The sequence below is a fragment of the Anolis carolinensis genome, chromosome 4, assembly GCF_035594765.1.
Source record: "Anolis carolinensis isolate JA03-04 chromosome 4, rAnoCar3.1.pri, whole genome shotgun sequence".
Taxonomy (NCBI): Eukaryota; Metazoa; Chordata; class Lepidosauria; order Squamata; family Dactyloidae; genus Anolis; species Anolis carolinensis.
This window is the reverse complement of record NC_085844.1, coordinates 65,049,482-65,337,839: the sequence shown is the minus strand read 5'-3', so window position 1 is coordinate 65,337,839 and position 288,358 is coordinate 65,049,482. Positions and strand designations below refer to the sequence as shown.

Here is a 288,358-nt window from a genome sequence, read left to right as displayed (position 1 = left end):
TAGAAAACTGTTTTGAGGATATACGGTATATTTATGAGAATGGAGCATTTGAAAATGCTTTCTTCTGAATCACTTCCAAATTGTGAATTGCTCTCTCTTTTGTTCCTCGCAGCTTCCATTATTTCAACTTTTTAAAAAGGCATTAAACAACAGCTTCTTGACTTGCCTTTCAAATTGCATTCAGTGCTTTTAATGCAATTTTGATAATTTAATATGTTTTTACTGCTGAATTTTATGTTTTGATTTGCTGAACAACAGTTAGGTGAATTCTGCAAAAAGGTGGTATAAAAATGTAAGTAAATCTTCCCTGGAAATTCTTCTTCCTTGAATAGACTAGTACAAGTGAAACATGAAACACAGGAACAAAGAACAGAATTGGACAAAGTGGAATTCATCATAGTCTGAGTTCTGGAGGTAGCCCCAATTAAAGTAGGTCCACTGAATCAATTGAATTTACTTTCCTCATAACAAATAAATAATAACAATCAGCAAAGTAAGAATACAGAACAACTCCAGAAAAAAGGATAACATGACTGCAAGAAATAAATATATCTCCAAAATAACAGGTTAGAAATAATCAAGATAATCTATAATTCTAAATGTTAGCATGTGTTTTTGTTTGTTTGGGGGATGTATTTAGTTAATACGTTCATTTATGTATTGAATACAGGGAGACCAACTGTGGTAGAATGTGACAAATACCTGGACTTCAACAATTGATCCAATGAGTCTACTTTAGTTGGGACTAACCCAGAGGATTATAGGTTATTTACCATGGGTGTCCTCTGGGAATCTTAAGGGGTCAAATATGGAGTTTAGCCCTTTTTATCCACTCACATCATTAAGATGACACACTTACAAGATTCAGGGAGTGTAGTGTGAGTAGGAAACAAATCATACCGTTATTAAATATTATCTTATCTTGTTTTTACTTACTTAGTATCCACACTGAACATCCAAACTGCGCCGGGCTGTGGTGCAGGTTGGTGAGCAGCCTGCTGCAATAAATCACTCTGACCATGAGGTCATGAGTTTGAGGCCAGCCCATGGTAGGGTGAGCACCCGTCAATTAAAAAAATAAAAAATAGCCCCTGCTCGTTGCTGACTTAGCAACCCAAAAGACAGTTGCATCTATCAAGTAGGAAATAAGGTACCACTTAGAAAGTGGGGAGACAAATTTAACTAATTTACGACGTTGGAATGAGGATGTACCGTCACAGTGGATGACGAAGCAGCTGCTCCCCCTTGTGGCCAGAATCGAACATCCCCTCAGGAGAAGGTTAAATTGCCTCTGCGTCTGTCTCTGTCTCAGTTCTATGTGTATATGGACATTGAATCTTTGCCCTATATGTATATAATGTGATCCGCCCTGAGTCCCCTTCAGGGTGAGAAGGGCGGAATATAAATAGTGTAAATAAATAAATAAACTAATGGCTGGTTCTCCCAGGGGGGAGAAGTAATGAATTGGTAGGTAGACAATGGAGGTGTCCCATTTCATTGGAAGAGTGCCTATAAAGTGACACTGATATAATGCACTGGTATCTCTCTCTTCTTTCCTGAACATTGGTGTGTGTGTGTGTGTGTGTGTGGGGGGGGGGGGGTTATGAAAGGTATTTTTGTAGAACAGCAAAAAAAGCTGCAGTGTTTGCAAAGAAAGAAACATTAGGCCACTAAGTAAGAGAGCTTATACTTTACTGACAAGTTGAAAACTTGAACTCACTTTTTAAAATCAAAGGCCTTCACAGAACGCTATCAGTTTACCACTGTTGACTCATTCCAATCATTTTATTTTACTGTAGTGTCTTCTATAGATTTCTCTGTCGTTCACCTTGCTCTTTGCAGCTCTGCTTGTTATCTTCCAAAGCATTTTGTGAACAGTTACATTGCTGTGGGCAAAGTTCAAAAATAAAATTTCTTATGGAAATCAGAGTTGTTCCCATTGACCTCCAAACCTTTCAGCAAACTTCAGACCTTTCAAACCTTTAGAGACACTTGTGGGCCTCTATTATACATAAAACTACTGATAAAGAAAATGTGTGGTATAAAAGTCATCACCTAAATCAGGAAAGTTGCATTCTCAAAAATCCCATGATCCTCCCTTGCCCAAGATCACATTACATTTCCATGAAGATACTCATACAGACACATTCTGTGACCCATTTTTTACAGCATCTCTCATATATCGCCAATTCTATTTTTTTTTTTCATGCAAGCTGCTCATGAAATTTCACATTCCGCACTGGCAGAGTAATGGATATGATAGTGTGAAAATGGTTACATTTATGAAGGTTGTTAGGCTGCCAATAGTTACCTGAATCATCAGACTATGCAATTGCTGTATATTCTTGACTGCATCTATCATGGTATACATAAATTATTAAAATAGAATGAAAGAGGGGATAAACTGCAGACACCCAACTCTGATCTGAACCTAGCCATAGTATGTGGATTACTTTATGGAAATGAGGTATCCAACAGGCTTTCATTATCTGCCACCTAAATGAAAGCAATAATAATTAATCAATGGGAAGGTGAATTAGAATAGAACTATAGTATTCTGTCCAACTATAACTGTGTACAGTGTTGCCTCACTACTTCGCGGTTCGCTTATCGCGGACTCGTTTTTTCATGGGGAATTTATTTATTTATTTACCCCATTGCTGCTTCTCCTCAGGGCTGCCCCCTTGCTTCATGCCTGGCATGTTCCTCTGACTCTCTCTGCTCCTGCAGCCAGGGAAGAAGGAACGCCGCTCTGCTTGGTCAGTGAGCAAGTGAGCGAGTGAGGGAGGGTGGATAAGTGTGTGAGAGAGGGGACCTGAGAAGAAGCAGCAAAGGGGTAAGTAAATAAATAAATATTATGTGTTGTCGAAGGCAACCTCACAACCTCTGAGGATGCCTGCCATAGATGTGGGCGAGACTTCAGGAGAGAATACTTCTGGAACATGGCCATACAGCCCGGAAAACATACAACAACCAAATAAATATTAAATATTAAAATAATAATAGCGTCCCTACTTCACAGATTTTCACTTATTGCGGGTGGTCTTAGAACATAACCCCCATGATAAGTGAGAGACAGGGCCGGTTGTTACTAGGCGGCCGCTGACGCGGCCGCCTCGGGCGCAGGGCCCGGGGGGCGCCGTCAGGCTTCCCCCCTCCCAGCGGGGACCATGAGCTCACTCGCCGGCGAACAGGAAGGCCTGTTCGGTGACGAGCGAGCTCATGGCCGGCTGGGATGGCCCTGGATGGCCGGCCTGCGCGCCCTGGCCCCGCCTCTCACGTTGTGTGAGAGGCGGGGTCGGGGTGAGCTGCGTGGGAGGCGGGGCCAGGGTTGGCCCCGCCTCCCGCGCAGCTCAGCCTTGCCCGTCTGGCCTTTTCCAGGCGGGCAGACTGCACCGAAGGTCCCTGCAGGCCGCGATCGCGGCCTGCAGGGACCTCCGGTGCAGTCTACCTGCCTGGAAAAGCCCAGGCCGCGCGGGGCGGGAGGCAAGGCCCCGTCTGGGCGGAGCCCTGCCTCCCGGCCTGTGCGCCCCGGCCCCGCCTCTCACGTTGTGTGAGAGGCGGGGTCGGGGTGAGCTGCGTGGGAGGCGGGGCCAGGGTTGGCCCCGCCTCCCGCGCAGCTCAGCCTTGCCCGTCTGGCCTTTTCCAGGCGGGCAGACTGCACCGAAGGTCCCTGCAGGCCGCGATCGCGGCCTGCAGGGACCTCCGGTGCAGTCTACCTGCCTGGAAAAGCCCAGGCCGCGCGGGGCGGGAGGCAAGGCCCCGTCTGGGCGGAGCCCTGCCTCCCGGCCTGTGCGCCCCGGCCCCGCCTCTCACGTTGTGTGAGAGGCGGGGTCGGGGTGAGCTGCGTGGGAGGCGGGGCCAGGGTTGGCCCCGCCTCCCGCGCAGCTCAGCCTTGCCCGTCTGGCCTTTTCCAGGCGGGCAGACTGCACCGAAGGTCCCTGCAGGCCGCGATCGCGGCCTGCAGGGACCTCCGGTGCAGTCTACCTGCCTGGAAAAGCCCAGGCCGCGCGGGGCGGGAGGCAAGGCCCCGTCTGGGCGGAGCCCTGCCTCCCGGCCTGTGCGCCCCGGCCCCGCCTCTCACGTTGTGTGAGAGGCGGGGTCGGGGTGAGCTGCGTGGGAGGCGGGGCCAGGGTTGGCCCCGCCTCCCGCGCAGCTCAGCCTTGCCCGTCTGGCCTTTTCCAGGCGGGCAGACTGCACCGAAGGTCCCTGCAGGCCGCAATCGCGGCCTGCAGGGACCTCCGGTGCAGTCGGCCTGCCTGGAAAAGCCCAGGCCGCGCGGGGCGGGAGGCAAGGCCCCGTCTGGGCGGAGCCCTGCCTCCCGGCCTGTGCGCCCCGGCCCCGCCTCTCACGCTGGGTGAGAGGCAGGGTCGGGGTGAGCTGCGCGGGAGGCGGGGCCAGCCCTGGCCCCGCCTCCCGCGCTGCTCGCCGTGACCCCGCCTCCCACGCTACGTGAGAGGCGGGGCCAGGGAGCAGGAGGCGGGGCCCGCCGGCGCCGCGGTAGGCGTGGCCATGTGCCTCCCGCGGCACATGGCCACGCCTCCCGCGGCGCCGGTGGGGGGGCGCAATTTCCCCCCTCGCTTTACATATAAATTTATCTCCGGCCGGCCCTGGTGAGAGAACACTGTATATGAAGTGTTCATATGCACACATGTGTGCAAATACCATAGCAGGTCTGGGGATCTGTTAGCCCTTGAGATGTTATTGAATATCAATTCCTATTTGTGCTGTCACACCCAAGTTGCTTTTAAGGTATGGTTGGCATTAACGTGTCTTAACTGTGGAGCCCCGGTGGTGAAGTGTGTTAAAGCACTGAGCTGCTGAACTTGCAGACTGAAAGGTCCCAGGTTCAAATCCCGGGAGCAGAGTGAACACCCGCTGTTAGCTCCAGCTCCTGCCAACCTAGCAGTTCGAAAACATGCCAATGTGAGTAGATCAATAGGTACCGCTCCGGTGGGAAGGTAACGGCGCTCCATGTAGTCATGCCAGCCACGTGACCTTGGAGGTGTCTATGGACAATGCCAGCTCTTTGGCTTAGAAATGGAGATGAGCACCAACCCCCAGAGTCAGACTTGACTGGACCTAACGTCAGGGGAAACCTTTACCTTTACCTTAACTATCTGTCAACTTGGGGGATGCTGGATGCCTTCTTTTAGAACAGTGGTTCTCAACCTGGGGTCCCCAGATGTTTTTGGCCTGCAACTCCCAGAAATCCCAGCCTGTTTACCAGCTGTTAGGATTTCTGGGAGTCAAAGGCCAAAAACATCTGAGGACCTCAGGTTGACAGCCACTGTTTTGGAACAAGGAACCCCACAGAAGTAATGTCCATGCTGTTGCTTTTAGGGAAATGTTAACGATTTATTAAAAGGACTTGGGTCTAACTCCACCCAGGCACTAACTTGGTTATTTATTTATTTCATTTGTACACCACTTTTCTCCCTCCAGCGGGGACTCAAAGCGGTTTCCAACATTATTATAACAAAATTAAATGCCTTGCATACAAAGACCTAACACAATAATAGTAAGAGACAATAATTGATTAAATCATAAAACAACAACATCATTTAACATTAAAATGTAGAATTAAAAACATATCAATCTAACACTAAAATCACATAATCCAGCAATTGTGGTCCAGGCCATTCCAAATGTCCTATCCATTGCACATAATCCTTGATTATTTATTGTATTGCTTGCTGCCAAAAAGTTTGGCTCCATAACCAGGATTTTACTTTTTTTCTAAAGGCCAGGAGGGAGGGGGCTGATCTAATTTTGTTGGGGAGGGAGCCACCACTGAGAAGGCCCTGTCTCTCGTCTCCACCAGTCACGCTTGCAAAGCAGACAGGACCGAGAGCTTGACCTTCTCAGACGATCTTAAACTCCGAGATAGTTCATAGAGGCAGATATGTTCGGACAGGTAAGCTGGGCGGGAACCGTTTCCCCACAACAAAGTTCATATTTAAAACTTGAAAGATAACTTAATGATTTTGAAGCTTCCAGACGTGTTTCTGAGAAGAGTAAATCAGTTTTCCTGAGGAGCATAGATGACAGTTTCCTTGTTCTCAGTCTCTCAGGCACCCTATGCCCAAGGCATTAACCACTTGCTGATTAACTGTTGGTTGATGAAAGATAACTGGTTTGGATGAACATTAGGCTTGCTCAAATAATTCGTTTTCCCCGTTAACCGTTATTAATTCGTTATTTTCGTTTGTTTTGAAGCAATATACGGCATTGGTTGTCCACACGTCTGGATATCGCGGTTTCGAATCGCGAGAGGCCGTTTTTCGTTATGTCGTCGTTTTTTTCGTTAGGAAAAAAAAGCTTTTGCAAATCACCCAAACTCCCACCATTCAGGCCCTTTCCTTTTGCCCCTCAGCAAAAGGGGCGTCATGGGCTCAGCCAATGGGAGGGGGCGAGGGGGAAGGAGGCCGAGGAGGAGGAGGAAGACGGAGGGGGAAAATGGCCGCCGCCTCGCCTCAGCTCAGGCCTGATACTCAGAGGTTTTGACATCTGTGCGAAGCTAGGCAAGTGGGGTTTATATATCTGTGGAAGGTCCAGGGTGGGAGAAAGAACTCTTGTCTGTGGGAGGCAAGTGTGAATGTTGCAATTGGTCACCTTGATTAGCATTGAATAGCCTTGCAGCTTCAAAGCCTGGCTGCTTCCTACCTGGGGGAATCCTTTGTTGGGAGGTATTACCTGGCCCTGATTGTTTCCTGTCTGGAATTCCCATTTTCTGGGTGTTGTTCTTTTACTGTCCTGATTTTAGCTTTTCTGTAGCTAAAAATGCATATAAAATTGATTCTATAGGGAGGATAAATGATTGGATTTCAACTCCTACAGCTTAGCTTTCTCTGCCAATAATGGTACCATACCAAACTAAAGCTCCCAAGATTCTGTAGCAGTGAGCCATCTTGGATATTGTAAGGGATTTTATTATTATTATTATTATTATTATTATTATTATTATTATTATTATTATTATTAGACCTTGCTCCCAGGAAGGTGCCTTCGCTGTGGCTCCCAACTTATCTATCTACCTTTCCACATATTCTCCACATTGTGTGTATGTGTATGTATATATACATGAGCCCCGATGGCGAAGTGTGTTAAAGCACTGAGCTGCTGAACTTGCAGACCGAAAGGTCCCAGGTTCAAATCCCGGGAGCAGAGTGAGTGCCCGCTGTTAGCTCCAGCTTCTGCCAACCTAGCAGCTTGAAAACATGCCAATGTGAGTAGATCAATAGGTACCGCTGTGGCGGGAAGGTAATGGCACTCCATGTAGTCATGCCGGCCACATGACCTTGGAGGTGTCTATGGACAACACTGGCTCTTGGGCTTAGAAATGGAGATGAGCACCAACCCCCAGAGTCAGACATGACTGAACTTAACGTCAAGGGATATCTTTACCTATACACACACACACACACACACACACACACATATGCAGGGACTCTCTCTCTCTCTCTCTCTCTCTCTCTCTCTCTCTATATATATATATATATATATATATATACATACATACAGTATATATCACACACACACCAATTTAACAAAGTTTCAGCCACAAAAACAAAGTTTCTGAAGTAGAACAATGACTTTCACAGTAAAGACAACCCAATTTAACAGGAAATAAGACTTTCAAACCAGGAACAGATTTCTGCAATTATTAAAAAATGGTTTATTATAAAAGCTATGAAAATTCGCCAAAAATCAGAGGATAAGGGAAACGTTCCAAATTTTGGTGAGCTATCAGTGTTAAATGTGTTCTACCACTGTACCAAGTTGGAAGAAGATCACTCAAAAAATGAGGGTGGGAGAGTCCTGTAAAGTCCTCTCCCTCTGTGCTGTTTTTGGGAATTGCGCATGCGCGTCCGCCATTAACGAATTAATTCAGAAAATAATGAATTTTCGTTAATTTCAAATTTTTTGGGGGGCCAAATTCGGAAATACCATCAGAAACGAAAAGCTGCCCCCCTCTAGTTTTGAAACGAGTTTAGAATCAAATTTTTCGTGGATCGATCAAGCCTAATGAACATATTGAACTGGTTGTAAAGTATACTGGTTATAATGAGTAATCGGTTGGAAGTAAATTGGTTTTATAGTAACTGGTTGTAAGTATTGACTTGAAGTGACTTGTCAAAGCCTGGAACTCTGGGATCAACTGAAGACACGTCCTGCCTCTAGAATTCCCTGGTGGTCTATGATCTACAACAGTTCCTTTTATCTCAGGCAAATGCGGCATGGCTAACTTACTGACACAAAATGATTCCCTTTTCCTCAGGCAAAAGGGCAAACAAAATGACTGACCCAAAACAGGAAGGGTTTTCCTAAACTCCACCCTTATAAACTAGCAAAGCAATAACCGCTCTAAAACTATGGGTGAGGAAGCTAGACAAAGGGAACCTGGAACTTGTACAGTTTTAGCACACTATTGATCCTAATCTAATTGTGAAGAATGATGGAAATAATAGCTTGGGGGCTGAACGTTTGCCACTCCTAACCTAGAGGATGAAAAAATCAGCATGATGTCAGCACATGGAAATTACTTCTTATGGGTGTAATGGCAAATGCTGTATGCCATTGTCTAGATGGGATGAAAGCAGAGAAAATTCTACATGTCAAGATTCTGACACCTACAAAACGCGAGTTGAAAATGGACATAGGAATTAAGGCACTGAATGATAAGAGACAGAGAAATGGAAAGTAGGGGGCATAGCAGTTACTATGATCAGAAGCAAACATTCTGGGGAAAATATGTAGTGAAAACAGGCATGTAATGAGCTTCTTTCATTTCTGTTTCTCTGCAATGTATGCTCTTAATATCTAGTCACCGAGGATGTTTTTCATCCTCTTTTCTGCAGGATGAAAAAATATGTGTACTTAGAAAGGCGGGGTATTTCACAGACCTCAGAACTACTTCAGCACATAAAAGTCCAACTGACAAAATGTTAGCATAAATACAAAAGAGAAAGGACAAAAGTAGTTGCATAAAACCCAGTAAATCTGAAACATGGGTGAACAGCTGTTGTATCATATATAATAGCTTCTATAAATGGATTAGGGCTATCATTCTTTTATTCCACCATGCTAAAAACCATTGGTGGCATTGCAGCAACAACAGAGTAGGGGAATCCAAGTAGTGAATCCATTACCTAAGATATAGCAGCCACACAAAATGCCTGCCAGATGGGTTCGTTGGTGTAACTATGTTGTTTTTATAATAAATGAAGGCTGGCTGTACATATAATAATAATATAATAATAAAACTTTATTTATACCCCGCCACCATCTCCCCGTGGGGACTCGGGGAGGCTCACATGAGGCAGAGGCCCAAACAACATAGGCAACATAATACAAATAACACTATAAAAAGATAAAACAGTAATACAATATATCAATTAAAACAGGATAAAAAATTGCATTTAAAACACATAAATGGTAAAATCGTAATAAAAACTAATACATCATAATAAGAATTGATAGCTAAAACTGGCCAAAGACATATGCATTTAACATCTCTGTCAAGGGATAAAATACATTTATGGGGATAAGGATATGTGGGGGGACACATGAGGTACAGTAGAGTCTCACTTATCCAAGCCTCGCTTATCCAACGTTCTGGATTATCCAAGCCATTTTTGTAGTCAATGTTTTCAATATATCGTGATATTTTGGTGCTAAATTCGTAAATACAGTAATTGCAACATAACATTATTGTGTATTGAACTGCTTTTTCTGTCAAATTTGTTGTAAAACATGACGTTTTGGTTCTTAATTTGTAAAATCATAACCTAATTTGATGTTTAATAGGCTTTTCCTTAATCCCTCTTTATTACCCAAAATATTTGCTTATCCAAGCTTCTGCCGGCCCATTTAGCTTGAATAAATGAGACTCTACTGTACTTTTAACTTCCTTGGAGACAAGGAGGTAGAGTTTAATTTTTTTTGGTGGGCCAATACTTAATGTGACCATGTCCCACATTTTAAGAAATTGTGGGAAACTCTTGAGCTTTCTTGAAGCTCCAGAGCTCATCTATGTTTTGGCCCAGCATAAACATTTGTACCACTTCCTATTTGGGAAGTAGCTATGGCATGGGGACAGCGGATGGCCTCTATCTGATCACTCTGGGCTTTGCAGTGCTCACCAGTATGAAAACTGTAATGTTCATCGCTTAGTGCCTGGAGTAACACTAGCTGGAGCTTCATTAGAGAAGGGAGAGGCAAACAAGAGGATTGACTGTGTTGTCGAAGGCTTTCATGGCCTGAATCACTGGAGTGGTGTGCATTTTCCAGGCTGTATGTTCCAGAAGCATTCTCTCCTGACATTTCGCCTACATCTATGGCAGGCATCCTCAGAGGTTGTGGGGTGTTTTGAAAACTAAGCAAGGGAAGTTTATATATCTGTGGAAGGTCCAGGGTGGGAGAAAGAACTCTTGTCTGTTAGAGGCCAGTGTGAATGTTGTAATTAATCGCCTTGATTAGCATTAATGGCCTTGCCGGCTTCATTCCTGCCTGGGGGAATCCTTTGTTCTGAGGTGTCAGCTGCCCCTGATTATTTCATGTCTGTAATTCCTCTGTTTTCAGAGTATTGTTCCCATTTATTTATTTACAGTATTTATATTCTGCCCTTCTCACCCCGAAGGGGACTCAGGGCGGATTGTACACATATAAGGCAAACATTCAATGCCATATAACATAGAACAGAGACAGACGCAGAGACAATTTAAACCTTCTCCAGCTTCCAGCTTCTGAGGATATGCTTGATTCCGGCCACAGGGGGAGCACCTGCTTCATCATCCACTGCAACAGCACTTCCTCATTCCAACGGCGGCTGGGTGAGTTTTTTTATGGTGTCGTAAATTAGCCTCCCCACATATAAGTGGCACCTAAATTTCCTACTTGATAGATGCAACTATCTTTCAGGTTGCCTAGGTCAGCAACGAGCAGGGGCTATGTTTTATTTTTAATTGTCGGGTGCTCACCCTGACACGGGCTGGCCTCGAACTCATGACCTCTTGGTCAGAGTGATTTATTGCAGCTGGCTGCTAACCAGCCTGTGCCACAGCCCGGCCCCTATTCTGACTTTAGAGTTTACTGTTCTGACTTTAGAGTTTAGAGGATTGACTCTCTTCTCTCATGTCACTTGGGCTATAATCATCATTACAGATGCTAAGCAGTAATCAGTGCTATTTTCATGCCTGGTGTGCACCACAAAGCCCAAAATAAGGGAAAGAAAATAAGGCTGGTGGTCCATAGGCACCTAACAGGTTACAGTGTTGCCAGGACATGCGGATGGTATCCACTGGACCAGTTTGGAAGTATGCAGTACGGACACCCTCCAGTCACTGAGCTGGTTCAGAGGATGATCATCCTGGCCATAGCACCACTCTGGATTAACATCACCACTTGTGGTCTATGTAGATGGCTGTAAGAGTTGTGTGCTAGTTTTGTAAGAATCATAACTTCATTATATATATGTTGCATCTTTAATATCAGCACATAGATTGGTGCACACATATTGGATCATTTTGTATGCATAGCAGTTGAGCACCTAGAAATGATTTTAGAAAGACTGCAAGTTGTTATTTTTGCTGCCACTTTCTGAAGGATTTTACTTTGTATATCTACCTACTAATCCTTGTGCCTCTCTTGAATTAGCCTAACGTTATACAGTTCTGTCAGTGTTTCTGAGTAAAGCTCTAATCTCAGCTTTAGACCGCAAAGTAAATATTCTAACATACTAAGCCTTTTGCAAAACAAAGAGAATTCATGCACCCTATATTGATAAAGTACTCTTCTGAAAAAGAAATATTATCTCTTCATCGAGAGTGAAAATATTCTGGCGACACTGACTACTTTCTAAACAGAAGATTTCATTTGCAAAAAGACTGCCTTTCACTCGGAAGCAGGCAAATCTTTTACAAATATGATCAGATTAATGAAAATAGATACCTTTGTCAGCAGATTACACAGAACTCTTGTAAAATAGCACTTGTTTCCAGTTTTTGTCACTCTTCCCATTTACTGATAGATGATGGAAGGGAATAATTTTCCTATGGGTCTCATTTTTGTAGCATATATTAAAACCATTCCCCAAATTTAAAAGGTGCTGTTTTGTTTGGATTTTTTTTCTCTTTGTTTTAGAGAAACAGAACATACAGATTTGCCAAAGCTAGTAGACAAAGCTAGTTCGATTGTTTTTGAACCATTTTTTGTGTGTGCTGACATTCAGGGGAAGCTCTTGAGATGTATACAACTCAAGCAGTTCAGGTTTATTCCAGCAGATACAAAACAGAATGTTATTAAATGTGAGGTGATTTCTTTTCTTTTCTTTTCTTTCTTTCTTTTTTTTTTTTTTTTTTTGAAGTCTAGCTGCTACTCATGGTTTTACAGCTGGTTTAACAACCTGTGTCAGATTCAGATTCAGGGATCTTGTGAATGCCAGCAGGAGATGTTCTGCCCAGGTTGTCAGGTTATTTTTTATGACTAAAGGACTATGCCTTTTATTAAATTACAACAAAAAATCTTTTTAAGCAATTGGAAGGATGGTCTTGCTTTGAACACTTTCACTGATGCAAAACAGTCAGTCCCAGATTAAACTGAACTCTTAACTAAGGAGTGAATCTGGAGAATCCATCCAGGACTGCTAACAGAGAATTATGTCTTCGTAGAAGTCCTTAAAGGAAGGAAACAGATGAACAACAAAGCAAAAGCTGGAGGTAACGTCTGCCTTAGACTGAAGACCTCATCACATGGAGGTCAAGAAGTTGGGAAATAGCAGGGGAAACCGTGGGGCAGTGTAATTCCAGCTCCTTCTTTGGAGGCTTTTAAAAAGAGACTGGATGGCCATCTGTCAGGGATACTTTGTGCTTTGGGGTTGAACTAAATGGCCCATATGATCTCTTCTAATTCTATTTTTCTATGACATTGGGTGTACACCTGACTCCTCAGGGCTCTGGCACAGACTCCCATCAGAAGTAACCCTGCATCATTTGATGGGCCTCAGCGAACTCTGTATTGACAGCATGCTGGCAGCGTTAAGACACAGAGAAATTCATCCATGTTATGAGGTCATAAATGCAGCACAGAGTATATTTTTGTTAAAATAATGGGAGAAAAAATCATATAAGGAGGCTGTATACTGGAGAGCTCTTTGGATCATACCACTTGCTGCTCCAGCAAACCTGTGCTTTCCAATTATGTGATTATTTGAAGTGATATTATCAAATCTCATAATAACTAGTTCAGAATATCAATTAGTGTAGCCAATACTCCAAGACAATAATGTCCAATGTCACGCTTACTTCAAACGATCAGCATGAACACAGACCAAAGGTAGCTGCTATCAAAACCAATCTTTATTGAAGAACACACAACTTGGAAAAGTCGAGAATGACATAATGTTTACATACAATCATTTTTATTACCTTTACTACAACGTCACACCACACGTAAATATCATCGCCCAAACCCCACCCCATGTATCATATGACAATCACCACAACACAAACTACTCATTAAAATTGTTTTGATTCCCACTCTAGAATTTCCCATGCTTTGATGCCAGGTGTCCGTAGGAGCTATCGAGGAGTGCGTATTGTTATGGCTCCGATTCAAGAGCTTGCAGACTCAGCTCTTGGAATCGGTCCCATGACATGGTGCCCCCCCGTTCGCCGATCTCTTCTTCTGTACCTCGGTCGCCTTGACTCTGAAACAGAATAAACATGAACACTATGTATCCATTTTATCCAAAGTACCCATATACTTTTTCAATAAGCTGCGATGGAACACAGGGTGTATTTTCCCTAGACTTTTTGGCAATTGTAGTTGGAAAGTCACTTCGTTTATGATTTCCTGTATTCTAAAGGGCCCGATGAACTTGGGGCTCAGCTTTTTTGAGGGCAGACCTAGTTTTATGTTTTTTGTACTTAGCCATACTAAGTCCCCCTTGTCCAATTTATCGCCCTCCATTCTTTTCCGATCTGCGAAGGTTTTATATTTTTTGTGCGCTTCCTTCAAGGATGCAGTCACTTGGTCCCAACATTCTTGCATCTGAGTTTTCCATTTCCCCACCCCTGTTTCTCCATTCTCTGGCCACTTTGGCAATTGGGGCAACGGCTGAATTTCGTGCCCATAAATTACTTCAAATGGAGTCTTATTAGTTGCGGAGTGGATTGTAGAATTAAAGGCTAGTTCAGCAAATGCTAGCCACTTAGACCAATCGTTATGTCTCTTATTTGAGTATATGCGAAGGAATTGCCCAAGTGTCTGTTGGGTACGTTCCACCGCACCGTTTGTCATAGGGTGGAAAGCGGAACTCATGCTCCTTTCTGCCCCTAATATTTCTAAGAATTTCCCCCAGAATTTTGCCGTGAATTGGACACCCCTGTCACTGACCACCCTGCTAGGACATCTGTGTAGCTTGTAAATGTGGTTTATGTATAAGTCAGCTAGTTTCTCTGCTGATGGTAGCTTTGCAAGCGCTATAAAGTGAGCTTGTTTGGAAAACAAGTCTAATACAGTCCATATATAACGATGCCCCTTGCTGACAGGTAATTCCCCCACAAAGTCCATGGCCACACATTCCCAAGGTCTGGTAGGTTCTGCCACAGGTTGCAATAGTCCCATAGGTTTCCCTCCCCGCGATTTATTCATGGCACAATCGTCACATTGGGTAACATAATTTTTTATGTCCTTTCTCATCCCTGGCCACCAACAATGTCTCGCTACGGATTTCGTCGTTTTTGTAATCCCCATGTGTCCTGCGCTCTGGTTATTATGAAAACGTTGCAAAATCTTAGCCCTCAATATCGCAGGAATGTACAATTTCCTTTTTACAAACCATAATCCCCCCTTTTGTTCCCCTTTTTCTGCGTTGGATAAAATCCATTGGTCTCCTTCGTATGATTGCGCCAGTTCCTTTTCCCAAATACCTCCTTCGTTAATTTTGACTGCAGCCGAGTTCTCTCTTTCCGTTTGTGCCCTCGTGCTGACTGCTAACCCCCATTGTTTTTCGGAAAATAAAGTTCCTTCCTTTGCTGCGGCTATATTCTCATGTTGAGGCATGCGTGAAAGGGCATCGGCCAGAATGTTTTGTTTCCCTTGGAAAAACTTCAATTGGAAATTAAACCTACTGAAATACTGTGCCCATCTAATTTGTTTGGGAGATAATTTTCGTGGGGACTTCAAGTACTGGAGATTTCTATGATCAGACCAGACTTCGAATGGGATTTTGCTTCCTTCGAGGAAGTGCCTCCAGCATTCCAATGCCTTCAGTATAGCTAACGCTTCCTTTTCCCATATGGGCCAACATTTTTCAGTTTCGCTAAACTTCCGTGATAAATACCCACATGGTTTTAAATTCCCATTTTGGTCCTTTTGCAATAATACTGGCCCATATGCACAGTCCGAAGCATCACAATGTATTATGAAAGGACTCTGCATGTCTGGGTGCTTTAGGATGGGTTCTTCCGTAAAGCGTCCTTTTAGAGTCTCAAAAGCTTTTTGGCATTCTGGCGTCCAACTCAGTTTAGCACCAGGGGCTTTTACTTTTGCCGTTTCCCCTTTCCCTTTCGTTTTCAAAAGTTCGGTAAGGGGTGCGGCCAGTTGAGCAAAGTCCTTTATGAACGATCTATAGAAATTTGCGAATCCTAGGAACGATTGCAATTGTCTCCTTGTTTGAGGGACTCCCCATTCCCTTACGTCCGATACTTTGGACGGGTCCATAGCTAATCCATTCGAAGATATCCGATACCCCAAAAAGTCAATTTGTGTCTTGTTGAATTCACATTTGGAAAATTTTGCATACAGTTTAGCTTCCCTTAGCTTTTGCAAGACTTCCCGGACCAATTCAGTGTGCTGTTTTCTGTCCTCGCTCACGATAAGGATATCGTCTAAAAATACAAATACTCCCCGGTATAACAGTGGGCGTAGGATCTCGTTTATGAGCTGCATGAAGCAGGAGCCGCCGTTTTTTAATCCGAAAGGCAAAACTAAATATTCAAAAAGTCCGAAAGCGCAGGAAAATGCAGTTTTCCAAGTATCCTCGGGTTTGATTCTCAATTTATGATAAGCTTCGATCAAATCAAGCTTGGTAAATATGCTCCCTTTCTTCAACACGGTAATTAGATCCTTTACTAAGGGCATAGGGTATTTATTATCCTTCGTAATTGCATTCAAATTTCGATAGTCAATGCACAGTCTGAACGAATTGTCTTTCTTTCTCCTAAATAGCACGGGGGCTCCCAAAGGGGAGTTGGAGGGCTTAATGAATCCCCGTGCCAGATTTTTATCAATATATTTCCTCAATTCCTCTTTTTCCTGGACGGACATGGGGTAAACTTTGGGTTTTGGTAAGTTTGCCCCTGGGGTTATTTCAATTCCCACTTCTAGATTCCTTTTGGGAGGCAATTTGCTCGCTTCTTTCTGATTGAACACATCCACAAAGTCCCTGTATTCCGGGGGCAATAGTCCTTGGCTTATTTCTTCCGACTCATCTCCCTCACTCTCTTCCTCTGCTATCTTGCCTATCTCCCATTCCGTTTGTTGTTCTTTAAAAGACATGCTCTTTCCCCTCCAATCTACTTCGGGGTTTGCCTGCTCTAGCCACGGGATCCCCAGTATGACATTATACGTGGCGATAGGGGCTATTACAAAGGATATTCTTCCCTCCCATTTGCCTATTTTACATGGGATCCCCTGCATTTCCTTCGTGGATACTTCCCCAGCAGCAACTGATCCATCCAATTGCGAGAACGCAATCGGAACTTTAAGTGCAGTTTGCTGGCATTTTAGCGCCTCCGCTAATTCTGGAGTTATAATGTTCCTAGAGCAACCGCAATCCACGAATGCTCTACAGGTGGCTCAATTCTCTAGTCCCGATAAGCAGATTGGCACTACCATCATGCGTTTGTCTTGACTCACCAGCTGCTCCGGAGGCTCTGGGGCTTGCACCTCCTCCTCCGCTCGTCTCCCGGCCGCTGGCGTGGGTTTCGTGGCTTTGGGCGGTTCTCCCTTCCGGGCCCAACATTCTGCCGCCCGATGGCCCGTCTTCCCACACACAAAGCATCCTGGCTTGGGTCTGTTGTCGTCGCTTTTGGAGGGGATCCCGGGCCGCCCTCCGGGTCGCTCTTGCTTCCTCGTTTCCCCACGACCCCTCGCTGTCGGTCGCTGCTGGGCGCCGCCGCTCCGAAAGCGCTTTACTTGGGACAGGGTAGATTCGACACGCCCTGCTAGTTGAATCCAACCTTGTAACGTCTCTGGATCATCTCTGTGCGCCGCCCAGCTAAATACCTCAGGGCGCAGTCCTTCTTTAAATATTTCCACTTTGGTCACTTCGGACCACTCTGGTACCTTTTCTGCAAGATGGAGGAATTCTTCTGCATACTCGGGTACTGTCTTGTCCCTTTGCTTTATGACTTTTAATTGGTCGCGAGCTCTTAATTGCTCCAGCGGGTCTCTAAAACGGTTCTCCGGTGCGGCTAGAAATTGGGGCACTGATCTCAAGCACGGGTCGTGCCTGGCGTGTAATTGTACATACCAGCTGGCCGCCTCCCTTTTGAGGGTATTTCCGATGGCCCAAACCATGCTTCCTTCGGAGGGGAATGTATGCGCGTTATCCTCCATGTATCCTCTGATGCCAATGAGGAAAAAGTTCAATTCGGATGATTCCCCTCCGTATTCCAGTTTAAGCTCCTCTCTCCTAGGCATCCATTCTGCAGTACGTTGCCTTTGAACGGGTGGCCTGGGGAGGGGTTGCATCAGGTTCCCCTGAACTGACCCTTTGACCACGCCGCGCCCCAGCCCGGCGGTGGCCCCCCGCGGTCCTCGGAATTCCGCCGCTGCCGTTGGCCCTTCCATCCATCTAAATGTAGGCCCTGCTGTAGCCCCTTCGTTCCGTCTTCCGTCGTCGGATGGCACATCTTCTCCGTCCCCGTGGGTCTCCGGTTCCTCTCCGCCCTCCTCCACCAACCCACTGGACCCGATCCCGGGTCCCAGCGGTATTTCGACTCCGATACTAATTCGGGGGGTTGGGATCCTTGTTGGGGTTGGCGGCCTCAGAGTTCCCAAGGTTCGCTGGCGATCCACCTCCCGCGCCATCCTTTCTCGGAACTCCAGCTCCTGCCAATACTCCTCGTCTCCATCACCGCCTACTGCCGTTGGGCTCTGCGTTGACGCGCGCTGGCCCCTCTGGCTCCAGGCTTCATCTTTGCCCGGTCCTCTTTCGGTGCCGTACTGGGTGGGCTCCCTCTGGAGATTCTCTTCCAACAACGGCACCAATCTCCCCACGGTTTCCGACAGCCGTGACAAGTTGGTCTCTAAGATGGACAACCGTAGCACCACGATCTCCGGCATGCTCCCCCCGGACCCCCAACTGGTCTCCGCAGCCGCTGAGACTCCTCTCCCTCCTCTGGGGATCCTCTGGGTCACTCCATTCGGCCTGGGGTAGCCGGTGGAGGAAGCGATGGCCTGTAGCGTTTCCTCTCCCAGCGGCCAGACATCTGGTAAGGGGCCCTCTGCCCCCCTCGGGCTCCGATCGCCCCCTCCACTCATTTTCACTTCACTGCGGCTCCGCAGGAGGGTGAGAATGGGATTCTCAACTTAATGTCACGCTTACTTCAAACGATCAGCATGAACACAGACCAAAGGTAGCTGCTATCAAAACCAATCTTTATTGAAGAACACACAACTTGGAAAAGTCGAGAATGACGTAATGTTTACATACAATCATTTTTATTACCTTTACTACAACGTCACACCACACGTAAATATCATCGCCCAAACCCCACCCCATGTATCATATGACAATCACCACAACACAAACTACTCATTAAAATTGTTTTGATTCCCACTCTAGAATTTCCCATGCTTTGATGCCAGGTGTCCGTAGGAGCTATCGAGGAGTGCGTATTGTTATGGCTCCGATTCAAGAGCTTGCAGACTCAGCTCTTGGAATCGGTCCCATGACAGTCCAATGCTATTTCTTTCAAAAGTTCTTCTGAATGATGTGAATGTGAAACAAAAAGGTGTTCATGCAAACAAATTTTTTAATTATTGTCAATGTCCAAATCAGAGTTATCCAATTAATATGATGCCCCACTTTCTATATGGCAGAGGTTGTGGTGAAGAGGAAGGTTCCCTGCTTCTTCTTCTTCCTGGTCATCTATCAATATAGGAACATATTATAGGGTTTGCTTTACCTGTCAACCAATAAATTTAAACCTGCTTTGTCTCCACTGACTGGCAATATTCAGTCAATGGTGAAAAAGTCACCTTGGCAGAGGTGACTTAGATGTGCAGGTTTTACTCCAGTCAGCTTTTGGGATACTTAAACAAACACCAAACAATTGGAAAGTCAGTTATCTCTGAACTTCATCCCACCCTCTCCCCCTATTTTCAGAATAATTTGAAGTGCAATTTGTCATAACTTTACGGCTGCAGTTGGCATGAACCACAGACTCAGGAGTGGATGAATAGGGGCTATCAGGAATTGGAATTGTATGGGGATCCTGCATTGGAAACTCGGGGGTATGGGATAGAACCAGTCATTCCAGGACGAGGGCAAACCATTTGCCCTAATTTCCTCTGGCCATGATGGAGGCTCATCCAAGGGATCCAACAGTGGTACAGAAATATCATGGAAAGAATAAGGATAAGTATTCCTTCACCACAAAAACTGAGGAGTTCTTCAAAATGTTCCAGCAAACTTTTATCTGAAATGAACAATACACATGTATTCCAGGTAAGTCTTGTACAAATAAACAAAACATTTTGAACCTTCTGGAAGCCACTTGAAAGCTTTTTCAGAATTGCACTCAGAGACTTTTGTTTTTCTTTCAAAAGCCTCCACTTTTCCTTTGACTCCCGTTTTAGTGTTTTTTTAAAAAGTGTTTAGAGTAGTTCATAAGGCATTGCAAACTGCTTTGTCCTTTTATCTCTGTTTTGCTGCTCACACATGCTCAGTAAGGAATTGTTTGCATTGCTTGCTATTAACTGTATATAAACATGTATCTAGGCTTCATTAATGTCAGTGGTTTCCATCCTATAGTCCTCCAGGTATTTTGGACTTTGGCTCCCACAATTCCTAATAGCTGATAAACTGGCTGGGATTTCTGGAGTTGAAGTCCAAAACAACTAGAGGACCAAAAGTTGGGAACCACTGATCTACACTGACCATTTAATGCAGTTTCAAACCAGTATTGAAGCAAGTGGTTTTCTGTGTAGATGATTACACAGGAAACAGAATGGAGCCAAGATGGTGATTACACAAACCACGGAGCACTGATACACATTAAGGGCTTTCTTTGGTGTGTTTTTGTGGTGGGGTATTTGGTTTGAAGCTAACTTCAAACTGTCTAAAATGATCAGTGGAGAAGGGGCTCTAGAGTAGGATCTGCTAAAAGAGAATCCCATTCCTTTTCCAACTCCAGCTTTATTGCATTGTTTACTGCAGACACACTGTTGCAACCCGGCACTGAAAGCCCCTGGTGACGCAGTGGGTTAAATCCTTGTGCTGGCAGGATTGATGACTTGAAGGTTGGGTGGCTGACCTGAAGGTTGGTGGTTCAAATCTAACCCCAAAAAAGAGCACATGCAGGGACATGAGAGAAGCTTCCCACAAGGATGATAAAAACATCAAAACATCTGGGCGTCCCCTACTTTATGTCCTTGCAATTCTCTCACACCGGAAGCAACTTGCTGTGTTTCTTCAGCTATCTTTCACTATCTTCCCAATGTTGATGCTGCCAAAAAACAAACAAACAAAAACTTCTAGCTAAAGAGAGAGCGAGGGAGAAAGAAGGCAGCTGGGCAATTGAAAAGTCTAAAAAAAACCTTTCTTTGCCTGAAGCTTTCTTAACTGAGACATGAGGCACTTTAAGCAATCATGTGGTCTTTTTCTCAGAAAGGGAAAATGCATTCTTTCCCCAGTCACTAGTATGATAGATAATTTCTGCTCACATGCTTTCAGTTACACCATGGTCAAAATTCTCATCTTCTTCTTCCTTCTTTTTCTTTTTTTATTGAGGTGCTGCTCAGGTTATTAGCATGATGCTGACAGAGATGCTGACAAAAGATGTTTGGAACAAAAGTTTTTGAATTATTAACGAAACGACAAGGGCAAAATCAGACGATGCAATGGAAGTTGAGATCTTTAAATGCCCGATAACGGATACTAAATTTTAATGAAGTCCAGGATGACACCGAAATGCACCATTTCATTTGCCATTAACCTTTTTGATGCATTGCTCTCGAGTCTTTAACTTCTTAAGATAGGGGGTATTTTCATGACAAGGACAGGCAGCTGTTATATCTAAATGAATATTCCTAGCTGGAATAGAACTGGGCTGTAAAAATCTATGGGACCTAAATATGATAGGATATGGACATTTGGAGGAAACTACTAAAGCAAGAAAAGGACAGCTGAGCTGGGAAATCTCTGAACAAATCTCTTGGTAGCACATAATCACTTTACCTTGATATTCATGGTACGAAAAATAAATCAAATAGGAGCCCATTCCTATGACCGTTGAATATGATAAAGGTCATGACAAGAAGGAATAGAAATGAAAGTTTGGGTTTGCTTATCCTAACTTGTGCTTTTTTCTGCTTGGTGGGCATTTACTCATCTTTGGTGTCAAATTTGTAAACTGTATTGTGACATTCTTCTTAAAAATATATTATAAAACTATTTCAGTTTACAACTATAAAATGTCAACATGTATGTATTTAATGCAAACAAAAAAAGAACATAATCCATGAGAAACAGTGACAGCAAGAATAACTCAAAACCAAACATGCCCTTCCACTTTCTTATATTTTGCTTGCATCAGAGGCTATCAGGAGCCTTTTACTTCACTGTGGGTAAAACCAGCTGGAAGGAGCTTCTAAGGCAGGAACCATGGGAACTCAGTTTCTCTACAATACCTTCCTTTTTTTTTCAAATTTCCACCTGTAGAGAAGAGAGGAGATGAGGAAATAGCCAAAGTAACTCTAGCCAGTGTGAGGTTCTCAACCTTGGAGAAGTGAAGATATAATGGTAATATAAACTGGTGAGAGGTGTTAAGTGTTTCATTCAGATGAGTGGAATTGCTCAGTAACACCACCTTTGTAAAGCAGGAGTGGCACTGGCTATGATTGAAGATGTGGATCTGTATCCCAGTAGGATATATGAGGCTTTAACAATGATTTCAGCAATGAAATTAACAGCAGTTATCTAGACCACTGCTTCTTAAATCATGGGTCCCAGCCCCAAATGACGTCCCCTTAGCTCATGATTGGGGTCACAAAAATCATGTAGTATGCCACTTTGCGGCAGTTTTAGACATTTACATGAATCTGTTAAAAGCAACATGTAATATTTATAGTGGACTCTGCAGAAAATGCTTCAGCTGTACTTCATAAAAAAGAAAATCACCCTGTTTAGCAAGTCTTGCAAATGTTGATGTATTATCAGTAAATGTCTGATTTTATACCTATTTTATATATTATATATCTGAAGTCAAAATTTCAGGCCAAAAGGGGTTGAGTGGAAAAGGTTTAAGAAGTCCAGGCCTAGACTGAAATACAAGGCATCATAGAGTTGGAAGAGACCACATCTCAAATCCCCACAACCACCACCACAAAGGAATAAACAATCAAAACATTCCTGACAGATGGCTATCCAGCCTCTGTTTAAGTCTCCAAAGGTGGAGGCTTCACCACACTCAAAGCGTAGATTGAACAGCTCTTACTGTCAATAATTTGTTCCTAATGCTTAGGTGGAATCTCTTTTCCTGTGATTTGAATCCATTGCTCAGGATTCTATACTGTAAAAATAATGCAGTTTGACACCACTTTAACTGCTCTGGCTCAGTACTATGGGGTCATTGAAATTGGAGTGTGGTGAGCCACCAGCACTATTTTTCAGAAAAGACTAAGACTTTTTAAAGCTAAAACTTCAATGATTCCACAATATTGCCCAGGGTAATTCCGTAGATGTACCCCTAGTCTTTGGAGTGAGGGAGTGGGTGGGAAGAAGCTTACTCCACTTTCAATATGGCATAATCTCAAATATTTAAACATGGCTAGTTCGTCACCTCTTAACATACCCAGCTCCCTAAGTCATTCCTCATGCAACATAGTTTCCAGAACTTTTATCAGTTTGGTCCCCTTCCTCTGATCATGTTCCATCTTGTCAATATCCTTCTTGACTTCTTCAAGTATTATTTTCTATGTATGATCAACATGTGACAACACTCTGAGGACTAATGACTGAACAAAGGATGCCCCCAGGCAAGAGACAAAAACATTTCCAAAGCTAATTAGGGTGATTAACTGAAACATTAATGCTGGCTTCCCAGTGACAAAGGACTCTTGCCACACCCTGGACTCTACACAGATATATATTCTTTCCTTTCCTTACTTAGTTTATCCATACCTCACAACCTCTGAGAATGCCTGCCATAGATGTGGGCGAAACATCAGGAAAGAATACTTCTGGAACATGGCCACACAGCCCGAAAGACATGCAACAACCCTGTGATCCTGGCCATGAAAGCCTTCGACAACACAAAAACATGGAATTGTTTGCACTAGCATTGGTCCTATTGTTACACTGTCTGCTGGCCCTATGTTATCATATCCACACATTATATACGTGATTGATTCACCTAGGTGCACTTTCTGATCTGGAACATCATCAGAATTGCAGCTGATAGGGATAGTGTGACAGGTCCTCTCTTTGCCAACCCTCCAATGCATGGGCAGCATGGAAGCAGGGTCAACAAAAATGCAAATAAGGGGGTTAAGCCAACTCCCTAGGGTTGTATAGAAGAAAAAATTAAATGACTATAGCAAATTAATTGAAAATGTTTTGCACATTCAAAGAAAAGTAAGACACTAATATTTTTAACTAAGTTGTGTAAGGATGCACTTCAGTTCTTAATGCGTTTTTAAATATATATTTCAAACTGCTAAAACATGTAACCTCTGAGGAAGCCTTTAAGAGAACCTTACCCTCCTAACCTTCTGATTGAACTTTTTCTTGCAAATAGTCATGGAAAGCTGTGAAGGTACAAAAACATTTGAAGTTAAGAGATGAGAGGTATAGCGATCATCTCATGGAAAGGTCATTGTCTCATTTGGTATGTTTGTAATTTCCCTAGCCCAGACGTACAGAACAAATGCCAGGTACATAATCTTAACTGAACCATCTTCACTTGATTTGATTGCATGTTTTACACAGTGGCCAAGTCTCATCTAAACTATATATAGTCTCTCTCATCATGCCTCAGTTCCTGAGACAGGAACCTTCTAATTACTGACATCAAAAGGCTGCCTTAATTATATTGGGGCACTTCCAAACCTTCCTATTTCTAAGTGGGTCAGCAAGTCTATTTCCCCTTTTGTCAGGCCTTGTGACAGGATGGTTCGCTGCTTCATCATTCCCTTTTCTAATTCGCCTTCTGTCAAATCCTGACACAATTTCTGTTGGCCTTCATTTTCATTCAGGCTTTCTCTTTCATTTATCCTCTTTGTCTACTTTATTTTTTCCCATTTGCGGTCTACTTATTTGTCTTTGCTCTTTTTGGATGGGAAATGGATTTGCTTATCTAAAATAAGTTGGAAAAATTATATTATTGTATAAGCATCATACAATACATTTTTTCCTTGAAGTACCATAAAGTGTTGGTCATTCCTTACTTCTCATTTGCTCCAGGCCATTTTAGATGTGTGATTATATTAACTACACAACCAGGAAAGAGAAATTAAATCTATATTCATTAGAACAAAGGATGTTAGAAAGCCAATTTAAGACTTTTACTTTTTTTAAAAAATAAATCATTTCTATGTGGAATGAATAGCTCAAGTTAGGAGCAGAAGCAATCCATAATAACTTTTTCCACATTGAAGTTAAGGATAGTGTTTGGAGGAAAAATTATGAGATGGCAAAGCAGCTAACTCAGGAGAACTGACCAGGGCAAATTTGTTCTCCTCTTCTGCCTGTACATCTAAGTGATAATGATCACCAATTTAACTGGTTGAGAGTTCTGTATCTATGAGGTCAAAACCTCTGTGTTTTATGTTGCAGCATAACTCGCTTGATTTAAAATATCCTTTTTTCCCAGGCTCATTAAATATTTAACAAAAGAAGAGGTGTTAAATGCTAACTTTTTGAAGGCATAATCAAAGAATCTGCTGCTTGTAGATGTGAGAAATAAAACTCCAAGGGTTTAACTAATACGTGAGGTGGCTTCTCACAGAGTTATTTTTAACTGAAGTAGAGATAGCTGACAAGTACATCAACAAACTGTCTGCATTCGGCACGAATTTTGCCCTGATGGGAAGGAATGGTCACTTGGCTCTTGTAAATGGAGAGAAGTGGCCTGATCCTTCCTCACATGTCTCATTGCTTCTAAAAGAACAAACAGCAAATGGCAACAATGATACTGATGTGGCTTTCATGGCTTATAAGCACCAGAGCCTTTTGTGAAAAGCTGCAGGAGAATGGTGATGAGAATTTCTCCCACTGCTACTGGTTGTTTTGCAGTTGTTGTTCTTGTTTCATTTTAGAGCAGACATGCTAACTCCAATATAGAAATAGTGTGTGTGTGTGTGTGTGTGTGTGTGTGTGTGTGTAAGAGGGGTATTAAATCATTTCTTCCCAATCTGTTTCTCCAGTCTAACTAATCTCTAGTCCCCAAAATAATTATTTTTGTTCAGGAGACAGGATTCCAGATCAAGGAAACAACATGGAAGGAATAAAACCATTGACTGAATTAAATTGAGTTGTTCCTGGCAGTTCTATCCAATTATGACACTCAATCCCGAGTTCCTGGATGTTTTAAGACTTCAGCTCAACACTGGAGAACTATTGCAAAACCATGAGCATTTGGGAACCACAAACATATTGGTTCCCAAATTCAAGGATTTTGAAAGCTGTTATCTTTCAGTACATTTAGTGTTATAAGGAGTTATTTTTTCATTTAGGTACTCAGCTGAAAATGTTTTAATTTGAACACTGAAAGACTAATTCATGTTCCCATTCCATCTTACCAAGAACTCAGATTTGAGTCTTGCAGGATAGAGGCACAGTATTCTCCTGGGCCTTCCAATGGCTTGTTTCAGCAGCCAGTCAGCACCACAACATGGGAATTTATGCTAGCCAATCAACTTCAGCTCCTGATCTTTGGACAGGAGCATGACAGTTGTCTTTTTTCAAGTGAGTGCACCTTCTGGTTATTTAACTCTGGCCAGGAGGCATGTCTTCTTTTGTCATAAAAAGGTAAGTACAATATTGGAATCGGATCCATTTCTGGGGGAGCAGAAAAAGCTAATTTGTTTCCTAAGGGTAATTAATGGTCTCCATAAGAATCCTTGAGAGGTGATAGGGCTGACTAAACACTTGTTCATCCAATTGCCTCATACTGGGGACAGAACTACAGTCATGTCACACCATAGTCATGTCAGTACTCCATTTGGTATCCAAGCATTTATTTGCAACAATAATGGGATCATTGCCCAATGCAATGTCAAACTGCAAAGACAGTAAATGTTGAGCATCCCTTATCCCGTATTCCAAATTCCAAAATAGTCCAATACACAAAGTCGTCCAGATGTTTAGCAGAGATAGACCTTTGCTTTCTGATGATATATGTACACAAACTTGGTTTCATACACAAATTATTTAAAATATTGTGTATAAAATTACCTTGAGGCTTTATCTATAAGGTATATTAATTAATCACAAATTAATTTTGTGTTTAGATGTAGGTCTCATCACCAAGATATCTCATTATGTATGCATATGCAATGATAGGTATTCCAGAATCTCCACCAAAAAAAATCTGAAATGCTAGCCTCAAGCATTTTGAAGAAGAGGTATGCTTCTCCAGAGCGGAAGTGGGACTCTTTCATTGTCCTTCCATCTAGAATCTTAGCAGCTATCCCAGGGGATTTTGCGTTATGTCATCACCCCTTCCACAGTTGGTCCTTGGGTGGTGGCCTTGGCCTTCCCATAAAGCTCACAATTGACTTGGTCCGTGAGCTCTTCCACAATCCATTTATGAAACCACAGCTGATAAAAATTATGTTCCTCTGGACTTTTATCGAACTGATCAGTAACCTACTGCCATCATCAGATAAAACTGTCCCCCCGCCCTCCCCAAGGACCTCATTTCACATTTACCATCTCCCAAGAAGGCCCAGGACGTTTTTACCCTCCCCATTCTGGACTCAATCTGTACCTAAATAACTTTGTGTCTTGTGGGATGGGGGAGCAGGGAGGGTATAAAAAGAAGGGTTGAAACTCTATGGAGAGGGAGATGTTTTTGATTTAGATATGTGATATATTTTATACATATGTGAGGCATTGAATTTTGCCATTTATTATGTTGTAAACCACTTTGAGTTTGTCCCCCCTCCCCAAGGGCAAGTAAAGCAGTATAGAAATGCAGTTAATAAATAAATAAATAATATGCAGCCTGTATTTTAAAAGTTTGTGAGTCTTTTATACCACTCAGTAGATTGTCTGCTGTTTCTGTGTTGGTTTTCTCCTTCTTGCACCCATAATTCCTAAAGACATAAAACATTATTCTGTTTTTAAACCATAAGACAGTAATGTTGAATGTGCTGGACCGATTCCACAAATGATCCTCCCCCCCCCCCCAAAAAAAACCCCAATGGTACCTTTCATTCTGCTTTAGACATTACCCAACTCTCCAGGCAGATTTTCATAAGGTATTAGTGTTTCTCTAAAGATGAGAAATCAGCAAAAGCAAATCTCTGCCTTCATAGCTTCCTCCAGTATTAGTAGGTCTTTGCAAATTGCCATTCTGGATCAGTGTGGTGTAGTGGATGGGATGCTGGACCACAGTTCTGTGAGACCAGGCTTTGAGTCACGGAAACCCACAAGATGATCTTTTGCAGGTCACATTCTCTGGTCATAAATCAGAGTCAACTTAAAACACATAGCAACAAGAATTTGTTTTCCAAATGCTGTGTTTCAAATCATCTCTGATTTTATGGTGATCCTCTCATTGGGTTTTCTTGGCAAGATTTCAGAAGAGGTTTGCCATTATCTTACTCTGAAGCTTACATACTTTGCCTTGCCCAAATTATTCAGTGGGTTTTTTTGACTGAATAGGAATTTGAACCCTGGGCTCCTCAATTTTCTAATCATAATGCATCTGCACTGTAAAATTATAGCAGTTTAACAGCAACTTGTCATGGTTCAATGCTATGGAATCCTGAGATTTGAGTCACTAACACTCTTTGACAGAGAAGGCTTGTAAAACTACAATTCTCACAACTCTATACTATTGAGCTATGATAGTTAAATGGTGTCAAACTGCATTAATTCTACAATGTAGATGCACCCTTTGTCTTCTGGTCTTCTAGGGTGTTAGACCTGGACTCAAACTACTATACTATACTGACTCTTTTTTCCTTTGTATTATGGACTAAATAACTAAAGATGGAAATAGTATGAAGCAGAAGTGTCTGTAGCTAGAATACTAACTTTCTGTATTTTCATCTTTCACAATGTTAACATCAAGTTTTAATGAGAAATATCTAGGAATGAAAACCCTTAACATAGCAGTGACAAACACAATTGATTTTAAAGAAATACTATCACAATGTATCAAAGTTGTTTCTATGAAAAATTAGTTCTCCTCTAAAGTTCTAGTTAGACCTTTAAGTTTTATTTTTATCCTTGAAGGTAATCTGTAACTTTGAAAGTTAAGGACACAGAGGGGGAAATAACCCAACCAAACAAGAATTAATGGGAAGTTGGGAATGTAACATGTGGGGAACTATATATTGTTCTAATTGCTTTCCCAGTTAGAGCCAGTGTCTTTAAAGTATGAACTTCCCATGTCTAACATGGAAAAGAATCTCTAAGAAAATCAATACCTCATTAAGGAAATGGTTTGGTTGTCAGTCAGCTTCCCCAAAGAAAGTTCCTAACAGAAGGTCTTGTAAACAGAAGCCTTTTCTGTCACCATTAACTGATGAAGGCAATGTAACTGCTTACTGAGCAGTAATGACACTATGAGAACAGTGGGCAAAACAATGAGACAAGCAGGTAAGTAATGTCTCCGAGGGAAATGAAAGCTGAGTTTCTCCTTTTCTGTTCCTTCGGGTGAGACAACTTTAATTTATGTAACAGTGGAATTGCCCAATGCAGATAAATGTACAATTCCCTTGTACAAAGCATGATCAATATGAAACTTAATTTACAAATATATGGAAAGAATTATTGCGATTGAAGAGCATGTACACTATAGGTTTAATGTGCTTGGCTTAAAATAGAGCCTAGCTTTCTTTGTTTCTTCCTTTGATCCTTATACACATAGTGCTGTCCAAGCCACAAGTCAGAATCCATTACTGCTTAGTGCAACTATCACAAAATCATTGAACAGTTGTGAGGAGGAGTTGTCAGAAGTAAATTGTGGATGTCCCTTTACAGATGTCCATAGTGAATTGATGTCAACATATCATGGATAGCAACAGGGTAAGGTCAATGGGGATATGACATTACTATGGGCATAGAGGTAGGGTCAAACTTCCAACTATAGTAAGACCCACCCACTCACAAGCTGTACCTATCTGGACTGTGGTTTCCTGAAATTGTAGATTTGGCTTAATACCCTTAAATTAACCAACAGGCCATAAAGTTGGAGGACCCAGGGCCCTTCTACACTGCCATATAAAAAGTCCACATTATCTACTTATCTACTTTGAACTGGATTGTTTGAATCTACACTGCTATATAATCCAGTTCAAAGCAGATATTCTGGATTTTACGTGGCAGTGTAAAGGGGGCCCCAGAGATTCAAATAAAGGAATGTATGAAGCCATATGTGTCAAATGTAAGGCCATATCGTTTTATGTAGCCCATTGGGCTTTCAATGCCACATTAACATTTATACATCCTTACAATGACAAATGACCCTTTAAAGGAAATCATAAGGTTGATACGGCCCTTATGCTCTATACATAATAAACCAGATAAAGAGCTGAAGACTCTAGTAACAATACAAGATAATTTGGACATAAATTTAAAATGATGGCAAACCTTTTCCATATGAGAACAAGCGGCTGAATTTAGAAGATGGTAAAAGGAAGAGTGGAACATTTCACACCAGTTTTCACTCCATTTCCCTTCATTTTTTGTTTTCTGCTACCAAAACTTGAGTAGCCACAGTTCTCCTTTTTAGGAGGCTATTCTTTTCCCCCTGGCTTCCTGCTATCACAGGTATACATCTTGCTGTAGCTTCAACGCCATGGTTTTAGCAACAGGGAGAAATGAAATGGCAGCATCTCTCCCTGTTCAAAGCTTTCTTGGATCCCTAACATATCAACAAAATGCCTATGACCAATTTTACTACACGTGAAGAGAATGTTAAAAATGGGAACAGAGGCATTAGGCAGACACAAACAGTTGTGGGCAAGTATGGCACAAATAGGTGCTGTCGAGCTGTATAAGAATTTCATTTGCTTTCTTTTTGGTGATAACTTCAAAACTGACAAAAATGTCTACAATAGGGAAAAAGGTTGATATTTTCTGAAAGACATGCAGAAGAAGACAAACTGAAAGATTTGCTAATCTTGGCAAAGGTCTCTGAATGCCTAGTTCTTACAATCTGGCTGTGAATCCTTACAATATTCAAGCATGTTCCCACTTCTTTTTGTTTCTAGGAGACTCTCCAACTTTAACAGCTAAATGACAGGTAGGTACAACACAAGATAAATTAAACTGGGATCAGCTGTGTCATTTCTTTATGGCTGAGAATTTTATTAAGTTTGTTATAACTTTTAAAATTACTAGTATACCTTCAGTGGAGAGAACTGGATTTTCAATAGGATTATAAAAATAAATAAACAGATATTCTTTGTGGCCAAATTATGGGAACCAGTGAAACAGCCTTTTGAAAAATATGAAATTAAGAGTGCATGTTGAGAGAAGCAAGGTATATCAGAGCAACGCTGACTAAAGCAGATAGAAAGAACTATGATTAAAGTTGCTATTTCACTGACACCACTGTGGGACTAGGAGCAAAATAGAAGTTAAAGGGGAAAGAAAGATGCAGATTGGAAATTAATGTTCAAAAAATCAAAAGAAAAGGGTGTGACAAGAGTGCATTTTATATAAGAAAATGGGGAATACTTGATGAGACAGCAAATACAGAAAATTTTCTTGCTGAACCATGTGAAAGATGAAGGTACAAAGGAGAAGGTATTGCTTAAGAGTCTCTTGTGGTTTCTTCCCCACTAAGATAAGCTGACATGAAGATAATAATGCCTAAATGAAGATATCAACTGTCACACAGGCAATGGAAAGCTGACCTCAATTGTGGAATGCATGAACAGAATCTGGAGGCAGCTGTCCGCCTCCCGCTTGGTGTGATTTTAGCAAAGAGTGCACTTATTTATTGATTGTACTTCTGTTACTTCCTCAAGTGATGCACTTGATACAGCATATCAAAGGAGTGGCGGCTTGTTGCAGGGCACACCGTTTCCCCCACATTCCTCTCAGTATGATATGAAGATAGAAGACCTGGAAAAATGATAAAAGATTCTAGGGTGGAATGCTATTTTCCAGGAAGCGTAGAGCTGTCCCAAGACATTTTGTGGCCTGAATGTATCCTAAACCTTGACAGCAGCAGCAGCAGCATCATAGGCTATCACTTGTGGCTGAGTATGATTGGGTCTGTAGGTGACTCTAGAGACCTGTTCTGGATTCGTATCTTCTTTTGCAGTAAGGATATCGATTACCAGATGGAAAGCGGTCCCAACAAGGGTTGTCTCTTGACACATTTCTCCCTTTCACTCTCCATTTGTGCTTCTTTGAATTCCACAGCACTGTTGGTCACAGCTGACCTTCAGTTTGAATGCTCAAGGGCCAGGGCTTTCCAGTTCTTGGTGTCTATGCCACAGTTTTTAAGGTTAGCTTTAAGCTCATCTTTACATTTCTTTTGGTATCTACCAAGTTTCCATTTTCCGTTCTTGAATTGAGAGTAGAATAACTATTTTGGGAGATGGTGATCAGGCATTCCGATGACATGGTCAGTTCAGCAAAGTTGATGACAGAGGATCATCACTTCAGTGCTAGTGGTCTTTGCTTCTTCCAGGATATTGATATTTGTCAGTCTGTCTTACCAAGATATTTGCAGGATTTTTAGGAGGCAACACTGATGGAGGTTGAAAGTGACATTTGTAGACGGTCCTTGTTTCGCAGGCATATAACAAAGTTGGGAGGTCAATAACTTTATAAAAAAGTATCTTGATATCACTATGAATGTCCCAATCCTCACTCTCTGCTTCATTTGAAAAAAAATTCTGCACTTGCAAAGCTCAGACAGTGTTGTATTTCAGTGTCGATTTGGAGTTTTGTGAAGAGGTGGCTGCCAAGGTAGCGGAAATGGTCAAAGTTTTCAAATGTTATACCATTAAGCTGAATTTCTGGCATTACAAAGGGATTGGTTTCTGCCTGTTGTTAGAGCACTTTGGTTTTCTCAATGTTCACTGAGAGGCCAAGCTTTTTGTATGCTTCTGCAAAGGTGTTTAAAATGTCTTGTCTTCTGAATGAGCACAGGCTACACTATCTTCAGTATAATAGAATTTTATAACAATGTGGTCCTCTGTGACCTTGCTGCCCTTGGAGATCCCACCGGGAGCACAAGACTCCAACAGCTTTGCCTGATGGTTCACTGGAACACACAAACCCCCTCACTATGTCAAGCTGACAATCCATCAAGGGGGCATGAAATATAGTACCCCAAACTTATCAAGATGGTTAAAAAAAAAATCTCAGAAACATCTTTTCCCAGTCTTGGTGGCACAAAACAATTCCAGATAAGATTATGTGCTGCCTCTTTGCGACATCCAGAATCAAGGAATGATTCTGGATGTCCTCGCTTTTTCTAATGGTAGAGTTCTTCCCATGAAAGTCATCTAGCCAAAAATGAACAAGTGAAGTAGTACATTGTGACACATTAGTCTAATTTGAGTTATGAAGGCCATTCCTTTTTCAGTGAGTCATCAAAACATCCTGGATTCCTTTTGACAGACTCATATCTTTAGCCATTTCTGACTCACAGCCATATTCATAGCACTTTTGTTATTTGTTCACTAGCTGAGACAAGATAGCTGAAAGGATTTTGTCCTTATGTCATCTGCCCAGTTCTGAGAGCTGCAGCTATTGTGTCTTGGTTCCACATAAGTGAAACAAGCATAACAGTTGGTTTTTGCCTTTTAGGAAACATGAGCCTTAATCCTATTAATAAGCCCAGGTGAAATCAATCTATTTAATCAATTGTTGAATGGTGAGTCAACATGTAAAATGTCATTGTTCAATGGGTCTACACTAGCTAGGACTATTAATAAGTATTCAGGCTACAATGTAAGAATATTGTTTCATTAATTAGGGAACATATTTAAATAAAACTATGCTCTGCAGTGGGTATTGATCTGTAACCCCCAGTTCTGTAAACTAGATATTTGCATGAATTTTCATTTTAGACATTTATACTCTGAAATTTCAAATCTGATATTTCTCTTCCAAATTTAGATATACATTAAAATGAGTATATATTTAAATGGGAACCAATTTGGTGTAGTGGTTTGAGTGTTGGATTGGGATTCTGGGAAACTAGAGGTCAAATTTCTATCCAGCCATGGAAATCCACATGGTGACCCTGGACAAGTCAGTTTCTTGCCTTAGAGGAAAGGCAATGCCAAATCTCCTCTGAATAAAAGTGAAGAAAACGGTATGGAGAGTGTGTATATTCTTCATAATTAAATGAAAAATAAAGTTTTTTTTTCTTTTCTTTTTCTTTCTTTGAGATTAAAGTGGTCGATGTCTCCAATACCTTGTCAGGAGAGTGAAAATATGGTAAAAATTGTATACTGCATCTCTCTGAAGTTTTTATTTTTTAAAAGATCCAAAACCAGCCACACTCGGCTCATACTCAGGCCTGTAGCGAGGGGGTGGTTTTAGGGGTTCAACCCCCCCCGCCGAAATTTTTCAGGTTATAAAAAAAACCTAGTTTACTCATGAATTTTAACTGGTTAACCAAATCCCCATGCTAAGTCTATGAGACGCAAAACATTAAGAGTCCCTCCAGGCACTATTTCAAGCAGATATTGACAGGTTTGTAGCGGGGAGAGGTGTGTGCTAGGGGTTCACCCCCCCCCCCCGAAATTTTCAAAACCCCTCCCGAAAAATTTTTCTGGCTACGGCCCTGCTCATACTATCATCCCATTCTGATGCCAGAGCACTGAGTACTGCAGATTACTACTATTGTTATTTTTTATGGTTTGCTATTATGGAGAGTCTGAGACTGGGATACCCTCTTTGATAGTGGGATTCCTCTCCTTGACTTCACAATAGGAAACTGAATACTATGGCCCAGTCCTAGTGACTATAGGACTATATTGTAAATGCAGCATATCATTTGAGGAGATATAATGTGAAGTGTTAATCAGATCCTCTCCGCTGTTGACGTGAGTGCTGGTCTCTTGTCAGATAACATCTCTTGCTTGTCAGGTGTGAATTACACGTGTGAAATAGTGATTGCTGTCAGAAAATTTGGGGTGTCAAATGTAAATGAATAGAAAATATTATGTGACTATCACACCACTCAAAGAATGTTCAGACAATGCTCATCATGGTAGCATTTTGAAGAAGATGTCTTTGGTGTTTAAGAGATTATTTTGATTCTGACTATGCCCTTTTAATGGCCAATATTATTTCTTTATCTACAGTATTTATATTCCACCATTCTCACTCTGAAGGGGACTCAGGGCGGATCACAATGTACATATATATGGCAAACATTAAATGCCATTAGACATACGACCCACATAGACAAAGACACAGAGGCTATTTCACATTCCCAGCTTCTAGCTTTATGAGGGAATGCTCGATTCCAGCCACAGGAGGAGCTACTGCTTCATCATCCACTGTGACGCCAAGTCCTTGATGGAGTACTTCCTAATCTTACGGCACACACGCTGCTGGACATTTTTATGGTGATGTAAATTAGTTAAATTAGCCTCCCCGTATAAGCAGTCCCTAAATTTCCTACTTGACAGATGCAACTGTCTTTTGGTTGCTTAGGTAAACAATGAGCTGGGGCTATTTAATGGTCAGGCACTCAATCTGACCCGGGCTTCGAACTCATGACCTCTCAGTCAGTAGTGATTTATTGCAGCTGGCTACTAACCAGCTGCACCACAACCCAGTCCCTATTATTAATAGACTCATTGTGGAATATTATAAATAATATAATATTTCAAAGATATTTAGATCATTTTTTTCTATATACAATCAGTTGACCACTGAGATTGGCATGGAATGCCATTATTCTAACATTCCTGTTTCCTAACCCTTCACACAGGTTATCTAAGTGCTGGCTCTATTCTTTGGAACAAACTCCAAAACAAAATTGAGATGGTGATAACTATAATGGGTTTTAAGGTCCTCTTCAAAACATTCTTATTTATGCAGGCTTTCACTAGCTAATAATTGTTGATTCTCTTGCTTAGTAAATTAACTTTTTTAAAAATAAACAATAATTCCAAATGTTTTACTATAGTGTTATACATGTTTTATATTGCCTTTTACACTGTGTTCTATGTTCTAAGTTCTGCCCTGAGTCCCCTCGGGTGAGAAGGGCGCGGATAAATGTTGTAAATAAATAAATAAATAATGTAAACTATTTAGACACTATAATATCAAACAGTGCATAGATCCAGTATAGTATAGTGATTTGAGCATTGGACTATGACTCCAGAAACTAGGATTCAGCTCCCCACTTGGATATTGAAATTCACTGAGTGGCCTTGGGCAAATCACTAGACTAGTGCAATTTGGCTAAAAGGCATACCATTTCAGGTTCTGTTTTCAGATAACCCCTCATTCTGTTTTCTGAGAAGTTACTCGAATCGGGAGGGGTGTTGCCGTTTTCATTCAGCAAAGATTCAGCCCATTGGCTATAATTTTAAAGGATCAATCCTCAGCCATTTTAAGGTCTATTTGCATGAAACCTATCTCAGTTTTAGACCCCACTTACAACTGCAGGCCTACCAAGTTTTGGAACAATTCACCAATCTACTCATTTTTAAAAATTATTTTAAGTTTTTACCATAACATTTTTAAAATAAGACAAACCACAAGAGAGGGCTTTGGGAGTTGTAGTCGCCAGTTGTATCCATTCTCAGCCAATCAGAGCATGGACACAGCCAGGCCTTTTATCGGCTGAGAAACACACAGAGAAAAAAACTTCAATTTCCATCATGCTCCAAGAGGAACCCAGAGACTTGTCAATGCCCACCCCATGCAAGTGCTGCTGGGAAAGCGAGTTCCTAGAAGGGCCCTCTCATAAGGAAGAGCCAAGGGAACCTTTCTAGAAGAAATAGACACTGCTGACGCTGCCAAGGATGGAGAAATGACTCTGCAGTTAAATCCCATTTTCTCCAGGAGCCACTGCTGCAGATCCCTGCCTCAGGTATATTGCAGAGTTAACTCCATTCTCTCCAGTAGCCAAAAAATCCTGCTCTCTTGATCTGTTTTGGTCGGCTTTCCGGTTCCTACTCCCATTCCTGTTTTGTATATTCCTGTTAAGAATATACAAAATGAACTAGGTAATTTGTAGAATCATTTTTGTTTAAACTATATGCTCAAGACTACAAATCACACACTTTCAGGCCCAGAAAAATCAGTGATAGGCTCATTTTAGGGTCACCATAAGTCTGAAATGATTTGAGGGCATCCAGCAACAAACATGCACCAGATAAATAATATGGACTAATTATGATGCAGATAGACAAGGTAACAGGAATATAAAATGTTTTCTGATGCCAGATGAGACTATTTGTCTATCTAAACCAGTATTGTTACTCTGAGTGGTAAGAACCACTCAAGATTTCTTACCACCACCTGTGACCTGTTCCTTTTCAAACTTAAGATGACCAGCAATTAGCTTCGTTTTTGTCCAAGTGCCACACTTCTGGTCACCCACTATATACCCACTCCACATATGATGTGCCGGAAACCATTAAGTAAGTACAAATCTGACAAGAAAGCATGAGCCTACTTGGATATGAATTATTTGGGCATAAGAACTGGGTCAAATTGCTTCTCCTGACATCACCTTTGGGGTCAAAACTATTAGTACAATTGTATAATTTTTCATCTATATCGGAACCATTGACACAGTGAATTGTAATCTATTCATAACCTGGTTCAAGAAAAATTGATTATATAAAGCTTTCACACATTTGTAGAACTAGACTGAGAACCACACTGGAAAGAAATGAGAGTTCAAAGCAATGGTTCTCAACCTGTGGGTCCCCAGATGTTTTGGCCTTCAACTCCCAGAAATCCTAACAGCTGGTAAAGTGGCTGGGATTTCTGGGAGTTGTAGGCCAAAAACATCTGGGGACCCACAGGTTGAGAACCACTAGTTTAAAGTATTACGTCTAGATATTGATGCAGCTTACTGACTCAATATTAGTCAATCTATACATCGAATCTAGCATATGAAGAGTTTCTTGAATGTGCAACCCTTCCTAGCTTAAGGCCAAAAAACTTTATAAAACTAATTTCAATTCTACAAAAATTTGTTTTTGGAAATAAAGATTATATTTTCTGTGATACAAAGACTGCCATCTGAAGTGGCTTGGTTTATATTTTTGATTTTTTCCTGATTTTTATATGGCTGGGGTAAGGTTCTTAACAAATCCCACTATAATAAGAGGTTTTCTGAAAGAGTTCTTTTTCATATTTTCTTAATGTCCTTAACGATAAAAACCTATAGAAACTGTGGGATGCAGCTTCTGCTATTAACCTTCAAAATAGATCAGCATAGTTTTATGAAATGGGCTTTGTAATTATTCAAGGGCATATATGGAAAAAAATAAATCAAATATTTCTCTTTTCCCCTCCTCCCTTCCTGGAAAACACACAGCCCTGGAAACAGTGTTGGTGATCATTCAGTCTCAATTCTAACAACTCCAAGCCCTGACATTTCCGAGCATATGGCATATAAATTCTTTCAGGCAACAACAAATAACTCTGCTTTTTCCCCCTCACTCTAGGGAGAAAGTCCTCAAATGTGTGGTTTGCAAAGGCTTTGCAGTTCAGGACTTATTCTTCTTTTAAAATAGTGTATATGATGGCGGCAAGGGCAGGGGAAAAGAAAAGTTGAGATTCTGCACCAAGGGGTGAATGCATATCATAGCTACATTTTTGTAGCCAAATGTATTACTCCTAGCCCAAATGTACAAATGCTAGCATCTCATCCCCCTCCAGAGCCTTCAGGAGCACTGACAACGAAAACAACCAGCAAGTTAGTTGTTTTCCCCTACCATAGTTGGAGATGCTGCAAAGTTATCATCTTCAAAGCATCCAAAGATATAATTCATCGGCATAATGACAGCTAATGTTTTCTGTAGACCCCCTGGTGGCTCAGCGGGTTAAACCGCTGAACTTGCTGAATGAAAGGTTGATGGCTCAAATCCAGGGAGCGGGGTGAGCTCTCGCTGTTAGCCCCAGCTTCTGCCAACCTAGCAGTTCAAAAATGCAAATGTGAGTAGATCAATAGGTACCGTTCCAGCAGGAAGGTAGCGACGCTCCTTTCAGTAATTCCAGCCACATGACCTTGGAGATGTCTAGGGGCAAAGCCAGATCTTTGGCTTAGAAATGGAGATGAGCACCAACTGCTAGAGTTTGTTTGTTTGTTTATTTATTTATTTATTTGCAGTATTTACATTCTGCCCTTCTCACCCCGAAGGGGACTCATGGTGGCTCACAAAGCACATATACATGGCAAACATTAGACACACGACATATATAGACAAACACATATAGACAGACACAGAGGCAATTTAATGTTCCAGCTTCTGGCTTCATGAGGATATGCTCGATTCTGGCTACAGGGGGAGCTACTGCTTTACCGTGCACTTGTGACACTGAGTCCTTGATGGAATACTTCCTCATACTTCCGCACACTGCTGGAGATTTTTGTGGCATCGTAAAATAGTTAAATTAGCTTCCCCGCATAAGCGGTACCTAAATTCCTACTTGACAGATGCAACTGTCTTTTGGCTGCATAGGTCAACAGCAAGCTGGACTATTAATGGTCAGGATCTGGCTTCAAACTCATGACCTCTCGGTCAGTAGTGATTTATTGTAGCTGGCTGCTAACCAGCTGCGCCACAGTCTGGTTCTGTAGGTTTATTCTTAAGTTGAATTTGTATGTAAGTCGAAACAGGGTACATTTTTTAAAGTGTAACTCTAGCCAATTTTCTTTTACTTTTGGATAGCATAGGGTTAGCACCCCTGTAACATTTGTTTTACAGTTTGTTCAGAAGATTTTCACCTCACTTTCTGTGACAATTAGATTTTGAAATTTTTGGCTTGTCATGGAAACAAGGATTGGATCCAAAGCTTCAGTGGAGACACCTTTCCCCCATGATATCTTTTACGGGAGTGAATTTCCCTTCCTAGGGGTATATTTCTTTTTATTTCCTGTTGTCTCACCCCCATTTGTAACTAGGGGTCAGATATAAGTCTGATGTTTATAACTCAGGGGTTGCCTGTATAACTGATGACAGGGTTAGGTTTTGTTTTTAATGCACCTCATTTGTTCTAGCTCCTGGAAGCTCAAACCAGTCATAATTGAATGTCACCTATATGTTGTACTGTGTCTTCAGGTCACACCAACCCATCATGGGGTTTCCTTTGCAAGATTTGCTTCCTCTGAGATAAAAGTGTGACTTATCCAAGGTCATCCAGCAGGATTCTGTGGCTGATTTCATGCACAAATCCTATCTTAAATCAGTTTTATTAGTTTAACTGTGCTAGACTGACTGCATGGATTTCATTTTTTTATGCACCAATTGTGGCTTAGGGGTGGAAGTGGGCAATTTTTACCTCTCTGGCCACTGCCTCATATAAACATCACTGGCTTTTCCTATCACGCTGGAAGTGACATACCATCACTTTTAGTGACCACGCTCATCTGGTTTTGGACATTACAGTCAGTTGTTGAATTGATTTTTTTAGTGAGATAGCAGATCCCAGCTCATCTTGGAAGCTATTCAGGGTCAGCCCTGGTTAGTACTTGAATGAGAAAGCACCAATGAATACTAGGTTGTTGTTTTTTTCATGTCAGGAGCGACTTGAGAAACTGCAAGTCGCTTCTAGAGTGAGAGAATTGGCCGTCTGCAAGGACGTTGCCCAGGGGACGCCCGGATGTTTTGATGTTTTACCATCCTTGTGGGAGGCCACTCTCGTGTCCCCGCATGGAGCTGGAGCTGATAGAGGGAGCTCATCCGCGCTCTCCCCAGGTGCTGTAGGCTATATTTCAGTGGAAGGAACTGAGGGGCAGAGAAAATACCATCAGAGTATTCCTTGCCTAAGAAAACCTATGTGCCTAGGTGTAGGGACATGATATTTGAAAGATGCTATAATTGAAGTCAAACTGATTTCTCGCCATCGATTTCAGTACAAGTAACAAGAACCAAGAGCAAGAAATGTATCTCCAAAAGAGAGGAAAAAGAAAAGAAAGTCTTATTATCATTTTGCTGCTAGGTTTCTACCCTTTTAATGGTGCATGCCTAGGGTGACCACGACTGTAATGTCAAAATTAAATAAACACCACAAGGGAGTATGACGATGGGAGTTACTTAATGAGTTTTAATCAATTTTAATTGCTGACATTTTGCAGAGCGTTGTGGCGTTTTGAATTCCCTTCCCCCACTTTCCCTTTTCTCCTGATGACATTGGGACATCTGCCAATTCTGTTATTGCTTCAGGTTCCCTCAGTGCTGTTTAAAAATGAAGAGCCTGAACAGGTGAAGAGTTTAAAATCCATTTGAGTCAAGTAACGATATAGAAATGGTCTCTTTGAAATTAGCATTTCTTTTATGAAGCTGAGCAGGAAGGAGGTGGGAACAGAAACTAAAAATGGGGATCATGGATTAGCAGGAGACTACCAGCTGCCTTGTAAAAATTTGTGTAGGCACGCATACAACTATATATAGTTGCTCCTGTCATGCTGTGAACCTTGTGAGAGTGTTCTACATAAAGACTTCAATATTTCTTTGGATTTACAAATAAGTCATCATTTCCAACATGAAAAAGGCTTGAGTTGCAAGGTTCTGTTCTGTCAGACAAGGCATGAATTTCAAGGTAATTTTTATTAAGCAACATAACCAAGATAACACCCAACAGCTGGCAGTTGCAATATAGAATAAATGATATACAGCTTTCTCAGATGCTCTGATCCATTTAGAGGCATGGTGCTTATTTTTAAAAAAGAAAAAGATTATTTCTCAAGGAGCTGTTTGCAAGCACAACATGTTCTCTATTATTGTTGCTTCAGATTGTTCCAAGGTTTTCTTCAGAGTATGTGTGAGCCCACATGCAGAGATATACTTCCCGTACTTATGCTTTGACCATTTTAAAAACTCATGCATATTAGATAACTATAAACATCCACATTATTTCTCAGGAAGTTTTCTTTGTTCCTAAAAACACACGGCCTTCAGTTGTAAGTATATTATATCAATTGTCTCAGTTTTCTCAAAATGGGAATGGTTAAGAGCATGAATAATGTTGCGTGATAACTCACCATCAATGTTGTCCACCTCTCAAAAATAATCCTGTCATGAAAGCTACATAACAATACCCTGATATCTTCCTTCTAATATAGAATAAATTCTTCTTTTGCATACCATTCCATTAAACCTCATTGGCATTTTGACTGAGTTCATAGCTCTTCATACAGGGCAAATTTTGGTGGCAGCTCCAGTTCCATAGCAGCTTTGCCATGGAGCCCACTGGCTCCCATCACACACTGGAGAAGTACTTCTAAGGCGGCTCCATGGCAAAACTGCTATAGAAACAGACTAGCCACCAAAAAAAGCCAGCGACACCAATATGGGAGGCTTCCCATGGTTGCATTGCCCTCAACGGGGTCAGTTGGTTGGCAGACACTTTCCTTTGTATGATAAGAAAAGGGGAAACTTGGGATGGTGTGGGGTGTGGAGCTACAGATTCCCCTGCCCCTGGACATGTACTGCCCGAACCACCACAATCCATGGCAATTTCAGCAGCACGTCCGAAGAGCTTGCAAATAGCTTTTTCCATAGTGAGAGGTAAAGGAAATATGAATTTGGTCTAGCTTATTCAGCACTATATGTACCACAAGTGAAACAGAGAGAGAAGGCACAGACTGCATGTGGGTAAGAGCTAGGTAACTCCTGGCTAGACTTTGTTTCTTTCTCTAGTGGTTTCTTTGCCTTGTGTAATAAAAAAGAACAGGCTTTCTCCCCTTCACAGTTCTAAATGCACTGTTGAGGAATCCACTTCTCTCCCCTCTTGAAAATGACTCCTCAAATCCCATCTTCTGCTGGAGAGAAAAAGGAAAGGTATGCATCAGTTACCTCGTACAGAATTACTCAGCTTTCCTATACTGTCTTCTAGAAGCCAACCAGTAACCTTAGCCACCTCCTCAAAAGACTGCATCTTACAGAAGAATTTCTTGCAAAAAGCAGCACTTCCTCACCAAGAAAACGAGGGAAGCATAAGGCAAGGAGAAGAAACTAAGCCAAATCAGAGATGCCTCATTTTGCACCTCTACAAACAGTGCTCACCTGCCAGGAATTCAAAGAGGGAAGCCCAGCCAAGGAATGTGCATGTGTTACTTGGCACAAGCTTTCTTGGTATTTAGCTCACTTGGATCAGAGGAATTAGGCATCAATTAGCAAAAGCTTATGCCGAGTGAAAGTTGTCAGTCTCTGATATGTCACAATGTGCAGTTTATGTAGAAGAAGAAAACAGAAGTGTGGCAGGGAGGATCCTTTTAACTGTATCTAAGACTCTTATCCCAAATGCTTGTGAATAAACCCTCACAGAATTCAGTGGGCATCTACATTGGAGAAAATGGGCTGTGGCCTGGGTTTGGAGCTTTTTTTATGTGTGTGTCAAGAGCAACTTGAGTCACTTCTGGAGTGAGAGAATTGGCCGTCTGCAAGGACGTTGCCCAGGGGATGGCCGAATGTTTTTGATGTTTTTACCATCCTTGTGGGAGGCTTCTCTCATGTCCCCGCATGAAGCTGGAGCTGATAGAGGGAGCTCATCCGCGCTCTCCCCAGGTGGGATTTGAACCTGGCAGCTTTCAGGTCAGCAACCCAACCTTCAAGTCACAAGGCTTTAGTCCAGTACGCCATCGGGGGCTCCGGGTTTGGAGCTGATCCAGATTTATTGATGGGAGCATTTCAAAGAGATAGAAACAGACAGGGCAGGCTTAACTCCTTGCTGCTATAATAATACATGCACACATCTCACATCTCTTTTCAATCTCTTCCATCTTGCCCCATTCCTTTTTATATCCTATTTCAAACCTTTTTTCATTTGCCAATGAATTGATATCAGAAGAAGATATCCAAACCATAGCATCCTCAGCTATTTGTTTCTAAGACATCCTGAGAAGGAGATCCCACCATCTGTCTTCGCAATAGGTTCCACTGCCAAACCACTCTCATACTTAAGAACTTCCTTCTAATGGTCATTTGAAATCCACCTACCATAATATAAAATCATTGGATCTAATTCTAACCTCTGAAACAGCAGAGAACAAGTTTATAGTCTCTACGTTCTTTGTTTTCCTGCCAAGGCCTCATTGTCCATGGAGATCTGCTCAAAAGTGTTCTCCACAGTGCTGTTGGTGTCCATGTGAATCAGGAGAAAGGATCACTGATCTGTGACTTTATGAGCTTTGGCAACATGTCAGTGACATTCTGGATATGGATGTTAGGAAGACAGCACCCTTCCCCACTCCTCTTGTCTGGTTGGCAACAGTTCCTTTTATACCCCGGAGCAATGACCTCCCTACCATTAGCACCTTTCTTTTCTTCTTCCTCCTACCATTCTCATTCCTTGGCTTGCAGTGTTTCTTGCTGTTGGTCTCTTGATTGCATCTCTTCACTGTGGTTATCTTCAGGAAGATGGAGGAAGTGGCTGCTTAAACTGAAGTGGTTTTCAAACCCTTGTCATGGTTATTTCCTGATGATGACTGTACTCCTGGGTATTCCCTCATTGTTATGCTCTTCTTCATTTTCATTGGTGTTTCTCCCTGTTCATTCTGTACCATCTTCCACTCTCTGTTCTATTCAGGAAGTTCTCATGTTCTCTGAAGTGCTGGGAGTCTTAACATGTAGCAGTAGTATATTGATCTTCTCTTCCAAGTGAACCACACCTGCTGTAAATCTAGTCAGCGAGATCTTCTGACAAGAAGACAAACATTGTAGCAGACAATGACAGGTCCTTCTTCCTCCATCCCTGAAGTTATTTTTTTCCCACCCTTTTTAGAATATAATAACTTACCAATAAGACTGCATGTACCACAAGATGTGCTTTCCTGGCCCTTCAAAGACTAAAGCATCGTTTATATAGTGCTAGTAGTTAATGCATGTCAGTGACTCAGAAAAAGCTCAGGGACAGCACATAGCTAGAAATAAAGAAAAGCCAACCACACAAACCAGTGAGAGTCAAGGTTGACCCTGCAAATACAGCTCACCTTCTGCTCCCTTCTTAAAGAGTGTGTTCAAAAGCTAGAGCCAGCAATTAGATAGAGATAATGTCTGGTAGCTCTGCCCACAAGCAAATCAGTGATTCAGCAGAAGCTCCACCTCCTTAGACTCATGGAGGGCATGTGGCCATAAACAAACAAAAGTCCCCAAAAGTCCCCGCACAAGCATTCAAGCAAAAACAAAGTGAAAGAGTCAAGGATGACCCTCCCAAAACACAGGTCATAAGTGTAGGAAGGTGCATGTTAAATATGTCCTGTTATTTAAACCAGAGAGTGGGCAGTAATGTAAATATAATTCTTTAAAAATATTGTATGTTCACAAGGTAACTTTGTTTAGCTGTATTCAATCATCTAAACTGATAATTTCATGATACCCACTTACAACTGCATCTTTTAAAAACTATTTCTCATGCATTCGTGTTTGAGCAACAAATTCCATATGGATAGATATGCATTTATTAAACACATGCCCAAGAGGCTCAAGAACCAACCAGTGTATTAACATATTTTAATTAAATGAAATATACAGATGTTCAGTCATTGCAGCATTCGTTTTTTATAAATTGATAAAGTGTGTCCAGTCATCTTGTCATCTAAGAAAAGAGATAGCATAAGTCTAGTTGGGGTAGTATTAAAAATTGTTTTGTTGGAGCTAATTTTATATTTTGGACTACATCCTATTGCTAGCGCTATCCTGAAATATAGTAGATTTATCAAATTAATGGGATTTACTAATGTGTTGATAGTAACTTAACTATCACTTAACAATTGAACATAATTGCCCTCATGGGACAAACCAATAGAATTCATGTCTTATTGCTATTACTGTTTTAATAGAAACATGGGAAAATATGTTTATGCACAATTCATTCTAACCACCTCACTTAGACATGAACTCCAAATTGTAGGCTCTTTTGTATAATAATTGGCAACTTAAGTAAAGCATCAATAACAAAGCAGACATTGATAGATGGCAGATATCATGCACTGTGTTCAGAACTTTGGAATGATATCAGTAATTTTCTTGAGAAATGACAAACAAACAATTTAATGGAAATAAAATAAACTTTGATAAAGTATTGGCAAGGAACACAAACAGAAATGAAAAAAGTGTCCCCACCCCCCACCCCACACACACACATTCCATGTACAACTTTGTCTTTCAACATTGCCCTTTAAATTTAAAATTTGAAGCAGGTTGGATTTATATTTCCTTGTGAAATACAAATTTATATTTTTAGTCTCCAGTGCTCTCTTCTGTTAGTTCCTAAACTGTCATAAATATAATGCCTCCAAGTTAATGGCTCACCAATGAATGTGTTCAGTTGTAAACAAGCCTTCCCAGATGTTTGGAGGTAAGGGTTCCAGCGTCTCCTTCTGTACCTCAAGACAGTTGTGTTCATTACTCACTGTTCTGTCTACTAGATATAAAAACAAAAATCTCACTTCCTTTTGCTTCTTGAGACTCGGTGTAATTTTTAATTGGCATCGTAACTTTGAATGTCAAGGATCAGAATGACTCATTTAGGTCAAGAAAATAAAAGTTGCAGGCTCTTTACTGAGAAACTGCCTCTGTGCCCTTTGAAGCATAACAGGTCTTCAAAACCAAAGGATAGTTTGAAGCTGAAGCCAAATATGCACTGAGGTCAAAGCTACTATATTTTTCAAAACAGCAATGAAGAAAGATAGAATTTTTTTCACGCTCCCATGCGACCAGCTGACATAGAACAAAAGTAGTTGAAGAGTAGCCATGGTAAACTAGACTAATTACGAAGTGTTCCAAAAGAAAAGACAAGAGGACTTTCAAAAAAGAGCCTGGTGTATATAATTTAAGCAGGGCATTTCTTGGAACCAAAAGAGAAAATGTAAGAGTTCTGTATTGTTGTTATTTTCATCTCGCCTTCCCCCCAGATTGAGCAAATGACAATGCAATATCTGGTGTGAAGGCCAAATGATGCTGCTCCTTTCCAAATAAAATAATAATAATAATAATAATAATAATAATAATAATAATAATAATAATCCCCCCCCACAGGTGCCTCCTTGACGTGGTGGTGGGGGCTTAACCATTCTGAGGACGCTGCTGGGATCTGCGCGCATCATCCGAAAATACATCACACAGTCCTAGACACTTGGGAAGTGTTCGACTTGTGATTTTGTGACATGAAATCCAGCATATCTATCTTGTTTGCTGTGTAATAATAATAATAATAATAATAATAATAATAATAATAATAATAATAATAATAATAATAATAATTTAAGGTCTAAATTCAAGATCACATTATTTCCTCTCCACTGTCCCCTTCAACCCTCCATCCCTCTAAAAAATCCTGCTCTGGGGGAGGTGGGGGCAGATTCCAGTTCTTCAAACTATGTTTTGATTTACAGTACATGGGAGGCATGATGGAAAATCACATTCTCAATTGCTTACTCCATTAAAACAACATAATTATATTCTGGTCACAATCATTACTATCTTTAGGCATAAAGACAAAAGGCTGCTTAAGACAAAATGTTATGAGGCTGGAAGAAGGAAGGAAGGAAGGAAGGAAGGAAGGAAGGAAGGAAGGAAGGAAGGAAGGAAGGAAGGATCAGAGCTAGGAGATGGAATTGCTTATTCTTGGGTAAGAAAACTTGAGTTCTAGTTCTGGTAAAAGATTCTTCCCGCACCCAACATTCTTGAAATTAAAAATAGACATAGAAATGGCATTAAGCACTGGACAGAAGTATACAAACAAACAACTTGTGATATTTTTGAGATGTTGGAGGAGAAGGACCTCCCCTCCTAAATGTTAGACTTATCTGTAGGGACGGGTAAGACTTTAAGTTACCTAAAGTGACCTAACATTTATATATTTTACTTTATTGCAGTCAATAGACCATTAGAACAACAGGTTAAATAAATTTGGAAATACAGCATTAAATAAAATAATATCACATAAAATAGCCAGGTTTTAAATTATTGCCACTTGGAGGCTGAGCAATTCTTCAGAATCCAGAAGCAGGAAGACTACAAGAGACTCAAAGAGGGACCCAGGGAAATATTGAATGATGTGATGTAATAAATCTTGCTTTTAAATATGAATTAGATGTGGGTTTTGATTGGCCTGGAATTCATCAAGAGATATGATTTGGTTGTTCCAGAATATTACTGGTACATAATCCTTATGGGAATGTTACAAGACATGTCTCAAATGCATTTATAGTATGAAAAGAGTCTTGTGTAGGGCCATTTTGCCTCAGGATTGTTGCTGGAGGAAAGGTGTTTTGGTTCTCCTGTAAGGGACAGAAATAAAAATAAAATTCTTTGCCCAAATTATATGTAGAGACAAGACACTTTTCTCAAATCCTTATTTCAAAAGATGTCTCCATTTTGAGGCAATTGTGAAAGTATGTGTCCGGTGAAAGTATTTCTATCTCTGTTAAGGTCAAGGTGGGATTGTCAAGGTGGGAATGTTTGGCCCAACCAGAGCTACTGCAGCATGCAAACACATATTATGCTTGGCATCTAAAGTTACATTTATGTAGATAATGCTGATTTGGATAGGATGAGAATGTTAAAAATGTGTGCTCTTTGTAGTCTCAAGATAACTGATTGTTCAAAAGGCTTTTGTTGACAGTTTCAGTAAAGAGAAAGAAGTCAAGTAAATAACTCACGGTCATCAGAAAAATGGAAAATAATGCTGTACTTCAGCCAGCAGACGGGTCTCTCTCTTCTGAATTGCTGGGTTGGGACAAAATTTAGGAGGACAAAATTAATAGTCTGTCTTATTGAGTGTCTGATTTTGTATGGCTTCCCAGTATGCTAATATTGACTAGCCTCTGACATTCTAACTGGACTTTTTTTGAAAGAGCAGGTATTTTAAATGTCAGCTGTACAATCTCAGATTGCCTTGAATTTTCTGAAGGACATAATAGAGAGCAGAAAATAAGTTTCCATTCAGATGTTTGAATGAAAGCAAAAGTATGTACATTTATAATACTTTTAACGTTTTTAACTTGCACTACATCGAACTATAAAATATGTTGTGTGGGGATTATGTTTCAGAAAAATGAAATTTTGAGTGTTTCTATAGCTGAGCAACGATATAATAGTGCCCTAGGCCCCATTTTATATTCAAAGGATTTGAGAGTTATGAAGTTCTTCAAGATACTGTTCAATAAAATAAAAAAAATATTCTTAAAGATTACTTTACAAACTGTAGGGCACATCTAGAAGGTAGCCTCTAATATGCTTATCTTTGCATGCACTGGAGTCCAAGATCTAGAAGGTGATTCTTCATCTGACTGACTAAACCATACTTAGAATCCTCCATGAAACCAAGATCTTTTGTCATCATGGTTCCCAACTATGGGGAGAATTTCAAGCACGCACCAGATCAATACAGGGCCAGTGAGGATGGGGAGTTAGTGGGAACAGTGGCAGCACAACCGGTTCTGCTTGCCTTCCCCATGATCTTTGACCTTATAAGGGGGTGTCAATCATCCCTAGATCTCAGGAATAGACTGCTATTGTCTTCTTTGACATTTTTTCTCAGACTTCATGCAAATAGTGGCTGGGATCCTACATCAAACAAGCAGAGCATAAACTTATACTCTCTCAGTTTTATGTTCTCCTAGTGCTACAGCAACTGTCAGACCAAGGGAGGCTCCAAAGAATAATAATAATAATAATAATAATAATAATAATAATAATAATAATTTATTTATACCACGCCACCATCTCCCCGTGGGGACTCGGGGCGGCTCACAATGTTACAAAAGTAACAGCGCAAATACATTAACAATATACACAGTTTAAAACACAAGAAGATGATAAAACAGAAGTTAAAACAAAGGTTAATACAACAGTAATAATATCAAACAACCACCAATGCAATTCAGTCAACATCAAAGGTGGGGGGGACTATAGCAGCAATATAAGATAAAATCATTAGATTAAAATACCCTGATGAAAGGAACCTAATAACATTCAGAAAAGAATTATAATGAGGCTGGTCATCCAATAGCTGTCTCTCCAAAGGCCAGCCCAAACATCCAGGTTTTCAATTGTTTCTTAAAGGATGGTAGGGAAGGTGCCAACTGGTCTAGGATCTAAGGGGCTTCCTTGGAAGTAGGTGGAAAGGAATAGTAGAGTTGAGTGTCATCTGCGTAGAGATGGCACCAAACTCCAAAACCCCGGATGACCTCGCCCAGCGGTTTCATGTAGATATTAAAAAGCATGGGGGACAGAATGGAACCTTGCAGGACCCCACAGGTCAAAGGCCAGGGGTCTGAGCAGGTGTCCCCCAGCTTCACCATCTGGGATCGGCCCTCTAGGAAGGACTGGAGCCACTGCAAAGCAGTATCCCCAAGGCCCATCCCGGAGAGCCATTCCAGAAGGATACTATGGTCGATGGTATCGAAAGCTGCTGAGATGTCTAAGAGAACCAACAAGGACACACTCCCCCTGTCAAGCTCTCTACGGAGGTCATCCACCAAGGTGACCAAAGCCGTCTCAGTGCCATGACCAGGCCTGAAGCCAGCTGTTTCATATTGGAAGGGAGAAGAAATGGCCATACATACAAAAAGGATGCTTCTTCCTTTTCCACCATGTAAACCCAAAACAATGATATCTTCATCATCTGAACTAACTGTCCTTTCCCTCCTTCAGCCACAATGGCTCCTCTCAAGGTCTTCCAATTTTGAGAAGGGGGGTATAAAGTGTAACTCTTTGTGACATGTCTAAAAGAAGAAATATGAGTATAAGCCACACATAGGTATGTATGTCAGTATCAGGATGCTATCTAATATATTTTAACCAAAAAGCAGCAACGCAGCAATTCCCCATAACTCTCATTGAGGACTCTGGCTCTGTTTCATCAGCTCACGAGGTAGCACATCTGCTCATTTTATCTGGAGAATGCTTTTAGATATTTTGAGAACTGCTGATTGGACAGTAGGAATATAAAATTGTTGCTGACTTTGTAGGTAATGACAACATAAAGATCAGTGGAATGATAAATCATAGTCAGAAGAAGGTGATCTGGCTTTGTGCCATAACATGCATTAATTCTCCAGCAAATGCATCGTATAGTAAAGTGTGTTGCTATTAATACTGGTTTCTCTTCTGACCCCTTAAAGTGCTCAGTGCCGACTAACATGCCGTTATCTTACTTTATCCTCCCGACAGCCTTGTTTTTCTGAAGAGGATGTCTTGCTCAAGGCCACCCAATGAGTTTCAAGGATGAGCAGGTATTTGAACTTGATGTTCTTGAGTGCACATTTAGTGTTCAATTCATTTACCTAATATAACCGATCTTTAAATCCACTTCCTCTTTAGCATGAACCTATCAGAATCCAACTGTGGTTTTTATTCATTTATTTGACTGCTGCTGCTCAGTCGTTTAGTCATCTCCGACTCTTCGTGACCTCATGGACCAGTCCATGCCAGAGCTCCCTGTCGGCCATCACAGCCCCTGATTCCTTCAAGGTCAAGCCAGTCACTTCAAGGATACCTGCTAGAAATTCTTCAGAGAACCGGCATGAAATAGTGGTTTGAGCATTAGGCTATGACTCTGGAAATAAGAGTTTGAATCCCTCTTTTTCTATGGAAACCCACATTGTGATCTTGGATGAGTTATACTCTCTCCGTCTCAGAGGAGGGAAAAAGCAATTCTCCTCTTAACTAAATATTTTAAAAAAACTGATGATAGGGTTGCTATGAACCGGAAAAGCCTAGAGGGCACACAGCAATAGTAGAAATTCTTCTGTAATTCCCCTTTCCAGGCTTCAAATTTATTGTAGCAGATGTTCCATCAGTACTAGCATTAGAAGAATGTAATTCCCTAGGCTGCTATTATAATGTTTATATGTTTAGTAAAAAGGAACAATACTGGCACTTTTCCAGAAAAGTTATTTTGAAGTATAGACCCCAGAATCCCCCAATCAATGTGGCCAGTGTTCTTGCTAGTTGAGTGATTCTAGAAAGTATGAAAACATAGCTCCATGCTCTGCCTGCATTTTCCCCCAATTTGTAGGAGAATGACAATCAGTCAAGCAACCATGTATAACTGAAAATATAAATTGCAGGGCAGAGAATATTGTCGAAAATGTCCATCAAATATACAAGACAGAATGCTTTTTTTCTGAAACAGAAGGGCTGAAGAGCAAAACAGTATTGTGTTCCTTTCCTTTCTCAGGCTTAAGACATCTCTAGTTTTGAGGAAGCAAAGTACAGGAGAGCCGTCTAAGAAATTTCTTATTTTTATCTATGTCTACCTACATTCACAAGGATCCATTTAAAAAGAAAGAAGAAAAGAACACAATGTATATGTATGTCGGTTTTGTGTGTATGATATTATTGGCTTGTTCCATTGAACAGCCTGAACACTTTTGAGCATGTGTGGGTGGTGGTAGGAGTATTTTAATGTGTTCAAAAATCCTGTGAATTGCTTCATGTTAATAATGTAGATGCCCTGAGCACTCTGTTTAGAGTGAAAAATCTCACAACAAATAATAAAAAGAAAGTGCAGAAGAGACAACAGGCTGAGTTTCACTCTAGAGGCTGAGAAAACTTTGTAAAAAAAATTGGCCCCCAGTGCAGTTGTCCATCTGATGAAAATATGATAACACCTAGTTATGTAGTCTTTGTCTTCGGGCATGTTGTCTGAATCAAGTGCTGATACAGAAAGACACCCAAGACTACATGCCTTAGGCATGCAGCATGTTAGCTGTGCACTCAATTAGATCATATCTCTTTAATTAGAAAAGTAACTACAAAGTTACGATTACACTGAAAAGTATGATATTATTCCTCTTATAGTTGCAATGTATGATAGTGTTTAACCTTTGTTGCTAAAACAAGGAATAAAATAATAGGAACTGAGTTATTGAAACAAATTGCTGCCAGGCACTGAAAATACTAGATACTTCCCAATCCTGCCAAATCAAATGAAAAACATACATCTCCTTACACCAGTGTGTTTTTGTTTACTTGTTTTGGGTTCAGGTCAGGGATTTCATATTTGAAAATGAAGATGTATGGTGGAGGGGAACTACATGGTTGTGGAAGATAAAAAGTCCCAGAGAACACTGGAGCACACTTTAGATAATTTCCCCTTTTGCCTTTTCAGCTGAGTAGGAGAGTTGATAAAAACAGTCCTTGTAGTTTTCTAGCCATCCAGAGCCAGAATGTGCAGATGGGACTGCTGTGGGGAGGGAATATCAGTCCTGCTCTGGTTCCACTGGACTTTGCCATCCTTTCAAAAGAAGTTGACTACTGGATCTCCGCAAATGTTGAAAAAGAGTGACTGACAGGGTAAAGACAGACATAATGGAGAAAACTAAAAAAAAAAGTCTTGAAATAACAAAAATGTTACGCTTGTGCATTTCGGCTGAAGCTCAATCAGTTTCTGCTGGCCAAATTTTGGAAGATGCCCGAATTAGTTTTCACATGCCTCCTGAATAGCTGTTTTTGTCCGCAGACGAAAAATGCAACTAGATCTGGCCCACTGGTGACAATGGGGGCTTCCTGGGCTCCCCTTCTCATCATTTTTAAGGCTATTGGGATGAAAATGAACACAGTTGGAGGACAGATCAATCACTGTTAGCCCACCAAGTTTCATAACATTTTGGTCATCCCTGATTTTTTAGAATTTTTCTTTTTAGAAATAAAATCTCCTTTAAAAATTCCCCAAAAGGTATCCCCCTGCTGGCCCCGACCTGTAACTTCTCCAGAAGCAGCAGAAGGTCACTATTCATCCCTCCCAAATGTCAAAGATGCACTTCCAATCCCACTAAATAAAAAGACTCAAGAAAATAAAGAAAACATAAAGGAAAATCAAAAAGATTCAATGCTAGAGAGAGGCCAAGCAAAGCCAAAAAAATAAATCTGAGAGCAAGCAGCAAGGCAATTGGACTGAAGCATCTCTCTAATGCCAGGATGCAACTGAGGGCAATGGAGACCCTTGCCCCATTAAATAGACACCGCTTACATAAAACAAGTTGTGGCATTCTTCTATTCTGTTTGGCTCACCAGGAGGGTTCACATGGAAACCCCGTGCAAGCACGTGGCAGCCTCTTTGCACACTGCATGATGCTGAATAGGAGAGGAGGAGCCGTGACTGGCTGCCATGTGGCCTGTTTCAGCCAAAATAGCCCAAGGCAGCTGAGCCCTTACCGTTATGGCCAGATTGGCCAAAGGAAATCGACCAAACCGAAAACATACACAAGCCTAGTAAATATATTAGGAGTCCTATGAATTAACATAGGTCCTGAGATGTGCAGATGTGATCAGCTTAATATTTGACTATTGTGGCCTCAAGAAAACTCTTGATCCATTATATCAGCAATATACTATAGAATTGATTATGCTTATGTTCAGGTAGCGTGGCGTGGATTGGTCCATGAGGCCATGAAGAGTCGGAAACAACTGAATGAATAAAGAAGAAGAAGATGTTCAGGTAAGTGGTTGTCCTGGCATGGAATAGGAGTGTAGACAAAACAGTTTTTGGCATGATTTTCCCACGTCTTGCAGCCTACAGTAGATCTATGATATGAAGCTTTCTATCGCATCATTATAATGTAAGGAAGCAATTCCTTTCCAGCATAGGCTGTTGCTGATTCTCTTCTCCCTCCCGCATTATAACACACATACTCCCACTGCAGCCACCAGTTCTATAAACAGTATTTGCCTTCCAGCCTCAAAGCTTCTTTACAATGCTGCTCAGATAATCAGTCAGAGAAAGCAATTCTCTTAGGCCCAGTTTTTGACCTTGAAAATACCTGTTCAACTTTTACAGTAGTTAAGTTTGAGCTGTATGTATATCCAAAGACAGCAGTACCTTTTGCAACCAATCCAAGTCAGACTACAAGTTTTTTATGCACATTGGCAACCAATTCCTAATAAGGAATTAACTACAGTGTTGTCTATAACACTAGTGGCAATGACTGCTAGCCACTTTCAATGAAAACCTTATGAGAATGGGTGTGAGGACATGTTGTCCTTAGAAAGAGCTCTGCGTTGTAAGGACTCCCAGATTTTTTATTCAGGCACTTTGCATTTAATCTATTGTGTAACTCATCCAGAGGCTAGCTATTGATATGCAATTCTTGGATGTGACCATTGCCATTTCATGTGGAATTATAGCCATATGTCATAGAATGTAATGGTTAGAATCATTGGAGTTGATCAGTAGATTCAATGATTTAGACTGCTTGTTGTTAGTTTGTCCCAGAAATTCATAAGCTACTAATACGAAGCAGGAGTTAAGATCATATCCTTAGAATCAACAGCTGAAGGAGAGGTTTTTGGAAGGAGCGCAAAGACCTAGATCAGTGTGGTCCAACACACAGGCTGTGGGCCACATGTGGCCCACCAATTCATTTTTGTTGGCCCTTGCCCTTCTTACTGGAAAAATATTTTAATTTAACATTTGGAAAAATATCGTTTACCCTTCTCCCTGCTTTAAGTTTTTAAGAAACGTTTTCTTTCTGGAATATCTCTGGCCCTCACATTCCTATACAAACATTTGATTGGCCCTCGGGCAAGTAAAGGTTGGACCACACTGGCCTAGGACCAGTACCTCATCCTAAAAAGGACATACAACATGTAAAATACACTTAGTTAATAGGATTTCTGGTCTTATTTTCAGAGCATTGTTCAGTCCTGGACAGAGTTGGATAAAGTTACTTTTCAGATTTTCAGCTCCAAAACCCCCCAGCAGGATTGGCTTCAGGAATTTTGGAATCTGTAGTTTTTTATTAAAAAAGCTTTCCTAATGGAAGATATTGCTGGCTTCTGCAGACCAAGAGGGCATTATACAATATACCCAAAATTTCCTCCTAGTTCTCTATTTTGAAGGGAAAAATCAATTGTGGGGACTAAGCTGGCTCTCAGGGAAGCCTGAGGATCTCTTGCATGCACTTCCCCCTTTCTTTCAACACTTGTCTGCTGCAGCAACTACACTGTATATCACCGCCCACATGCACTATCTATTTTTGAGAGCAATGCAGGGAACCCAAGGACGATGACTCAAAACACAAGGTGAAGTGCACCATGCTGAAAGCCATTCAGATTTACCATTAAAACATCCTTTCCAGACAATGGTATAAAACATTTAGTGCTCTCATTCAGTGACTGTGTAGTGAAAGCTCACCTGTGTTAGGAAAGATGATAAAAGTTATTAAGGGTCTGATGGAGCATTCAAATTTGATTCATCACGTGTCTGTCTTTCTCTCCCTTTCTTAATGAATTTAATAGCTGTTTCACATCCTTCCCCTTGGCTGCATTTTCTGTGATAATTTAACAAGTACTTTTCTCTCCACACTATCCCATCGTTTGTTGTACCATTTCAGGGGCCGACTTTCCCCTCCACCATTTTTTTTACTTCAATAATTCAATCATTTACAAAGGCAGTAAAACTCAGACTGACCATTCTCGTCAGACTTGAATAGTCTAATGGTGTCTTCAGTGTCTGGTTTGATATCACATTTAGTCCCAATTGACGAGTAGTTAGTCTCAATGAGAGGCTACGCTATAATTATAGCAGGGAGTGTTGCTGAGGCAGAGCAAGGATGTAATAAATGTCTGCGTGTGTGGAAAATTTGGAGCTTAACCTTCCTTCTTCTACATCTTCCCTCCCCTTGTTAGGGACCCAGATGAAGCTGGCATTATAAAGGATAATGAAGACACCGTGTTACAAGTAATGAACCTGAGAAGGCTTTTAAGTTTGGCTTTGTTGAATGTCTTATATTTAGTAGGCCCACATATTACTCAAGGACCTTTCACTATTCCAGGGCCCTTCGCATATTATGGCCTAATCTCAAATTCTATTTTTCTTACCTAAAATGAATGTCTTAGGATTCTGACAAAAGCAATACCATTGAATCCTGCTGGAGAACCTAGAAAATGCCTAGAACAGTTTTCTATGGTTGATTTGTTCATTATGGTCAACTTCCAGTGGAAGTTCTGGTAGAAATTGACCTGAATAGCACTGGATGCTTAAACAAACAGTTCTCTAAACATTTTCTAGGACCTCCAGGGCAATTCTATGGCATTCAAGGCTCTTTGTGTATAAATGGAATGGTTTCCAATGAAGCTCACATAATAAGTGGGCCTACTGCACTCTTAGCAGAATAGGTAAAGAACACCAATGTTGTGTACATTGTGAATAGGCTATGAAAACAGTGGGTTTTTTTTAAATGTCCTTGCAGCAGAAATTTAAAAAAAATCAGTTTTTCTTGAAAAAAAACTTTGTGAAAAATTAAAGGTAAAGGTTTCCCCTGACGTTAAGTCCAGTCGTGTCCGACTCTGGGGGTAGGTACTCATCTCCATTTCTAAGCCGAAGAGCCGGCGTTGTCCATACAAACCTCCAAGGTCATGTGGCCGGCATGACTGCATGGAATGCCGTTACCTTCCCACCGGAGCGGTACCTATTGATCTACTCACATTGGCATGTTTTCAAACTGCTAGGTTGGCAGAAGCTGGCGCTAACAGCAGGCGCTCATTCCGCTCCCCGGATTTGAACCTGGGACCTTTTGGTCTGCAAGTTCAGCAGCTCAGCGCTTTAACACACTGAGCCACTGGAGGCTCGAAAAATTACACCCCCAAAATTACATTTTTATCTTTGTGCAACGTATCTTTAAGGATTTTGAAAGGGCAAAAGCAGACAATTGTCAGGGGTCAAAATTCAGTACTGGACTTTTGCTTGTGAAGTAACAGAATCCAGCAGAATTCTTCCCTGACCATTGCACCCCCTGCTGCCCTCAATAAATTGTTTATGGAAAAACAGTAAAGCCTCTAGGAAACCAGAAGACATAGGGGCAATGCTATTAGGCAGAATGGAGAGATGTATGAGAGAAGACCACTACTTGTAAGCTGCTCTGGGGTGAGAAGGGTGGGGTATAAATATAATAAATAAATACATAAATAAAACTGATCATAGGACTGTTGCAACCACAAGTAGAATAAACTTGTTCAATCTAAATTCATCCCTGTCACACCTTTTGGGTTGCTTTCTCCTGGCAATGACATGGAATAAGAGCTGGGTAACAAAACTTGATTTTTTAAAAAACCCTACCCACACAAGACTGTGGGATTACGGTACAGGGAAAATGCAAGATTTATAAGGGAGTGTAATTGTCTTCTGACTTATTCAGAGTGAATGTGAGTGGAATTGGGTCCTTAATTTCTGCAAGGCTTGCCCACAGATTTTAAGTTTTATTTTTAACATAACCAGGTATGTATCATTCCAAGGTTTTTCTGTATCACTGATTGTGACAACCGTGCTTGCAGCTATTGGCCCAACCTAATCTACACTGGTAGATTAGATATTCCTGGACTATTATTATTATTATGTTTATTTATACCCTGCTTTTTCTCTTCACAAGAAGACTCAAAGCCAGTATATGATCTCCATCTTAAAATGTGCATTATCACCAAAAACATGCCATATCAAAACCACGGGCTGTTGGACAACTGTGCAATTGTAATCAAGAAAGGAATACATACACTCCCTGACTCTCAAGGATGCACTAGCTGAGACAGGTGGGATGATAATTATTCCTACTGGACCCGAGCTGGGATTATAAGTAAGATTTTATTTTGATTGGATAAAAGGCTGTGAGCTCTTTGTTTTGAATGGACAACTAATTAAGATGCATTGGCTCAGGAGATAATAAAAAAGGTTGAGATGCAGCCCAAGTAATATGGCACAATTGTACTATATGAAGAGAAGGCAACCATCACCTTCAAGCTATACAGCTCCTGATAAATTAATAGACAGGTAACTGCCTAACATGATGTAAAATATGCTGTTATATTGGTACTCTTAAATAGATATATTTCTGTCCTATTATACTTGTAATTAATAATAATAATTACATTTCATAGAGGTTTTTGTACATATAAAATGCTGGCCCTTGAATCATATCCATAGCTCCTCCAGCAGATAAAAACGTATACCTAAACAGATGAGTGGATAAACTGTATTGTTAAGAAAACTATGGATATGATTCAAGGGCCAGCATTCTATATGTACAAAAGCCTCTATGAACTGTTTGTATAATACCTTAAGAGACAGTATGAGAAACTATGGAAAGAACATGATGAGGCTTAAGGATAAAGGGCTATGTTGAAAGCTTTAGAAGGGTAAACATTTAAATGTGTTAATTAATACCAAGTCCGGTAAAGAATTGACAGATAAAGTCACCATAACATATCCCAATGAAAAGTATAACATTTGATGTCCACATAATGTGAGACATCTTAAATGCAATATAATGGAATATAATGAAGCTGAGCACTCAGATACTACAATGTCTGTGTTTCTCCTAAGGAGAATGTGCATGTTTGTATAGCTATGAATGCATACAATACATTGCCTACATTAGTAACATGGAACTTACTCCCATATAAATATCCTAAAATTCCAGTATTTAAGAATACTTAAGTGGAATGTTGCTGTTAAATTAGCCTCTCCGCCAGCCTAGTTTGATCACCATCAGGAGGCCAGAAGGTGAAGTCAGTGCCACAAACAGAATTGACTAGTGGTAAGGGATGAGGCTGAGGAACCACTCCTGTTTCCCCCTTGACCTTTGTGTTTTTCACTGTTGGATATCAACATAACAAAACAATAGAAGTAATATTTTCAGATTATCAACTTTCGTGATAGTTATTGTGAAGAACAAAAATGTTGACATTTTCATGCTTGAAGCAGTATAGAGTAACAGATACACAAAGTAATTATCTCATTTTTATAGGAAAACTGACAGTGTACAATTTTATATAAAAGAAAAAATAAAAGGCATATTTGCACATATACATCTGTCCATTATGAGTGGGCTATGAGAACATCTAATGCAACAGTTTTAACCAGGATCCACATAGGTCCTTTAATAATACCTAAAATATCTAGAGACACTTTATTGGGAACAAGTCGTATCAGCAATCATCCTGAAAGTCCTCTGAATTCCAGTTGTTTATATGTGGCATGAGGAAGTAGCATTTCAGAAATAGAAGACAAATGTTTCCTTGGTCTTGCAAAGTCATCAATGCAGGTCTTTGGATCCTGGCCTTGAATTATGGTAGTATGCTGGGAAAAAAGGGGATTCATCCACAAAAGATCTCCAATTTCTATTTGCATTGCATTTACATAATTCCTGCATCTCAACGGCTTATTGAGTTTCATATGAATTCACAGGATTTTTAAAATTTTAAATCTTACATAAGTGACTAAGGGCAATATCTTTGAGTTCTGTTATAAAATCAGTCATATATATGTGTATGTGTGTATATATATAGAATAGAATACATATATAAAATACAACTAGAAGCAAATCTAATGAAACAATGATTGTCTACAAAAAGTTATCAAAGATGTTGTGCATGATCAAATTTTATTTGTTTGATGAAGCTGAAGGCCACTTTCATGTAGTTCATAATGCTGAGCTGCAAGGATTTGAGAAACCTATAGTAATTTCCCTCTCCTAGTGTTCCATATATATTTTAGATTTCATCCCTCGAGTCCTTCTTCATAAAAAGTGTTTTCAGAATAAAGATTACCTTCTATGGCCTGAGTTCTGAAAATGTAAGGTAGTCCTCCACATGGTGGTGTTGACAGTTGCTATAGAAGGCACAAACTTCTTGATTCACTTTGTGCGTGCCCACTCCCTCTTTCATCGAAGTATGAATCTGGGAGTTAGTTAACTTCCAGTTAATTTGCTAGAAAGCTGTGCTGGCTAATGGCTTTTTCATAAAGGAGGCTACTATTTTGCAGGAAGGTTCACCTCTTCATGGTGCTTCAAAGCACATTAAGAGCTCCAGCAGTCCTTTCCTGACATTGCTTTCCATTAGATGCAAGGACAGGGTCATCTACTGAAGTTTGTGTCTGGAAACTAGAGTAAGGACAGACTACTATCTTCTTAACTCAGGGAGCTCATGATAACATCTGAGAACCTGTGGTTTCCAGGGGCCTCACTTTTAGAGGTTTAGATGTACTACTGCAAACAACTAGGTTTCAATAGTTTATTTTTTCTTATCTAGCCACTGTAAAGGCTTTCTGGCCAAACATGTGGTAAAACACGTAAGTATTTTCAGAATTCATTTGTATTCACTCAACAAGCAGTCTTCAGAGAGACAGAGAGTGAAAGAATAAAATAGGAAAAGACTATTTAAAATAAAGTTCTATTCTACTTGAATCCATGTCTTATTTGCTAGTAATAAATCAGGACAGCTAAAATATCAATATTGCCTGAATCATAAAAAACTTGTCATAGTCTAAGAAATTCTACTTCAAAAAATCCAACATTATTTTAACTGACTGCAATTGTCTGAGTTTGGTACACCTGAACCAGCATAGAAATGATGTGTTATGAAGTTAGCTCCCTGGGGGAAAATACTCATGTGCGTCAGGATCTGAAGACGGATTCTGGTGCTAATCACATCACACTGCTTAACATATGAAAGAAATGTAAAAGAGTCCTTTGCTGTGATTCCACAGCAGCAAAAGAGGTAGGGAACTTCATGGAAGGAGCAGGTTTGTTTAAATCATTGGAGCACATAGAATGGATGACCTTGAAAACTACAACTTCTGTAATAGACACCTCTGGCTGCCTCTGTAGTCACCTTTTGAAAATGCAAAGTATAAACATTTTATTCAAAACCTCAGACATTATAATGGCTCAGAAGAACATTGACAGTGGTGTGTCCTTGTAGCAGTGTTCCTCTCAGAGAGATGAACGACAGGCTCAATTGCTTCTCTGTAATTTCTCTATTTCCATGCTTCATTTCCTTCGTGTAGCTGAGACTGGAGGAAAAAACAGCATGTTCTGAAGCATCTAATACCATGATGCAATATAATAAACCTGAATGTGGTGGAGGTTGGAGGTCCCAAATAAACATACCTCTACATGTCAACATTTTATTTTTTTAAAAAGCGAGAAAGCATAATTTCTCCTGTACTAATCAGAAGAGATAATAATTATAACAATTAAAAAAGAAACTAAAAATAGACAGCAACTTCTCCCCATACCTACACAGGCATCACAAAACTGTAGGAATCATTTTCCAGTTTCCTGACATATCCTTGAAATGGTTTTGGTAAGGCAATGGCATATGTTGCATTATTTGAATTCAGATTTTTTTCCCAGATTTACCCAGCTATTTACAGAAGCTTTTGGTCAATAATTGGCTGTAAAAACCAAATCTTTTAAAGTCATTGCATTGGACATGTTTTGAGCAGCAAACTGCATGCAGCACTGTAAATAAAAGCCTTATTTTCTGTATCAATAGTATACAATATATTATTGTTAGTTGGTGAATGTTTTCATCTTCCTTCTCACTAAGCAGAGACTCTGCAGTCTAGTCCTAGCAGTACTGTGAAGGCATCTACAGGATATCATTGGCTCAGTGAGGTCACAGTGCACTACTTACTCTTAAAGGTTAGTTGCCTCTGCAGGTATCGGAGGGTTGCTATCTATTTGCACATGGCTGAGCATCTTAATGTTACCAAAAATGCCATTAGATACTCAGAATCTGTATGTTCAGTGCAGTCCCTAGGACAAAGTTCTAATGAAGGTATGCTTCACCAAGGCAAAAAAACCCAAAAGGTTAAAAATGGAGAAATATTTACAGATTTTCCTTAGTTCATATATTGAGTTTTTTTCTTTATCTTTAGTGCATTGTCTTAGAAATGTTCAAAGGCTATGAATACAAATTTTCTGGTCCAGTTCCATACATGTCTGCAAGCCGTTTAAAACGGGGTCCCCAGTCACTGAGGTAATCGTAATTCTGATCAGAGTTTGAACTGATAGAATCTAAGGAGCTGAGTGACTCAGCTACAGAACCATTTCCCTCAAATGCATATGTCTGCAGGGAATCGTATGGTGGAGCACAGGGATCCACATCAGCTTCTTTTAGTCTTTCCCAAATAAATTCCCGAAAAATCACATTATCTGGAATGCTTTTAAATGATGGTCTACTCAGGAATTGGATTTCTGGAGTCACATCCCTCCTCGTCTTGGTATCTCGAATAATGTTGAGGTTCCTCAAGGCAGCCATGTCAAAGGCTTCTGTGTCTTCTTCTCCACCGCCTTCATCATCGTATCTGACAATGTTCTCCCTGATATCTCTCTCTTCATCAAACACAAGGGGTTCTTTTTTCCGTCGTCTCATTGTGACAATCAGCAGGACAAGAACTGCAAGGCAAGAGACAACACTTAAGGAAAAGGGAATGCTAAACTTCGTTGTCCCTCTAAGGTTTAGTTACCAGCTATAGTATTCCTAAATTATATATGGGAGAACGCTTTGCACACAGTGCAGCCATTTTTTAAATGTGTGTAACAGGTTCTAAAATAGCTTTTAGACCAAGAGCTTTCAGACATTAAAAAAACCCCTATTAGCACACTTATCTTGATTTAATGCCATCAGATGCAATTCTGTATCCTACACTGGCTGCCAAAACATAAATTTTAAGATCCAGTTTGGCTGAATATTACAATCTCACTGCCATAAAATAGAGACCTTTTTCTGAACTCTTAATTGCTGAAGTGATAAAAAGGCATTCATAAACACACCACATGTAATTTAACTGTCAAAGTGTAGAAAGTGACTTCATTATTGTAGTATAGGAGAATCAGCTGACTGATAAAAGATTTGATCCTTGATGGGGAACTTCAGAGGTGTTAAATAATATGTAGCATAAGTCTTAGATTGCACATTAAAAGTGCTTCTCCTGCACTTGGCTTTAATGTGCAAAGTACTGCATCATGCACCTGTGATTATCTCTAAGAAGAACTGCAAAGGCTGTTGGCATTTATTAGATCAGCCCATGATACCAGGGAGTAATAACTTTGTAATCTCTAATACTTATGAGGGCTTCTTGTTGGCTTTAGTACCAAGATGAATGTCCAGGGAATCAGCTAAAAGACCATTCAACATTTAAGCTGTACTCTACACAATTTATTTGCCCCTGGCATTATTCATTAATAAAGTACACCTTTCCTTCAAGTCCCATAATTCAGCTTTCAAATTACAAATGTATGTTGGTTAAAGGTTACTCATCCTTTTCAAAAAAAAAAAATGTTTACTCAGTTCATTTTAGCAATAAAGCACCTACATTATTTTCTTTCCATTAACTAAACACCTCTAACAGTATAAAATACTGGAAGTAAACTCATGATAAATCAATTATCAGATTACTAAATTATCTGATTTTAAATAGTGCTTGTGGGTAGATGGTACATAACAATACAGATGGAATAGCTGTTGTCTCATGCTATAATGGGTTGTTGCCAGAAGCAGCTGTAGTTTCTACTATACAACATTTATTAACAGTAAAAAATAATACAAAATGAAGAAAATTCCATCTGCCTGAAATTAAGTACTCAATTCAGTAATAAACATAGTATGAAACATTTTTTGTGTGTGTCAGGAGCAACCTGAGTTGCTTCTGGAGTGAGAGAATTGGCCGTCTGCAAGGACGTTGCCCAGGGGATCCCCGGATGTTTTACCATCCTTGTGGAAGGCTTCTTTCATGTCCCTGCATGGAGCTGGAGCTGATAGAGGGAGCTCATCCGCGCTCTCCCTGGGTGGGATTCAAACCTGGCAGCCTTCAGGTCAGCAACCCAACCTTCAAGTCACAAGGCTTTTATCCCCTAGGCCTCCGAGGGCTATGAAACAATGCAAGCATATGAGCATATCCTGATGTAACCGTATTTTTCCTATATTCTACTTTCTTTAACATTACAGAAATGAAAGATGAAGCTGTCTTGTTCTCTACTCTTCTAGAGTCAAAGACATGGAGTAATGAATTTTAAACTGCAGGAAAAGAGTCTACCTGAATGTTAGGAAGAACTTCCTGACAGCAAGAGCTGTTCAACACTGGGATACACTGTCTCAGAGTGTGCTGGAATCTCTTTCTTTAGAGGTTTTTAACAGAGACCAGATGGCTATCTATCATGGGTACTTTAATTGTGTCTTCCTATATGGCAAGGGGTTGGACTGGATGGTCTTGTGGTCTCTTCCAACTCCATGATGCTATGAAAATCCTCATCTGTTCTGTTCTAACATGTTTATTTTCACAAAACGTTTTCCTAGCTTGTGGGATTGTATGATATTTTATTGCTGGGTCTTGAGAGAGCTTTGTAGTTGCAAAACTGTTTTTGTGCAAATGCACCTGCAACTTATCACAAGGCTAGCTAGCTGCTTCAGGGAAGGTGGAGTATCTGGGGCACAAGGCAGCAAAGGTGATAGATAATCATCTTCTTCCCAGAAGCCCGTAAACTTTGGGTAAGCTTTAGAAACAAGCAAAAAGTTTTGAGCCAATAAATTGGAATTCATTGGCTAGTGTTGGGGGGTGGGGAATAGGGATACACACCAGAGAAAAGCTAGATGAAGCTTCCAATCAGTCTGGTGTTAAGCTGTAACCATGGCAAGTCATGGTTTACTTTGTTCCAAAATAAAGCTATTTGTGTATTTTAGTAGTATCACTCAATGGGACTTTCCTCTGACACACAAGTTCACATAGCAAAATTATGATAGCTACTGCTTACTGCTATGCTGTGTGGACTCTGAAAAAGCAGAACTAGGCTCATCAGTCAGTCAATCATTCTATGTTTACTGTATGTGACTAAATTTGCTTTGCAAAGAGAAAATAGAGACATTTTGCAGACATAAGTGCAAAGACATTTTGTACCCACTGTGCAAAAGGAAAAGAAAAAAGAAAAACATGTTGTGCCAATATCATGCTGAAATCAAGGTATGGGATTCACAAATTCCTGACAAATGGAGTCATGTTAACATATGTAACAAAATGTGATAGCATGAGATACTTCTGTTCAGCATTTCAATCAGCTTCTTATCCTTTCCCAAAAGATATAGTATTAACTTTGCTTCTTTTCCACAGTGTGCAATAGTGAGCATTCAATTGTCATAGTTAGTTAAGGGTGATCAATCATTGTAAGAAAGCAGAGATAAGTTCAACATTTTTATATGAGAGATGTTAGTCTTATGTTCAAGAACAGATAATCTGAAATCAAATACTGGGATATAGTATATCCCAGTATTTACTTGTTTATCTCAGATTATCTGGCATTGCAGACTCTATATAATCCAGTTCAAAGCAGATAATCTGGGATCAGATCCTGGGATATGGGGCAGCATAGATCCAGCCTAAGTAATTTAAAACTTTAATGGGAACCTACTCTGCGGACTTCAAAATATCTTTCCCCAGACACTGCCTTTGCTTTTGGCTTAATGCATTACTGCAGTGGTATGCAACTTTTGGTTCTCCAGGTGTTTGGAACTTCAATGTCTCTGTATTTGAACTGTACAGTTGTGAATAAATAAATTGCCTCAGTTTGAATGATCATGACTTTGGAAGGTTACATTAATATTTTCAACCACTTTATACTCCAGTTATTTCTCCACAACTACCTTTCTCTAATCTCAGTTTACTGTCCAGCAAGTCCAATGGTCAGGAATTCTGGGAGCTGAAGTCCAAATCACCTGGAGGACCAAAGCTTGGACTACACTGCATTAGAGTTATTTTCTCTTTTTCAAGAGCCAAATGACCACTGATCTATTACTATTTTCTTCTGCAGCATGGCCACCATGTTTCATTTGTCATTGCTGTGGGAGATAGCACTAGAGACACATCTAAATATTTTTGTCGAACAAAAGGCAGTCATCCCATTTCTTCTTCTTTTGCTTGTAATACAGTATGGTTGGGTTCAATGTGGAAAACCTCCAAGGTGAATTTGAGTATGGAACACTAATTTTCTGTTGCGCAACACATATGGTTGTGGAAAATAAGATTTCACTTTTTCTTTTTTGAGTTGTAAGTAATGGTCATCCTGGGCTAGATCACAAAACAATAGTTTATGAAATAAAATATGAAGAATGATAATTCAAATTAAGACTGGAATTGCTAGAAAGCATAGCTTTCACCCTCTTTTAAAAAAATTACTTTTGACTGCACTACAGCGTAGTACAGTGGAGTTCTACAGTCACGCATCGAGTAGTTAATCTCTTTCCAACTCCAGTGAAAATGTGTTTTCACACTATGACATGTTCAGCAGACTTCATCTGGGGAGTTAAATACCTGCTAATAAGTGCAAAATATATGAAACTTAGTAGAGCTGCCCGCCTAGAGGTACAATAAAAATCAAGATAAAATGAATGTTTTATGTGGTTATGCTTTGCACAGCCTGTGAATGCTTGAGGCCAAGAAAAATATGAAGTCCCTCGAAAGGTTAAACATTTTAGCATTTAAATGGCTTTAAGAGAATATTAATTTCTAATCACTCCAACTGCTCCTGAACAATAATTTTTAACCTCTACATGAATAAATGCCACTCTGGCAGCTATGCAAGGGACATGACACTGCCTATAAAGCCAGTTACGTTTGAACACCCCTGCACAGGTACATAGGTTAGAATTGAAGTTTAGACTAATTTTTAAACAATTGATTTTTACAAATATACAATATGTGGTTAACAACAGTTGTGGCAATAGCAATATTTCATTGTTATCACCTTTTTTAAAAATTGAGAAGATAATTAGTGCCTGAATTAACAAGATCTAAGATTCACAACTGTCTTACACATTCCTACTTCAGAACCAAAAATCTACTATGACAGTAAAACTGTAAATTCTCAATGAACCAGAAAATACCCAAAAGCTTGCCTCCAGTTACGTTTGATTTCTTGCCTTGGGAAATTATCCAAAATCACCTCCAGTTTCATTAATAAGTCTACACAATGTTTCTCATCTGATATGTGCTTTTATAACAGATTCCACAGAAGCCAAATCTTAATGGGGGAAATTAATGTTGGTTGGTGACTGGTCCTTAGTATGAGCTATGACCCTCTCTCCCATGCTATTTTCTTCTGCAACATGGGTGACCATGTTTCATTTCTCACTACCATTGCTAAGGAAGAGGGGGTTAGAAACATGTCTAAGGATTTTTGTTGAACAAGAGGCAGTCATCCTATTCTGTTCTCTTTTGCTTGCAGTGCAATATGAGAAACCTTTCAAAGGTGCTTCTTCTACTCCCCCAAAGGCAATGGCAAGCCTGCCGCTGAGAACAACTGAGGATAGCAACCCTTATTGTAGTTCTCAACATGTACAATTCCATTTCTGCCCTGCCACCTGCAGGCTGTGTGCTATGCAATAGTGGGATACAGTGTTATGATGTGTGTGGGAAGGAGATCATTATTGCTCTGCACTGATTTTTATCTGAGCTGGAAAAAATCTGTAATTCAGGGAAAAGTTCACTTCTCCTTTAGGGCAGGGTTGACAGGCACCCAAATGTCATTTTCTACACATGATTCTATACAACTTACATTTTGTCCACTTTAAAACATCACATAAGGCTCTAACTGGTGAATACAGAGTATAATCCAGCCAGAGCTAAATACTTTGAAATTCCATTGATTTAACTATGGAAAATATAACCTGCAGACCTTTTATTTCTGACTAAACAAAGCCTTAAAGAATTTTGCTTGCTTGCACACTAAATAATTTAGTTCATCTCATACTACACTTCTGAATTTGATAAATATATAAAATAAAACAATTGTGTGTGTATATATGTGTGTCCGTGTGTGTTCTTCAATTCTTGTTGCGGTACTTGACTAACTCATAAACTGAGATGATTTAGAAAAGATGTACATGTAGCGCTTGTCTTCTCAGCAAGTGTTCAGTTTGCCCGTTAAGGAAAGCTTTAGAAGAGATTGGTGCACTCATCTAAACAATCAGGTATATGGTTGTGGGTGCTCTAGGATCCTTCATTGTCTGGAGACATAGGGGCCCTCAAATACACACAACATCATCTATCAAATTCCAGCTATTAACTTAGTTACAATCCTGTTTAGACATTGGTATTCTATATACAGTTATCCATATCCCTTAATTTTTTATTTAAATCATTCTAAAATTCAGTGCAGGTAGTTTCTTTTGGAAAATACTGTATTTACTCAAATCTAACGCTCACCTTTTTTGGGGGGCTAAATTACCTTGCCAAAATCAGGCTGCGCATTAGATTTGCATAATAGGGTAATCTTAGTGCTGAACCAAAACAATAGGGGAAGCTGCTTCAGGAGCACATAGAGTTTCTATTTTAGAGATGCCATCTGTAATTTGTCATAGATCAATGCTATGTAATCATGGGATTTGTAGTTTGATGACGTATCTGCACTTTTTGGCAGAGAAGGTTCAAGGCCTTGTAAAACCACAGCCCCCAGGATTTCATAGCACTGAACCAAGACATTTAAAGTGGATTCATTCTGCAGCATAGATGCGCTCCAAGGTGTCTTTTCCACTGCTGAACACCTTAGTGTTCAAACACAATTGTTTTTCAATAGGGAATTCTAAGCAGGCAGCAACTGTAATGGGAATATTACAAAGACTGCACCTTTTGCATTACATTTGCCAACAAATACTTTTTTTGTTTCAGGGATTAAAAATTGAGATGCACATTAGATTTGATGGCACATTAGACTCGAGTAAATACAGATAGTCCAGAAATTTTAGCAGGCCCCAAATGGGGTTATGTTATGTTACCAGGCATTGGCCCATATGGCTATTCAGCCCTTGGCGATCAGCACTGGCCTTTTCTATGCCTAATTCAAAGTATCATGTAAAGCACCAAATTGTTTTCATACCACTGTATACAACTTACCCACATCACCTTCAGAAGCACTTCTCCAAGTGCCGGACTACACAAAAAAAACCAGTGCTCCCAAAGAATAGGAACACCTCACAGAGAGCCTAATTTTGTGCCATGTAATGATCTTTTCAGCAGTTGTTTTTCAATTTTCTTTTCAGCAGTTTTCCAACGTTTCTTTATTTTTCAAACCCTTTTCTTGCTTTTTAGACCTTGAATACTACTTTGTTTTAATGTGATTATATTTTAGTTTGTTTTTAGATGTATATTTCTGGTATTTATTTTTGCAGTTAGCAGTTATGATTTCCTTTACCCCATGCCCCTTCACTCATTCCAAAAAAACATATTGTTAATGGTTGGTATAATAGTGCTGTGAAATAGCATAATCTTCATAATTACTGCTACTGCCACCAACAATGAGAGTGGAACATCTTCCCAGGCTGTGGTATCTGATGGCTTCCAGTGTCAAGGGAGCAGTGAATTCCTGTTGGGTTGAAAAGTGCAACCCTATCAAAGATGTTGACTCCATCCTCAAAATATGCTTTGAAAGAGGCCTAGCATATGTTCACTGTCAAATTAACATTGAAGCCATTTACAATCATCATTACAATTTAATTTTTTATAGTCTAAGTATAGTAGTTACCAAATGTATTGTCATAGTATATACATATGTTGATGCTCTAATACAGGTATCAAACAATCATAGTTTGATTTCACTTCAAACGCAATGCCTACCAATGGAAGATACTCAAGTACTGATAACCAGGGAACATGTTAGAGCAGGTTTGGGCAAACTTCGGCCCTCCAAGTGTTTTGGACTTCAACTCCCCGAATTTCTAACAGCTTGTGGGAACTGAAGTCCAAAGCACCCAGAGGGCCAAAGTTTGCCCAAACCTGCTCTAACATGTTCCCTGGTTATCAATACTTGAGTATCTTCCATTGGTAGGCATTGCATTTGAAGTGAAATCAAACTATGATTGTTAGTCTAGATTGTTTTATTGGCTTATTTTTTAACTTGTTTTAACTATTTGTTTGTTTGTTTTATTTCTATTTATCATGGTATATAGCAGTGATTCCCAAAGTGGGCACTACCGTCCCCTGGTGGGCGCTGCAGCGATCCAGGGGGGCAGCGATGGCACCTATTAGGACACGGGGGCGGCGCCAGGGGAGGGGCGGGGCCTCTTCCCAAGTACTGGAGACAGGGCTGAGCACCTGAGGCACCGGTTAGAACATAGGGGGCGGAGCTAGAGGAGTGGGCGTGGCTTCTTCCTAAGAGACCAAGACAGGGCTGAGAATCGATACCTTTCCTGAGGCACTTTTTGGGACACAGAGGGCGGAGCTAGGGAAGGGGGCGGGGCCTCAGCCTCTTTCCAAGAGCCCGACACAGGGCTGAGCCTCTATATCTCTCCTGAGAGGCCTTTTAGAACTGAAGGGTGGGGCTAGGGGTGGGGGCGGGGCCTCTTCCCAAAAGCGCGAGACAGGGCTGAGCCTCTATATACCTCCCCTGAGGCAATAGAACACGGGAGCGGGGTATACAGGTTCAGCCCCATCAGGAACTTGGGAAGAGGCCCCGCCCCCTCCTCTAGCCCCACCCCTTGTGTCCTGGCAGGTGCTGCAGGACAGGGATAGAAGCTCAGCCCTGCCTCAGAGCTCGTAACTCTGCCCATCCCAGTCCTGGCCACCCATTTGTGGCCCCGCCCACCTCCCCCTCCCAGCCCTGCATCTTGGACTAGGGGAGAGGCTCAGCCCCACTCTCTTGAGCAGGAGCCATGCCCACCTCTCTAAGCCACGCCCCCCCCCTTTCCAAGGGGTGCTGAGTAATATTTTTCTGGAAAGGGGGCGGTAGGCCAAATAAGTTTGGGAACCACTGGTATATAGCATTGAATGTTTGCCATCTTTACCTTTGGAAGCCACCCCGAGTCCCTTCGGGGAGAGAGGGCAGGATTATTATTATCATTGATCTATTATGCTTATTTCACATATGTAAGTCATCACTGGATATTGTGGTTACAAGTAAGAATTAAAGATATACATCAGCAATTGTAATTGGAGGTAATCTTAATTTTTACATACTTTCCCATGATAATTAATAATGTCTAAAGTTTGTATCTGCAAGAATTTTAATGCATTTTGATTGAATTTATCATTTTAGAATTCACTTTGAGCAATTCATTTTCATAAAAAATTGTAAATTAAAAAAGTATGGTCCTTAGGTTCCCATCAAAGTTAGCTTTGGCTCATTTGTGATGGAGGGGGACCCATTTTCCATTTCTAATATTTGTATTCATAGCTGAAAGACTATCTCTTCCTGCCTGACAACCATCTTCAATGCAGTATATTCCGTTCTAATGCCAAAAGTAATACAATTGGATAGGACAGGAGCAGGGCCTTTTTGTCCATTGTAAAATGCCTCCCAGGATGGATGTCTTCACTAACAATGTTTAGGAAATCACTTAAGTCCTCTTTGTTCTCTCATTCTTTGGATGTGTTTCAGTTCTTAAAACTGTTTCTGAGTGTCATGTTAATTTTTTATATACTGCTGTTGAAGTATTGGAAGATAATACATGAAAGATTTTATTAAAAGTAAGATAGAAGCTACATTATAACCATAATGGTTTGACATGATTCTGCACATACTGCATGCGGTTGTTCTGTCTGTATAGCAGTGGCTCCACTTTAGTACTGATGCATCAGATCTAGGAAAAGTTTTGTCTACTTAGAAAGTAGACTTATAGAATCAGAGTTGGAAGAGACCACATGAACCATCTAGTCCATCCCCCTGCCATGCAGGAAAAGCATAATCAAAGTACTCCTGACAGCTGGAATACTTTGAAATGGCTTGCAAGTTTTAGGGCCTTTCCACACAGCCATATAACCCAGGGCCCTTCCACACAGTCATGTCACAGAATATCAAGGCAGGAAATCTCACAATATCTGCTTTGAACTGGGATATCTAAGTTCATACTGCCATATATCCCAATTCAAAGCAGACCAAGGGCAAAGTGGATGGATGGGATCCTTGAAGTGACTGGCCTGACCTTGAAGGAACTGGGGGCGGTGACGGCCGACAGGGAGCTCTGGGAGCCATATAACCCAGGGCCCTTCCACACAGTCATGTCACAGAATATCAAGGCAGGAAATCTCACAATATCTGCTTTGAACTGGAATATCTAAGTTCATACTGCCATATATCCCAATTCAAAGCAGACCAAGGGCAAAGTGGATGGATGGATGGGATCCTTGAAGTGACTGGCCTGACCTTGAAGGAACTGGGGGCGGTGACGGCCGACAGGGAGCTCTGGCGTGGACTGGTCCATGAGGTCACGAAGAGTCAGAAACGACTATGCGACTGAGCAGCAGCAGCAATGTGGGATTTTATTCAGCTGTGTAGAAGGGGCCGTAGAAACAGATATGCATATCTTGTCTGAAAAAAGAGTTCTATGTATTCTGAAAATGATAGCTGTGATTATGTTAAACATGTATTATAAAAGCAACTGTGATTATGTTTCAGTAACGTAGCTAAAAGAAATTACACTCCAATTGCTATAGAATTCTCAGAGGCATTACACGTTTTTGTCACTTAACTCTTTTAAAGAAGCATGTGTAAAAAGAATGACACCCAGCATGGTGATTTTCATGTGGCTTTGTAAATTACAATCCTATCTGATATGTCTTCATTTTTTCCCCTTGAAATCAACCATCATTCCATAGCTGATACTATATTAAAACAAAATTTACTTTTGATTTATAGCTTGCTTATAGGTTCCCAACAACAGGGCTATTTATATCTGGAATATTTAGAGCTTGTCTACATAATACAGAGAACCAAGTAATAGACTGAGCAGGTTGAATTATAGAAGGTAGAACTTTAGACTAGAGAAAAGGAGTGTGTGTTTGGTTTGCCCTTATGAAAACTCTCCAGAAAATGAATCCATGATAGTGAAGGATATATACTGCGGTTACTCTGATTTCCTGGTTTACTACGTGTATGGGGTTTTTTTTGGTTTAGTTTTTTTTAATCACAGGACAGAATTCAAAATCTGTCCAAACCATCTTCCATTTGAAATGGTGCAGACAAAAATATTACCACCTTGTTTGCCATAGCATACAGGTAAAATATATAGGTTGTTTCTACACACTAATACATCAAAGTGATAACATTATTCTTTTCTGAGTCATACCTTCCTTTCCAAGTCCTAAATGAACTAAAAGATAATGGCTTGGTTGCTTTAAAACAATCTAAAGGCTACATGCTTTCGGCCTCTGCTAACTCCCCCCCCCCCCCCCAAATTCCTCTTTCAAGCTTTTTGTCATTGTCTTAATGCACACAACAAAACCACTTCATAATCTAGTATTTGAATCTTGTAATAGTCCTCTTTTATTTAATAAGATGACTTCCTCATAATTATAGAAGTTTAGAATAATTACAGAATACAGGATGCGTTATTTATAGTATTCCTAGTGCATACAGAAGTTCTCTTTCATATTGATGTTGCACATCATTCCTTTCTAAAAGGAGCTTTGAGATCTGAGCAGAAAAAAACTTCTAAAAATTTGCAGAACCAAACAATAGATCATGGTTCATACTGCGGGTTATGCTTACAACTGCTGAATCAGCTGTAATAGCCATGCTTTTCAAAGATATCTCCACTTCTATCTCATCACAGCTGAAAACTAGTGAAAGATTGTTACATAGCTATTACAAGCACATATAAGTAGGGCAATAGACTTTCTAATGTCCTGCCATGATTTACTGATTTCCATTGGGACATTCCCAAAGAGGAATGTCGCTGGGTGGTTACTGTTTATTACAACTTCTCTTGTAATGAAAATGCAGGACACTTTGCTTCAGTTAAAAAAATGCCAACTACAGCATGGTTCTAGTAACTATCTATCAGATTAGGTCCAATTAGGGAGAAAACAACAGATATGCTACAGCTGCAACATCTCTGAAGCCTTTCCACACTTGCTGTGATGGGCATTTTTGGCCTATGGTGAGTGTGAGCTGAGGTTTAGTATCCTTAGATTCATGATCACAGATGGGCTTATGCTCAATTCTCTCTTTGCACCTGCCTATACTTCCAAATCTAAACCAAACTTTTGGGCAATATGAGAATGAAGCAGATACAGAACAACTGATATTGAGCAGGTGGCCTTGCTTCCTTGTATTTCTCCTACAGAGAAAAGTCACATGATATCACATACGACATCATTTCATGCCTAACAAATTATTAAAAAAAATACACCTGTGGAACTTTTGTTGGGCCTGATAAAAATTCCTAGTATACTGCTAAGGGCTTGATTAGCTCTGGGCTTCTTACATCTGCCAAATTAGGCAGGTATGACGCTGCTTATAAGAAAATGATGCCGCATTCAAGTTTTGATCCAGGAAGATTGTGTATATGTGAATCAAGATGGATAAATATGATCATAATTTATATAGTTAATATTGAAAAATCCTATGTCACAAAGCTATAGAAAAAATCTAATCAAGGAGGCTAACATTCATTTTTAAGATCTGGAAATGGAGAAAGGCAGTGTTTCTTAGCCAAAGATTATAAAAGTAGTTTGGTTGTTGTATGTTTTCCGGGTTGTATGGCCATGTTCCAGAAATATTTTCTACTCATGTTTCGCCCACATCTATGGCAGGCATCCTCAGAGGTTGTGATGTATATTTGATTTTAGAGGGTTTTTTAATACTGGTAGCCAGATTTTGTACATTTTCAGGGTTTCCTCCTTTCTTTTGAAACTGTCTAGTTTCAAATATACCTCACAACCTCTGAGGATGCCTGCCATAGATGTGGGCGAAACGTCAGGAGATAATACTTCTTGAACATGGCCATACAGCCCGGAAAACATACAACAACCCTGTGATCCCAACCATGAAGGCCTTCAACAACACAAAAGTAGTTTGATCTGTAATTTTAAGAAAGGGTTCTCTTGAGTCTTGGGTATGGAAACTCTACTAGCTTAGGGTTTCAGTTTAGTACAGAGTTAAATGCATTTCAATTAATTCAAGCCATATATTAATACATAACCCTTCACAGGTAGTTACGTAGGAAGTCCCAGAAATCCCATCATTAGCTATGTTGGTTTAAGTCTTTTTGGCTTAAATCCAGCTATGTCAGGATTGTGATCTGAGATAGCTAAACCATAGATACTTGCTCAAAATATATGAAACATACTTCCAAGTAAACATGAATCTAATTGAACTTACAGAAAGCTTTTTGACAATACTGTCAACACAGGCAATAAATAGTTAGAACTTGTTTGAATAATGCATTCATTCTATAAATAGGACAGAAAACTTCTGGTCAACTCCAGACATTTGGTATAAAGCTTTCATAACGTTAACATCTGCAATTAAGGTTAAGTGGAAATATAATCCAAAACATCTGGTGGTCCTAATTTCCAACTATTGAGCATGTTCTAAATACGAAACAATACTGTTCTGACTTGATATGGAATTCACAGGCAATTGTAAACACACTTTAAACTAGTTTGAAATATATTTTTCTGCTCCACAAAAGTATTTAACATATTAATTTAATGTGTCAACAATGCAATGTGTTTTTGGAGTTTTAGCAAAGTAAGAGGCAGCCTAGTTATCTCAGTCTATCATTCCTTGGAATAGTAATGTCATTCTCTCAGTAAAATATTGTTGTCTTTGAATTCTGTACCTCTGCTGGAATTTTTTGCCTCTCTTTTGCTATGAACTTGGACCACAGGGGACATGACTGGAAAACAGGATGCATAAATTATGAGAGTGTCATTTCTGATAATCTGAACTATATGGAATGCTATCACTAGGTCTGAATTTTTTACTGAGGTAGCAGTGAATATGTCTGAACCCCTTTTTAGTTTGTCACATGGACCTTTTTCAGTAGCTAATTTTTAAAAATCAGAGTGAAGCAGAAGTACAAATCTGTATTCCTGAGTATCAAAATGACTTTTGTTACAGATTTCTCTTTTAGCTAGTCTGAACAGTTAATCCCTGAAAGATACAAGATGTGTGAAAGATATCTGTAAATACATTTGCTTATTTTAATGAAATTACTTCAGTTCAACGTATTTTGCATCATTTTCAGATGAACAAATAATACTGGGGAAACATAATATGTAAGGTTTAACACAATGTATTTTTAAAGGACCCTTCTACACTGCCCTAAATCCTGGGCCTTCTGGGATTTTGTCTCCACCCCCAACCCAAATCCCAGGCTTATAGAATCATAGAATCATAGAATAGTAGAGTTGGAAGAGACCACATGGGCCATCTAGTCCAACCCCCTGCTAAGAAGCAGGAAATCGCATTCAAAGCACCCTTGACAGATGGCCATCCAGCCTCTGCTTAAAAGCCTCCAAGGAAGGAGCCTCCACCACAGCCCCGGGGAGAGAGTTCCACTGTCGAACAGCTCTCACAGTGAGGAAGTTCTTCCTGATGTTCAGGTGGAATCTCCTTTCCTGTAGTTTGAAGCCATTGTTCCGTGTCCTAGTCTGCAGGGCAGCAGAAAACAAGCTTGCTCCTTCTTCCCTATGACTTCCCTTCACATATTTGTACATGGCTATCATGTCTCCTCTCAGCCTTCTCTTCTGCAGGCTAAACATGCCCAGCTCTTTAAGCCGCTCCTCATAGGGCTTGTTCTCCAGACCCTTAATCATTTTAGTCGCCCTCCTCTGGACGCTTTCCAGCTTGTCAACATCTCCCTTCAACTGTGGTGCCCAAAATTGGACACAGTATTCCAGGTGTGGTCTGACCAAGGCAGAATAGAGGGGGAGCATAACTTCCCTGGATCTAGACACTATTCCCCTATTGATGCAGGCCAGAATCCCATTGGCTTTTTTAGCAGCCGCATCACATTGTTGGCTCATGTTTAACTTGTTGTCCACGAGGACTCCAAGGTCTTTTTCGCACACACTGCTGTCAAGCCAGGCGTCCCCCATTCTGTATCTTTGATTTCAATTTTTTCTGCCGAAGTGAAGTATCTTGCATTTGTCCCTGTTGAACTTCATTTTGTTAGTTTTGGCCCATCTCTCTAGTCTGTCAAGATCGTTTTGAATTCTGCTCCTGTCTTCTGGAGTGTTAGCTATCCCTCCCAGTTTTGTGTCGTCTGCAAACTTGATGATCGTGCCTTCTAACCCTTCGTCTAAGTCGTTAATAAAGATGTTGAACAGAACCGGGCCCAGGACGGAGCCCTGCGGCACTCCACTTGTCACTTCTTTCCATGATGAAGACGACACATTGGTGAGCACCCTTTGGGTTCGTTTGCTTAGCCAATTACAGATCCACCTAACCGTAGTTTTGTCTAGCCCACATTTTACTAGTTTGTTTGCCAGAAGGTCGTGGGGGACTTTGTCGAAGGCCTTACTGAAATCCAGGTACGCTACATCCACAGCATTCCCTGTATCGACCCAACTCGTAACTCTATCGAAAAAAGAGATCAGATTAGTCTGGCATGACTTGTTTTTGGTAAATCCGTGTTGACTATTAGCAATGACCGCATTTGTTTCTAAGTGTTCGCAGACCACTTCCTTAATGATCTTTTCCAGAATTTTGCCTGGTATTGATGTGAGGCTGACCGGACGGTAATTGTTTGGGTCATTCTTTTTTCCCTTCTTGAAGATAGGGACCACATTCGCCCTCCTCCAATCTGCTGGGACTTCTCCCGTTCTCCAAGAACTCTCGAAGATAATTGCCAGTGGTTCTGAAATAACTTCCGCTAGTTCCTTCAGTACTCTTGGGTGTAGCTGATCTGGCCCTGGGCTTTCCTTCAGGGTGTTGCTAGATGCCATCCCAGGTCAACCAAAGCTACCCTCTAGTCCCCCATTTTCTCCTTAAAACGTACCTGAGGTGCCTGCTGAGGGGCATGTCGGGAAATCCCCCCCCCCCCATAGGTCATTTTTGCACATCAGAAGAGCTCCCTGTAGGAGCCTGTGGTGCTAGCAGAGAGGGAAATGGGGGACTGGAAATGGTAGCTGGATGCCGTTCCGGGAGTTAATCCCTACAGGCCCAGCACCTGCAAAGATCGAGACCAGATCTTTGCAGGTGTCAAATTAATCCAGAGAAAATTGGATCATGGGATTTAGGGCAGCGTAGAAGGGCAAGTAGTCTTATTCCGTTTTAACTATCTATCCTCACAACTGCCATCAGTATTTGTTAACGGACTTTTCATACATACATTTCACCTGCAATTTTACACCTGTTTTAAGACATCTCATTGTTCTTAGTATTCAAAGACATAGCTATACTAGTCTGGAATATCAGTATGCAAAGGCATCTTGTAATACATTAGAGACTATCTGAGAGAAAGATGTTGGTAGCATAAGCTTTCACACACTAAATCTAAGTTTTCAAATGCATGGAGTGAACTGTCTAAGAACAGACATTTGAGGGCAGACTGTAAGTGTGAATAGCAAAATAAATCCAAAATTTCTGGGTATGGTGATGAGATGATAAATACAGTTTTAGCAATAGTCACTGGGAGACAAAGACGGGAGGAAAGATGTTTCCAATGCTGTATTCCCTTGCTCACTCACTCAAATGGAAGGGGAAGGAAGAAGAGAATACAAATTCCCTCATTCAGGTAGGAGGGGAGAAGAAGATGCAGGAACAGGAAGAGGAAGGGTGCATGCATTCCTTTACTTAGGTGAGAAGAGAGGAGATGGAATGGGGAAGTGTGAGAAGTGAGGATTGGTGGTATGTGGGTCTCTGAGATGGACAGATGCAACAAGATGGGAAGAGGGGAGAGAAGAGAGTGGAGGAGGAAGGCAGGATGGTAGCAGAGGTTGCAACAGGAAAGCAAGGGCAGTGGGACAGAGTTGTAGCAGCTGTGGCAGCCTCAGTGAGTCTAGCCTTAAATGAGTCGGCAAGCAAGCTAGATTTACCTTGCTTGTTGTATACAGGCATATACGGACAAAATAGAGCTGGGCAGATGGCATGTGAGTCTCCAGGACAGACAGAGGGGCAAGTTGTGGAATGGGGCAGGGAAGAGAGACGAGGTGGGTGAAGACAAGGACAGGCCTGTCATACTCTTTTAAGTTCAGACCTGCCACAAGAAAAGCTGGTGTTGCCTTGACCTGTTTTTTTTTTTTTGCTACTGTTCCTATTCCACTCATTTTATCACACCAGCCATCCACCCAACCCCTGCACTCCCATGCCGTTCCTCTCTTCCCGACAGAGTGAGTGAAAGAGGGAATATGAGAAGCCTAGAGATATTTGTGGTTCTTCCATCTTCCTAAGGATCTTACACCCAGAATCTGAGAGCCAAATGTACATGGAAGTTTTTAAAAAATAAATAAATATGAAAACACTATTTTCACACAACTCATTTTTTGGTGCAAGATTATGCCAAGGTCACAAATCTGGGACACAAAAAACCCTACAAAATCCTGCAACTTTGTGCACACACATGTACAAACACAACATATGGCTATGTAGAAAAGTGGGATTTTCTTTTGCAAAAAAAAAAAAAAAAAGCCATGTTCTTCACCCACATTCTATTTTCACACAAAAACTCCCACATGAATTTCTGCACATAATGATTTCTCAAAACACTTTGAGATGTGTGAATACTAGATGAAAATTGCACAGAAATATTCTCCACGGTGAAAACGACTCATATTGATTTTCAACGATAAAATAGTCTCACATATCAACACATGCTTTTCATCAGTACAGGGATGATTCTTATTATACTATAACTGTTGAGGGTTGTACCCATGTTCAGAGGGAATGGAGAAGTTTAGGGGTGTTGTAGAAAACATAGTCATTCCTAATAGTTAAAAAGACCTGGTGCTTCAACCTCGTGACCCTTATCTCTGGCAGGGTCAGGGGGTATCCCTGCTTACAGAGAAGATGAAATAGAGCAGTTTGAGGCCTTGCAAACAGAAACACCTGTTCATTATAATCAGAAGGACTGTATGTAACCTGAACCACTTTATGCATTAGAAATGCAAATAAAATATCAAATAATTATTTTAAAATGCAATAATCAATTGGATATCTCCTTTTAAAAATATTCTCTCAGGGCATGCTTATGCCTCAGATATTGCTTCTAATCTGGTTGTAAGAATGGAACACACAGTTTTACAAGTGCATCTGTGCATGCAAGTAGATTCTAGGAAATTCCAGATAAAAATATGATTTTACAACAGCCATAGATTCTGGGGTACAAAAGAGTATGCTTCAAATTAAGCCACTTCTAGAATCCAGAAATTGTATCAGCATATGTGTTAATAAATCTGTTGAATTGTGCAATTTAGGGCAATAAACCTTTTGCTCTCATCTTTACTTTTTTTTCTACCAGACTCTATTTTTATGTATATGTAATGCTATAAGCCTTGCTAAGAATGCTGACTGAATGGAAAGGTGATCCAAAAATAGAAAACAAATAAACCTGAGATATACAGTCAGCCTTTCTCAGATTCTGCATTCAGAGATTTAAACATGATTTGAAAACATCCCCACTACCCTAAAAGAAAAAAGCAAACCTTGATTTTGTAATTTCATATAAGGAATACTATTTTACCACTGTATCATGCACTTGAGCATCCATGTATTTTGATGTCCTTTAACCAAACCCTAGCAGATACCAAGGGCCCACCGTGTAAGAGAAATTAATTACTATAAATATTGGAAGGTGTCTGGTGCAACTTCATCTACTAATGCTAAGCAACTCCGGACATCAATATCTCTTATGTGAAACCTCTTGTACAATTCCTTATAATCACTGGAGAAAAATGTGTCAAACATTTTTAAAAAATATCTTAACTGCATTTGTTCCATGGGAAAATAATTCCATCAAGCAAATAGTCTCCAGAGACATACCTAGCAATGTTAGAACACAAGCTAGGATTGCTATAAGTGCTCCAGTGCTAAGTCCTGCTGGCAGTATGTAGGCCTCTGCGTTACATGTTTGGGCAATGCCATCTGCATCACAATCACAGACTCGGATGGTGAGTGTGTTGGTGCTACTCAATGATGGAGAGCCACTGTCCACAATGAAGACTGGCAAATAGTAAACCGACTGCTCCTGCCTTCGAAATCCATTTCTCCTGGTTAGTACAGATGCTGTGTTGTCTAAACCAAAGAAAAAAGAGGAATGAGGCAAACAGGATTTCTTATATTAGTATTGTAAGCAGGAGATACACACACATATATACATCTTAGTTAAAAGAATGGCTTGTAGTATTCAGAACTTGAAACTGGAAAAAAAACCCAAGTACTTGTAGTTTTTGTTTAGCCTGGCAGTTTCTTAACCCAGTCCCATAGCTAGGCTGTAACAAGTCCAGTGCTGGGCCTTCTAAAGATTAGGTCCTAAATCCAATTGTTAGTCCCTAAAAAGAGCAGAAATATAATTCAATGAAAGTTATAGAAGCGTTGATTTAATCGAGTTCCCACTCAGTCTCCTTGAGACCAACAAAAGAATTTAGATCTAACTGCAGTATATTTTATTGCAATAGCGTGAGACAAGACCACAATACTTTAAAAAATCTGCCTCATCAACTATGGTTTTCATCATTGGGCTCATTCAAATGACAATTCTAGTTTTTTTTGTTCGTTTATTAAAAGCAATAAATGCATCAATTTACTGAGCAATTGATTTGAACCCCGACTAAAGAGAAGGTAATGGACGAAAGGAGAGAAGACATTTGCATGGAATGATATTTTGAACTGGGACAAGAGTAAGTTAGAAAGATGGAAGAAGAGAATGGGAACATTTGCAGGGACAAGGCATAAACCCAGGACTGGAGCCAGTGAAGGGGAGGGTAGGAGTGGGTGGGAATGCATTTGTGGGATGAGATTTTAAGTGAATACTGGAGTGATTGCAGGGAATGGAAGGAGAGGATGGCAGCAACTGCACACGTGTTTGCTGCTGCAAAGGGAGGCTATACTGTGTCAAGGTATGGCAAGTGTTACTGACTGTATTGGGGGTCTTTTCACTTTGCAGTGGGATGAGGGCTGTCAGGCTTGAGAGTTGCACTTTTGAGTATGTGGGCCACATGTGACATGCAGTCCACACTTTGGGCAACCCCAATTTACAGGTTCATATTTGTGGATGTTAACAAAGTGATCATCACATCAGAGAGGAAATCTATACTTTGCTTATTTTTTTTTGGATTTTTCAAACAAAAACAATCTATACTTTGCTTATACTTCTTAGATTTTTCAAACAAAAACCTAACAACGTGGTTTCTTAGTATAATAAATATTCAACCATTCAGAAAGAGAACACTTGTAGGCATTAAGAATAGTTTAGTTCAAAATGTAGGAAATACATCTGTGTATTCAAGAGGATATTCACTATGGCTGAGCCTAGTAGCATTAGGCCATTTTTTCAAAAAAGTATAACTAAATTACAAAGACAAATTCTGAATGTTGTACACAACAATTTCTCCTTTAAATAAAAATGGCATTTTTTTTAAAAAAGGAGAAATTCAGAAATAAGCAAATGGAAACTAGTTTTAAATGTGATATGTGAATCAAGCAAATATAGTGGTTACAACTTATTTTCAGTATTTAGTGTCAGGACAAATAATTAAACTAATGATTAACAGACTGGTGATGGATGAAAATATAGAAAATAGATTTTTTTAAAAAAAAATCTATCAGTTTTACTATTTCATTACTGTGTTATGCTCTCGCTCTAACACATCACCTGTGCATACTTTAAACAATCTTATTTCACTCATTTTTATTTATTGTTATTCCCTGTGAAGGGGTGATATGTAAAGCTTGAAATACATCAAAAATATATCCTCCTCCTCTTCCTCCTCCTTCTCCTCTCTCTCCATCCTCCTTTAGAAATACTCATAACCTTGCGGAGGGAAACTTCTTGGCTTTTACTCGTTCATTCCCTCTTGTAGGAAAAGGAAACACTGGTTTTGTCTTGTACCTAGAATACTGTGTTACTTAGAAATACAGTATATTTCTAACTAAAAGGGAATACAGGCATGGATGGCACTTTTAGAGTCAGCAGGCAAGAAGGGTAGGTTTTCAACTCTCCCTCCAATTTTCCTTTAAATAAAAAAAAAATAGTTTTTGAGCCAGGCTGAACTAGGATCTAGAGGGCATTTTTAGGGAAGAATAAGTGTGTTTGGAGAGGAATCAACAAATCTCTGCCTGTTTGGTATCGTCTCCTTGTGACACTTCCATTTCAGGAGGCATGAAGGAAACAGTGTTGGTAACCCTACATTTCTCTTAAATTCAGGTATGATTTATAGTAAGCTTGAATTTGCTTTTTTTGCACTTCATGAATGAATGAAGCTTAATGAAATGTCCTAGTTGCAAAGGTAGCTACTAGTCTAAGATAGGTGAGCAGGGGCAATAGTTCATGATAAAGTGATGGGCTAAGATCCCCCCTCTACTTGGATCATAAGGCAATTATACCACCAAAGCACAAATGATTGTTTCCAAAATGCAGAATGACCGTTTTGCATATTAATCCAAAAGTACAAGAAAATATTGTCTTTCAGTACTTTTAGAGAAATCAAACTTTGATATATAAAATTCAGTGAGATGCAACAGAAGGCCTATGGGAAAAGGAACAATTTAGCAGGAAACACATGGTCAGTCACAACACTATATAGAGAATCAGAGAGCAATTTATGCATCTGCAAAAGGAAAAAAGGAAATGCATTCTGAATTGGTAGGAGGATAAAAGCTTATCATTGCAGTCTTGGAGATGGGCCATCCCAGTAATCCTTCACATGTCACAAACACGCAACTCCTTTAAAATGCCCAAAACTAGGTCATGCACCAAATAAGGGCTTAGACATGAGTGTTCCTTAAGAAAAGCAAAATAGCTTCATTTTTTCTCTCACATTTAAAAATGGTTAAACAACACCCCCCCCCCCCCCCGGATTTTTCCAGCGTCCTGGTTCAACACAGAACTTTCTCTATTGGTGAAATGTGGTTCTGTGTAGAACAGCGAAATAATATTAACAACCAAGGAAAGCTGATTCCTAAGCTTTCATCTCCAAAGCATTTTAGCAACAGATGATATGATGGGAAAAGTTGTTTTCTCAGAGCCCAGAAACTCTGCCATGTGTTTCAAGGGTTCATTTCTGTATTTCCTGAGTGACATTAATCAAACAAGCTGCCCTGAGGAACAATCTAATTTAGATAAAGACCTATAAAAATAGAAAGAGAAAAAAAATCAGTTTGGGAATGGATCTGATGCCCAACTGTTCGGCTCATGGTCTGAAATGATTTAAAAAGCAGTTTCTTTCTCCTGACAGATAATCTATACATAAAGAATACTTTGAGGTCCAATTGCTCTTAATTAATGCTCTTTCTGTCAAAGAAGCTACTCTAGATAACAATCAGTATTACTTGTCTGAAGACATAAGAGCACTGGTATGCCCTTGGGTTACCAACCACAATCGGAGCCTTACCTTTATTATCTTGCAATGTAAAATTGTGGTTATTTGCTGCCTCTCCTGCCAAACTGAAGGAAAACTGATGGCCACTAGGAGGATCATCTTTGTCAACAGCGCTTATTCTTTGAATTACCTAGGAACAAATGATTTGCCTTTATATTATTTTATTTTGCATTTCAGTTACAAGATAAATGTGTGTGGATTTAACAATGAGGGAGTTAATGCTTTTTGACACCACTCTAACTGCCATGGGTCAATGCTAGTTAATTGTGGGAGCTGTGGTCTTACAAGGTCTTCAGCTTTCCCTGTCAAATAGTATTAGTGCTTTATGAAACTATGTCATTCCACAGCATTGAGCCATGGCAGTAAATGTGGTGTTGAACAGGATTAATTCTACAGTGTATGCAGCCATAGTTGTTGCATCTGAAAAAATCTTGCTAAGTTCAGGCACATGGCAGAATATGATTTCATTTTTTTCCCCAAGATACTTATGAGACTGTGTTCTCCGCAATGTCCTCCACTGCCTCCAAAAGCAACAGTACAATTAAATGAGCTTTCAGAAGGTCATGTAACACAGGATCTCTTGTCCTTGTTGCCATTTCCCAGCATCAGATTCCTGGGAAAATGCTAGCTCTGGGCATTTGGTCTTCTCAAAAACTTTTCTGTCAGGAGGGGAGGATGGGAAAATTGAGGTGGGTATCTGACTAGTCTTCTCTGATAGTTATAGTTCAATCAGGAGCGGCCCTGGTTTTTTTCAGTATGTACGCAAACCTAGGGCTGCCCCCCCCCAAATAACGCCCCCCCCAACTTACCGGCGGTAGTGGCGGCGGCGACCATTGGGTCGCTCGCCATGGAACAAGGGAGTACTTGCTATTCTCATGAGATTTCTGCAAGATCTCGCGAGAATAGCAAGGACTTCCTTGTTCCGCGGTGAGCGACCCAATGGTCGCCGCTGCCACCGCTTCGAGAACGCCCAGCAAGGGCTGCACCCGAAGCGGCGGTTTCATGGGCCTCCATTAAGAACCGGCCCTGAGTTCAATAACAAGTTCTGTCAACTTTTTCCTGCTATGGTGTCATGAAGACAGATCAAGTCTGACCCAATGGTTACACTGGTGTGCTTGGTTTTAAGAATATGAATTAATTCTGCACTCAGTTAACTGATTTGTAGATCATGGTAGTGGCAGACCTGATAACATGCTGTCTGATCATATAGCCTTGGAAAAAATATGAAATAATAGCAGCCAAGAACATAGCTTCTAAAAAGAGAGACTCACTCAAAAAAATTGACATCTCCATGGGAATTGGCTGCATTGACAATTTCTGGCTCTTGGAGTGGAGGGCTTATATCCATGAACCAGTCTGGTAATAGAATTTCATTTATGTTACAAATTTATTGCTAAAAATAATAATGTTCTGAGTTCATTGAATAAATATATTTTTAAAATGCAATAATTACTTGAATAATGAAAGATTCAGTATCACTGAAAACCTTGGTTATATCTGACATGGACTAAACTTCAAAGAATGTTTTAGTCTGGCTATAGGAAACGAGTGAGATTGGTTACTCTAGAAGGCAGTTGAGAGTGAAGATTGTTTATAGAATCAGACATAAAATCCTTATGTAATTGTTTAACTAACCTTTGAAATTCCAGATATTTCTTATCTAATACCTTTTTGTTTTGCTGAAATAAGATAGCTGGAAGAATGAAAATTTGGTATTTCCACAGACTAGAAAGTCTAAAAGATCTTTAAAGATATTCAGTGTAAATTTACCTGTGCAGTTTTCCTATGGGTTCTTATATGGTGATGGTTCTAGTTAATGTTTAGTTTAGCTTCAAATCAACATGTCATTTTTACTGCAATAAACTGATTATATTTTATCCTAAAAGCGGCATCATTGTAAATCAAATTACTGCTGTGCATAAAATATCATCAAGCTGTTAGGAATATAAATCTACACCTGGCCAGGTTCTGCATTTTCACAGACAGTAGTTTCATAATCCATGGCAAACTCTGGAGCGTTGTCATTGATGTCAAGAATAGTGATGGCTACATATCCTCTCCCAATTTGTGAGGGGTTTTCTGTTACAAAAAACAACAGCTAAACATTAGATCTTAATGAACTGATTCTACAAGTATTTCAAATGTCCTGTATATCAGAGGGAGCAAAATGATACTGTCACTGGGATTTTGGTCATGGTAAAGGCAAGGAAAATGAAAGCAATAAAAGAGTTACTGAGTTTGATGAGGCCAGGTACCCTGTCCCATTTTACTTATTTTGTTCCATTATGGATATGTAAGAGAAAGGAATATATATACGGGTAACGCCTCTTGTTACTTCCATTTACTTTACCAAAGCATAATAAAGCCAAACGACACTGAAATCTCTGTTGCACTGGTTACATGGACATATTTTACATATTTTAGTCCAAATCCACCAGTGGGTTTAAACTAGAATAGACACACTGAATCATTTAACAAAAAGTCCACTGGTTATTGTTTTCCCACCCTTGTTATATGCAAAGTATTTGTTTAAGTATTGGTCAGTAGACAGCACAATGAAAATCAACACTTTGAAAAGTTACAACATCTTTGAAATGGCAACTTACGACTTTCCATAGCCAAGACAGTGATATTGTGCACAGCATTTGTTTCCCTATCCAAGGGCTTTGCAGTGGTAATGACTCCACTGTTGGCATCAATGTTGAAATACCTCTCTAGGTCTGTGTTTCGATCTATTGAGTACCTGTATAAAAGATGAAAGCAAACTTTGTAATAATTTCATTTTGTTAAAAATTGTGTATTGATTTCACATTTAGGTGTAAAGATACTTTCTGCTTTGCATTCCCCTTTTAATCAAAAATCCAAACATTAATGCTTTTGTAGGACAAAGAGTGTGATCTGCAGAGCCATTTACTTCTGCAAAATACATAGAACTGAGGGAAACTGGCTCAGTTCCTGCTTTTCATAATATATTCCTCAATGAGGTCACAGGTATTTCCTCCCTATCTTTGTTCTTTATTCCTAGGCTGGCCATTCATTTATTTTTGGAAGACTCTCCTTCTGAATCCAACTTTAATGTGCAATAGATTTGGAAGTGTGCCACCTGGCCATATCAATGTCATGCAGTTCCCAACAGAGCTTACACTGTTGAGATACAGAACTTCTTGTTGCAGGCAGAAGAGCCCCCTGGGTTAGATAAGAAAACTGTAGAGTACGTCAGGGATTACATATTGCCACATTTGCTCCTTGGGCCATATTGTCATCACACAAACACAGGCTCATGTCACTGAGCTTCTTTGGCTTAAATAGACACTATTTTGATCCTCCAAGCTGTATTCAGCAGGGAGAAAACCTCAAAGAGAAAATAAACTGTGAATAAGGAACAAGCTGTCCATCTTCTGGCCATTTCGTTACTCTTTTTAAAAGTGGCTATGCACTTTTATATTTGTTAGAAATTGTTGACTGACATACACCATTCACCAGAAGGCCAGATTGTGAGCAACTGAATGTGATCAACAGGGGTTCAATGACAGCTTTAAGCCATCTACCTGCCATCATAATCAAAGTCATTTCATTACCCGGAGATATAAAACTTTGCTTATTTCATTATTGTGCAATGTAGAAGGAGGAAGATTATATTTTCTTCCTACTGAGCAAGATTAAAAGGTGGGTTTTTTTGTCACATTGTGATTTTTTTCATATTTGAGGACTTCTTTTTATTTACATATATTTTAAAAAATGGGTTTTTTTTGTTATTATTGCTGCTTCCAAAAGAAGTGTTGATTTTGGCACTCGCTACATAAAGTGGTGGTGGTGGTAAAGCTTCCCTGGGGTAGTAACAATGAAGTAATGCCAAAGAAAAGCCAAACAACCTATCATGCCATAGGTATAAGATGTGGAAAATGACTCCACTTGACTGAAACTACCCACAATCGAGATGTACACATTTTGAAAAGTTCCTTGCTCCCTATGGAAGGGGGAAAAATTTCAAACACACATAGGCACATACACAATACTTTAGTATTAAATAGATATAGAAACAGAGAGATGGACAGATTATAAAGCCTTTACAAGCTAGAAAGTGAAGGTTAGAATGTTCACCTTCTTGACCAATGAAACTACACAAAAACAGTAGAGATGAGGTGGCAAAAGATATATTTTTCATAGCAACTGATGGGAACTCAAGTACAATGGCGTGGGAACATGTTTAAGGATGTAAATACCACTACTTGCAAAATGCCAAGGACAAGCTGTTCTCAATTATGCTCTATTCACATGAAGTGCTTCTTCTTTCTCTAGAAGTCCTTTCTCCCAAATTAAAAGGAGCTAAAACACATTTAGAAGGTGTACATTGACAGATAGATCAAACAGTATTAATTCTGAATATAAGAGTTTGCTTGTTTGTACTTTACTGTATTATTCCCAGATGGACGGCCTTCATAAGATTCTTTCGCATAGAATCCACTACAATGATTTCCTGAATCAACAGTGCTTTTATGTTTCAGGAAATGAAGAACGATTCATCATTTTGTTTAAAGGAATATCAAATACATCTACATTCAGCAACTCTGGAATGCAGAAAAAGACACTTTCCTTGGCCTGGCCAGCCACAGCTAGATTTTCTCCTACCATCTCTTCTGATTTCAGGATATTTATGCCCTTCAACATTTCACAAATGAACATAGGGACAGCACGTTCTTTCAGAAGCACTCCTGGTTATATTGCTTAAAGCACTCTTCCACATTTCCTTTGTCTCTTCCTTAATTTGTCTTTCTATAATGCCCACTGTTTCTCTTGGAATGTTAGTTTCTTGGGAAAAGGGTACTATGTTCACTAATTATTTAAGTGTTTGAACACTGTAAGTTGCATACATATTGAGGAAGACAAATTTTAGTCCTGATGATATTAAAGGACCACGTTGATCATGGTTAAGTCAAACACCATGTGTGTCAAATAGGACTAAAATGGGACTTAGGCTGAATCTAGACCAGGGTAATATCCAAGCTCCAATGCTCAGTATCCTCCCCCAAAGTAACCCTACCAACATCGTATGTGTCCATTATGATCTGACTGCAATTCAGTATTGATAACCACACATTTCTTCACATTGTACAAAAGGGCACTTCCTGTTATGTCCTTGTGTACTTTTTTTTCTTACCATGTGAAAGACCTCAGGCATCTAAAATAAGTACTTTCACATTGAAAATAGAGGAACTTCTTGTGTTCCAACAGCACCGGCATTGAAGTAAAGACAAATTATTTTGTGGGTGTAGATTCACCCTTAGTTTGGCTTCAGTTCAATATGCTGCTATATACATTAACATAGCTGCAGGCAAACTAATTCTCACCAGAATCCCTGAACATTGACTATGGGGGTTATGGGAGTCATAGTTTAAAATATCTAGAGACACAAGATTGCCTATCCTTACTCTAATAACATTGCTTAAGAATAATGATCATGTCTATGATAGTGATAAGGAAAATGTTGATCTTGTGATGAAATACTGCTTTAAATTCATTTAATAACTTAATAATGCTTAATTTCAAAATAGTTATGGTTTAACTCACAATAAATTCTCATGACTCATCAGCAGCATTCAGTACTTTGACAGGGTCATAGGTAAGCATGCAGTGTACTGGATATTTTTGTTTAGAAAACAAAGAAAGAAGTAGCTGCAGGCAAGGTCTAGTCACAAATTGAAAAGCAAATAAAGAGAGAGCTATTATACTAAAACAGAACAAAACATAAAATAGCTTTCCTATATAGCAGGTAGCAGACTAGATTCTGCATGGGCATTCACGTAAACAAATGCATTAGAGTGTAGATGAGTTTGCCTCTAGTATCTGGATATTTAAGTGGGGGAATCCAAAAACAGCAACTGCAATACATGTATGTACAGGGTGGGCCAAAAGTCTCAAAAGTGTCTGATGTTTTCATAACTTTTTGAAAATGTTTTAAAAGATATATACATGTAAAATAATTTTATTTCCTAGATGTACTATATATGCTGATACAGTAGTATAAATTAAAAACAAAAAATTAAGGCGTTATTAAATATTGAAACCCCTTTGTGACTTTTGGCCAATCCTGTATATACACAAGAATATTAATTGAATGCCTCAAGAGGAAAAATAAAACAGGAGCAAAATAAGAGCAATTATTTATTTCCCATGTCAGAAGCGAACCAAGGGTACAAGTTGTAATGGATTTGCAAACATAGAGATTTTTTTTAAGAAAAAAAACTTGGCATTAATACTAAATGTCTTTTGTCCAGTAGCTGGCCACTTGGAGTGCCTCTGGTGTTGCTGTTAGAAGGTTCTTCATTATGCATGTAGCAGGGCTCAGAATGCATTGCAGTAGGTGGTCTGTGGTTTGCTCTTCTCCACAGTCGCATGTTGCGGACTCCACTTTATAGCCCCATTTCTTAAGGTTAGCTCTGCATCTCGTGGTGCCAGAGCACAGCCTTCCAAGTTGCCCAGTCTTCTGTGTGCCCAGGGGGGAGTCTCTCATCTGGCGTCAGCTACTGATTAAGGTTCCGGGTTTTAGCCTGCTACTTTTGGGCTCTCGCTTGCTGAGGTGTTCCTGCGAGTATCTCTGTAGATCTTAGAAAGCTATTTCTTGATTTAAGGCGTTGGCGTGCTGGCTGATATCCGAACAGGGGATGGGCCGGAGATGTCAATGCCTTGGTCCTTTCATTGTTGGCTGCTACTTTCCGGCGGATGTCAGGTGGTGTAATGCCGGTTAAGCAGTATAATTTCTCCAGTGGTGTAGGATGTCGACATCCTATGATAATGCGGCATGTCTCATTAAGAGTCCACATCCACTGTTTTAACATGGCGAGATGTATTCCACATTGGGCATCCGTATTCAACAACAGAACAGCAAAACAGATGTCTTCACTGTGTCAGGTTGTGATCCCCAGCGTGTAACAGTCAGTTTTCGCACGATGTTATTTCTAGCACCCACTTTTTGCTTGATAGTAAAGCAGTGCTTCTTGTAAGTCAGAGCACGGTCCAGGGTAATTCCCAAGTATTTTGGTGTGCTACAGTGTTCCAGTGGGATTCCTTCCCAGGTAATTCTCAGAGATCGAGATGCTTGTCTGTTCTTAAGGTGGAAAGTACATGTCTGTGTTTTAGATGGATTAGGGATCAGCTGGTTTTCCCTGTAATAGGCAGTAAGAGCACCTAAAGCTTCGAAGAGCTTCTGTTCAACCATTTCAAAGCTCCCTCCTTGGGCGGTGATGGCACAATCATCAGCATAGATGAAACTCTCTGTCCCTTCTGGCAGTGGCTGGTCATTTGTGTAAATGTTAAACATTGATGGAGCAAGCACACTCCCGAGGGAAGCCGGTCTTCTGTTTTCGCCATCTGCTTCTCTGACCCTGGAATTCAACAAAAAAGCTCCTGTTTTGTAGCAGATTTCCTATGAAGGGGTGAGGTGGTAGTTTTTCTCAGGAGAAGGCAATGGTTTACAGTGTCATAAGCTACTGACAGGTCTATGAAGACAGCTCCTGTAATCTGCTGCCTTTCAAATAAGAGCAATGATTTGCCATGAACAAGAACACGGGGCTTGTTTTGGAGAAATAAAGTTAGAACATATGCAGTAACAGTGGAAGAATGACAAATTCAAACATTATCTTGCTTTAATTTTAGAAAAAGAAACTTTTTCAATGTTCAAAAGCATATATAACAGATTCTGATAATCCCAACGGATTCATATCATATGTCCCTCTAATTCAGCCTTCTCCATGACAAGGTTGCCAAGTGTGGTGGGATTTCAACTTCAACCCAATGGCATGTTGGGATGGGAAGGACAGGGTTTGTAACTTACATCTCTTCTGCAGGTTGCAGAAGAAGGCTCAAAACAGACCAATTTTTAACTTCTTTCTCCCTTTTTGTGATCTGTGGTTGATCAGGCTCTGCATTTTCCTTTGTCTAAGAGAATGTTGCTAGACAAAAATATACTTAGTATATGAATCAATATCAAGGAAGAGGACATAGTTTACGTGTACAGCAAAGTGCACAATACCATGACAATACTGCCCAGGTGAACCAACCACCTGACTGAAAAAAAGCAATTTATTAGATTCTGCCTGGCATGGATCTTAACTGAACCTAGGTCCTTGCAAAGCACCTTTGAGGATAAAATGCAAAAGCTTGTCCAAGTGACCTCTTTCTTATTTTGACCTATTTCCCCTTTTTTCTGCCATCTGAGTATTCTATGCCAATCTAAAAACCAAGCGTAACTTGCTGAATGCAGGTAATTGGTAGAAACAGGGCTGTTTGCTGAAATGGTGGAGTACACTGGCACATGGGAAAGGACGCTGATAACAATACCGGTTTGTATATTAAGAATAGTCAAATCATTAAATCATTTTCAATGCTGCTAACCAGTTAAAAGCATTTTAGGAATACTAAAAGAGAAGAAAAGTTAATAATGGATGAGTTTCTTAAAAGTGAGAAACTGAAGGCACAACTGAAAACAGTGCCAACAAGTAGAAAAATGTAAGAAGTCTAAAGAAACCGCAAAAGAGGAATTCAAACGATTAATCAACAAATGTAAGGAAAAGATTTGAAAGGCTAAAAGCACAAAATGGCTTGCCAAAGAGATTAAAACAATAAAAATAAGTTCTTTGGTTATGGCAGTAGAAAAAAAAGAAACAATAGGGCCTTTGTGTGGATACAGTGGTGGAATACTAGCAGGGAATAGGGTAAAGGCCTTCTTTGCCTCAGTCTTCTCTCAAAGGAAAATCGATGTTCAACCTGAGCAATTTGAAGCTAACGAGGCAACAGGGGAAATGCAACCCAAAATTGGTAAAGAAGTAATCAATGAATACCTGGGCTAGTCTAAATGAATTCCAGTCTTCAGGGCCAGATTAACTGTATCCAAGAGTAAGGGTACTGAAGGAACTAGCAGAAATCATTTCAGAACCACTGGCAATAATTTTTGAGAATTCCTGGAGAACAGAAGTTCCAGCAGACTGGAAGAGGGCAAACGTTGTCCTTATCTTCAAGAAGGGAAAAAAAGAGGACCCAACAATTACTGTCCATTCAGCCTGTCATCAATCCCAGGAAAGATTCTGGGGCAGGTAATTAAGGGGGCAGTTTGTCTGTAATCACTTAGAGAAGAATGCTGTCATCACTAAAAGTCAACATGAAGTCATGCCAGACTAATCTTATCTCTATTTGATAGAGTTAAAAGTTTGGTAGATGCAGGGAATGTTGTGGATGTAGCATAAGAAGTGACTAGTGAGTGCTGCAGGGTTCTGTTCCAGGCCCAGTGCTGTTCAACATCTTTATTAATGACTTCGATGAAGGTTTAGAGGGCGTGCTTATCAAGTTTGCAAACAACACCAAATTGGGATAGCTAATACTCCAGAAGACAGGATCAGGATTTCAAAACAACTTTAACAGATTGGGCCAAAACTAATACTTAGGCAGAAAAATAAAATGCATAGATAAAGGATGGTGACACCTGGCTCAACAAAAGTACATGTGAAAAAGATCTTGAAGTTTAGTAGACAACAAGTTGAGCATGAGTCAACCATGTGATGCAGCAGCTAAAAAAAGTCAATAGGAGTTTGGGTTGCATCAAAAGAAGCATTGTGTCTAGATCAAGGGAAGTAATGGTGTCCTTCTATTCTGTTTTGATGAGACCTTACCTGGAATAACAGTGGTGAAAGCCAAGTGAGGGAGGCAGTACCATGCAGCCTGATGGAAAACCTTTCGCCAGGGCCGGCCCTAGGTAATTTTCAAGTGTAAGGCGGGCCCACGGCCGAAGGCGAGCGGAGTGACCCTGGGAGGAGGTGGGGGGTGCGCACACAGGAGCGCCTCAACTGTGCCCCCTAGAGGATAGCGCCACAGGCAATTGCCTAATTTGCCTCGCGGTTGAACCGCCCCTGCCTCTCGCCCAGTTCCCACCACCCGCAGAGCCTAGCATGTGGCGAAAGCCACACAAAGGAGGTAGTACTGTGCAGCCTGGCCTCGTGGCATACTCCTCGCCCGGGTTGCACCACTCGCCGAGCCTGGCAAGAGGTTAAGGGAGTCGGCTCCTCCGCCATTGCGCCACCTCCTGCCCTGGAACCCCCACCTCCTCTGCCGCTTCTTCCGCCACCTCCTTGCCTTAGTTCCGGGCCGCAGGCAAGGAAAGGCTGGTTAGCGCCTCGATGTCTAGTTGGGGGAGGGGTTGCCATAGAGATCAGGGGTGGGCGTTCATCACTGGAAGGCTTTCATGGCCGAAATCACTGACTTACTGTGAATTTTTCAGGCTGCCTGGCCATGTTCCCTCCCATCCTCCCACTGTCTCCATCCTTCCTCCCTCTTCCTGCCCAGCCTCCAAATCTGCTGCATGCTGCTCTTCTTGTCTTATACATAGCATATAAGACGACCCCTGATTTTTGCGAAGATTTTTCTGGGTTAAAAATTCATCTTATATACCGGAAAATACGGTATGGTGGAAGCTCCTTCTTTGGCTTTTAAACAGAGGCTGGATGGCCATCTGTGAGGGGTACTTTGGTGCTTTTTCTGCATTGCAGGGGGTTGGACTAAATGACCCATGTGATCTCTTTTGATTCTAGTGTTTATTAATAAATATACTGATGGCAGCAGTTTGATTCCTAACTTCTTGGGATGGACTTCTTGGGATGGACTCTGCAGCCACTATCATTTCTAAGCATCCAAGGAGCTGCATGAGCCTAGAAGATGGAGAGAGAGAGCTGGTAGAAATCCCCCTCCCCCTTGTATTTTTACTTCTTTCTTTTAGAAATTTAGAAATCTTTCAGTAATAGTGGCACACTCATTTGGCTTTCATTTTAGCCCCTGCGTATGTCTTTTCTCGTACCTCTTTTGCTGTATTTGGTCAGAAATGTATTGCTCTGGATTAACTCTGTGGCTAACTCCCCAGAGACATTGTCTGTCACATATGTCAACATAGTCAATTCTGCCAGGACCATGCAGTTGGAATTAAAATTCTGTCCAGTTCTCAGATGCCCTAATCAACTGTCATTGTTCAAGCTGGAAAGCACTGTACAAAAATCAGTTGAGAATATTAGTTTTTCAAGATCTGTAATTTTCAGAAAAATCAACTAATTATTGACTTAACAAAATGTCATCAACTAATATGGTGTAGTTGACTGAGTGCTGGACTAGGTCTTGTCTCTTGCAACAGCAGCACACTGCGTCAGGAAAAAATTAACAAGGGACCCAACTGCTCTCCCGCCCCAATTCCTTTTTCTTCCTTTTTTCAGGATTGTAATCTTCATTAATATTGCTCTCATCTTCTCTTTTTAGCAATCTCTCCTTTGTTACCTCCTTTCAATTTCTTAAACTCCTACGGGCAGTAGTGACATCTCTTCTTCCTAATCCATGCCTCTCCTTCCCACTCCCTGCAGGGCTGGAGGAGATACCAGTGTGTTTTTGTATGTGCCCTCTCATAACCCTGTCTTTGCTTTCTAGGAATCACAAGGTTTTCCGGCACAATTTATGATCAACTTCCAGTGGAAGTTAACCATAGAATTGCACTGGAGGACCAAGAGATTCTTAGAGCATATTAATTAAATCCATAAATACCAATAATCAACTCTGCAAATGTTATGCCCACTAATGTCATAGTAGTAGTACTAATATTTGTATGGTGTCCTTCCAATAAAATACTCCAGAAGACAGGAGGAGAATTCAAAACGATCCTGACAGACTAGAAAGATGGGCCGAAACTAACAAAATGAAGTTCAACAGGGACAAATGCAAGATACTTCACTTCGGCAGAAAAAATGGAATGCAAAGATACAGAATGGGGGACACCTGGCTAGACAGCAGTACATGTGAAAAAGATCTTGGAGTCCTTGTGGACAACATGTTAAACATGAGCCAGCAATGTGATGCGGTGGCTAAGAAAGCCAACGGGATTCTGGCCTGCATCAATAGGGGAATAGCGTCTAGATCCAGGGAAGTCATGCTACCCCTCTATTCTGCCTTGGTCAGACCACACCTGGAATACTGTGTCCAATTCTGGGCACCGCAGTTGAAGGGAGATGTTGACAAGCTGGAAAGCGTCCAGAGGAGGGCAACTAAAATGATCAAAGGTCTGGAGAACAAGCCCTATGAGGAGAGGCTTAAAGAACTGGGCATGTTTAGCCTGCAGAAGAGAAGGCTGAGAGGAGACATGATAGCCATGTACAAATATGTGAGGGGAAGTCATAGGGAGGAGGGAGCAAGCTTGTTTTCTGCTGCCCTCCAGACTAGGACATGGAACAATGGCTTCAAACTACAGGAAAGGAGATTCCACCTGAACATTAGGAAGAACTTCCTCCCAGTGAGGGCTGTTCAGCAGTGGAACTCTCTCCCCCGGACTGTGGTGGAGGCTCCTTCTTTGGAGGCTTTTAAACAGAGGCTGGATGGCCATCTGTCGGGGGTGCTTTGAATGCGATTTCCTGCTTCGTGGGAGGGGGTTGGACTGGATGGCCCATGAGGTCTCTTCCAACTCTACTATTCTATGATTCTATGAAAAATATTAAGACAGGAATGTGCGTATTTAGTAATTTCTTCCTTTTTCATAATCTGAAGACCTCTGATTAGCAACATTTAATAAATATTTGATGCACTTTAGAATTTTAAATCTTCAGCAGGCCATGACAACAAGAACTATTCAAAGAGGATCCCTGGTAAAGAAAAGGTCAAGAATCATCGTTGCAAAATAAAAATTTAAATCGGAAGAGGGCTACTTAATTGCTAATGTATACAGTAACCACAGAATTAGGTATTAAATCTAAGCTCATAATAACTAAGTGTGAAAAGCCTATAATAAGTGGGAATAGCAAACAATATTATAAGTTCTACAGTGCTGATTTTTCTTTATCAAGGTGCCAAGCTTTTGCGAAATACAAGAAGTAAACAAAGACTATGTGCATTTATAACATAAACAATGATTTTAGACATTAGTCTCATGGGGCCTTGATTTAGATATTCCATATGTATTATTCATTTGCGAAGTACACAAAACATTGTCTTCCCTTCCACATGCAACACACACCATTCTATGTTTTAACTGTTTCTGCATCTTGGGTATACTAGACTTAAAAGAAACATCCACACAAATCAAAGCAAAAATATTTATTTTTATATCACGTTTTTCTCTGAAAATGGAATTCAGGGCAGCAGTTAACTATTAACCCTTATAAAAAGAAATATTCTGAACATGTGCAATTTTGTGATGTCAACCTATCTAAATCACATCCTATAATAACTACAGCCATAACATGAATGCTATTCCTGCTCACTTAATGCTGACACTTTTATTTGGGAATATACACTATTTTGTTGTAGAAAAAGTATTACATGTTTTAAAAATAAAACAATAAAAGTGGATATTTGCCTCAAGCCAGACACCTCTAAACTATGAAATGTTTTTATGGCTTTTATAGCAGCTATGGTAGCAGAAAGAACCTGGGATTTTGAGTCAGTGGTGGTTTGTGGCTCTCATATTAGTGACTGAGGCAAAACTATAACAGCTATTCAATGTGCTGAACACTAGTATTTTTATTTGAATCTCCCCCCAAAAAAACTGAAAGGTTGTGATTACTTAATGAAGAAAAGGCATGGTTCATGTTCCACCATCTCAAAAAAAAAAAAAAAAAAGGAGAAAAAAGGCATCTCTTGTTACTTATGTTACCATACCTTTTCTTAGGGAGAGCCCTATGACTGAAAAATGATATCAGTCAATACTTAAATTAAATACTGCAAACTATAACCAAATTAGCTCTGTCTATTCCTTTTGTGTCCCCCTCGAAAACAAAAGTATATATTAAGTTAAATTGCATCTTCTGAAAGACCTCTTTTTAATCAAATTATCGTAAAATGTAGTTATCTAATAAGCAAAAGAACTGCATGTGAGTGCCCGTCCCTATATATACATGTGTGTGTGTGTGTGTGTGTGTGTGTGTGTGTGTGTGTAATCTGGATGCCAAGTTTTTAACTTTGTCTTTTCAAATACATTACAACTGTACCCTTGGCTGGCTTCTGACACAATAAATAAATAAAATATCTAGATTTCAGAAGCTTGTAGCCTGAAATATACAGAGATTATAAGTATATACTCAACAAAATAATACACATAAAGACATAATGCAGTAATTGAATGCATTTTCGGGAAATGCGTATTAGGAACAGATTTAATTATTTGAATGATGCAGTGCCCCAAAGAATTAACCCTATTTACAGCTACAACATATAGTCAAGATGGTGGGCTGATTTGGCTACCCCAGTGTCCACAGCATATGAAATGAATATGAGTATGGCTTTCCTCAATGAACAACACAGAATATTCATGAATATTAAAGTACATGACACGAATCTAAGCAGTCCTTCCTCTTTCTTGCATCTCCTTGTGCACCCTAAAACCCTGCTCCAAAGGGCAGGAAATTACTTTTTGGTTTACTTTTTGTTGTTATGTGCCTTTAAATAAACTAACTTATGTCAATATGATTTTAGGATTTTTTTCTTCCTCATCCAGAGGACTTTCCCATTCCTCTTGGGCTTAGTTAGTGTGAATGATCACCCAATGGGACTTGAACCTTAGTATCTCTGAGTCCTTTGTTCAGCACTCGGACAAATATATGAAGTTGATGCCTTATGACTACCCAAAAATCAGCACAAAAAATGAGCTAGAGCCAGTACTAGGCTTTTGCTTGTCCAAGAATGGACCTAGAACAAAAGAGAAGTAATCTCTCTACACACTGCAGCCCTTGGTTTCTAAGCAGCTTTGAGGAATACAAGTCAAGGGAAGAAAGGTTCAATAGAACCATCGTGTTAGATTTCTGAAACTGATTTTTACATCTTGGCATCACTCTGTCATTAAAATACACATCTACAGTAACTGAGCCCAACATCTAAAGGAGAGGTTCTGCAGATTGATCTGCTTCTGTTAGGAAGAATTGTTGGGGGGGAAAATCCTGCTCTCTACTGTAGCCTGCCCACAAAAAGAAAAGTTTGCTCTGGAGCGCTGTTTGCCAGTATGATCGCAAGCCTAAAGCAGTTTTAAAAAGACAGTTATAACATTACCTGACAGGACTGTTAGATGCATCTGGGTCATGTGCTGCTACAGTTCCAATGACAGTGCCCACTTTGGCTGCTTCAGACACTACCATGGTGTATAATCGTGATGTAAATACAGGTGGTTCATCTACATCCTCCACAATAATCTTCACTGTTGTCATATCACTGAACGGCCCAAGGCTTAGAAAGCGAGGATCAACTTGCTTATTTGCTGCTTCTATTCTCAAGGTATAACTTGCCTTGGCCTCATAATCCAACTCCTAAGAAGAAAAATACGTTTAGAAACTTGTTACAGGAAAATGCCAAAGTTCAGCTAGCATAATTTCCATTTTTAAATAGATGTGAGTCTTAGTATTTTTAAAGTACCCCATGATAAGTTATGTAGAAAATCCTGTGCCAAAATTCCAATACGTCTCCTAGCCAGAGGTAGTTCACATAGCATAATTTCCCCATTACAGCTGAAACTGGTTAAAATTCAGTCCCTTATGAGGTCCAAATGGAGTAAGGTATTGAAAAGAACTGATGGAGTTCTATATCAGCCACACAAATGCCAACCTTATTAAAGTCCAGGTGACTTGGCAGCCAAAAATGAAATCTCCGCCTGTTGAACTTTTTAAAAGTAAAGTTCTACATAGTTCTTATAAGGAATTATTTGTGCTATGGAGTGATACTGTAAAACTACCTAGTTGATATTGTTAGGAACATCAATAATATAAATTTATTTCTCCTGCTGCTTTTCCAATTCACCATACATACCAATCTAAAGCATCAAGAAAAGATTACATGATCAAAGCAATACCGCATCAAAAACTTAGTTTGCTTAGTAATTTCCTCCTATTACATTAAGAGGGATACAGTAAATGGATAATTAGGGGGAAAGATAATTATTTAATAAGAGTAAACAGAATTCAAACTAACAATAATGCATAACAATCATAATCGTATTATGTGGGTACGAAAGACAATTTTCCAATCATATAAAGCTGCAAAATGTAAAGTGGTTGAACTGCTGCTAATGTTGCAATCAAAGATGTAAATTAGATTGATTAAGAAGAATAGTAAGACAAATTACTGCTAATGTTGCTATCACTGCAGTTCACAGTGTCATGGCCAATGCTGCCAATAAGGAAAATGCCTACAAATTTCCTAACAATCTAATTCAGAATTGGAAGTATGGATTCACATTAGTCTGATGTCCTTTCAAGTCACAGTCAATGACTTTGCATCTATGACATATTAGAGGTTTTCCAGGAGACACTAGAAAAGCACAGTCTTCTGAAAATGTGTTGTCGAAGGCTTTCATGGCTGGAATTACTGGGTTGTTTTCCGGGCTGTATGGCCATGTTCCAGAAGCATTCTCTCTTGATGTTTCACCCATATGGCAGGCATCCACAGAGGTTGTGAGGTCTGTAGAAACTAGGCAAGTGGAGTTTATATATCTGTGGAATGTTCAGGGAGGGAGAAAGAAGACAAGAGTTGTAGGCCATAGATGTGGGTGAAACATCAGGAGAGAATGCTTCTGGAACATGGCCACACAGCCCGGAAAACTCACAGCAACCCAGTCTTCTGAAATGTTGAAAACTTGGGATAATTTTCCCCAGAGGCAATGAGAAGGAATTTAGAGGAAAAACAAGTATATGGCATACTTACATCAATGTCAGAATGATCATCAATACTTACATCAATGATATGAATGCCAGAACTTATAGAATCATAGAATCATAGAATAGTAGAGTTGGAAGAGACCACATGGGCCATCCAGTCCAACCCCCTGCTAAAAAGCAGGAAATCGCATTCAAAGCACCCCCGACAGATGGCCATCCAGCCTCTGCTTAAAAGCCTCCAAAGAAGGAGCCTCCACCACGGCCCCGGGGAGAGAGTTCCACTGTCGAACAGCTCTCACAGTGAGGAAGTTCTTCCTGATGTTCAAGTGGAATCTCCTTTCCTGTAGTTTGAAGCCATTGTTCCGTGTCCTAGTCTGCAGGGCAGCAGAAAACAAGTTTGCTCCCTCCTCCCTTTGACTTCCCTTCACGTATTTGTACATGGCTATCATGTCTCCTCTCAGCCTTCTCTTCTGCAGGCTAAACATGCCCAGCTCTTTAAGCCGCTCCTCATAGGGCTTGTTCTCCAGACCTTTGATCATTTTAGTCGCCCTCCTCTGGACGCTTTCCAGCTTGTCAACATCTCCCTTCAACTGTGGTGCCCAAAATTGGACACAGTATTCCAGGTGTGGTCTGACCAAGGCAGAATAGAGGGGGAGCATAACTTCCCTGGATCTAGACGCTATTCCCCTATTGATGCAGGCCAGAATCCCATTGGCTTTTTTAGCAGCCGCATCACATTGTTGGCTCATGTTTAACTTGTTGTCCACAAGGACTCCAAGGTCTTTTTCGCACACACTGCTGTCAAGCCAGGCATCCCCCATTCTGTATCTTTGATTTCCATTTTTTCTGCCGAAGTGAAGTATCTTGCATTTGTCCCTGTTGAACTTCATTTTGTTAGTTTCGGCCCATCTCTCTAGTCTGTCAAGATCGTTTTGAATTCTGCTCCTGTCTTCTGGAGTGTTAGCTATCCCTCCCAGTTTTGTGTCGTCTGCAAACTTGATGATCGTGCCTTCTAACCCTTCGTCTAAGTCGTTAATAAAGATGTTGAACAGAACCGGGCCCAGGACGGAGCCCTGCGGCACTCCACTTGTCACTTTTTTCCATGATGAAGACGACACATTGGTGAGCACCCTTTGGGTTCGTTCGCTTACTTGATTCTGGATGAACATGCTGACTAAGCAAGTATTATAGAGATGTGGCTGAATAAGGCGGGAGGGTTTTAATTTCTCAGCTTTATCCACCAAGGTTCTCTGTGAAGCAGCAGGTGAGGCCAAGGGCAGGAAAGTGGCGTTGCACTGGTCTGTTGGGGTTCCATCCCTTTCACCAGGTGCCCTTTTCATTAGTTTACTTGGTTCAAGTATGCACATTTGAAGAAGGGCAGCCAAGAAAAAATTGTTAATTCTGTTTGTGTACCACCCGCTCTGCTGATCACCAGAAACAGTCTCTGGGTAGTCTCAGGGATCATGTAGCAGTCCTCTCTGCTGGTAATGTTGATATTGCCCTGTTGGAAATCGCCCGGGATTTCATATCTGACAAGACATGTTTTTTCCTAAGTGACATGCATATTCATTTATGCTGCTGGACAAACTGGATCTCATTTTCGGTGCTGGATGGGATGGGATGATTTAGGAATGGAGTAACTTTCTATAGACCAGTTGAACAGTTTATATCTGGTGAGTTTTATATGTGCAGAATTCAGAAAAAAAATAAGTATGCCTTTCTCCTAGGTTGAAGCTTAAAATTAAAGGGTGCCTTGATTATTATTATTTTTTAAATATTGACCACTAAATATCTATATCATACTGAAAATTAGAAATATAGACTCCAGATGTTGTTGGACTGCAATTCTCATCAGCTCTTGTTATAAAAGCCAATAGTGGGAAATGTTGCAATTTGCCTCCAATAATGTCTGGAGGCTATAAGATTTCTAGTAGATTTCATTCTACTGGAATATGTTTGCTTTAAAAGTGGAAGTTATTGGCAGTAACATGTCCTTGATCTTAAGAACAAACTCTAGTGATTAAATAATAATGTGCTATATGTGCACAAACTTTTAGTAAAAAAAGTTTACAACAGAATCAGTTGGCAGAAAAAAGGCATGATTTAAAATAAATTATAAGTCATGTCTTCTAAAAATATAAAAGGAAACTATTTAAAGCATTTTGTCTGAAATTTCCTAATTAAAATACAAAAGAAGGCAAGACTTTGCTGACTGTACCATAATGGTCACTTGGCTCAGAACACACATCTTTAATTTACAGTCCCTAACCATTTATCGATTCTTCTTTCTCCCTTGAATTGGAAATGGGCATGGATTAAGCTCTAGGCATGTGGTCTCAGAGTAGAGGAAATAAATATGTGAGAACGAAAATGTGCTAAACATCCTCCTTTTCCATTTTCAGCACTTTATGCATATTGAGCATTTTCTGAAAAGGATAGCCTTCAGACTCTTTTGATGGTGTACAGACTGTTTAGAAGGCTAAAAACAAAACATAACATTTAAAACCACACAAAGGACCCCTATACTGTATATAGATAAGGGTGGGATAGTACACCCCCCTTACATTTTCAAAGAAGATTTGCCCATCAAAATCATTTATCAGCTATAACAGAAATGACCAGGACATTGCCAGAATGTGACATCAATGGGATACTATGTAAGAACATCTCTATGAAATAACCAAAACGTGACAGATGAAATCATTTAACTATGCAGTATATTTCTCCTTGGCTCCCTAAAGACACAGCCAATCACATCCAGCTTGGAAATGTTCCCAGTGAGTTGAACTTAACTGAGGAGGCACAGCTAAATGAACGACTGACAGCAGCTTCTTCCTTCAGGCAATGTCCATCAACAGAAATATGGGGACTCCTGAACTGCTGATGCTAAGTGGATGGTATAGCACACACTTTTAGCTCTTTCCCGCTATATGTAGGGCTGTTAACTCTGAGCTGATAGACAGATTGGCGTAACTGGTTGATACTAGAATTGCAGCTCCTTTGCATGAATGTAAACAGGGCTCCGTGCATGAGCCAGCTGTCTCTGCCGCTACTTCAGCTTCTACAGCAGGGATGTTGGTGATGGTCCTCTACTGCCACGCTCTGACCTGAGAGGAAGGCCTCTAGAACTGGTTCCATCCAGAGATCAAGGAGATCCTTGGAGCGCTAGAGAAGGGAGAACGCAAAATGGAGAAGGAGGCAGCCCAGAAGAACCGGCCACAGAGAACCTCCAGCATAAAGGGATGGCTCTCTGCAAGGGCCTCAAGTGCGGAAGGCGGTGCAATTGCAGGAGGCCTGCAGGCACTGATGGCCGAGAGCATCCATGGGCGGAACTACTGTATTCATTCTAAAGTGTAGTGCATCCTTAATCTTCCTGATAGGGCTCTTGCTTTCAACATTGGATTAAATCATGAGTTCTAAAAGCCTTTTCTTTTTAAGTTTTATTGATTTTCTCATATATAGCACTGCTATAAAATCCTGGGTTAATAAAAGTCTTATGTGAAACTAGTGAAAATCCTTTGGGTTATAAAAGATGCTACGCTACATCGGCTTCTCTCTTTCACTTTGAATCCAATGGCACTGATGTTTATTTTATAGCAATCATCATTTAGTGGGTTTTGGATTATCCTTTCATTGCTATGACTAAAGTATGGGATTCAGTTGGAATAGCAAGCGAAACATCTCTGAAATCACTACAACAGCCCTGAAGGTTAAAAGGACAATACATACTTCAGTGCTTCCTTCAGTACAGTGAATGGAGCTTGACAGCTTCATTAATATCTGTGCATTAGTGTTATCTGATTAGATCCTATGCCTCATCCATTCAGTTTTTCCTTGTTTTTTTAACAGTAAGCATTTTGTCTTGTCCAAAGGAAATTAAAAAATAGCCATCCACATAAAAAGAGGGGAGGAGGAACACTTATGTACAGTTATTTTCCACAGGAAGCAATCTGTAGTCTCTCTCTCTTTTTAAAAAAAATAGCTATATGGTAAATTTTGAAAAATATAATCAATGCTAAAGCTTAATTTAAAAGTTCTTTTATTGGATCATTTTTTTTCTTTCCGTTCTCTCTCTTCAGTAAATTTGACTTGCATGTATTTGAAATCAACAAGATGCTCATGAGCTTTTTTAAATAGCCGGCCTACTGATTTCAGAAGAGAGCATACAACAAGCAATATTATATGTTAAAGATACAAAAATGATTAAATTACACAATATTCAACTTACTAATTTAGAAGTCAAGAGACAACACTTCAATCTTTTCTTATGTTTTTTTCTTCTAAATTGATTAAAATTAGCAAAACAAAATTGCTAGTAAAAAGTTTCCTCCAAATATTGGGGGAAATCATATAATGATTTTATTTATTTATTTATTTTTTGCTTTTCTACACAATTTGAGTAAATTCTCAGTATCCTCTTTAGTATTGTAAGCTTTCCCGGCAGTACTCAAACATTTTAAAGACACATGGACAAGAGACCTTCTTTGTTTCATATATACCATAATGATGAGAAATTCTAGTACAAAATTCTTATCTTGGTAAATATTGGGTAATACAATTGGTATGCAATTTGTATGCAGTTCTGATATATATGAAGTCTATGCACTGGGAGACATATGAAGTCTATGCACTCACTCATCTCTTTCCAGAAGAGTGTTTAAAACTGTGAAATTTGGGGTTGGGGCTTCAGTTATTTACGATCATTCCACTACATCTAAAAATAAAGAGTTTGGTGTGTTTCATTTAACTCTATCACCAGATATTATCAACTTTGGGTTAATGGATAAAGAATAAAGAGATGGTGGCTCTTGGCACAGTAGATTTAGAAAGATTCGTTCTTTCAAAACAATGAACTAATTGTCTCAAAATCACATCATGCTTAGTATCTCACTATTTATTCTGACAAGGAGAGAGGGAGGCAGAAAGTCTGGGAGCCCCCCCTTATTAACATCACTACTACTACTACTACTTCCAACTAGATAAAAAGAAAATGGAAAGCATGATGGAGGAAAAGGAGCAGATGATAATGACAACGAGGAAGGCACCAAAGATGGGTGGAGTACTGGATTTTCTCTCCCAAGTACTTAATTTTTCTCCCATCAGAGCCCAGAAGGGAGATTTGGAGGAGGAGGAGCTGAATTATAGGAGAGCTTATTTTAGGAATGTGTATATTAAACTTCTAACAGGTGAAATAGGTTTCCAGAGTAATTAAATGTTCCTGAATAAGGCATATCCATGTTTTTATAGGCACAGCCTTTTTCTACAAAGAAACGTGTGATCTTACTGGAATTAAAAAAAATCAGGAAATAAGGAATTTGAGATTACCTTCTGTATTGTAATGATTCCTTCTTGTGTTTCTTTGTCCACTAAAACTTTGAACACTCCCAAGCCATCACCGTCCACAATCTTATATTCCATTTCAGCATTAGGTCCCATATCAGCATCTGCGGCCTTTAGTCTTGCCACCACTGATGCCACAGGTAGTGATTCCGGGACATTATATTGATAGGATCCTATAAAATTCAAAATGGTCATTGGATTTTCATATATATGTGTGTGTGTATATATACATATTAGATTAATTACTAGGATCACTTAGCTAATAAGAACACATACAAATACATAGCTGCACACAGTTATCACTGTTCTCCTTGTATCCTTGGCTTAGTGGTGATCACCAGATGTGAAATTGCTAGTGGTCATAGTTTGTCACATTAACAGCATAGAAGAGAGGAGGGAGGAAAGGAGGAATCCCCCCCTTCTCCAATCACTTTGGTGATCCAACCAGTGTTACTGCATGTGACAAGTTATGATCACCAGCAGTTTTGTTCCCCAGGGTCACCATTAAACCGAGATCAAAAGGGGGGTGGTAAAAGCCACTCCACTGCCAGGCTGTCTGAAACCAGGGAAAGTGGGATGATCGTGTAAACAGTTATGACAATTTCTAAATTAGAACCGGCCCAGCTGTTTCCATTGCCATAAAATGCAGGTGAAGCCCAGAGCTTTGACTTCGTTCAATGTGGGACACGGTCACATTAAGTATCCATGACAGATATTAGTCTTGTGCATCATGTGAGTGCTATGAATTTTATTCATCCTGCCCTGCCTTATTTGGCCCATGTAGATGAGCCCATAAAGAAATCTCTGATCAATTTCTGTGATATCAACTATAGAACAATAAATGTTATTCACAAAATTCAATTTTTTTTGTTAAATCCCTTCCTCCAAGTATCAACTCATAAATACACAAAGTTAAAATAAGACATTTTCTGACTTTTTAAAAACCAAGGCAGGCCAGTCAATGCCAATTTCTTTTGTGTACGTCTTTTGTCATAAATAAAAAAATAATAAATACATTTGTAAGACCACAGGTAAGACCTAAATGTGTCTTTCGGCAATAGTTCCCTGGCTCTTCATAGAAAGTAATTGAGATAAATGCTTTTCTCAAAAAGGCATCTTTCTTCTTTCTTGAAAAGCAAACCTACCGCTCAATCTGAAATGGATAGTTTTCAGCTTTTAAGAACTGTGGGCTGTAGCTAGGTACTAGTATTCTCGTTTCTAAGAACTGATTTCATAGTACTCTATTATTACAAACATTATTCAAAGGCAACCCCCCCCCCCAATTCCCATTCTTGGTTTTGATTGGTTTGCTTTTTTCATGCCCACTTGCAAAGAGACCAGAGTGGAGAGGCATATGTTCCTTACATTAATCTAATTCACTCCTACAATGGTTTTAAAAGAAAGATAACAGCAAGATGAGAGAACTGTTTATAAATAGGATAGCATGTCTAGAAATAGACTTGTTTCTTTCCCTTTCTTAGTTTAGTCATGAGCCACTTCGGTCAAAAGAAGTAAATTGAGGGCAGATTGTTTTCTGGTTCTCTGCAGATTGATTTTTTATGAAACACTGTGCATATGTGAGGCGGGAGGGGAGGCAGACGAGCATTTGACAGACACTCGAACAATGTGAACAGCACACAAGATTAGAAGAAGCTATCTAGGGCATATCTTTCCTCCTTCCATTAATAACAGATATATTTTGATCATCAAGTTGGGTGAAAACCAACTTTAAACAGCAAACAGGCATTTATGTACATAAAAACACTTGTAACATTTACACAACACTTTAGAAGGTACAGATGTATAAGGCAAAGGGTGGCAATGTCTAGCCAAGAAATCTTGACAGTCTGGCAATGAAAAAAGAATAACAATAAGACTTAACTCTCCACAGTAAAGGACTGTAAATGTAATGACTTCGATTGAGATAAACTAGGTGTCTTAAGTATGAACTGGTCCAAAGCTTGCCAGCTACAAAGCTTTTAAGAAGCCTCCAAATCAAAGAGTAGAGAAGTTATACTGCAATCACTGACAAAATGGCTAGAGGTGAATAACTCAAAATCAGGAATAGAGTGGGGGATGCAAAGAACAACTCAGATTTGTTTGGGATTTTGTTAGTCCTTATCTATGCTGACATCTCCATGCCCACCTTCTAAGACATGCCAGGCTGCAATGTGCTACAAACAGTCTGTAGACTGAGGTTTTTAATGACTTAATCTGCTTCTATACTGTAGAATTAACGAGGTTTGACACTTCATGGCTAAATGCTATTGAATCCTGAGAGTTGTAGTTTTGTGAGCCTCAAGCACTCCTTGGCATAGACACCAAAGCCCCTGCAAACTAAAACTCAAATGATTCCATAGCATTGAGCCATGGCAGTTAAAGTGGTGTCAAACTGTATTAACTCTGCGCCACTGGGAAAAAAAATGACAATCTACTATCAAGATTAACCAAAATAACTCAAAATGTAAGCATATATTTTTTATGTGAAAAGTTGATCGCATATACAGTAGAGTCTCACTTATCCAAGCTAAACGGGCCGGCAGAAGCTTGGATAAGCGAATATCTTGGATAATAAGGAGGGATTAAGGAAAAGCCTATTAAACATCAAATTAGGTTATGATTTTACAAATTAAGCACCAAAACATCATGTTATACAACAAATTTGACAGAAAAAGTAGTTCAATACGCAGTAATGTTATGTTGTAATTACTGTATTTACAAATTTAGTATATCATGATATATTGAAAACATTGACTACAAAAATGGCTTGGATAATCTAGAAGCTTGGATAAGCGAGGCTTGGATAAGTGAGACTCTAATGTATTTCTTTATTAGGAGATAGCTAACAAAATTGTTCATGCTTAAGTTACCTCCTGATTAAATTATTGTAATGTAGACTACATGAAACTGTGTTCTGAAACGTGTTCAGAAGCTACACTTAGTGCAACATGCAGCAGCATGACTGGTATTAGGTGTGCATTTTAGAGACCATATAACATTGGTCCTGCAAAACCTGCTTTGACTTCCAATTTGCTTCTAAGCTCAATTCATGGTGCCAGAGTTGACCAACAAAGCCCTAAATAACTTAGAAGCTAGGGTATCTGAAAAATCATCTCTGATATGATCCTTCCACAAATTTGTGATTTTTGTTGTGTTTCAAAACTTCATGAAATTAAGTTGGTTGGTACATGTAAAAGGACTTTCTCTGTAGCAACCCCTTAACTGGGGAACACAACCTATGATGCCCCATTTCTTTTAAGCCTCTAGTGGACAGTGAAAACAATGTTGTTCCGTATGGCACTCAGTGTTCAAAATCACTGTTTTAACTGTTTTTAGGTTTCTAGAAGGATCTTTTAATAATACTTTAATGTGTTTTAAAAGATGTTTTCTCTCTGTATTTGTTTCTTTGGTCATTATCTTGGAAGTCCTTGTGGGCTGGGAGGAGATAGACAAAATGCTTTAAATAAATAAACACTTTTGATGCCAGTGGAAAATACATCTAAAGACACTTACTCCTGGGAAAGCGAGGAGGATTATCATTGACATCTGTAAGGGTGACAGTGACAGACGTGGTCCCAGAGAGACCTCCATTTTGACCAACCATATCTTTTGCTTGAATGACAAGTAGGTACTGGTCTTTTGCTTCTCGGTCCATGTTTGGAAGTGCTGTTTTAATGATACCTGCAAGATTCCAAATATTTTCAATAAAACAGTGGTAGTAATTGTGGAGAAAAATAGCAAAAATGTATACTGCTCATCTGGCCTTTATAACCAGCTGTTTATTATGAAAGAAAGTTGTTAATAATGTGCTCTGTTTTGTAGTTTCTAAATGAATTGGTTTTAAAACAGCTTTTATTTTTACTGATATTTTAACTATATTTTAACATTTTTACATTTCAGACAATGCAAGTATTTATTTTGTATCGATTTGTGTATGCTGCCCAGGGACAATTAAGTGCAGGGCTTTCTATGCCATCAACATTTTCAGAATTTTTTAAAACTTTCTGTATGACATAGTTTTCTGCACTGTACATAAACAGCAACTTCTGTTATGATTCATAACCTTCCATATCATGGTGTCATATCATGGACATTGATATCATGTGTCCAGATTAGTTCGCTAAACAAATGCACCTGAAATCTATACAAAACGTTTGTATGCCTTCTCTACCATTACATTTTTGAAAAAGAGATAACATTTCAACAGTAATTTTGTAATCTAATAGACTTTCGGAAGGATTTCGGTTAAAATAGTAAATGACCCCACAGAATCTTGCTGTTATTGCTATTCCTGTATAAGAGTATGCATTTCAATGAAGCTATCTTGAATTAGCTAATATCTTCTTTTTAAAAACAATAACCACTTCAAAAGCGCTTAGTGTAATTAGGGAGCTTTGATGTAGTAATGGAAGCACTGTGTTATCTGAAATAGTTTTATAGTTTTATCCATTTGGCCATCTCTGTGCCATGTGTAATTACACTTTGAAATTTAAAAAGGAGGAGGGGAAAGGAAGGGGAAGAAAAGTGAACTTGTCATCATTATGTTTTGCAGATAAATATCAGACAAATAAATATTCTTCTTCAAATCAGGAAGGCTTTAGAACTATTTTATAGTTGTAAAGCAGTACAGCTGCCAACTCTGATCTTCACAGATAAAGAATTTCACTCTGCCATCACTGCATGCCAAAATCAAAGAAAACAGGAAATGAATGTATAATTGAGAGGTTCACTGGGGCTTTGCTATCTCCATTTGATTTTTGTAAGGTCTTTAATTCCATCTTTATTTATTTCTTCTTCTGAATTCAAATAAGCCGTTCATTTTCACTCTGCTAGAAAAAATAGTTATATTGGGTCCTTCTTTATTAAATATTTTGGGAAGATGAAAACATAATACTATCACAAATCATTCACTTCTACTATTTCTGAAATTCTGTCCCTAAATATAACAGGTTTATGGGTTGATCCCCTTTATGAAGATTACTAATACTTTCTGTAATCAAGTTTATTACAAGGTGTTGTACAGCTGACTTAACGGATTCGAGAAAGAACAGCCATTCTCGTGGTCTCTTGATGGAAAAGCAAAAGAAGGCAGTTTAAAAATTTTGGCTAGTCAAGGAAATTGTTGGACTAGCCTTGGCACAGAACCATTCCTGTCACTTTGCTCTGGCTGCAGCAATAAAAGTATCTAATCATCATAATGCTGGCAAAGAAAGGCAGAAACACCTGCAAACTCCTGGTTCACATCCACAATTATATGCTGTAAAAAGTACTGGATATAATTGATATTAGAGGACAGGGAAAGTCCAAGACAGTTGACAGACTGAGTGTGCATCTACACTGTAGAACTAATGCCATTAAATATAAATGTATATGCCAAGGCTCAATGCTATGGAATCATGGGAGTTGTAGTTTGGTGAGGCACCAGGACTCTGACAGAGACACTAAAGACCTTGCAAAACTACAACTCCAATTATTCCACAACAGTGGCCGTTAAAGTGGAATTAACTGCATTAATTCTACTGTGCAGACTCACCCTGAGATAAAGAACAAGATGACACCCTATTTCACATACAGAAGCTAATTGGTCTGTCAGTGTAATATGGGCATCATCCACCACAGCTGCGGGCAGTCTGTTTAGGGAGATGGTGGGATATATCCGCTCACAGGTTAGTTCTTCAGTAGAAAGGGATACCCAGGGGATCAGTAAGTACAAGAAGTGTCATTGTTATATTTGGCATCGGTTGAATGAAATGGTTTCCTCACTTTAATATGAGGGTAAACTTTGCTAGTAGGAATTGTTTTAATCTAAGAAAAATAACACAAAATGCTGGAAAGCTCTCTATAGACATGGTTTTCATCCAAATGCCTTTTGGCCAGTATAGATTACCATATTCTTCAATGTGTAGAAAACATTTACACAATGAATGACTGTCTAAAGCAGTGATTCCCAAAGTGGGTGCTACCGCCCCCTGGTGGGCACTGCAGCAATCCAGGGGGCAGTAATGGCTACAGGTGCATTTGCCATATGCCTTAATACATATATCTTTCTGTTTAATTGCTATTAAAATTTTTAAAAAATTAATTCCCAGGGAGTGCTGAGTAATATTTTTTCTGGAAAGGGGGCGGTAGGCCAAATAAGTTTGGGATCCACTGGTTTAAAGTATGGCTCTGGGGAATTGACGGATGCCCAAAGGCTATTTCTGTGTCCCCTAATTTCACTCAAAACTGAATTGTTGATCAAATCAACTGGAACAGCTGAATTTACTCATCCCAATGTATTTTGAGATCATGGTGTATATAAGGTTGTTAGTTCAGTAATAGTGAAAGAAGCCAAAAAGTGTCAAAGGGAAAGAATATTCCAAAACATTAGAAAAATATTCAAAAACCATGAAAAGAAAACATTTTGTGAATATCAGAAAATCCCAGCAAGTAGAATCCCCAAAAGGCAAGAATTTTCTCAGTTCAGAAGTTATTCAACACACAAAAACAAGCCTTTTAAATATATGGCACAGGTTTCCTACACAGACTGGACTTAACGTCAGGGGAAACCTTTACCTTTTATATATAGGTGGGGGAATCTACACTTCCTTGTATTCAAAGGGACTAACTTTCACACTGACATGTATATAGTCTATACTGCAGTGCACATAGCTCCCCAGGGATCATTTGTTTTGTATTCCTTTTTTAACACAAACATTTTGATCACAGAAAGCAACTATATTACAACTTCATCCACTGTCCATTTTAAAGATTTTATTAAGGACAGTGGGGGGTGCAATGAGGGCTGTGGTTTCCCAAGGTCTCCAGAAAGGAGGATGCTAATCTGGTGCCCTAGCCTCTTTAAGGTTGCCTAACCTAGTCTATAGTTTTTGAACTCCAGCCTCACAATAGGTCCAGAAACATACAATACAGACTTCGAGATGGGAAATAATTAAGAAGACATACAAAGGAGTGAAAAATATTGCACGGAAAATATCTTCATGCACAAATGAATTCAAAAATTTCTAATGTAGACTACAGCAAAGTAAGTAGAAGCCGATGGGATCTCAGAAGTAGGAGCATAAGTGTGATTATTTCCTTATGTGTTAATCAGTTGCACACTTAATTTGAACAGGGAGGCTGGATTTAGTCAACACCACAATCAACAGGCCAGGTTACTCATAAATGTATTCACAAATAAAAATGCAGCCTCTTCCAGCTACCTGAATGAACCCAGAATAAAAATTAGCCCTGTTAAATAATTGGTTTTATTACTGTCTTATTTTCTTTTAAAAAATACTATACATAGGAGATGACAAAGAACATTTACCTGTTTTGGGTTCTACAGAAAAGTAAGGTTGCCCTTGAAGAATGCTGTAAACCACTCTGGCACTGTTGCCATATGTAGGGTCATCTGCATCAGTTGCTGTCACTTGCACCACCGAGGTTCCTAAAAAAAATGTGAAAAGCAACAATAAGTTCATCAAACTGTGCATGTGCTAAAATTCCACATGTTAGAAATACAAGATTAGTCTTGTCCACTGGGCTAAGGGAAAGCAGTTCACCCAAGTACAACTCTGGATACATGGTGAATAATAAATAGTTATCATGCACATCCTGCATGTTAGCTAGCATTTCTATGACTTCTTTTCACATCAAACAGGTGCGGATTCTGTATTAGCTGTTGACCTTCTACTGAACTTCCAAAAAAATGCATTTCTAGGAAGAAAATGGTTCTTCCATTTGCCGCAGAAAGCACATATAAGCTACCTGCTAAGGCAGCCCAGTAATTTGGTCGAGATGACAGGATTTGTGTATTGATCTTGTTTTTTCCTAAGGTTTTGTGATTTAAACCTCTAGCTTCAATCTAAATGATTTCTGCTAGTGCTAGAAATAGTTGTGCCACTAAAAATAGAGACAAACACAGCTTTTAATAAGCTTTTAAACCTATTTTCCTGCCACTGAAATTAGTCCTTCCTCTGCTAAAATGTGCTGATTTGACTGCTCTTTAATGATTCTGGTATGCAGCTAATCCACAGGGGGAATGAGAGCAGAATGGCATGAAAAAGCTTTGCTCAAGTCACCTATGTCAAGGTGCCTTGCTCAGGTCCGTGACTGGAGTGAAGTGGTTGTTCATTTGCTGTGAACACCTAACCTTTAGCCTTCTCTTATGAGGTTACAAACAAGACAACCCCTGAGCAGAGCCAATTTGGTATGTAAACATTTATTCACTTAGAAATTGACTTGTGCTACCAGCTCATTATAAAGGTACAGCTGTGAATTTATATACACAGTCATCAGAGTGTTGCTATTCGAAACACAATAGCGACTTCTCACTATGCGCAGAAACCAGATTTTGATCTGTCAAAAATATGCATGCCTAAACTGAAACAGCAGGTTATTAATACTATGTAAGATAAATTTACAGAAAAAAATGTAATTTCACTACCCTTTGGTGACTAATTTAATCTACAAACATAAAATAGTCTCACATTTGAAAAATGGTACTGTCAATTTATTTTTATATTTTTGTTTAATAGAGGTTCTTCCATACATTAAACTATAAATATAATTGCACCGGCCAGCACGTGTAGAGTGTTCCATAAAAGTATTCCCACTAATCTGCAGGCTTTGGCAGATCATTTTAAGCCTTTTTAAAAAGCCAACAATTTTATGATCATACCGTGCTCATCAGTCTCTAGAGTTGGCATTAGGCAAGATATGCTCAGTGGGCCTACTTCAGTCTTGCCACTGTTGCCCAATCATTTCAATTCTCCCTCTGGGTCTAATTTATACTACTACACTATTATAAGGCTTGTTTGAAATCCACATCTCTATACACATCTGAATCTACTTTTCCATGTTCAGGGAATAAACCTTTCAGAAACATGAATGACTAGGGGAATTCATTCTAACAGAAACTCTTCCTTTTTGTAGGCTTAGTTCTACTCTGCTGGAGAAGGCTGCGAGCCTGGTACATCTGGCCCAGAAACTCAAATATGTATCACCAAAACACAATGGAACATAACATGAATAATGTTGGGAACAAGTTTAAGTAACACAGTGCATAGGAAACTGAGTATCTTTGTAAGGTGCCAGGGTAAAAGAAGCATATACTCAGAGCTTTTCTTTAAAAGAGGGGTTTTTTTTAAATGAGAAATAAAATAAAAGGGAAACTGTAAAACAGATTACTGGAGCCATGCCTAATGAATAAAAGGTAGATATGAACAAAGGGAAAGGCAAGATAGAACTGAGGCAGATGTGGTGTGCAGTGATGTGTCTGTTTATGATGAGAGAAGGAGAGATGAGATACAGAAGAGTCTCACTTATCCAACATAAATGGGCCAGCAGAATGTTGGATAAGTGAATATGTTGGATAATAAGGAGGCATTAAGGAAAAGCCTATTAAACATTAAATTAGGTTATGATTTTACAAATTAAGCACCAAAACATCATGTTATACAACAAATTTGACAGAAAAAGTAATTCAGTACACAGGAATGCTATTTAGTAATTACTGTATTTATGAATTTAGCACCAAAATATCACGATGTATTGAAAACATTGACTACAAAAATGCGTTGGATAATCCAGAACGTTGGATAAGCGAGTGTTGGATAAGTGAGATTCTACTGTAATCTGAAAAGAGATAGCGAGAGAGAAGAAACTGGGGTGGGGAAATAGAAGAAACATATATGGAAGTCCTATCCTTATAACTTCTTCTTGAAAGGTGTTAGAGGGGCAGAGAATGGGAATCAATATCAAGGCCCATTTAAATAGAGCAGAGGCTCTGGCCACACAAACATGAACAAAAAAGCTCATGGGTTACAAAGCTGGAAAAAGTAGTCAACCAACTCCGTTTTTCATCAACAGATTGGTCAGATCAGACATAGTAGCTGTCCAAAAGCACTCAAAAGCCAAAACTGAAGATGAACTGTGTGCTTTGGCTGTAACCACTCAATGTTCACAAACAACTGAAACATTGATGGCAAAGCCCTTTCCATTTAGATGACTACTCCTGACTTGTACTCGCTATTAAGGCTAAAATGAAATTATGCTTCTTGGCAGGGGGTTGGACTGGATGGCCCATGAGATCTCTTCCAACTCTATGATTCTATGATTCTAATGCAGTGGTTCTTAAAGTGTGCTCGGTGGAGCCCTTGGTGCTCCATGAAACATATTGAGGGGCTCCACGCTTCTCTCCTACTCGTCCTAGCTTTCCCTCCTCTTTCCTGCTCCTCCCACCTCCCTTGCCACTAAAAGCCTTGCTTTCTATGCTTCCAAAACCCTATTTCTCTCCCACCGCTCTGGGGGTGCTTTGATCATGCTTTTCCTGAATGACAGGAGGGAGCTGGACTGGACGGCCCCTGGGGTCTTCCACTGAAATACTACTAAATTTCTGTTGGCTAAAATTGTTCTTCAAAAGTTTGCCCATGCCTGATAGATGTACATTATATATAATATAGTATATACTATATAAAAATTTCTTGGGGCTCTACAAGAAACGTTTGCTTCAAAAAGGGCTCTATGGCCGAAAAGGTTTGAGAACTCCTGGTCTAATGTGACAGTTTGCAAACTGTTATGTATTAAAATTCCAGGTCCCAAAGTAAAATGGAATCTTGCAAATCAATTTATAGTGATTCAGGAATGAATGTGTTGGTCCAATTTGAATCTGCACTGAAAATACATAGCCCAAACTAGCAAACATATATACAGTGTGTGTGTGTGTGTGTGTGTGTGTGTGTGTATATATATATATATATATATATATATATATATATATATATATATATTGGGGGGGGGGAGTGAGAAGGCAGATAGGCATAAGGAAAACATTAAGGCAGTGTGATTTGAAAAAGGACTAGAGGAACTGGGGTTTGCTCACTGACAGCTCAGACGTGCAAATGTCTGAGACACAAATATCACCAGTACCCTCAAATCCCAAAATTTATGGGAAAGGTTTGTGTGAAGTCACAGAAATAATACACTTGGTTTTCTCCCAAATCCCTTTCTTGGTATGTTTGCTAGATGCAGCTGTCAGTAGCAGATTACCCTCTGGTAAGGGTTTGGGAGTTTTATTACCTTTTTTTTCATTTTCCAGTCCTTTCTCTTGGTGAATAACCTAACCTAACTTTCTGTTTCAATTTGTTAATAGGAGTAAAATCTGTTTATGAATGTGTGTGTTTTAGGTTATTTATTCCACCCTCCATATCTCTTGTTGATGTCTTGCTTTATATTATCAATGTGATGTGTTATGAAAAGTAATCTCACAAGTTCTTCCATCTTTTGTGTTTATGTGCAGTTTTGGTCTGAAAACCAATAAGTTTACTTAATTCACAAATGCATCACTACCACTATAACCGCAAAGTAGAACAAGAAGTGCTGAATCCCTTTGTGCTGGCAATTCTCATTCTCTACTCTCTGCCATAAGCAAAGCATATTAGGCAGGGAAATATGGAAGATATGAGATTGGGAACTCTAAGATATGTGTTTCTAGTGCCAATTTGGATCAGCAAATGTAACCAAGAGGATCAGTGGGATTATAAAGTCCCTTCTTGCCCTCTTTCCTCTGCTGAGTCACTGTATTTCATCAATTTGACTGCTGATAGAATAAAGGAAAGGCATTCTCTCTAATTCCTAATTATCTTTTGATGATGATCTAATCTTTAGTTTAACGTATCACATACAGCAGACTAATGCTTTGCCATTCTGATCAAGAAGAGAGAAACTCCTGAAGATTGATGGTCTGTCTCTCTGCCACTACAAAACATTACTGGTGCCCTTCTATCTTTTACTTTTCTTTGGGAAAATTTGGGAGGGGGGCAGGGGGTGCCCTGAAGGGGGTGCCAGTCTGAAATTTAGATAGATTAGGTGTATCAGATCTCTAAATTTCATTCAGAAAAGTCAAAACAAACATACATTCATTTTGGGGTTCCCCATGTAGGTGAACAGCAATCTATATTTTTTGAATCTCAATTTGAATTTGGTGTCTGGACTGGATCAGATCTGGATTGATTCAGGTCAAACTGGTTCCGGATGCAAATCACTGGGTTTGACTCCAAACTGAATTCACAAGCACAATCACAGTGAGAACAAAATGGCAGTCGTGCTGGTTCTCTTATAACATTTTACATAACCCTTTATTAAAATATCTAATTGCTACATATAGTACTCCACAAATAATAAAACAAATAAGCCTAATGCCATGGAATATATTACAAAATAATGAAAACACACTTTAATATAAAAAACTTCACCAGTGTTTTCAAACATAACAAAAATTGTGAAGTTGAAGACATTCCCTAAATCAGGGTCTCCCAACATGATGTTTTTTTGCCAACCGTGAGCCCTCACCATTGGCCATATATGTTAAGACCTGATGGGAGAAACAGATCACATCTGTAGCAACAGCTGGAAAAAGGAACTCTACCTTTGCAATAATGTCACTCCTTCCATAGTACGAAAGAATAAGTGGACAGCATTATTGCTATTACTAAATTGTATGACACAGCAAACGAGATCTATATGTTGGATTTCATATCACAAAATCACAAGTTGAACACTTCCCAAGTGTTTAGGACTGTGATGTATTTTCAGATGATGCGTGCAGATTATTATTATTATTATTAACTTCATTTCTATCCCGCTCTTCTCACCCCGTAGGGGACTCAGAGTGGCATACAACATACATTTATGCAAAAATTCAATGCCTCATTATACAAAGCAAATAAAAAACATAAAATAGAAACAATAAACATATAAATACAATTTAAAACCATTATCATATTAAAACATAAAACAGCATTTAGATGTACCCTACTTGGCCTCGGCCAAGTAATTTTGTCAATGTTATTGTTTCCAAAAGCCGGCTGAGATCTTTTGGCATAGCACCCAGTGTGCCGATCACCACTGGGACCACCTGAACTGGTTTATGCCAGAGCCTTTGCAGTTCAATCTTGAGGTCCTGATAATGGCTGAGTTTTTCCTGTTGCTTTTCGTCAATCCGACTGTCATCTGGTATGGCAACATCAATAATCCAAACTTTTTTATTTTATATGTTAGAGCTGATGGGAGAAACAGATCACATCTGGAGCAACAGCTGGAGAAAGGAACTCTACCTTTGCAATAATGTCACTCCTTCCATAGTACGAAAGAAGTAGACAGCACTATTATTATTATTATTATTATTATTATTATTATTATTAAACATTGCAAATGTCAACAAATATATATATTTCTATAAAAGATCCACATTAAAACTACATTTCTATAAAATGCATATTAAAGTACACAAAGCAGACATCAAACAAAGAACATGAGTTGAAGATTCATAGTTAAAAACTGTCAAAGAGGAATTGGATTCAAGAGCCCAACATAAGTCTAGAGGGAAAGGATAAATAATACACGAGCAACAAAAGTTGCTAATCATGCTGTATTTCGTACAACCTTTGTTATTTATCTCTTTCCCCAAAGAGAGAGAAAAGGCTTTCAGTCAATCTTACAGTAAACCATAGTAAAAGACATGTCTGTGTACAAAGTAACTGAACAATTCACAATGATTGCTCTCAACCAGTCTATATTCCTTATTAGTTTCGTATGAGAAGCAATAGAGAAAAAAAGAAGACAGTAGTGGTGGAAAAACATAGGGAGATTACAACTAGAATATAATATTATGTGAAACACTCCTTCTGACCCCTAAAATTCAACTGATGGGGCAGGACAATTGCATAGAAAAACTTTATCTAGAATCACCCCCATATTCCTATTGTGTTGAGATCTTAATGAAGCAGTAAAACAGACATAGGAACACAGGAAAACCTCACTGATCAATTCAGGGGACAGTGGGGGGGCCACATTTTTTTTAATTGCCCTCTACGCCAGAATGGGTTTAAATGGGTGAAAACTGTGGGGATCTCAAAATGCACTAGGAGCGCTGTCAAAAGTCAGACGCCAATAAGACAGCAAAACAGAGTTTATTAAAGCAAATGTCCAAAAATAGCTCAACAAACACAAAAAGGCTTAATACACTTAACTTTCAGTGTTATTAAGCAGATTGAGCGAGAAAAAAACCCTCAAAAACAAAGACTGGCAAATAATCTGGATTAACCAGAGATATAATCCGGATTAAATTTAAAGTTCTAGAACTTGACCCGAGAGTTCACAATGGGCTGAAAAACGGAGGCATAAACTAAAGCAAGTAGTATTGAAGCCCACAAACCTTTCCCAAAACTCAAAAGTACAAACAGGAGTTCAAAACAAACAAATGCCCAAACTGAGCTAAAAGACTCTCAGTTAAGAGCAAACAAGCCAGCGGAACAGCGAGACGCTAGCAAGCCCACAGCAAGCCCACAGCAACCGCTGCAGGAACACACGCCAAACCAGGAGTTAAAGGAGCGGAGCAGGAAAGCATCGTCGAGCCGGTCCGGAGTCAGGATAAGCCAGCAGCACCAAGCCGTTGTAGAAGCAAACGCCAAGCCAGGAGTTAAAGGAGCAGAGCGAGAAAGCGTCGTCAAGCTGGTCCGGAGTCGGGATGAGCAGTCAGGCAGCCACCGAGTAGAGAATGATGCCAAACCACGATTTGATAGCAAATAGCAAAGCCGAGTCAAGTTCTAGTCCAAGGTCCGAGAGGTTGAAGTCATCCAAGAAGGTCACAACACGGAATGGCACAGAGAGCCAAAGCAACGAGGGTGAACAGCAGATCCGTTGCAAAGTCCCAGTCCAGTCTTCAGTAACACACACAGGAAACCCAATAGCCCCCAGCAACACCTTGCCATACGCAAGGTATAATGGCCAAACAACCCCAATATATCCAGGTCTCCCTGGGCTTCCAAACTATCCATGCCCAAAGAGCAGGTGTCTCAACTTCTTAATCTGAATCAGAACTCCACACAACCAATGCCCTTGGGTCAGGTGTTCTGAATTCCTCATCAGAGTCTCAATCATCCTGCCCATGCCCAACTCTATCCACACCTGTGGACCCCCTCTCTCTCCTCCAAGCAGACCAAATGGGATCTGCTTCTGAAGACACCCAAACTTCCCCAGCATCAGCAGCATCCATGGGCCCCGATTCTTCCCCAAGCAACTCCGGTGCCCGTGCCCAGTTCCTCCGTTAATACCTGTTCCCCAGCATCCATTTCCTCTTCCAGATCCCCATCTGAATCCTCAGAAGACTCTCCATCAGTCTCCCTGACCCTCTTCCTAAACAAATCCTCCAACGAGCCCTCCTCGCGAGGGTTTTTCCTTCCTCTCCTGATCCCACCATCATCATCCAGTCTCCGAAGGCGCATTCACAACAAGCGCTGCTTGCAGTCCATGTGGCATACTTTCCTGTGACAGAGTTATAGGTAAGCTCAGTGCCTCACAATGTCTGATTTTGGGAATGGATGTATCTTTACCACTAATGTGCCAAGGACCATATTTGTGCTCATTAGCTACAGCAATTTCTTTCCTAGAAATTCTTAAGGAAATAGTAGCCAATGACCCATGGAATAGTACCGATCCACAGATCACCACTCTGAGTAGCTGACTATTCAGTAAGTAGTGTAAACGAAGGCATAATCTAGAGCAGTGGTTCTCAACCTGTGGGTCCCCAGATGGTTTGGCCTACAACTCCCACAAATCCCAGCCAGTTTACCAGCTGTTAGGATTTCTGTGAGTTGAGGGCTAAAACATCTGGGGACCCACAGGTTGAGAACCACTGATCTAGAGCTTTTTAACACTGGATGTGCAGCATACCATTTCATGATCACGGTGTTTTTCCCTCCCTTCTTTCAAAAGGAATGAGTTACTGCAAGAGTTGAACACCACCTCTGGAGTTACAAAATAACATGTGCCAAAGCTGCCATGTGGCATCCCACAAGGTGCCATTCTATCTCCAATGCTTTTTAACATTTACATGAGACTGCTGGGAAAGATCATTCAAAGGCATGGGGAGGGGTCTTATCAGTACGACACCCAGCCTCAGCTGAGGAGAGCATGTCTCCTCTGAATAAATGCCTGGAGAAGGTAATGGGCTGGAGAAGGAAAACCAAACTGAAACTGAATCCAGATAAAACAGAGGTGCTTGCCATCAAAGTTTCTAACTTAGGAAAATAGGTGTATCAGCCAGTTCTGGATGGGGTTATACTCCTCCTGAAAGACTGTTTGCAGCTTGGGACTGCTCCTGGAGCCATCTCTCCAAATGTCAGCCCAGATAGATGTGACAGTCAGGGGTGCAAATGATCAGCTGTGGTTGCCAACATATAGATTCAGAGGACCTAAAGTTGATAATGCATACAGTCACTCCACTGGTTGGTTTTGACTTTTAAAACAAGTTACCTACAAAATCTCATTCTCTCGTATAATCTGCCCCTTAGGACACTTCAGTCCTTTGGGGGGATGACTACTCGGGCCTGCCAGAGTCTGACTGGCAACCATCACCCAGAGGATCTTTTCACTGGCTGCCCCTGGACTGTGGAATGACCTGCTGGAAGAGCTCCAACAACTAAATCAGCTGTCAGATTTTAAGAGACGATCAAAGACCTATCTCTTCCAGCAGGCCTACCCAGTCAATTTTTAACTATGAATTTTAAACACAAGTCTTGTGTTCATTGTATTTTAATCTTGGTTTTAATGTTGATGTTTTAATGTTGTGGATTTTAATTATATTTGTTTATTTTATTGTATGTACTTTGCGGCATCAAATTGTTGCCTATTGTAGGGCCGCTCTGAGTTCCCTCCAGGGTGAGAAGAGCGGGGTATAAATGTGGTAAATAAATAAATAATCTTTCTTCTGAGTATTTTTATATATGCATTTCATAAAAATACATTTTAAAATATGTCTCTTACATAATGTTTTATAATGATGTGTTTTTAACTTTGAGTCTTGAGGACAGGCGGGTAAGAAATAATAATAATAATAATAATAATAATAATAATAATAATAATAATAATAATAATATGCCTCAAGTACCACCTCCCAGCAGCAAAGAACTGGTGGGATCACAAACCTGCAAAAGTATTGGAAAATGAGCACGCAAAGATACTGTGGGACTTCCGAATCCAGACTGACAAAGTTCTGGAACACAACACACCAGACATCACAGTTGTGGAAAAGAAAAAGGTTTGGATCATTGATGTTGCTATCCCAGGTGACAGTCGCATTGACGAAAAACAACAGGAAAAACTCAGCCGCTATCAGGACCTCAAGATTGAACTTCGAAGACTCTGGCAGAAACCAGTGCAGGTAGTCCCGGTGGTGATTGGCACATTGGGTGCCATGCCAAAAGATCTCAGCCGGCATTTGGAAACAATAGACATTGACAAAATTAGTATCTGCTAACTGCAAAAGGCTACCCTACTGGGATCTGCGCGCATCATCTGAAAATACATCACACAGTCCTAAACGCTTGGGAAGTGTTTGACTTGTGATTTTGTGATACGAAATCCAGCATATTTATTTTGTTTGCTGTGTCATACAACAACAACAACAATAATAATAATTTTTGCAGAATTTAGAAATTATAATTTTTCCATATTTTTAGAATTAATTATTCTCAATTTCTGAGAGTAGTTACTTTTTTATAAACATTTATGTTGTTATGCTGAGTTACAAAAGCATCCATCTACCTTGGCTTAGCCTTAAAATCGACAATAGACTAGTTACACATGTAATAGAAATGATGGAAATAAATAAATAATATCCCTATTCACCTTTCACTGAGGCCAATGTTTTATAATGGTCTAAATACAAAATACAATTAGGTTTTCCACATTAACTTACAAGCAGAGTCAATGCAGTTACAACTTTGATCTGAGTGAAAGGAAATACAGTAGAGTCTCACTTATCCAAGCTAAACAGGCCGGCAGAAGCTTGCATAAGCAAATATCTTGGATAATAAGGAGGGATTAAGGAAAAGCCTATTAAACATCAAATTAGGTTATGATTTTACAAATTAAACACCAAAACTTCATGTTATATAACAAATTTGACAGAAAAAATAGTTCAATACGCAGTAATGTTATGTTATAATTACTGTATTTACGAATTTAGCACCAAAATATCACGATATATTGAAAACATTGACTACAAAAATGGCTTGGATTATCCATAGGCTTGGATAAGCGAGGTTTGGATAAGTGAGACTCTACTGTACTTGCAAATAGTTTGTTTCCAGTGAGTCACAAGTGAACTCTCAGGAAAACCTGTTATAGGGATTTATGTTTTGTTACTGATTACTTGCCTGTGTTGATATTCCCCAACAACTGAGCAAAATGCCCCTAAGTATTGATGCGCACATTGGAAAAAGGGATGCCAGAGGCCTTCTAATTTACAAGCTGCTGAGAGATTGCTGAAGATGCATCATGGCAGCCAGTCTGACCTGCATTCAAGACCTGTATGAATTTTATTTTGAAAGAGTGAACCATTTTCTGACAATGTGTGAAAAGCCTCTCTGTGTGGCTGACAAACAGTTTTTTCTAGGCTGTGCATGACATCTCAGGTGTTCAAAAGGGAACAGGATCAAACTATTTTGTTTTCAAAAATTCTGGCAGTTTGATATTACATGTCTCTGAGCATATGTAAACTGCTTTATGGGAAAGCTAAGATGAAGGCATATCTAAATTAGCATTGAAAAGATATTTCCAAGAAAATATTTTTCAGGAAAAAAATTCCCCTTAGTTTGTCTAGAGGAAGAAAGCCATTTTGTTGAATTATGACTAGGCTGAGAAGCAGATGAAGTCTTCTCTCCAACTCCCACTACAATGACCATAGAGGAAAGGAAAAAAGAGTCAGGCCAATCTTCATCATGCCTAGACTCAGAAGCAGATAAAAGGATTTCCTTCCACCCTGAATGCCACTGCACTGGCTGAAGAGGGAGAGAGGAAGTATTTGCTGAACTTAATCCTCTTCTACACCACCATCCTCTTTTTGTGTCAAGTCTTAATTAGATTGTAAACCTGAGAGGTTGGTTGCTCTCTAACTTGTAAAATGTCATTTTGGAATTTACAGTCTCTCTAGGAATTGCTAACCGAGCTCTCAAGGCCTGCCATTACTGACAACAATCCTTACAAATTCCTCCTGCAATAGCCTCTATGCTTACTGCTGGTAATTCTTAAGGGAGCCATAGAAGCATACATAACTGAGATGACAGGTTCTACAACCACACTAAGGGCACCTTTTAAACCTTGCTGGACTACTAATGCCAATTCAATATCATGGAAGGAGCAAACTCCAAACAGTCCTATAAATTAGAATTTCAAATGACTTTACATAGAATTTTATCGTGAAGACTCCTTCTTAAATATTTTTATATAATATTGGAAGTGTTTTCTAGACAGAAAATGTATAGTATAATGTGCTTGCTTTAAAAGTGTATGTATTTGTATATAATACATTCAACATGGGGTGTAATAAAATAACATAAATGTAAGAAGAATGAAATAAAACAAAAAGAAATCATTACATGCAGAAACTGATTTTGAGGATTTTAACACAGAGAAGCTTGAGGTGTAAGAAACTAGTGTGATCCAGTACTATTAAAGGCTATATGTGTGTATGTGTGTGTGTGTATGCGCGCACAAGATTAGATGTTATCAAATCACAGTACACTATTAAGTGAAAAGGAGAAATAAAAAGATAAGCCAACCCGCCTCATTCTTCTCTTCATAAAGTATAAAGATCACACCAAAAGGACAAGCAAATAAAAGGAGCTTTATTTTGAGTTTCCTATTCAATTTAATCAATTCCAAGACTCATCAGAACTCAACCTTGGAACTTAAGAAAAGAATGTAAATTAATCATGAGTGTTTCAAGATTCTCTAAGCATCTGGGATTGTAGAAGACGAATGTTCCGTTGACAGGTTGATGTTCCAGAGAGGTTTTTAACCTTGAAGCTTACTCCATTCCCCACCAAAAATTGACCGTAGGTTTACAGAGGCTTGAGCCTCATATCCATCTTGAGGGCCATGTCTGGCACTATTATTAGAAAATGAAGTGGGCATAGCAGTTAGCTGATACTCAAACACAATGGTAATTAACTGGCGGAGAGAGACTTGTTTTCCACATGGCCTGCTTGGAATGTGCCCCTTAATCAACCTGCTGCTTGCAAGTGTGATGTTTGATGCTGTTTTCTCATGACACTGAGAACCAGTACAGTGTGGGAATTTGAGAATTGGACTGTGACTCTGGAGACCATAATTTGAATTCCCACTAAGCCATGGGAACCTACAAGATGACCTTGGACAAGTCACACAATCTCAGCATCAGAGGAAGGCAGGCAAATCCCACTAAACAAATCTTGCAATAACAACAAAAAACATAATAGGTTCACCTAAACGTAGCTATAAATAAAAAATGACTTAAAGGCACACAACAACAAAAATTAATTATTCAGCTGGCAATCAGTACAACTAGAGGGTCATCTTGAACTTGTCCTGCTCAAAAACATGATACATTTTATTTAATCGAAAATGCAATCTTCAGTACATCTACCAGTTAAATCCTATTCAGAAAAAAAAGTTCTGTGAGAAGAAAATACAAAGGTTGTACAATCTATATATATAAAAGAGTGATGGCATCACGGCGACCCACAAAACAACAAAACTACAGGTCCCCCAACCTCGAAATTTGACGACACAACCCATCATCCACGCCTCTAGGTTGATAACAACAAAAAGAAAAGAAAAATAAAGTCCTAATTAGAGAGAGAGGAATAATTGCTTTTATCCAATTGCTGCCAGTTAGAAGGCTAAGCTCCTCCAGGTTGGTCTCTTAGCAACCCAATAAAAAATAATAAAAAACACTAAAAAATAATTAAAAACACTAAAAAATTAATACAATAAAATACCATAATAACAAAAATAACTAAAAATTAGACAAGAAAATAATAAAATATAATAAAAAGATAACTTACAATAAAATTAATTAAAAAATACAAATAACGTCAAATAAAAATTACACAACAATTTTTAACCAATACCACCACCACTTTGCCACAGCAACGCGTGGCCGGGCACAGCTAGTCCAATATAAAACAAGGATTGGAAGGAAATACACTGCTATTCTACCTATTTTTCATTAGAATGGAAACCACTTTACCAAAGCCTAGTTGAAGATGCTTATGCTGCACTTTTTCTGTTGGGAATGGTTATTGACGTAAGGCGTACTGACCTAAGCATCGTCTTTTGATTTTTCTCTAAGATCGAATGAAGCTGCCTATGCAAGAAAGGCTCTTACACAAATGGGAAAAGCTTTAAATGCCAAAGAACTCTTTCACAAAGCCATTTCTATATTCAAAGAATATGGCTAGGGAATGAAGAACACAATTCTTACTAACCATACCTCCCATGTTATAAAGTACGTTGGTGTTTTCCCAAAACATATATGTCCTCAGCTTCAGCAGGGAGGTGTCTATACATATACATCATGTACATGGGAAAGGTATTAATACAATTCCTACACTCCTTCATTCCTAGAGAGACTCATATATAAGGGAATGCACCTCAGAAGTGGCTGTGAATTTGAATTAGTTCTCAAAGGAGTTGTTTTATAATGCAATTCTGAAGAATGTGTGATTGTTTTAACACCACTTTAAAATACTGTGTTTGGTTTTCAAAAGATTTATGATATGTATAAATAGCAAGCCATATATGTAGCTGCTGCACATTGAAACAGAAACACTGAAATTTTACAGGCTTTTGTTACAAATCTAATTTGTGTACATGAGGAAGGCAACTGTGCCCCAAATTTTGTAGTTTGGTAACAAAGTTCATGAAGTGCCATAATATTAGGAAATATAATTATTCATATATTACAAATACCCATTAAGTAACAAGAAAGTGTGATATGTAGGCTAGCTTATGGTGGATGGGATGAAAGCATTTCCCATCCAATAAAAATTCTCCCCCATACAATTATATGTTCTTCGGTACCTAAATTTCTAACATTGCAGTAATTTAAGAGTTAAGTGGAACATTTTGAGATACAATTAAGGCATCCAAAGACAATAGGCTGGTAACATTTACAAAAGCACTAGCTATGCCCGGCCACGCGTTGCTGTGGCGAAGTATGGTGGTATGGGGAAAAAAGTATTGAGGAATTGGTGGTAGTTAAGATAAAGGGTAAAGGTTTTCCCCTGACATTAAGTCCAGTCATGTCTGACTCTGGGGGTTGGGGCTCATCTCCATTTCTAAGCCAAAGAGCCGGCGTTGTCCGTAAACACCTCCAAGGTCATGTGGGATGACTGCATGGAGTGCCGTTACCTTCCCGCCGGAGCAAGAACCTATTCATCTTCTCTCATTTGCATGTTTTTGAACTTTAGGGTTGGCAGAAGCTGGGGCTAACAGTGGGGGCTCTCTCCACTCCCCCAATTCAAACCTGTGACCTTTTGGTCCAGAAGTTCAGCAGCTTAGCGCTTTAACACGTTGCTCCATCAGGGGATATTATTTCCTAAAGGTTGTGAATAGACAATATTTTTATTTGTTTTTTGTCTGTTAGCTGGCCCTGATTGTTTCCTTTGTGGAATTTCCAATTTCCCTGCTTTCAGAGTGTTGTTCTTTATTTACTGTCCTGGTTTTAGAGATTACATTGTTCTGTATTATTCTATCACAGTAATTATTTCATATTACAGTAGAATCTCACTTATCCAACATTCGCTTATCCAATGTTCTGGATTATCCAACGCAGTCTGCCTTTTAGTAATTAATGTTTTTGTAGTCAGTGTTTTAAATTCATTGTGATATTTTTGTGGTAACTTTATAAATACAGTAATTACTACATAGCATTACTGCGCATGGAACTACTTTTTCTGTCAAATTTGTTGTATAACATGATGTTTTGGTGCTTAATTTGTATAATGATGACCTAATTTGATGTTTAATTGGCTTTTCCTGAATCCCTTCTTATTATCCAACATATTCACTTATCCAACGTTCTGCCGGCCTGTTTATGTTGGATAAGTGAGACTCTACTGTATATTGAACTTTTGAACTCTGGTGCTGGAGGAAAATCCTGAGAGTGCCTTGGACCGCAAGAAGATCCAACCAGTCCATCCTCCAGGAAATAATGCCCGACTGCTCACTGGAGGGAAGGATATTAGACATTTAATAGACATTTAAAGTAAAATAATAAAATTAGAATTAAAACAATTAAAAACATTTGAAAACCATAGTCATAATTGACTACTGAAATTTTATATCCTGCACAACTGTAGATACCGTGTTTCCCCGAAAATAAGACCTCCCCAAAGAATAAGACCTAGCAGGGGTTTGGGGGGATTGCCAAATATAAGGCCTCCCCTGAAAGTAAGACCTAGCAACTAAGGCTGCAGCAGAGTTCCATTGGGAAGCATGGCTGCAGAGCAGAAGCAGCACTCATACACACACCGGAGGGAGGGAGGGAAAGTGCTTGCTTTCTGTGCCTCCCTCCCTCCCTGGCCTTGCCTTGCCTGTCCCCCAGCCGAGGCTTGAAGAACCTTCCGTGGCTGCTGCCGTATCCCTCCTGGCCATGCTGCCTTGCTTCCCAGAGGCTTCTGATTGGCTCCTGGAGCCAGGGCAAGGGAGGGTGGGAGGGAAGGAAGGAAGAGGGCTTTCCACTCGTCCCCAAGGCTCCTTAAAGGTACAGGACACATTGGGATTCTCCTCTCATCTTCCTATCCTATGCCATGAAACTGATTATTTTATACTATTATTCTATTGCCATATTATTATCATCATATTCTGTTACTATTATTCTATCCCATTATTATATTATCCTATTAATATATTTTAAATCATTATATTATATTTTTCTATTATTATTATTATATCATTATATTATTATTCTATTATTATTCTATTATATTTTCATATTATTATATTATTATTCTGTTATTATTAAATTCCATTTTATATTACCCTATTAATATATTTTATATCATTATATTCTATACTATTATTCTATTATATTATCATATTATTATTTTATTATTATTAGCATATTCTGTTATTATTATTATATTCCATTTTATATTATCCTATTAATATATTTTATATCATTCTATTCCATTCTATTATTCTATTATATTATCCTATTATTATTATATTATTATGCTATTCTGTTATTATATCCCATTATTATATTATCCTATTAATACCATATTATTATCATTTTCTGTTATTATTATATCCTATATTATATTATCTCATTAATATATTGTATATCATTATATTACTATTATATTATCATATTATTATTATTATAGTATATTATATTATTCATCATTCATGACTACATTGAAACTAGAATAGAGAGAAATCAGCGTGGAAACCTTGTGAAACCTAAATTGCAAGAGGTACCATAGATTGTTGTACATGTAAATAATGGTAGTAACAAGAAATTCTTGATAGGATTCATAGTTTGTCTGTTATGCTGGTTTGTGATGACAACTACTTTACAGTATATAATAAATGTTCATTTTGTGGTTCAACAATAAATGTAAAGTAAAAGGAACATTTTTCCACATATGGTGGACCTGTAATATAGTTCAAGAATTCTGGATAAAAGTGGTGAAAGAAACAAATAATATGATTACCAATAAGGTCAAGAAGAACCCCGAGACATGCTTACTAGGTTTATTTAGAAGGCGTATTAGCGCAGGAGATGAAGAAATTTGCCAATATTGTTTTGTTGCGGCAAGACTAATAATCGCAAAAACATGGAAGGGGGAAGAAGAGCTAAGTATTAGAGACTGGAGAGACAAACTGGGGGGATATATCCAAATGGCCAAGCTGACAAATAGCAACAGAGGAGGAAATAATGAGGAGTTTGCAAATAAATGGAAGCTGGCACTTGGGTATTTGGAAAAGAAGACAAAGGTAGATTTGATGACAGCCATAAAGGGGATTTAGCGAAAGAAGATACAGGGGTAGTTGACGGTCAGTTACGCGATACTTACTGAGGGGTATCGGAGGTCTAGGGGGTTGGGTTCACGGGCGAGGGGTAAGGGGGACAAGGATAAGTTAAGGTACAACAATGGTATAGCAAATCTGTGATCATCCATTAGTTTAGCGGCACTACAGTGCAAATTGTTATACCTGTTTGTATTTTTTTTTATTCCTTTTTCTATTTTATTCCTTTTTCTTCCTTTTTCTTCTGCGGTTGTATATGGATACATGTTACTTTAGTTACTGTTTTTCACTTTCATTAATAAAAAAAAAGAAAAAAAAACAATAAATGTGAGCTCTTCTTCATGGAAAAATAAGACATCCCCTGAAAATAAGACCTAGTGCATCTTTGGGAGCAAAAATTAATATAAGACCCTGTCTTATTTTCAGGGAAACAGGGTAGTATCCCTCTGTTAAATCTGAAGAGTCCTGTCAAATTCCATTAATTTAACGAAAAATTGATCTTCTGTTTACACCAAATTAGTGACCGCTGCATAATTAATTGGGGCTATGCGTAAGTGCACTGTATATATAATTGCCATTTTATGTCTACTTTATTGACTCTGGATGGTACCCACATTTTAAACTCAACAAGAAGTCCTCAAATATACTGTATGTTTCAGTGAATATATCAGTTACAGAAAATGTATTAAAAGTCTGTGTATGCGGATAACCTGGAGGGATAAAAAATTACAAACAAAAAAGGCAAAAGGCAAAGAACACTAGGACAAATGTACTTACACCATTTTGTTTAAAAAAGACTGAAATCTAAAGGAGAGTAGATTTTAAAGTTTCAAATTGCTAATGGACAGGTACCAACTCTGACCAGATTATTTAGAACTCTCAAAGCAGGATTAGAAGAACAGAAGAAGGATTTAATTCTTTCCACTGAAACCAATGAGGGATTTGGGGTGGGGTGGCTACACTACCTCCAGGCCAGCATTAGTAAAAATGATCTTCTGGATCATGCTTGATTGAACAGGGGGCTTTGGATCTATTCCTACCACATCCCTACCTCAATTTGAGGGGCTAGTTTTAGTATATACATTGCCGGTTTATGCCAACAGAGCTTTGCAAGCATTTCTATAACAGACAGTTCACAAAGGCTAGGAGTGATTTCAAGCTTTCACAGTTCATTATGGCTAAAAATTATTTTACTATCCTGAAAGCCTAATTAATAAAATCCTTGTCATGGACATAATTTTAAACAAAATAGGAGGTAGATACTTTTTTCTTTTTAATATTTCATGAGTGCTGTAGCTATTTAATTAGAAACTGTGTCATATAAATAAACTATGAATCAATGTGAGTATGTAAGATAAATGCCACACATGCAGTTCATGCTACTAAATCCTTAATCCAATATTAATGTAGTATTAAATATTACTCCACTGGTAACCCCAAGGCATTTAAATATAGCACTCCAAAAAGCTTGAAGCAGATTTAATTTGTTGTAGCATGCTAGACCCATGCACCTTACCTATCTATCCTACGTAAGCCATATTTCCTAGTGATTTACACACTTTTTATTCCATTTCTATGGTGTTTTGTAGTTTGGCATCTGAGAAAGAACAACTTCTATAGAAAAATATCTTGTATACACCACAGAAATAATATATTTCTATAGAGACAGAGGAATCCTAACACAAGATATGGTGGCCGGTGAGGGGAGGAATTAGAGAAGGTACCAGTCGGCCAGAAGAAAGCATTTCTAATGTTACAATCAATCCAGAAGCAGTCACAACAAGATACACAGACAGCTCTGTGACATTTCTGCCAGCATTATCTATCTAAACAGAATACTTTAAAAGCAGACAATCTGCTACTTTGCTCAGTCAAGTCTAAGGCTCCATGTACACTGACCTATAATCCAGGTTCTGAAACCAAATTATCTGTTTGAACTGGATTCTATGAGTCTACACTGCCATATAATCCAATTCATATCAGATAATCTGGATTCAGAAACTGGATTATAGGGCAATGTAGATCCAGCCGGAGTTACATGTGCAGTTTAAACTGTCATCATCATAGCTGGTGTTGATTTCTAGCTCAATGAAGAAGTGAACCCATCCAAGTTTTCTTCCAAACATCAAAGAAGTGCTGAACCTATCTCACAAGACTATCTTTGGTAGGTCTTTGAAAGTCTAATCCAAAAACTAATGCAGATTCACTGTCCTGCTAACATGAACGCCACCAGCTGCAAAATATCACAGCAAAATGTATTTTAATTATAACAGCAGATTTCAAAGTGTGATTCGCGAAGCTTTTGGGGCTCCATGAAGCATACTCAAGGGCTCTGTACTTCCCTCCTCCTCCCCCCTCCTCCCTCCCAAGCTTTCCCTCCTCTTTCCTGCTCCTCCCTCCCTGCTGCCTCTCTTGTCGCCAAAAGCCCCTTTTCCTCACCTTCCTCACCACCCAGATCCTTTTCCCCTCACCTTCCTTGCTTACAAAACCCCTTTTCCCTCCCACGGCTCAGGGGGCGCTTTTCCTGCGTGGTAGAAGGGAGTTGAATTGGATGGCCCCTGGGGTTTCTGCTATTACTACTACTAGTAGTAGTATTACAAAAGATGGATGGTAAACTATTGGGGGTGCTCTGATTGTGCTTTTCTGTATGGCAGAAAGGGTTTGGACTGGATGGCCCCTGGGGCTGTTCACTGAAATACTGTTAAGTTTAATTTTATGTTAGTTAAAATTGCTCTTCATTTTAAATATTGTATTGTTCTTTCTTTCTTTTCTTGTTTTGCACTACAAATGAGATATGTGCAGTGTGCACTGGAATTTGTTCAGCTTTTAAATTTGTTCATACACTCTCCATCCATCTGCCAGTGGCCCAGCTCATCTATCCAATTTTAAAACACAATGTTTCAAAAGGTTTGCCCATGCTTGATATATATATATTATGGGCCTCCATGAGAAACTTGCTTCAAAAAGGACTTCACAGCTGAAAATGTTTGACTCCTGACCTACAAATATCCTATCTACAACACAGTGGCCAAATGATCCTTACTTACTTACTTACATTAAAAAATATCTTTCTCCAAAACACAAGCCATTGATTTATTGGGATTTTTATAGATTGTATAGAGCAGTGTTTCTTAAACTATGCTCCTCCAGCTGTTTTGGACTTCAGCTCCCAGAAATACCGGCCAGCTCACCAGTTGTTAGGAATTATGGGAGCTAAAGTCCAAAACATCTGGAGGAACACCGTTTGAGAACAACTGGTATAGAGTATTGTTCAAAAATACTGAATATGATCATGAAGTAATTACTGGCATAAATAGAATCATAGAATAACAGAGTTGGAAGAAACTACATGGGCCATGTAGTCGAACTCCCTGCCATGCAGAAAAAGCACAAAGTACCCCTGACAGATGCCCTTGAAGGTACCATAGTCCATCTGATTTAGGAAATAAGCAGAGTTAATATTTGTGTGGCAGACTGACAAAGAGTACCAGGGCCTGAAGGCTGTATGTTCAGAGGAAGATAATGGAAACCACCTCTGAATATTCCTTGCCTAAACAAACAAGCTGTGAAATCCACAAGGTCAACCCAAGTCCACAGACAACTTGAAGGCACTTTCACACACAGTAAAGAACATTTTCAAACTTTGTTGCTTGGATCATCTGCTGCTGCTCAGTCGTTTAGTCATCTCTGACTCTTTGTGACCTCATGGACCAGTCCACGCCAGAGCTCCTGTCGGCCATCAGTGGCCCCAGTTCCTTCAAGGTCAACCCAGTCACTTCAAGGATACCGTCCATCCATCTTGCCCTTGGTCGACCTCTCTTCCTTTTTCCTTCCATTTTCCCCAGCATCGTGATCTTTTCCAAGCTTTCCTGTCTCCTCATGTGGCCAAAATACTTCAGTTTTGCCTCTAATATCCTTCCCTCCAGTGAGCAGCTGGGCATTATTTCCTGGAGGATGGACTGGTTGGATCTTCTTGCGGTCCAAGGCACTCTCAGGATTTTCCTCCAGCACCAGAGTTCAAAAGTGTCTTATCTTCCTTCGCTCAGCCTTCCGTATGGTCCAGCTCTCGCATCCCTAGGTTACTATGGGGAATACCATTGCTTTGACTATGCGGACCTTTGGTGCCAGTGTGATATCTCTGCTCTTCACTATTTTGTCAAGGTTGGCCATTGCTCCCCTCCCAAGAAGTAAACGTCTTCTGATTTCCTGGCTACAGTCTGCATCTGCAGTGATCTTCGCGCCTAGAAATATAAAGTCTGTCACTGCCTCTACGTTTTCTCCTTCTATTTGCCAGTTATCAATCAGGCTTTCTTTATTCATAGTTTGTAGCATGGTTTACTGTGCCTGCACATGAATTGCAGTACATGAAAAATCTCTGAAATCACTGCCTCTGTAGCAGACAGAAACTGTTCAGATTATGACAGGCCACATGGGAGTAATTCTGCTTGTGTGGTTGCTAACCCAAACATCAGAGGCACCCACATGGTAACAGACGTAAAGATGTACTGGAGCTGTGATGGAAATATCCACAATAGTGGCAACCAAGCAGCTGTGTATAAATTATATAGAAGATTGTCTTAGATATTGGGATTTCTTTGTAAAAATAAGATAAAATGTGAAGAAAACATCCAAAACACATACAAAAAATGCAAGGCAAGAAAGGTTGTCTTCAAAGTACATGTGTGCAGAAAGGAGAGATTCTGCATATTAGAACAAGATACATAAAGTTCTTTTCACCCCATAGAATTCATGGTCAAAATGTAGTGCATTCTTGAATAAAAATTAAAAATGCACCAGCTTGAGCAGTGTCCTTTTCTATTCTTTCTTCCTTTTTCCCCTTTGAAGGACAGCCTCAAAAATTAGAAGATCGTCTCTCACTGCACTTTTATTTAAATACAAAATTATGAAATACAGTAGATGCAATATCTGTGGTTCACAGATGTAGGCTGATTTCCCAGTTGGCACATACACTGACATGAAACAACCTTAATATGTCCATCAAGTATATTATTGTGGCCTCATCCTTAAACTGGGAATCTTAATTAACTGGGAAAACAAGCAATTGATGAAAAATGGGCAGGAACTAGTTGGACTATGTAGAAGGCCTAGAAGAACAGGGAAACATTTTTACACGATTGCAAAATTACCTGCCACTTCCAGTTACAAAAACAGTTGTATCATTTTAAACCTCACACAATACCCCCTTTCATTATATTTTCTCCTAGATGGGTGCGAATTGATCACAACAGGAGCTGAAAGAGTCAATGACTAGCAAGGTGAGAATGCAGGGGGTGGAGAAAGTTCTTAGTCAAATTGTGTGAATGATGCAACAAACCATCACTATTCCATCCATTGTTTTATGGTTCTGTTTTCCTGGTCCCATGAGCTTAAGGCACAATCATTCTATAACAATGGATAAAAGCTAAAGAGACAGGACACAAACTGATCTTGGCTTGGAGAACTAATTATCCTAGATTAGTGATGGAATAGAACGGCCCTCCTGATATTGTTGAATTATAACTCTTAGTAATCTTATTTATAATACTGGGAGCTACAGTCTAATAACATTTAGAGGGTTACACAATTCCTACTTGCATCTTAGAAGATGTGGTGGCAATACTCATTATTTCATTTTGGTAGCTAAGGAAAAAAATAAGGAAGGAAGGACAAAGACTATAGTTTTGTGCTTCTGCAAACACTTCTTCCAAAAAAGAATTTTTTTTGGGAGGTTGGCTTGGTTTTGGTTGTCCTTTCTTTTGGATAATTTGCTTTTTGGGATTTTAGTGTCCTAAAAATCTATAAGGAAAAAAAGGAAAAACGTTTGAAGGTCTGAAATCAGCAGTCGATAACTTTTTAGTACTATCCCCAGCCAAACTCTATGAATACAAATGCAGTAAAACCTCTTAAGAGATTTAAGAACAACATCTACTCTGTACAAAGACAACAAAAAGTATGGAGCTTCTATCAGATTTTCCTAACCTAAGAGAAGTCACCAGAGAAGTCACAGTGTTTGGGGTTTTCTTTCTTCAAATATATAGATTTGTTGAAGTTATAGGATTATTTTTTTCTTCTTAAAATAATTGAATTGTCTGCATATTCTTCCAAAGTACAACTCGAACCAACTTTAAAAGTTATCTCTACTTCATCTTGATCTCATGACATATTTTGTTTCTTCAGAAACACTCAACACCATCTTTCCTTCGAAGGTTACTCTCCCTTTTCCCCTCCTGCCTTGTCATTGTATTAAAGGACTGTGGAAAAGAGTCAGCTATCAACTCACTCATCATATTTATGCTTACATTTTAGTAAAATCATATTGCAGTAAAAGTGATTTACTGTCCTTCCCTTTGCCCCTGACTCATGTTTCAAACCACTCTCCTTTTATGTTGCTACAGGGACAAACCATTTCAAGTACAGCGCTAAGCAACTGGAGGCTGTTTGTGCTTGTCGTGTTCTGGATTTTTATATGCTCACTCTGCAATCTGGAAGGGCATACTTCCTGGTATATTTACATCAACACAAGACTATCAGTGATGAAACATAAACATATATCCCAATATAGTGGTACAATCAAGATGAGGTACTTACTGGGGAGTAATAATTTTGAATAAAATTTAGAGCTTACTGAATCATGAAAAACACCAAGACATGGTGAATTTGTCACATCTGCCATTTATGTGATGTCAGTTATGAGTTGAACAAACTTAGTACTAATAGTACAACCTTACACATGTCTACTCAGATGTAAGGCTCATTGAGTACAATGGAACTTTTTTCAGTCAAGTATGTACTAGGATTGTAGCCACAAACTACATTACAGTAGAGTCTCGCTTATCCAACGTAAATGGGCTGGCAGAACGTTGGATAAGCGAATATGTTGGATAATAAGGAGAGATTAAGGAAAAGCCTATTAAACATTAAATTAGGTTATGATTTTACAAATTAAGCACCAAAACATCATGTTATACAACAAATTTGACAGAAAAAGTAGTTCAGTACACAGTAATGCTATGTAGTAATTATTGTATTTACGAATTTAGCACCAAAATATCATAATGTATTGAAAACATTGTCTACAAAAATGCATTGGATAATCCAGAACGTTGGATAAGTGAGTGTTGGATAAGTGAGACTCTACTGTATATTAAATAAGTCAGTGGCTATAGGGCTCATGAGATAATGAAGAACTCAGACTGCATGGCTTCAAGCCACAACCCAATTATACCAGGGGAAACCTTGGTGAAATTAATGGGATTACTCTAGCATGAATGAGATATGGATTGTAGGCTATGTTACTGATGCACCTGTTTTTGGCAAATAAAACTATGGACACGTGAATATTTATTACTCTACACTCAATTTTATCATATTGCTCCACCCAAAAGTCCTTCACAACTATTTGAAGGTATTTCAAGGAAAACATTACAGATAACAATTACAGATATTGGCAGCTCTAGATCCAATTAGGGAACCTGTGCTCAAAAATATAAGGTACAAAGAGAGAGAACTGGTAGTCTTTATGATTAATTTGGCTATAAGAAAGCCATTCGCCTGGAATCACTTACTGCTGCCACCTCTACTTCAGTACATCTTGCTCCAGGACAGTAAAGCTCTATTAATGGAAGGGGAGTGCAATTTAATATCCAGATTATCTGCTTTGAACTGGATTATATGGCAGTGTAGACTAATATAATTCAGTTCAAAGAAGATAAAGTGGATTATCTGCTTTGCTAATCTGGATTATATGCAGTGTAAGACAACCCACTAATGTGTCGTCTGGCCCCTCACAATGTGAAATTATTAATGACTCTTTCAGGTCCAGCTTGAAATATCAATCTAGGAACTTTGAAATAATACATAATTTCACACATCTAAAACAGGTGTTTTTGTTTGCTTTGTAAGCTTTCTTTTTAATTCAGTACTGTGTGTGACAAACTGATATATAAGAGAAACACACTTAAACACATGCAAAATAAGGTATTTTCAGTGATATGTACTTACCCACGGGAGACATTTCTGGTACCCCAGCTGTGTAAGGACCATCTAGAAATTTAGGCTCATTGTCATTGATGTCCTGAATCTTAATGACGAATTCTGACTCGGGCTCCACAGGTTTATTTGTCAGTCTATCCAGTGCTTGTGCTCGGAGCGTGTAGTAGGCCTGCTCCTCCCGATCAAGCCTCTTTGTAGCATGAATATCCCCTGTGTTCTCATCAATAATGAAAATGGAACTTGCCCCTTCTCCTGACAAGATGTATTTGATGGAGCCATCTCCTTTATCAACATCAGAGTGAAGCTGGTGAAAAATTGATGAGAGATGAGATTAACTTACAGGAAAGTCAGAGATATGAATACATGCTTAAAAATAATAATTCACACGTCAGGCAGTAGGACGTGAAATTTTATTGTTTTTGAAGAGATAGGCCTAATGTTGATTATGCACAACATGTAGCAAGTGATGGGAAGCTGTCAACTAGCTCCCGAGAGCCTAACGGTTCCATTTCATTCCATAAACAATCTTGTTTTCAAAAGTATTTCACAACAGCTTAAAGGGATTTTCCTCTTGCTGCAGTTTTCTCTGAGCACAGGAACTCATCTTAGAAGGTTGACAATCCAAGAGTATTTCTTCCAGATACAGTATTTCAGCAGAAATCCTCTGAAGTAAGTGACTTGAGCTTTGTTCTATGAAAAGATTTTTAAATATTTTGAGAAAAAATATTAAAATCCAAGTGAGTGTCACATTTTTGTTTATTAAATATGATGTGGCTACCTTCTGCAGAATTCTGGTAAACATAGTTTAGGGCAGGGCTTTTGGAATTCTCAGCTCAAAACGTTCTCGGCTTCCCTACACTGTAGTTTCCAGAATTCTGCAGGAGACAGCCACCCAATAGAATGAGTGAGAGTGCCTGTTTTAAGACACCAATGTGATTTTGTCCAAATGTTTTCAGTTAAATAACATACTTTGTGTGTATCTCTACACTGCAGAATTAATGCATTTTGACACCACTTTAACTATCATGGCTCATAGAATCATAGAATCGTAGAGTTGGAAGACTCCTCACGGGCCATCCAATCCAACCTCCTGCAAGAAGCGTTGGATAATCCAGAAGGTTGGATAAGTGACTCTAATGTAGATAATTTGGGATCAGATATTGGATTACATGGCAGTGTAGATCCAGCCTACGTCTTTTATTATTACATATGAAAAGTTCCTGCAACTACAACAAACCGACTAATAAATATTCTAAGAATCAGGTATATGGCTATTGCAAATTCTTGAAGACTGTTTCTTCTGTGGTATAACCTATCTGTTTCCTCTTATTTTATTCTATACAAATTTATCTTTATTTATCGACATAAATTCAGCTTCTATTTATTCTTTGTCGATCATCTTCCACCTCTGTGCTTTCTGTTTTGCTTAAGATCTTTACAGGAACAATGTCCATCTCTATCCATCACCACCCACTACTTCCTGACTCCATATCAGACACATCTCCAGTAAAACATTGTTCAACCAAGTTAGAGATACCACACATACTAAGTGAAGTCAAGTACTTTGCTGGCCTATGTCTTCTATATTTCATTGCCTTTATTCATTTGGCAACTACTGAGTGTTTCCAGCACAGTAATGACTCTTCATCTGAACACATAGTGCCAGAAAGACTCAAAAGCTTATCCAATGTAAAACAAAGCGAGTCAACGCCTACACAGTTAGGTGTCATGCACAGCAGACCACAATGTTTCATAAACATAATAGAGGCCCGCTGTAGGTGCTGCCTGTAAAGCAAAAACTTCACAAATGTCATGAAAACCAAACAAGGACTAGCACTACAAGAAAAGGCAAGAAAGTCCTAGAAGCTTTCTCCTAATAAAGATCTGTAAACTTTTCTGAGCATCAATGACACTCTGCACTACATCTAACATGGAACCAATTCCAAGATTGTCACTCCTTTTGCAGACCCCACCTTTTACAGTGGCAGAGGGTCTTTGGTGCATAGGGTTTATTCTCCTTTTTTCTGATGTTGTAAGGATAAAGGCATTTTAAAAGCAGCAACAATCCTGCTTTACAGTATTCCATCTTCATTTATTTCTTGCACAATACCGTTGAAATAGTGGGTAGCATCACACTGGTGTGGGGGTAGAGAATTAAAGCGCTGCCTGCAGCCAATCTGCCTCCACTTCTGGGTGAAGTGAAAATAGTCATTTTGTCTGGGTAGCTATAACCACAGTTTTGAAATCAGGGTTGGAGACCCAATGGTGCCAGCTAATGATGTCAGACCACTAAAACACACAGTTTGGCAAAAAATACAGACAGTCCCTGAATTACAAATATCTGACACATATGACTCTTAGTTACAAGTGTGAGGAAATCTACCCCAAGAGTTATCATGGGAAAAGGGTGTTTCCACTGAAACTTTATCACCAATTCTTGTTTCCATGACAACCCAAAACATTCAAAATCCAGTTGTCACAGGGACAGAAAGAGAGGTGAACCCTTCTGAGCAGAGGCAGAGATAGCAATGCAAAGATACAGAATGGGGGATGCCTGGCTCGACAGCAGTACGTGTGAAAAAGACCTTGGAGTCCTCATGGACAACAAGTTAAAAATGAGTCAACAATGTGATGCGGCTGCTAAAAAAGCCAACGGGATTCTGGCCTGCATAAATAGGAGTATAGCATCTAGAGCATGCTACCCCTCTATTCTGCCTTGGTCAGACCACACCTGAAATACTGTGTTCAATTCTGGGCACCGCAATTGAAGGGAGATGTTGACAAGCTGGAAAGCGTCCAGTGGAGAGCAACTAAAATGATTAAGGGTCTGGAGAACAAGCCCTATGAGGAGCGGCTTAAAGAACTGGGCATGTTTAGCCTGCAGAAAAGAAGGCTGAGAGGAAACATGATAGCCATGTACAAATACGTGAAGGGAAGTCATAGGGAGGAGGGAGCAAGCTTGTTTGCTGCTGTCCTGCAGACTAGGACGCGGAACAATGGCTTCAAACTACAGGAAAGGAGATTCCACCTGAATATCAGGAAGAACTTCTTCAATGTGAGAGCTGTTCGGCAGTGGAACTCTCTCCCCCGGACTGTGGTGGAGGCTCCTTCTTTGGAGGCATTTAAGCAGAGGCTGGATGGCCATCTGTCGGGGGTGCTTTGAATGCGATTTCCTGCTTCTTGGCAGGGGGTTGGACTGGATGGCCCATGAGGTCTCTTCCAACTCTACTATTCTTTGATTCTATGATTCTAGGAGGAAAAGTTTGGGGGGGGGAAGGAAGAGGAAAAAGGGAATTGTTAATTGTTATCAAATCTTTTAAGGACCTGAATAGAAAAATATGTTCTGATGAAATATTTTGTTGACCTTACGATGCAATGAAAAGTAGGATACCATATACGTAATTGAATGCAATGAAGCTTAAGCACTCGATTGTTGCTTTATCGGTGTTTCTCACTACTTTGCGGTTTGCTTTTCGCAGACTTGCTGTTTCACATTTTTTAAATAAACACTAAAATAATATTATAAATCACAAAATAATATTATGAATCCCTCTTTCTACTTCCTTCCTAAGGAGAATCCAAAGAAAGGAAAGAAGGAAGGAAGGAAGGAAGGAAGGAAGGAAGGAAGGAAGGAAGGAAGGAAGGAGGGAGAAGCCGAAGGGAAAGGAGGCTGAAGCAGCTTTGTTTTCACCTCACAGGGCAGTGGTAGCGGTGGGAGCATCCTTATATAGCATCCAAATACAGCTTTGCGGATTTTCACTTATTGCTGGTGGTCCTGGAACATAACCCCTGCGATAAGTGGGGGAACACTGTATAGGGCTTTAGGGCTTCAAGAGAGCAGCTTCTGTGCCTTGTACTTCAAGCTCTTGTCCGCTTTGGGAAATTGCTGTCTGTTTTGCTCTTGTCTATTTTGTGTGGTTTTAATTCCTGGTCTGTTTGGCTTCATGAAGAGAGAGAGGGAGAAGACAGCAAGAGAGGGAGGGAAGTTGAAATGAGTACAGTATTAAAAAATGATGCTTCAGCCTCTTCACTTTATGCTTTGTATTTCCTTGACACAACTTTGTGCTTCTAAAGTTTATCTTTCTTTTTATTGTTTCATGTAATTATTTGTTATTTATAAAGTGCATTTTCCTATTTAAAAACACATAAAAGGGGGAGTTCAGGGGGACACACACAAATTAATAGCATTTCCATGGGTAAATTCACTTTGAGATAAGAGTGATTTTGTTGTAGCTCAGCCTGAGCTGGAATCAGAATCAGACTTTGGTCCCATCCAAGACTTTGATTATAGGCCTGCAATCCAGCTGCGGGTACGTGAATTGGTTTCTACAGAGGACTCTGAAACTAGGGATGAACATTCCGATGAACAGTCAAGGCCAGTTCAGCCAGATGTTAGCCCAGAGGAGAAGGATGGTTTTGACAGAAGGGGGATGTTAAAGGGAGGTTCGGAGACAAAGCCAGCCTTTGGTTTCTCATGAGACAAACAGCACTCACTAGGTCCCATAGCCTTGAAAACTCCTTAAATATTCCTTGCTTCCTTTGTACCACAGAGGTGTCAACTTTGCAATTCATGTGAGAAAGATCTCTCTTCGAGCCCTTGCATTCGTGAATTTCAAGCCAAGATCCTGCCTTGTGGATTTCAAGTATCTCCTGTCTTGTCAAACTTGTTCCCAGTTAGACCTTCCTGATTCCTTGCCTTGTGGATTATAGTTTCTTGGAGTCCTTGGGGTTGGTTCTTGCTCCTTGTGGCTTTCTGCTGTTTCCTGCTTAGAAAGGGAACTCTGTGTGGACTACCTTTGATACTTCTTGTGGGACTAAGCACAGTTCCAGTTTGGATTACATCCACGATAGACTTTCTTGGACTTCTGTTTAAGTATACTGCTGGGTGGCTCGTCCACACTATTGACTTTGAACTCTATTTGCTTGTGCTTACTTATATTCTACAATAAGCAGCTTGATTGCTTATATTCTGGGTTCCAGTGTGATTTTCAAGGTGCCTATGCAGCCTTGGGAAGCAACAGATTTGAGTTATGAACTCAGTCATGGATCGAATTAAACTCTTAATTCAAGGTATCTCTGTACTTAAGAATGTTTGAGTGGAATTTTAATGGTCACATGGCCCGTTGGGTGCTAAGATAACTAGAAGTTAATAAAGATGACCTCAGACAGAAACCAAGATTAGTTGACTAGTGTCAAACACCCTCAATATCTAAGTATAAAAGACAGGGGTGGAGAACGATGACTGTTTCTAGCTTGTGTTTAATTGGATCCACTCTGAGTTTTCTGCCAATCACTCTAATCACTGTATCATATGTTCACTGCCATCAGCTCCCTAGAAAAACAGGTTCTCCACTTCTTGAAAGAGAATGCTTGGAAACTATCATGTTCACCAGCCCAACCATTTCCACATTCCATAGGTTAGACTTCTAATCACTTTACATGGGGCTAAAATCAGTGGCAAGCACCAGTTTAGCCCAGGTCACCCACAGAGCCCGCCAGCTTCCTTCAAATGACACCGACATGGCTCTGTGGCTGAAGGAGAGCGGAGTCAGTACATGCCACTGCCATGACAACACAGGAGGCTTCCCATATTGTCATTAGAATCAATGGAGGGAAGCTGCTTCTCCCATGTGCTTGCTCTCAGCTGGAGCCGGGTGATGCGGGGTGTGGGGCACCAGGTTCCCCACACACCCCAACAAAGCAGAGCGGCTTTGTGACAAGGTTGTTAGGCAGAATTGCCTGCCAAAGCAGGAGGAAATTCTGCAACAGCCACCATAAATTAATCTGGATCTATAAGCCTGCCAGAGCTTCTACCCCTGCAGAGGTTAAATATCAGCATTTTTAAAAAGGTGGTTATCTATCTATGCCAACAAAACTATACACTGTTCCTCCACTCACAGATCATATTCGCATATGGTAGTAGCAGATCTAATATCACATCACATACCCTGAGGGTTAATTCTAACTACAATATTAAATCAATTAGATTTGGTATATCAATATTTATGTCAGTTCTAATAAAATTGAGACTTAACAATTGGATTGAGTTGGATTTAGCTCAATATTCTATACTGTATATCTAAGTTGTAAGAACTACATATATTTACATAGCACTGCCTGAGTAAAAACATAAAAAATTGGGAAGGGGCAGTGTTATTTATAGAATAAAAAAACCAAGCAAATGAGAAACTGGATTTTAATGCTCATTTTAATTAAAATATTCCTATTTTAAAATATGCATTAGTGAAGGTGTAACCGCTGTTTCATTCAAATTACTACATTCACTTTCTGCATATTTCAGATAGTGATTAGTATGGGTACTTTAGTAAATGGCTGCCATCCGGAGAACTGAAATATATTATTACAGTTTACTTTGATACTCCAAAAAGTAGTGCATGTATCATGATATTACTATTGTACTCTCTGAGTTTTTCCGATAGAGGCTGCTTTTTAAAGAGAACAAAATTCTCTGCTCAAAAACCTTGATCCAATTGAGAGAGAAAAAACCTTAATTATCATAACTTGGCTTGTTACAACATTTGTGATGTTTCCAGTGCTATAGAGAACACTCTGAAGAATTTTTGTGAATATTGTTATGACTATTTTAGTGTCAACGTGGGGGAAATGAAAAAAACATGACAAGGGGAAAATACATAACCAAAATATGTTGAAAAGAGTCAGATATGCATTTCCTCAGCAATGTTCGCATTAGTCATACTTCAACTCTCTGGAGAATGATATAAATGAAGTGAAAGAGGGAGACTAAATACAAATTTCTACTACAAAAGAATCCAGCAAGCTTTGGACAGGCAGGTTATGACTGAAAACAACTTGAAACATTAAAAATTGAGTGTGTCAGTTTTAAAATGGGGAACAGAGATAAGTTGACTTATTCAAGCCCCTAACAACATACAGCAATCTTGAAATATTTAGTAGAGTTGAGGCAATGAATATATATCCATATCCTTTTCCCCATAGCATCAAAATATGAATTGCAGGACAAGCAGCTAGCAAAAATCTTTTTGCTTTTAGCTAACTATATTATACAAAAGGGAAAAGATTGCAAAGGGAAATGTATTTGAACCCTTAGCATCTTAAGACTCGTAGCATATGAACGAGGTAGGACATACTGCTACATTTGATCCTTCTAAAGCTGAACTTGAGTTCTGATGCCTATTATTTAAGCAGTAAGATACAGCTACCAACAGTCAAGGTAGTAGTTTTCACCATGATGGACTACAAGTGCCAATATTTGGTTTATGCTATAATTTCACTATTCAGAAAATGATCTGCTTGTACCAGTTTAGGGCTATTCTGATACAAACCGATCTCCAAAATAGAGTTGATATTTCAAAATCAAAACGTTCAGGAGATACATTAAATGGAACTAGAAATTTTCAAAAATGACTATAATTTGCTTTCTGGAAGTTGACCACAATGCCCAGTAGCTAAAAAAAAAAAAGCACACAATGTTCTCAGTGACATGGAAGTGTTCTCCATAGAACTGTTCTTTACAAAGGAACTGAAGTGATTGCTTGTAATTCTTGGATACTTGAAAGAAGTATTCTGAGGGAAGCAGGGCTGCTTGATTTCAGATGCAGGACTTGCTATATAAAAGTCTTTCCTTTTGGAGGATATCCAAAAAAGTACTTGCTGAAGGTACCTTGAGGGGAACTCTTTGAAAACTGCAATAGTATTCTTAAATAGTGTTTTTGAATAACTAGATAGCAGATATTCATGTGGATGGATGCAGTTGAAGGGATGTCTAAACATTTTGAAGAGGAAGTGACTCATTTCCCTTCTCCCCCCACCCCCAAATCAGTTTTTCAAGGGTGGAGAGGGCAGTTTGCATGATGTGGCATAAACCATACAGGTGTTTCCAATCAGAAAACTAGGAAGTGTGGCAGCTAAGCAATGTTGTTATCATAAAATGGCTTCAGGCATTTTAAAATAGGGAGTGAACCATGCTAACACGGAAATGACCACATGTATCTGAAATTTTGCCATTCTACCCCATTCTTGTTACATTACATCTTATTTTAGTTGCAAATGAATGTCATTACTCTATAAGCCTCCCATTAGCACCAGTATTGCAAGAGGAGAATGAAAATGTTTTCAATTGCTTTAGAGACAGCATTCAGTCAAAGGACATCTTTCAGTTAAAGCAGTATTCATGCATATTTTATTTTTATCTTCATTTGTGTGATACCAGTGCATACAGAATAACAGAGATAATCCTTTTTCCACTGAAATTGGAGCCACACAATCCTCCAATGTTACCGTGTGTGAATATATGTGTGTGTGTGTGTGTGTGTGTGTGTGTGAATATATATTACACACACACACACTTGGGGGGGGGGAGGTGAGGGGTTAAAAAGCCCCCACAGGAATCTATTTTAGGAGGTTCCTTTCTCCACTTCAAAACCTGTTTTTAAGAAAAGGTTCCCCAGACCTAAAATAGTAAAGGATGCTGTGCGACTTACATTTGGCCCACATGGTATATTTTGTTCACTCTTGCCACAGCAGAACTAAATTCAAATGAGCAATCCCCCTAAGTACTGCGAAATGGATTCCCTGCCTACTGTTAATAATACACACTGGACATACATGCTGGTTCATTCAAACAAACACTTTAGGCCCCATCTACATTGCCGTTATAATACAGATTGAAGTTGATTATATGGCAGTGTGAACTCATATAATCCAGTGCAATAAAGTTTAATCTGCATTATATGAGTCTACATTGGCCATATGAATTATTATGATTATGATTACTGTAACTAAGGCATGTACCACTGTGGCCAGATCCAGCTTCTCAAGGAATGGGAAGAGTTGACAAACAAGTTTTAATTGTGCAAAGAAAAATCAATTAATAAAAACAACAACACATTTTTGTCCTGCTTTCTCAAGACGTCAGCCACTAATAAAGTTGAGAGATAATCCCTCTGAATAGTACAAAAAAACAGACCAAAATATTCAATTAAACTCATATTTTAGACTTCAGTGATTTTTCCTCGATTTGACATAATCAGAGCTCTCTGCAGATGTACAGAAATAAGACTGTAAAACTAAAGGACAAATGGAGAAAGCACCAAACAAGTTCAGTGGCACCCAAAAGACATACACACTATTCAATAAAACAAGCAAGCAAGCAAGCAAGCAAGCAAACAAACAAACAAACAAGGAGAGTGACTTAAACATGGTACTAGAAGAGGATAGGGGAAGTAAATAATAAGGTTTTTAAAAAGAATCTCTGTCAGTTATGCAGGCAAGTTTCAGAAGGCAAAAAAGAATAATGTATCCCAAAAAGCAATTTTCTATAGAGCACAGCAAAGTTATCTTTTGGGGTTTCAACTCCCAGAATCCATTAGCCAGCTACTGGCCTTGCAGGCTGGATATTCTGGAAGATCTAGTTTAAAAAGGGAACACTACTTTTCTTGGCCAGATACCCTAACCCAATCTGCTGTATAGAATGCAGAATCCATAATGAGAATATTCCACTGTGGATTCTGCAGCTTTTGAGGGTATTTTTCCTAACCTTAAATGTCAAAGCTCTGCTATGTTAAGCTATTAGTCTGTTTGGAATGAAATACCTTCTCATTTATTCTCCTTCCTTCTATGAATTTTTGTTGTCACAAACAAACAAAAAACAAAAAACCCTGACCCATCTAATTGACTCATAATTCTAATACACACATAATAAAACATTTCAGTGTGAGGTGCAGTTCTCCCATGCTCTTGGTTTAAAACTGATTGATTCAAAATCTACTGCTAGGCCCCATCTACACTGCCATATAATGCAGCTTTAAACTGTATTATATGTTTGGTGCACTAATATAATAAGTTTAAGTGCAATGAACTGCATTATATGAGTCTACACTGTTCATATTATGCAGTTTGAGAATGCAGATTAACTGTACTGAACTAGATTATATGGCAGTGTAGACACATATAATCCAGTCCAATGCAGTTTAATCTAGATATATGAGTCTACACTGACCATTATAATGCATTCAAATTGCATTATACGGCAGTGATGGAGCCAAAGTTCCCATTAGAACAGACCTATTAAACTAGTGGAATTCATCTGTTTTCCAGATTCTAGATGATCCAGGCAGAATATGTAATATACAGTGCACTGTTCATATTTATTTATTTACAGTATTTATATTCCGCCCTTCTCACCCCGAAGGGGACTCAGGGCGGATCACATTATAACACACATAGGGCAAACATTCAATGCCCGTAAACACATCAAACAGAGACTGAGAGACACACGCAGAGGCAAGTTAACCTTCTTCTGAGGGGATGTTCAATTCTGGCCACAGGGGGGAGCAGCTGCTTCATCATCCACACTGACGGCACTTCCTCATTCCAGGTCGTAAATTAGTTAATCTTGCCTCCCCACTTTATAAGTGGTACCTTATCTCCTACTTGATAGATGCAACTATCTTTCGGGTTGCTAGGTCAGCAACGAGCAGGGGCTATTTTTTATTTTTTAATTGACGGGTGCTCACCCTGCCACGGGCTGGCCTCGAACTCATGACCTCATGGTCAGAGTGATTTAAGGCAGCTGTTCAACAGCTGCGCCACAGCCCGGCCCCATATACCTTGTTTCTGTAATAACAAAATCAAGTAATATCACTTCAAAGTCAAGGGAACTGGAGTAATGTTCTTTTTTTCCAATGTTTTACCAACACCAAAAAATTGCAAAGTTGTTACACTGAAACCAGGCATCCCTCCCCCTCCCCCTTTCGTGGGCACCTCTCTTGACAACTCTCTTTCCAAGCTTACAAATTACAGACAAGCTCCTTTAACTTGGCAAAGCCCTGGTCTTTCATCAGTTCTTTCCTTCTTTTCTTTGCTTGAGAGCCTATCTAAAAGGCCCAAAACCTGGGATTTTCCCAGAGTAACCTGAGGCTTCCAAACAATGGATTTCCAGGTTTACTCTGATTTAAAAAAAAAAATCTTTCATTTTGATATGGCGGGAGTGCTCTAGCAGAAGCCTGTGTCTGTTTGCAGACCCTTCCGGTAAGTCATTTGATAAAATGGGGCACAGCGACCAGGGAACATATCTAGCTGCCACCCCAATGAAATGGCAGGGTTTGGGGAGAAAGTCTGGCCACAAATCTGAGATAAAACGGTATTTAAAATGCCAGTTTCTCTCGGGTTTTTGGCCTGTGTGGAAGGGCTCTGAGACAGCTTTATCCCTGAAATGTAGATTATATGAACAGCGTACTGTATATTATGACTGCCAGTCAAAGCACATTTGGAAGTTTAAAAGACCCTGCGTTGTACCAATACTGCAGTCCCTAACGCATCAGATATGTGGGGGTTTCCTATACAGTAGAGTCTCACTTATCCAACATTCACTTATCCAACGTTCTGGATTATCCAACACATTTTTGTAGTCAATGTTTTCAATACATCATGAGATTTTGGTGCTAAATTTGTAAATACAGTAATTACTACATAGCATTACTGCGTATTGAACTACTTTTTCTGTCAAATTTGTTATATAACATGATGTTTTGGTGCTTAACTTGTAAAATCATAAACTAATTTGATGTTTAATAGACTTTTCCTTGATCCCTCCTTATTATCCAACATATTCGTTTATCCAACGTTCTGCCGGCCCGTTTATGTTGGATAAGTGAGACTCTACTGTATTTAGAATCCTCTAACCATGGAAACAAAAGACTAACCACTATCAGAAAGTAGCCTATATTAGTATGATTGTTGACTAAAATGGCCTTCCACCTTAGGAATAGTTTTCTCAGGTGAAGCAATTATGAAATGACAGCTTGTGAATACCTGATTGTATAAGCAAGTCCATACACCGATACTGCATCAATTCCCAGTAACCTGACAGCAGAGGCAACACATGTCACATTTATATTACTGGTCTCTCAAACTGATGCCTAGTGATTTAACCTTATCCTTACAAAGAATAATATTAGCAATCAGGAAGCAAATAGCTGTACCAGAAAAATGTCTGGTTTGCTTCATTCCAGTTCCCCAGAGACAGTCACATTTGCATTGTTTGCAAATTAGTTGCTCATCATACAAATTATGTGGTCAGCCATAAAGGGTTGACCAGCATACACAGATGTGCATATTTTCCACACATATACTCAATTTGAAGAGAAGCAATCCTTTCAAAATGTTTTGTCTGTGCTTTTTAAATTTAAACATAAAAATGGGATTTCTTAGGTTCTTTCCATATGATGCAGTAATGCTCAGCCCAAGATAATTCAATCACAACCCAAGATACTTCATGCACTTCACAATCCCTTTTATTTAATACTGTTTTGCTCAAAAACATTATAAAAGCAGAATATCTAGATATTTAACAAGGTATTTCAGAATTCTTCATTTATCTTGACCATGGCTAGTGGGAGTTACAATCCAACAACATTTAAAGGGCTCCATTAAGTCCATAGCCAATATTACGTTTTTGGATAAATGCATACATAATGAAAGCTTTCTTTTCCTTATCTGCATGGCAACTTTTTAACTGCATTTTCACAACTGTATGTGTGTGTATGTTGTATATGCAAGAACACACATACTTGCTTCGTGATAGAGGGGTGTGCAGGGAGTTAGTCCCCTTCAGAGTGACTTTATTTTTCAGACTGTAATCCATTTTCTATTCATTTGCCCAGGAACAAATCCCAATGAAATCTGTGGTATTCACATTTGAGTAGTTATTTATAAGAATTTACTTTTATTTAAAAGAAGTACAGTCAGCCAACTTTTTCCATAGATTCAATTTCAAACTGAATATTTTTTTAGAAAAAATCCCAAAAACAAACTTTGATTTTGCCTTTTTAATATACAATCGTCTATAATGGGATTTGAGAAAATTGTGGAACCAAACCCCAACAGATTCTGAAAGCCCACTGTACTACTCCTCACCATCACTTGATTTGCTTAATCTTAATGTGTCTCTTAATTGTTTATTATATTGTTAGATTTTAAATGCAATTACAAACGACAGGGCATCTTCATACCCAGCATTACATGAATTAGTACAGTTAATCATCACAATTTTACACATCTTTCACCTAGAATTACTAGGTCAGAAGGTACTGTTCCAAAAGTCTGTTCGATTTAATAATGGAAGTAAAATCCATAACACAAAAAAGATATGCTGATCAGATGTCTATGAAGCCTTCAACAACACATATGAAGCTATCATTTCTCCATAGCACAATCATAAATGATAAAATAATATTTCAGACAGGGCAGTCAACAAAATGTTATTATACCAACCCCTTTTGTAGTTTATTCCGACTCTTCATGACCTCATGGACCAGCCCACAGCAGAGCTTCCTGTCAGCCATCGCCGCTCCCAATTCCTTCGGCAGTGGAACTTTCTCCCCCGGACAGTGGTGGAGAATCCTTCTTTGGAGGCTTGTAAGCAGAGGCTGGATGGCCATCTGTCGGAGGGGGGGGGGGGGTGCAAGAGTCCAGCGTTATCCATTCCAGTAGTTGTGTGCAACAAACAAGACTCCGATAGCTGCTTGTAATTTTCCCAGTAACTCCTTTATTTCAGTCACACCGACAACTCAAATCCAATGGTGTGTCTGTCTAAAAGAGAGTGGGTTGAACCTTGCACTTGAGGCACCGGCTGCTACGCTTGCAGATAATCAATGGCTCACGTGTCTCAGGCAGCCTTTATTCTAGGCCGAGCCACAGAAGCTCATGGCTACCAGCTGGACTTTGCTCCCTGACAAGGGGAAGGGAGGACAGTGCAATACATGAACTGTATTCAGTGAGAATGCTCAAGACAGGGAATATCGTGAGATATCAAGATTAAAGATAGAAATTCTGGGAGTAAGTGAACTGAAATGGACTGGAATGGGCCACTTCACAACAGATGACCACCAGATTTACTACTGTGGACAAGAGGAGCACCGAAGAAATTCAGTAGCCTTCATAATTAATAATAAAGTTGTGAAAGCAGTGCTTGGATCCAATCCAAAACATGATAGAATGATCTCAATTCGAGTTCAAGGTAAGCCGTTTAACATCACAGTGATCAAAATATATGCCCCAACCACAGCTGCTGAAGAAGCAGAATTAGATCAGTTCTATGAGGATCTGCAGCACCTACTGGATAATACACCAAAAAGAGACATTCTTCTCATTACAGGAGATTGTAACGCTAAGGTGGGCAGTCAAATGACAACCGGGATCACAGGCAAGCATGGTTTGGGACAACAAAATGAAGCACGACGTAGACTGATAGAATTTTGCCAGGAAAGCTCAATCTCTTCCAACAACCTAAAAGATGGCTTTATACATGGACTTTTGGTCAACACCAAAATCAGATTGACTACATCCTTTGCAGCCAAAGGTGGCGGACATCCATCCAGTTGGTGAAAACAAGACATGGAGCTGACTGTAGTTCAGACATGAATTTCTTATTGCACAATTTAGAATCAGACTAAAGAGAATGGGGAAAATACACAGACCAATTAGATATTACCTCACAAATATTCCTAGTGAATATGCAGTGGAGGTGAAGAATAAGATTTCAGGATATTAGAGGTAAAGATGAAGTATTTTGGCCACATCATGAGAAGACAGGAAAACTTGGAAGAGATCATGATGCTGGGGAAAATGGAAGGAAAAAGGAAGAGAGTCCGACCAAGGGCAAGATGGATATATGGTATTCTTGAAGTGACTGGCTTGACCTTAGAATCATAGAATCGTAGAGTTGGAAGAGACCTCACGGGCCATCCAGTTCAACCCCCTGCAAGAAGCAGGAAAATCTCATTCACACTGTTCTAAAAACCGTTAACTTCACAGAGCCATATTTTAAAAATAAAAAGAGAAAGGTTTGCAGAATTTTCCATTTTAACTACAGTTATCTTATATTCCCAAAAGACCGAATGTACTACAATAATATGCATAAAGAGTAAACTCTTTCAGTAAGATTTTTAAAATGGGGCATAAACATGGGCTAGGATAATTTTTGATCAATAGATATAATCAATAGATAAGAATATCCTCTCAGGGACTTTCTACATAGGCCCTAAAATATGGAAGAAACAGGGATAAAAGGGGGTGGGGGTTAAATAGGGATGGTTGCCAAAAATGTGTGCTGGATCACATTAATGGCCGAAAAACACGTGTTAAAAAGGTGTGCTTAAAACCTGATTTTGGCCAGAAAGTGTGCAGGTTCATATGACTATGTATTCCCACACTCAAGGAAAACATGATATTTCATCCCTATACACTGGTGCGTACTGCTCCAGTGCATGTCCGCATTTTAAAATCCCAAAACAGCTGATGAGAGCTATGAACAAATTAAGTACAGATAGCTAAATGGAAGCACAATTGGAAAGCAATTACCATGAGAACTCTCTACAAACATTCCTTTATTCTGATAAATAAAGGAATAAAGGAAGGGGCCGGGCTGTGGCGCAGCTGTTGAGCAGCTGCCTTAAATCACTCTGACCATGAGGTCATGAGTTCGAGGCCAGCCCGTGGCGGGGTGAGCACCCGTCAATTAAAAATAAAAAATAGCCCCTGCTCATTGCTGACCTAGCAACCCGAAAGATAGTTGCATCTATCAAGTAGGAGATAAGGTACCACTTATAAAGTGGGGAGGCAAGATTAACTAATTTACGACCTGGAATGAGGAAGTGCCGTCAGTGTGGATGATGAAGCAGCTGCTCCCCCCTGTGGCCAGAATCGAACATCCCCTCAGAAGAAGGTTAACTTGCCTCTGCGTGTGTCTCTCAGTCTCTGTTTGATGTGTTTATGGGCATTGAATGTTTGCCCTATGCGTGTTATAATGTGAGCCGCCCTGAGTCCCCTTCGGGGTGAGAAGGGCGGAATATAAATACTGTAAATAAATAAATAAATAAATATTTATTAAATTAAATAGATATTGAATTTACACAGTGGGAACCAGCATAGGAGGCAAGTGACCCCAAAGAGAAGTGGGGTTTAACACAGCAAACTTAAAGGCAGAAAGAAGGTGAGGAGAGATTATGACAAGAAATCTGCTTGTGTGCACATTCAGATATCTGCACCAGCAATTATGAGGTCTAGCTCATCTCACAGAGTCAGTTAAAACAAAGAATAAACTTCCACCAGATGTCCCCCCCCCCCCATCTTGTAGATTTCTAAAATCGACTACAAACAAACGTGCCAGGACGGCGGGGGAGCTTTAATTGAGACTGACTGCTCTGTGTCTGGACTTGCTGTCAGGTACTGTGATTTTTTGCCCCACTTATTTGTCCAGCTGTCTGGAAGTACCCTCCGACATCAAATATTCTTGCCATTGAAAACTTTACATTCCTCTTACTTTTGCCCTGATGTTCTATATTCTTGGAAATAAAATTCTCACCATCTCCATTTTCACCAAGAAATGTATAACCCAGTGGGAGCTGATGGTTCCTATGTCAATTAAATGGGAAATCAAACTTTTCATACTTTAAAGAAGCTATCAAAAGTTTTTGAACTACTTGGAGGTTAGGGATCTCCACCCTGAATAGGAATTTCAGTATCTGGACTGAAATGTAGAATGAATTTACCACTGCTCTCATCACAGCTCCTAGTCAGCAGTACATGAACTCTAATAGAATATACAGTAGTTTCTGCTAATCTTTGATATTTGCATCATATTCACAGACACAAATGAAGTGAATAATGGCATGAAGTTAAGACTAGTCAAACCATAGTAAGTATATCATAACTGTCAGTCAATTCTGACTCATGGCAATCCTTCTATTGTCCTCCTCTCAGGTTCAGAGTTGGGTTATTCAAAGCCACCCAGAAGATTTACTCGGCTAAGTAATAATAATAATTTAAAAAAAAAACTTTATTTATACCCCGCCACCATCTCCCCAACGGGGACTCGGGGCGGCTTACATGGGGCCATGCCCAAAACAATACAATGTAAACAGCATATAAAAGAACAGCACAACACAATACAATAAGCAATACAGTAAATAATATACATTACAAAATAAAACAAGGAGACAATAAAAACAAGGGCAGACCACATGAACATTAAGTTAAAACTCGGGGTGAGAAAGACATAAAAATAAAAACCACAGCGAACAGGGTCATAAGGGAGTGGGGTATTCTGGAGGATAGATATTAGAGGGAGCAACGGAAAAGAAATATAAAATGGTTACTCTCCAAAAGCACAGCGAAAGAGCCATGTTTTCAAGTCTTTCTTGAAGGCTGCTAGTGTGGGGGCTTGCCTAATATCCGCGGGCAGAGAATTCCACAATCGTGGGGCCACAGCAGAAAAGGCCCTCTCCCTTGTTCCCACAAGGTGGGTCTGGGATATCGGGAGTGGGGACAGGAGAGCTTCCCCTGATGAACGAAGGGATCGTGTAGGCTTGTGACAGGAGATACGGTCACGAAGGTAGGTGGGTCCCAAACCGTTTAGGGCTTTATATGTGATGGTATACACCTTGAATTGGGACCGGAAAATAAAAGGCAGCCAGTGGAGCTCCTTGAACAGTGGAGTAGATCTCTCCCTGTAACTCGCCCCCGTAATTAACCTGGCAGCCGAGCGCTGGACCAATTGTAGTTTCCGGGCCGTCTTCAAGGGAAGCCCCACGTAGAGCGCATTACAGTAGTCCAGTCTAGAGGTAACTAAGGCATGCACCACCGTGGTCAAGTCAGACTTCACGAGGTATGGTCGCAGTTGGCGCACAAGCTTGAGTTGTGCGAAGGCCCTCCTGGCCACCGCCGACACCTGCGCCTCAAGTGTCAGCGCTGAGTCCAGGAGGAGCCCAAACTGCGGACCTGTGATTTCAGGGGGAGTGCGACCCCATCCAGCACAGGTTGCCACCCAATACCCCGATCCGACGCGTGACTGACCAGGAGGGCCTCTGTCTTGTCAGGATTGATCCTCAGCTTGTTCCTCTTCATCCAGTCCGCCACAGCGGCCAGGCACTGGTTCAGCATCCGAGGGGCTTCCTTGGAGTCACATGGGAAAGAGTAGTGGATTTGCGTGTCATCTGCGTAGAGATGGCAACGCCCTCCAAAACTCCGGATGACCTCTCCCAGCGGTTTCATGTAGATGTTGAATAGCATGGGGGATAGAATAGACCCTTGCGGGACCCCACAGGTCAATGGCCAGGGGTCCGAGCAGGTGTCCCCCAGCTTCACCATCTGGGAACGCCCCTCCAGGAAGGACGAGCCACAGCAGAACCGTGCCACCGAGCCCCATCCCAGAGAGCCTCCCCAGAAGGATACCATGGTCGATGGTATCGAAAGCTGCTGAGATGTCCAAGAGAACCAGCAGGGTCACACTCCCCCTGTCCAGCTCCCTGCGGAGGTCATCCACCAAGGTGACCAAAGCCATCTCGGTGCTGTGCCCAGGCCTGAAGCCGGACTGCGAGCGGTCCAGAAAATCAGTGTCATCGAGGAACTCCTGGAGCTGCGTGGCAACCACCCGCTCCAGAACCTTGCCCAAAAATGGGAGGTTGGAAATTGGTCTGTAGTTGTTACATACAGATGGGTCTAAAGAGGTCTTTTTAGTAATGGTTTTACTACCGCCTGCTTAAAGCAGGATGGAACTGACCTGCTTTAAGCAGGCGGTAGAGTTATGTAGAGTTATGAAATCTGATATCCAAAAATCCTACTCCAGCATTTACGCCACTACACCACACTGGTTCTTGAGTATAATTGCTACAAGTATAGAAACATGCAGAGAATGTTTCTAAAAGAATAGTATTTTCAGCTTGCTCTTTTATTCAAAAATTATCTGGATTCACTATAGTTTTCTGATTTGCTGGAAGCCATGCACGTATCTTTTTGAATCCCACCTGTTCTACTTCTGAACATTCTGTTCTACATTATTGTCTTCTATTTCTTAACTTTTAGATAGTGTTCTCATTAAATTTGTCATGCTTTTAACATGGATTAATACCTCAGATACTGCCTATTATCTTACTTGTATCATGGGGAAATATTTCATGCATATTTCTGATTTATAGGAAACTAGCTGTGCCTGGCCACGCGTTGCTGTGGCGAAGTATGGTGGTATGGGAAATAAAGTATTGAGGAATTGGTGGTAGTTAAGGTAAAGGGTAAACTTTTCCCCTGACTCTGTGGGTTGGGACTCATCTCCATTTCTAAGCCGAAGAGGTGGCGTTGTTTGCAAACTCCTCCAAGTTTATGTGGCATGACTGCATGGAGTGCCGTTACCTTCCCGCCGAAGGAGTACCTATTCATCTACTCTCATTTGCATGTTTTTGAACTTTAGGGTTGGCAGAAGCTTGGGCTAACAGTGGGGTCTCTGTCCGCTCCCCCAATTCAAACCTGAATGAATGCTGTAATTAGGGAAAAGGAATAGCATGTAATGGCCTTGAAGCTTTAAAGCCTAGCTGTTTCCTTCCAGAGTGATTTTTTTGTTGGGAGGTGTTAGCTGGCCCTGATTGTTTCCTGTCTGGAATTCCCTTGTTTTCAGAGTGGTGTTGTTTGCGATATTTTATGTTTCTACTGTTTGTGGCTCTCAGAAAACAGAGGATTTGCCAGACTTTGGTGATGGGAAGACTTTGTTGGGAGGTGTTAGCTGGCCCTGATTGTTTCCTGTGTGGAATTCCCCTGTTTTCAGAGTGCTGTTCTTTAGTGTTCTGATTTTAGAGATTGTATTGTTCTGTTTTATTATACCACAGTAATTTTTATATATTCTGATTTTAGTGTTTTTGAATACTTGGAGGCAGATTGTATTCATTTTCACGGTTCACAGTAACACAATAATAATAATAATAATAATAATAATAATAATAATAATAATAATAATAATAATAATAATAATGGGACCCTGAAGAAGGAAACAGAAGGCCTGATCCTTGCAGCCCAGGAGCAAGCCATCAGAACAAAGGCAATTAAGGCCAAGATCGAAAAATCAGCTAATGACCCAAAATGCAGACTGTGCAAGGAAGCTGACGAAACCATTGATCATATCCTCAGCTGCTGTAAGAAAATCGCACAGACAGACTACAAACAGAGGCACAACTATGTGGCCCAAATGATCCATTGGAACTTAGGCCTCAAGTACCACCTCCCAGCAGAAAAGAACTGGTGGGATCACAAACCAGGAAAGGTCGTGGAAAATGAACACGCAAAGATACTGTGGGACTTCCGAATCCAGACTGACAAAGTTCTGGAACACAACACACCAGACATCACAGTTGTGGAAAAGAACAAGGTTTGGATCATTGATGTTGCCATCCCAGGTGACAGTCGCATTGATGAAAAACAACAGGAAAAACTCAGCCGCTATCAGGACCTCAAGATTGAACTTCAAATACTCTGGCAGAAACCAGTGCAGGTGGTCCCGGTGGTGATGGGCACACTGGGTGCCGTCCCAAAAGATCTCAGCCGGCATTTGGAAACAATAGACATTGACAAAATCACGATCTGCCAACTGCAAAAGGCCACCCTACTGGGATCTGCACGCATCATCCGAAAATACATCACACAGTCCTAGACACTTGGGAAGTGTTCGACTTGTGATTTTGTGATATGAAATCCAGCATATCTATCTTGTTTGCTGTGTCATACAACGTCGTTGTGTCAATAATAATAATAATGACTTTGGTAATACACACTACTTCACTACATTGTCAGCTTCCTTTCTGGAAGAATCATTCCTTGGGAGGTGTTAGCTGGCCCTGATTGTTTCCTTTGTGGAATTTCCAATTTTCCTGCTTTCAGAGTGTTGATCTTTATTTACTGTCTTGGTTTTAGAGATTATATTGTTCTGTATTATTTTATCATAGTAATTATTTCATATTACAGTAGAATCTCACTTATCCAACATTCGCTTATCCAATGTTCTGGATTATCCAACGCAATCTGCCTTTTAGTAGTAAATTTTTTTCTAGTCAGTGTTTTAAATTCATTGTGATGTTTTGGTGGTAAATTTGTAAATACAGTAATTACTACATAGCATTACTGCACATGGAACTACTTTTTCTGTCAAATTTGTTGTATAACATGATGTTTTGATGCTTAATTTGTATAATGATTACCCAATTTGATGTTTAATAGGCTTTTCCTGAATCCCTTATTTCCAACATATTCACTTATCCAACGTTCTGCCGGCCTGTTTATGTTGGATACGTGAGACTGTACTGTATATTTATAATCTTATATTATCTGCTTAGAACTGGATTATATGAGGCCCCTTCTACCCAGCTGGATAAAATGCACACTGAAGTGGATTATATGGCAGTGTGGAGTCAATATAATTCAGTTCAAAGTAGATAATATAAGATTATAAATGGATTATACAGCTCTGTGGAAGGGCTTTGAGTCTACAATGCCATATAATACAATCTGATCATCTGTATTTTATAGGCAGTGTGGAAGAGGCCTAACTCTGCCTGTCCTCTGGGCTGAGTAGGTTGCTAGGAGACCAAGTGGGCAGAGCTTAGCCTTCTAAATGGCAGCAATTGGATAAAAACAATTATTCCTTTCCCTCTAATTAGGACTTTGTTTTTCTTTTTGTTGTATCAACCTAGAGGCGTGGATGATGGGTTGTGTTGTCAAATTTCGAGGTTAGGGGGCCTGTAGTTTTGTTGTTTTGTCCGCTGCCCTGATTCCATCACTCTTTTATATATATAGATATGCAATGGATCTGACAAAAAATTCAGCCTAGAAACACAAATATATACTGTTGTATAGTCTGTCTTTGGTATATGTAATAATGATGAAGTACTACTAAGATCATTGATCCGAATAATTAAGTTCTGGGTTGTGCAAGTTAAGTGATTTATGAATTATATAAGGTCATAATAATTAGTATATAGTGGCCCTTTTATCCCCAAGGGGGTTTGGTTCTAGGACCCTTATGGATACCAATACATGGATGCTCAAGTCTCATTACAGCAATAAAATGGTGCCCCTTACATAAAATGGCAAAATGAAGATTTGATTTTGAAATTTTAAAAAATCTTTGTATGCTGTGGATGATTGAATCAGTGAAATCAGAAGAAATGAATACAGAGGGTTGATTGTATAACGAAACCACATGATAAGTTTATTAACAGTACTTATAGCGGTGATGACAATTCAATTTTGGATACGTTTTTCCTCCTTCTCCTCCCCCCCTCCCCCCTCCTCCTATAGTGTTCATGGAATAAAAAGTGCAATAGCAATATGAGATAGACAGATTTGCTGCAATTTAACAGTATCACAAAAGAAATAGTGCTACTTATATGTAAAAACTTTTCATGCAGAAAGTAAGACTTTTATCATGCCATCCTATCATTTGCAGCCACTGAGATCTGCATACTGATACAAAGCAATTTACAGTGTCCTCTGTGTGATAACAGTAATGCGTGCACTGACCCTTAACCAGCTCATGATCACAATGGAATATAAATTCAAATCTATGAAATTTACTACAACAATTTGCATCGGCTAGCAAATAGTGGTATGATATTCAAGTAATTTAGCATTCTGCTGGACTAATAATCACTGAAACTCTCATTTGTCTTCACCCAAAATTGCCTTCCCTGACCCACTAGGGATATATGAAGAGCAGGTATCAATCTTTGAATTTGTATTTAAGAGGCCCATTTTTGTTAAACAGTTAACAGTGAACTGCTGTTGGATGTGGCGTGTAACATGGAAGCTACTTAATATGGGATTCAGCTAAGGCAAGGGTCCCTTTCTGACCTCCTCCTCAGCCACTCTTAGTTATCTCACCTAGCCTATGTAGCCATCCAAGTGAATGTGTTCCTGGGAGACCCTTCTAAGGAAATTTAAAGCATTGTTGTATCACAAGCAGTAGTATCCCATTTCTACTGTTCTGCCAGGAATCTCCTAGTTAGCAACTGTATCTGATTTCAATGTCCCCAATATATGTCCCAGCTTCTGTGTATGATAGTTTTAAAAAAGGAAAGAAAAATGGGGAGGAATGAATCCTGCTGGGCCTAGTGCAACAGGCCAAAGCCTATGTTGAATTAGACATGGAGAGGTGGCCTGAGTGCTGAATTCCAAAGAGGAAATGGCTAAGGAGGAGCAGGTTTACAAGCTCTTAATTTTTTTTCAGTATCTGATGCTCTGTGCCAGCCAGAGGTTTATTGCTGGTCTCCATCCCTACTGATGTCAGAAAGACAGCCTCCTTCCTACTGTGCAAGTGCTTGCGGGTCTGGGACTGAATTAGCACCATTCAGGAGCTACTGGCTGGTGCAAAAAGCTATCACAAGATCATGATTCTCTCTCTCACCTTCAAGGAGGTCAAAAGTCTGAAGAGAAGAGCATCCTTTGTCTGATTGGGCTTGGATACTAGATTTCTATGTAATTCATCTATGAACATAAAGAGCTGTTATTTTTGTTAAAAGGAACGTGAAAGCATAAATTGCTGAGGAGGACCATATACATATCAGACCACATATAAAGTTGTGTACAGAGTACATTGATAGATTTTTGCTGATAAAGTAGCCCACGATAAAATCAGGAGTTTACAACACTTCGTTGTGAAATAAACTTTATTTCTAAAAAAAAGTGAAGCACATAGGGTCCCAAGCTCTATTACTGATCTCAATAACCATTAGTCAATGAAATATTTTATTTATTTATTTATTTATTTATTTATTTATTTATTTACAGCATTTATATTCTGCCCTTCTCACCCCGAAGGGGACTCAGGGCGGATCACATTGCACACATAAAGGCAAACATTCAATGCCATAACATTGAACAGAGACAGAGACAAGACACAGGCGCGGGCTGGCCTTGAACTCATGACCTCTTGGTCAGAGTGATTTGTTGCAGCTGGCTTGCTTTCCAGCCTGTGCCACAGCCCAGCCCATACAGAAGTCCACCATACATATTCTATATGATATGCTCTGATCAGCTTCAGATTCAAAATGAGATTCTTTGTTTTTCAGATCAAAGATGACCAAAATACTACATGTGTACCAATATATGTACCTAAGGCATGTGCTATCTTGACATAACCTATGCATTTATTATGTCAAATTACTGGTGTATAGTTTAGTAAGATTATTTTATTTCTTTGTATACCTTCCAATATATCTTGCAGCACCATCTTATACACAGTGGTTTTCTTATAAGTACCTGCTTCCAAAATACATTAACAAAAAGAAACAAGTTTTCAGAAGCTATGCATTTATTTGCTGCTGAAAATAGCTCATTGGTCAAATGTTATAATGTTAACCCCCACCTCAAAATAACCCCATAAAGCCTTTTGTACTATTTTGTTGCCTATTTGTTAGAAACCTTGCAACTTAACAGAATGGGTGAAAATGTAAAGTCAGTGAACATAAAGCCGCTGAAGTAATTACTGTAACTAATTGACTCAGAGGAAGCCCATAAAGCACTGGACTACAACGGTATGCATAATCATTGCATTTTAATGGTGAAAGATTTATGATATGGTAATGCCACAATAAATTGAAGCCACATTCTAACCTTTATTTCTATAAAAATTCAAGTATATTTAAATACAGAATGCTACCGAATCAAAATATAATTAAGGTTATTCATTACACTAGATGGCTTCTGATTTCTACTCCTTTATGAATATTTGTTACTTAATTTTTTAAAAAATGGTACAAAACAGTTGCTACTATATTATTCAAGACAGAACATGAGGTACAGTAGAGTCTCACTTATCCAAGCTAAACGGGCCGGCAGAAGCTTGGATAAGCGAATATGTTGGATAATAAGGAGTGATTAAGGGAAAGCCTATTAAACATCAAATTAGGTTATGATTTTACAAATTAAGCACCAAAACATCATGTTTTACAACAAATTTAACAGAAAAAGCAGTTCAATACGCAGTAATGTTATGATGTAATTACTGTATTTACGAATTTAGCACCAAAATATCACGATATATTGAAAACATTGACTACAAAAATGGCTTGGATTATCCAGAGGCTTGGATAAGTAAGGCTTGGATAAGTGAGACTCTACTGTAATATACAGTTTATACTCTCCCATTTTCTCCAATATGGTTGGACCATAGATTGGAATTTTTTTTTTCCGTGTCAGGAGCGATTTGAGAAACTGCAAGTAGCTTCTAGTGTGAGAGAATTGGCCGTCTGTAAGGACATTGCCCAGGGGATGCCCGGATGGTTTTTTAAAAATGTTTTTTTACCATCCTTGTGGAAGGCTTCTCTCATGTTCCCGCATGGAGCTGGAGCTGATAGAGGGAGCTCATCCACGCTCTCCCCGGGTTGGATTCGAACCTGGCAGCCTTCGGGTCAGCAACCCAACTTTCAAGTTGCAAGGCTTTAACCCACTATGCCATTGGGGGCTCCTGGAATGGTGATGAAAGTTTGTAAAAGCCAAACTAGGCCACACTGGATTGATTTAGGAAATTCCCAAAAGCAAATCGAAATTGAAGATGCCTCTAAGAAAGATTCAGTGTGGATTCAAGATTTGAAAAAGAGTGAAGGACTGTCTGAACTTTTTTTTTTCCTAGGAGATTTCTCAGGTTAAGAAAAAAAAGGGAACAGCATTGAGTGACTGATAAGTCACTTTTAATCTTAGGATATAATTTAGGATACAAAGCAAGAAGGCATTTTTCCTTCTTTTCCTAAAGTAACTCTCAAATAAAACTAGCTGATTGCCCTATTGGATTCTTTATCCTTTCCAGAAGGATTCTAGAAGGTCTTTTGCTTGGAGTGCTGTAAGCATATAATGATGTGACTTAGTCTACAATTAACTCAGAAGTATGATTTGGAAAACTGTTCTTTAGAAATAGCTCTTATTATAATAAAGTACAGTCATCCCTCCACATTTGCAAGTTTCACTTTCACAGCTCAGCATATGTGCAGATTGGACAGTTCTTCCAGAACCTGAAGGTGGGAGGACAAAGAATTATCCCCCAACTGCTTCCCAAAGAAACGGATGTAAAGGGAATGCTCCCAACTCCCACCACTGAAAGATCAGTATAGGAGGGATGATTGAGTTCCCCTGTTGCCATGAAATATCCTTGTATCCTTCTGAAGATGCCGCACCCAAAAGAAACAGAAGAGCATATTATACAGCTCTCACCTGCCCTGCTATCTCCCAAGCATGGCAACCTCTTTGGATCATTCCAGAGACTGCTGCTGGTAGGGAGAGGTGGGAGAGCACTATCATGGACCGTGACATCTGCTGAATGTGCTTCCTCTTTGGATCATTCATAATTTAAAAATGATAGGTCTGCTAAAGGAACCTGTTGCATGCAGCATGTTCAGCTGTCAAATCTCTTCCTGCAACTCATGCCAGAATTTTGGGAGCAACTGAAGAATATTCTCTGATTAAGAATTGCCAACCTGGTCTTGGCTGACAGAAGTAAATGTTTTCTACAAGACCACAGTGTACAGGACAGATTACATGGGAGAAGGTGATTGTCTAGGTAAACCCGGAACCAAAACCATATAGCAGGGGTCCCCAAACTAAGGCACGGGGGCCGGATGCGACCCTCCAAGGTCATTTACCTGGCCCCCACCCTCATTTATAATATAATATTTTTATATCAGTTTTAATAATATAATATATTGTATATAAATATGATATTGATAATAATATTATCATTTTATACAATATAATACTAATAATAATACCATATAATAATATTAATTATATGTTATATATTACATATAATGTTACAGTATAGTGGTATAGTTCAATATATAATGCTAATATTGCGCTATGCTAATAATATAATATATTGTATGTACATACAGCTGCTCTGAGTTCCCTTTGGGGTGAGAAGGGTGGGATATAAATGTAGTAAATAAATGTAGTAAATGAATAAATAAATAATTTTGGACTTAGGCTCGCCCAAAGCCTGAAATGACTTGAAGACACAAAACAACAACAATCCTAATTAACCTGACTATCTCATTGGCCAGAAGCAGGCCCACACTTCCTATTGAAATCCTGATAGGTTTATGTTGGTTAAAATTATTTTCATTTTTAAATATTGTATTGGTCTTTCATTGTTATTGTTGTTGTTTTGCACTACAAATAAGACATGTGCAGTGTGCAAGTTTTTTTTTTCAAATGATAATTCGGTCCCGCAACAGTCTGAAGGATTGTGGACCGGCCCTCGGCTTCAAAAGTTTGAGGACCCCTGCCATATAGGGTTTAAAGCTTAAAGTCAGCATTTCATACCTTACTGAGTAAATAATCAGCAGCCAGTGGAATAATTTTCTCATTTTTAATATATTTTTCCAAAATGTATAGTAGGGAGGTGAGGGTTATTATTGGTAATTTAATAGATTAATTTAATAGATTTTAATTGACATATTGTATTACTGTTTTATCTTTTTATAGTATGATTTGTATTATGCTGCCTATATTTGTCCTATGTTGTTTGGGCCTCTGCCCCATGTAAGCCGCCCCGAGCCCCCGCGGGGAGATGGTGGCGGGGTATAAATAAAGTTTTATTATTATTATTATTATTATTATTATTATTATTATTATTATTATTATATTGTATTACATCCAGTTTTTTAAAAAATCTCTACTACCCTAACAGTCATTGTTTAAACTACTCAAAATTTTTTGAAAGTCCACGTTTCTTCTATATAAAAGAGAGCTCTTTTTGTCCTTTAAACCTAAAGATTGTGTCTTTTTGGTGTATTAGGGGGTTTCAAGAATATATAACAGAGAAGATTTTTCAAATTTGCCAGAATTACCAAGGCTTTTATTTCTGCTGCCACCAAATATATAGAGGATTCAAACTCACTACCTCTATCAAATACTGCCACCAATGCTTTATTCAGGAGCCTCTTCTAGGTTACGATATTGAGAGAGAGACACGCAATATATTATGTGAGGAGAAACAACAACTGTTTGTTTATTTGTAGTTTGAACAGTAAATATGCATAATGGTTTCATTAACATTGAGCAGTAAAGGCGCTTAACAGTTTCATTAAAGGCTTATGCTTTTCTCTTCAAAGGATGTTCATATAGCTTGATTTCTGTGTAACTATGTTCCTTCACCAAGGAAACACGAACAGGACAATTTACTTTTAAATCCACTTCTACTGGGATTTAAATAGCAATACTCTAGACTACAGAGTTCACAAAGATAGTTATCAGCCCTTCTTTTCCTGAAAACTTTGACTATATTTCCTCAAAGAGGCTTCCTTTTTAAAAGACAGATCCCAACTGATTCTTCCAAACCCCAACTCTTAACTGCCTGAATTCCTAACTTCAACTGAAAAAGAATTCCCTGGCTCCAACTGTCACTTTGGCTCCGCCCATCTCCAGTTGCTAAGCAATTTCTCATTTGCATTCAGCCAATCAGACTGCACCTATTGTAATGGCTGTTTGACTGCTCTTCCTCTTTGCTCTGCTGATCTTCTGCAAGTAAGGTCTGCAAAATGGCAGCACCATCAGCCCTGCTTACAAAATGGCTGCATACCAGTCCTGCAAGGTGGGCCACTTACCAACCTTGTAAGGTAGGGAAGATCTGTTACAGTCTTCTTATGATGAATCTTTGATTCCATTAGTTATCCTATTTCATTTTCTTCTTGACAGCTCTTTTTGGTTGTTTCTGTTTACATTACCAAACAATCCCCCCTCCTTTCTCTTCCACTCAGTGTCCCAACCTAAGCAGGAGGCACTTAGAGTTCATTAATACTACAAAGTTTTCAGTTCCATTATCATAGTCTTTAGGAATTCTCTTTTTTACCATCTGCTTTTGGAAAGTCCTGTATTCACCAGTCGGGGTGGAGATTGGGTTTGACTTAAATCTTTAGACTCCCAATGTCTTCTATGACATCTCCCAACTTAATTTCAGATTTTCCTTGTTCCATTTTTATATTTTGCCTCTGGATATTTGCCAGGGGTTCATTCTGTGGTGGTTCCTGCTTCTTTTCTTTGTGCAAATAATTTTAATATAAGTGTAATATGGTTACATCTAGATGCATCAGTATGTAGCAACATACCATGCATCACTTCTGAAATGTAGTATATTTGCACGCTCACTACCACCACACTCACATAGCTAATTAAAAGTAACTGTGTTATTTATACTTTATTAGCTGAGACTGTCTCAGAGAGATGTAACATAACAAAATTCTCCAAGTGGAATTACTACAACTCTTCTCTCAACCTCTCAACTTCCATCTCATACCTGTTGCACCATCCCCCATTTGCTGGTTAATAGAAAGTGTGATTGGGGCAATGGAGGCATTCTCTCCAATCTCCCATAAGTCCTTCAGATCTCCTAGTGACAGTGACAATGCGCTGTGTATCCAGCCAAAGGACATAGCTGGACAAATCTCCACTACCAAGGACGTTTTCCCACCAGTCTTATAGAATATAGGTTATTATCTGCCAATCATCTGAATTGCTCCTGCAGATTTCTGGGAAATGTAAGACTATACTCTCCACCAGCCCTGTAAATGACTGTGCTTTAGAGCCTTATAGATTTGAAGGGGGGAGTGATAATTCTGTGAGCTTGTCATATGAGGCTGGTTTCCACAGCAACTCAAAAGGTGACTTACATACCCTCTATATAAGTCACTGACCAAAACTGTTCAGAAGCTCCCATTATATTTAGTTACATTTGCAGTACAATTCCAAATAGTTCAGCGTCCTGTCAGTTTGTACCTGCTGGGATTTAAAAAAAAACAGATAGGTAAATAGATAGGCAGGCAGGCAAGCAATGTGCCTTGCCAGATTCCACTTGGAATTCCCTGTAGTAAAGAACTGATTGCAAGGGAATTCCTTTCCTGTTCTGTATAAGTACCCATCCTATTTTTCCCCAGCCATCAATATATTGAGAATTTACCATTAGTTCCAGTAGGCAGTTGCCCTGAAAGAGTTATATTGAGTAATGTATTAGGCCTCATCCAGTGCCATCACCAAATCGGCAACTGTACAGTTCAACATAAAAAGTGTATTAATAGTGAGTTCATTAATAAATCAGCTTTGTCTCGATATAGCTGAGAATTAAATGCATTTCCTTTTTTGCCTGATTAAGAAGCCTACTTCAAAACTGGCATACATGATGTCATTCTGTCAGAATCTCAAATCTGACCTGTATTCTTCTTTTTTAAGTATAAAAAGGGAATAAAAGTCCCTCCCCCTTCCCTCCCTCTCTCTGTATATATATAAGATCTCAAAATTGTGTTCTAAATATGTCCAAATTTTTGCTATCCCCCATCCAAACAATTAAAGTATAATAAATTCTGCAAACTGAGATATAATTTAAGTGTAAAGGACCCAAAACTGCACTGAAAACGCAGTTTCACACTATTGCTAGCAGCGATGTTCATGTAAATGAAATAACTTTAATGTCAGAGAAAACTAAGGCAATCCTCATCGATGCCCAAATAAACAATGGTCCAAATGGAATCATGTTCTTTCTAAATGCTGTTCAGGGTGACAATGCACTGTGCTGAAAACAGTACTGAAGAGTTATTACAAAAATTAAACTTTGAAAACAGAAGTACCAAAGGTGCACCGAACAAGACATTGCTCCTTCACCCTTTAAATCTACTCCCCTGCCCTATAAATAGAAATTTAACTACACATTTTAACTGCACATTTTTAAAGAACTATATCAACTATGAGGCTAAATGTCTGAAAGTTGACCCCAGCTCTTGATGCATGCAACAACAGTCAACCAGGTGGGGATTACACAGCTTAGTGTCCTTCAAAATGCTTTAGACACTAAAAAGTAAATACTCAAAAGGTGCCACTTATAGATAACTTGCCATCTTAGTACCATTTATATAATAATAATAATAATAATAATAATAATAATAATAATAATAATAATAAAATAACAACTTTATTTATATACCGCCCTATCTCCCGGATGGGACTCAGGGGGGTTTACAGTCATAAAAGCAACACAAACATTACATAACAACATAATACACATTATTAAACAAAGTAAAATAATACAATTATAACAATAAATCACACTTACATGACCAGATCAAGGGGACGGGAACCATAAACCCAATATATTAAAATGTATCATTTTAGGCTAGGGAAATCTTATGCAATATATTCAGGCTCAGAAATCGGCAGACTAAGAACTGGATTTCACCAGAGATCTGACACTAGGTCTTGGCATAGACATATGTGAGGATCATATACCACACTTAGAGCTACCTAGTCCTTCTAGTCCTTTGGGTAGAGAAGAAGTGTGCACGTAAGAAAAGATGTGCAAATATCATAGTCGAAATTCACATCATTTACATGGTGCAAACTATATGTTCTCCTCATAGCTGAATTCCAATTCCCACCATTTTAGAAACACGCATCTGGACATGACAGTTATGTTTCACAAGCTTAAATTAGTCAAGACTAATTTGTCTTTGCGTAAGATTAAAGTATGACAGTTAGCATTTTGTCTTCAATTCACTTCTGACTTATGGCAACTCCAAGGCAAACCTATCATGGGGGTTTCTAAGCAGAATTTGTTAAGAGGAGGTTTGCACTTGCCTTCCTATGAGACTAAGACAGTCCTTACCCAAGGTGAACCAGTTATTTTTAACCTGTGAGTTTCCATGGCCAAGAAAAGATTTAAACCCTGATCTCCAATCATGTTCCAACACTCAAGCCACTACACCACACTGACTACCCGCGTACTAGTCCAAGCTATTGTCAAAGACCTGAAAATGGGAACCACATAAGACAATCATGTGTAGTGAATGCTTTGTACTATGTATTTTTTACAGTAATGTGTTTTAATATATGCATTTTATTGTATGTAATTTATGATAATGCGTTTTAGTTGTGTTGTGTGCAAGGCGAGTAACAAATAAAGTAGATTATTATTATTATTATTATTATTATTATTATTATTATTTCCAACTACTTAAAGCTAATTTGAAACCATACATATACATATACTATATTTCTTTGATTCTAAGATGTCATTAATTGTAAGATGCATGCTCATTTTAGTACCACAACCACCACCAAAAAAAAGCTTTATTTGTGCATAAGTTTAAAAGAACCTGTGATTCCAAGGTGCATCCTATTTTTAGAGTTCTTTATATGGGAAAAGGTGCATCTTAAAATCCAAGAAATACTGTATTAATAATCATCTTTAATAATAATAATCTTTATTTCTATCCTGTCCCATCTCCCCAAAAGGACTTGGGGTGGCTCACAACACAAGTAAATAAAATAAATAATATATACAAAGAATGACAAGTTAATAAAGGAAGAAAATAAAACAAAATAACACAAAATAGACAGATTAAACAATAAACAATAAAAACATTAGTTAAAAACACATTAAAATACAATAGTTTCAATAGATTAAATAAACTAGATAAAAGCCAAAATACCAGAGTACAATAGAGTTCCGGTTATCCGACCTCCGTTTATCCGACAGTCTGTCTTATCCAACGGAAGGACATGGAAGGCCTTGAAAAAGTCAGTTTTTAATTGCATAAGATTGTGGGTGAACTACAACTCACATCATGCCAGGTAACCCCAAGAAACTCCATCAATCCGTACTTAAAGGTGTCTCCTGTCCCCTTCGCGCGGGCCAAGCATGCAGCCCTTAGCCATGCCCACCAGGACGACAACACGGTGCAGGGGAAAGGGAATGAAGCAGGTGCTCCTAGGAGGGAGGACCCTCATTTTCTTCTTGCCCCCCTTCCCAATTGTTAATCCCCTTCCAAAAGCTTGAAAACCAGAAGGGGATGAGGTCACCAAGATCTTGGTCGAGGGCTTCCCAAGGATCCATGGGAAGGGGCTCCTGACCTGGGGGTGGAAGTGGAGCCCGCTTTGGCGCCCATCTCAGCCACCGTTGCTGCAACCCAAGGAAGGAGAACGAAGGATCAGTTTCTCTCCTTGGCGGGTCTCCCATCCACGTTGCAAGGAAAACCCAGGCTGAAGAGGCCAGAAAGGAAGGCAGAGGAGGAAAGAAGGGAGTCCTTCGGGGATGGCGTGAAGCCCTCACCGGCGGTGAGTCAGTCAGGTGGGCCAGGAATGAAGGGAAAAGGGGAGAAGAGGAAGGACGAAATGAGGTTGGGAAGGAGGCTGTTTTTTTAGCTTCTAAAAAAAAGAAAGAGGTACACACGTTTAATATCCCTCCTTATTATTCATCATTTTTGTTTATCCGACATTCTGCTCGCCTGTTTATGTCGGATAAGCGAGACTCTACTGTATATCCATATAACAGGAATCCCCGGTGACACAACGGGTTAAACAGTTGAGCTGCTGAACTCGCAGACTGAAAGGTAGACGGTTCGAATTTGGGGAGCGGAATAAACTCCCACTGTTAGCCCCAGCTTCTGCCAACCTAGCAGTTTGAAAACATGCAAATGTGAATAGATCAATAAGTACCATAAGTACCACTTTGATGGGAAGCTAAGGGTACACCATGCAGTCATGCCAGCCACATGACCTTGGAGATGTCTATGAACAACGCCAGCTCTTCAGCTTAGAAATGGAGATGAGCACCAACTCCCAGAGTCGGACATAACTAGACTTAATGTCAGGGGAAAAACTCTACCTTTATCTATCCATAGAACAAAGACCTCGTCCACATTAAGAAGGATATTGTTAATCATTTTCAAGGGCTGTTTGAATAGCCAGGTCTTTAAATCCTTTTAAATATTACTTAAATAAATAGCTAAATCAAACAAATCCAGCATCTAAGCTTTTAACAGAAACTGCTAATATCTTCAGCTTTTCCTTATCAGCCATGACATGTATAGAAGAGCATTGGTCTCTTCTTTTTTTTTTTTTTTTTAAAAAAATGTAAACACGATGTCTAGATGCTAAAGGAAAAGATTTAACCTTGGATCTCATCAATAAATCTATGAAAGTTACTATCCCACAAGAAAATCTACTACTTCACCTGCCCATATACATCTATAATAATAATAATAATAATAATAATAATAATAATAATAATAATAATAATATCTTGATTTGTATTCCGTCCCATCTCCCCATAGGGACTCAGACACGGCTAACATCATAAAAGGCAAGTATTCAATGGCAACAAATAAATACACGCGTACATAACTTAATAAAACATGTAATAATAATAATCCCAAAAGATAGAGAATATCCAACTTCAAGAGTTACAGGTTTGTGACAGAGCACATGCCTTCTAGGGAGTTCTGAGGTCTATTCCTTGGCATTTTCAGCAAGGTTAAAAAATATTTATGTCTTAAAATATAGGAGAAACTCTGTCAAATAACATAGGGACTGGAAGTGCATCCTGCAGCTGCTTGTAGTTCTTCAACCCTACGTCACATTTACAAAGAGCCATTTCAGAAAAGCATCTCTTATCAGAAGTGGCACTTAAACACATACTTCACTCACAATCCAACAAGGCGAGTGGGTCCTCAAGAAGATCCTGAAATGGATGGGAGAGTTAGCACACTTCTAAGCCTTTCAATGTTTAAATGAATAAGAATAAGGGGGAAGGAAAGATAAGGAATTTACAGGCTAATTATATGAGGAAATAGAACTTAACAGAAAGTAATCTATTATACTTCTAGTTCCCAAAATGTAGTGCTAATATTTTATTGGTCCTTAAGAATACACGGCAAGGGTAGAATAATAGTTTCTGGAAAACAAGAATGAACAATCTCTAGGCTATGGAAGTGCTCCATCTAGAAGGAATTCTTATCATTTCCACACTAAAATGAGATTTAAATAAAGTATCTACTAGTACAGTTTGACAGGAATTAGGTGTGGAGTGGTAAAACTTAAAACAAGCCTCTTCATTCCAGGGGGATAATTTTGGGGAGATTGCTGCCAGAAACAAAAGATTAAACCTTCCCCAGCAATAGATATCTCTCTTCCTATTCATCCTGGGGCCCGTGCACACCAGAGAATTGTAGTGCTATTATTCCACTACCATAATGCCATCCTATGAAATTCTGGGATTTTCAGTTTAAGGAGGGGCATCTAGAATTATCAGCAATAGCACTCCAGAACCCTAGAATTCGATAGGATGGAATACTGGAAGTTGAGGTAGAAAAATAGAGCTATAATTGTGTAGTATGAATAGCTTCTGGGTTTTGAGTATGATTCTATGAATACCGTATTTCACTGCATAATAGTTGTCATCACGTAATAATAATAGTAATAATGATAAGTAAAGCTAAAGGTTTCCCCTTACATTAAGTCTAGTCATGTTTGACTCTGGGGGTTGGTGCTCATCCCCATTTCTAAGCCGAAGAGCAGGCGTTGTCCGTAGAAACCTCCAAGGTCATGTGGCCAGCATGACTGCATAGAGCACCGTTACCTTTCAGCCAGAGCGGTACCTATTGATCTACTCACATTTGCATGTTTTCGAACTGCTAGGTTAGCAGAAGCTGAAGCTAACAGCAGCCATTCACGCCGCTCCCGGGGTTTGAACCTGAGATGATAATAATAATAATAATAATAATAATAATAATAATAATGTGTTCTTTTTTGCCCTTCTTTCCTCACTGTTCGAGGCAGGTTATAGCATTACTAAAACATAAGCACATAATCATTAAAAATACTCTGTAAAATACACATATTAATACACACCTCCATAAAATATGCCTAATAGTTGCACCCCCCCCCCTCTTTTGGGGGTCTCAATTTTAGGATTCCTCATTTAATAGTCACAACCTTGATTTAAACAGTCTCCCCGCTGTAAATGTCCATCTGCTCACCTACCCAACTGCCCCCTGCTTCACTCATTCACTCACTTGCCCACCCATCCACTCGCCCACCCATGCACTCACTCACTCGCACATCCATCCATTCACTCATCCACTCACTCCCACACCCTTCCATCCGCTCAGCCACTTCATTCAAGAAACACCGAATAAAAGAAAACGGATGTAGAGAAGTTTACTGTCACCACCATGACATTCCTGTTCTATTAAGATATTTCCAAACTTTTCATTGAGTTTATGTTATTGAAGTAAATGGACACCACATTCCAAGTTAACTATCCTAGCACTTTGTAACTTTTGTGCAGTCTCAAACCCAGGTGTCGTCAAACTCCCTTTCGATGTATGATGAACCCATAAATTTCAATGGGTTTTCTGAGGCAAGGAACAGGCATAATTTATGTAATTCAAATCTATGCTCAATACCCATTTTGGCTACATCCTAGCACCTCACAGGAAAATGACAAAAATAGGCAATCATATTTGACACTTAGGGGATATAAACTTCATTAAGATAATGAAAAATAGCTATAATTTCAAAATAATAAGCAACAAATGTACAGGCTGCAGTGTAAACTGCATACCCACAGACACTTTGAAACATTTCTACAACACAGCTTTTTATCCTGTTATTCCACTAAATATGCATAGTACTAAATAAACATAATCACCTCACATTCCATACAAGTAAGTAAAATTTATTCGCTTAACAAAGCACCTTGCAACATTTAAAGTGCAAATGAAGACATTAATGGATTAGAATTGAGACAGCAGTACATTAGTTAGTCTCCCCCTTACCTAGATCAGTAAAAAAAAAGCACAAGTTAGTTTCTTGCTGTGCCCTTCTCTCTGCATTTCTTGTAAGTTAGCCATCACTGTTAATTGCTGGTGTTATAGTGGATTTATGTTCCATTAACGACCCAATAGTGAGAAATTACAGAAATGACTTTTGCTGATATATTTTGGTCCTGTGGGTTTGCTGAATCTTCATTAACATTCAAATTGTGCAGTCTGAACTAATCCTGAAACAGCCTGGAGTCTGTAAGCTAAGGTTTGCATCCTTAGCCAGTCTGTGCACTACAAAGGAGGAAAGATTTACAGAATGACTACTTTGATTAGACATTGTAACACATAGTCATCCTTACAAAAGATTAGGTAGAGAAGGCATGATTTTAGCACACAAAGACTTCCAAATACCATTGATTAAAATTAAGAGCTCCAGTCTCTAATCATCTTTTTCCCCCACATGATGTCTTTCCCTCCAAACAGAATGAACTCTGGTAAAACATAGGTGTTCCACCTGCACCCATAGGCTGGTTGCTTCATCTAAATGAAGGATTGTGATCTTGATGACAGTAAGTGAACTATTTACATTAGTTATATAATTAACTTCAAACTAAATCAGACTCTTTCCATTCTCTCTTGCCTACACCAAATCTATCTTCATTAAGCTCTTTCTTACTAATGTGCCTGCCATATTTTTGGATGTTGTACATTATCAGTTGTCTCCTAGAGGGAGCCACTACTATATCTTCTAAAAGATTATTTTTCAACCTAATTTTCCCCAGACATGTGTTATTTGTATAGCTTAGAGTTAAAGCCGGTATCACTTGCCCCCAATGCTTACGACTGATCATTCTGAAGTTTCACTTGACACAGTATGTAAACATTTCCAACAGATTGTCTAAGCACTCTCCTGTCCTAATTGATCCAATTTGCAAGTCTCATCCTCGCTCAATTGTATATCACTTCTATTCATGTGGACTATGTGATCACAATCTAATCACTATGAGTACAAAACATATGGCATGTTTGCAGGCCCTCTGTTACCCATATTAAAGCTTTCTGTCTCCAAGATGTCTCATCTTTCTATATTGTAAAGAGCTACTGTCTCATTGATTAGCCTTCTGTCACTAATTGTAGTTTGCTTAAAAAGTGTGTCGTTTTTATACACAAAGCATTTTAACTTTGGTATTTTACTCTCTGTAGAACAGTTGCTTTATTTCACATCCTGTTCTTCCCAATTATCTCTAAAGGGCAATATGCTATTTATGGCTGTATTTCTGGTCCAGGGGAAAAAATCAATAGGATTGTTGCCAAGACTTTTAGAGGATTGCTCCATAAGCTTAATTTGCACCCCTTCAAGTATTTGAATTTGAATCAGTGGGTGCCCAATCTCATTCACATTTATTGAAAAGTAAGTCAATTGAGATCAGCAGGGCTTACATTCAGGTAAATATACACAAGACTTCATTGTACTCCCTTTTAGAATTGCAATACAGAAGCAACTGAGGGCTCATCTACATAGGCATTAAAACTTGGGCTCATCCTGCATTGGTTCCTGACTGTCTTCATGATGCTCCTCTACTTCTGGTGAGCATTGCTGTTTAAGCCAGGTTATTTCTTCCTTTAGTAAAAGTTTGGGGGTGCTCTGGATTTTGCTTGACACTGCACAGTATCCTGAAGCTTTGGGACAAGATGGACAGCTAGACTGTCTCTGATCAGACTATTCCACTGTCCACATGGGGCATCACCACCATCGTCTTTTCCTAGTGCTCACCAGTGCAGAAAAAAGAGGACGGATGATGCCCGTGATTATCTCATTGCTGCTCCCAGCTTGCTGCAGATCTCCATGTGAGCTCCTGGCCATCATATGTGCCCTGTGATGGCATCAGCAGAGGCATCCATGAGACCAGGGAGAAGGTGGAGAGATTGGCTCCCTTCTTCTTCCTAGCTACATGGGTGTTCCTACTGATGTCAGCACAGGGCACCTACAATGGCCAGGAGCTTACATCTTTCTGGACAGGAGCAACCGGAGTTGCACTCTAAAAAGTATTCTATTCACAAGTGCGGTGCAAAAGACCTTTTATCTGTTCTTTTTTTTATACAGGAAAGGACACACAGTGAAGATACAAATGTTAACACAAAACTTTTTAAAGTGAAAGTTCAGATTTACAGTTTTAGTTGGCATTTCCATGAACTTGGTTCAACCTTATGTAGAAAAGACTGGACAACACTTAATCCACAATAGACTATTCATTCCATTATGGAGAATAACAATCTCATAAGTTTACAAATATAATAGGCATTATGGAATTATTTCCCTTTAAGTATCAAAATATGATACTTATTATTGTTCCACTGCACCACACAAGTACCTACACATTTGTTGCACTTCCTGTGTTCTGATCCACCATGCCTCTTATCTGTCCAAATCTCTCTTGAACATGACTGTACAGCATTACAGAGGCAGTGTATGGCTAAATCGTTATACTACAGTAGTATAATAGTCTGACTGTTTTGTTTTACCATTGCAAAAGGTTCACTAGTGGATTGTGTGGTGCAAGAGACCTTTTATCTGTTCGTTTTTGCCTTATACAGGAAAGGACACTTAAGAGAAACTAAAAATGTTAGCACATAACTTTTTTAAAGTGAAAGTTCACAGATTTACAGTTTTGGTTGGCATTTCCATGAACTCGGTTCAATAAAATATCTCATCTTTTTTCTAATCTGTATTCACATCAAAGACATTCAGCTTATAAATACAAGTTTTATTATCTGATTCTTTATGCAAGCCTCCCGAAACCCAACCAGTCTTGTAAAAATGTTATTTATTTTCAATTATCATGCATTATAACTAGTAATAAAAACTAGGCAAACAAAATTATTATACCCACAGCTTGAGTTATGAGAAAAATGAGGGAGGGATAGTAATGCAAGTACATAGTTCCTTCAACTTTACTTTTAGCACCTTTGGGAAGAAAAGAAAAACAGGGGCCAAAAATCAAGACTACTTATAACGGAAGGGTTACAAATTCATGGTATAGCACATGGGAAAAGTCTTGGCTGCTATCTCTTCCATCTCAACTAAAAATTCTGATCTGGCATGAGGCAGTCTGTGTGTACCTAAGCCAAAAACTATTAACAGACTTAGAAACAAATAGCATTCATTTTTCATTAATTTATTTTCAGATTGATCTCCTTGGTCATAAATATTGACTCTTTGTTGAGATACGATTGTAGTCTGGCACTTGCAGATTGTAGAATAGTCAGCTATAGTTCACTGTAGGCTTGTGCCCAGATCAGTTTGACCAAAAGTGATTTTTAATATTCGGTGATCCGTTTCATATGTTGTTTACTCGTTCAGTTGCTTCCGACTCTTCGTGACCTCATGGACCAGCCCACGCCAGAGCGTCCTGTCGGCCGTCGCCATCCCCAGTTCCTTCAAGGACAAGCCGGTCACTTCAAGGATACCATCCATCCATCTTGCCCTTGGTCAGCCTCCCTTCCTTTTTCCTTCTATTTTCCCCAGCATCATGATCTTTTTCAAGCTTTCCTATCTTCTCATTATATGGCCAAAGTACTTCATCTTTGCCTCTAATATCCTTCTCTCCAGTGATTTCCTGAAGTATGGACTGGTTTAATATAATCCCCCAAAAACAGAATGGGGAGGAGGGAACAGAAAAGCTGGGCAAAACTGATCAAGAGAGCCAGATTTATCAGCTACTGGAGAGGATGGAGTTATGTCTGCAATATAACTGAGATAGGGGTTTACCGCAAGGCTCCTGGAGAAGATGGGATTACCTGAAGGGTCTTTTCTCTCGCCCTGGCAGGGAAGTGTCTATTTCTTTTCAAAAAGTTTCCTAGGATCCTCCTCCAGAGAGGGCACTGCTGGGAACTTGTTTCCCAGCAGCACTTGTATGGGGGCGGGTATTGAAAAATCTTTGAGTTCCTTTCAGAGCATGATGGGAGTTGAAATTTTTCTCTCTCTTTTTCTCAGTCAGTAAAATGCCTGGTTATGTCCATGCTATGATTGGCTGAGATGGGACACAACTGGCGACTACAATTCCCAGAATCGTCTCTTACGATTTGTCTTATTTAAAAAAAATGATATGGTAAAAATAATTCTAAAAAATAAGTAAATTGGTGAATAGTTCTGAAACTTGGCAGGCATACAGTTGTAAATGGGAGATAGGTTTTATGCAGATAGGCCTAAAATGACTGAGAATTGAGCCTTTAAAGTTTCCCATTGTAGCCAATGGGCTGAATCTTTGCCAAACGGCAATACTCCTCCCAATTTGAGTAACTTCCCGGTAAACAAAATGAGGGGTTAGCTGAAAATGGACCCCGAAACGGCATGCCTTTTTGGGCAAATTGAATAAGCCTAGTTCACTGCTTCACACAATGCCCATATAACCTGCATGGAATCAGTGTGTTTTACACAACAGAAGGTTTTACACCTAGTATGTTTAAATAGCAAGTTTCAAAAGAAAAATAAATCTGGCTATACTTTAAGGAAAGAGTGGGAATCATGCCCCCCCCCCTTTTCCAATGTTGTTAAGCTATAACTCTCAGCATTCCTCACTAATGCCTGTTATAGCTACAACTCCTATAAGTTGGAGCTCAAGAATATCTGAAGCTGTCAAGGACAGAACGCCACAAGGTTCAAGATAACAGAGTTTATTGTATTACAGAACTCAAAAATGCCCGTAAAATACAAGGGCCAGGCAGTATTAGCCTTTAGGAGCAAAAAGGGGCAAGGAAAAACGTTCAAAAGATAAACCGGATTAAACCGGAGTTTAATCCGGGTAAAAACAAACTGCTTGCTTCAGCCTGGGGATAAACAAAACAAAAGCCGAGGAACAAAAGATACAAAAGAATGCAACTAATTGGCAGCAGATTCCTCTCTGCTGCCAACACGGTGCTTAGAGTAACTTGCGTCGCTCCCACACACACAGCAGACAGGATTTCCAACACGAACAGATCAGCCAAGGATTGTAGCAGAAGAGTAGACCCAGTTCCTTTCCGTAGATCAAAGCCAGAAGCAGACGTTTGTAGATTCCAAGTCCAAGAAGGGGGGAAGACAAGCCGTGGTCAGTTCAGTCCGAGTTTTCAAAACAGGAGATGGCGTCCGTCAAGAAGACGACGGAAGGTCAAGCTAATAAGAGTAAGCACAGGTTTGCACAAACAAATGCCCACACAATTCCTCCCGCCGTCTGACCCTGAATTCCAAAACAACTTACGTCTCAGCACAGGAAAAAACACCAGTCTTCAGGAAAGCGTCCCACACAGATCCCAAGCGTTCGTCCAGATTACCTTGCCCAACGCAATTTGCAATTGCTCCCAAGCCCCATTTTATGCCAGTTACAAATCCTCATCACTGTCAGCTGTCCTCCTTAACCCGGGCGTTTCCTCATCACTTTCCTCATCAGAGCTGGAACACCTCTGACTACGCCCCACAGCATCTCCAGCTGTGGATCCCGTCCCATCCCTCCAGCTAAGCCATGGGTCTAATCCTGAAGGTCCCCATTCATCTTCTATCCCATCATGACCAGTGGCACCCAATTCCTCCCTTACCCGAGTCCAATCCATCTCATCCTCCTCCGAGCTAACCAGCCCCTCCTCCATTCTCTCCGTAAACCCCTCAAAAGACTCTTCGTCAGATGGTGCTGCAAAAATGTCTCGCAGTCTTTTTCTTTCTCGCTCCTCGAGAGTATCTGACTCTCGAGGAGTCTTACGCCCACGTCTGTCAGTAACAGAGCCATGAGGCTCAATCATAACAGAAGCCCTACCATTGCTCCAGGATACGGTGACCAGAGAAAAGTATTGTGAGTACAAAGAATTTTCACAAAACTAAGCAATTTGACATGTTTGCAACATAAGATAAATTAGCTGCCAAACCGGAGTCATTGTTTGCACTAATGATATTAATATATTACTCAAATAATATCCACAAAAGGGAAATAAACTGTAAAGGTTTAGGACCTCTTCTGTTTAACTTTACAAAAACACTTTAAGCAACACATACTTCCCATGGTAATAGATCCTGCAGCTTTGACTATAAAAAAGCTCTAGCGTCCAAGTGTTACCTACATTAAAGGACTGTTGTAGAAAATATGGTGATCCTCTAAACATGAACTTCTCTAAGACATATCACTTTCTACATGAGGAAACTGATGGCAGGGGCCCTAATGTATTGTTGCCCTAAATTATGGCAGACTAATAATAATAATAAAATAATACTAAAACTTTATTTATACCCCGCCACCATCTCCCCAACGGGGACTCGGGGCGGCTTACATGGGGCCATGCCCAGAACAGTACAATATAGCAAAATATAAAACAACATATCATAATACAATTAAACAATACAATAAATAATCATATACAATGCAACACAAAATCTATATATATAGCACAGCTATTTATTTGGAAGTTTATTCCCTCAGCATGTTTGAGGTTTGCATATAAGGAAACAAAGTATCTCAGGGTGCATCTACATTAGAGAATAAATGCAATCTGACACCTCTTTAACTGTCATCAGTGGTATGGAATCATGAAAGTTGTTTATAAAGTCTTTAGCCTTCACTGTCAAAGACTAATGGTGTCTCACAAAACTACAAATTCCAGGATTCCATAACATTGAGCCATGGCAGTTAAAAGTGATGTGAAACTGCATTAATTCTACAGTACCGAAGCACCCTAGATGTGTGGTGATGGCAAGTGGATTTTTTTAAAAAAACCAATAGTTTTATCCATATGAGGGAAAATAATAAAGCATGTTTTTCTCCTTACTGAGGGTCAGGGTGTCAAAACACCTTTTCTGCATTTGTGCAATACATTCACATTTTAAAAGAATTTTTTTGAATACATGATTTTTGTGGACATTACTATTTTTGCATTTATAAGCATTTGTAGCACAAACATTTGAATAGGCTCTGACTTTTCCATAATCTCATTTTCTGCTTGTTTGTTGTGAGTGTGCTTTGCTTTACATAGCCTAGAGATATGTGTACAATCCTCTTGTACAAATTGAGTGGGAAATTCATGGAGTATGGAAAACACTCCTTATATTGCTTTTGCACAAGAGAAAGACCCCATTTGATAATATTTCAATATGTTTCTTTAGCATAACTTTACATCTCTCTTCTTAATGATCCAGCTATGATACTTACAACATCCTCCTTCTGTCCGTAATTCTATAATTTTCCAGAAAAATAAATCTCATTTGGAAGCTCATTAGCCAGAGGTATAGATTCTCAGCCCTGTGTCAGGCTCTTGGGAAGAAGCCCCGCCCAATCCTCTAGCTCCCCCCCCCCCCTGTGTGTCCTAACAGGCGCCTCAGGGGCTCAACCCTGTCTCCGGCACTTGGGAAGAGGCCCCGCCCCTCCTCTGGCCTTGCCCTCGTGTCCTAATAGGTGCCACCACAGCCCCCCTGGATTGCTCTAGCGCCCACCGGGGGACAGTAGCACCCACTTTGGGAATCACTGCTCTAAACCACTTCTGCCAAGAAAACTCCCTAGGTCAGAATGACTTGAAGCACACAACAGCAACAAACATGCAGCCAGGTGGTGTCCTCTTGTACAGTAAAGTGTCATTGCACTAGTTGCTCTAATCTATTTCAAAATAATTTGACAATGGAGATAACCTTGTCCCAAGAATCAAATGGTCCTTAACTCTTCATTCACTAGCATAGTCCACTTAGGGCGTTTCTAGACAGCACTAAATCACAGGTTTTAAACAGGGGTAAAACGAATTCCAGGACTTCAGACGAGGTCAACATACAGACCTGTTAGTCCTTGGATTTCTGCCTCTGTTGTCCAGACTTGCTACTTTTTCTGAGATTTAGACGCTCCCAAGATGGCTGCCATGGGACTTCCACAGGAAACCTTGGAGGTTTTTTTAAAAAAATTACGAGATGCGGATATGTGGAGATTCAGATATGTGGATCACTGAAAAAGTTCAGTTCTTTATCCTGGCCAGAGAAATTGTGCCCCCCAGATGTTTCATGAAGTATTTCCCACACAAACAAACCTCATGGGGTAGGACTACTACTGCCCAAGTCAGCAATGCACAATCAAACAGAAACACACACTTTTAAGCCAGACCTTTGTCATTATCGACTATTTTTACTGCCTGGCTGCCTGGCCATTTGTCCAGACAGATTTGGTTGTGTACTTGTAGCATCGAACAACAGGGTGCTGTTCCTGGGTTATACATCACTTTTCCTATTAGTCACATGTATGATTTTGGCTCTCAGTATTTACATTCCTCTCCAGTACGTCCATGTCCCAACAACCAGTACTATGTTTTTGCCATTAAATAAACTGTACACATGTTGTTAGCATACACCCAGTGAGGAACCACGTGTATAGCCAGACAACCCTATCAGAGTAATAGCAGCGCAACAGTAGTTGGATGGAATCAGTGGAATGCAAAACGAAGAGACATCAGAGACGATGGTAAAACTATATACAAAGTTTTACTGTACAAGACAAACAGACTTGCAGACAATGGACACAGGACTTGACTCAAGGCAAACAGAACAGAACGGAACTGATGCAATCAGTAATGCATACACACTTGTGTCTGGACACTCCCCAGCTCCAGCCACACATCAAGGTCATCACAGCTTCTCAGCAATTAACTCTTTCCAGACTATAGTACACTCTGGATGATGCAATCAGTATGCAATACTGGAAAGACACAAATTTCATTTAAACACTATCTATACACAAATCCCACATTAATAAACCCATCCTGTTGTTCCCTGGCACAAATACACCACGAAACCTGTCTGCACAGATGGCCATACAACAAGGTCTGAGTAATTATAGTAATGATGGCATTCTGTTCCTGGTTTGAAAGTGTATGTTCCTGTGTCACTGTGTACTACTTAATGTGAAAGTACTTGTTGCACCCCAGAAACTTTATTTTTCTGCCACAAACTTCATTAAACGGGTGAAGGACAAAGTTCCTTTTCCCAGGACAAAGTTTTTGCCTTCTACTCAGGTGTAACCTTCCTTTTAGGAACCAACCAATCAGGAATAAGCATCTAAAACCCAGGAACAAACCCAGATTTTAAAAATCTCGTAATTTCCAATTGCAAGGACATACAGACATGCAAATATCTGGATATTCAGCTAAAAACCGCACCTGGAAATCTCGCAATTTTTGCCTTTTGTAGCCGTTGCTACAGAGAATGGTATATTTACAGAGAATGGTATTTGACCACCCTCCTGTTTGCTGTGGAAGCTCCTGGGATAAAGACACTGTCCTGACAGGCCCTAAGTTCACTAACCTTGGGCAGAAATACCATCCATCAGTAAAACTTTCCCCCCCCCGGTTATCTCAGCTGAAGTCGTGTTGATGGTAACACTGATGAACACGTCATTAGTACATCACCACTTGTAAATGAAAACTACAGATGCTCACATACAGATGTAAACATCTTGTATGAAACAGCTGTTATAAAATCACAACTGGATTCATCCAGGATAAACAACAGATCAAACTAGATTGTAGTGTTATTAAAAGAGTTCCATGTGTACATTCAAATCTGTTCTGAATGCACATCACTAGATTGAAGCCATATTATGTTGCTAAAAATTCCAACAGTATTCCCTTAAGAATTAAATCAACTGTTTTCTTTTCTGGTATTCCCCCCAGGAATTCCAAGTATCCCCACCCCTCATCCCAGAGATATATGTACCAAAAAAGCAACTGGTACATTAAACAAGTGCCAATGTTGCTATTCCTTCTCCCCAGAGGGAGGAGGGTACTGAGGCTTTCTAAGTAAAACAGATGTTTTCCATCTGAGAAAAAATCTATTCTCCATTACCATAGTATTTCTAGCAATAGCACCTGATTTGATAAAGAAATACACCATGGTCTTTAATAGTATGATTACAATACAAGGCAGGAGGCAAATTTGTCCTGGTTTTGCATGTGGAAAAAAATGAAGACAAATCTATACATAATTACGGTCACAGGCTTAACACTTTTGTTTATCATGCTTTCATCAGAGTTTAATGCGACATCTATGTTACAGAACTTTAACTAAAACATATTTTATCCCCAAAGGAAAAAGTCAGATAAAATACATAGATTAATCCCAACCTTCATGGGATGGAGAAGAAATACTATAACAGTGTAGCGCTCCAGTTATTTTGGTGCCAAAATTTTGCAAGTGAAAGATGTCAGGTCCAAGAGAAGAAAGTACAACCCCATGCAAATCTTAAGGGCATTCCAGAGGACATATAGTTCTAGAGTAATAAAGACCCAAACAATATTGTGCTATAGGACTGTAATGTTCTGAACACCCTCCATATACACAAGCATACTTTATTTAAAGAAACCTCTGAAAATTAAGATTTTTTGGGGCACACAAAGTGGATGGGAGGAATAGATCTTGGCTAAAAGTGGATATTTACCCTGTTCAGAGACAACTCACTAAATGCAATTACAGGTTGAGTATCCATGTGTTGTTGAAGGCTTTCATGGCCGGGATCACAGGGTTGTTGTATGTTTTCCTGGCTGTATGGCCATGTTCTAGAAGTATTCTTTTCTGACGTTTTGCCCACAACTATGGCAGGCATCCTCAGAGGTTGTGAGGTATGGAGAAACTAAGCAAGGAAGGTTTAAATATATATATGTGGAAAGTCCAGGGTGAGAGAAGAACTCTTTGTCAGTTGGAGGCCAGTGTGAATGTTGTAGTTAATCACCTTAATTAGCATTGAATAGCTTCATCTCTTGGCTTCTTCCTGCCTGGGGGCATCCTTTGTTCAGAGTCGTTAGCTGCCCCTGGTTCCCATGTCTGGAACTCCTCTGTTTTCAGAATGTGTGGGCGAACCGTCAGGAGAGAATACTTCTAGAACATGGCCATACAGCCTGGAAAACATACAACAACCCGGTTGAGTATCCCTTATCCAGAATTCAAAAATCCAGAATGGGCCAAAATTGTCCAAAATTTTCACTTTTGCCCTTTGATGGTTCAATTTAGAATTTTTGTTTCATAAAGTATTGTGTACAAAAATACCTTCAGGTTATATTATAAGGTGCATATGAAACATAAATAAATTTCAAGTTCAGACTATGGTCTTACCCACAAGATATCTTTTTTATGTTCATAAATGATGACACAGGAATTGTAAAATCCAAAAAAAAAATCCAAAACACATTTGGGCCAAGCATTTCAGATAAGGGATACTAACTTTTATCAGCATTTTCTTTTAAATAATTGAGAAATAGCAGGCATTTGATGCTTCTTTCTCTTTTTCAGTTCCCACAATATAAAATATAGATAGACAGATAGATAGATGATATACAATTGGCAAACAGATGATAGGAGACAGAGAGCAAAATACAGTAAGTAAAGCTTTTATCCTAAGCTTTATCTTCATACTCCTTGCATTTCTTCCCTGCTGACTTTTTTAAGTCTGTCACTAAAGAATTACAGAACATAGTTGCAATAAAAAAGAAAGCAAGGACAGGATGTACAATCACAGTGAAAGGACACACCATAAGCCTTACTGGGAACATAATGGCCTAGAGCATGCTGCATTGTCACAGGCCTGAAAGCACTGTAGAGCTGTGAAAGATGGAAGGGGCAGGGGGAAAATGAATATCTGAACTTCAGTCTTGATGTGGGTTCTGACATGCACTGGGTATCTTGGGAGGAAAAGGTGTTCAAAAGTGAAGAAAGGGGAAAAAAATAGTTGCTACGTGGGTTACATTATGATAAGGATCTTTGAATTGCTTGTGCTAAGATGAACATAACTATATAAAAATTTTATTCCTGTATATCCTAAAGGCATATGATCAAGTATGATCTTAGTAACTAAAGTGGGATCAGCCCTGATTAGTATTTGGATGGGAGACTCTCAACAAAGCCAATGAATTTCATGGGGTTACCAATATGTAACTTAAAGGCATATACACATACACTCTCATCACAATCATTGCTTTATTAAACAGTAAAAATAAAGAACATGTACACTGCATTGGTACTTGGATCAAGATTTATTTAGTCTAACATTCTGAAGTTACCATCATGACGTGCAATTGAGTATGCAGTATGAAATCCTTCTGTTCAGGATTCCAGCCAAACCATATGTCTCCAGTATATGTCGGCTTTCCACCCCAACTCCCAAGAATTCCCCAGTGTTTTTGGTATAATATTATTTATTCTAGAGGGGGTGTGGGGCCAGTCATGACAGCATTACTGTATTTTTGGTCACACAGCTCACTTTTTTCCTCATCATGCATATGAATACATGCATTTTTAAAGCAGTGATGTCATAATATTGATATATTAATATGCAAATACAGTAGAGTCTCACTTATCCAACATAAACGGGCCAGCAGAATGTTGGATAAGCGAATATGTTGGATAATAAGGAGAGATTAAGAAAAAGCCTATTAAACATCAAAATAGGTTATGATTTTACAAATTAAGCACCAAAACATCATGTTATACAACAAATTTGACAGAAAAGGTAGTTCATTACACATTAATGCTATGCAGTAATTACTGTATTTACGAATTTAGCACCAAAATATCACAATGCATTGAAACCTACTGTATCTGTACACATGAAGCTTCTTTTTTTAAAGAATTAAAATTCAACCCATAAAAGACCTACAGTACTTCCTAATGGAAATTATTATCTCCCACATTCCAGTTTTTGCTATCACCTACTCCTAACTCTTAAGCTAAGCAATGCCATCAAAATGGGCAAAATTCAGATCTTCTGTAAAACTAAGGACTAAAAGGCGAGCTTTTTTGAACAGATTAAAACCCAAAGAGTCAAATAACAAGTGAATTGTCAAGAACACTTAAGTAAAGAGAACAATTTTTTTTAGTTCACGTAAACAAGCCCTGAGTAAGTGTCTAATTCATTCATATCAGTTTCAGTGTAACTTTGGACAATGTCATCTGTGTATTAGACTGCAGATTCGGAGCAGAATGTAAAGCATTTGCTTTACATTCTGTTCGGTGCTAAAATATGCCACACAATGGTCTAGGGAATAGGAAGAAGCTTCTAAATGTCTACTTCAAATATCCAACAGATCTTTCTGAAAGGTTTCCTTGGGAAATGCTATCCCTGAAAAAAAAAATATTCAGGTGTACTTTTAGGGAAGAATGTGAACGATCTCTACTGATATTATTAAAATATAATATAATATAAATATTAAATATGAATGATGTCTGCTAATATTATTAAATCCATCTCATTGGATTATCACCTTGTCATGGCATGGGGGCTTGTATGCTCTGGTGAACTATGAACAAAGTCATTGAAGTCATGTACTCCTAGAGGGGTCTCCCATGGCACTTCACTATCAACGCAAGTGAATGATAATATAGCACATGTTACAATGGCTGTGAATGCAGAAGGCTGCAACAGATGAGAAGTCACCAGTCATCATGTTAACCATACCACTGGATCAAAACCTCAGAGACCACAGTAAAGACTGTGTGTTGACTTCTGTGAACTGACCTAAGATCTTGAGTTAGAATGTTAGGCAGTTGAGTATTCCGACAGCTGTATCCATGACTGAGCAGCCCTTTTTAGGATCCACTCTGCTCACCTCACATGAGGTGAATAGAAAAGGTGCCCTAAACATCCCTGACTAGACTGCCACGTCCAGAGAGGTCAATGCCTCGTGGCCAAAAAAGAAAAATAAACTTTGGAACATGGAACGTACAGACACTGTTGGGCAACACAGTCAGTGAACACCCTGAGCACAGGACTGCTATTATTGCAAGGGAGCTGGGACGCTTCATCATCAACATAGCAGCATTTCAGGAGACCCGGAGAGCAGGAGACGGACAGTTGAAGGAAGAAAAAGTAGGCTACACCTTCTTCTGGAAGGGACTGCCTGAAGAACAACTTATTTAGGCGATCCCTCGTAGTTCGAGGATGATTGTCTTCCATCTTGGGGGTGTGTCCATAGATGGCTGAAGAGACCTATTCTTGATCTGCATGTTCTCCCGCAGTGAGGACATCGGTTTCCAGGTGGAAGGCGGTCCCGGTCAGGGTTGGCTTGACGCTCCTTCCTCTTGGCACGTTTCTCCCTTAAGCCCTCCATTTGTGCCTCTTCGAACTCCGCAGCACTGCTGGTCACAGCTGACCTCCAATTAGAGCGCTCAAGGGCCAGGGCTTCCCAGTTCTCAGTGTCTATGTCACAGTTTTTAAGGTTGGCTTTAAGCCCATCTTTAAATCTCTTTTCCTGCCCACCATCATTAAGTTTCCCGTTCTTGAGTTCGGAGTAGAGCAACTGCTTTGGGAGACGGTGATCAGGCATTCGGACAATGTGGCCAGTCCAGCGGAGTTGATGGCGTAGGAGCATTGCTTCAATGCTGGTAGTCTTTGCTTCCTCAAGCATGCTGAAATTTGTCCGCCTGTCTTCCCAAGAGATTTGCAGGATTTTTCTGAGGCAACGCTGATGGAAATGCTCCAGGAGTTGAGTGCGACGTCTGTAGACAGTCCACGTTTCGCAGGCATAGAGCAGGGTTGGGAGGACAATGGCTTTATAAACAAGCACTTTGGTATCTCTACGGATGTCCCGATCATCAAACTCTGCTTCATTCGGAAAAATGCTGCACTCGCAGAGCTCAGGTGGTGTTATATTTCAGTGTCGATGTTGACTTTTGTGGAGAGGTGGCTGCCAAGGTAGCGGAAATGGTCAACATTTTCTAATGTTACACCATTAAGCTGTATTCCTGGCATTGCAGAGGGATTAGCTGGTGCCTGTTGGAAGAGCACTTTGGTTTTCTCGATGTTCAATGAGTATCTCCCCTGCAATATTTACAAGACCTATATATCTATATTCATATATATCTACCTACACATCTCTCTGTATATAGATAATTATATCTGTGTAGGATTTGGAAAGACTTGCAAACATGTGAGGCAAAAATTCATGTATAAAATAATGTATACACATAGTTACAGATATACAAGTAGATGGAAATCTCTAGATATCTATATATATATATATAGGATTTGCAAAGACTTGCAAACATATGAGGGGGAAATTCATATATAAAATTAATGTAGATAGATAGATAGATAGATAGATACAAATATAAAGGTACATAGGGATTGCAAAGGCTTGCAGGGGGAAATGCTTATGTATCTGTAGCAGAGATTAACAAATATTTCAGGGGAAAATGCTTTTATAAGATTAATGGGTATATATATACAGTAGAGTCTCACTTATCCAACATAAACGGGCCGGCAGAATGTTGGATAAGCGAATATGTTGGATAATAAGGAGAGATTAAGAAAAAGCCTATTAAATATCAAAATAGGTTATGATTTTACAAATTAAGCACCAAAACATCATGTTATACAACAAATTTGACAGAAAAAGTAGTTCAATATGCAGTAATGTTATGTTGTAATTACTGTATTTACAAAATTAGCACCAAAATATCACGTTATATTGAAAACATTGACTACAAAAATGCGTTGGATAATCCAGAATGTTGGATAAGCGAGTGTTGGATAAGTGAGGCTCTACTGTATTCTTCTTTTGACTTGCAAGGACTTATTTCAAAACATTCCCTTGGTTAAGAGCGAGGGAGGCTTTGGAAAAGTAAACACTGATAAGGTAGGATAAGACGAGTGATAAATATATTATATATTGCAAGCAACGGCCTCCAGGCTCCGCTGCCGGCTTGACCTTGACCCGATTATAAGCCGGGGGAGGATTTTTCAGCTCACAAAAAGAGCTGAAAAACTCGGCTTATCTTGGAGTATATACGGTAATCGATAAGAAAAGGAAAGCCCTCCAATATGGCAGATATATCATCTGTGCTGCTAAGAAAAAAAAATCTACACTAGTGCAAAAGTTGAGGCCCAAAGGAGGACCAAAGAACTTAATAACACCTGGTGGACAAAAAAAAGCTCAAGAAATCCAACACTTCACAGATATCCACAACACACAGAAATTCTTTAAAGCCACAAATGTCATTTATGGCCCAACAAATCATGGCACACACCCTCCACGTTCATCAGATAAAACCAAATTTCTAAAAAAAACAAAAAAGTCCATTGCAATACGTTGGAAAGAGCATTACCATAACCCTTTTAACCACAGTTCCAACGTGGCCAAAGAGGTTTTCCTACAAACCACACAAGAACAACCAGCCAGTGGACCTGATCGGATCTCTGCTGAATTTTTTAAAGAAGCCCATTTAAAAAATGTGGTTGACTGAGAAGATCCCAGCAGACTTCAAGGATGCTGCGATCTTTACCATTTTCAATAAGGGAGAAAGAACAGACCAAGGAAATTATAAGGTATCTCCTTTTTAACATTCACCAAGAAAATTATGACAGGAATCCTTACAATCTGTCTTCTACCTATTTCAGAAGACATCCTGCTTGAATTCCAGAATGGCTTCTGCCCCTCAAGAAGAACAGTGGATATGATCTTCACTGCATGACAATTTCAAGAAAAAAGCAGGGAACAAAATCAACCTTCATAGACCTTGCAAAGGCTTTCAACACAGTGATTCGTAATGCTCTCTGGACCATCTTCCAGATAATTGGATGTCCTGATAAATTTGTGAACATTTCATGGCTACTCCATGATGACAAGATAGCAACAGTCTTGTATAGGAAAGGCTCCCAAAGTGATACATTTAAGGTGGGGTCAGGTGTTAAACAGGGATGTGTTACTGCCCCAACCTTATTTTTTCATCTTCATAGCTATGATTCTACATCTTGTTGACAGAAAGCTTCCCATCAATGTGGATTGCATATCGATCAGATGGCAAGCACTTCAACCTCAACAGGCTGAAAGCCAAAAGTAAGGTCACAACAATGTCTGTTATAGAACTCCAATATGCTGATGATAATACAGTCTGTGCTCATTCAAAAGAAGACGTGCAAACTATTGTTCTTCCAACTCTACTGTACGCCTGCATAACATGGACTGTCTATAAACGTCACTCTCGACTTCTGGAACGATTCCATCAATGTTGACTTCAAAAAATCCAGTAAATCTCTTGGGAAGACCAGAGGACAAATGACAGCATTCTGGAAGAAGCAAAGAATACCAACACTGAAGCAATGATTCTCTGCTATCAACTTCGCTGGACTGGCTGACCACATTGTCGGAATGCCCGGTCACCATCTCCCAAAACAATTACTCTACTCTCAGCTCAAGAATGGAAAACGGAATGTTGGTGAAAAGCAAAAGCAACCCTGGGAAATTAGGATTCAGAAAGTCTCTACTTCACAGATATCATTTTGCACATAAGTAAAGTAAAGGAGCCACGGTGGCGAAGTGCGTTAAAGCACTGAGCTGCTGAACTTGCAGACCGAAAGGTCCCAGGTTCAAATCCCGGGAGCAGCTTGAGCACCCGCTGTTAACTCCAGCTCCTGCCAACCTAGCAGTTCGAAAACATGCAAATGTGAGTAGATCAATAGGTACCACTCTGGCGGAAAAGTAACAGCGCTCCATGCAGTCATGCCGGCCACATGACCTTGGAGGTGTCTACGGACAACGCCGGCTCTTCGGCTTAGATGAGCACCAAACCCCAGAGTCAGACATGACTTGGGCTGTTACATTATCATGCTTTGCTTGCTCAGTTGTTTTAGAAATACTAGATAAACAGAGAACTATTAAAATATCAAACTCATTATTTCAGGAAAATTCTTATTAGCATTCAGTCCAAAGCAATGAAATTAAAGAACACTGGAGCAGTATGGTGAAATTAACAAACAAAATATAGAAATATTTTGTTGTGTGAACATCTTTTAACTGTCTCCCTCTATACATATATATTTTCATACAGGCTTTAATTACAGTATTTTTCAAATAATATAATAGTGCATGATATTTCTGTGGCGTCAAACCTACATGCATAAAATTACTGAGTACTGAGTACAATCATTTATATGACAAACAATTCATGTTGACATACAAAAAGCACAAAGTAATCCATTCTCACAATTCTGTACAGTAATGACAAACATTTGCAATTAGTCTGCTTCCAAGTCACTTATCCCTTCTTAAAATATTGTTTGTATGTGCGCATAAGACCACACAAATGAACTCAGCAATTAAGTGTTTCATTCTCTGTTCAAACCAAAAGCTGGTTCCTATTTCAATGTACCCAAAACCATCACCATTTCCTTTTAGGTACCAGGACTGAATGAACAACCAATGCTGCAATGAATCTGTGACTATACTCTCTGATGTTCAAACAATGTACAATGTTATAATAATATAACAATAAATTTATTTTTATATCCCGCCCCATCTCCCCGAGGGGACTCGGGGCGGCTCACAACAATAATAAAAACATTGACAAATTACACATTGTAAAATCAAACATGAAAAGCAGTCATACAATCAATACATACATCACATGTTAAAAACAAGGAGATAAAACAGTTCTAGGCCGAAATAGAGGGCTTCTGTAGCTTCGTGGCAGAAGTACTCAGCAAGGTATCAATAATCATGGCAGAACAATGTTCTGACTGTCCATACAAACACAGTGGACCAATTGAGACAATTGAATAAAATGGGAGAAAATTAATTAAAGAAATCCTTCAGGTGTCTCAAGAAGGGCACTTTTTGCTTGATGAGGAATATCCACATTCTGTTCTAGATTACAGAAGCATATCTGTACAATATCATTACATGTGATGGTCCATGTGCATTGGATGTCTGGATGTCTGGTTGCAATTAAACACATGGGTTGCACAGAACTATTAATTAATAACTCAATATGCAGAGATTTATGCTACACAACCCTGTTGCAGGACGCTGGCCTTATTTTTATTTAATGGCACTTTCCATTGTAAAAAATCCTAAATCAGTTTTCAATAAAAGCAGACTACTATAAAACTGACTGAAATAAATAATACAACAATGAAAAAAGAATTAAAAGGCTGGAATTCTGATCCTCACAATAATTCTGCTATTCTGTCAAAACAGCGATACGTACTGGATGCACTTAAAAACAATTCAACTATTCACTTTCCGGGGGGAAATCTAAACGTGTTAATATTTAATACATTACATGTAGTAAACAAAACATTGTAGTGGTTCCCCAACATAAGAGTCCTGATGTATCAGACCAAAGCCCTGGGTCTAGGTTATCTACAGGATCACCTTCTCCAGTACAATCTGCCCTGCACACTTAGGTCCTGTGGGAGGCGTCTGCTTCAGCTTGCCAGAACCCACCCAGAGAACCTTTTCATCAGCTGCCCCAAGACCGTGGAATGACCTTCCAGAAGAGATCTGACAGATAGATCAGATGTAGGAATATAAGACACAAATGAAGACCCATCTCTTCTAACAGGTCTACCCAGTCAATATCAAGGTGTGAATTTTAATTTGCATTTTATCAGTGGATTTTAACTTGTATTTTAACAATGTGTATCTTGATGTATGTCTTTTAATAGCGTTTTATCTCTTGTTTTAATGATATTATATTCTGCCTTGTACCACAGGGAGTCAGGTAATAAATGTATTATTATTATTATTCTTACCCAGTCTAGCATGTTTTTCTTACAATAACTAACCAAATGCCACAGAGAAAGCCCAGGAGCAAGATATGAAAGCAATAGTCCTGGTTTGTTGTTTCCCAGCCACTAGCTTACAGTGGCTGGAAAACCACTGCTGTTCATAATGTTGGAAGAATTGTCAGCTTAGTAGCCTTTGATAGCTATATCCTCCTGGGATTTGTTTGATCATCCTTTTTGAAAAACCATCCAAGTAGGTTGATGTCATCACATCATCCAGCAGCAAAGGCCATACTTTAATTCTTGCTAAATTGATGGCTTAGTCCCTGAGGAGGATTCAGTCTATGTCAACACATCAATCTCAGCTGATTTCAAAAGGTAGATAGGACTAATATTTAAATGAAGGATGACTACATAATATGAGCCAAGGTCATGAAATAACAATGCTTGCAATGTTGAAGAGATGCTCCCAGTCGAAAGATGGGCAAGGATTTATTTCTGTATAAGGCAAGTTTCTTGTATTCGTTATTTTGTTCCTAACAGCCATTATTTCCAATGTTGTGATGTGACATACGTGTAATTTCATCTTCTACATTCTCATACATGCAACTACACAATATAGATATTGGAGATATAGTCCAACAATGATAGGTATCTAGGGATGAGAACTACTGTTTTAGAGGCTGATTAGTAGAGGATATAACAAAACAAAATGAATTTTCAATTCTAAATCAGTATCTGAAATTAGCACATAAACAGTATGTTTGACCACAACTTCAGGAACTGTTAATAACTCCAAGTTTATTCTAATAAACTTATTCTGAAACAAGATAGACCTCGCATGTGGATGGTTTGCAAGTTGCATCGTCTATAGTTGGCCTTACTGTTCAAAAGGTCCAGATACAATTTGCTAATGTCAAGCTGTAATTTAGGAAGCATGTTGCCACTGGCACCAATAGAGGACAAACATGACTTAACTGAGATTACAGAATATGTGTGCCTCCAAATGTTGCAGGACTTCAACTTCAATTAACCTACAGTACTGAGTATATTACAGCTGGAGGAAGTTGCAGTTCAACCAGATCTGAAGGTTAAGAGATTCCCCACTCCTGCCTTTTCATACATCTTAATACGTTTGAAGGCAAACAACAAAGTGGCTGCAATCATCCTGCAGGAGACCAGTGCACCAGAAGGACCATATATATTGAAAGAAATAGAATTGACCTTCAAATCATCACACTTAGCAGTGCAATAGGTGCTGAACTAAAATAAATATTTTATAACAGCTTGTATAAATCACAGGCAATTCATAATCACATCATCCTAATAGTTTACATAAAATAATATTGCAATGCTGCACAATGCATGATCAGGTTTCCTACCTTTCCAACATAGAGAGGATCGGTTCCCATGTATTCCTCCAGTACAAAGAACTGATTCCATACCCAACTGCGCTTGGTTCGTGATCTCCCAGATTGGAAATAGGGTTTTGATCTTGATCTTGAGAGTTCGGTTTGACTCATCCCAGATAGACAGAGGAAAAGAGCTATTATCTGTAAAAAATGGCAGAATTCCACCTTGCCCAGCTTCATTTTTTCTTCTCCCTGTGAAAGGAAAATAAAAAATAAGAACCCTTGACAAGAGAGTAGGCATAGGTCCAGTTGGCTTAGCAGATTTAGTCTCTAGCAGGATGTCAGCTGGGAGTCAAGAGATAATAATTTGTGGAGTGTTCAATTAAAAAAGGACTCCACTCCTGAATAGCCTTCACAAGAGAAATGGTATAAAAGGTACCTATAAAGGAAAAAACAGAAAAGGATTGTTGTCAAAATTGCTCCTCGAAAATTATGTTTTGATCACGTTTCATTTGCTACAACTTGCACTTCACCGATTTTTTCATTTCATCCATCATAAGGAAGCTAGGTGTAATATCACGACCTTCCAAGTGCTTTTACTTTTCCAGTGAAGCACATATATGTGTTTGAAAGAGGCTATGTTCTGATGTAGAGATAGGTTAACATTCCTGAAAACACTGTTTTTCCATTCTTCTGCAGGATACTCGAACATACAGCCAGAATACCCCGTTTCTGATCTCAGCAGAAGCAGCGAAACTAACAAGACACTAATGAGGAAGTTGGACTCTGGATTATCATTTCCCTAATCAACTAGAAACAATAAACTGGCACCAGGACTCTGATTTGTAAGAGGAACAATTGAGTCTGTCTTTGGCTGCTGGTTAGTTCTTGGTTAATTTAGCCACTCCTATTACTAGAAGAGTGAAGCATGAGCAACTGGACATTTTGCACAAACAATAAATCAAAATTCTCCGCAATTCTGACATCATTACAAATAAATGAAGTGTGCAGCTCTCTTTATTTTACTCACAAAAGTAGAAGGTTGCTATGAATAACTTCTATTGACTACAGTAATCTAAACTGGAGGTTTTCATCTATGATATAACTGGAGCAGGCAGTTTCTTCAGGCCTCAAAATAAAATTCAGTAGGTTGAAAAACCAGAAAGGAGAAAAATATAAAATCAAGGATGTTAAGCAAGTACGGCCATGCTACCCCTCTAGTCTGCCTTGGTCAGACCACACCTGGAATACTGTGTCCAATTCTGGGCACCGCAATTGAAGGGAGGTGTTGACAAGCTGGAAAGCGTCCAGAGGAGAGCAACTAAAATGATCAAGGGTCTGGAGAACAAGCCCTATGAGGAGCGGCTTAAAGAACTGGGCATGTTTAGCCTGCAGAAGAGAAGGCTGAGAGGAGACATGATAGCCATGTACAAATACATGAAGGAAAGTCATAGGGAGGAGGGAGCAAGCTTGTTTTCTGCTGCCCTGCAGACTAGGACGCGAAACAATGGCTTCAAACTACAGGAAAGTAGATTCCACCTGAACATCAGGAAGAACTTCCTCACTGTGAGAGCTGTTCGACAGTGGAACTCTCTCCCCCGAACAGTGGGGGAAGCTCCTTCTTTGGAGGCTTTTAAGCAGAGGCTGGATGGCCATCCGTCAGGGGTGCTTTGAATGCAATTTCCTCTTCTTGGCAGGGGGCTGGACTGGATGGCCCATGAGGTCTCTTCCAACTCTATTATTCTATGATTCTATGACTCTATGGCCATCTAGATCTTGTTGGACAATCTGTGATCTAGGCCAGTAAATTTTCTTAGGAAAAATTACCAGAAATTAACCATGTTTGGATTTTTTCTCTTGTGTGAACATTTCATCTACATTTTTTTTAATAGGGGGGTGGGGGGGGGGGGACAGTTCACAAAGCTCATTAAGCTTGATATGTATGATACTATACTGTTTGGCAATTTTGAAGTTCAGAGGTGTGCTTACACAGTAAAGGTGTCATTTTGTGACCACCGTACAGTGAATAAAAAACAATTTAACAAACTGTCTCCAACATGGCCATACAGCCCGGGAAACATAAAACAACCCTGCCTCCAAATACTACTCAGAGTGTTGGAAGAAATTTTGCAATAGGTTTTGCCCCACTGGGCCATTTAAAGTCCAAGAGAAGATATTTTTGCAAAGAAGAATTGGGTTTGCCAATGTAACAGGCAGATGCATGGGCACAAACAGCCTTAGGATGCTACTTCACTTGACTGAAATCCAACAAAAGTGCACCTATGCATTCCTAAAATGCTGTCTTAAAAAGTAATTAGGATTGACAGTTCATGAAATTCATATTTAAAATTTTGTTTCTTCATCATTTCTCTTCACCAATTAAGCTGCATTCCTAAAGAGTGTTGGACTAAGATTGAACTTCCATACCTGTACATGAAGGCTGGATCTACACCAACCTATATCCCAAGATCTGATCCCAAATTATCTGATTTGAACTGGATTATATGAGTCTACACTGCCAGATCAGATCCTGGGATATAGGGCAGTATAGATCCAACCAAAGAAGACAGGATAATCACTATTTCTCCATTTCTCAATCTCTCTCTGTCTCTTCCTGTATGCATGCATGCATGCAAAACACAAAGCACTCTGGATTACTGACTGGAAACATGGCATCAAAATAGCAACTGCTATGCCATCCTTTGAACATTTCCATTAATTTTGGTGCCAATGTGATTAATCAACATATATTTTCTAAATGTATATGCATCTGTTGAACAGAGTAGGAATCCATGGAAGCCTAATTTGTTAGTTGTTAAGGGGAAATGAAACTCTTTGTTTTGATATTCATGTAATATGAAAACAGTTTGTATCTGAAATATAGTAGCTGCACACAGATGGAGCACTGAGATGTAAATAACCTTTTGTCTTTAATGTTCTTTCTAAATGTTCTCTGTATTTACACTTTTCATGCTGAACACAAAGCAGACAGAAGATATCTAATCAACTAAAAACATAGATTTATACAACATTTTAGCCTAAACATCCTTTTCCTAGAACTTTGTTAATTACTGAGGGAATTGACTCCATTTTTCATGTGATGTATCTTGTATATTATATACTTCCAAAAGGTAAAAAATAATTAGAATTCAAACAGAGCAAAATTGTCATGAGTTGTCATTCTCTAGCAATATGTTTTTAAAGGTGTCTTTGGTCATGACCTTTACTGTCTCAGAAAGTAGATTCCAATAATGTAGGTGTTTGTACATTTTTTCTCAGGAAAAAAACATTACTACTAGAAACGGCTTCACAAAGTCAAGTAACAACTAATAGAAATGTGGCATTTTGTTTAAATATTTGTGGTTCTGTACATATGAACTGAATACATGTACAGTGTTCCCTCGCTACTTCACGGTTCACTTTTCCTGGACTCGCTGTTTTGCGGTTTTTTAATAAACAGTATAAATAATAAAATAATACTATAAATCCCTCTTTCTACTTCCTTCCTAAGGCGAAGCCTAAAGATGGAAGGAAGAAGAAGCCAAAGGAAGAGAAAAGGAGTCTGAAGCAGCTTTGTTTTCGCCTCACAAGGCAGCGGCAGACAGAGACGCTACTTGCCAGTGAGATTGTAAACAACACAGATATAGCGTCCCTACTTCACGGATTTTCAATTTTCGAGGGTGGTCCTGGAACGTAACCCCTGCGATAAGTGAGGGAACACTGTACTTCAAAATTGTATGGTTATAATGCAGCTTTGATCAATTATTTACTGCCTTAAAGAATATAACTTTCATTTGTAGGATAGAAGTATGAGTAACGCAAACTAGATTCAGAAAATAAAAGTTTTGTCTGTTGAAGTTTGTCTTATACATGAAGCATATCTCTTAGAACAGTTTTAATTCTGATAAAAAGACTATCTCCCTCTTGTCAAAGGAAACTTTCAAGCAGTCCAGACAATTTAGAACAGTGTAAAGTAATAACCAAGAAATAAATGAGAAATTAAAGCAAGACACTAAGTGACACATAATGTTGAAGAAAAAAACCATTTTAAAATCTCAAATGAACTATGCATTCATCTTAGTCAACTTTGTCATGGTTTGCAAAGGCACTGTGCTGTGTGTGTTAACTGAAAATGAAGTGCATGAAGCTGATTGGCTGAACCTGCAAAGATCTGGGGATTGATCTGATACTGTTCTGTTCTGCTACTGCACAACCAGTTTGGACAAGTTTTTCAGTGCTGGCTAAATACTGCTGGTGTAGAGAGCAGTGTGTATTCATAGAGGCCTTGCTATTTTGAGGCCTGTTAGCTGCTGAGAAAAGAGGGTGTAGAACCAGGACTGTATTCTTCTTTGAAGCAGATTTGTGGACTGAGAAAGTACTGTTTATGCCTATGGACTTCTGTAAGTGATCAGAGGGACCATTGTAAATACTATTTTTTTCTTGATCTTTTGGAATTAGTAAAGTTCCTGTATTTTTGTTCTGCAAATCTGAGTGGCATGTTATTGTTCTGCAGGTGACTCTGGATTGTGGGCACACATAAGAGCTTCCATTTATCATCAATTGTCATCATTGAATCACTAAGGCCCCATCTACACTGCCATATCATGCAATTTGAACTGCATTATATTGGTCAGCATAGACTTGCATAATGCAAACTGAACTGCATTGAACTGGATTAAATGAGTCTATAATGCATATAATCCAGTTCAATGCAGTTAATGTGAATTCTGAAACTGCATTATAGGGCAGTGTAGATGTGCCCTATCTCATGAAATCCTAGATAATAAATGAATTTACTTAATGTATTTAATAACTATCTGCTTAAAAGCACACTTATGCTAACAACCGATGGCTCTATGCACAATTCTTTTAGCTATATAGCTTGTGTGTGATATTCTCTGAAAGACGCCCAAAGGGCAAAGCTATAACCCAAATAAAAGCATTTCTGATTAAAGAATACACCTTTCCAACGTAATGGCTTCTGAGGTACTTCCTTTCACCAAGAGATCTCTACTTAACCGCCAGGGAGGGTTGTACAAATGTACTCTGTTAACTATGTGGTAGTAAAATAAAATATCTCTGCGTAAGGCAAAAAAAATCACTCTCTATAGGCAGAGAGAGAGAATCTCTAACCAATGACCCCAATAGCTTCTAAAATACCAAACCAGTCCAGAAGACTGGAGCAAGGTTTTGCTCCTATATTGTTATAACAAACATAACAACATTAAATCCATATTAAATTAATTAATCATCACATACAGAAGACCATATTGTTAACCCTTCCCTAGTATCTAATTTGGCAGTATCTGTTTGCTACCAAGATGCAATGTCTCCCTGGTTCAGAACAAATCCTAAATCCAATTGTTAATTCTCACTAGGATCGACCTATTGAAACAATGGAAACTTGTGAGTTCAAAACATAGGGAAATTTCGTTAATAAAATGACTAACAAATGGATTCAGGCCAAGGATTTTATTTATCTAGTTACTTATGTATTTGTTTATAGCTTGCCCTTTAGTCCAAGCAACTTAAGTCAGAGTAAATGCTCTTCTCCATTCTTATCTTCACAATATCCTTATTAGATAGATTAGACTGAGGGATAATGTCTGGCACCAGATTGATCAATTAACGTCAGACTGAAATCAGGATTAGGATCTCATCAGTTCTGTCCCTATGACTTCAGTTTGAATTTAATAAAAATTATGCAGTGTGTGATATGTTCAGGTGGGTTTTAAAAAAAAAGTTTTACTACAGCTTCATGCAGTTGCTGGAATTCACAGCAAGCCAGAATATTATAGGAAGGTTACATTTTATTTATTTTTAAAGTTCTACATACAGTAGATATATAGACATGACTACCAAAAATGAAGATGGGGTGATATTACTGATGTGATAACCACAACTACCACTGATCACTGGTCTCTGAGAAACAGCTAACTTTATAGTCATTAAATGATGAGTCACATGGATCATTTCTCCCTTATCACCTCAGGCGATGATTCAACAACAGGGAGACAAACTGAGAGTTATTAAGCCTATCATGGATGGCCAGAACGCTAGTCAATAGCATGCAGTAGCAATCTTTTAAACAGCATGATGAGCTCAACATGGAGTTTTAATTAAACTGAAGCTTTGAACATAACTTAACAATTCAGGACAAAAGATGTTTCATTTCATTTGCTTCCAGTTGCATTCATGGGTAACAGCTAAGGCAACTTATTTTATAATGTGCTAAAAAGATACTAGCTCAGTTCATATAATATACCAAACTATAGATTGATCATCAAATTGGCCTTTTTGGTTTGGTTTTTCATTTGCTCAGCAAAATACAGCCAAGGTCATTTTTACTTTTGATCAGCACTCTTGCTTCAATTACATAGCTCAGCTGGCTTTAGAGGTGGAAGCTCATTGGTATATATGGGTGGACAATCTAGCACAGATCATGTTTTGAAAACCTACTTCAAATCAAGGTTTCCAATTCTTATCTTCTGGCTGAAACAAAACATAATTTGTCCATTCAGAACTTTTTAAATGATCCGTGTTTAAGCCTTCTTAATTGTGGTTTGAGGAAAATTCTGAGAGTGCCTTGGACCGCAAGAAGATCCGACCAGTCCATACTCCAGGAAATAATGCTTGGCTGCTCACTGGAGGGAAGGATATTAGAGACAAAGATGAAGTACTTTGGCCACATAATGAGAAGACAGGAAAGCTTGGAGAAGAGAATGATGCTGGGGAAAATGGAAGGAAAGAGGAAGAGGGGTCGCCCAAGGGCAAAATGAATGGATGGTATCCTTGAAGTGACCTTGAAGGAGCTGGGGGTGGTGACAGCCGAGAGGAAGCTCTGGCATTGGCAGTTCCATGGGGTCACGAGAGTCGGAAGCAACTGAACAAATAAACAACAACAAATTGTGGTTTGGCGAGACTACCATTACCCTTCAGCCACCATTACAGCCATAAAGTCCCAGCTTAGCTATAATAGCCATCTGATATTGATAAACTGTCAGCTTTTTCAGAGAGGCAACAGATTGTTATTTAACAGAGATAAAAATACCAACCCAATTTTCATAAGAAATGTCAGTAAAACATTTGCAATATGTTGGGGCCTCTTTACAAAGCACTTTGAAATGTCTTGCTCCAAAAAAGCATTTGTACTCCAGGATTGCTGTAACCTTTACTGAGGCAAAAAATTGCTGCTTCCCTTTTTCCTAAACCCAAAAAATAGTATGAAAGTTGACATATGGAAATCTGCTCCCAGACTTAAACTGAAGGGACTCAAAGGTATACCCAAAACCACAATTATGAAATTACACTGTATTAAGAACAAGAGGCTGCTGAAGAAAATCACATCCCCTTGACACATTTTTCTTTTTATGACATACAGTTTCAGGCTATATCTTACCTCATCATATACACACACCCTTCATAACACTGGCTGCTGCCAACAGAGTGATTTTTGGAGGGACTATATTAATCCAAGGGGTACAACAGATTAAATGAAAGGAATGGAACTCCACAGAGATCTATCATTTTTGCTGGAAGGCCTGTGCTATTGATAATACACACTTCCACTGGCTAAGAAGCCTCCGATGCCCTTACCTAATAACTGATGAAACCCAACATTTTTTTTTCTTTTGCAGAAGGATGGAATTCCTTTGGCCCATCACATATTACTCGACTAAAAAGTCTAACATTCCTAAACAGGTGAAGAATGTTAGCAAAAGTTGGCAGTCTAATAACATCTGAAGGGCCACAGAATTCCTACCTCAACCTTAGAACAATGCAAGATAATGGAATGAATATGCATCCATGGATTCAACCATCCACAGCTTGAACAAAAAATTTAAATCCCAAAAGGCAAACCTTGATTTAACCATAAGGGGCATCATTGTACTATGCAACCGTATATAATGGGACTCGAGCATCCACGGAATTTGGTATCCATTTGGTACCCATGGATGGTCCTGGAATCAAAGCTCAGCAGATAGGCCTGCTCTCCTACGATAAAGGAAAGGAACAAATGGTCAAAAGGATCCCCTAAAAGAAGAGTGAAAAATGTATACAGACCTGGTGGTTGACCCAAAGAGTTGCATCATTCCCATTTGTTTCAGCGAAATGAGTATGGGGAGGTGAATAAATAAATGAAATGCAATTGGCCTACAGATTGCTTACATCATTATTTACCCATTTTCAAATTCTTTCCACTGGGTGTTGCAATGTTCTAATTATTTTTGTTCAGTAAAGTGGTAACACATTTTTCCAATTGGATAGTTTACTTGCTTTAGTCTTAATGGCTGTTATTTTATCTGCACAAATTCTTTACTTTTATTTCTTTGCCTTTCCAGTCTGTTTAACACTGCAATGTGGTAAGTTCTAAAAAACCAAGAAAGCAATATCTAGTGTATAACACCCGAGCATTCTTGTGAAACAGTCAATTATTTATTAAATATACTTTATCTCCTGTTTCATATAGATGTATGTATTATAGCTATAAATGCACAAATATATATTGCAATGCTTCACATATGTGTCAGAATACCATCATTTCAGGATCATTTACTGTATAAAGTCATTAACTATCATCACAGCCTTCATATTATTGAAAAGCCTTTTAACTGCCAAGGCATACATTCAGGCTTATGTTTGTCAGCCTGAGCAACAGAGATATTACTACCACTGAAAGCAGTAAAAAGACTGCACCTTCCTCCTACGATTTAGGTGTCATTTGTGTCATCTCTGCTTCAAGGAGTAAAGTACTAAGTGAAGGAGAAAGTGACTCAAATATTTTGTTTTTAAAATGCACTTGTCTCAACCTTGAACATCTTCAGAATGCACAAGTGATGAACAGGCAAAAAAGCTGGAGGAAAAATTATTTGCACTTGCAATTAGTGTATATGTTAAACATCCAATTATAACTGAAGATCAAACAGTTCAAAGGGTTCCAAAAATCCTCAAGTTCCATTAAAATTCTATTTTTAACATTAATTTGAAATATTTTCAATTCATTCCTTTTAATCCAACATTTTAATCAGGATACCATAATACAAAGAAGCATAATCTGTGGTTTAAAAATATCTTCTACTGTTTTGTTTTATACTGAAATAAGAAAGCAGTCCTTATATGTAAAACCTATAGGGAAGGGTGTGAATATATATAGTGATTAAGTATCCATCATATTCATATGCATTTTCAGTTGGTCCATAAAACTTCAGAGATAATTAAAAATCCTTATTATTTATTTATTCGTTACTTTCATATATATGTATGAAACCATCTGAATGAGACCCATTGGGGCACTGTATGCTAAATCATTTTGGAAACCAAGAGTAACTGATTGGTCATATATATGTGTAGTCAGAACTAATGAGCTTAATTCTTAGGTCAATATATAAAAAATAGATTGCAAACAGCTCTACTTTTAAACCCAGTTATTAATAAACAGACCCAATTTATTCCCAAATAAACTGTATTCTAAGTGAACTGCAACCTTCGTTTCTAGAATGTGTGTCTCTCTTATCTAGAAATCTGATATATTCCAAAACCCCAAACTTTTTGTTATTGGCCACTTCTGCTTTTGGAGAAAGGGGGCTAGTTTAGCATCATTGGTGTGTAGAAGGCTGAGTGCTGTGCAAACAGGTTACAAAAGCAAGAGTGGAACTATCCAGTGGCTACCTGTATTAAGAGGAGAAAAAAAATCAAAAAGATTTTGGGGAAAGGTTCATCCCCTCTCTTCCAAGCTTCAGGGGCTACAGTGGTAAAGGCCTTATCACATTCGTATTTTAAAGTGGGAGCTTCTGCTTTCCTATTGTGTGGATGCCTCCTGAAGAATTCTGAGAAATGTAGTTTAGGGAAGCAGAGGATCTCTCTGCTTGAGAAGTCCAAAGATTCTGCCCTAAACTACATTTCCCAGAATTCTGCACGTGACAGACACACAATAGGAAAGTGGGAGTGCCCACTTTAAAATGCTAATGTGATATAATCCTGAGTGAACCATCAGTTTGAGATATGACCAGATTCACATGGACCTTTCCTTCCCAGCTACAGGCACTTCTTTAATAAAAGGTAGAAAATGTGCCAACGGTCAAGGAAATGCCCAGGATGTGTGCTTTTACATGGACTTTGTGTGAAATGAGTTCTCCCTCTTCTCTTTCAGAGCTCTGAGGAAAAACCCAGCAAATAGTGGACACATGACTGACTACCTTCCCCCTCCCTCTCCCCTTCATGCACTATGAATAAGGAAATACAGGTATATTCCAACCCCACCCACCCCCAAAAACCCTGAAATCCAAAAAAACATCTGGACCCAAGCATTTTGATTAGCGAGACTAAGAAGTAAATTCTCCTGAAATATGGTTTGGTTCTAGTTAAAGTGGGTACCTGTGTCAGAATAGAATGGCTAAATTTTTAAATATATGATTAAAATAAAAAGAATCTGGTAATATATAGGATATGTAACAGTTGGGATCTTTCATATTAAAAATGCTAATATACCTGGCTATAACTATTATTTTAATTATAAGATAATATTCATAGTAGTAATGGCATTTTTTTTCGTGTCAGGAGCAACTTGAGTTGCTTCTGGAGTGAGATAATTGGCCGTCTGCAAGGACGTTGCCCAGGGGACACCCGGATGTTTTTGATGTTTTTACCATCCTTGTGGGAGGCTTCTCTCATGTCCCCGCATGGAGCTGGAGCTGATAGAGGGAGCTCAACCGCACTCTCCCCAGGTGGGATTCGAACCTGGCAGCTTTCAGGTCAGCAACCCAACCTTCAAGTCACTTAGTCCACTACGCCATCTGGGGGCTCCAGTAATGGCATGAAAGTCATGAATCATTGATATAACCGATTATCTGAAAAGGATTTACAATGACAGTAAAACTTCCTATTGTTGCCTTTTTGAAGTGGCATAGTTTTTTGCAACCATCCTCTGACCTTACATAGATACAAATTCATTCAACCACAATCACCTCTTTTCTTTTCAAATACATTCATATGTCTATTCTTTTCTAACTCTATTTTTTTTTCTTTTCACTGCAACATTTGATTTTAAACAGAGGACACCATTGAATCTGTTGTCCCCCCCCCCCCCGCCCCATTCCTGACCTCAAAACTACAAGCTTCACAATACATTACTAATATGAAACAAGTTGCAGTGACATTAAAAAATGGGTATTCTTACAACTTTCCAAGGCTACATTTCTACACATGGCAGCAATTCTCCACTAGAAAGTCACACACGATTCTTAAAAGCCTCCAATTATTCCTTCCCAACTACTTCCTCTTCTCTTAATGGCTCTAACATCTCAGTATTATGTCACTGCCCGATTGTTAACCCTGACTTATTCTGTCCCTGCAAACAACCCTGGTGTGAAGAGCAGACAATGGTAACTTCAAAACTATACTCCACCAAGGTCAACAGTGCAAAAGTTATCCCTTTATTTTCACACTACTACACAATCTTTCAATCAAGTAAAAGCCTGTGAGTTGTGATAATTCTATAGTTGGCTGTTAGCCCTGTTGTCTGAACTACGACCCCTTGAATGCTGTGGAAGCAGCAGGTCCACCCCATGTTATCTGATCAGCCATAGTTACCACATTTACAATCTGTCATCCTATTTCACAATCTCACTAGGAAAATTGAATTACTTGCAGTGCAAGGCAAATATCAGTTTCCCGAGAATACTCAAGTAGAAGCATTTCTCTCAGAAATCTCTATTTTAAAAAAAAAAAACTATCGATGTTTGATCATATACCTGATTAATGAAACATAAGCAGTTACGCAGTGAGGAGAATCCAGATAATTGCAGCATCAATTAAAATTAGCCTTAAACCAGGGTCTGGATTAGTTGATGACCTTGACCTTTCCCGTTTTATGGGAATATGTGTGGAATGGCCCAGAACATAAGATGGGTCCCTAAATCAATAGCCAGCATGATTAAATTCATTTAATTCCCTGCACCAGACGAAGAGTACTAACTGCAGAGTACATCCGCTCATCATTAAACTTGGCTGCATGCTCATCCAGGAGTTAAGACTTATATGGAAAGCTTCCTGCATTGAAATCTGATTATTGTTCAAGGAGAGTGCACTGCTTCAAACATATGGCCTTGCTATGCTAAACTAACTCCAGGTTCCTCCGCAATCTCAAACTGAAAAAGTTTACCGAAAAGTTATAGGTAAACTTTTGGAAATGGCAGTTTCCCACAGTGAATGAATGGCCAAAGGAAAAGTATTCCAGGCTATTTGCAAACTGTTGTGAGGTTCACCAGCTGTAAAAAAAAATAAATCTAAAATGGCTTTTTTCTGTTAATCTGGAATGTTCCTAGTGAAATCTGGCTGTTAACAAATGCATGCATTCCACTGAACTCTTTCCATTCTGTTGGTTTCCTACTCCTCTGAATGAAACAGAGAGAAAAACATTTCCTAGAAAAAAGGACAACATATCCCCATCTTAAGCACTTCATCCAAGGAAAAATGGAAAAATGCATCCTTATCTGACTGAGCATACACATCAGTTCTTCACTTCTCCAGCGCAACTCTTTTTGTCTTTCCAAGCTTCTATAGGAGACAACACTAAAGTATCTCCTACATGTCCACATGTGGGAGAAGAATGGAAGAAAAGAGAATAGTATACCATACTTCATCTTATTGTTAGACACCTTGGATCCCTATGTCAGGAGAAAGGTGGGACGAAAATAAAGTAAATACAAAGAAATATATTTAGAGGCTAAAAGATGTGACCCAAAGAATTTGGATTCTAGCACTCAACATTCCAGCTGTAGAACTCTGCCAAACATTGTTCCCTTCAAGATGGAAACATCGCCATGAGGCCCTGGAGAAAAGATTATGATGTGACATCTCTCTGCAGAGCCACTACTTTCCCAGAGGAGGCACTCATGTATTGCCGCATATCCACAGATATGTCAGTTGGAGGCAGAGGTAAGACTCATCTGTCTTCAAGCAGCCCCCTCTCAGCAAGACTCCTAGGGATGCTTTATTGCCATGAGGCTGGCAGGCATGCATGCATGATCAAATAGTGCCATATCAGCAGATGAGAACAGCTCTTTGCTTTTGGTCTAGTTTGGATTTTTCTTCTTTTTTAAGTGTTACTATGAAATAGCCAATGGCAAGCAAAACAGCCCAAGGCTGTGCTACAAAGGCAGCTTCTGGCTGTTCAAATTCAACTTCAGATCACTGGAAAGTTGAAAACAAGCAACTTCTATTCATTACCTTTATTTGGAGTACTCTTGGGACTAACAACAACAACAACCTTTAAAACCACTTCTTTTTGAAAGGACACTGATTCAAGATGAATCAAACATGGGTCTCTATATGAATGGCAAACACACCAAGCCTTCGGTGACTGACTTTTCTAAAGGTTAAACATATGCATAGGCACCAAAGACGTGGGCATAAAATGTTTCTGAGGCATAATAAATAGATGCTACCAATGGAAATGAATTTTCTTGGATTGGACTGGTAAACCCTAGGATGAATTGAGATTTTGCCAATGTTTTATTATTATGTGAGAATCAGCACATTATTATTAAATCACTACAGGCAGATTTGATGAGTTGTGAACTTAATTTTGAAAAACCATCACTCACCTATAGAAGTAAACAGTTTACCATAATATTCAGCTTTATAAGGTACATCAATCTCTGATCATCTCAGATGTGAATGTCCCTTTGATGAAAGCACACACTATACAATGCTGTGTCCCCCTCACTCATATAAAATATTTATATATAACCTTTCCAAACATTGCTATAAAAAAACCCTGTCAAGTTTTTATATACACGTATGAGCTTGTTTAAACCACAGTATATCCATCAACGTGTCCTGTTTCTCCATCTAACCTGTGAGTCATTATTTTTCAAAAATAAGAAATATAAATTAACTGGAATGTTATTCCATTTGCACAACAAATCAGGTAATCGTTTTCCTGTCTAATGGCTGATTCCTTGTCATTTTTTAAATAAACAAAATAGGCCATTTCCACAAGGGTGTTCACAGACTTGTGGTGACTTGAAAGTTAGATCTGGGATTGTTAACAGATGATAGATCTCATCTTTAGCCACCAATTTCAAAAGTAATAGTAGCAGTACAGACAGGGCACATACTTTTAATGAGACCGACAGTCGTGCAATTGCTAAACAGTGTGTTACAGTTGCTGTGATCTTTGAAACTCTGCAGAATTAGTGCCAGCACGACAGTTTATGATCCTTTCTTGCTAATCTCTGGATGCTGTGCCTTTATAATTTGTATTCCAGGCACCAACTCAAACCCTTACTACTACCATACCTTGGTGCTCACCTATTGGTATATCGGGCTACTTTCATCTCACCCTCGTTTTCTCCAGAAATCAGGTGTTAAAAAGGACTATTCTTTTCCATATGAAAGCATATGCTTGACTTGTACTTTTTTAAAAAAGCATAAAAACACAGTCTCAATAAAGAGGATGCCTTTGGTGCCAATTTCAAAGTCGCTCATACCAAAATTAGTCACAATAAAGTCTCGGAGGAAGAACTAAAGTATGTTATACATCATTGTGAAGCTCAGGAGGTGATTGACTGTTTTGACTTCTCAGTGATATATTTTTAGATTCGGCAGCGCTTTTACGATCCCTCTCTTTAATTTGTAGGGGAAAGAGGGGGAGAGGAGAGGAAAGAACAGGGCATTATGTCTTGTTAGAGGAACTATAAAGTCAAAAGTGCCCTTTCAAAGTCCGCTTTGACTCCAGATGCAATCTATCAAGCAGGGCTCTTCTTTCCCATCAATGAACATGGCTTAAAGTATCAACAATTCAATTTTCAGGATGATTAAAAAAAACACAAAAGCCTTCACTCATCACTCCTTTCAAAAAGCAGTCCTTATGGGACTCATCTGAATCATAGAGGCAAGACCTGAACATGAGGGGAAATGTCCCTTTTATTGATCAACTGGAACATCCAGGCAAGCAGGGCAGGAAGCCAAATCTCAAATGATTAGAAGCCTAAGAAAAGAAACCTGGGGGTCTATACTCAAAGCCCCAAGGAGATCAGGAGGAAGTCTTCCAACACCACAGAGCTTCCTAACCTTCCTAAGTGAAGGCTAATGTCCGGAATCTTCCTAGTTTCCTCCCTAAAAGCTGCAAAGGCAGCCAGAGAGATCCCAAGGCTGGATGTTGCAAAGGTATCATGGGGTTTTTTTTCCCCCTGCACGGCTTGTCTTTCCGGAATGAAGGAGCATTGGAAGCAGGTCGGAAAGGAAGAGAAACAGGGAAAGGGGGCAAGGAAGGATGGGTGGATTTGGGGGAGGCTTTTTCTGTTTTTTGCTTGTTTATTTGTTTGGGCTGATTGATTGTCTTGCATTGATTCCCCCTCCCCCTCCACACACACACACACACACACACCTTCCTTTGGCAAAAGTCGCTGACTTCCTCCCAGCTTCCTGAAGCAATAGATTTCCCCAGCAATTCCTTCTCTGGACCCATCCACACTGACATGTCATACAGTTTGGAACTGCTTAATGTGGTCAGTGTAGACCACATAATGCAGTTCTGTGCGGTATGGGAGTTTCTACTACACTGACATATAATGCAGTGGCAAACATTATATGGCAATGTAGATGGGGCCTCTCTCTCTTTCTCTGGCCCCTTCCACACAGCTGAATAAAATCCCACATTATCTGCTTCAAACAGGGATATATATGGCAGTGTGGATTCAGATAACGCAGTTCAAAGCAGACATTGTGGTGTTCTGCCTTAATATTCTGGGGGCCAATCACACAGCCATATAACCCGGAATCTCAAGGCAGAAAACCCCACAATGTCTGCTTTGAACTGGGTTAGCTGAGTCCACACTGCCATATATCCCATTTCGAAGCAGATAACGTGGGATTTTATTCCGCTGTGTAGAAGGGACCTGGGTTATATGGCTGTGTGGAAACTCTCCTCCCCGCTCCCCAAATGCGGGTGCTTCTTCACTGTAGAACGAATGCCGTTTTGATACCGCTTTAACTGCCGCGGCTCAAGGCGAGGGAGTGATGGGAGCTGAAGTTGAGCCTTTGCTGCCGCAGACAGAGCGCTGGTTGGTATGCCTCTCCAAGGATTCCAGTGAGCCAAGGCAGATAAAGCGGCGCCAAATTGCATTAAATCTACGGTGTAGACGCTCCCTGGTTGTACTGATGGAGAAGAGGGCGGGCGCTTTCTATCGGGAAAGAAGTCCTCTTTTTCTGTTCTATATGTATATATATATGGCCAGCTTAAACCGCGAGGGAAAGTGGAAACTTCGGGAGGGAAAGAGAAGCCGCCTCCTCCTCCTCTTCTTTCCCGCTTGCCTGGTTCCCCGGTCCGGACGCAGACTCACCTGCCGAGGTGACCTTCCCTCGTCCCTTCCGCCTTCTCCTCAGCGCGACGACACCACCGCCGCGTCCTCCTCCTCCTCGTTTTCCGCCGCCGCCGCTGCCTTTAATCCACGCGCCGGCCTTGGAAGGGCGAGGGCTACCGCCGCGGCCAAGACCTCGCGACCATGTGCCCGGGCTGCGCTGGGCTCGGCTGAGGAGAACTTGCTTTGCCGAGGCGCGCGCGGCGGAGCGGCTCTCGGGCAGGCGCCGGCACCAGGGGGGTTCCTTCTCCTCCAATCAGAGCCCGGCGAGGAGACGCGAGGCAGCCAATCAGCGGGCGCGGAGGGTGGAAGAGGGGGTGGGGGTGGGGGAAGAGAGAGAGAGAGAGATGCTCCTGCCGCGCGCCCACCCGGCCTCCCCCACCCACATGGCTTTGAACTCAGTCGGCGCGAGCCGCAGAAAGAGTCCCGGGAAGGATAAAGGTAAAGGTTTTACCCTGACGTTAAGTCCAGTCATGTCTGACTCTGGGGGTTGGTGCTCATCTCCGTAGACACTTCCAAGGTCATGTGGCCGGCATGACTGCATGGAGCGCTGTTACCTTCCCGCCGGAACGGTAGCTACTCACATTGGCATGTTTTCGAACTGCTAGGTTGGCAGGAGCTGGAGCTAACAGCGGCCGCTCACGCCGCTCCCGGGGTTTGAACCTGGGACCAGGAAGGATAGGATGCTAAAATTGGAAGGGACCCCAAAGGCCATCCAGCCCAACCCCGCACTATAAGAGTTTTAAAACTCTTCCACACAGCTATATAAAATCCCACATTATCTGCTTTGAACTGGGTTATAGTTATTTATTTATTTACTACATTTATACGCCGCCCTTCTCACCCAAAAGGGGACTCAGAGCGGCTTACAAATTACATTCACATACAATACATTGTATTATTGGCATAGTACAATACTAGCATTAAATTACTATATTGTACTATATCATTACATTGTAATATTATTAGTAATATTACATTTAATATATAGTATATAATTAATATTATTAAATTGTCTTATTATCAGTATTATATCGTAATACATTGTAATATTATCAATATTATATGTATATATATGGCAGTGTTGACTCAAATAACCTAGTTCGTAGCAGATAATGTGGGATTTTCTGCCTTGATATTCTGGGGTATAGGGCTGTGTGGAAGGGCCCCCAGAATATCAAGGCCAAAAATCCCACAATGTCTGCTTTGAACTGGAATATCTGAGTTCACACTGCCATATATCCCAGTTCGAAGCAGATATTGTGGGATTTTCTGCCTTGATATTTTGGCTTATATGGCTGTGTGGAAATGCCCTGGGTTATATGGCAGTGTGGACTCAGGGCCTTTCCACACAGCCATATAACCCAGAATATCAAGGCAGAATAACCCACAATATCTGTTTTAAACCGGGTTATCTGAGGCCCCTTCCACACAGCTAAATAAAATCCCACATTTTCTGCTTTGAACTGGGATACATGTCAGTGTGGACTCAGATCACCAGTTCAAAGCAGAAATTGTGGGATTTTCTGCCTTGATGTTCTGGGTTATAGGGTTGTGTGGAAGAGCCTGGAGTCCACACTGCCATACATTCCAGTTCAAAGCAGATAATGTGAGATTTTATTCAGCTGTGTGGAAGGGCCCTCACATAACCCAGGCCCTATATCCCAGGATCTGATCCCAGGTTTTCTGCTTTGAACTGGATTATATATGTCCGCACTGCTAGATAATCTGGGATAAACAGAAAACCTGAGATCAGATCCTGGGATATAGGGCCTGTCTGGAAGGGCTTCCATTCAAAGCAGATATTTGGATTATCTGCTTATTTGATATTCTGGGTTATACGGCAGTGTGGAAGGGCCCTTTGTTATCTGATCAGTCATAAGGCTCTTCCAGACAGGCCCTATATCCCAGGACCCAATCCCAGGTTTTCTGTTTATCCCAGATTATTTGGCAGTGCAACTCCGGTTGCTCCTGACACGAAAAAAAAAAAATCTGGCAGTGCGGACATATATAGTTTAAAGCAGAAAACTTAGAATCAGATCCTGGGATATAGGCCTTGTCTGGAAGGGCCCATAGTTGCCCCATTTACAATCTGTCATCCTATTTCACAATCTCACTAAGAAAATTGCATTACTTGCAGTGCAAGGCAAATGTCAGTTTCTTGTGAACATTCAAGTAGAAGCATTTCTCTCAGAAATTTCTATTTTTTAAAAAACTATATATGTTTGGTCATATACCTGATTAATGAAACTTAAGCAGTTATGCAGTGAGGAGAATCCAGGCAGCATCAGTTAAAATTAGCCTTAAACCAGGGTCTGGATTACAGTGGATGAACTTGACCTTTCCCGTTTTATGGGAATATGCGAGGAAAGGCCCAGACCTTAAGATGGATACCTAAATCAAAAGCTGACATGATTAAATTCATTTAATTCCCTGCACCAGACGAAAAGTACATCCTCTCATTATTAAACTTGGCTGAATACTCATCCAGGAGCTTGTTTATTTGTTTACAACTTTTATATTCCACCCTTCTCACCCCAAAGAGTACACAGGGTGGAGCACAACATATACAGTGTTCCCTCACTTATCGCAGGGGTTAGATTCCAGGACCACCCGCAATAAGTGAAAATCCACAAAATAGAGAAGCTATATATTTATACATTATTTTAGCAGTTATACACTATTTTAAGTCTTTATCAACCAATCATTTGTTGACAAATTGCCGCCTCCTCCCGTTGCCGCTTGAGCTCCTTTTCCTCTCCCGTTGGCTTCTCCTTCCTCCCTTCCTTAGGCTGTAAATTGTAATTTTTTATGATTTATAATATTATTTTATAGTTTATTGAAAAACAGTGAATACGCGAAAAGTGAACTGCGAAGTAGTGAGGAAACACTGTATATGGAAAACATTCAATGCCAGAACTTAAATAAACTATAAATATTTAAACACTAAAATCAGTTTTCTCCACTTTAAAAGCAGTTGTTTAAAAACCATCTCAGTAGTAGTAGTAGTAGTAGTAGTAGTAATAATAATAATAATAATAATAATAATAATCCTTTATTATATACCGATCCATCTCCTCGAGAGGACTCAGGGTGGTTTCCAACATGTTTGCAAAAACCATCAATAGTCAAAAGATCATACAGCAGCATGAACATAGCAAACATATTAAAACAACATCATGAGACAACGGTAAAAACAGTTCAATTAAAATGGACACAGTTACAGTTCCAATCAATATATTCCATCAAGGAGTCAAATACCAGTAATCAGGGCTGCGAGTTCAGCCATACCAGATTCAGTCAGCAGGGTGAAGTTTCCTATTGTTGCCTTATTGTCCCAAAGGCTTGGTCCAACAGACAAGTTTTTACCACCTTTTTGAAGAACAAAAGGGAGGGGGCTGATCTAATCTCACCAGGGAGGGAGTTCCATAGCTGAGGGGCAATCACCTGTGATGGTGGCGGACCAAGAGAAGGGCCTCTCCGGAAGGTCTTAATCTCAGCAATGGTTCATAGAGGGAGATGCATTCGGACAGGTAGATTGGGCCGGGGCCATTTAGAGTTTTATAGGCCAGCACTGTGAATTGTGTTCTGTAGCTAAGGCAACCAGTGGAGCTGGCGCAACAGAGGGGTTTTGTCAGTATCACTAACTGTGAGGATTCCTCTCAAGCAAATATGGGAGTCTTTACAGTTAACCTGCTGAATATGTAGCCTTCCAAAGCGTTCACTGCAATACTCCAGACTTTGTTACATGAGGCAAGCAAACCAGCATCAAGGCCGAGTGTATCTCCCTGCTTCCTCCCTGTGATTATTAACCTGTTCCCTGCTATGGAAGGCCAAGCATTCCCATCGCCTGCCTTGTGGAATGGATCCACTCCACTTCTATACCTATCCTGATGGCAGTAAAGTGACATCAGGGAATGGGATACTCTTCTCCCAATCTCCACCCTCCCTCTCGCTATCCTTGAGTTGTCTCTTTTGTGTTTATGTAATAGATCACTGATATATTTGTCTCTCTTTTTTCATTATTCATTACTTAAACTGCAAAATGATTCCCAAAAGATATTACGGAACAGGGAAAGTGTGGGAAGGTGGCATGACGAGAGATTGCAGAAGTATAATCACCAGACCACGGATTGGAAAAACGGCACAAATGTGTGAATTAAGAGATGTGTGATATAGAAGGTACTCATATCAGTATGTATCTGCTATGTATAGAAATGAGACTCCATGTGATAATGTAGTCAGTGTGAAGGTTTTCAGTGAGCCACCATCGCTCTGGCAGAGAAGGTTAAAGGTCTTGTAAAGCTACAACCCTTATGATTCCATGGCATTAAGCCATGGCAGTCAAAGTGATGTAAAATTGTATTAATTCTACAGTGTAAATGCAACTTCAGTGGCTTTTTTTGGTAGCCAATAACTTACAGATGTGGTTTAAGTATTGGACTAAGTACCCAGGTTTCAAATCTCCACTTGACCGTGGAAGGCTACTGCGTGACTTAAGCAAGTCACACTTTTCCAAACGAAGACAATGGCAACCCTCCAAGCAACAGTTGCCAAAATAAAACCCCAACCTTTGTTAGGGTTGCCACAGGTCAGGGACAAAACAACAATGTAAAACTGTTTCCTAATCCGTCGAGGAATTGTGCGGAAACTGCAACAGTCACATAACTATTTTCTTCTGCACTAGCCACATGGAGAGCCTGGGGATATATATCTTTAGAAAAAAAATCTCTACAATTATTTTATACTTTCCTATCACCACTACCAACCCAGAAGGATTCAGAGCAAGACTTGGGATTGGATTTCCACTATGAGAGAGCCGTAGCTCTTGAGAAATGATTTGCCTTGGGACACATGTTAAGACTGCAACAGAATTTAAGAAAAACTATATGTGCTCATGTGCACTTGTCATAGAAAGACTGATCAATTGAGCTCTGGAGGTAAGAAGACAAAGAAACACAACTAATCTGAAGATATATTTTCTTCCATTATCTACTTGTCCTTTCAGTCTCCTTCATCTCCCTAGTTCCACTCATCCTCCCCTTTCCCTTTTCTTTTTGCAAGGAGACTCTGCCTCTAATAACATAATCCCCCCATGCCCCATGCCTGCTGCTCTTTACCCTTTCTTTTAGTAGTGCAAGAATGGGAATAGGCTTAACACACATACAGAAGTTGAGGTGGCTCTAACAAGTTGGGCCCTCTGGCTATGAGTGTCTCTGGAGCCCAAAATTAATTAGTCTCAGAGGCTGGATTTAGAAAATCTGTCAGACACAAGTGGGATAGTAGCATGTCAGACTTGGATATGGATTTTTTTTACTTTTAATGTATTTAATTGGCTTATATCCTTCAATGTAAGGGAAAAGAACCACCCAAAGCAATCCTCATATGGCCTTCAACATAGTACAGGAACAAGAGCTGACAGCAGCTTGAAAACCAACTATTTCAGCATATACTAAAAAATATTGGAATACCATAAAGTTGGTTCTAGCCCAGACAGTACTCGGTGTTATAGATCATTCCATAAATGAAACATCTGCTCCAAGAAAATCTGTTATCTGTGTTGCATGAGAGTTAGAGAAGACTGTAAGGGTCCACACTTACCCCTGTCTCTTAATGTACACACCGTTGATTCATGTGTCAGCAAACTTTGAGATATTATTGGATTACAATGTTGGCTATACTTCCAAAATTTTCTAGGAATATCTGTTCAACATAATTGAGAGTCAATGCAATGTTCATTCCTGACAAACAGTAAAGTCTCACTTATCCAACGTTCTGGATTATCCAACGCATTTTTGTAGTCAATGTTTTCAATACATAGTGATATTTTGGTGCTAATACAGTAATTACTACATAGCATTACTGCATATTGAACTACTTTTTCTGTCAAATTTGTTGTATAACATGGTGTTTTGGTGCTTAATTTGTAAAATCATAACCTAATTTGATGTTTAATAGGCTTTTCCTTAATCCCTCCTTATTATCCAACATATTCGCTTATCCAACGTTCTGCCAGCCCGTTTATGTTGGATAAGTGAGACTACTGTACATCCAGAAGGTAGTCCCAGCTAGACTAGACCTACTGAATCAATGAGAACTCTAGAAGTAAACACTTATGCAAGTTCTGTTGATTCAATGGGTCAACTCTAGTTGGGACTACCAATAGATTGATGTGGACTATAAATGTCTAAATTCTAGTGCTGAGCACATTAGATAAATAATTGTGGAGAACATTAAAAAGCTGAGAAAGATGGAAATGGGACAGAGCTCTTCATTATGCTATAACACACCTCAAGCCACGACAAGAGGTGTGTAAGAAATAAAATTGTTGTTGCTGCTGCTGTTGTTGTTGTACCAATACTTAGGATTGCTAGATCAGGACTATCCTAGGCTCAGAGATTTTGACAATCAGAACCTGATGCCTGACCCATTGTGATCTCATAAAGGCCTAGAAAATTCAGTTGATTTCAATACATTAACCCTACTTTGAACTTATAATTTGGCCAATAAGTCTATGGAGCAGCACATATCACACAGCTAGCACCATACTTTTGTTTACTCAGAAATAAGTACTAATTGTGAAGACAGACTCTTCTTTTCAGCGAAACCTCTGCACACTTCTAGAAAGATGCTTCATCAGCTATTGTGGCCCATATTTAATTTAAAAGGAGTGTGTTGCACTAGTGTATTAATATTTCAGTGTCCTTAATTACTTATGCTGAAGAAACGCAAGTTTCTTTCCTTTGTGACATTTTCATACCCTAACATTAGATCTCTCCCCATTACAGACATTTGAAGCAGTATGTCACAAATAATGATGGTGCCTACAATGTGCTAGTTTTGCAACTACACAAGAGAAGAAAGAAATAGCAATTGGGAATTATGGGGACATCTGCACTGTAGAATTAATGCCGTTTGACACCACTTTAGCTGTCATAGCTCAATGATATGGAATCATAGGAGTTACAGTTTGGTGAGGCATATGCACTATTTGGAAAAGAAGGCTAATGACCTTATAAAACTAATACTCCAATATTTCTGCAGCAACAGGACATGACTATTAAAGTGATGTCAAACCACTTTAATTCTATGGTGTAGATACACCCCAAGTAATTCTTGCTTGTTTTATATGTAATATCTTGTTTTAGCCGGGGGATCTAAGTAGAATGTACTAAGAGATTGTGTTCTTGGTGTTCCTTCTCACAAAATTAAAGATAAGGACAAATTATACTGATCTTACAAATCTGAAACAGCATATTTTCATAATCAACATCTCCCTCATTTCTCAGGCATACTTGTCATATGTTTTAAAAACAGATAAAAAGGCAGGGAGAGAATTCTTTCCTTTTCTCCCCAAGAAATCCACTTGGGTTTGTGTTTACTCCCCGAAGCAGCTTCCCTCTGCCTTCTTCCATCTTTCTGGTTAATCAATTTACAAAGGAAGTCTTCCTATTTTTTTAATAATAAAAATAAAATCTTCTGGCAGTAGGAACAAAATGGCAGGAGCATATTGACTGGGTGTTATGGCAATGCAAGCAAAAAAGGCTATGAAAAGAAAAGAAAACCTGAGAGTGATATTAGCTGGAGAAACAGCATTATTCTAAAACACAAACAAAATATGGTATCCCTGGTGCAGCTGGTGCCAAGATCACACATTTCTTAAGGCTCAGATTATTTTTATATAGATTGCGTGTTCTTAGGAGCATGGATCATAACCACAGCAATCTCATCAAAATAAACCTGGTCTTTTGATTTGCCTTTTTAGGCAAATTAGCCTTTTCTTCAAAGCTTTCCGCGTACTTTCAAAGAGCAAAGCTGTTATGTAGATTTCTCCTTAAATGTAGTTCTTTAATTCAAAGCACATTGTGAACTGTGGCAACACCGATAACAAAATATCTCAAGAATAAAGCAATATCCCCCTTTAAAAATGAAAACACAGGCTAGGGTGGCGGGTGTTTCCTCCCCCCCCCCCCCAATCACCCAGAAAATCAAATATGTAAGTCTTGAGTTGTGTAGCTTTTGAAACGCAAAATTCAAACAGTGTAAAATCAAAAAGCAGCTTTATAACAGTCCCAAGCATGTATCCGATCCCTTTTTTGAGGGTTCCCTTTTGATGACACTCTCTAAGCCAAGTCAGCAACACATCTTTTCAGTCTGAATTCAGAGACAAATATTTTGAAGATATAACTGCAAGAAATTTCCCAGCTCAAACTGATATAGTCAAGGCCACGGATCCATTATAGCAGGAGGTATTTAACCACAAAAGCCTGTAGCATCCTTATGTGTAGCTAGCTAGCTACACATACTCTCTGACTGCAATTAACTAAAAAGAACTGGTTCCGCCTTTAAAAACCCTTTTCTTTTCTTTTGCAAGCAGAATAATTTTTAAAGAAAAACAGCAATTTCAGAACAAATGTCTCATCATACTTTTCATAAGATTTAACTTTTGAATTTATTTACCTATTTAAGTGTGTTTCTTTCAGGGTAAAGTCATATGAATATAAGAACAAAAAGATAATTATATACAACTACAGAACAATTTTTAGAACATTGCAGTCATAAGAATCCCTGAAAAGCACTTTGAGTCAAATCTAAATGGGAAAAAGTGTAGTGATGACTTTTTAAAAAGGGCAAAGATGAATACATATGTAATTCCTTTATGATAGAGTTCTGGAGATATGGGACTTCCTCTATGAAAGTGCCCATAACGAGGGCATAAACACAATTACCGTGTTTACCCGAAAATAAGACAGTGTCTTATATTAATTTTTGCTCCCAAAGATGCTCTAGGTCTTATTATCAGGGGATGTCTTATTTTTCCATGAAGAAGAATTCACATTTATTGTTGAACAAAAAAATGAACATTTATTATATACTGTACAGTAGTTATCATAAACCAGCATAACCAGACAAACGGTGAATCCTATCAATAATTTCTTGTTACTACCATTATTTCCATGTACAACACTTTATGGTACGTACATTTACCGATCCTGCATGCTCTGGTGTTCTGTTTGGTGGGCATGCTTCCAAACAAAAACTTTGCTAGGGCTTACTTTCCGGGGAGGCCTTATATTTAGCAATTCAGCAAAACCTCTACTAGGTCTTATTTTCTGGGGATGTCTTATTTTAGGGGAAACAGGGAGGTCCATGGAATATAGGTAAAGGTAAAGGTTTCCCCTGACATTAAGTCTAGTCGTGTCCAACTCTGGGGGTTGGTGCTCATCTCAATTTCTAAGCTGAAGAGCCGACATTGTCCATAGACACCTCCAAGGTCATGTGGCCGGCATGACTGCATGGAGCACCGCTACCTTCCCGCTGGAGCGGTACCTATTGATCTACTCACATTTGCATGTTTTCGAACTTCTATGTTGGCAGAAGCTGGGGCTAACAGCGGGAGCTCACCCCATTACCTGGATTCGAACCACCGATCTTTCGGTTCAGCAGCTCAGCGCTTTAACCTGCTGTGCCACCTGGGGAATCCATATAAGTGGTTTCATTTATTTATGTCCAGGGGGAAAGAGTCTTTCTAGAAATTTCTAAATTGTCAGACTACCTTAGAGTAGGGCTTTTTAAACATTTTCCACTCACTGCCTGAAACTTTTTATGTGACCACAGATATATAGGTATACAAAATAGGCATAAAAATCAAACACTTGCTGAAAATAAATCAGTATTTACAAGGCTTGCTAAATAGGCTGATTTTCCTTTTTGTAGAGTACAGCCTAAGCATTTTCTGCAGAGGCCACTATATCGATTCATGCAAATGTCTGAAATGCCATTTACGAAAACCTTTTGTGACCCCAACATTAAGCTAAGATCCCATTTTGCCATCCCTGTTTCTTCTAATATTTGACAGCTTTAATATACTCAGAAATTGAAGTTTTGTTTCATTTGTAGTAAGTCTATCTTTTTTTTTTTTTTTTTTGCATTAGGGCCCATAGTAGTGCTCTACAGGACCTAGCAAATTCTGAAGAATTTCTAGTCCCTTCAGGACAACTCTATGTTGCCCTGGAATCAGAAGCTGGGTGAGTTCATGGTGTTCCATAGTATCTGTGGTTTCAGGTAACCACATTCTGACCAGGAACAAATCTTCCGTGGATTCAAGGTTCTTACTCCTCAGCAGTGTCTTTTCACATGTATTCCCTAGTAACTGGTATTAAGAAGCATAGTAGCTCTTAGAGATGATACGTCTCTATTGACAAGTTCAAGAAAGGTAACGTAGACCATATTATATTAGCCTTTTCTGAATGTAGAAGAAAATAATTGAGCCAAGGTCATCCATTTTCTGACAGAGCAGTGACAGTCTGAAGTTGTTTTATGAATCTCAGAGGAATCTCATCAGACCAGATCTGAGCATAATAAGAGCAAAACAAGGCCATCCATGTGGAAGAAAAACATAATGTTAACTGATTACAATGGTGGAAAATGTATTTAAATTGATAAACAATAAAAGCAGAGTAAAGTTTACATGTGTCATTCAGTGATTGACATAATAGCTCTGATGTTACCAAAGATTTACTAAGACTCTCCCTAGTTCTAAAAGTTGTCAATCAAAACCAAAAAGCCAAACACAATATGAATGAAATAATTTGCTTCAAAGGAAGGGAGGGAGGCTCAATTCATAGGATAGTGTGCAGATGACTGTGTATGAAGAATGACCAAAAAATGGTGACACATTCTTTAATACTTTTTTATGTTTGCAGCAATTAAAGATAATTTTCCAGTACGTGGCGTAGAAAGAGAAAGGCCCACTTAACAAAAAACATAGATTGAAATTAGTTCAATAGTGTATCTTCAACAGTATTGTGGTCTTTCAGCCTTATCACACAGGGTGGAAGAAGCATCCTAGGGGCGCATCCACACAGGGTGGAAAATGCGTGCCCTCCTGAATCTTTACGTGGGGTGTCCAAACAACCCTTAATTGCAAATCCCACGATTCCAGTTACAGTGGAATCATGATGTTATAATTGCATAGTGTGAAAGGGCTTACTGTCACCACTTGTGTTTCTGTAGATAGCACTTCAACAAAACCCTTAGATTATGAAGCTGTTCATTTCAAAGGAGATAACTGAACACCTCTGTCCCAATTCGTACTTACCCTATCAATAGTATCTGCATCTTTTCTCGATTAAGTTCCGTTATGGCTTCATACATCAATCCTTTAATTCCAGCACACTGTAAAATGAAAATGCCAATCTACACATTGTAGAAGGCACAAGTGAGACACTATATTTGGTGGATTCGCAAGCAACTCTTCAGGTTAGGACACCACCATCAAAGAGAAGGTATACAAAAGATAAGGTAGAAACCTGAATATCCCTAACAGTGTGGACATTCTTTCTCTGTTTTAGTAAAAACATTCCTTTAAAAAAGCATGCTTTTTTATAATAAAATTACAAACATGTAAAGAAAAGAAGAAAAAGAAATAAAGAGAAAAAGAAACTCTAGAACACAAAAATAAAATAAACAAAAAAAGAAGTGGCTCCTAGCATTCTCCCAAGCAATTATACATACATACATGTATAATGCAACCATACCTATTTCTCTAAAACTACATTGTTCTCCTCTTCATAAAACTCCTTTTTGTTCACCAAGTACTATAATTTTCTTTTTATTCAACTGGGAACAGCTCTGTTAGGGCTATTTTTGTTTTGTAAGATCTAAAAATGCCATAGCACACTAAAGCTTTAGGGGCCTCCTAGAGTTAATAGTCTCTTCTTCCGTCTTATTCTTTTGAGGCTTCTCTTTCCCTTTCCAAAGCTTGTGAGCATCTGACCAGGATTTACCAGTACAGTAGAGTCTCGCTTATCCAACGTAAACGGGCCAGCAGAACGTTGGATAAGCGAATATGTTGGATAATAAGGAGAGATTAAGGAAAAGCCTATTAAACGTTAAATTAGGTTATGATTTTACAAATTAAGCACCAAAACATCATGTTATACAACAAATTTGACAGGAAAAGTAATTCAATATGCAGTAATGCTATGTAGTAATTACTGTATTTACGAATTTAGCCCCAAAATATCATGATATATTAAAACATTGACTACAAAAAATGCGTTGGATAATCCAGAACGTTGGATAAGCGAGTGTTGGCTAAGTGAGACTCTACTGTACTTTCTCTCCTAATATCACAGAATTGCAGAAAAAAGCAAATGTTCTAAGTGTCCCAGTCACCTATCAATACTGGAACCACACACAACTAAATCATCCCTAAGTGATGGCCATCCTACCTATAATTAAAAACTTTTCAGCAGAGGAAAATTCGCCTTCACCATATTGGTGTTTTCCACCTTTGAGCAATTGTGCCTGCAGGGCTGCTGACTTCCACCCTTCTGCCTGCAGGACCGCTGACTTGAAGGCTGGGTTGCTGACCTGAAGGTTGCCAGTTCGAATCCAACCCTGGGAGAGAGCTCCTTCTATCAGCTCTAGCTCCACGCGAGGACATGAGAGAAGCCTCCCACAAGAATGGTAAAAACATCTAAACATCCAGACGTCCCCTGGGTAATATCCTTGCAGACAGCCAATTTTCTAACACCAGAAGCGACTTGCAGTTTCTCAAGTCACTGCTGACATGAAAAAAACCTTTGAGCAAATATATCGCTCTATCACAAGAGCAAAAAGAAATGTCTTCAGAGTAACATCCCAAACCATCAGCTGGCCAACCCTAGCATAATCAGTTTATGCTATCTGTACAATAGTGTAATATTATATGCAGATACATTACATTTACATGGCAGGAAATTTATTTAGATAACTTTAAAAGTACCATTGTTAGCTGTGCAACAATTTTCATGTGTATGGAATATGATAAGTAAAGGTAAAGGTTTTCCTCTGACGTTAAGTCCAGTCATATCTGACTCTGGGGGTTGGTGCTCATCTCCATTTGTAAGCCAAAGAGCCGGCGTTGTCCGTAGACACCTCCAAGGTCATGTGGCCGGCATGACTGCACTTCCCGCCGGAGTGGTACCTATTGATCTACTCACATTTGCATGTTTTCGAACTGCTAGGTTGGCAGGAGCTGGGGTTAACAGCATGCGCTCATTCTGCTCCCAGGATTTGAACCTGGCACCTTTCGGTCCGCAAGTTCAGCAGCTCAGTGCTTTAACACACTTCGCCACCGGGATTCCCCATGGAATATGATATCACAATCCTAAATAGAATGTTAGTTTTGTGTAATAGCAAGGAGAGTATCTCAGAATATTTTATTTTTCAGCTGCCAGGTGGAGTTAGTTGGCCACATAATACTTCATCAAAAGGGAAGTTTGCACAGTGCTCTATGTCCTTTGCATACACATCTACAGAACAATAAGTAGCTGTACGCAAATGTACAAACTCCTCCTACGGTGTTTTGTGAAAGTTGAAATCCATGTGTGTGACTTGAATATATGACCTTCATACTGAGAAGTGAGAATGCAATCTATTTCCATATCCAGGCTGATATAACAATAAATCAAGCAGAGATGCACATACTGACTCTCTTCAGTCTATGCTTATTTCCTTCATTGCCATTTCTCAAATGAGCAGAAAATACCTGTCAAGAAAAGACTAAAAACACACCAGGAACGAAGAAGTCAATTGCTATTTAAAACATCATTGTAGGTTGGGTTGTTCATACTATTTTTCCATTAATGCATTGTTTCATTGAACCTTTTATATTAATCTTAACCTTCAATAAAACCACACATTTCAGCATTGTTTTATTAATAGCAGTAGTACTATTTAAAGTCTCCCTATATTCAATACAATGATCTAAGCACATTCCTTTTGACAATTTATAGTTGCCCCGCCTACTAAAGGGACACTGGATAGAATATATTTAGCAGAATCAAATATATAAACTTTAATTTAAAATGTAACTGTAACTGTAATATCAGATTTTATGCCATGTACTTGGTCTGTCTTGATATTGTGTATCTTGTAAAAGACAGCTAATTTCATTTAATCCACGGCTGGGAATCATGTGGCCTAACAGTTGTTGCATAGCATTTCCCATCATTGCTTATGCTGGGTGAGACTGGTGGAACTTGCAGTCCACAAGTGTCTGTCAAGCCACATGATTCCCATCCCTTACCTAACCAACCTGTAAAGTACAGCTATGGAAATAGTAATTTTCAAGGAAGACCATATCTTAGTATATTTGTTTTTGTTTTTGTTTGTTTTTTCATAGAATCATAGAATCATAGAATCATAGAATAGTAGAGTTGGAAGAGACCTCAAGGGCCATCTAGTCCAACCCCCCGCTAAGAAGCAGGAAATCGCATTCAAAGCACCCCCGACAGATGGCCATCCAGCCTCTGCTTAAAAGCCTCCAAAGAAGGAGCCTCCACCACGGCCCGGGGGAGAGAGTTCCACTGCCGAACAGCCCTCACAGTGAGGAAGTTCTTCCTGATGTTCAGGTGGAATCTCCTTTCCTGTAGTTTGAAGCCATTGTTCCGTGTCCTAGTCTGCAGGGCAGCAGAAAATAAGCTTGCTCCCTCCTCCCTATGACTTCCCCTCACATATTTGTACATGGCTATCATGTCTCCTCTCAGCCTTCTCTTCTGCAGGCTAAACATGCCCAGCTCTTTAAGCCTCTCCTCATAGGGCTTGTTCTCCAGACCCTTAATCATTTTAGTTGCCCTCCTCTGGACGCTTTCCAGCTTGTCAGCATCTCCCTTCATCTGCGGTGCCCAAAACTGGACACAGTATTCCAGGTGTGGTCTGACCAAGGCAGAATAGAGGGGGAGCATGACTTCCCTGGATCTAGACGTTATTCCCCTATTGATGCAGGCCAAAATCCCATTGGCCTTTTTAGCCGCCGCATCACATTGTAGGCTCATGTTCAACTTGTTGTCCACGAGGACTCCAAGATCCTTTTCGCACACACTGCTGTCAAGCCAGGCGTCCCCCATTCTGTATCTTTGATTTCCATTTTTTCTGCCGAAGTGAAGTATCTTGCATTTGTCCCTGTTGAACTTCATTTTGTTAGTTTCGGCCCATCTCTCTAGTCTGTCAAGATCGTTTTGAATTCTGCTCCTGTCTTCTGGAGTGTTAGCTATCCCTCCCAGTTTTGTGTCGTCTGCAAACTTGATGATCGTGCCTTCTAACCCTTCGTCTAAGTCGTTAATAAAGATGTTGAACAGAACCGGGCCCAGGACGGAGCCCTGCGGCACTCCACTTGTCACTTCTTTCCATGATGAAGACGACGCATTGGTGAGCACCCTTTGGGTTCGTTCGCTTAGCCAATTACAGATCCACCTAACCGTAGTTTTGTCTAGCCCACATTTTACTAGTTTGTTTGCCAGAAGGTCGTGGGGGACTTTGTCGAAGGCCTTACTGAAATCTAGATATGCTACATCCACGGCATTCCCTGTATCGACCCAACTCGTAACTCTATCGAAAAAAGAGATCAGATTAGTCTGGCATGACTTGTTTTTGGTAAATCCGTGTTGACTATTAGCAATGACCGCATTTGTTTCTAAGTGTTTGCAGACCACTTCCTTAATGATCTTTTCCAGAATCTTGCCTGGTATTGATGTGAGGCTGACCGGACGGTAATTGTTTGGGTCGTTCTTTTTTCCCTTCTTGAAGATAGGGACCACATTTGCCCTCCTCCAATCTGCTGGGACTTCTCCCGTTCTCCAAGAACTCTCGAAGATGATTGCCAGTGGTTCTGAAATAACTTCCGCTAGTTCCTTCAATACTCTTGGATGTAGCTGATCTGGCCCTGGGGACTTGAATTCGTTTAGAGTGGCCAGGTGTTCCTGGACAACTTGTTTCCCTATTTGGGGTTGGATTTCCCCCAATCCTTCGTCCATTCCATGTTGCTGAGGTTGAAGATGGCTTTCTTTTTGTGAGAAGACCGAGGCAAAGAAGGCATTAAGCAGTTCTGCCTTTTCCCTATCCCCTGTCACCATCACCCCATCTACTCCTTGCAGTGGCCCTATCGCCTCCTTTTTCTTCCTTTTTCTACCAACATAAGCAAAAAAACCTTTTTTGTTGTTTTTTATGTCCCTGGCAAGCCTGAGCTCATTTTGCGCTTTAGCCTTGCGAACCTTTTCCCTACAGGAGTTGGCTATACGTTTGAATTCTTCTTTGGTGATTTCTCCCCTTTTCCACTTCTTGTGCATGTCACTTTTGAGCTTTAGCTCAGTTAGAAGTTCTTTGGACATCCATTCTGGCTTCTTTGCACTTGTCTTATTTTTCTTCTTTGTTGGCACTGTTTGCATTTGCGCCTTGAGTATTTCACTTTTGAAAAACTCCCATCCATCCTTAACTCCCTTGTTTTTTAATATCGGCGTCCATGGAATGCCGCTCAGTAATTCCTTCATTTTTTGGAAGTCAGCTCTCTTAAAGTCCAGAATGCGTGTTTGACTTGTCTTAGTTTCAGCATTCCTTTGTATTGCAAACTGCAGGAGCACATGGTCACTTGCCCCTAAGGATCCAACCACTTCAACTGTATTGATCAGGTCTTCCACATTTGTTAAGATTAGATCAAGAGTTGCTGATCCCCTTGTTGCCTCTTCTACCTTCTGGACCATAAAATTATCTGCAAGGCAAGTGAGGAATTTGTTGGACTTTGTACTCTTGGCTGAGTTTGTTTTCCAGCAGATATCGGGATAATTGAAATCGCCCATGACTACTATATCTCTTCTTTGTGCCTGTTTGGTCAGCTGTTGACAGAAGGCTTCATCAAGTCCTTCATCCTGACTCGGAGGTCTGTAGTAGACACCCACGACAAGATCTTTTTGAGTCCCGGTTCCCTTGATTCTTATCCAGATGCTTTCAAGCTGGTTTCCCGGATTACAGTCTTGCATTTCTTCTGCAACGTAACTGTTTTTGACATATAAAGCTACTCCCCCTCCTCTCCCCTTTGTTCTATTTCTGTGAAAGAGGTTATAGCCCTCAATGGTTAAATTCCAGTGATGGGAGTCATCCCACCAGGTTTCAGTGATGCCTATGACATCGTATGTGTGGTGCTGTGCTAGGAGTTGGAGTTCGTCTTGCTTATTTCCCATGCTCTGAGCATTAGTGTAAAGACATGTAAGCCCCTGTGACCTCCCCTCGAACTGTTTATTTGGGATTATTGTGCTCTCTGTACTTGGTCCTTGCTGTGTTTGTGCAGCCCTCCGTTTAGCCTTAGCCTTTTGTTTTGTTTTGTTTTGTTTTTTGCATTACCTATTGATATGGACATTAGTCGTGTTTCCAATCACACGCGAATATGTCTATGACTGAAAATATCCATCATTATATTTTATTTCATCAAAAATAGGTAACTTGTAAACCTCATGTTATTGCACTGCAGCTCTTTTCACTTAGCCACAAGTTGCTTTTCCTTGTTTTATACCATCTCACTAACAAAAATAATAATAAATCAATAAAAGTGGAAATATTTTTTCAAGCTTAGAATAGCAGCAGGGCAGACAAAAACTGAATAGAAAGAACAGCAATAACTATCTGGCAGAATATGCCTACCAAAAAGTATATTGCTATCATCCTATTGCATTGCTTGCCATCATTTGCTTGCCATCATATTTGAATAGTCTTCATCTCATTTCCATTTTTGTGTTCATGAACCACCTCTACCACCACCACCACCCTTCCCATCTTACCTGTAGTATTATTATTTATTGATTTAATTGGGCTAGACTGAACCAGTCTAAAAAACTTCAGTGGTTATCCAGTGCTAAGCATCTCACAGGGGAATCTTCCATACAACAAACTCTTACTACAATACAGGTCAAGTTCTTAACCATGTGTTATTCACCACAAAAACATCTATCTTGAGAGTGAATACCTGTTATTTGAAACAGGCACTATATTCCACACCTAGAAAATTATTCCTCTTCTGTATAGCACATCCATTGCTATTGTGATGTGGAGGTTTTATGTCCCCAATGGCTTTTCACTCCTCAAATGGGCCTCCCACTCATGAACAAATTGCAATTTTTTTCTTAACTATAGCAACTTTCTGATTCCCAGTCTGCTAGTTTAATAGGATTTTAGGCTTCTCGTGTAATAATTTTACATGAGCTTTTTTGTGCTACATGCATAATAGTGTTCGGGTAGAGGCGAAAAAGATTCCTCATCTTGAATTACCAGCATGAGCTTCTATTCATTGTTCTCAGGCCATAAGCCACTTCAGCAGTAGCATTATAATCATCAGTCTGACACCCAGCAAGGTTAAAAAACAGGATATTGCAACATTCAGTGTTTGCAGGAACATCATATTAAGTATAAAATTTGAGCATCAGTGACTAAGGTCCTACATTGTCCCAGCACAGCATTAATCTCCTTCACCAGAGGAGATTAATGCTATGGAGTTATGCTACACTAATACTATGCAATCTCTGTGCTGAATCCCACTATAGCACAAAGCATACACAATGCATATAGCACAATGCATACCTCATTTCACAATAGGTGTGCAATGGATCCTGGCAGTGTGTTATGTGTAAGTGCGTTAGCACACTATTCTGGATTCATGGTTGCACTTCTGCAACAGTTTTTTCAATCTTGCTACTCTCTGCAGAATATGGCTATTTCCCATTGTCTTGAAAAGGGACTCATCATACATAGTGCAACTTACACCTATATATGGCACTAATAGAATTCACTCATAATTTTGTTACTGCTTGAAAAGTTTAAAATAAACTTAGTAACAGGGGCCTGTATGAATACCAAAAGAACCACTTAGCCAAAGTTATAATACTGATGAAATTGATGGTACACAACCCTATGTGCAACTTTTTGTACATACAATTAGTCTTTCACATTTGTTAGGGTTAGGGGCACAGGACTCCCATGAAAGTGGAAAACCACTAATAAAAAATTGATTTTTTTTTTGCCTGAAAGATCTTTCTAAGAATTTCTAGATCTTCCAGCATACCTCAATGATTAACTACTGCTGGAAGCTAAACATAGAATTGCAATAGAAGACCTAAAGATTCCTTGGGAGATCCTTTCTTTGGACACCTCTAGGTCCTCCAGCGTGAATGGAGGTTGACCATAGAGTCACACTGGAGGATCTAGAGATTCCTAGTTAGAACATTTTAAACAAATCTGTGAATCGACCTTGAGTTTGTCTGGAGATTCTAGCAGGGGAGCACAGCTATTGAAGACAACAGAGCTACCCACAGGAGCAACTTTTGATTGGGCAGGGAAACCTGTGGCCCACCAGGTGCATGGAGTTCAACTTCACAATTCTATATCCCTATATTTAGGCTCATGCCTAAAATAAAAATGGATGAAAGGAATGTGTTGGATGATCTGTATGGATCAAATATTGCAATGGAGCTTACTACAAAACGTTGCAAGTTATTTCTATCTCTTAGGCTCCAGCAGGCCTACAATAGGAGCCCTGAGCCTGAATCCTATTGGTTATTCTCAATTCCCACAAAATGTATTGTCAAATTTAAAGTCAACACGTAAGACCAATATAATTGTTTCTAATTCCTATATGGCAATATGACTGGATGGCCTTTGTCTCTTCCAACTTTATGATTCTAAATGAGAAAAACAGAGGGATTCAGACCTTGCAATCCTGTTCAGGCATATCAGGACAGAGGATAATTGGGATGAAAGAAGAAGGGACCACATGTGCGTACACACACACAGAGTTTCATTGTAAGCTATTTGCTTTTGCCAGAATGGGAAATAATACTTCAGGTTTGTAGAAACCTGTTTACCTTTGTGTGATCCTATCCAAACTGATAGCAAGGGTTATAGTTAGGGGAAATTATAAAAAATAAATGCTGAGACACCCATAGACAGATATTATTTCTGTAACAGCTATTTTACCCGGGGGTGGAATGTATGCATATATGTTGGTATCGTCTTAAATCCCCAGTGTCTGCACATCTATTCTTGATAGCACTTTTCTGTTTATTTATTCAAGTTCTGCTTTGGCACAACACACAGACACATTTCTTACTAATCTGTATAAACTCTGCTGCCTTGATGTTGGTCTTTATTCGAGTTGCTCTCATTTAATTTATCTCCCACAGTAGCAGAATGGATGTACAAATGGTTTCATGTATGATATAGAATTCACTCCTCAGTCCTAAGGCTGACAATAGAAGAGGTACTTTTCTGAGCAGCAGATGCCTGCAGGAAGATAATATACCCACCAGTTACTCAGCTGCTTCATCTGTCATTTTTATGAAGGCATGTCATGGATGGACTGAGGAAAATTGCCTGTGAAAAGCAATGGGGGAAGGGGGAGGGAAAGAGAAGATAATCATGTCTCCCTTTGATACAACTAAAATTAATGCTTATTTGGTTCCTTGCTTTGGTAAGGGATGGAACCAGGATAAGTCTCAAAAGATTTGGAGAGGAATTTGTATAAACAGATACAACACAACAAATGCAATAGCAAAACCACAAGATTGGAAAACTCACAGTACAAGTGTTAAGACAGTGCCATTGCAACCAAGCTATGATTAGCTAATGTAAATTAATGAGAAAATTAAAAAGCAACAGATGTGAACCAATGTAAAGCATACATTTCTTCACACTTCTTATTAAGTATGTTTAAGTCTAGGGCTGTCAAGCATCCTTTCACTGCAAGAAGAAAAGCAAACCAAGGCAGTCTTAACAATTCTGCAGTGGGAGAGAACCCACTTGGATATTGTAATTGGAGAAAGATTTATTTTTGAACATTTTCTTTTCCAGAAAGGGGAGGGAGATGGGAAAAGGCAAAAGAGAAAGGTTTTTTGTTTGAATTCTTTTTAACTTAAATCAAAAGGGCTGTAGTAGACAACCCATAAAAAGGGACCAACTGTGTGTTGGGAAACATGTCCTAATACTTCTTTCTTGAAGCCTTTTTTCCCCCGCTGCCTTTTCTCATGCATGTCAGTGCTCTCTGAAAAGACATTGTCCTCCTCTAAGAGAAAAGTGAAAGGCAACAGATGTTGCTAAGATTGTCCCCAGTCTGTCTTCTGTCCAGTTTCATTTATGAAAGGGGAGACGAGAGAAAGAGAGATGAAAACTCTCTTTAAATCACTGAAGCATTTTGTACCTCGGTGAATCTGTTTGCACATGCTCCAGTAGCCCAGTAGAAAAGGCTGAGTCTTTTTGCGTTCAGCCTGGGGTCAGTCTTAATGCTCTGTTCAGTGGTCCACACTCCTTTCACATGGAGCAGCTGCCTCTGATTGCTAGAACAAATTGAGGTGATTCGGGCCACCAGCCGTGCAGCCGTGCAACATCTATTCCTCTAAAAAAGGAGGCAAAGCCTTAGAACAGGACCAACTGGGGCTGCCCACAATAAACCGTAGGATTAGATTTGATACACTCAAAATTGAGACATTCTCCTGGTGAAAAGTAGGCCATAATGACATAAACTACAAGACAGTTACACGGAAGGGAACGGTGCTTAAACATTTATTAAGTTACACCAAATTATTTCATGTGTGAATATATTTAATTAAAAGGGAGAGTGGGCAAGGAAGAAGAGACAGAACCGCCATAGCAGAAAATACGGCAGAGCTTCCTTGCTGCAAGACATTAAACTTGAGCGTCCAAGACCAGGTGGTGGCATTTTCTTTTCTTTGATAGTTTTCAGTTCTTGCTTCCAATTTATCTTAGGTTCCTCCCTAAATAACGGGGGAAAGAGAGACAAACTGAGAAAGTTCCAATTCACACTACATTGTATTGATTTACTGCATGTTTGTTTAATTGCTGAATAAAAGAAACATGCAACATTGATTATACATATACACATCTTCCTTCTCAAATTCTTTTTTCTTTTAAAGATAAAATTAGACGTGCACTTTAGCAAGGAGTAATGGGACTGGTGTGCAGCAAAACTGCAGCTGATTGACACCGGGCCACATTTCATCCTGGCATTGCTGACTGTGCTAAGGATCATTCTATCAAATCTGGGAAGTGACAGCACAGACATAACAGATTAATTAGCACATCAACAGCCCACTCTTCTTCTGCGAAATGGCAGTAGCATACAGGATTCAGCAGCACTGTCGTCTCAGCAGGGACACAACAGAAGAACGTGCATCCTCCCTATCCCTGATAGTGTGGGAAGGAGGACAGATCTATAGGTAAACATATTTTGGCAGCTTCTTCAAGGTAGTTGTTTTAGGTGCCAGGTAAGAGGAACACATTGTTAGTTAATCCATCTAGGATTATTTTACTTTTATTCATGAATGGGAGGACATGATTGCCACCTATATAAAGATGACATCCAACTCTACTATTCCTTCCCACCTAAAGCCAAGGAAGCGGGATATAAATAAGCATAACAACAACAACGGAATTTTCCTACCTCAGAAATTAGAATAATTTCTGGCTGGTCTTCAGTGCAAAGTTTAAATTGGATACTCTGTACTGAGATTTGGCAAGGGAATGACATTTGGTGCTTAGTCTGCCTTAGCAGCAAAATATCTTCAGCTAGACTTGGGAAAAGAACCTGGAAAAAAACTCTTACAAATTCCACAGTGGCAATAGGTAGCACCAGTATAGAAAAGGTTAGACACACACACTTGGGATAGCAAAGTAATGCATTGCAGGGCTATGATTCTCATCACACTATAACTAAAATCTCCACAGCATGTAGGGGGATAAACATTTCTAGCCCTAAGATTATAGAAAAAAAAAAATAAACTAGCTTAAACTATTTTTTTCTAAATACATTTCAGTTAAGCTTTAGGCCAACTTTTGAAATGAAAACTTCTTTGCATACCTATGAACTAACCTTGTAAGAGAAAGTCGGGGTGAGTGGATCTCTGTTAACTGTTTTGGACCATTAAGTGGCTTTCAGAACCATCAACTCTTGATTGGGATTATATGGGTTTCAAAATACAGTAGTTTTTTTTCTACTTGAATATCTGATTCCAGAATGTGATGCTGGAGGATACTTGCTCTTCTCATTAGAAATTATTGGCTTCTACAGGACCTTATTTTATTCTTCATATTGTAGAGGTTATCCAGATTTCATGAATAGACAGATACCACTCAGCACCAGCCCTTCTTTCTATTAAAGCTCAATGAGGCATTAGATGTTCAGAATCAGTGTATTATCAGAGCACCAAAAGTGAATGACGATCAGTAAAGTGACTCTGAAAGTAAACCAAAGATGATATAATGCCATTTCTCTGTTGCCTTTAATATGGCAGGACTTAAAATTTTGAGCATGTTCTTAAAAGCAGCATTGTCACTGAAATCAAAATATTGATGGCATTAACCATCAAAGGATTAAATGCTTCGAGACAGGCTATTTGAATGATTTCCTTCTGTGATATTTCCCTGACTGGAATTGAAGATTTTATTCAGAGACTCCTAATGCTTGACAGATCAAAACTGAACTGTGAACAAGTTGACAAAAGTTGATAATGAAAAAGCTAGGTGAAGTTGCGGTAATTTGCTTTTGCTGAATCTACAGGGATTTTGTCCCTCCTCTCCTTTTCCCCCTTCTGAATTATAATGTTTCTTCTATTCTAAGATGCCCTTGATTATAAGACACACAGTAATTTCAGTGCCACCGACAAAAAAGCCCTTCCCCCTCTATATATTTATATGCACCAGCGATTCTAAGATATACCCCATTTTAATGTTATATATAGGGAGGGGAAGTGCATCTTAGAATTGAGAAATGCAGTAATTGAGTGCAAAGTACTTTTGCATCTCAAACTCAGTGGAAGTAAGCTCAGGACAAAGAAGGGAAATGGAAAGATGAGAGAGAAACTGGAATATTTTAAAAGCATAGGATGACAGAAGAGTAATTTGGACTGTCCCTACACTCTGCCCTACTTCACCCACAGAGCCCCGCTGGTGTCGTTTTGGGGAGTCGGCGGGATCCATGGGTGAAGTAGGGCAGAACCAGCATATGCTGCCAAAATCCGCTCTTTATGATGAGATCATAAGAAAAGTGTTTTTAAAGGTCATAATCATCATCATAACCCATTTCTTATCCAGCCCTCCCTTCAGCTTGAGGCAAGGCATAACATTGTCAGAAAGAAGTACATATTAAAACGTAGTTGAAATGCAACCATAAAAACATTAAAACACACACATACTAAATTACATGATACAAAGGTTAAAACACAATAAATATATACTCATATTTACTCAAGTCTAATGCACCATTGAATCTAATGCGCGCCTCAATTTTCAAAACCCTGAAACCAAATAAAGTATTTGTTGGTGAACGTAATGCACAGTGGCAAAAATTTGTAATTTGGCCAAAAAAAGATGCACATTACAATGGTTGCATTCCTTCTTTAAAAACAAAAGTGTTAGAACACCAAAGCCTCCAGCAATTGAAAAGAAAACCTTGGGGTGCATCTGTGCTATAGATGGAATCCACTTTAACTACCCTGGCTCAATGTTATGGAATCATATAGTTTTACAAGGTCTTGAACTTGCTCTGCGGAGATGACTCATTAAACTACAAGTCCCAGAATGACATAGCATTGAGCTGTAGTCATTAGATTAGAGATGACATCCCTCAAATAGGAACTCCAGATGCTCCTTAAGTAGCTTTCCCCATGGCTTTGGCTCAGAATCAAGAATCAAGATTACCATATTATGTGAATGTACATCCTAATTTTGGGATGGTAATTTAGCCAAAAAAGGTGAGCATTAGATTCAAGTAAATACAGTAATATGATTTTAACATTCATACAGTAGAGTCTCACTTATCCAAGCTAAACGGGCCGGCAGAAGCTTGGATAAGCGAATATCTTGGATAATAAGGAGGGATTAAGGAAAAGCCTATTAAACATCAAATTAGGTTATGATTTTACAAATGAAGCACCAAAACATCATGTTATACAACACATTTGACAGAAAAAGTAGTTCAATACGCAGTAATGTTATGTTGTAATTACTGTATTTACGAATTTAGCACCAAAATATCATGATATATTGAAAACATTGACTACAAAAATGGCTTGGATTATCCAGAAGCTTGGATAAGCGAGGCTTGGATAAGTGAGACTCTACTGTAGTTAAAACTGACTGGGTAGGCCTGCATGAAGTGATAGGTCTTCAGATGTATTTTATATTCCGACAGCCTATTTAGCTGTTGGAACTCTTCTGGCTGGAGTAATATTCTCCAGAGGATCTAAATGGCGGATGTATGGGAGAATTCCTGTCACCTCATCAAACACGGGGGTTTTTGCCCCTTACTATTCTGGGTCTCCTCTTCGGTCACAGATCTGGACCTATCCCATCAGATGACACAGGCCATGGCCCTGCCCCATCAGCAGGAGAAGCGATGAGGAAGTGTTGAAAAATACTTCTTTGCCACCATGGTGAGTCTCCTTTTAGATAACTTCAATGGAGCCATGCATGTTTTTTACATTTCCCCCTGTCTGACAGGGGAAACAATGGAGTCAACACTCCTTGCCCCATGTGATAGGAGAAGGAGAGAGGGTGCGCAGCCACAATACTCCTGCATGGATTGTTAGTACACTAATTGTTCAATAGGTTTCACCATGCAATGTGATTTACACTAAGGTGTGCTAATGCAAATGAAGACTCTATTTCAGAATATCCCCCAACTTCGCTTATCCCAGATTAAAACACTTAATGTGTGTTGCTATGTGTGTTGTTGGTGTGCATCATAGAAATGCCACACACTGAAACTGTCTTCAAAGTGCCTTTAATGGTCAGGACTCTTACTGCCGATAATTTTCATGCTATGTTTCATGTTTATGTATTTCATGGTTTTACACCAATTTGGATAATTGTTCAGGGAACTTTACTTATTGGATGGTATGGTGATATCAATAAACAATGACATGTTAATGTTCTCATAATGAATAAATAATTAGTTGTTCCCAGTGATGAAATTCTACCTTAAACATACCAGGAGATGTGACCTTGATTTCACTGTGATTTCATACAAGGAAATTTTTATTTCAGCTGAAAAAGAATATGATGAGTCAGATTTGAGTAATCAGTTATTGACCTGCACTTTTGAAATTGAATCAGAATCTTGAAAGTGAATGTGATTATCATATTTTTGGACAAACTGTTAGATTTATTCCAGTAGCATTTTAGAAGTTAATCAATGAGGCCACTGCTCTGCAGTGAAATAGATCCTGAATCAATACATCTACACTACTTAGCAGCAAATTAGGGGGTTAAGCCTACAATACACAGCTCAGATGGCTCTATAAATCCTGTGTAGACAGCAAGTAAAGTCCCTAAAAAGATTATAAGAGAGACGTATCTATTGTATTCAATAAAATGAGTTTCCAAAATTAGTACTTCCATTATTCTGAAATGGACAAAGGCACAGATTTGGACACTGGTAGGTTACAGTTTTAGAACATTTCATTGGTCAGTGGTTTATAAATCTTCTAAACATTGATAGCTTTTTAAAAAAACAAAAGAAAACATATCTTGTAAACCAACGCTATGGGAGAAAGAGGAAAAAACTCTTGAAACTAACTATGGGCATTGCCATTCTCACTTTTTAAAAGTAGAAAAGGAATGGTAATCCTACCTTTGTCTCCTCCCTGCCCACTTTGAAGTAAAAGTGTACATCTTTGGAGCAAGAGAGGTTCTCATGTCCTCTGGAATTTTCCAGTTTGCCAGGTATTGAAGTAGCAGGGCTGTTCTTTACAGTCCTTCAGGCTGAAATTCAATAAGCATCCTGGATGAACTAGAGAGATCAATTTGCAAGTGGTAAAATATGAAGGCAGTTACCCACATACTTATTCATATTTCTTCATATTGTCCTATATTTCTTAACTCTTTACTCATGCATCCTTTTCCCCGCTACCTGTGAGAAACACACACTGGGCTTCGCATCGCCATAGTTTCATAGATTCCCAAACAAGCATGTTCAAGATTATATCATCAAGAAGAAATCTCTGTATTTCTTTTTGCAATTTTGTCCATAAGAAAGTCATCTGGGTATGTAAATAAAACATTTTTATATTTGTATGTTTAGCAGAAACAAGCATGCATGTTGTCTGAGATCTGTACACATTTTAAGGAATACATACACACAGGGCCGGCCCTAGGTAATTTTCAAGTGTAAGCAAACTAATTTTGGCACCCCCCCCAAACCAATCACTGAAAAATAAAAGCGTTGGATAAGCGAAAATGTTGGATAATAAGGAGGGATTAAGGAAAAGCCTATTAAACATCAAGTTACATCATGATTTTACAAATTAAGCACCAAAACATCATGTTTTACAACAAATCAACAGAAAACGCAGTTCAATACATGGTAATGTTATGTAGGAATTACTATATTTGCAAATTTAGCAGCAAACATTGAACTGGGACATAGGGCAGTGTGGATTCAGATAAACCAGTTCAAAACAGATATTGTGGGTTATTCTGCTTTGATATTCTGGATTACATGGCTGTGTGGAAGAGCAGTGAGGGGTCCTTCCACACAGCCATATAACCCAGAATATCAAGGCAGATAATTAAAAGGCCACCGAAAGAGAATCTGGCCCCCAGTATTTAAAAAAAACCCTCTAAAATCTGGACAGTAAATAAAGAACAACACTCTGAAAACAGGGGAAATTCAGACAGGGCCAGCAACTCTCCCAACCAAAGATGCCCCCAGGTGTCACGACCCAGGCGGCAGAGGCACCAATAACCATACACAGAGGCCAGAATCTAACTAATATCTTTATTGAAGGAATATATAAAGTTAATAAAAACAAGTATAGAAAATAGTCCAGAATTAGACCCTTCAGGAAAGGTCAGAATTAGTCCCAAAAAGCAATGTCCAATAAGAAATATTAAGGTCCAAAGTTGTAATCCAATAACCGAAACACTCACTTTGCCAAGCAAAGTGAGGGGAGATGACAAGGTCCGTTAGTCCATAAAACTTGAGCGTGGCTAGGAAATAACTTGATACTTGAAACAAGGCTTGAACGTGGAACAAGGTAACTAAGAACAAGAACAAGGTCCGTGGAATAACTTGGTAAAATCCGTGAAACAAGGCAAGGATTAGTCCTGGGAAACAAGGCAAAGTCCGTAGGTAAACAAAGGCTGGGAAGCAAGGCGAAGGCTGGAAAGCAAGGCAAGGCTTGAGCTGAAGCGAGGCTTGAATCGGAGCGCGCTGTCCAGACACAACTCGCTCCGTAGGCTGACGAATTGACTCCGCGAAGTTGCTACGCGGGCAAAACACCTATATAGAGTCCAACTTTCTCACCAAAGCGGTTCTCTGGGAATCAGAAACGAAAGCTAAACTCTGAGACCAGATGTTAAACTCCTTAAAGATTCTCACGAGAACCAATGTTAATTGGGTACATTCTTAGCTGCTATCCTCGCACTCCTGCGCGAAGCTGAATCCAAACTTCTCTGTTGTTTACAAAACTCCCGGCGCAAGAACACGGGAGAAGTAGGCTCTGGGGTTGTTTGACATACTTCTGGGGCACAACTTTCTTGCAGGTGCAAGGTTTCCAGATCTGCCTGGGAAGGATCTGGCTGAGAGGAATCCAGTTCAGACTGGGAAGGTAAAAAACCCAAGTTTTCATCTTCATCAGGGATTACAATGTCCTGAGCAGGACTACAAGGCCCATGGTTCATCACACTATCCCCCTCCTCAGGGCCCCTCCCAAACTGGGGTCCTCTCCCCGAGGTGCGAGGTCGCGGTTTGGTGGGATAGGTCAGATGGAAGCGACGGGTTAGATCAGGAGCATGGACTGTGGAGGCGTCTTCCCAAGAGCGTTCCTCAGGGCCAAAACCCACCCAGTCAATGAGATATTGTAGGCGGCGGCGATGAAAGCGAGAATCCAAAATGTCCTCAACCTCGAACTCCTCCTCCCCATTCATCAAAACAGGAGGGGGGGCCGGTTGGTCTGTATCTGGACGCACACCATCCGCCGGAAGGAGCAGGGAACGGTGAAACACTGGGTGAATGCGCATTGAACGCGGAAGTTGGAGTTTGAAAGTCACGGGGTTTAATTGCGCCACCACTGGATAGGGGCCAATGAAGCGGGCATCTAACTTCCGGCATGGGCGGTGGGAGGGCAGAAAGCGAGTGGACAGAAAAACCCGATCTCCTACCTTGATTTCGGGGCCCGGCTGGCGGTGTTTGTCAGCGTGGCGTTTATAGTCCTCCTTGGCTTGGTCCAGTTGCTGGAGCAAAAGTTGTTGCACTGCTGTGAGTTCCTGCAGCCAATCCTCTGCTGCGGGAACTTCTGAAGTTTCAATGACAGGGGGAAAGAAACGTGGATGGAAACCGTAGTTTGCAAAGAACGGCGTTTCTTTTGTAGAAGCTTGAACTCCATTATTGTAGGCAAACTCAGACAGTGGTAACAGAGAAGCCCAATTGTCCTGTTGGTAGTTTACATAACAGCGAAGATACTGCTCCAAAGTGGCATTGGTGCGCTCCGTTTGCCCATCTGTTTGGGGATGATGAGCTGAAGATAAGCGAGAGTCTATGCCCAGTAGTTTTTGTAGTGCCTTCCAAAAACGAGAGGTGAATTGAGATCCACGGTCTGTGACTAAACTCTTGGGCAATCCATGTAGTCTGAAAACATGCTGAAGAAATAGATCCGCAGTTTCTTTGGCCGTGGGGAGGCCTTCGCAGGGAATGAAATGGGCTAACTTGGTGAATAGGTCCACCACCACTAAGATCGTGGTGAATCCACAGGAAGGTGGTAGGTCAGTGATGAAATCCGCGGAAATGATTTCCCATGGGCGAGATGGGGTAGGAAGGGGGTGTAAAAGCCCTGAGGGCTTCTCCCTTCGTATCTTGGAGCGCTGGCATACTGGGCAGGTGTTGACATATCTTTCCACATCCTTGCGGATCTTGGGCCACCAAAAATCTCTTAGGATCAAATGCATGGTTTTAAATAGTCCGAAATGCCCTGCTGGCTTGCAGTCATGACACAGACGAAGCGCTTTTTCCCTGCCCGGTCCGGGTGGGATATAAACATGATTTCTATAGCAGAGCAGCCCATCTTTAAGCGAAAAGGGAAAATGCAGACCTTGGCGAAGTTGGTCCTGCGCCCAGGCATCTGCTTGCTGACTAGCCCTGATTTCTTGAGCACAGATGGGTCCTGGAGTAGGGGAAGTCGAACCAATGGGGCTGGAATTGGTGTTCCCCACTGTGAGCGTGGCAAAGTTCTCAGGTTGTAGCAGTTGGGATTCAAAGGTCTCCTTGCGTCCTGCAGCGTATTCCGGTTTACGTGACAGGGCGTCTGCTTGCTTGGTTTGAGCTGGGGTCACATAATGGATCTGGAAGTTGAAACGTTCAAAGAATAAAGCCCAACGTTGCTGCCTCTGATTTAGTTTGCGGGCAGTTCTTAGATGTTCTAGATTACGATGATCAGTGTGGACTTCAATGGGGAATTTGGCCCCTTCTAGCCAATGTCTCCAAGTTTCAAAGGCTGCCTTTATGGCCAGTAGTTCTTTTTCCCAAATGGTGTAATTCCTCTCTGGTGTGGTTAGTTGACGAGAATAAAAGGCACAGGGATGGAGGTGATCTCCCACCGGTTGTAAGAGTACAGCCCCAATAGCCACATCAGAGGCGTCCGCTTGCACCACAAAAGGGGTTCCAGGATTTGGGTGCTGTAGAATTGGCTGGGAGGTGAATAGTTTCTTCAGTTGCTGGAACCCTTTCTCTGCTTGATCAGTCCAGCGGAAAGGCTGCTTTCCACGGATGCAGCTAGTGATGGGGTCGGACCAGCGGGCAAAATCTGGAATGAACTTGCGGTAGTAGTTCGCGAACCCCAAGAAACGCTGCACCTCTTTCTTGTTAGTTGGCGCCCGCCATTCCAATACTGCTGAAACTTTGGCTGGATCCATGGAAAGCCCTAGAGGCGAGATGCGGTAGCCAAGGAAATCTACCTCTTGTAGATCAAAAGCGCATTTTTCTAGCTTGGCATAAAGTCCATGATCCCGCAGTCGTTGCAACACCATTTTGACGTGGTTCTCATGTTCTGATTGTGATCTGGAAAACACCAAAAAATCGTCCAGGTAGATTATCAAGAATCTGTCTAGATAGTCCTGAAAAATATCGTTGACAAAATGCTGGAACGTTGCGGGAGCTCCGCATAAACCGAAATTCATAACTCGGGACTCGAATAATCCGAATTTAGTCTGGAAGGCGGTCTTCCACTCGTCCCCTTCTCTGATGCGAACTAGATTATAAGCCCCCCGAAGATCCAGCTTGGTGTAGACCTTGGCTCCTCGAAGTCGGTCCAGTAGATCCGAGATTAAGGGCAGGGGATAGCTGTTCCGCTTGGTGATATTGTTCAATGCTCTGTAGTCCACCACCAAGCGTAATTCCCCTGACTTCTTCTTCACAAACATCACTGGGGAGGCGGCTGGGGATTGAGAGGGTCTGATGAACCCCTTGCGAAGGTTTGTCTCTAAGAATTCCCTGAGAGCTTCTTGCTCTGGTTCAGTCAGGGAGTAGAGATGCCCTCGCGGGATCGGGGCCCCCTCCACCAAGTCAATGGCACAGTCATAAGGTCTATGTGGGGGTAATTTTTCGGCTTCTTTCTCATTGAATACATCCCAATACTCGGAGTACTTCTTTGGCAAGGTGATGATGGGCTCGGAGTCTGTGGCATGGCATACCTTGGCTACGAGGCAATGGTTTTGGCAGTACGGTGAAGCAAACTGCAGTTCTCTGTTGGACCAGGAGATGCTAGGGTCGTGGAGTGTCAGCCATGGAATTCCCAAAATCACAGGGAAATGGGGAACTTCGGTAACAAAGAAGGAAATCTCTTCCATATGTTCCCTTATCCACATCCTGGTGGGTTCCGACCACTGGCTTACGGGGCCCGTCTTGAGGGGACGGCCGTCTATGGCTTGCACCACACGGCATTCTTGAAATCATGATATTGTAATCCCAGAGAGTCGGCATACTCTCTATCGATGAAATTGTTGGTAGCTCCAGAGTCTATCATGGCGTGGATCATGACGGGTCCCCTTTTTGCTGACCATAATGTGACCACGAGAAGGAACAGGACCCCGGTTGGCGGCTCTTGGATGGATTTTTTGACCGGGTTGGCGAGCCTCTCTACACCCGGTCGTTGGCTTCCCCCGCCGGCTGTGTGCCAGTCGGCTCAGACGCCTTCGACTCCGTGGAGGACGCCGCCGCAAGACGGGCGGCAGGCTTCCCTTTGGCTGGGCACTCTCTGGCGAAGTGGCCCCCGTTCCCGCAGTACCAGCAGAGGTTCAAGCGTTGACGACGGGCCTTCTCGGCGGCATCTAGTCTGGGACGTACATTGCCCAACTGCATCGGCACCTCCTCGCCTCCTCTGGGGTATGGGGTTGGCGGCGGAGGTCTCCACACCGGACGTGGCTGAACACTGGCGGGAGCGGGGGGTTTTGCCCCGGCTCTACCGCCCTGGCCTCGAACCCATTGTTTCCTGTTGGCAATCATGACTTCAGCCCGTAAACATTGATCAATGAGTGCCTCGAGGGAATGGGGAGGATCCACCTTGGAGATTTCTTCCAGCATTTCAATGTTGAGACCCTCCCGAAATTGTCCTCTGAGGGCTACATCGTTCCAGCCGGTGTTGTGGGCCAGCACGCGGAACTCGGCTATGTACTGAGACATGGGTCTGTCTCCTTGAAGGAGGCGCCGGAGTTTGTGACCGGCTGCCTCCAAATTGTCCTCGATTCCCCAGGTCTCCTTAAGGTGATCCAAGAAGCGTTGTGCTGAACTTAGGTGGGGGGAGGCTTGATCAAACAGGGCCGTCGCCCAGCTAGCCGCTGGTCCGTCCAGAAGACTGTAGACCCACGCCACCTTGATGTCTTCTTGGGGAAACTCGGCATCACGGGCCTCTAGATAAGCTTGACATTGGCGGCGGAAAACATGAACCTTAGCAGCTTCTCCAGAAAACTTGGTAGGCAACGCCATGGCCGGGAGGCGAACTCCGCGCTCCCTCAACCCTTTTATTTCTCCATCCTGCGCGTTGAGTCTGTCACGGATGCGGTCCACTTCGTCCTTGCTGATGGTGTAGCTGAGCGGCTGTCCAGCCGGCGCGGCTCCGGTAGACATCCTGGCCTCGGTTAGTTGGTGCTTATGGGTGGCGGAGTCAAACTGTCACGACCCAGGCGGCAGAGGCACCAATAACCATACACAGAGGCCAGAATCTAACTAATATCTTTATTGAAGGAATATATAAAGTTAATAAAAACAAGTATAGAAAATAGTCCAGAATTAGACCCTTCAGGAAAGGTCAGAATTAGTCCCAAAAAGCAATGTCCAATAAGAAATATTAAGGTCCAAAGTTGTAATCCAATAACCGAAACACTCACTTTGCCAAGCAAAGTGAGGGGAGATGACAAGGTCCGTTAGTCCATAAAACTTGAGCGTGGCTAGGAAATAACTTGATACTTGAAACAAGGCTTGAACGTGGAACAAGGTAACTAAGAACAAGAACAAGGTCCGTGGAATAACTTGGTAAAATCCGTGAAACAAGGCAAGGATTAGTCCTGGGAAACAAGGCAAAGTCCGTAGGTAAACAAAGGCTGGGAAGCAAGGCGAAGGCTGGAAAGCAAGGCAAGGCTTGAGCTGAAGCGAGGCTTGAATCGGAGCGCGCTGTCCAGACACAACTCGCTCCGTAGGCTGACGAATTGACTCCGCGAAGTTGCTACGCGGGCAAAACACCTATATAGAGTCCAACTTTCTCACCAAAGCGGTTCTCTGGGAATCAGAAACGAAAGCTAAACTCTGAGACCAGATGTTAAACTCCTTAAAGATTCTCACGAGAACCAATGTTAATTGGGTACATTCTTAGCTGCTATCCTCGCACTCCTGCGCGAAGCTGAATCCAAACTTCTCTGTTGTTTACAAAACTCCCGGCGCAAGAACACGGGAGAAGTAGGCTCTGGGGTTGTTTGACATACTTCTGGGGCACAACTTTCTTGCAGGTGCAAGGTTTCCAGATCTGCCTGGGAAGGATCTGGCTGAGAGGAATCCAGTTCAGACTGGGAAGGTAAAAAACCCAAGTTTTCATCTTCATCAGGGATTACAATGTCCTGAGCAGGACTACAAGGCCCATGGTTCATCACACCAGGGAGGAAGCAGCCAGGCTTTGAATCTGCAAGACCATTAAATGCTAATCAAGCTGGCCAATTGCAACATTCACACTAGCCTCAAACAGACAAGAGCTCTTTCTCCCACCCTGGACTTTTCACAGATATATAAACCCCACTTACCTAGCTTCCAACAGACCTCACAACTCTGAGGATGCCTGCCATAGGTGTGGGTTAAGGTGGGCCTGGCCCCAAAGCGGCCACAGGGCCCCAAAGCGGCCACAGGGCCCCAAAGCGGCCACAGGGCCCAAAGGCGGACCCACGCCCCGAAGGCGGGCCCACGCCCCGAAGGCGGGCCCACGCCCCGAAGGCGGGCCCACGCCCCGAAGGTGGGGCCATGGCCAAAGGCAAGCCCACGGCTGAAGGTGGGTCCAGGCCAAAGGCAAGCCCATGGCCGAAGGCCCAAAGGTGGGCCCAGGCCGAAAGTGAGCCCACGGCCAAAGGCCTGAAGGCGAGCCCAGGCTGAAGGTGGGCCCATAGCCAAAGGCGGGCCCACAGCCAAAGGCAGGCCCATGGCCAAAGGCGGGCTCATGGCCGAAGCCGGGCCCACAGCCACAGGCCCAAAGGTGGGCCCATGGCCGAAGGCTTGAAGGCAGGCCCAGGCTGAAGGCCCAAAGGCGGGCCTAGGCCGAAGGCGAGCAGAGCAACCCTGGGAAGAGGAGGCGCGGGGGGGGGGGGGTGCACACATGCAGGCGCACGCTGGAGCACCTCAACTGTGCCCCCTAAAGGATGGCCCCACAGACAACGGCCTAATTTGCCTTGCGATTGAACCGCCCCTGCATACACATCTTCAAAAAATGGGGAAATTGGGAGTTTTACCCATTTTGATTCTGTCAGTGTACTGGCATGATTGGAAAGGCAATGTCTTCTCACTAAAAACAAGTGTTAAACCTGCTTTATCCCAGATAAAGGCTCTAAATCAAAGGCCTTCTCTATGGTTGTTCCCAGACTTTGGAAATTCTTTCCTAGTGAAGTTAGCAATTCATTGGTCTCCTTCCACTAGTAATTGAAAACTTTCCCAAACTGTCAGGCTTTCAGGAATTGGCTTTTAGTGTTATGCTGTGCTATTTTTATATGTAATGTTTTTAGTAAATTTCAAATAGCTTTAACTCTATAGATTAATTGTCTTAAAATAACTTCTATATTTACATTTTGCTGAATTATGTTTTTTAATCTGTACTGGTTTTAGTCATTTTTAAGCCATCTGGAATCCCACTATTAGAAAAAAAAAAGGTGAGATATATAAAATAAACAGACAGACAAGATAGCTTGAAGAGGGTATATGTGTCCGTTTCACTATGCAAACACATGCTGCATATATGGCATGGAATTCTGGTCTATTACAGTTATCTCTATTTTGCTTTAAATAAATGAATATCGGTGTTTCAAATGTTATTTGATCTGTTGCCTTCATACAAACGATTGTTCACTTCTATATGTAGTTTCCTTGATGTTTGTGAATAATCACTTATGGAGTCTATAAATATTGCTATATTTCTTGCCATCTATATATATAAAAGAGTGATGGCATCACGGCAATTCACAAAACAACAAAAGTACAGGCCCCCCAACCTCAAAATTTGACAACACAACCCATCATCCACGCCTCAAGGTTGATACAACAAAAAGAAAAGAAAAATAAAGTCCTAATTAGAGGGAGAGCAATAATTTTTTTTATCCAATTGCTGCCAGTTTAGAGGGCTAATCTCTGCCCACTTGGTTGCCTAGCAACCAAGGGACAGCCAGGTTTCAGTTAGGGGACAGGCAGATTTAGGCCTCACTTAGACTTCTTCCACAGATTATCTAATTTGCACTGGATTATATGGCAGTGTAGACTCAAGGCCCTTCAACACAGCTATATAACCCATTTATAATCTTATATTATCTGCTTTGCACTGGATTATCTTGACTCCACACTACCATATAATCCACTTCAGTGTGCATTTTATACAGCTGTGAAGAAGGGGCCTCATATAATCCAGTTCTGAGCAGATAATATAAGATTAGAAATATACAGTAGAGTCTCACTTATCCAACGTAAACAGGCTGGCAGGATAAGTGAATATGTTGGATAATAAGAAGGGATTCAGGAAAAGCCAATTAAACATCAAATTAGGTAATCGTTATACAAATTAAGCACCAAAACATCATATTATACAACAAATTTGACAGAAAAAGTAGTTTCATGCGCAGTAATGCTATGAAGTATTTACAGTAGAGTCTCACTTATCCAACACTCGCTTATCCAACGTTCTGGATTATCCAACGCATTTTTGTAGTCAATGCTTTCAATATATCGTGATATTTTGGTGCTAAATTCATAAATACAGTAATTACTATATAGCATTACTGTGTACTGAACTACTTTTTCTGACAAATTTGTTGTCTAACATGATGTTTTGGTGCTTAATTTGTAAAATTATAACTTAATTTGATGTTTAATAGGGTTATCCTTAATTCCTCATTATCCAACATATTCGCTTATCCAACGTTCTGCCGGCCCGTTTATGTTGGATAAGTGAGACTCTACTGTACTGTATTTACAAATTTACCACTAAAATATCACAATGAATTTAAAACACTGACTACAAAAACATTGATTATGAAAAGGCAGACTGCGTTGGATAATCCAGAACATTGTATAAGCGAATGCTGGATAAGTGAGATTCTTCTTTAATATGAAATAATTACTGGGATAGAATAATGCAGAACAATATAATCTCTAAAACCAGGACAGTAAATAAACAGAGGAATTCCACACAGGAAACAATCAGGGCCAGCTAACACCTCCCAACAAAGTATTCCCATCATCAAAGTCTGGCAAATCCTGTTTTCTCAGGGCCACAGACAGTAGAAGCACATAAAATATCGCAAACAACACCACTCTGAAAACAAGGGAATTCCAGACAGGAAACAATCAGGGCCAGCTAACACCTCCCAACAAAAAATTCACTCAGGGAGGAAACAGCCAGGCTTTAAAGCTGCAAGGCCATTACATCCTAATCATTTTTCCTAATTGCAGCATTCATACTTGCCTCCAACAAACAAAAAAAACCAATCAGAAATATTGTATATTCACAACCTTTAGGAAATAATATCCCCTGATGGCGCAGCGTGTTAAAGCGCTGAGCTGCTGAACTTCTGGACCGAAAGGCCACAGGTTTGAATTGGGGGAGCGGAGAGAGCCCCCACTGTTAGCCCCAGCTTCTGCCAACCCAGAAGTTCGAAAACTTGCAAATGTGAGTGCATCAATAGGTACTGCTCCGGCAGGAAGGTAACACCGCTCCATGTAGTCATCCCACATGACCTTGGAGGAGTGTACGGACAACGCCGGCTCTTCGGCTTAGAAATGGAGATGAGCACCAACCTCCAGAGTAAGACACGACTGGACTTAATGTCTGGGGAAAACCTTTACCCTTGACCTTAACTACCACCAATTCCTCAATACTTTATTTCCCATACCACCATACTTCGCCACAGCAACGCGTGGCCGGGCACAGCTAGTTTATATCTAAATGCTTTATTTAGACAGTTTTAATTCATTTATTTTTGTTCTTTTTCGTCACTCAGCTTTATTTTTAGCTTTCACTTTTCTGTGCCTTCTCATCTTCTGTCACTTTTTAAGGCACTGCATGGTGTTATACCTTAAAATATGGGTCCAGGACACAGACAGACTTGTGTAGCCTTGTGACATTTTGACAGCTGTCATGTGGGAATAAAAGTGCATCACACAGCAGGCCTTTTAGGGTTATTGACACATGAGAGAGACAAGGAATTCTCAAGTGCAAGAGACAGGAAGTGTTGTAATGTCTGCCTGAAAAACTTTAAGGACTTATCAGCCCCTAGTGCACGAATGGTGTATAAATGTTAAGTGAGCATAATGATTGTAAAGGATTTCAAGGTTGTTATGTTTGTAGTTGCGAACTTGCAATCTAGACATCCAGGTTTTTGATGTTTTTGTGAAACAAAAAGAGAAGAACACAATTGGAAGGTTACTTTTGCAATCCAAAATAACATCAAAATTAATGGCTCAGTGGTTGTGATAAAGCAGATAGCTCCCATCCCTTAAATCCAGTCTTTCTCACCACTGTAAACTTATCTTTGCATTAACAGCGTACACTGCAGTTTCAGTGGTCAGGCTCTTCATGATATTATGTGCCCTATATGAATAGTACATATAGGGCACATAATGACTGCTTAGTCAGAAGGGGCCGAGATCAACTCTGTAGCAACCAAATGTCGAACTGAACTGATCCAGGGTAACACAGGGAAAGGCCACCCTAATGTGGTCTAGCCCTGCATTAACTCAAGTTGAATGATAATCTGAATTGTGATCCAGAATTAAGTTTATCCCCTAGCTTTGGACCTGTCTGAATAGTTGGACCAGTTTCATGCAGAACTTTTATCACCTGGGAACATGAGGTGGCACTTACCATGTCCTCCTGTCCTTTGTGTTGCAACAGTTTCCAGTCCGGTCCTACCCAACCACTGTAGCCACTCAGAAGGAACTTGGGGGGAGGGAGGTTACTCCCTCACACTTCCCCCATCATCACTGCAGATGATGAGGAACAGGTAAGGCTCATGTCATGATCAGAAAAACTGCCATGACACGGAAATTGGGAGGTGATAGTAAGGAGGGTCAGTCAGTGACACCGGACCATATTCACTGTGTGGTTGGCATTCCTTCCTGCTTCCACAGCACCCAAGGGGTGCCTGTCGGACCCATCTTAGTACCAATCCAGAGTACACCAATCAAAATCAGCCTGGGAATAGTGAATCAGTGTAGCTCCACCCTTGCTTCTCTGTGTGTGGTATGTGGGTAGGGAGAGACCTATCTGAAAAACTGTATCTATGTATATAAACCTGGCTGACTGTTAAGATCTGTGAGGGAGAGTTTTTTGTCAGTCCCACCATCATTAAAGATATGTTTGTTGAGAACATTGGGGGGAGGAACCTTCCCAGGCACCTTCTACAATGCCCTGTATCCTAGGATCTGATCCCAAATTAACTAAACTGGATTATATGAGTCTACACTGCCATATAATCCAGTTCAAAGCAGATAATCTAGAAGGAGCCTCAGTGGCTGCTTCCAAGTTATGGAAGTCTCCTTGATGGGATGTTGAATTGGGGCCCTCACCGATGTGCTTCTGTTGTCAGATCTTTATATTTAGGCAGGTCTTTGGGTTTTTTAACTTACAGTAGAGTCTCACTTATCCAACATAAATGGGCCGGCAGAACGTTGGATAAGTGAAAATGTTAGATAATAAGGAGGGATTAAGGAAAAGCCTATTAAACATCAAATTACATTGTAATTTTACAAATTAAGCACCAAAACATCATGTTTTACAACAAATCGCCAGACAAAGCAGTTCAATACATGGTAACATTATGTAGTAATTACTGTATTTACGAATTTAGCACCAAAACATCACAATGTATTGAAAACATTGACTACAAAAATACTGACTACTAAAAGGCAGATTGCGTTGGATAATACAGAATGCTGGATAAGCGAAGGTTGGATACGTGAGACTCTACTGTATTTCATCAGATGGACTGTGTTGTTTCTGAGTTTTATTATGTCTTAAGTGTGTTTTTAACCTGTTTTAACATGTGCTTTTAAACAGAATTATAGTTTAATTTGTTATTTATATTTTAAACAGTTGTAAGCTATCTTGTGCCCCTGGTGGCACAGTGTGTTAAAGTGCTGAGCTGCTGAACTTGCAGACCAAAAGGTCCCAGGTTCAAATCCCAGGAGCGGAATGAGCGCCCGCTGTTAGCCCCAGCTCCTGCCAACCTAGCAGTTTGAAAACACGCAAATGTGAGTAGATCAATAGGTACCGCTCCGGCGAGAAGGTAACGGCGCTCCATGCAGTCATGCCGGCCACATGACCTTGGAGATGTCTATGGACAACGCCAGCTCTTCGGCCTAGAAATGGAGATGAGCACCAACCCCCAGAGTCGGTCACGACTGGACTTAAAGTCAGGGGAAACCTTTACCTTTATCTTTAAGCTATCTTGAATCCTATCTCAGAAAAATGGTAGGATATACATTTATTTACTTTATGTTCCACCTCTCTTCCAGCACCTGACTGAAGGCAATTCACAAGACTTAAAACAAAACACAGCTTTAAAAAATATAAATGCGCCCTAGTTCATGTTTATTTCAGATAAATGTATCTGACATTGGACCCTGTAGATGACATGCCAAAACCATGAATAACTGAGTACTCCTCAAGCATCATTCTGTCACTCCTCATTTTTGAATGGCTTCAAACTGTCATTATATTCATACTTCTTTAAAGTAGCTTTCCAAGGGCTGGTGCCAGAGATATATATCTGAAGTAGCCACTGCCTGCTTTAAGCAAGAGCAAGTTTATCAGATGCTAAAAGGAATGTAATCTTTTACCTTAATATCATATGGAGGATTTATAGTAACATAATGGTAGCTTATTAAAAAGAAGACCCTAAATCACAGCTGAATGATTCTGCAACTGTTGCTCTCAAAGCAGAATGTGAAAATTAAATAGGAATGAGAATATCTCTTTCTTTAGTGTTGATGATAAAAGAAATAAGGCTTAGTTGTAATTTGGAAGTAAATTTTCCCTGGTTATATGTAATTTCAACCCATACAAAATTACTAGTGTTGGTGGTATACATATAAACAAGTACATATTTTTCATATAAATCACACACTGGAGCATAAAAGGTAAATAGATATAAGACAGCTGCAGAATATAATTTAGAAGCTAAAGGCAGTGCTTGCACATAATCTATCTAAATTATATTTTCTTAAACAGAAATAAGACATTTTAAAGGAAAACCCACACACAATTTTTTTGCAAGTGATTTGTGCCTCATGCCCGTAATTACTGAGTGCAGAGAGTTAAATTTACATCTTACCAAACCCATTTGCAGTTTATGCTGGAGAAACTGATTGTGGTTAAGCCTAGTGGGGCTACTCAGTAACCATATGCCATACTAAAGCTTGTTTTAATGTTAGTGCTTATGAATATTTTATTCTACTTACTTTAAACTTGAATTAATACTTGTTTTGCTTTTAACAAGAACTTGTTACATATTTGAAAATTGATGTAAAGAAAGCAACAGCGACTGGTACCTCTCATGTTAGGTGAGTGATGAGTCTGTTTAATGTTTTAGGACCTCATCACATTACCTCCTTGCTCCGTCCTAGGATGCTTCCAGGACAGAGCCAGGACGGAGGCCACCAGAGCCCATCACATGACACGGGGCTACTTCTACCGGGGCTCCATTCTGGAAGTGTCCTAGGATGGAGCCCTAAGAACATAAGAGGCTTTCCATGTTCTTATTGCTTAGAAGGGGGCAGTGCAGAGGGAAGCCGGGTGATGATGCTTTCCCTGTGATGAGGAAAGCAGCAATGCAGGAAATGTGGGTCACAGAGCAACAGTTTCCTCCACTACCCCACAGATTTGCCGGCGAATCCCCTTGCTGTTGCCTGCATTTTGGACCTTAATGTGATGAGGTCCTCAGTCTGAACTCTAAGGGGACCTTAACAACTCTAAGGGCAGCTCATCATCCTGAAAAAAGGCTTACCATGTCAAATTGTTCCTTTAAGTTTGAGCCTAAAATTTACCATCCAGTTGACATGGATGTCAATATGTCTCTGAAGGAAATGTATTAGTGCTGATATCAAGTGCAGTAGAAAGTCCAAAAGTGCTGCATGGTTTTTGACTCTTATCTTTCTAGATACACCCTTTTATTGCTATATGGCAAACAAAGGGAGCATCTCCACTGTAGAATTAATGCACTTTTACACCACTTTAACTGTCATGGCTTAATACAATGGAATCTTGGGAGTTGTAGTTTTACAGTATCTTTGGCATTCTCTGTCAAAAAAATGCTGGTGCCTCATTAAACTATAACTCCCAGGCATGCCAAGATTACTTCAAAAATATTTGGTTTATTTTTTCAGTTTGTTTCATTTTACAAATAATCACATTCAGTTATTTTACAAAGAATGTCTCTCAGGTTAGAAATTTAAGGGTTATAACATTTTGCTGTTGAAAAAGGAATGTACTATAAATATTAGTTTAAAATATTTGGAATAAAGCCCTTTGAGAGGTAGAATAAGCCCTTCTGACCTATATGTATTTGTATTACTAGCTGTATTTCACTCTATATGGATGTGGGTAGCATGTGAACAATACAATCATTTATTCTTTCATTTAAGCCCCATCTTTCTCCAAAGACTGGTATTCAAAGCAGAGCACAAAAAATTAAACAAGCAGGTATAAACAAAACAAGTTAAAAGGTGAAACTTTTCTAACTAAAGAAATTCTAAGTTGAACACATGACACAGACACAAGCAATTGATAAAAAAATATGGTGCAAACCTTCTGCATGAAAAGCATTTGTTCAGCAGCTGCCCAAAGTTGGTGAGAATAGATAGATCTATGTTTGCTCTTGGGACTGCATTACATGGGGAAAATTCCCCATCATAGAACACTTTGCCAACACAGCTGGCATGAAGCCTGCTGGATCTCATCACATGACGCACATCTACTTCTGGTGGGGCTCTGTTCTGGCTGTATCGGTGAAGTGTGCTACAAGGAAGAAATCGAAACAGACGAGACTACCTGTGTTCAGATAAAAAATCATGAGGTCAGCATGGGAGCACACTGGAAAGGTACGATTTCTGGCATGTAATGGGCAAGAGGGTAATGTGGGACACTTGGCAACAGATTTGTCCCGCTGCCCTACAATTTGCCCCATTGTCACCCGCATCAAGGACCTCCATGTGATTAAGTCCTCAGACATGCAACAAGGTTGGGATCAATTTATTCTTCCTTTCCGTAGCCTTAAACAGTGGTTCTCAACCTGTGGGTCCCTAGGAGTTTTGGCCTACAACTTCCAGAAATCCCAGCCAGTTTACCAACTGTTAGGATTTCTGGGAGTTGAAGGCCAAAACATCTAGGGACCCACAGGTTGAGAACCACTGACCTAGAAGCAACCACCAAAAGCTTTGGTCACTTTGCCCAGTAGTGGTTCCATGTTTGGCAGGCCCTCTGGCCAGGATGCCTTTAGGTGACTAATGGTAGGGGGCTGCTACTAATCTATTTATTACCTCTACAGACCCAATCCCCACAATCAACTGAGGTGCAAGTTTCATGTTAACTTGTCCTTTATTATACTTCTGTCACAACTAGGTTACTGGGCAAATGAACAGAGAATGGAGGTGACTTCCACATTAGCACCATGGTGAATCTATTTCTTTAAAGGTACTATCCAAGATGCTGAATCTAATTAGGAACTTTGGACTAAAAGCCAGGGCAAATTAACCAACCCACATACATGGAAGGTATCAGTGAAAAGGATATGGAAAAGGACCCTGGAGATGACAGAGACTGGACGGTCAGCTTTGTTACTAGGCAAGTTGAGGCAACCAACTCAGCAATAGTTGATGGAGGAAAATATGATTGTGATATTAGAGAATGGGACTATATGGACTACGTGCTAGGCTAGGCTAACTTTTTGCCTTCGAAAGACACCACACCAATGCCAGTTTCACAAGAAGAAATCCGATTAGTTCCTATGCACTGAATAAGTGGCACCAGTTTATCTTTTACCTCAGACACAAAAAGTCTTAATGCAATCCCAAGAAATTACAGATGGGTCCTTTATTAGGCAATAGGTACCAGCAAATGCCTGGCAATACCAACTGGTCTCTAACACAGAATAGAGATAACTCAGGGAATCAGCTTTGGTCACATGCTATTTCTTTCAGATACTTGCCGTCACAGCTGTGTTTATATTTGAGAAGATCCAGGAAATGTGAAAATTTCTGATTCATTCTGTGAAATTATTTGTTCTTGCAAAGATGGGAGTGCTTATGTATTTTTCCTCTCTACCATAACTTCCTACTCTTCAGAAGGAAAGTAACAACCTGGCTCTGGGATCAGGCCTTTGGGGAATAGCGCAGTGCAATAATAACGTTGGAGTATGTGCAATGACCACGGAACGGCTCAGACTATGGTTTTCGGATGGCGTGATTTTAATTGATTGCAATTTTAAATGTTTAATAAGTATTAATTTTAATTTTAATTATTTCAGATTCAATGTGTTGTATGTTTTTAAGGCATTGAATAATTGCCATATGTAAGACACCTTGAGTCCCCTTCAGGGTAGAAAAAGGTGGGGTATAAATGGGATAAATAAATAAATAACAGGTAGAGGAAAGGACATATTAAGATCCATAGGAAAAAAGAGACAAGTATTCATGACCTTATTTATAGTCTGCATTTTATTCTTTACAAAGCCTTTATGATTATCCTATTTCGTAAAAGACCAATCACATTTCAGTGGGGTGCTGTGTGGTTCCCGGGCTGTATGGCCGTGTTCTAGCAGTATTTTCTCCTGACATTTCACCTGCATCTGTGGCTGGCATCTTCAAAGATCCTTCAAAGAAAATGTTGCTAGAACACAGCCATACAGCCCAGAAACCACACATACCCACAATGATTCCGGCCGTGAAAGTCTTCCACAATATATAATCACATTTGAGCCTTTATATTGTACTGAATGGGCTTCTTTAGGAGCTGAATAGCATGTATATGGTTTTTTAAAATAAAATATCAAGTATAAAGAATGTGAACCATTATGTTACATTGTATGATCATAACCAGAATTATACATTGTTCTTTTCTACATCTTAAGATGCAATGTAATTTATTGTTGGTATTTATGTTTGCTTCTAGTGTAGCCCCTGAAAAATACAGTAAAATTTCTGAAAAAACATTGGAGAGTAAAATGAGGGAAAGGATATACAGATTTGACAAGTTATTATAGTCTGCTATGTACAAATGTACTATTTTATACAAATAACCAAATAAAATGTTTTGTTCTTGAACACCATATGATATCATGTTTGTTGCCATTAGTATCCTTGCTAACTCTGAGATAAAACATTTTGAAAGGGGGAGGAGTAAAGTATCTTTACAAGAAAAAGATAGGGATAGACCCATTTTATTGCCTGAAGCAATAATTACAATTTGCAGAACCAATGGGGTTGATTTTTTTCATGTCAGGAGCTATTTGAAAAACTGCAAGTCGCTTTTGGTGTGAGAAAAATAAGCCGTCTGCAAGGACGTTGCTCAGGGACTGTCTGGATGTTTGATATTTTACCATCCTGTGGGAGGCTTCTCTCATGTTCTCACATGAGAAGCTGGAGCTGACAGACGGGAGCTCATCCCGCTCTCCAGATTCAAACCACTGACACAAGGGTTTGACCAATTGTGCCACGGGGGGCTGAATGGGATTTATGAGTCTTTATGAACCACACACCAAGAGGTTGTTTTTTCTGGTTGTCCCTCAGTTATATTTCTGCTAATTGTGAAGTTAGTTAATAGGAATTGGAGCAAGAATAAAAATTTTCTCACATTATTATAAACTGCTTCACCCTTTTAAAAAGGCATATATTTTCCTTTTCTGGCTGTTGATTTGTGTGTAGTTTCGAGGCCCATGAGCCAAGGGAGTTGATAAAGATAGGAATTGCCTCAGCATGAGGGAAATTGGATGCTAGAACTGTTTGGGAGCAGATAGATCACTTGCTGTCAGGCAAAACCTTTATTGGTGTTTATGTGAGGGTTTATTTCCCTTCCTTTCTTCACTAGAAAGAGATAAATACCTTTTAGTTTTCTGTCATGAGTGATGTGGAGTAAACCCAGCTCTTTAGTTTCCATGACAAGCGGCAAACAACTATTGGCCCTTTATCTTGCTTGGATCTGGAGCAGCTGACAAAATATCAGATTTGGTAACCAATTCTCCTCCAGGAAAAATCCTCTTCTTTTCCATTTAGTGTTGCCATTTATAGTTATTCACTTTGAGTATCACCTGCACCCCCTTTTCCCCTTCTTCTTCTGATGTGCATGTAAATATAACAATCTAATCTCCATTTCCTTTCATTCATGTATCTAGGCTCCTATTTTATTCTTGCTTCTTGCACATGCTGTTTCCCTCCAGACATTTCAAATTGGTTTGGTTTGAAGACAGTTATAATACAAAACATTTGTAGGGTACCAGATCAGGAAAAGATATTGTAGGCAATATTCTATTCAGATACAGTTCAGGGAAAAGCTGTTTCGGATACACACCACTAACTTTATAGCAAAACTTGCACCTTGGTATCCACTGGGATTTGGTTCAATCTCCCCACTCCACTTCATGGATACCAAAATCTATGGATGCTGAGGTTTCATTCAATAGAATGGTGTCGTAAAATGGTATCCCTTTTATAAAATGGGAAAATCAAGGGGTTTCTTTGCAGACTCTTTTTTGGGGGGTGGGGTGGGGGGGTGGCAGGATACATAATCCATGGATACAGAGGATCAACTGTATTACATACTATATCAAGAATTAATTTTTTTGAATACTCTGAAATATTTTTCCACTTTTCTATTTTTAGACCAACTATCAAGCCTGCAATTTCCTGTGTGATGGAAATATTGATGATGAGGTCAATGTTGGACTCAGGCCCGTAGCCAGGATTTTGGTTCGGGAGGGGGGGGCTGAGTCTGAGTGAGAGAGGATCTACCCTAGCAAACTTTTTATATCATCCCAATACCCCCATGCATATGGGATATACTGAGCATGGTGATCAGATCATGTTATAAATAAACATAACAGTTTAAATAATAAATGTAAGGCCTTCTTGTGGACAACCCTGAGAATTTTTGCTCCTCAAGTCCCCCCCCCCCTTCCTGGATACATGGCTGGTTGGACTTGAATTAGTTCAATACCAAAACTGCTTAGATTTATTTGTTACAGGTGCATTTAGAAGTTGGTTCGACTTAATTTCTGCTGATGATTGCTGCTTAAGTTGGAAATAATGTTGAAGGTAGCATTTAAGATTACAAAGGCTAGCAAGATCCACACCAGACTTAGATCTTTGGAATTTCCTGTACAGGAGTCTTATTTGTTGGTTAATTTTAACACAATCCATATCAAACCCAGAATTGTTTGATCTTGTTCCCCCACCAGGATGTGGGTGGCTTTTTAAGCAAGCTTGCCAATTGGATAATTAGGTTATCAAATATTGGTCAGGGTTGTAGTGTGTGATAACGTATTTAATCCCATCCCAGGAGAAATGCTGACTGTGAATTCAATAAAGAATAATAAACAAATAAACACTTCCATTTGTATACATTCCTCTAGCTCCCTACTTGCATAAGGATAGCCCCACTCAGTTTTTTGCCATCCCATTTTCCCACCTGCTTATAAAATGTCCTAGTTCTCTGTTTTCCTCCCACTCTTCCCCTTCAGTCTTGGTTACTTCAGTTACTGCAAACTGAGGTGACATCTGCACTATAGGATTAGTTATCCCTCCCCCTTTCCATGGTTGTGCAGGCAGCTTTGCTCTGCGTAAACTTGCACACAAATATATGGAAACTGCAGATATAAGTTACAGAATTTCTATGCTTAAAATAATAGGTATGTATGTTTTTCCTCATTAATCCCCCCCTCCCCCCGCCCCTTGTTATCTAGGCTCACCCTTATAATTACATTCTGATATTGCTTGAGCACACATGTACAACTTTGAAATGTTGGAAGTCATGTAATAAAATGAATGTTGAGAGTGAAGGGATCACATTTAGGACAGTGAAATGTCTCAAGGATTTCAATGCAAAGCTTTGTCTTGTGCAGAAAAAATGGTAGCTGGCTGCCTGCAGGCAGAATTGGATGTTTCACTCAAATCAGACAGATTCTAGAAATCTACGGGAGGCCAAGGCTATGCACGTCTTTTCTCACTAGCTGTTTAATCCCTTATGAGTTGGAACAAGGCAAGGCTCACACTTCTTGATTTCTCTCTTAAAATGACAACCTTCTACTTTAAACATTATTCTTGGTTACAACTTCCAGAAGGAATAGTTTCCAGAGGTGAAACAGCCATAGCCTTCACAGTCAACACCGAATAGGTAACGGCCTGGCTGGCCAAAGACATTTTGCCACCTGAACTGAAAAAATAAATGGTGTCCCCTTCTGCTCACCTGAGTCAAGGTGCATTTCTCTGAAACAAGGTTGATAATTCTGTGGTTGATAATTTTGCACCATTGGCAATCAAATCTAGGGATGCACAACAATAACCCATTAGATAATATACCATGGACTGCTGAAAAAACAAATGGGAAAGCCGGTCCTGAGCCCTCAATAGAAACTAATACTATGACTAAACTGAGACTTTTGTACTTTGAACATACCATGAGACAGTGTGATTAATTAGAAATGAAAATAATGCTCAGTATTATGGAAAAAAGAAAGACTGGTGGTGGATTGAGTCCATCAAGGAAGCCACAGGCCTGAGTTTACAAAATCGAAGCCCAGCAGCTGATGACCAGGATCCTTGGATAGTTGTTATTCATAAGATCACCATAAGGTAAAGTTGACCTGACAGTGAATAACAATAAATTTGCTACCCATTTATGACATGCAACATCATTGCCTATGGTAGAGCCATCCGAAGAACTAGTCTCAAAACAGACAAGCTATGAGGATCTTATGCAAATATCTTTATTTCCCTTGTTCAGATGGCACAATATATTAAAGGAGAAAATTCTTAGAAATGGCTGGAAGGCTTGTCGTTCTTCATTAAAACTGTGATTTTGTAACAAAGGATGAATTCGAAAAAATGTCTGATATGGAAAACTGAAAAAGTAATTATACTTTACACTCTACAGATTGAGTGTTGCTTATCTGAAATACTCAAGACCAGAGGTTTTTTTGAATACTTTTTTTTGTTTTTGGAACACCTGTATTTGAATATACATAGTGAATGACAGGTAGGCAGGGAAAGCAGCTAGTTACACATCCAGCTCCCACTGAGTTTAACTCAATGAGTTCTAGTTCTGCCGCTGTCAAAATTTGGTGGGGAAAATCAGGTACTGAATATGTGCCTAGTCCCCTTTTCTCAAAGGTGGAAGTTGCAGCAGCAAAAAGTTTTGGATTTTGGAATCTTTCAGAATTTGGTTTCTAGAAAAAACAGATTCAATCTGTAGTGTACTTTTTGACAAGGTTTCAAAGTAAGGACAATTTTGTTATTTATACATTTACAATTTTCTTGGCCCTGTTAAGATTTTCCTGATTTCATCTACAGCACAAACAAAAGTAGAGATTTTTCTATATAAACATGCACTTTTACCCCACCCAGTGGCCACCTTGTACATCACCAGCTTTGTTAATCTTCCAAATTGCCCTCACCAATTGTCCCAAGGTATTGGAAATAGTATACATTGCTGAAATGTAAATGAGGGCAGAAACGGGATTTGCTTTCAGACATTAGACTATCATCTCTAGTTATACACAGCTATCAGGGTGTATCTATACTACACTATTATAGGAGTTTAATACCATTTTAATTGCCATGGCTCCATCCTGTAGGATCAGGGGATGTATAAATTATAAAGCCACTTCCCTCAACTGCAGTTTTTCAGATACCCTTAAGTACTACTATTTAATTATAAAATTAAATGAATTAATCTAATCATAGTTCTAAGAGAACCATGATACCTTTTAAGTGCCCCACTAAATTATTTGCCTCAAAATTCCATAGTATGGAGACATAACATTTCAAAGTGCTATAGCTACTACTGTGAGCATACTCAGAGACACTAGCCTGGACCCACTTCTCTTATCTCTGAGTGAGGAGAGGAAGCTCAAGGTATGAGTGTTATTCTGGAGGAATTTGTATAAAAGGTCTGTGTGAATTCGTGCAGCTTGACACTACTTTGACTGCCATGGCCCAATGCTATAGAATCCTTGGATTTGTAGTTTGAAGAGGCACTAGCACTGTTTGGCAGAGAAAACTAAAGGCATTATAAAACTACAACTAAATCAGAGGGTACATCTACACTATGGAATGAATGCAGCTTGACACCAGTTTAACTGGCAGTTAAAGTGGTGGCAAGCTGCATTAATTCCATAGTCTAGATGTACCTCCTGATTCAGAGGAGGGCAATGGCAAACCACCTCTGAATATCTCTAGTTTAAGATTAAGTGCATTAACTCTGTAGAAATAATGCGGTTTTTGACACCACTTTAATTTCTAGGTTACAATGTTATGGAATTGTGGGAGTTGAAGTTTTACAATGTGTTTACCCTTTCTGCCAAAGAATGCTGTTGTATCACCAAACTAAAAGTCCCAGAATTCCATAGTATTGAGCCATGGCTGTTAAAGTGGTGTCAAACTGCATTAATTCTACAGGGTAGATTCACCTCTGTCATAGGTTCATAGGCAACTTGAAGCCAAAACACATACATATTGAGGAATAAGGGATATGGAGGAAGAAAGGGAGAAAAAAACAAGTAACAACTCTTATGATGACCTGCTGGATGGAAACTGTTCATATAGCCTGCTGGAAGGGTTACTGTAATGTGGCATTTCAGAGAGGGCCAAAGGCTGCTGATCATAAAAGAACTGGTGTAATAATCCTGCTTCATTTCTCTGCTATGCAGCCTGCGGGAATGGCTACCATTGGGTTCATATTCAGAACTAAATCATACATACAATGTAACTGCTTTCATAAAATAAAGTAAGGTTTTCTCAAGGTAATAAGTATTACATTCTTCATACAACAGATTCTCTAAATGGGATAGTAGCACATCAACGGATGTATTTCCCCCCTGTTTTCCATCTAAAAGATTTCGTTAAAATCAGACGTGTGCTGATTCCCTATGCAGCTGACCTCTTTCAGGACTGTTGCTTACCAATGTTGTAAACCAAAGCTTTCTTTTACTTTTAATCATGTAAATGCTTTACTGTGACATTTCAAAGGTTTTTCAGACGTAACCCTGAACCTTCTCTCTCAGTTTATAATGTAGAAGCTTTTAAAAAAAGAAAATGTCCCCAAACAGTTAAATTAATCTGAGTTTCTTTAAAGCCAGCACATTTGTCCAGGGCAAGTTTCAGGGGGTTTGTCAATTTTAATTAGAAATGGCACAATGACTGTGCACAACGTAGCAGATTATCAGGGCTACTTGTTAAATTATTAAAGGCTGGCTAAGCTTTGCAATGGAGTTAGTGTCCAAATTAGTAAATTTGATAGTATACATTTGCAAAAGAAAATTGCTTTTCCTCCCCTTGCTCTCTCTACAGAATCTGTTTTTAGCCGTCAGAATTCACAAGCTGTAAATCTCCTGATAATTTCAAAGAATTAAATCTGGATTCATAACAATACAACTGGGTGAAATGCCATGCCCTTTCATATCTCCCTTTATCTACCTTTGATGCTTCCCACTTTGGTGTTTGAGGCATAATATTCTCTGTGCTGTACTATATACCACATTTTCAACATAAGGTTATACATCATGGAACACTAGGGAAGAATGCTAAACTAAAGCAGGCGGTTATATACTGAAAGCATTACACTCTAAAACAATTATGCAGAAACTAACAGAGAAACAGTATCATGTAGTGGTTTAAGTGTTAGGATTCATTAGACAGAGGTCTTCAAACTGGGGAAAAGTGGGGGAATCCATGGGACAGTGATGCAAATCCAGCAGGCAGCTGGGGAAACCATCGGCCCCATGCCCTGCATCGCACACATCACCATTTCATGGGGAAGCATCACTACCCAGCTTCCTCCTGTGCTTCCCCCAGCTTAGACAATGAGAACACAGGAAGCCTCCCATTTTCTCAGGGCTCTGTCCTATGATACTTGCAAGACAGAGCCAGGATGGAGCCCCACCAGAAGTATCCCTGCATCATGTAATGGGCTCTGGTGGTCTCCTTCCTGTAAGCGTCCTAGGACAGAGCTGAAGACTAATGTGATGAGGTCCTTAGACTATGACTTTGGGAGGCCAGGGATCAAATCCCTATATGGCCAAGGAAACCCACTGACTGATGCATGGCAAATCACACTCTCTCAGCCTCAAATGAAGGCAAAAGCAACCTCCCGCTGAATAAATCTTGCCAATAATCCACTCAGGTTCATCTTGGGGTTGCGATAAGTCAGTGATAACTTGAAACACACTACAATAACAAATCAGCTTACATAGATTAGCTATAGGACAATGTTCACATTACTTAGTGTTAAACTGATTGTCAGACTATTATGGTAAATATTAGGCTTATGCAATCCAGATAAACCTTGATCCGTTCTGTGTCCTGGTTTTCAGTGGGGGCCCTGATACATTTTTGGGAGCCTACCAAATTCGAGAGGGCAGGTATCTGTTTTTGCTCCTGGGTGCTGAAAAATCTGTTTTCTATCAGCCCATTATTGGGGGCAGGGGCTTCCCAGGCTCCCTTTCCCATCATTTGAGGCATTTAAGCTGTTTTTACTCTACAGGAGAGGCTCCCACACTTTCTCTCCCTGGCCTGCATGCCACACACACTCTTTCCAAGGCATTTAAAGGATGAAAGTTCTTAAAGCTGTTTCTTACTCTAGAGGAGAGGCACTGCAGACAGGAGCACACACGTTAAAGAGGCTTCTTGTTTCAAAGCTGTTTTTCTAATGTAGAGGAGAGGCGCTCAGCTGCAGGCAGGCACACACACTTTAAGGAGGTTTCTTACCTTCTATTCTAAAGGAGAGGTGCTGCAGGTAGGTGCCCATGCTTTCTCTCCCAGGCCTGTATGTCACACACACTCTTTCCAAGGCATTTAAAGGAGGCAAGTTCTTAAAGCTGTTTCTTACTGTAGAGCAGAGGCATTGCAGCCAGACGCGCATGGCCTTTCTCTCCCGGACCTGCACGGCCAGCAGCCATACACTCTTTCCAAGGCATTTTAAGCAAGCTTCCCACTTCCAGGTAAGGAAGAGTGATGACCTCCTGGAGCTATCCTTCCTGCACTTCCTTAAAATAAACCCTCTTTTTCCTGGCATAATTCAATTTCCTTTCTGCATTGGGTTTAATGCTTCCTTACAGATGTTTCTACTTTCTACTTTAGAGGAGAGGTAACTAGTAGTAGTTGTCAGGGAATGAGGATCTTCTTTTTGTTTGCTGGTGAATTAATAAAAAAAAATTAAACTGTGATGCTGAAAAGCAGATGAGGAGCTGGGATCGACTCCCACTTACTTTCATTGTGGGTGGGTTTTTGTACCGAGAGGACCATTCCTGTTCTGTGCTTCCGAAGTACTGGAGGTACCGAAGGAAACAGAAAACAGAAAAAATGAATTATGCGCACAAGTCTAGTAAATATTGTGGCAAGTAATCTCTAAAGAAACAATATAGCATTGTGTTAACACACATTTTTTCACATCCAAATCTTTCCATATTTGGAGCAGAGACAGCCTGCAGGGGTAGTGAATCTACTTTGGATCTTTTCCCCCTTCCAACACAGCTGCTCCAAGTTAAATGGGACAGCTTCCCTTTAAAGTAAAACAGCTGCAAAAAGAACAGCAATAAAACACACAGTATATCCATTGCTTTCCATTCTGGTGAACCTTGTTTAGGGTAATTAAGGGTTTGAATTAGGACAAAACTACTAACAAAAGTATGGACGCCTAACTTCTGAAAACAACAAACAAGTCAGATTGAGGGCTAGAAGTTACATCTGACTTCTTTTGATCTACTGTATTGATATAAAGAGCCCCTCTCCACCACTTAAACTGGTTTCCCATCCTTTAGGCAGAACTAGTTGGTAGCTCACAATTGATCATTCAAGGATTGTCCCAGGTTTCACACAGGACAAAGGAGCGTGTCTTACTCTAGTGAAAACATATGCGTTATGCACCCATTTTCTTCAGATTATATTCTTAACTGTCTGTTTCCAGTGTTCCCAAAGGATAAAGTTGAACTCATTCTGAAGAAAGATGCTTCCCAATCTCATAATTATCAAACTGAGCATTTCTATATGATCTGAATAGCCTAAGAGCTAGAGTATTGACTTGCTACCTCCTCACTCTACCAATCTCTGTTAATCATTCTGAATGCATAAACTGTATCCGTGAAATAGCTCAAGGGGAAAAGAGAGAAGCAGAACCTATTCATTCAGTATGCAGTTTTCTTGCTGTCCTTGCCTAGAGAGTTGCAAAACTGTACAGGAGCGTTTCTGTGGCACATGCAAGATCTCCTTGTAATGAGGAACTCTAGAAAACAGATTCAAATGCATTGAATGTGTAGTGGAATCTCTCCTGTTGCTCCATGGAGAGAGAGAGGGTGCATTTACACTGTAGAATTAATGCAGTTTGATACCACTTTAACTGTCATGACAAAATGCCTTTGGCCTTCCCTGAAATTCTATTCCAGTAGGCTGTATGTTTTCATTCAGCTGATCATAAAATGACCTGTTACTTGCACCAGCACTCTATGGGAGAGAAGGCTAAAGACCTTGTAAAATCTAGGAAGCAGGATGAGAATATTCCTTCATTTCATGTGCATTCAACACACTTTGAGCATGAGGCCGGGCTCTGGCGCAGCTGGCTAGTAACCAGCTGCTATAAATCACTACTGACCGAGAGGTCAGGAGTTCGAAGCCCGGGTCGGGTTAAGCCTCCGACCATTAAAAAAAAAATAGCCCCGGTTTGCTGTTGACCTAGCAGCCCCGAAAGACAGTTGCATCTGTCAAGTAGGGAAAATTTAGGTACGCTTTATGCGGGAGGCTAATTTAACTAATCTACAACACCATAAAACTGCTCACGAGGAAAAGAATGAAGGAAGAACAGCCACCAATGGACAGTGAAGCAACAGCTCCCCCTGTGGCCGGAATCGTGAAGCTGGAAAGATGTTAAAAATGCCTCTGTGTCTGTCTAAAAACTGAATGTTGTTTGTCTGTTGGCATTGAATGTTTGCCATATATGTGTTCATTGTAATCCACCCTGAGTCCCCTTCGGGTTGAGAAGGGCGGAATATAAATACTGTAAATAAAATAAATAAATAAATAAATGAGATAGAGTAGGACTTCTGTCTCCGCTGCTGAGAAAAGAAGGGGAAAGGAGGCTGCTGGTAAATCATAGTGTACAGCTATTTTGCATCAGTGGATTTTCTGTCTCCAAGAAGCTAAAATGAATCATTAAGCACAACTAAGATGTAAAACATCGTCATATATAATACATTTCAGAAAATTATTGTGTTCAGTGGTCACGGTGATTTACAATGTAGGTCTTGGCTGTTTCCTTCAGATGTGTATCTTAGAAACAAATGCCTATGCCTTATTTGCCAACGCTCCATGCTCATGTAAATATTTGTTTCCATGCCAAAACAGTCCTCCTCCATTGATTAAAGTGTAGTTCTTTGTTGTTGTTGTTTACTCATTTTGAGAACTGAATAAAAGCTTGGCATCAGAGCTTTAATTTTATTAACCAAAGAATATGTTGAAGTTAAAATTCAGAAAGATTGGTTTCAAATTAATTCTGCTTTCTTTTAAATTAGTGGAACTTACTTCCAAGTGTGTGTGTGTGTGTGTGTGTGTGTGTGTATTACTATTTAATTTTATATACATATATAAAACATGAAGTACATTCCACTATTTCAGTACTATATCTACTATACTATTGTGTTGCTTATGGGATTTATTCCTAAACATCCTGGTATGTTTTGCCATAGTATATTGCCATAGTATAAGACAGGCTTGCTAAGAAGTCGGACTAAATGTCCCAAACTGCTAATGGGCAGCAGCACTAGTTGGCAGCGAATGGGGGCAAGGAGAGGGAGTAAAATTGATGGAGGCAATGGCATCATAGAAAACATTTGTCAGTACTGCACAGAAGAATACACATTAAGCCCCTTTTGGATGTCTTTTATCATGGAAACCCCCAAATTAGGCAATTCAAAATGAAACAAGAGATTGTGCTAGAAAATGAGACTGAGGGAGCTCAAGAGAAGAGGGAGAGGGAGGAGGACTTTTTTCTCCCTCTTCCTCCGGCTGCCTCAGGAAGATGTGAAGAAGGAGGCGGCGGCGGAGGGGGAGACAGAAGCTGCGGCAGAGGCAGCCATGTGGCGGCGGTGGCAGCTTCCTCCCATGCCTCCTTGCGGCTCCGGGCCCTCTTCCACATGGAGCCGGCCCCGCCGCCTGCTGCCTCAGAACAGCTGGTGGGAGCCTTCGAGCTTCTCAAAGATAAACAAGGAAGGCACGGCAAGAAGAAATTTTCCATTAAAGCTTCCTTCTGAGCCTGCCTCCCTCGAGGCACCTTCCTGCGGCCTCAGTTTCAAAGGTTTCTCAAATGGCGCCTCTCAAGTTTGGTCTTCCCCTCTGCAACCCCTGAAGGGGCTCCTCCATGCACGGGGTGCAAAAGTCCCTTCCCTCTTTGCCAAGCCCCTGGCTTGAATAGGGCCTCCCTATTATCCGTCAGTTTCGGTTATCCAACATTGGGCCTGCCCCTTTATGTCGGATAACTGAAACTCTACTGTATCTATAGGATCGCAGTTGACAAAACTTAGACCCACTTCAGGAAATCATAAATGTAACAAAATCCCCTCCCCATATGTTCACTGCAAGCAATTACATATTTAATCGATCACCAGACTTTAGGCTATCTGAAGAATCATATTTTCCCATACAAATCTGTTTGTGCTATGAGATGTTCAAGGGAGCCCTTTCTTTAGTTTTGCCAAACTGGTACATTAGTTGGGACATGAGAAGAGGGCTTTTCAGTGGCTCCTCTCAGATTAAAATTCCATTGTAAAGAATGCTACGCTGCCCCCTTCCCTAGTCTTAAACCTTTATTCAGCTGAGCTTTTTCCAATTGACTAGTTGCATTCAAAGAGTCTTTTTCTACCGGTGCGTATTTAAATCCATTTTTAATTCAACAGTGTTTGAATATTATAATGTGTTCTGTTGAATGTTGAATGTTTTGATGTGCTATTTTAAACCTTTTAAATCATTATCTGAATTTGTCTGTACAATTTTTTAATCTTATAATAAGGTACCTGGAGTCCTAGTTCTGGGGGATAGCCAGGGTATAAGTCAAAGCATATTAGCATGTAACAAAGAAAGCTCGAGTTCAGTGGTAGTGAAAAGCAATTGCCCATAGCAAATATGGCTAATTTGTGGCCTCTTGTCCACATGTGGTTTATAGCAGCACAGGAGAGACTCAACACCTTTCACCCACAGATCAAGTGACAAGCTGAGTTATCCAGAGAAGCCCATTCTTTTTCTGCAGCTGCTATTAACAGTGATGTGACTAAGGACCTTATCACATTAAGATTGGGATTCGCCATGCATCATGGCAGATCCATGGGGGCCCGGTGAAAGGCATGAAGAACTCGTTGCCACATGCCTCGCATCACCCAATGTGTCGCTGGGCCCATCCCATGAGGGGAAGCATCCACCACCCAGATTCCCCCATTGTTGCCAAGGTGGTCTTGTCAAGGTGGTGGCGTACGCCACTTGCTCTCCCCTTTTGCCATGGAACCCCATTGGAAGTACAGTAGAGTCTCACTTATCCAACATAAACGGGCTGGCAGAATGTTGGATAAGCGAATATGTTGGATAATAAGGAGGCATTAAGAAAAAGCCTATTAAACATCAAATTAGGTTATGATTTTACAAATGAAGCACCAAAACATCATGTTAGACAACAAATTTGGCAGAAAAAGTAGTTCAATACGCACTAATGCTATGTAGTATTACTGTATTTATGAATTTAGCACCAAAATATCACGATATATTGAAAACATTGACTACAAAATGCGTTGGATAATCCAGAACGTTGGATAAGCGAGTGTTGGATAAGTGAGACTCTACTGTAGATATACGTCATGTAATGGGTTCCGTGGCAAAAGGGGAGAGCAAGTGGTATATGACAGGCAAATTAGTCCACATGTTCAGGTTGATAGTCAAGACTATGGAGTTTGTGTGAGGGACTGAGAAATGTGGTTAAAGCCGCCTCCTTTCTCAGCAACCCTGTAGCACTTAGAACCATCTGTACGCAGATGATACCCAACTCTACTACTCATTTCCACCAAAAGCCAAGGAAGCAGCCCAGACCCTGAACTGGTGTCTGTCAATTGTTGTGGACTGGATGAGAACAAACAAATTGAAATTGAATCCAGACAAGACAGAGGTCCTCCTGGTCAGTCAGAAGCCAGATCAGGGTATAGGGGGGCAACCTGTACTAGATGGGGTCACACTCTCCCTGAAGACACAGGTCCACAATTTGCAGGTCCTCCTGGATTCATCACTAAGCCTGGAGGCCCAGGTGTCATCACTAAGCCTGGAGGCCCAGTGGCCAGGAGGGCCTTCACACAATTAAAACTTGTGTGCCAGCTGCAACCATGCCTTGAGAAACCAGACTTGGCCATGATGGTCCATGCCTTGGCCACATCCCATTTAGACTACTGTAACAGGCTCTATGTGGGGCTGCCCTTCCCACACAAACTCCATAGTCTTGACTATCAACCTGAACATGTGGACTAATTTGCCTATTAACAGACCCAGGGAGAATACTACCCCCTTCTGAAGCACCTGCACTGGCTGCCAATTACTTTCCAAGTCCGATTCAAGTTGTTAGTTTTGACCTTTAAAGCTGTAAATGGTTCAGGTCCTACTTACCTATCTGATCGCATCTTCTCATACCAACCTGCCCGAATGTTAAGATCTTCTAGTGAGGCCCTACTTTCGTTGCTGCCACCATTGCAAATGCAATTGCCAGTGATGAGAGAGAGGGCCTTCTCATTGGCCGCTCCAACTCTTTGGAACTCCCTCCTAAGGATGTTAAAACAGCCCCATCCCTGACATCTTTTAAAAAGCAGCCAAAGACCTTCCTGTTTGCGCAAGCTTTGACGAAGACACTTAGCTGTAATGACAGAAGGGCTAGCTTTTATTGAGTTGTGCTAATATTTACCATCTGTCTTGATGAGTTGCCTGCTATGACTGGATTAGACAAATGTTTTTAAATATATTTATTTCTTACTGTAAAATTGTTTTTATTTTATTATTATTTTTATTTATTTATTATTTATTTCTCACATTTATATCCCACCCTTCTCACCCGAAGGGACTCAGGGCGGCTTACAACAGTGGCAACAATTAGATGCCCATACAAACCAATATAAAACAGCACATATAACAGTTAAAACTATTCAAATACATTATGAATTAAAAATATACATTTCAAACATAAAATCAGATCCGTTCTTTTATATAATGTCTTTTATATAATGTTGCAAGTCACTTTGGATCCCATTTAGGGAGAAAAGCAGGATATAAATAAAGATTTGTTGTTGTTATTATTGTTATTGTTGTTGGTTTTTGTTTATTGGCATATCCCTTATGCATAGGGTCATCATAACTTAGCTATGTCCTGATGTCAGCTAACCATAACAAATGGTAGCAGCAAAACAATACTCCCTGTTGGAATTTCTGAGTGTCCTTCTCCTCCATCTCCTCTTCCTCCTCCTCATGTCCTGACATGAAATTCATGTTGTTGTTTTTTGCTGCAAGAATGGTGAGGACCTAGGCTTTCAAACTAATAATGGCAGCAGGGAAACAATTCTAAATGGAATGCTAGATTTTTGAATCAAGAATATTTAGCTTCTTCTGATAAAGATAATTAGGACTCTGGTTAAGATTAAAACTGTCAGCAACTCTGGTATACACACAGCTATATGTGTGCATGAAGACATGCTCAGCACCACTCCAGCCATACATTTTTCTACCTCTCATCTATAGGATTGTTACTGAATGCCTATATAGTTAGGAAGTCATGTTTGACATGAAAGGAACTATATGTGTCTGTGAAACAGGACCTCCACAAGATGATTTTACTATCATACTGGTCTGACTGCCAAGAGCATTTTGCTCACATTATATATTTGAAATCTGCAAGCTTTGTAACTATCTCTATGAATCTTGCAACCTACGTATGTTAGTAAATTATAATGATCACTCATTTTCATGCACGCAACTTACCACATATACAAACAGAAGGAAAATACAAAACCTATTTAATATACACACAAGCACACAGACACCAAGAACAAAAAGGGTGCTTAGGATGTATAAACCTAATGAAGACTATTTTCCAAAATTATGAAATTAAGGTTCCATTGTTATCAAACCACCCATATTTGTAATCCACGCTTCTTAGCTTTTCTTTTCCTATTCGCATGTTAGCATTATACAGTCTGGGGCATTTGAGCAGCTGTATTTGTACGGATCATTCCTGTGGAAGAAAGAAATACAAAGCTTATAAATTAGCAGCTGTGAATGGCCCATAAAATAGGATGGAGTTGCAGTTATTATACAAAGATTTTATTTTCCCATTTCTCTAAGTGGGACAATGTCTCTATGTGCCCCAGAGGCAATACTATAATGCTTTCTTCTCCTGATAGTGTCTAGGAAAAAAGGCAAAAAGAGAAAATTCCTTTCAAATGTGGAAATTAGACATAGCAGGCTTTATGCCAAAAACCAAGAGCAGAACACACAGAATTAACAGATGCATCACAAAGCAATTGCTTTTTACACAATGCTTCATATAAAACATTATGGGAGGATTGTATATATTTCTCCATATCAAATATTTTGCACTTTTCAATTGGTTTTACATTTGCATATCTAAAAGAAATACATGGTTTATATAAGTTCATACTTTTGATTGATATTTAGAGGGGATTATACTATGGATGAAAATGTGTATGCAGGAGGATATTATAAAGACTAGAAGACTAAATGTAAAAGAGAAATTACAGAGGATGTACAGGTACTAAGACACATTGTAAAATCAAATAATTATGCCTGAATTAGTGATTCAACTGATTTCTACTAACTCCAGAACATGTAGGTTCGGCCTAATATGGTTCCAAAATGCAATGGCACAATCTAAAGTGCTTCAGACAGATTTGAAGATCTGATGTCAAAACCGCATGTGAGATAAAACTAGAGTGTTTCCATCATGGCCACATAAGGAAAACACTAAAGTGCTGTGATGAAGTAAAGTTAAATTTTGCTCATTGACATTACATCTCAACAGCGCTCTCCAATCACTGTACATGTGACAGGAATTATGTGAGGCTACTGAAGTAACATATATTTAATATTCTTCATATTGTGTTGTGAACAGATCTTGGAAAAACTGTGATGAGAGGTAGGCAATGGTTTCATTGTCTCAATTTTCTTTTCTCTTGTTTACTTGATCTTCAGTTTGTCCTTGTTGGTTTGTGTAAGGATCTTCTGTGTATTTAAGGTAGAAAAACTTATTAATCAGAAAGTGGGATGTATTGAAGTAATGTATACAAGTTAAAATATGTGCAAAGGTATGCAAACATTTGAGAAAATACAACGGGTGGGTCTCATCTTTTAGAAAACAAGTAATAATAACAGCATGTTCCTTCAGGTTTCCTGTCGACTTATGGTGACTCCATAAATTCCAGAGTTTTGTTATGAAATGAATACTTAGAGGTTGTTTGAAACTGTCATCCTCTCAATGTATGTATGTAGCTTTCATGACCTGGTGTTTCCTAGCAATCTCCTTTTCAAATACTACCAAGTCTAATCCTGCTTAACTTCTGAGATCAGACAGGACATGAAATATATCATATGTAGAACTGGAAAAAGGTCAACATCTGTGGATAGACACTTATACAGATACATATCTCTAGTCATAATATATTTTAGCATATCTGAGCCATTTTAGGCCCAAGAGTGGCTTAAAAACCAAACAAGAAATTAATCAGAAAGGAATTCCCATTCACTTCCTACAGTTAAAAAAGCTGCTTGTGGTCTTAAATAGTCTACACTACAAGGAATAAAAATATGGGAAATATGCCTCTCATACCTCCTACCTGATACATTGCTATACAGTATAATCTCATATCCAAGGTGGACTTCACAGGAGACATTTGTCCACCCATCAATGAAATAATGAGACCAGACAACTATGTTGGGATAAATATGGGCAACTTTTATTAAATTGTTACCTATTTAAACTTTCTTCATGAACTGCAACCAACTAAAAGTGAGGGTTTGAACTTGATGTTGTGTAAGCACCTGACATTGTGTGAGACACCTGGGTTCCTCGCATAATTCACCATGAGTCGTAACCAGGGCTACTGCTTAGGGAAGCTGCATAGAGTATTCAAACTCCGAGCTGAGAAACTTCAGGGATTAGAATTCCCTCACAGCTCCAAGGTCATTTCTGTTCACCTCACCTTGGTTGTGCAAACTCACTGAGCAGAGTTTCCGTTCCTGTCCTTCACCAAAATGTAAATTGTATCCCTGTATTCTGCATGACAGCATATTTAATGGCTCCACCTAATTCCAATTACCCATTAACCTCAACAGTGTAGGGTAGGTGAAAAAACCCCTATTAAAGGGGGGGGATTCTTAAGTGGCCCCAAAGCAACCCCTTGGTACACTGCTGGAGGGTGGGTCAACGTTTGCTGCTCCAATGCTGGAGCTGAGAGGGGTGGACACCAAAAGTGTTTGCTCTGCCCGCTTAACTTGTTCTCCTCATTGGGGCGGAAAAATAGCCCTCCCCTTCTAGGCATGGCCGGGAGGGGAAACCCAAATTCCTGAACTTCATGTGAGTATGTGAAACCATGGATAATAGTGAACCTTATTGTTTTCAACCAGACATATGAGAAGAATGTGATGTTTGCACAGGAGGCCCTAGTAAAACCATGGATAAGTGAAACTGCATATATTATTTCTTGAGGTTTTAGTGTACAGTGATATGGTGGGATCAACTTCAAGCACCCAGTGGAAGATGCTTGTGGAAAGCTATGTCTGACTTTGAAACACAAGGGATGTCTTTTGCTGCACGGAAGATCCATATGTCTATCAGTTTTTAATGTCCATGAATAGATGATATCATTGTGATATGGGCATTTTGACAGATTTTTGACAGATTTTAACAAAACGAATTGAGTTCAGTCAAAGTTTATGGGTATTTACCTATGAAACTGTGCTGTGGATTACAGAAGATGGAATGGGTTTCACAATCTATTCAGCATCTGGAAAAAGGTCTGGCTGGCATATACTTATATTCCCTCTTTGGGGATGCTGAAGCAAATAAGTGGCAGGATCTGAGGGTAATTCTACAATGTTTGCTCACACACCTAAGCTCACACACATTTAGCAGGAACAACCTGTAATATATCATTGGCATGCACAATGCTACAATGTCTGAACAGCATGACACATCTCTATATGAACAAACCCTCCAGAACAGCACCTGCAAGGGAGGCTGGAGATATTCCTGAGGTTTCGATGATGCCACTGCATATACCAGTATGGTTTGAAGATGGTGATTTGAAATCAGGCTGGAAGGTCATTACTTAGATTATAATTTACTAACAGTTCTGGACTATGTTATTGAAGTCTAACTTCTTCCATAGGCATCACCAGCCTCTTTTCTGGCCAATCAGAGGAGGGAGTGGGAAATTTGAATAGCTGTCAGGATTGTGTAAGTTGTCTTGTATTTCTCTGTATGTTTATGCTTGTGCATATTGTAGCAAATTGCTGTTCTTGCATCTTTTTTTGACCAAATCATAACAAACATCTGTGGCTTGTCTTTAACCTTGTGAGTTGGTTTCTCTGTCCTGGCCTATCTGGTTTAGCATATGCTTGCCAGTCATGGATCCTCTTATCTATGCTCCTAGTAAACGACTACAGGGTCACTTTTGTTAGCGTTTCTGTTACTATTTTATTTTAATATTCATTATTTCATTGCTATCCCAACCATTTTCATGTAGTTTTTATGGTAGTTTGTGGTGTTCAGCATTGTAACATTGTTAACCACTTTATAGTTAAGCATTCTATTATTGTAAACCAGTTTGCAACAAAAATATTTGTGTTTTTAAATAGAAAAAAATATATAGTATTACCTTTCTGAAAATGTTTCTACTACATATTTTTATGAAAAATAAAAATCATAAATAACTTTCCATAAAAAGCGAGTGGCTTCTAGATGCTTAGTTTCACTATTATTACTTAATCATCCACCAATTCTTTTTTAATATATGAATCACATTTTATAAGTTATTAATAGTGCTTCACAGGTGTCCATAATAAATAAACAAAGCTTCAATATTTGATCATGTGTAAATTAATTGCTTGTTGTAAATAGTTTAAGTAAGATTACTATGTTCAGTTTAAGAAATAACACACTCAGTTGTTCATCACCCAATTCACTAAATTTTGGTGATTCGATGTGCTATTAATTTTTTTACTGAAAGACATTTAATTTTATTTTTAAAGTTCTATATAAGCACTTAAAAATCGATTTTATTCACCACACTAAACACAATAATGATCATATCAGATCCTCAAAATAATCCATCACTGCTTTATCAAACTTTCATTTTTATCAAAGAGAGAAAGATTAGAAGAAAATCCACTTCATGTTTATTCTATGAATTATCTTTCCCCCAATAAATAATTACTTGCTAAGTACAATTAAGCAGGAAGGAAGAGATGCAACATCATTTGAAGCAAGTATGGAGGGAGGGGAATATATGTTGGTAATCCTTCATTTTCTGCCAGAATCAATCTAGACAGTTTTGAAACAGCTCTAATCATCACCAAAGTGCAGAAAAAAAGGAATAAAGTAATCCAAACAGAGGGAACAAATAAGCAGCCCTTCATCAATCAGTGTCAGACCTCAAGCAATTATTTTACTCAAGTCTTTCCTGGCTTGCAGTGAAACTTGTTTATTATTAGTGTGCAAAACTTCCTTCATTTTGGGGATAAGAATGGGGAGGGGGCAAGATGGCAGTGTAGCTTTTGCTGATTCTGGTATTAAATTGCAACATTTTACAGACTTTGGAATAGCAATGTTCCACTCATTTATTCACAAGAGCTAGTTGCATGAATCATGAATAATTCAGTGCTGGAAACTATAATCTTCATGACTTCCCCCATCCCATTTGACATTTAAAAAGAGATGCATGGAATTCAGATGAATCCTAAAATCAAGGTGAAATTGATCCTCTTTGGAGCAGTTCTGATGCTCCCTGTGAATAAACCAAGCTGGATCCTGGTAAGCTTTGTGTGACATTCTGGATTTGAAAAGGTGTGATGGGGAAGGAAGAAAATAGGGCTGAATGTTTGGCAGGTCCATCTTGAAATCAAAGAAAATGGTTTTTAACTGGTTCTCCAAACATTATGTTTTGGATAAGGACCCATCTGCTAATGCAGTTAATCTGCATTCTGAAACTGGATTATATGGCAGTGTAGATTCAACCTTAGTCTCATAATTCAAGTTTACCTTCCCTTTATTCATAACAAGAAGAAAGATAAAGAATTGGGCAAAATTATGAGCTGAATTTAAGAGTTATAGGCTTCTTTTTTGTTGTGTTGTTTTACTTTAATATTTAGGATATGGTGCAGTAAGAAAAGGATAAGATAATGTAATGGCAACTTTGTTCAATGTGTCACTATTTTAAAAGGCATTAATGGATCTACAGACATCGTCAGTTCCAAGCCCTTGTACCTGTCCTTTTAAAACTTTGAAGCTTTCTTGCCTGTGGACATTCCTATGATATCGACTGTTTTCATGCACATTTCTCACCTCTCAAACTAAAGAATAGTTAACTATGATCATAGTGGAACAACATAGGAAAAGGAAATGGTAAAAAGGTGAAGTAAAAATGTTTTTGTGCTTTACCAGATTATTATGCATTAAGGATGGGGCAACCAGTAGCTTCCATGTTGGTGGTGTGATTTTTAATAGCAGATGATGGTGATGGTGGTGGTGATATTGGTGAAAGCAATAATCCACTGTATTAATTGTACAATCAGATCTCAAGCTTTCATGGCTTTGTACTATCTCTATCTATCTTTATTAATTAAAAGTCTCTTCGGACAAACCCAGTAAGTCACTGCCTGTGTATATCCAAATCAACTGATATTTTGCCAGATCAGGAGTAATTATGCTCCTTTTAGCACTACCTACATCTAGAAAAATATTCTGATCAAACAGAAAGTTCTCCTGGCAATTAGAACAACTTCTTTGCTTTCAGAAAATGAGCACAAAATTATTTGCATAACAGCTGCACAGCTCGGAGGGCTAAAACATTAAAACAATTAGCTTTGGATTTCATAATAGTTGCAATAGAATCAATCAGTGAAGCTAGTTGTCCCGAAATATTTACACAAAAGAGACATACTTATTTGCCCTTTGCCATTAATGTTTTATTAGAAGCTGTCTTGGGGTGAATATGTGATTCATTTTGTTTTGAAGAAACACTCCAGAAAATTACTTTTCCTGGCTATCCTCATTGATAAGCAAATGCCACATGCGTCTTTTGAATGTGTGTATTTTCATCAGTGGGTACAAATGTAACTGATTTTTTACTGGTCTGTCATTCTATAGCTAGGAATCTGGATATACATATGTGAGATAATCATAACAATTTAGTTAATAAAATGTGATGATGTTGTCAATGTCACTTGCCAACATCTTTGAAATGACATCTGTATATTTCTCCAAGAATTCAGTTGCGTCGCACTCCTACTGTTTGGTCCTATATTGGAGGTTTATATCTTTCTGTTAACCTTTTTTTAAACAAAAAACAAAAAAAAACAGGCAGACTGACATAACCTCATGCATATTCTGTTTCTGAACTTACTAAGACGCATGTGAACATGGTGCTTGACTAAGGTTACCCTGACTAGGCACAGGATCTAGGTGAAATTAACTTCTTCTGACTTCTGCAACTTGGGTGGATTGAAGAAGCAGACAATAACACTATGTAACAAAATTTGAAAAAAAAATGTTCCCGGTTTGAAAGTGTTATTTCTTGTTTAATTGTATGGTACTTACTTTGAAAGTAGTTGTTATACACCAGAAACTTCATTTTTGTGGCTAAGGGTAGTATTTCCTTCAGTCTAAGCCAGTGGTTCTCAACCTGTGGGTCCCCAAAAGTTTTGGCCATCAAATCCCAGAAATCCTAACAGCTGGTAAACTGGCTGTGATTTCTGGGAGTTATAGGACAAAACACCTGGGGACCCACAGGTTGAGAACCACTGCTCTGAGCACTTCATTTGTAATTTTAATTAATGAAAAAATGCCACTGTTAAGTAAAGTAAGTAAGTAAAAGTTTATTTGTATACCGCCCTCTCTCCCAAAAGGGACTCAGGGCGGTTTCCAATATAAAATCAGCATAAAACATTGTACAATAAAACACTGAAAACACTATAAAACGCTATAAGAATTAGAAACGAAAACAAAACATAACAATTGACTAAAACAATCACATAAGCAGAAGGAATATAATCACTCAAATAACATGAATCCGCAAAGAAAGAGGGAAAAAAAAAAGACCACTGGGATGGAGGAGAGGATGGCCTGGAGGGACCACTAGAACTAAAATGCAATGTGATATTCTAAGATGCTTTGGGGCAGAGGAATAAAGTGCAGTGTTTCAAGTCAAAGAGGTGGCCTGTGCGACTACTATAGCTATGGGCTCGGTTATCCAAAGGCGCAGCGGAAGAGCCAGGTTTTAAGCAGCTTTTTGAAGGAAGCCAGGGTGGGTGCTTGCCGAATCTCCTCCGGAAGGGAATTCCAGATCCGGGGAGCAACAATAGAAAAGGCCTGCTCCCTCGTCCCCGCCAACCGAGCCTGGGATGGTGGTGGGAGCGAAAGAAGTGCCCTACCGGATGAACGAAGAGGACGAGTGGGTTCATAGCGGGAGATGCGGTCACAAAGGTAGGCGGGTCCCAAACCGTTTAGGGTTTTATAGGTAAGAACCTGCACCTTGAATTGGGACCGGAAAATAATCGGTAGCCAGTGGAGCTCCTTGAACAGGGGAGTAGATCTCTCCCTGTAGTTTGCTCCAGTTAACAACCTGGCAGCCGCACGTTGGACTAACTGAAGTTTCCGGGCCGTCTTCAGGGGCAACCCCACGTAGAGTGCATTGCAATAATCCAGTCTAGAGGTGACTAAGGCGTGTACCACCGTGGCCAAGTCAGACTTCACGAGGTATGGTCGCAGCTGGCGCACAAGCTTTAATTGTGCAAAGGCCCTCCCGGCCACCGCCGACACCTGAGCCTCAAGTGTCAGTGATGAGTCCAGGAGGACCCCCAAGCTGCGGACCTGCGCCTTCAGGGGGAGTGCGACCCCATCGAGCACAGGTTGCCACCCAATACCCCGATCAGACTTGCGACTGACCTCGAGGACCTCTGTCTTGTCAGGATTGAGCTTCAGCTTGTTCGCCCTCATCCAGGCCATTACAGCGACCAGGCACTGGTTCAGTATCTGAGGAGCTTCCTTGGAATTAGGTGGAAATGAGTAGTAGAGTTGAGTGTCATCTGCGTAGAGATGGCACCCAACTCCAAAACTCCGGATGACCTCGCCCAGCGGTTTCATGTAGATGTTAAAGAGCATGGGGGATAAAATGGAACCTTGCGGGACCCCACAGGTCAAAGGCCAGGGGTCCGAGCAGGTATCACCCAGCTTCACCAACTGGGAACAGCCCTCCAGGAAGGACTGGAGCCACTGGAGCGCAGTACCCCCAAGGCCCATCCCAGAGAGCCGTCCCAGAAGGATACCATGGTCGATGGTATCGAAAGCCGCTGAGATGTCCAGGAGAACCAGAAGGGACACACTCCCCCTGTCTAGCTCTCTGCGGAGGTCATCCACCAAGGCGACCAAAGCCGTCTCAGTACTGTGACCAGGCCTGAAGCCGGACTGTGAATGGTCCAGAAAATCAGTGTCGTCTAAGAATCCCTGGAGCTGAGAAGCAACCACCCTCTCCAGTACCTTGCCCAAGAAAGGGAGATTGGAAATTGGTCTATAGTTGTTAAGAGTAGACGGATCCAGGGATGCCTTTTTTAGAAAAGGCCTAATTACTGCTTGTTTTAGGCTAGATGGAAAAATCCCTTGTTCCAGAGATGAGTTGATAATTTTCTCAAGCCAAATTAACAAATCTCCCCTGGTTAGTTTGATTAACCAGGAGGGGCAAGGATCTAGGGAACAAGTGGTCGCTCTCGTAGCTCCAAGGAACTTGTCCACGTCATCAGGGCGAACAAGCCGAAACGAATCCATCAAGATCGGACAGACAGATGCCTCAGGCACCTCACCTGGCATTGCACTAACCCCAGTGTCTAACTCAGAGCGTATCCGAGCGACTTTATCTGCAAAAAAGTGCGCGAAATCGCTGCACTGAGTTGCTGGGTTGTCAGGGGTCTCCTCCCCCTGGGGAGGATGGAGGAGCTCCCCAACAACCCGAAACAACTCCGTTGGTCTATTGATTGCAGATGCTATGCGGGCAGCCGAGAAAGCCTTTCTGGCTGCCCGCAAGGCCGCAGAATAGGCCCTAATAGCGGCTCTAGCCCGTGTTCGGTCGGATACCCTACGAGTTCTCCGCCAGGAGCACTCTAGACCCCTTCTCGACCGCTTCATCACGGCCAGCTCCCTTGTGAACCAGGGAGCCCTGGTGCGTCGGCGGGTTGAGAGGGGACGTTCAGGGGCAATCGTGTCTATCGCCCTGGCCATCTCGCTGTTGTAGCGATCGACCAAGACATCAACAGGATCGTCAGCCTCAATGACAGGAAGATCCCCAAGAGACCTCAAGAAGCCGTCTGGATCCATTAGTCTCCTGGGGCGGACCATCTTAATGGGTCCACCACCCCTGCAGAGGTTAGTGGTCACGGTAAGTCTTAAAGTGACCAGGTGATGGTCGGACCATGACAATGGAAGAATAGTTTGCTCTTCCACTCCAACCAATCCACTGTCGGCAATAAATACTAGGTCAAGGGTGTGTCCTGCCTGATGGGTGGGTCCAGAGATGACCTGGGACAGTCCCATGGTTGTCATGGCAGCCATGAAGTCCTGAGCTGCACCAGTTAAAGGGGCCTCCGCGTGAATGTTGAAGTCCCCCAGCACCACCAGGCGCTGGGAGGCCAGCACCACGCCAGAGACCACTTCTGCAAGCTCAGGGAGGGAGACTGCTGTGTCGCGGGGTGGACGGTACACCAGCAGAATCCCCAAACTGTCCCGGACACCTACCCTCAGGTGGACACACTCAAAACCTGAGGCTTGCGGAACAGCGCACCTGTCCACGGCGATGGATTGCCGAAAGACCACCGCAACCCCTCCTCCCCGCCCCCCGAGCCTGGCCTGCTGATGCACCCCGAAACCAGGAGGACACAGCTGAGTGAGGTTAACCCCACCCAGCTCATCCAACCAGGTCTCGGTGATGCAGGCCAGGTCTGCCCTCTCATCCAGGAGTAAATCCTGGATGACGGAGGTCTTACCATTAACAGACCTGGCATTCAACAGCAGGACTTTAAGCCCGAAGGGACTGTCATGAGGACTACCACGCCTTTCCTTCTCCAGGGTCGCAAGTGTTCTATTGCGCTTCTCCCTGGGATTTTGGTGACCGCTTCTCCTCCTCCCCCACATGTCACGACCCAGGCTGCAGAGCACCAATAACCATACACAGAGGCCAGAATCTATCTAATATCTTTATTGTAGGAATATATAAAGTTAATAAAAACAAGTGTAGAAAATAGTCCAGAATTAGACCTTCCAGGAAAGGTCAGAATTAGTCCAAAAAAGCAATGTCCAATAAGAAATATTAAGGTCCAAAGTTGTAATCCAATAACCGAAACACTCACTTTGCCAAGCAAAGTGAGGGGAGATGACAAGGTCCTTTAGTCCATGAAACTTGAGCGAGGCTAGGAAATAACTTGATACTTGAAACAAGGCTTGAACGTGGAACAAGGTAACTAAGAACAAGAACAAGGTCCGTGGAATAACTTGATAAATCCGTGGAACAAGGCAAGGATTGATCCTGGGAAACAAGGCAAAGTCCGTAGATAAACAAAGGCTGGGAAGCAAGGCGAAGGCTGGATAGCAAGGCAAGGCTTGAGCAGGAGCGAGGCTTGAACCGGAGCGCGCTGTCCAGACACAACTCGCTCCGTAGGCTGACGAATTGACTCCGCGAAGTTACTACGCGGGTAAAACACCTAAATAGAGTCTAGCTTCCCGCCGAAGCAGTTCTCTGGGAATCAGAACCGAAAGCTAACTCTGAGACCAGATGTGAGACTCCCCAAAGATTCTCACGAGAAGCAGTCTTAATTGGCCACATTCTTAGCTGCAATCCGCGCACTCCTGCGCGAAGCTGAATCCAAACTTCTCTGTTGTTTACAAAACTCCCGGCGCAAGAATACGGGAGAAGTAGGCTCTGGGCTTGTTTGACATACTTCTGGGAGACAACTTTCTTGCAGGTGCAAGGTTCCCAGATCTGCCTGGGAAAGATCTGGCAGAGAGGAATCCAGTTCAGACTGGGAAGGTAAAAAACCCAAGTTTTCATCTTCATCAGGAATTACAATGTCCTGAGCAGGACTACAAGGCCCATGGGTCATCACACTATCCCCCTCCTCAAGGCCCCTCCCAAACTGGGGCCCTCTCCCCGAGGCGCGAGGTCGCGGTTTGGTGGGATAGGTCTGATGAAAGCGACGGGTTAGATCAGGAGCATGGACTGTGGAGGCGTCTTCCCAGGAGCGTTCCTCAGGGCCAAAACCCACCCAGTCAATGAGATATTGTAGGCGGCGGCGGTGAAAGCGAGAATCCAAAATGTCCTCAACCTCGAACTCCTCCTCCCCATTCATCAAAACAGGAGGGGGGGCCGGTTGGTCTGTATCAGGACGCACACCATCCGCCGGAAGGAGCAGGGAACGGTGAAACACGGGGTGAATGCGCATTGAACGCGGAAGTTGGAGTTTGAAAGTCACGGGGTTTAATTGCGCCACCACTGGATAGGGGCCAATGAAACGGGCATCTAACTTCCGGCAAGGGCGGTGGGAGGGCAGAAAGCGAGTGGACAGGAAAACCCGATCTCCTACCTTGATTTCGGGGCCCGGCTGGCGATGTTTGTCAGCGTGGCGTTTATAGTCCCCCTTGGCTTGGTCCAGTTGCTGGAGCAAAAGTTGTTGCACCGCTGTGAGTTCCTGCAGCCAATCCTCTGCTGCGGGAACCTCTGAAGTTTCAATGACAGGGGGAAAGAAACGTGGATGGAAGCCGTAGTTTGCAAAGAACGGCGTTTCTTTTGTAGAAGCTTGAACTCCATTGTTGTAGGCAAACTCAGACAGTGGTAACAGAGAAGCCCAATTGTCCTGTTGATAGTTTACATAACAGCGAAGATACTGCTCCAAAGTGGCATTGGTGCGCTCCGTTTGCCCATCTGTTTGGGGATGATGAGCTGAAGATAAGCGAGAGTCTATGCCCAATAGTTTTTGTAGTGCCTTCCAAAAACGAGAGGTGAATTGAGATCCACGGTCTGTGACTAAACTCTTGGGCAATCCATGTAGTCTGAAGACATGTTGAAGAAATAGATCCGCAGTTTCCTTGGCCGTGGGGAGGCCTTCGCAGGGAATGAAATGGGCTAACTTGGTGAATAGGTCCACCACCACTAAGATCGTGGTGAATCCACAGGAAGGTGGTAGGTCAGTGATGAAATCCGCGGAAATTATTTCCCATGGGCGAGATGGGGTAGGAAGGGGGTGTAAAAGCCCTGAGGGCTTCTCCCTTCGTATCTTGGAGCGCTGGCATACTGGGCAGGTGTTGACATATTTTTCCACATCCTTGCGGATCTTGGGCCACCAAAAATCCCTTAGGATCAAATGCATAGTTTTAAATAGTCCGAAGTGTCCTGCTGGTTTGCAGTCATGACACAGACGAAGCGCTTTTTCCCTGCCCGGTCCGGGTGGGATATAGACATGATTTCTATAGCAGAGCAGCCCATCTTTAAGCGAAAAGGGGAAATGCAGACCTTGGCGAAGTTGGTCCTGCGCCCAGGCATCTGCTTGCTGACTAGCCCTGATTTCTTGAGCACAGATGGGTCCTGGAGTAGGGGAAGTTGAACCAATGGGAATGGATTTGGTGTTCCCCACCGTGAGCGTGGCAAAGTTCTCAGGTTGTAGCAGTTGGGATTCAAAGGTCTCCTTGCGTCCTGCAGCGTATTCCGGTTTACGTGACAGGGCGTCTGCTTGCTTGGTTTGGGCTGGGGTCACATAATGGATCTGGAAGTTGAAACGTTCAAAGAATAAAGCCCAACGTTGCTGCCTCTGATTTAGTTTGCGGGCAGTTCTTAGATGTTCTAGATTACGATGATCAGTGTGGACTTCAATGGGAAATTTGGCCCCTTCTAGCCAATGTCTCCAAGTTTCAAAGGCTGCCTTTATGGCCAGTAGTTCTTTTTCCCAAATGGTGTAATTCCTCTCTGGTGTGGTTAGTTGACGAGAATAAAAGGCACAGGGGTGGAGGTGATCTCCCACCGGTTGTAAGAGTACAGCCCCAATTGCCACATCAGAGGCGTCCGCTTGCACCACAAAAGGGGTTCCAGGATTTGGGTGCTGTAGAATTGGCTGGGAGGTGAATAGTTTCTTTAGTTGCTGGAACCCTTTCTCTGCTTGATCAGTCCAGCGGAAAGGCTGCTTTCCACGGATGCAGCTAGTGATGGGGTCGGACCAGCGGGCAAAATCTGGAATGAACTTGCGGTAGTAGTTCGCGAACCCCAAGAAACGCTGCACCTCTTTCTTGTTAGTTGGCGCCCGCCATTCCAATACTGCTGAAACTTTGGCTGGATCCATGGAAAGCCCTAGAGGCGAGATGCGGTAACCAAGGAAATCTACCTCTTGTAGATCAAAAGCGCATTTTTCCAGCTTGGCATAAAGTCCATGATCCCGCAATCGTTGTAACACCATTTTGACGTGGTTCTCATGTTCTGATTGTGATCTGGAAAACACCAAAAAATCGTCCAGGTAGATTATCAAGAACCTGTCTAGATAGTCCTGAAAAATGTCATTGACAAAATGCTGGAACGTTGCGGGGGCTCCGCATAAACCGAAATTCATAACTCGGGACTCAAATAATCCGAATTTGGTCTGGAAGGCGGTCTTCCACTCGTCCCCTTCCCTGATGCGAACTAAGTTGTAAGCCCCCCGAAGATCCAGCTTGGTGTAAACCTTGGCTCCTCGAAGCCGATCCAGTAGATCCGAGATTAAAGGCAGGGGATAGCTGTTCCGCTTGGTGATATTGTTCAATGCTCTGTAGTCCACCACCAAGCGTAGTTCCCCTGACTTCTTCTTCACAAACATCACTGGGGAGGCGGCTGGGGATTGAGAGGGTCTGATGAATCCCTTGCGAAGGTTTGTCTCTAGGAATTCCCTGAGAGCTTCTTGCTCTGGTTCAGTCAGGGAGTAGAGATGCCCTCGCGGGATCGGGGCCCCCTCCACCAAGTCAATGGCACAGTCATAAGGTCTATGTGGGGGTAATTTTTCGGCTTCTTTCTCGTTGAATACATCCCAATACTCGGAGTACTTCTTTGGCAAGGTGATGATGGGCTCGGTGTCTGTGGCATGGCATACCTTGGCTACGAGGCAATGGTTTTGGCAGTACGGTGAAGCAAACTGCAGTTCTCTGTTGGACCAGGAGATGTTAGGGTCGTGGAGAGTCAGCCATGGAATTCCCAAAATCACAGGGAAATGGGGGACCTCGGTAACAAAGAAGGAAATCTCTTCCATATGTTCCCTTATCCACATCCTGGTGGGTTCCGACCACTGACTTACGGGGCCCGTCTTGAGGGGGCGGCCGTCTATGGCTTGCACCACACGGGCATTCTTGAAATCATGATATTGTAATCCCAGAGAGTCGGCATACTCTCTATCGATGAAATTGTTGGTAGCTCCAGAGTCTATCATGGCGTGGATCATGACGGGTCCCCTTTTTGCTGACCATAATGTGACCACGAGAAGGAACAGGACCCCGGTTGGCGGCTCTTGGATGGATTTTTTGACCGGGTTGGCGAGCCCCTCTACACCCGGTCGTTGGCTTCCCCCGCCGGCTGTGTGCCAGTCGGCTCAGACGCCTTCGTCTCCGTGGAGGACGCCGCCGCAAGACGGGCGGCAGGCTTCCCTTTGGCTGGACACTCTCTGGCGAAGTGGCCCCCGTTCCCGCAGTACCAGCAGAGGTTTAAGCGTTGACGACGGGCCTTCTCGGCGGCATCTAGTCTGGGACGCACATTGCCCAACTGCATCGGCACCTCCTCGCCTCCTCTGGGGTATGGGGTTGGCGGTGGGGGTCTCCACACCGGACGTGGCTGAACGCTGGCGGGAGCGGGGGGTTTTGCCCCGGCTCTACTGCCCTGGCCTCGAACCCACTGTTTCCTGTTGGCAATCATGACTTCAGCCCGTAAACATTGATCAATGAGTGCCTCGAGGGTCTGGGGAGGATCCACCTTGGAGATTTCTTCCAGCATTTCAATGTTGAGACCCTCCCGGAATTGTCCCCTGAGGGCTACATCGTTCCAGCCGGTGTTGTGGGCCAGCACTCGGAACTCGGCTATATACTGAGACATAGGTCTGTCTCCTTGGAAAAGGCGACGGAGTTTGTGACCGGCTGCCTCCAAATTGTCCTCGATTCCCCAAGTCTCCTTGAGGTGGTCCAAGAAGTGTTGCGCTGATCTTAGGTGTGGAGAGGCTTGGT

At 40.1% G+C, this 288,358-nt stretch overlaps 1 protein-coding gene and 2 long non-coding RNA genes across 5 annotated transcripts; 1 reads left to right on the top strand and 2 right to left on the bottom strand.

Annotated features, from left to right (window-relative positions):
- Positions 1-59,310: 59,310 nt before the first annotated feature.
- On the bottom strand, positions 59,311-213,247 carry LOC100554550 (cadherin-7). Of its 3 annotated transcripts, XM_003219711.4 has the most exons (12): positions 213,027-213,245; positions 196,711-196,932; positions 139,453-139,747; positions 113,918-114,037; positions 110,122-110,289; positions 106,594-106,781; positions 99,671-99,924; positions 87,223-87,359; positions 86,574-86,695; positions 84,629-84,746; positions 81,060-81,311; positions 59,311-62,765 (listed from the first exon to the last, which is right to left on the bottom strand). In XM_003219711.4, the coding sequence occupies exons 2-12, from the start codon at positions 196,918-196,920 to the stop codon at positions 62,272-62,274; spliced, it is 2,358 nt and encodes a 785-aa protein (XP_003219759.1). In that variant the 5' UTR covers positions 196,921-196,932; positions 213,027-213,245; the 3' UTR covers positions 59,311-62,271. The 3 variants fall into 3 exon arrangements, with proteins under 3 accessions (XP_003219759.1, XP_062836634.1, XP_062836636.1); XM_062980564.1 differs by lacking the exon at positions 81,060-81,311 and having other exon boundaries at positions 213,027-213,247; XM_062980566.1 differs by lacking the exons at positions 139,453-139,747; positions 213,027-213,245 and having other exon boundaries at positions 196,711-196,908.
- A 102-nt stretch (positions 213,248-213,349) lies between these two features.
- Positions 213,350-257,910, top strand: LOC134298932 (uncharacterized). Its single transcript, XR_010006055.1, has 3 exons — positions 213,350-213,485; positions 225,393-225,518; positions 251,486-257,910. It is a non-coding gene; the product is annotated as an uncharacterized LOC134298932 (long non-coding RNA).
- Positions 234,395-265,695, bottom strand: LOC103278546 (uncharacterized). The gene is made up of 3 exons (XR_010006054.1): positions 265,564-265,695; positions 239,497-239,655; positions 234,395-234,622 (listed from the first exon to the last, which is right to left on the bottom strand). It is a non-coding gene; the product is annotated as an uncharacterized LOC103278546 (long non-coding RNA).
- Positions 265,696-288,358: the final 22,663 nt, after the last annotated feature.

Coding starts and splice junctions, on each gene's coding strand:
- LOC100554550 (XM_003219711.4), bottom strand. CDS start 196,920: ATGAAGCTGGGCAAGGTGGAATTCTGCCATTTTTTACAGATAATAGCT. Junction 87,360..99,670: donor GCATCTAACAGTCCTGTCAG/GTAATGTTATAA, acceptor TCTTTTATACAG/GTACTCAATAGATCGAAACA. Junction 84,747..86,573: donor AAAATGCAGAACCTGGCCAG/GTGTAGATTTAT, acceptor ATTTGTTCCTAG/GTAATTCAAAGAATAAGCGC.